The following is a 288,358-nucleotide window of genomic DNA, read 5'->3' as shown; positions in this document are numbered from 1 at the left end:
TCTTGAAGTAACTTATTTCACTGTGAGCTAAACAATGCCCATTAACTTTAAATGAACCTGATGTAAACTTACACTAAATCAAGCAAAGAACAAAGAGCCCAGTAAGTTGTCTTTAATTATACCATACCCTTACAGTTCCTCATTGTAGTTCTCATATGAGCTTCCTTTGCTTTGCTTTTCAAACTGCCAGTGAGATTTTTGCAACATACTGTATTTAGGGAGGAACCTCTGCTGGGGGTGAGTCTGCTTAAATAATTTTGTCATGTCTTTCCATCTGTTAGTCCAAGTGTAGAGTTTTCACTAAATCTGAAACAAAAAACCTGCAGTGTTAGTCCAAGGCTATTTTGCAGCCTAACCAATGTCTGAGAAGTGCTCTAAGATGCTTAGATGAAACAAGCTACTCAAGAATAAGTTGTTATATTATCATTGTGACCAATATGTTCCAAAACAGTCTAGTTTATACAGAGAGTAAAATGTGCCAGAATGGGAGGGAAAAAAGCATGCAGGTCAAGTGAGATTAGAGTGATACTGCCCTGCAATATCTTCACCTCCAACAACCTGCACTTTAGGAATTTACTCCAGGGACAAACCCCATTGGCTGTCCTGTCATGAACTACGCATGAAATTACCTCTTTTTTTTGTTTAACTCATTTACACTTCCGGGCTCTGAGGGCTCCTAAACTGAGGTGTTGCACATCTGCACAGTGCAAAACAGACTTCTTGTGGGTGCTTCAAGCTTGCTTATCATTTTGTTGCCCATTACATCATGAATGTTTCCCTATTTCTCTTGCACACCTGCCTGTGATTTACAGGTGCCAGTGACTGACTGTCTAGACTCAAGACTGTTCTTTCTCTTCCTGGCAGATGCTCCATATCTCGCTCTGTTCTTCTTCAGTTTTCCTCTGTGAGATGAAGAGACCAGGAATTCTAGCAACACCAAAGCCCGCTTTACACCATGATGAGCACAGCAAGCAGATTAATTTCTGACCAAAACACCCAAGTTGCACTTGCCCTTTTGCCAGTGAAGGAAATGACTAGATAGCTTTGTAGCCACCTTCCTCCACCACAAACTGAGTTCCATATCCTCTTCCCCTCTTTGCTATCAGCTTCTCTCTTACCTTGTGATAAGACTTTTGTTGAAGCATAGTTTATATACCCATGTGCACTCATAAGAACCTCATTATTGCCATCAGGTGCTTTGTCCTCCAGGGACTCCTAGTCTTGTGAGGCACCATGATCTCCCTCACGCATTTAAGATAGTGCGTCCTTCTGTGTTAATTAGCATGACATCTGAAGGAAAACCAAATGGTTTTGTATGAAAAAAATATTTTCCCAAGACTCCATGAATGCACAGCTAGCATCTCAGGAAGTGAGTCTCTCTGGGATAGTCTCTGGGCTATATGGTTAACATCTGCATGTGCACATAAGCCGCCTCACTGAAGATGAACCAGGGGTTTTGGGGTGGTCTGTGGAGAACCATGGGGGGCTCGCTGGTCTGCCCATGTCTGGAGCCAACTGATGAGGCTCCCCTACACAGTTTGGCTTTTCATAGTCAAAATAAAATTGTGCTAGATGTGCTGGGGCTGGCGAGGCCCGAGTGTCTCTGGACTGAAGCTTGTTGCTCACTGTCCCGTGGGTGCCAGTCCACCTCGTTCCCAGCAGGCAGGGGCTGGGTCAAGCCACACCAAGCAGAGTGCCTGTGCTCGCCCCTCCGCAAGGCAGCTCTTTGCAGGACACATCTGCACTTGCAGGGGTCTGCTCAGAGCAGCGGATTTGATGGAAGTGCATCCAAATGGAAATAATCTCCTGATCTCAGTAAAGAAGAAGACAAACCTACAGACCTCCTGTCCAGAACAAAGCCTCATGGGACAGTCCAAGCCTTTCTTACAGCACAAGGCATTCATGCTGCTGTGTCCACTCCACCTCCCAGAAAATGAGGTGTGCAGATGGGGAAGAAATACACAGTATAGACCCGAAGATCTGTCATGTTCCTGATGGAAGCAATCCATTGGCTAAGTGTCAACAGCAGCTTATTGGCAGTGTGACAAGGGACCAGACTGATCTGCCCAGAGAGATCCAAGCTGCCCGCTAATAAACCGCTGGAAATGAGGTGGGAAGTGTTACCCTTGATACAGCTCAGACAGGTCTGCACAGAGACACTTGAACTGAGTGAGCTGGATCTGAATTTCGTGTTGATCCAGGGCCTGATGCTCCTGGCAGTATGTAGTCGCCTTCCCTCAGGGCTTCTTGTCCTCCCGATGGATTCCCTGAAGCCAGTGCCTGGCTCAGTTCTGGAGGGCAAAGAGGGGCTGTCAGAGCCGGCTCCTGTGCCTTCGGAGGCAATGACAGCACTGGCAGGGGTGGGTAATAAGAGAGGGAGGGTCCCTAGTACTGTGACCTGCTGCAGTCTAGTGCATTAAAGCAAATCTAAACCCCCAGCCCAATCCAAGGAAACAAAAAACCCAGCACCAAACCACCAATTTAAGGGGGGGGTGGGGGGTGTGGAAGCCCCATACCATCCCAAAGCAAAGCAAACAAAGCAAAGCAAACCAAAGCAAACAAACTAAAAAGGGAAAGAAAGCGTCCTCTCCCGCACCTCTGCGGGCTCTGGGGCTGCAGGACCCTCCCCATCGGCTGGTGCTGGGCTGGCGCACTGGCACCTCCTGCCCAGCCGCTGGATGCAGGGCAGAATCCCTGCGGAGGCTCCAGCCCCGCCGCCAGCGCCTGCGGGCCCCGCCGAGCCGAGGGGAGGACCCCTAATTCGCCTTTAAAAAACAGATTTGTCCCTGCCCGACTTCTTTGTGCGGCGGGAGATGGATGGGGCCGCGGCGGCCGCCCCCCCCGGGTGCCGGAGCAGCCGCGGTTCCTCTCGGCAAAGCCCGCGGGGGGTGGAACCAGCCGTCGGTTCTTTCCCGAGGGCGCTGGACACCAAACGCCGTCGCTGTCGAGGGGACATCTCGCTGCCGCCCCGGACGAAAGGCGAATGAGTGCGATAAGCCCGAATTTACCGAGCGGTCTCCGCGTGACCGAACAAATCTCGCTGTGTGTTCGGTTTGTTTTTCCAGGACCTAAGCAATTTTTAATGTACTAGATACTTCCCGCTTAATCCTCCCCGTTTATTATATAATTACGGTTTCAAAGTGATTATGTAATTAAAATCATGCTTCGCTGCCGCGTACTTCAAAAGGAAGGCAACTGTCCCCTGCATTACTTGCCGGTGATGTCATAATTTCCCTGTGATATTTAAAATAAACACATTAGTCCAGGAATTCTAAACATGTCTGAAAGCATATAATGGAATTGATTGGCATAAGGCAACGGTGAAACCTATCACTAGTTTAATATATTTCTATGCTCCCATGCAGTGTAAATTATAGGATAATGGGGTGCAGGCGATGGTAAGCTCTGTTTATATAATCCATTTCTTCACACAAGTTCCCATTGCTTTTCCTTCCCTTTGCTGTATGTGGTGGTTCTCTGATCCTACTGACCTCAGCCATGTGTTTTCACTTTTTCTTCTGATCTCAATTCCATGACCAGCGGGGAATAAAATACAAATTGAATAGTAACCATTCACAGGCCACTCTTTTCAAACTGTTGTTAAGCCTTCTTTGTCTTGTCTAGCAACTGATAGATAAATGTGTCGTATTTTACTCGAGTCTTTCTTGTCTCCTTGTAATGCTTTGTTGCCCCAAGTTCCTTAGTCCATCTTTCTCTTCTTTTTTTTTTTTTCTTTTTTTTTTCTTTCTAAACAGAATCATTTCATCGGGGCTTGTCACCGAAAGGGAACTTTCCCTTCCTTGGAGGTACAAGGGGTGATGGTTAAGCAGCGGAATTAGAAAAAAATATCAGAAAGGGGGAATAAAGGAATTCCTTCAACATTTGGTCCGACCTATTCCCAGTAAACCCCGAGGTTAATTTTAAATTTGTCTTGTTTCTTCTGCACACGGTAAAGAAAGTGCTCCCTGGGCTGCACACAGCTCCTTTTTGAAAAGGGGAAAGTTAAGTGCTCGAAAAGGGAACTAAAAAACCCTCCTCTTTTCCCTCTGCATGCGTCTTTCATTGCAAACCTGCTTTCCGCGCTGTCAGGCGGGACCGACGCTGTTTATTCAGCTTTTCTTGAAAATGAAAAGCGACTAAGAGAAGTTTAAACAGTCTCTTGTTATTTTTGGGCTTGTTTTTCCAGCCCTCTCCTCCCCGACTCCTTCTTTGGGGATATGATGCGAAAGAAAATAATTTTGCAAACCCATTATTCCATAGAGAAAAACATGTCACCAATCCCATGCCCTTTATTTGATCAAAAACCAATTGTCGTGAAGGTTTCTTTCGTGATGATCTAAACTGCAGAACAGCAATGGTTATAATTATTACCAAACTGCCAACGCGCTGAGGGCAATCTGAGATAATTCAGCATAAATATTTTGAACAGCTTGTTTTAAATCTCCCTATATTTTTAAAGAAAGGCTTACTTGATCCCCATAGCAAACTGTTTTTTAACTATTGGCAATTAGCTTAGAAGCAGCGGTTGAAAAGAGAGATCTATTGTTGTGCCCTTCTTCGAAGAACTCTTGCGCATAAGCAAACATTTTGAAGAGCGCATCGGTCTCTAATCAAAATAATCCAGATTCTTGTGTGAAAGGTAAATATTTTGCAACCACATTACTGGAGCTGAAGTAACTAAACAAGTCAGACACCAAAATTAGCTGCGTGGAGAAGCACGGGCAGAGAGAGAGCCCGGACGAGAAACGGTGCCCTTAACCTGTCAAAAGCTGCGGAGAGTTTCTTCAGCAGAAACAGCTGCCATTTAGGTTTCGAAGGAAATGCGGCTTAGCAGAAAAATAATATTCAGAATTTTGCTGTGGACCACGACTGTCCAAGGCAAAACCACGTACCTGTAAGACGAGCCCCTGTGTATCACATGCTTCATATTAAACTTTCATGCAGTTTTTCTTCACTGTTTTTTTCCAGTTAAAGAGTTCTTATAAACTTTCCTTCGTTTACTTAAGCCTGGTTTTCATTGCTGCAGTTTTGCATGGTTTGCCTTTGTTTAGTTTATTAACCCACAGGGTTACTTTAACTAAATATTTGGGCTGAATACTTTGGGGTTGGATTTCAACGTTTTCTAACAAAATTACTGAGTTTTTTGAAGCCACACAGAGAACTCTGTGTTGACTTTATTAGTCAATTTAACAGGCTATAAGGAAAATAAAAATAAGAAACATACTAGTGTATCCCCTCCAGAGAGGGATGGGGTTGAAAACGGTCTCTTATTTAGTATTTCAGATGCCATCGAGGCTGTGTTAACTTTTCTAACGTTTTAGTAGAAACGGCAAACGTACAGCGAGCCTCGGTTTTGCCAAAGCCTGTTGTGTCCTGCTCACCCGGTGCCCGATGACGACCGCGGGACTATTTTTAAGCCCTCTGCGGGGAGAAAAGCCGCGCTCCGTGCGCTGGGGCGGAGGGATGGGGATGGTCATCCCGGCGGGAGGCAGCTCCGCGCCCGCGGGGATCGGAACCGAAGAGGGGCCGGGGGCTTTGGGACAGGGCTGAGGTGTCCTTCCCCACCCCACACCCTGGCAGGCGCTCCCGCAGCCTTCTGTTGGGGTTGGCATGCTATTTTTTTTTATTTTTTTTTTTTTTGGTGCTTTTCGCTCTATAATATTTTTAAATATAAGTGCCCTGCTGCCTGGCTGGAGCAGAAAATAAAACTTTAGCCAGGGAGATACGTGTACTTGGAGAGTGAGCAAGCTGTAGGCAGTGATGCATATGGGGAGGCAGAGACACAGCTGCAGAAAGAAACCTAAATCCTCCCCAGCACAGCGCTGCTTGGGTTGTAGAATCACTTTGACATTGCACCCCTGAATGAAAGAAAGGTGGCAGCAAAGCTGGCTAGCTGCTTAATGTGATGCCCTGTCAGAAAGAAACCAGAGGAATCCTCCAAGGTGCTACTGTGGATACCAGTCCCTGCAGGAACCCACCCATGGCCATGGGTCTTCCTTAAGGCTCGCATCTCTCCCAGCAAGTAATCAATCCAGCCCTGCGCTGGGCACATCGTGGGTTGCTTTACAGATGGAGAAGGCTCCAAAGAGACTTTATAGCGAAAATCCAGTACTTGAAGGAGGCCTACAAAAACGCTTGGGAGGGACTGTTTACAAAGGCATCTAGTGATGTGACTAGGCACAACGGGTATAAACTGGAGAGGGGCGGATTTAGGCTACACATAAGGAGGAATTTCTTCACTATGAGAGTGGTGAGGCACTGGAACAAAGTTGCCCAGGGAAGCTGTGGCTGCCCCATCCCTGAAGGTGTTCAAGGCCAGGTTGGATGGGGTCTGGTGAAAGAGGTTGCTGCCCATGGCGGGGGAGCTGGATCTGGATGATCTATAAGGTCACTTCCAACCCAAACTATTCTATGATTCTATGGGTCCATTGTGGAGTACTTGGGCTTGAGATGACTCAGTGCTTGAACAGCTTATTTTTTCTTTTTAAAGTCTTGTAATATTTCTCGGGGCTTCCCTGTGCAGGGAACTGGGAGTTCACAGCTCACTGCTGACAGCTTCCTTTTCCAGCAGTGGTATGCAGAGGTGGAACATCTCAAATCCAAGAAAAAGAAAGGAGGACTACCTGGTGTGCACATCAGTGAGATGAGAAGACCAGGCTGTCTGCCTCTGGTGCCTTAAAGAAACAAGAGCCAGCAGAGAGATGTAAAGAGGGAAGAGGAGAGGTTCAAAGTGAGAAGGACCTTCGCAGTTCTCTTCTGAAGGACTAGACAGGGACAAAAGCTGCATTTGCCACCACCACAGAAAAAGACACTGCAGCTTTCAAAACACAAAACACCTCAAGCCTAAATGACAGTTATGCCTCTGTGGGTGATTGAGAACACCCCTATATAAAAACTGGTTCAACATATCTAGGAAATGAAAACTTACAGAAAAGCCTAGAATACAGGCAGAATACAGGCCAGGTTACAGGAGTGGGAGAGATCTAGCAGCTCTGTGGGCAGACGTCAGAGTTGTAGTCCAGAATTTTAGAAAAAGTGCTAAAGTATGGTGTTAATTCCCACTAACTACTCCAATACTGGCCTAGATATTAGAGGGGTGTGAATCTCAAGACAGATGTATATGTGCATCTAGCACGGAGATGAGCCTTCGCTTGCTTTAGGCAGCTCTCGACAAGACCTTAAAACAAGTAAGTAACACTCTAGCAGTCCCTCTCAATCATAAATCAGTCTATCATCAATGACCAACAATAACCCAGCAGCAAAAGTACATCATGTCTGTCAACAGGATTCATTCAGTGAAAAAATGAAGTAGCCATTTGTGATGAAGCAGCTGACTGCCAATATACAGCAGTGAGACAGTTTTCTGCAAACCTAATAATAAAACGTAAGTATGTAACTCCCTAAAGCATATCCTATCCCATTAACATGAAAGGATATGCTTTTTCTGATATCAGTATGAGAAAGTGGAAGAACAAATTATACCTTAAAATATTATTACATATTTTTGTTTTACTTACTTACCACTGCAACTTGAAAAATATTTTGTGGTCTTTTGAATACAAAAGGGCAGTGCAGAAAGTCTGTATTAGAGTCAGGCTTAGTTTTCAGCATGGATAAAAGCTCAGAGCTTAAGTATGGGGAAGAAATAACACAATTTACAATAAAGGGCTAACAAATATTTACTCTGCTAAGTACTGCTATTATTTCTCCTTTTCATGAGTGATCTAGCAATACTAGTATGCCAAAAAATAAGATTGCTGTACTAAAACTAGATTTTCTAGCGCTCACTCAAAACTTCCAGCAGCAGTCTTTTATTTCATTAGGTAAGAAGACATAAACTGTTATTCTGTTCTAAGAAGTTCACATTTTCCTTCACACAAATAAGCAAAACCTGAATAACATAAATGATTAATCATACCTCAATTCGAGGTCCAGTCAAGTGTGACAGGAATAACAAGTGAACAAAGCAAATGAGCTAAAGAAACATCAACATACTCTGGCAAAAGGAAAGAATCAGGAGAAGAACAAGTTAGAAAATAAAATTGTAAAAAAACACATGATGAAAAAGACACTAAATACAGAAGTTTTCTTCAGAAGCTGTGCAGCTTGGTAAACTCTTCCATCACTATTTTATTCACTGTTGGATGCGTAGTTGAGAAAAGTGTTACTAAATCTCCACCTTAGCTTTGATGCCATCAAAATCTCCAGCTTTGATCTCCTTGTCTTACTGCAAAACTCTCAATTCCAGCTCTCAGCCCCATCTCCCTGCTTTGCTGAGGACCAAAACATGTACTTCAGCTCTGACTTTGTTCAATATGTTAACTCCAGTTGCAGCTAACATTAATTAACAGAGGAAGGAAGGCTGAACTAGTTATTAGTTGACTGATCTCCCTGCTATCCATGTTTGAAACCACCCTTACAGTTATAGAACAAGAATAAAACAAAAAAGCGCATAGGACTGAAGATATGTCTTTATGATATTGTACATTAATTATTCTTTTTGATTTCAAGGATGGCCATTCACATCCCTTGGCACTGCAAACAGTATTTGAAAGAAAGATCCTAACAAGAAGAACCACCCCGCAGCAGAACAAAACCCCCACACAATAATAATAAATTACATAATCATCCAGTAATTTGAAGCAGCAATATATAGCCCACAAAACAAAAATCGTTCCCACACCCACAGTCTTTTTTTCTGTACGGATCAGATGTGTGTGTGGAGGGGTGATAGGCGCCATGTATTTCCAACAGGACAGAGCACTTATTCTCAGACACAGAATATCAAACTTTAATGCCGTGAGTCTCTTCCTACAGAAAATTCTGCTTTTGGAGATAAGAATTCAGGCCTAGACTAATTAAATACATGGAGCTGCACAGAATTTAATCAGTACATTTTTTTTCTAGTGCATATTTTGGAGTGTATCTGTAATATTAATGCATAAGTATTTGTTACGTAGCTTTTTGGTCTGAAAACAATGAGAAATACGGTATATATGGTAGAAAAGATGGTGCGATGCAGTATAAAAGATAGATGGTGTTGACTGTGAGATGATCTGTGTATGGTGACTCATATGATCGTTATTTCAGAGCAAGACAGTGGTTTAGTATGTGTGCCACGTCATCGCTGCTTCTTACTGTACTCTACGTGCTAATGTTCTTGATCTTTAGAGGCTTCCTGTGTTGTGGGCAGTTGAAGATGTGAAGTAAGAGACAATCTCTGTATTTTAAAAAGAGAAGCCAGAAGGCAAGTAAGATGGTACACCAGGACACAGAGAGGTAGGCAGACCTCCCTGAAAGAAGGCAGCAGCTCAGTGCTGCGTTCCACTACATTTATTTATTTGCCCTCATAGTAAAATCCTATGGTTTTTTTGTGTGTGAAAGCCATAATGAACTGTTTAAGAAGCAATGTATGATTTCTACAGATGGCTTAATGGATACAGGAGCAGAGGTAGTTCACTAGACAGTTGGAAAGACTGTCTACTGTGAGAGCGTTGCCAGTGCAATAAACATTACATTTCATGTATATAACACCAGACTAACCACCTTTATGCAAAATGTATATGCATATTGACAATGTGGTTTCTTGTATGGTATTTTGTCAAAAGGAGGGTTTATCTATTTATGTAAAGCCATATAATCGTAAATACACAGTGTATTGCAATCTAAAGGGAAAGCAGGCACAGCCGTAGTTCCTCCAAATTTCTCTGGGTGGTAGCACTCAGAGAGATGTTTTAGGGAAGCGGAATTAAAGGATAAAAAGTTGTTTCTGGGTATGTTCCATTAACTGAGGAGGAAATGAGTGGCTTGTGAGAGAGATGATGACAGCACCATGTTTGGAGCCATTAGTATTATCTGTGAGACAATATTTCATTATAGTGTGTTGTAGACATACTGTATAAGAAATTACTGTGTAAGAAATGCACCAGATACCTTTTCTATTTCCTTTTTTTCATGTGAGAAATGGGTATATTCACTGCCTTATAATGAGTGAGGACTCTGTGTTGTAATACAGCATTGGTACTCTGATTTTATCTGCTTTATACTAGCAAGTGATACTGATTTTTGTCGTATATTTCACTGGTATTTTTCTGTTTGTACTTCTAGAGTTCTGCAAAAGTCCCCCTTTACAAAAAAAATGTCTTCATTTAGGAGAGGAAAAAAAAACCCTTATGATTTTCAAAATGTCTTTCTTGCACGTCAGTGTTGTGATGTGAGTAACAGGCCTGGATGTGCTCTGTTATACCTGTGTAGAATGCAGTCACTTCTCAGTGTAATGAGGTAATTGAGATTACAGTGCAGTTCAAAAACTGGTAAGAACATAATAAAATAGTCCTTCAAATCTGTTAAATGTGAAAAAAGTTGTTTTTATCTGCATCAGCTAGTGACCATTTGGGAAATGCTATCCAGCCTCACCTGGTTTTTAGGCTAACTTTATGAACATAGGCTAAATTAGGTACCCCCACATATTTTGAGCCCAGATACTAACAAAAGGCAACATTATCTTCTCCTTCTTTCAGGACCTGGTGCTTAAAAACATCGTCATCCTGACTGACAGAACAATTAGTGTTGTCAGCAGAGAAAATAGTCAATGAACCAACTGAAGGCAAATATGTTTATTTTCCCACTCAGAGACATAGTCTTCCCAGGTGGAGACTGAAAACATTCCTGCTAAAGCTGACATGGTTTTTGCTTCAGTGAGGGATCAGTCTACTCTGAGCAGGAAATTAATCCAAATGTTTAAGAGAAAGCAATACAAACTGCACCAAGCATGTGGCGATTACACAGCTATACCACTGTCTCCACACAGAGACAATTCTCTCTTTTTGAGAACGTTCGCTTTTTCTTGTTGTTTACTTTCCAAGGCAAACACATGTGAATGATAAAACAGGGTGGTGGCTCTAAGGTTAGAAAAGCTGTATAAGGCAGCATGTGGTAAGCCTATCAGAGAAGACTCACAAATGGCATCACACAACCCTTTGATTGAGTTACAAAATGAACTCAGGCTTATTACACTACCTAAACATCCTCTCTCACTTTTCTTCAGTTTCCATGATGTTCCTTTGGGTAAACTACATGCTACAAGTAACAGCACTAAGCCTCCTTTCTGTTTCTGAAATGTACTTTTCCTGTTGAAAACTAACATACATATCTTCTGAAAACCAGTCCAGCTAGCAAAGCTGTTTCTCTCTCTGCCACTGAATGTACTGTTTTTGAAGATATTTCTATTAGATGATATCACTAGATGTGATCAGAGAAACAGCACAGAGAAGCCTCAACCTCCTTTTTTATGCCTTCCATTGGGATAACATAGACAAAGTGAATGTTCTGTGGTGTAGTGGCTTTATTTCTAGAAATGAGATCAAATGCTAGAAGGTCCTTCTGTTGCCATCTGTATTAGTAAGGTTGAAGTAAATTTCCCTAGGGAAATCTAGGGAAGCATTAGGTAGAAGGAGCTAGGAAGGCATCTATATACAAAAATGCAACCTGTTAAACCTGCAAAACAGTGTCACTTTGAAACAGCTTATATCTAAAACCTGTCAAGATAGGCCGATATAACAATGGGAAAGGGGGATCTACAGAAAAGACGAAGATTTCCACAAGCACGACCTCCTTCCAAAATCTGCATTTGGTGGAAATCCTGGATTCATACTAGACCTCAGAGGTAGCCAGACAACTTCTGTGGGCACATGAAGATATGCATAGCCTTAGCAGGGAGAATTTTATTGCCACCACAGTAAAGCACAGTTAGGGGTGGATTTGAAACAAGAAATATTTTTCCCTCTCTCTTGCGACAGACATCACAGCTATTTTGTGTTACTGCTGTGTTTTGAGACCCCAAAATACTGAAAAAAAAAAAAAATTCATGTTGCGGTGCTCATGTTTTAGGGCTGATGTGGAACACATAAAGGAGATTAGGAAGAGCACTGATAAGGAAAGCAAAATAAACAGTGCTGATTGTCTTTTGGCTGCTCAAAAGAAAGACAGCAGTCCCTTGCCATCAGACCCAGGACTATTTGCTACCAGATTCTTGTATGTCAGCTGCCCTCGCACGGTGCTGCTGAGAGTCAGGGCCAAGGAGGCCAGGATACTTTGCAAGTGGAAGGCACCCAGTATGGGATACTGAGAGCTTGTGTGGCTTTTTCACTTTGCTGGAAAAGCAAAACCAGAAAGGGCGCATTTGCAAAATGTGCGAAAATCCTCAGTACTTGTGGTGTTGCCCCATTGTGTATTTTGCTTTGCAAGCAATAAAACATCTCTTGATTTCAAATGTGGCCTTCCACAGCTTGCCCACACCCTCAACCCACAGTCTCAGCAGTGCTGGCCACTCTTCCCTGCAGCTTGTACCCTCAGGCCTTCACTCTCCTAGAGATGCTAATGAAAACTAGTCAGATGAACGAGTGAAAAATGCATTTGTCAAAACTGAAAAAGTGAAAAAACCCACCCGAAACAAAACCCTTCTTGTTTACAGAGAACTCATATGTAAAGCTATTAAAAGTTGCGTGCAAACATGCAGAGGTTTAGCATGAGAGTGCCTGGGGTTAGAGGCTGAGATCACTGTGAATCCCAGCAGGACCTCTATGCCATGTCATAGAATACTTTATGCACTCCACCACTGGCATGTCAGAGGGCATTTTCAAGGTTCTAAGGGATGCACACAGAGCATTTTTGTAAAATGAGTGAAAGAACATGTGAATTTGTTTTTAAAAATTGTTAGCGTGATGCATAATTTTCAGCGATGTAGGCATGCAGAATTGGCTACAAGTACAGCTCACCACAGCTTCACCTCTTCCTCTAGATGCAGGAATTCCTCAGCATCACAGGCATTTGTTGAGCTTACTTGCTCTCTGGAGCCTATGAATTTGAGCATTTACTCTCTCTCTCCTGTTGTTGCTGTCCCTCCTTCTCATCATCCTCCTCTGAGCTCTAGAGTGTGACTACATCCTTGGGTGGTCCAGGTTCTCCCAGGGAAACTAAAACTGTTTGAAAATGAGAGCTGCAGGAAAGCCGCTATAGAATCTTTCCTTCTCCTTACTTACTATATAGCAGCGGTGGCAGATTTTCATTGCTTGAAAGAATCTAGGACTGGTGGTTTAGTCTGTATGCTCCAGCAACTGAGCTTTTTTTGCTGATGATGGTTTTGTCTGGGTACCCATGACTGAGACGTAATATGTCAGGAGCAGTGTGTAAAGCAGCAAGGGGAAAGCATGTGTGCTGATGATGGTATGTCATGTCTGTGTGTTCCTGGGGATAGCATGCATTTAAAGAAGGGGAGAAAGGTTGTTAATTGCAGGTCAGTGGGAAAAGAACCCACAGCCAAGGAGATGATGGAGATGGAGCTGGGCAACTGACAGTGCATCCTGCTGGGGATGGCTCTGATGTTGAGCAGGTAATAGTCTTTCACTGGATGACATGACAATGAGACATGTCAGTCTGGATCAACAGAAGTGTCAACTTCATCCAAACCTAGAGAAACCCAGTAGAGTACGCTCACAAATGTCCTTAACTCCATGCCAAGAGCAATGATCTATGCAGGGTCAGTGCGAAAACTGCTATATTGGAAAGTGAATTTGCCATCCTGGGAACTAGGGGATGCTGCCCCACTCTTTCAAGTTAAAATTTGGGCTTGGTAACCCTTCATGTGTTAGATAAAGTTTAGTGCATGACTGGTGATTGGACACAGGGCAAAGACATAAGCCCTTGTTGTACTGATGGCATTCCCCCTTGGAAATGAAATGTCAGGGTTTTCTTTCTCAGGATTTTCATTTTCTTTCTCAGGATTGCTGCTGCATGGCCTGAGAATGGCAAGATCAGGGAGCCAGACACTGGGGGATGGCAGGGAATGTCATGCCAGGGGTTTGGACCATTTTTCCGCTTCAGGTCCAGGCTGTGTCGTAGAGTGTGGTAAAGTGGCCTGGGGTAGACACTGGTTCAAGATTGCAGGATCTTCTCTCCTGCACCTTCCAGTGGATTTCACGGCTAGAGTGCCTTGATCCCTCCTTTTCTTGCTTAAAAGTCACCAGTGATTTTCAAATCTCCAGTACTTGGAAAGCCAAAATGCCCCAGAGGGTCCAAGTTGCACGTATTATTTGTTAGTATTCGTGTCCTGTTTGAAATGCAGCCAAGATCCTGGCAGGAGGTTTCTGTCACTCCAGTGCCTCAGGACTGTCTCCTGTTGTCTACCATAGCTCCACTTCAGATGCTCAATTTCAGACTGGTGCCATTCCGGGCCTCTGCCCTGTTCATGGCAAGGCACCTGCCAGGGCACAGCATGAGGGAATGGCCTCAAGCTCCACCAGGGGAGGTTCAGGTTTGACATCAGGAAAAAATATTTCACAGAAAGAGTCATTGGGCACTGGCAGAGGCTACCCAGGGTGGTGGTTGAGTCACTTTCCCTGGAGGTGTTTAAAAGATGGGTGGATGAGGTGCTGATTTCACATTTTAAATACTCTGCGCTCTGCTGTTGTGTAGATTGGGTAGTCCTGTCGAATCTCTAGTGGTAGCTTCCATCCTATTCATGCTGTCCCAGGGCTAAGAGAGCCTTTCTCATGTTAGTGAGGTGCAGTCTCCCTGTCTCTCTCTCTGTGTCCTGCCTCAACTACAGCTACCATTCAGCCATGCTCATCCAGCTGTGCCTCACAAATCAGTCCCAGGCAAGGGGACTGTGCAGCACCGTGTCACTGCCACAGGTAAGGTGCTAAGCCAGGGACTGCCCTCCATGCTGCTCTGTTAAGCAGAGCATTCACCACCTGCAGAGCGTTCCAGGACTTCTTCTCCACAATTTATTGTGATGTGTCAGATCTCTGGTCTATGCTATCATTGCATGCTCTTGGAGAGGTCTGCTTTGGGGATCTGGGCTGTAGAGTTCCCCAATAATTAGGTGTGGACAGGTGAAGTAGAGTTCATTGTCACTAAAGAGGAGATAAATCCTCTGAGGCCAGCTTTTGTAGATCAGCATACAAAACATCTACCCTTTGCCTGTCTGAGATATGGATGTGTTACAAGCATAACTCAGGGTTGTGCTTCTGTACCCATGGAATTTGCTGTAGCACTGAGCTCTCATGCAAGAAATGTGCTTCAGAATCTATAGTTTTGTTTCTATGTTTAACACATACTTGTAGCCATGATGGGTATGATGACAAATTATTAAAAGCAGGAACCAAGTGTAAATGTTTGTTATGCTGAGTTTGTGGGCAGTCTGGGAAATAGCTCTGAAATGGATGAAGTGTCTCATTCATCTCAACAGGTTAACAACTTCAAATTTTTAGTCTAAAAGCATAAAAGCCAATGCTATTAATGGCTTACACCCAGCTCATATTAGCAGGAGGCAGTAGCAAACCCAGCCTGAAACCATCCTTTTTATTGCTCAGAGAGCAGTTGTGGTGTTAGGCCCACCTCTATATCTGAGCTTTAGCCTTAATTTGTGGGCCATCCAATGAGTTAATGCACTGTTTTCTACTCCACCATCCACTGAGCATAGGCAACATGCCTTACGAGACCAGACAACCAGCACAGAGCCCACTTGCCCTGAAGAAGTTGTGTTTCCCCCAGATATTAAGTAGGCTGGGTCGTTAGCCGTACAGAAACTCCAGCAGCCACCTGCTGAGGGGTAGCAAGAAACACTTGGGGCTAAGATAGCCCTCTTGGGCTTTATGCTGGGACAGAGGAGGAGTGCTCACACCTTCAGGGCCAGTAAAGACACAGATGAAGATGCTTTTTCTCACTGCCTCTTAGTCACTGCCTAGGTGTACACCTAACCAAGCTGAGCACAGCAGCAGGAGGAATGCAGGTGTGCCAGGACAGGGACCTGACTACAACTGTAATGTGAAGATTTCTCTAGACATACTGCACTGACCCTCTCCCAAGCAGCTATCACATCTCCTCTGACAACATTTTTAATGCTGCAGTGTAGTTCCTACATTCAGACCTCCAGCAACTTGATCTTCGGTTGGAGACTGATAGAGGAATGGAATGTTAGTTCACTGGCAGGGATGCCGCTCTTTATGTTCCCGATATAATTCACCCCTCCTCACTGCCCCTGCCTTGCGCTGTGAAGCTGCTGTGGCATTTCTGACCTATCTCCTCACAGTGTCACAAACTTCAGGGTCTGTGCAGTAGTACTATAACGCCTCCTTTGGCTACAGCAAGAGCGGGGTCAGCAAAGTGTAGAAGAGTGGTGGGGCAGAGTGAGGTTGCAGTCTGGAGGCAAGCTAAAAGGAAAATGGAAACTGTTAAAGAACAAGCTAGTGCATCCTGGTCCTAGTCCACAGGAGAGTACAGGAGAGTGGTGGAGGGAAAACGTAAGAGCCAGAAGGACACACATAGCTTGGATCTGTTCAATGCCTTGTTTTCCATCTCTACCACAGGTAAAATTAAAAGAACAGTTTAGTCCTGGCATCGTTTTGCTCATTTTCTTCTTCTAGACCTGTTACACACAAGTTACACATGCAAAACATTTGAAATAACAAGGCAAGAGATCATCAAAGAGGCTCATGTATACAAGGAGTTGCGCAGCGTTTCGGTTGAGCTGCTCCTTGCCACCGGGAAGCCCTGAGTTAAGGATTGGCCTGTACTGTGTGTGAGGCCCTGAGCAAAAAGCAGCTTTTGCAGACAGCTGGGGACTGGAATCAAGCTGTGATCGGCCTCCCCCTGTGCTTGCGCTGCTGGAGACAGGAACAGCCTGCAAGAAACAGGGTTTTCACAGGATGCTAGACCCTGAGGAGCTGCTGTGTTTTAGGGACTCTGTCTGTAGTTTATGTTGTGGGTTTAGACCATGGTAGATAATCATCACAAGCACACACAAAAATAGTCGTGCTGTGACTTATCAAACACACATGCTAGAACAAGCATGAAGCACTCCAAGCTCCACAGTGGAGCGGCTGCTGTTTGAGATGTAGGTGCTTGGATAAGGAAGTACAGGAGAACAAAGGATCAACACTGACTGTTGTCTAATTCCAGTGCAAGATCCTCATGCATGCAGGGGACAAGGCAACACAGCTGCTCAGAGGTTGAGGCAATGATTTTCTTCCCCTGCTTCTGAATCCACAAAGGCAACACGCATCATTCAAGTGGTGGTTATAGACATCATAGGAAAGCTATGGGGATTCTTGCTGCACAAGAAGCTGTTCGTGATAACAGCACAAGTGAGAAAGGCAACCTCAGTCTTCCTGTAGGACTCATCATCCTTCCTCCACTGCTCCCAACCAGTGGTGAAGACGCTTACTAAAATTCATTCAAAGAAGCAGATGAAGAACTTATGCGTGCTGTTGCCCAAGTCTGAACAAATTGCAATTTTCTATTTTTCTTCCAGCAATGACTTGGTTTCTCACCAGAAGAACATAGTGGTTTGTTCCTCTTTGGAACAAATATGGAGCCATTACAAGCAACTTGTATCAGCTGAGCTTAGGGCTGGTCAAATTATTTGCTCATCAGATACATCCACTTTTCTGCTAATTGCGCACATCCCTGTTATGAACAGCATTAAGACAGGCTTTCTTTGGATCCTAGCAACAGGAACTTGAGGGGAAATAGGGGTTTTTTTGTTTATTCCAGAAAAAGACTATATAAAAATTTATCATGCTGTGTCTTTCTTTAATTTTTTTCTGTTTTACTCTAAGTAATGTTCCTGATGAGAGCAAAATTCAGATCTTCTTCACATCAGGAGCTGATCTACCAAGGCTGGCTTGTAAAGGTGGGGTGAGTAGTAGCAGTATCACCCCTCTGGCTGTCAACAGACACTGCATAGTCCAGTGCTGTGCTGAGCAGCAGATTGGGGAATGTCTCACAGACAGCACAGGTTAGGACAAGGCTGTTCAACAAAGAGCAAAATCCACTTAAAAGAAACAAATCCTGTGTAAAAGCCGATGTGTTCTCGCTTCCTTGCCTGCCCCCTTCCCTTCAACTTTTATGTCATTTGCTCAGTTAATTAAAATTGCAGTAATAGGGAGGCTGGATGGTTTAGCAGGTTGGTAATGGGATACACAGTCTTTCACCTCTAGGTCAATGGTTAGGTTGTGGCCCAAGTTGGTAGTGACCAAAAGTTATTATCATCGAATGGCTGCTCTGTGAGAGATGTGTGGGTGACTTCAGTGCTCTCCCTTGCAGACAGGTGTTCAGACACTTGCATGACTACCAGTAGCTGGCACCCTTGTCTGCAGACCCAGCATTGGCTGGGTATGATCTGGGCACAGAAGTGGCAACAGCTCCCTTCTAATTAATGCCCCATTTAAAATATTGATATGGCCAAGTCTTCAGTGGGTATAAGTCAGAAGAGCTTCTTTGGGCTACTTTACAACAGCTGGCAGTTTTACTCTCGATATTGGTGACATTTCCCGTAGTCAGGAAAAATGCCATCCATGTTTCTGTTTGTCACAGTTGCGGAATGACAGTTGAGAGAGAGACGAGGAGAGCAATGTTTTCTCCAGCTTCTGTCAGCACAGGACTTCAGTTCCTCACTCTCTGGGACTTTGCAGTCACAACAACTCACTTGCAAAAGACTCCTTTAAAAGACACAACATGCAAGATCACATGGGAAATACGAAGTGGGGTGAGTCTTTCGAGTTACTTCTTGCCTCGCAGTTCTCCAGGAAAGGCCTTTTCCAGTGACATCATGAGTACCAGCGAAACAGGTTTTTCAATATGGCAACCACAAACCATTAGTAGTTTAGTAGTACTTATTTGCAGCAGTGCCAGCAGAACCATTTCTGGCCCTAGACATGTATCCGGAGGCGACCTCATACAGCAGCATCTGCCAAGCAGTTTAGTGAGAAGTCAATACTTTTGGCTTTCTGCGTCCAGGACAATCTGCCAAAGCACTGCCAAGGCAACAAATTTGCTTAAGAATTTGGCTGTGGCTCCTTTAGCACACATGTTGTTACTTGCAAGCAAGTGGAAATGTTTCCTTTTAATGTTCTTGCTCAGCTCCTTGGGGTCAATGGAGAGCCTGAGTCTGTCCCCTTTCTTCCCTACAGTTTTTTGGGCTTTGGCTCAGACTACTGGATCTTTGATTCCACAAATAATGCCATCTGCTGTCATGTTCCATAGTTCTTCCACTGGTCTGTTTTACCCTCAAAAGACGAGCCAACAATGTGTGTTGTCTGACAGATACTGTGTCCTCCCACTGCCTCATCGGTGAGTCTGTGTCCCAGAACAATCCCACTCCTGCAGATGTGCCAGATGACTGGTGGCATGGTTGCTCTGTCTGACTGCAGAGAAAGCTGGCGTGTTCCTGCAAGCATATTCCAGGTGGTCATAGCCTCTTGTTCATGTTTCTGTAGGACTGGGACTTATCCTCATCAGGTATATACGGTCTCACCTTGAACTTTTAAGTACAGTGCTTCATTGGCCTCTTTCCCTTGCAGAATTCCTGTTAACTTCACTTAAGTCACCAACTGTCATTGTTAAATATTTTGGGGTTTTTTGTCTTAATTTTGCATTTTTAGCTTCCTCCTTTTTTTGTGCCTTTATGAAAAATTTTCCTCCATTATTTGAGAATCCTGAACAATGACTGTAACCCCTGCCTTTCTTTTGCTCGATATTTCAGCGGGGGATTTACAAGTCAATAGACATTTTCCATTCCTATGCCAGCTGCCATGTCAGTGGTGTTGCTCCTTGTTTGGCATGGGCTTCCTTTCCCTTTTAATTTTCTGTAAGATGCCTTCTTCCAGGTTTAGCTCTGAGATTGATGGTCATACGTTGTTTTTCATCTTTACGTGCTCCTTGGCATGAAATTATTGCCTTTTTGAACCTTAGGTTGATGTCTCTTAAAAGTCTTTCAAGACATCTCTACCACTGAACTCCAAAACTATTTACTCTTTCACAAAGGTCTATCTCATATTTCAGATTCATAAGGGGAGCTTTCTGGTTTGAGGCCAAGGAAACATGGATTCCATTTCTTTTAATTCTTGAGACCTTGCCTGAAAAACATATATTCTACAGGCAAAACCCTAAATACCAGCTTTATAGGTCTTTTTCCCTTGGTCTAGCTGCCTTTCAGTGCAGCCCAAGAGGTTTTAAAAAGTTTTCTTTTCATAGCACTGGGATCTCAGACTTGGCTTACACTGGTTACAGGGCTTATTAGTCTTTAAAAATCTTAAATACATAGGCTTAAATACACAGACACAATTATGAAGGAGGATAGTATATTCTACTTAAAGAAGTCCCAAATTTGAATTATTATATATCTGAATAGAAAAATGCATAGCTTAAGCTTTCCACCAGGACTGCCCAGAGGTATATAGAAGACCTCTCATTGCAATTTTCCCTATAGCCAGCATGTTACCATACAGCAAAGATTATTAAGTCAAGTACCCTTTTTTTTCTTTCACAAATCTGTCATGTTTTACTAACTCCAATTTTATTATTATTGCATCATCCTATGTATGATGTACATTCCTTAAAGACTATGGAGTGATTTGCCAAAATGTGTCGGAGTCCAGATATTAATACAGTAAGAAATTATTTTTCATTAAAACCTTTCAAAAACAAACACCAAAATGTTCTAAAAGGTGGCTGTAGTATTCCTCAGTATTAGCGGATTGAAGGTTGATGGAACAATGGGAACCCATAAAAGTTTCCAAAACTCTTTTAGGTCAACAGACCTTTAGAAATCTTCAGTGATAAGGGTCCACTGTGTTTGTGTGTCATCAAACGTTTACTTGAATATTTTTGCTCCAAAACATTGCAGAATACTCTATTTCCATAGACAACTTACCATGTCCTCATAGTTCCCTTGTGATCCATAAATCTCAGTGTGGGAATCACTACTGTGGACACAAAGTTAGACAAAAATCATAAAACTGCAGGGAAGTACAAGAATCCCCTTGTGTCCTCCCTAGAGTTCTGGCAAATAGAAGTGCAGCTCAGATGTAATTAGCCACTCTTCCCTCAATTTGTTTAAATACAGCTTACTTTTTGCTTACTTTGTCTTGCCTCCAGGTTCTATTACAAGCTCTTCAGTCAAGCAGTCTTCTGGCACTGTATAACACTGAGCAAAACATGATGTTGATTGATGAACAGATTGGTAACAGGGAAAGCTGGAAAACTTCTGATGTGTCAGAGATCCACAGCCTGTTATATTTATGTCAAACAACAGTTTGGGTTTACTTGAACCCAATATTGCTGTATCCATGCCGAACGCTCCTCAGAACTGGATTCCCTGCTGAAGGCTGTGGAAAGTACCTGTTTAACACAGCCAGGCCAATGGCATTTTACCCTTCCTTCCATGCACTCCTGAAGAGATTGAGGGAGGGATCATGCTTAGTGGGGAGTCAGTTAATGTAACTGCACACACACACACAAAAAATTTGGTTCCATGATAATTTAGAACACCACTTCTCTGAGCCGTAATCTAAGTATTTCCACCTGTCTAGTCTTATTCAGGACTATAAACATTTTTAACAAAACTGACTCCTTCAAAAACAGGCAAATTGAAGTATTTTATATTTTTGTAATCTGCAAGAGAACTGAAAAGCAGCATCTAGTACAATCCTGATTTTTAGCATCAATTTGAAAGAAAATGTATCCTGTTAATGTTTCATGCAGAACAGTACAGTCAGTGTAAATCACCAAGAAGTTACATAAAGAATGTAATAAGAATCAAACTATATTACTGATATTGCAAATATAACGAATGCTCAGAAATAATATTTCAGAGAGTCTTCTCAGGGTTTTTTGATCCATTATAAAGAAACAAAACAAGATTGGGCGATTGTTTTAATACACATTTTTAAATCACCTTCAAATAAAAATTTCCATTGTTTGGAAATAGCCTGGCACTTCCAAATTAATTTGAACCCTGAGGTATCACAGAATCACAGAACTCAAGTATGAAATTTCCTGGTCCTGTCTCACTGTGACATGACTGCAACTCATATATTCTCTCTCTGTTCTGTGTAATGAAATGAAGGGCAGGTAAAATTTCTACTTTTGCAAAGACAGAGGAATATAAAAAGCAAATCTTTTTAAAATCCAGATTTATTTCAAGTTACTCATATAAGTGGAAATCCTGGTAGTATCACTAATACTCAGAAGGAAAAGAGTCAGCTGAAATCAAATACTGGCAGTATGAAGCTCAGCTATTGTTTCTGCTAAGAAAAACATTATTTTAAGGGTGTTTTCTGCCAGCCGGTGGTCACACACAGCAGAGGTGGTCCCTGAGCAGAGTTTCCTCTCCTGTCTGATCTACCCCTCCATGTCTCTGACCTATTTACTTTTTCATCCACGGGTTGAAATAAAAATTAGCTGCAAAGAATTTCTGTCTGCTGCACACATCCACCAAAATATTTTGTCATTCCCTACAGTCTGCTCTTTGTGTCCCTGTGTGTCTTGCACCCATTGTTGCATTGATGTTAATAAAATGATAACCTGTGGCACAGTGGGAGCTGCTCAGGTAGTTCATTGCCCGTTCCCTGTTATGGCTCCTCTTTTTTGGCATCATCAATGCAGCTCTGCTAATCACTAAAAACATATCATCTTTCTTTCACTACACACTGACTTTTGGTGCCAAAATACACTTATATATCCTAGACTTCCAGTAACTCCATTGGCATAGAGAAATTTTACTGTAGAAAATGAGAGCAGAGCCTGGCTCCCAGCTAAGATTTCATATTGGGGTAGACGACAGCTGTGGGGTTTGAAGCATCAGGTTACTCAGAGGCCGAGCTGAAAGCTGAGACAAAGTACTGATTGCAATTTTTAAATTTCAGTTTTTCATAATAAACATAGACACCTGCTACACAACACAAAGTCTATACATACTGCTAATAACCTCTCAGCAAGTGACATGACTAAGATTTTAGACATGTCTTAGGAGGAAAGATGGAATAATAATCATGATCTTATGCAGGAAACAGAGCATAAAATGGGATGGATACATTAGTCCCCAGAAGAGGCATAATTCATCTTTTTCCACTCCTTTTTTTTTTTTCAAAATTGGAAGCAAACCGAATAGCAAAAGCCCTTAGATCAAACAACAGAATTTCTACCCCAAAAGTAAAAAAAAAGGCCTCTTTCTGAGCATTGCTCCTTGCAGTGCTGAACAGAAATTGTGTTCAATTTAGAGAAAAAAATAATGCTGAGTTCACAGCAGGCTTTGAATCTGACTACCTGACATCATATGCCCGACTATGAACACTTGATATTTTTCCTTTTTTTTAATATTTCCTTAAGCACACTAACCTCAAATACTAAGCCAGCATTTGCAAAGACAGATTTTGGAGTATAAAATCACCACTGTTAATAAAAAAATAAATACTGCAATATGAGCACTAGAAACACTTGCAGCTTGTTTTTTTCAAAACCCTGTTTAATGAGTATCTGTTAAAAATGGAAAAAGAAAGAAAAGTTGATCTTTCTAGCGAACAGAATGTTGCAAGATATAGTTGTTAGTTATTGATGAAGTTGGTGTGTTTTGTGGTTTACATTACTTATGATTCACTGAAAGTAAATAATTTTTTCTTGTGAAGAAAGTTGAGTTAGATTGAGTCCAGATCACCTGGATTTTCAGCAAGTTAAAATCCACAACAGATGCAGCTTTAACTCTTATAATCCAGTCCTGCCTAAATTCAAAAATAGATTAGCATATCCCAGGCTTTCTAGTAACATCTGTTGACATATTGTGGACCTGATGGATACCTCTAATTTTAAGGCATAGTAATCCCATACTCGTTTCAAGTTCCCAAAACATTTTTCCACATCAGTAATGTGTATCTTACAAATTGTTTTTTTGTGTCTGAGCAGCATCATGTGGTTGCAAATTCAGGGTTGTTTATGCTGTTGCTTAGTAACTGTACAGCAAAGATCTCAGGTAAATACACTAGCCCTGACCTACTTGGACCTGCTTGTTTATTTGCTGTTTCTTTTTAACAACCATCCTTCTAGTTTGTGTCTGGTTTTATGCAAGCCCCTTTATGGATGGTTAGCTGTTGTAATTGGGGTTCTGTTTTCAAAATATGAGCAAGCTATCTCACCAATGTTTTAATCCTACTGCTATGGTTGTTCATGAGCCTGCTGGGAGTGCTGCTGAAAGGACAAGCGAGGATCTGAGTTATCTGTTTTATCCTCCCCATCCAACTATACAGCAGGCAGATATGTGGGTAGGAGACAGGCAGAAGTATAGGACAAAGAAGCACATATGATGGATGGGAGCACAGTTCCAAAGCTAAAGTGAAGCCCAAAATATAATGTTGTTCAGCCTGTATAACATAAAAATAACTGTAAAGACCTTGCATATCTTTGCTTCCAAATGTTTTTAATATCTGATATTTGGAATAAAGCAACTTGTACCAGAGGGTTGGTTTTGGGGTTTTGTTTGGGTTTTTTTTTTGTGGGGGAGGGGGTGGTGGTGGGAATTTGCTTTACAGAAATATTTTTATGAGCCTGTATGTCATTTCTGGCTGGGTTGATTTAGCAGAGTCATGAGAGAAGGCAAATGCCCTTAGAAACATCCCCAATCTCCAGTCATTTTAGTAGCAGGACATTAAAAAAAGGCAACCAAGAAGCCCTTTAGTCTTTAATTCCATTTTACACTTGCTGAAATTGAGCACTCGAAGAAAATGTTACCAAATCATGATAGATCCACCTCCGACTGGATATCTGGTTTGACTTAAAGACTCAAAATGATGATGCTCTGCCATATGCTGGATATAACTTGAGGTTTTCAGCAAAATATGTCTTAGATTAAGTGTACAGTATATGCCACAGCACCACTGAGCTGTTTCTCTGAAGAGAAACAGCAGCATTGCTTCTGCTCTCCAGTTGAGAGAACTCTTCCTTCAGGCTAAAGGAGACAAAAAATTAGGGGTGGGCCCTTCAGTGTGGTCTTTTACAAGTGGAAGGTGCTTCGTTTTCTAACCGGGGAGGTTTCCAAAAAGAGCGACATAGTAAAGTTAGACAAAAAACCAATTGAAAATACTGAATTCCATTGCACCAATGCAGGTGTAGACTGTTCCCTGGCTGCTCTGTTCTGGGCATATCCTGAAATGTGCATATCAAAGAAGGGGAAATGCTAACGTTTACTTACATGTGTACATATGAACACGCATGGCACATCAAATACCTATGAATATAATATTTCTGTAAGAATCATGGTACTAATAAGCCCTACTTGGGATTTGAAATTTATACATATAACAATTTTTTTCAAATATTTGTAAACCCCAATAAATTATAGTAGTTTCTTAACAAGCTATCATATAAAATTATACTTAGGTGATTTTAGAAAAGCATGTGAATTCCTCTATTGCTTGTAATGGCTTCAAAGGAAAGATTACTGGCATGTTTGGTTTTCTGTATTTTTTTAAAACTAGCTAGCAACTTTTATTACTCCAAATAGCATAATATGTATTTTCTAAACACCTCTGGAACTCATCTTTGTAATTGTTACTATTGCTTATTTCTAACAGTGCCAATGTACAATTATCTAAGATACTTCTGTTTTAATTAATTCAAATATAAATTCTTACAGCCTTAGCTAGCTGAACTAGCACTCTCTGATAATTTCAAGTGATTGCAGTGAATCTCACTGGCAAGAGCAGAGCAGATCAAGTGCAAGTTTTCTATCTCTTTCATCCAAAAAAGATTCCTCTTGTGACTTCTATTTGTTTTAATGAGAAGTTTCTGGATGCCTCCATTCCTCCTTTCTACGGGCAAACATGCATATTGCTGTAATCTGGAGCCATACCATTAAATCTACATCAAGATGGTGTTGTAATCAAGGATTCTTTAATTGAGCAGAGCAGTGATGGATCTAGAAAACCATAAGCTAGATGCATTACTGCATCTAATCTAGTGACAGGCAACATCAGAGGCCACTGAGAGGGAACTAAAACAGACTCCTGGCACTCTGAGCAGTACAGCCTTACCCTCAGAATAACGGTGACAGCACAGTTGGACGCTATGATCCTGGACGTCTTTTCCAACCTAGTAATTCTGTGATTCTGTGTGATATACAAAACATAGCTGTGTCAATTTAAAAGGGCATGTGTGTTACCTGTGGTGATGGTGAAGAAGGCTGAGTGAGGCTACTTTTCCAAGTATACAGGTTACTCTAAAAGGGAGTACGTCCAAAATGCCTCTGCATGCTTTTCTTTTCACATTGTCAACATGCAAAGCCAACACACTTCTGCAGTTGTAAATTTTTTTGGCAAATTCATAAGGTACATGAAAGATAAGCAAAAAAGCATTTTGAAAGAGTATGTAACATTTCTGATGAATTTGTAAATTTAAAATCTACTCAGTAATCAGAGCACAAATATTTCAAGTGTTTTTTGTGGCTATTAGAGGGCTCCTGACACATCAGGTGTGAAATACCTTCTGCAATTCTGTTTCTAAGAGCATCATGTTTCTCCAGGTTATCAGAGGATAGCAAATATATCAGCATGTGATGCTACAAAAAGTGACACAAGATGCCCTCTTCACACTGCAAAAAAGCACAAGGAAACCAGGTTTTGTTGTTTGTTTGTTTTTAAAGTGAATGGAAAAATGATAGATTCCAAAGATGACTCAGAGCAACTCATACCCTTGTATGACCCCTTCCTTCTCTTTTCTTACCCTGCAGCTCATATCTGTTTCTCCACCACAATGAACAGAAACATGTAGTCTGTTTCAGGTAGAATTAATATCCAGTACAGAGAACATTAGAATGGATTTTCACCATTTGAAAAACAGAATGCAAAAATCAGTTATTAATCCCAGCTCATGGGAAGGCATTCCTTTATGAAAACAGACACTCATTGCCTAAGGTAACTTTATTAGTCATCATCGTCACAAAATCACTATTACTAAGACATCATAATGCATCTCATTTGCTGTGCATCACAACTGTGAGTTCTACTTTATAGGCAAATCAAAGACAACGTCTTTGGAAAGCTTAACAGTCCTGGGGAGGGTGGGGAAGGTCCTGCCAACAATTATTTCCAGATGAAGTGCTTACAGAGTCATGTATCAGGTTCTCTATATAGATCCCAGGAGATACTTGGATGTAAAATGATAATAAATAAAAAATCATCTGTTTGTTTTGTTAGACCCTGACAATCTTTGAGACCTCTGTCTTTCTTTTTTTTCTTTTTTTTCTTTTAAAGTTTCTGTGGCTGAAGAGCAGAGTAGAGAATTGTTTATTGATTTGGTTGATGAACTGCATGTTTACAGGGGGGCTTCGGGGAAGCGCTGAAGGGAAAGAGCAGATGTAAGATATGGATTGACGTGGAACCTGACCAGGAGAGAGACAGAAGAGGGAACAGTGGGATGGGCAGATTGGAAAGACCAGGGAGCTGAAAGGCAACAAGGAGAAAAGCAAGCAGAAGCGATGCAGTGCAGGTTACAGATGAGTTGTGAAACTAGAATTTGATATGAAATGCTAAAGAAAGGTACTGACAGAGGATGAAAAGGGCCAGCTGGAGACAGAGCATGTGGTTCCAAGTGATTCAGATGAAAAGGCTTGGAGGGTGCTAAAGCAAGAGACCTGGCAACTGTAGACTGTCAAAATTAAGGAATGAAGTAATAAGGCTTTGGGGCTGGGCAATAAAAATATTGAGTAGGGAAAAGGATCAGCAGGTCCCAGAGAGCATGTGGAAATGGAGGATAGCAAGGCCAGCACAGCCACCCATGGCTACACAAAACAGGAGAGGTTCAACCTCCTATGCACCCGGTTCTCATGCTGATTCCAATAGGTGCCTGGTCAAAGCCAAAAGGTAGAGGAGGAGCGGGGCCAGAAACAGGTCACAAAATTAAAGGGAAAAGAGCTAAGAGAGATCAGTGTAGCCCTCAAGACTGTTGGCAGTGTGATTTGAAATGAAGGTTGCAGTCAGCAGGAAGCTGATGACTACCTGCCGCCTGAAGGAAGCAGCAGCTCCAGTAATGAAGGTAACCAGATGTAGATGTGAGATTCACAGAAGAGGAATCTAATAAAAGATCCTCTGAGCAGGAGAAGGGCATAATTGAGAGCTAGACAAGTCTCACCACTCATGCTTGATTTTGAGGCAGAGACCCTAAATATGATCAGGGCTTTAGGGGCTGCCGAATGAAAGAGAAGAGGTCTCTTCTATAGGCTGTACCCACACCATAGCAGTCAGAGACCTCCAGGAATAAGGACAAGGGAGATTCCACATAATTACCTGCATTGCTTTGTGAAATGGGTTGATGGAAGTTGTCAGCAGAGACAAAACTTGTCACTGTGGAGGAAGACAAACACATTCTCGTATAGGCATCCAGAAGGATACACCTGCAAGTATTTGAGATGATAGCCCCACTAACTGCAGGACACCTTTGATTTTCAGTTACCTGCTGCTGGACAAAGACATATGATAAAAATTAAAACTTCTGAAAGATGTTCTACCGTAGTCCATCAAAACCAACACCACCAGAGAATATCAAAGCTGATGATAACCAGAACAGAAATTCACCCTCAGCTTATTGACATCATCGTTTGAATGCTTTCAATATATACACCAAATCAGCATGTAGAATTAACAATAGAAAGAAACCACTATGATGCTGACCAGCTCCTTCGCTTCTGCATGCCTAAGGCATTATAATAATGACTTCCTTTGTTAACTACTGTGAGGTTATTTCCTACACAGGAAAGCAGATATTTAAGTGCCATGTATTACTGTAATACTGATGAGAAACGGAGCACTGCCTCAGCGCCTTTTGTTTCCTAGAGAGAAGAATCATTACTCAAGAGGATGATCCTTTTTTTTTTTTAAGAACTTACAAAGATTTAGTTAGTCAGTTTAGTTTATCACTTGTCTCTGAGGAAGGTGAATGTGAGTACCTTACAAAAATAAATACAGTCAGACACAAATCAAATTTATTAACTGGCCCCTTTAAAGTTCATAAGCCTCTGGTTTGCTTCCCTTTCACGTAAAGGGTCAAGCATAGTATAATTCATATCCTATACCATAAATCTCACTAGGCCACAAGAGGGAGCAGCTTGCAGAGGTGCAGGCAGACAGGGAAAGAGGGAAAAACCCCTCCAATTAACAAAACCACACAGGAGATCTCCAGTCTCAGAAAAGAACAAAGAAAGAGATGCACTGTCCCAGCCAGCTGGATGATATGTCATATTTTATAGCACATAACCAGCGTCTCGGCCTTCATGTTGATGTGGAGAGCAGGTAGATATTCTCACTTTGCAAATGACTCAATTTGAGAGATATTCCCTGTTTTCATTTCCAAACCTTTTCCTGGGCTAATTGCAACACTCTTTCCTAGTGGAAGACAGAAGTTGCAGTCTTAACTCCTCAAGCCACGTAAGTATATGGTTACTTCTCTGAAAAAGTATTCCTTCAGAGAACAACTGCAGGTTGACACAATGCTATAAAAAATAATTGATAGATGAAGATTCAAACCATGTTTCCAAGACACCTGCTTTACTTCAGCACCTTCTACAACACCTGTACTTCAAAGGTGGTTTTTCTCTCTTAAAAAAAACCCAAGAAAACCCACAAAAACTATAAAACTCGCCCTCCCTGGCTCTAGCCTTGGTGAAGGAATCTGTTCACTTAAGCAAACTGCTGTTAGTTGAAGCCTATTGCAATGGATCTTACCTCTTGCAGGAGCCATTAACAGAGAAAGCTGGATTTTCTGCATGAAGTGAATTTGCATGCCCAGGCAGACCAATGCCCCTTCACTCTGCTGCACATTCAGACACGGAAACAACATTTCTGGGTCAGACCCATGAAGGCACAGTGTTGTGCAATATCTTGAGGGCCATACACTTGTCTATTAGAAGCAGGTACTGCCCTCTGCTTTGCTGGCATATGTACTTCTTATAGGACAGAGTTACAACACTTTTTTTTTTTTTTAAATCACAGATTAGTCTCATTTAGTTCATAATGTGGTTTCAGGTGGAATTTCCCCTCTGTCTGGACTGCAGCTTTCTTTATAATAAGTCCTGTATGACCAATTTTGTGGTTTATTATGATGGGGTAACCACAGCAGTGGACACAGGAAAACCACTGGACATAATCTATCTGGATTTCTGTAAAGCCTTTGACTCAGACCCCCACAACATCCTTCTCTCTTGAATGGAGAGATATGGATTTGATAGGTGGACAGTTCGGTAGATAAGAAATCGATTGGATGGTCATATTCAGAGAGTAGTCCAGATGTCCAGATGGAGATCTGTGACAACCGGTGTCCCTCAGGGGTCCGTGCTGGGACTGGTGCAGTTTAATATCTTCACCAATGACATTGACAGTGAGATTGAGTGCACCCTCAGCAAGTTTACAGATGACACCAACCTGAGTGGTGCAGTTGCCACATCAGAAGGATGAGATGTCATCCAGAGGGACGTGGACAAGCTGGAGAATTGGGTCTGTAAGAACCTCATGAGATTCGACAAGGCCAAGTGCGAGATCCTACACCTGGGTTGGGGTAATCTCTGATTTCAGTACACAATGGGGGATGATGTGATTGAGAACAGCCCTGCAGAGAAGAACTTGGGGGTGCTGGGGGATGAGAAGCTTGACATGAGCCATCAGTGTGTGTTTACAGCCCAGAAGGCCAACAGTGTCCTGGGCTGCGCCAAGGGAAGCATGACTAGCACATCGAGGAAGGTGATTCTGCCCCTCTATTCCACTCTTGTGAGGCCTCATCTGGAGTATTATGTCTAGTTCTGGAATCCTTGACATAAGAAGGATATGGAGCTGTTGGAACAGGCCCAGAGGAGGGCTCCAAGTATGATCAGAGGGCTGGAGCAACTTCCATATGAGGGCAGGTTGAGAGGGTTGGGCTTGTTCAGCCTGGAGAAGAGAAGGCTCCAAGGATATCTTAGAGCAACCTTCCAGTACCTGAAAGGGGCTACAAGAAAGTTGCGGAAGGACAGTTTACAAAGGCTTGTAGGACTAGGGGCAACGGGTATGAACTGGAGAGGGGCAGATTTAGACTAGACATAGGGAAGAATTTCTTCACCCAGAGGGAGGTGAGGCATTGGCACAGGTTGCCCAGGGAAGTTGTGAATACCACACCCCTGGAGGTGTTCAAGGCTAGGTTGGATGGGGCCTTGGGCAGCCTGATCTAGTGGGATGTGCGCCTGCCTATGGCAGGGGCGTTGGAACTAGATGATCTTTAAGGCCCCTTCCAACCCAAATTATTCTATGATTCTATGATATGTCAGAATATCATGAGAATTATTTTTTTTCCTTGAATACTTACAAAGCACAGTAAAGACTCTAGAGGACATCTGTTTCTTAAAATGCCACATCAGTGTATCTGCAAACAGTGTGACCACATCTTGAACTGGTATTCATGCCTGCCATGTGGGTGTAAAGCCTGAGTTTGCAATAGAACACTGTCTCCTAACTACCCATTTGCACCTACATATCACTGTGCAGGGGGCCCTACCTTTGCCTGTGATCCCTGACTCCAGTGGAAAAAGGCACCCAAGTAGAAGTACCCCGTGTACACTGATGTCCCACACATACACACAGGGCAGGTCTTAGTGCCACACCTGAAAAAACTGCAAAAGCCTGGGCAGTACGAATGAAACCAAAGTGCACTGATTCAGTTGAAGAATTCAAGTTCACATCAGGTATTAAACCTAATGGCAGTGCCTAAAGACTGTCACAATTCCTGAAGCCCTTGTGATCTGTTTATGGAATCAGGGGAAAAGGGAGAGAAATTACAAAGATGTAACACTGATGCTTATGGTCCCTTTGGAATCCTTGTTCCCAAAGCAGCTATTCTTACCTGCTCCATGTACTGTAAGAAGGATTTGGTGTCTAAGAGAGACTAGCTTTCAAGTTCTCTTTTGGCTTGATTCAGAGCAAGGATTTGGCTTCAGGTCTCCCATTCCCCAGGCTACCCCCGAATGAGCTTTCCTTCTCTTTAAGCTATATAAATCCTTTTGTATAAATAATTAAGTATTCATTGGGCCAGACAGGGGAATAGGAAATGTAAGGGAGTGATTCTCCAGCCTGCTAGTTAGCATGCTCATCTGGGATGTGGGCAAGCCAGGTCCAAAGCACTGCTGCAATGACTAGTTAATTATTTATACAAAAAAAGAACAGCTTCTGTGGGAGAGAGGGAGTGCAATTATCTAACAGATTGGCAGTGGATCTGTTCTCCAGGGATATAGGAGAGCTGAGTTCAATCCCCACTCTAAATTAGGGTGAGGGAAGATTTGAGAATGGCCTGTTACTTCACAAGTTAGCGCTGACAGTTTTGCTGTTGAGTGGAGTACATGCACACAGGTAATCCTGGTAAACTCAAAGTTCTCCATCCCTTAGTACAACTGCTCTCCTAACATGAAAACTCATGTATCAAGGATGAGACTTCTTTGTTGTGTAAAAATAGGTTGTGCATTAAGCAAGATTTTCTTTATAGTAATGGGAAAGAAAGGTCAAAGATATTTTCTGAATGCAATTCATCTCACTAATAAAAAATCAGTCAGATCATTTCTTCTCTTGAAGTTTTACTGGACTATAAAGGAAACTAGATGTCCAGTTGGGATGCCGATCTATGTCTGGAAGGTATCCAAAGTCAGCTGAGAAGAGCTGCACCCAGGTTTCCATGATGCATCTTGCATCATGTTATACAGCCAGTCATGCAGGAGTGGGAGTGCCCTGGTGCTCAGCACTAAGCAGCAGCAGCAGAGCCTCCTCTGGGACCATGAGAGCCCCAGGCCTCATTAAGTGGCACACACTCTCCTTGTGGTGCTCTCTCCATTAGCCATCTAAAATTACTCCTTTCTCTTTGCTTCCTTACTTCGGTCTTTTGATTCTCAACTGTTCTTAAAATACGCATTACAATAGCTGCTGCCTTTTCTGGGGCTTACGTCTAGAACTATAAAACATTGTCAGCCTGCAAAAAGATGGTATAACTGAGCAGTATGTTATTTAGTTTTGGTTTTAATCAATTTATAAATTCCAAACACTAGGAGATCCTAATTTATATGACAACGTTAGTTAATGGAAGGACATACTCCCTCCTTGGTGCTTGTACTAAAAATGCCAGTAGAACCAATGAGTGATAGCATGCACATCCCACTGACATTAACAGGGATCTGATCCATGCAATGTGCTTGTGGCAGCTCTCTCAGTGAGACTAGCTCAATGCCCTCCAGATGGGGAAGCCACAAGTGAGTAAAACTAAATTTTATTCTAGGTTGTTTTCAAATTAAAGAAGTAATACAGCTGCATTAGTCTGACTCTGTAGCCCACATATGCCTTTAAATGTTATATTATAAAATGCCATTGTCATTTCACAGCAGATGGGGCAGGGGTCCCTCCTCACAGTAAAGTTTCTTAGGGAAGCACACTAGGGAGAATATTTTGACAGGAAAGCCCCTGTACAGTAATATCATCCAAATATAGAAGTACTGCAGGGTGAGAAGCAGAGGAACGTTCAAGGAGTCTCAGCAGAAGTAATATGGGTGTAGGACCTGGGTTAGAAAACACACCGGGGTTTGAGTCCTTGCCTTGTCTGACCTCCAAGAGACAGTGCACATGGAGCTGGAGAGGCTAATGGGAAGGAGTAGAAAGGCTGCTTTGACATGCAAAATGACCCTTTGGAAGTACTCAAATCCAAGAAGATAATCCTGAAAAACCCTTTTTCAGTGGCTGCAAAGCTTGTTTGGGTTTTGAGTAACTGAATACCAACTTATTCATCCTAAAATGTCCATGTTCAGTTGCTAGCATGCACAGGATCTCATAATTCTGGCTATATAGAGACCATGCAGGCTGTATACTTAGGCAGCAGAGGTTAAAGCTCCTTCCTGACACTTCTCTGCACCACAGTATAAGATGTGGGCCTCTTTCTTCACAGGCTGCACATAAGTCTCTCATTCTCTGCTTCAATGAACAAACTTGAAGGCTAACAAAAGACAGCAGGCAGTAGTTTTGGTGGCTGTGTTTTAAAGAGAAGGAGCGTGGCTCAGTTTGGCAGCTAAAGACTCTGAATCCCAAGTAATGAAAGTGCCATGCTCCACAGCAAGGAACAGCAGCTTAGACGCAGCTTTGCTCCACAGTTGATGCTGGTGACCTCTCTGTAGGAACCTCCTCAGTGTGTGTGTGTGTGTGTATGTGTCGTTGTGGCTCAGCTTCCTGTGATGCCTCATTCTTTCCAGACCATGAGCCTGGGCTTCCATTGTGGGTCTCTGATTCGCTCTGCTGGGGCAACAGGCTTCACTTTCAGGAACCATGAAAGAATCACCTTGCCTTTGGTGATTTCTCTTCATCCACGCCATGTGAAAAAGCACAGAGCAGATCGATGTCTCTCACCCTCATGCTTGTGCTTGGGATCCCACACAGCAAAACACACTCCCTCTGTCACTGACATAGAAAGGGATATCAGGACAATTTTTTTCCTTTTTTCCTTCTTTTGCACCATTTTTTTTCCTTAATAAATTGCAGTATCAAGGCACAATACGTACTATTTTACTTCAGGCCTGTGTAATATGAGCTGCACAGCAAATGTGTTCAAGGAACACTTTGCAACTTTGCTCAACCTACAAACATATGAACATAGCTGCACAATGCCAATAAATAGTTAACAACTATGCAAATGCAGGAGTATCTGATTTGCAGAACTAGTATACAGCTCTTTTCCTATACGAAGCTGAACACATTCAATTATCAGTGTAATTATAGAGCAATTCTCTCTCTTCCGCATCATGCGATTTTATTTTAGATTTTAACAATACACAAGTATGGTTTGTCTGGTTTTTAATAACTACCATATTGTTCATCCATTCTGTTAGTTGTATAACTTTATTTAACATTCCCCATCTCCACATGGTTCTCAATTTGTTTTTTTAAAGTTTCCCCTTGAAGGGAATTGCCACTGATTGGTGGTAATTGTATTGGTTTCAACTCAGAGATGATTTCCAAGTGCTGTTCTTCAAGAAGGTATGAATTGCCTCTAGAGACATCCCTATATAAATGAAGTATCTCTTCTTATATTGAATGCACTAAGCTGGAATTGTGCATGGCATGACATTATCAGTGTGTTACATCGTTCACAACTTTTTACTCTATCCACTCCTGCTTTCCAATTGTGATCTGAAGGTACTCTCTGTGGGACCTAATTCTGGCTAGATTTGTCAGTGGATATCAGCCCAAAACACCTGCCCTTTTTATCTAGAGTGCCTTGGCAGCCTACAAGGAAGATTTCTTTTGCACGTTCATCCTGCTCTTACTCATGAAGCTTGCTGCACTACAGCCTGAGCTACTTGCCTTGGACATGGCTGAAATTACATTCGCATATCATATTTAATCTTTCCTTTGCAGGGATTCACCTAGCAGGTGTTAGTGAAGACAAATTCACCAAAGGGGATGTTACTCTCACCATCTACTTAGAGGGGAATGTTTTTAGCATTACATGTATATTTTTGCACAATGATTTCTTTTCTGGAGGCAAGGTAAGAAAAAAGTAGTTGTCAAATGGTTTCCTATAATAACTACATTGCTTAACTTTTTGTGCACAAAACATACTTTGTTTTATTTCAGTACTTGACCTGGCAGGAATCAGGTGTTATTTCAGCTGGTTTTGTCTTAGTTATTTTTGCCTGTTTGCTGATCGATGTAAGTGTTCCAACTGAGTCCAGTTCCAATGCCATGACACTATAAGCTTTATAGCCTCATTGTTACTGATTCTCAGCACCTTCCAGTATCTGAGAAATTCACCTGTACATCTACCATACTTTTACAGAAACTCCATTCTTTGTTATGATTTGAGTTTTATTGCCAGTGGATAAATAAGAAACATTAAATTTTTCTCAGGTACATATTACCTTCTGAACTATTTAAGGTTTTATTGGGTCTTTCTTTAGCTCTAAAGACAGATGTCAAGAAGCATCCTAAACCATATATTCTATATTCAGTGTCACAACCTGATAGCTGTCCTTCCTTTATCTATTTTGCATTGTTTACCATGCTTCTTGGAAAAAGTCCATTTTTCACAAACAACCTACGTATGCAGATTGCACCACAGAGTGAAGTATTGCTCACAGCCATGCCTGAAGTTATTCAGTCAGCCACAGCAAAGAAGTTAAGCAATGAAATTTATTTCACTTGTGGCGCCATGCTAAGAGAAACACTCAAGAATACATTTGCAAGAAATAACAGCAGCTTTATTGTTATGAGAAATTCTGCATATGCTAGGAGATGTTGCCATTTACAATAACAAATTATTCACACACAGAGCATACACCAATGCAGGTATCTGGAACTTACAAGACTACTGTTTCTTCCTTGTTTATGAGTGAGAATTTTTTGGTTGCTTGCTCAGATTATTAAAAAAGATAGAGGTCAAGAAGAAAAACAGTGCAAACTGGTAAGCAAAATAACTATACCTCCTCTGAAGGCAGTAGATTGCTACAGGAGTTGTCATTTGCTCAAATCAGTGTTATTTTTATGCAAATATTAATCCTGAGTTGATAACATCTACCCTACAATGCCAAATCATTTCGAAGTTAAGTTCACCATCTATCTATACTGCTTACCTGCTGCAGCTTTTGGTCCAGTTTGTGGTTTTTCAAGTATTTTACTCAGGGAAAACCTCAGTTTGTGCACTAAATATTAAAACACACTCTGAGACACTCTCTCCTGTACTGTGGATGAGCCTCAGAAGTGTCTCTCTGCGTCCCACCTGCTTTTGTGACATTGCCAAGACCTAGCAGATCAGAAAGCCATTTGCCACATAGGCTACTGTGTTGGGTAGGAGCCTACACTTAGACTGTGCTTATTCTGTCCACCAAGACATTGTCGGGAACAGAGCAGGGTTTGGGAAAGTTTCACACGTTTTCCAGGCTCAGATAAAATTCTCCAGGTATAGACTATAAGACCTGAAGATAAATAAAAAGAGAAGCATTATCTTTGCTTTCTTGACCTGCCTCCTCTCTGTCTTTACCAACAAAAATATTACTGTGAATAAAATAATATTCCCTACTATATGCACAATTTTCAAAGAAATCTATCAGTGTTTCCTAGGGTTGAGAGTATTAGGAGCAAGACAAGATGGAGGTCCCTGGTGCATCCCGAGAGCTCTACCGATTTCCCATGTCCACTTACACACACACAAACATTCCCTAGAGACCACCCAAACACAGTCTGGTCATAAACAATAACAAGATATCTGCCTACTTCACAGCATGAATGCATCTTTCGATACAAAACACATTAGCAGTGATTTGATCTCCAGACAAACAAATCATGCAGTGACTTCTCTATTCAGAAACTTAAGTGTAGTTAAGTCATTGGAAACAGCATGGTGTGCTGTGAATGGTGCAACAGCAAAAAACACCTTATACAGTAATTTTATTATTCTCTTAGTGTTTAAATTATGTGAAAACAACTTCAGCCTGAAAAAGAAAACATTGAAAAATCACCACATCTAGAATTATTATGATTGTTTGCTACAATCCAGCTATTAAATAACTCCATGACTGACACGCTTTCCTGCAGTCAGCCGTGATCCTGAGGAATATTTTGATGAAGGAAGCAGACACTCTGACCACAGTGTCCATGGCCTCAGAAAGGTAACCAAAAAATAAGAATATTATTAATCTCTTATTAGAATGTTATCCTATTATTGCGCTATTGCTCACCTATTATTAGCTTGTTGTCAGAGATGCTGAAGTCAGGTGCCAAGATTTCCTGGGGGGCAATGGAAAACTGAAATCAGTTTGCTTAATATTTTCTATCATCTCCTTTCATCTTGAGTAGACCTGAATTTTTTTTTACTGAGTCTTTACTCTCAGAAATTTCTTTGGGGTTCTACAATTATACACTGAATTCTTGTGCAGAGAATTTAGCAAGCCTTTAATGCACAGCTTAAACAGAAAAATGTATGTGTTCTTTGCAGCTGGTTATCACAGCAGACTGTATTTCTGATTGACTGAAAATAACTATTTGATGGTATAAAAAAATCAGGGCTGCATTGTCAGCCCCGGTTGAGTATGCAGACGTCTAGGATTTGAGGCATGGTTCAGCATCAATCCAGAAAAAAAACCCCAAAAGGGTACAAGGAGAGAGGAATTGATCTGAAGCACTTAGGACTGCTCAGGAAAAATAGTCTTCATTAAAGATTTTTCTAAAACTACCACTCACAAAGAAAAGTATTGGTTCAAATGCGCCTTGCATGGGCAAAACTCTCATTTGCTTCAGCAACTGCCTCTTAATATAAACCATTTCCACACATGGACCTCTCTCTCTACATCTGTGTTTTTAATACCTTGCCATTTGCACTCATGTTCCTTCAGGCAAAACTCAGCTTTTGGTTACACAAGTGGAAATGCAGTAGCTTTTCTCTGTATTAACGTTAGTATAGTGAAGAGCAAAATTTGACCTAAAACTCTGAAACAATTTTTATATGTATTTTTACTGGTGTGTCAGCAAAGTATAACAAATACCCTGCCAGCAAAATTCCCGTGGAAAGAACAAGAGTACAAAGCCTGTTCTGAAAGGGATTGTTTCCAGCACTGTAACCAATTTCACGGCTGATAACACACACATCTACCAGCAGATAAGCAAGGAAAATATGCTTGTGTGATTAACTACATCTCTGATGCACTGCATGGTGCACGAGTTGTACTTCTCCCTTCTCTTAACTTCGGAGCTACTTAGCGACGCTGTTCCCCTTAGACTCAAAAAATTTCTGTTAGCTTATGTGAACAGGTTTTGCATGCAACAAAGCATTTCAGATTGCAGGATATCAGAAGTGATGCCTGAAAAATCTAGTGGGAGACTATACAAGCATTTCAAACAAAATGTATTTCTCCAATATTCTTAATCTGGAGTCATCCCTAAGTGAAATGGAGCCATCATAAGCAAAGTTTTGACCACTTTGCTCACAAAGAAGCAACTTTCCAATACTATAAAGGTTGTGGTACTTATGCATGACAACTCATTTCCTTCAGCCACTTGTGACACAATGTGGAAGTAATCCTTATGACCATTTTCCAGGATCCTCTCAATTTTTTTCTTGAAGAATTTCAACAACATTACATACATTATTTAACTTTAATTTTAATTTTTATTTAAGTAGTAGATTTTATGTAAAGCTATATAAAAGCATCTTCCTGGAGAAAATTGTATTCAATCTTTTGCTTTATTCTGTTAATTTGCATAAATCTTTATCAGATAGTGTAAAACAAAACTATCAGTAAACCTATAGAAGTGACAATAAAAAGAAAGTAAACAGCATTGTGAGTCAAATCTAAGAACACCTTGCAGAGAAAGGGAGGAGGTTTATCTTAACACATTATTCTGGTTTAAGCCCTTTTCCAGCAGCAATGACTTTGAAGAATTTCTGGTTTCAAATCATCTCCAAATGGTCATTTTCCATGAGGCTGGAATTGTTCCTACTGAAAAGGAGCCAAAAATAAACAAGCGAAAATCAATGCTGCATAGCACCACTTGCATTCATTTGGCCAAAGATAGTGTTAAGCGATATGAAAAGCGCTGACAAGTGTATCTCTCACAAATAATGTCATTCTCTGAATATACAAACTGGACTCTGTGCAAGCAGCTTCCACAGAGGAAAACATACTATGGACATAGTAATTTCTGCTTGATGAAACTGTATTTAGAATTTGTTGTCTTTTTTAATGTTGCATTTTGGAAAGTACGCAAACAATGGTTTCATACCTAAGGCTCATTTTTCTTAATGTAGAGTCAGCTATGCCATCCAGCTAGTTTCTTGCTGATAAACCCTGTTTTGGTCGTGAAGGTAGAGTATAATAAGAGTAAAAGTGTCTGTTAGTGGTTTATGTTGCATCCAACAGCTTATTGTTAATGGTACAGCTCTACCACTACTCTTGTCTGCTCACCTGTAACTCTCCAACAGTGCTTGCCAAGCTTATACTTCCTATCACCAAGTTGTTACGAGTGCCCCACTCTTGGGAAATCACTGCATTTTTGGGACTCTTTCCTCATGTGAAATATTGATAATCTGATTGAATACATTTCAATAAACAGCTCACAAACAGCATTCATTATGTTCTGTCATGCAAGAAGTGTGAAAGATAACTGATTTTATGACTATGCAGGACATGGGAGGGGCTAGGACAAAGTCCTGATAAGTCCTAGATATTCTGGAATTTAGGCCAGAGTCAGATTTTCTGATCGTAACGATTAGTGTAATACATGCAAAACGTTTGCCTTTTTTGATTTGTCTTTCAAGAACGGATAATAGAGCACTGAGAGTATGAAATTACTGAGATCAACACCCAACATGATACTGGATGAAACTAAGTAATTCATAGCAGTTAAAAAAAAATTGGGCAGAAAGGGTATGTGCACTGTAACCAGCTGAAACAAGAGAAAGAGACCAGACAGGCAGAGTAGGTCTTGTGCATGAATAGTCACTGTCTTATTGCTGTGTTTAGCCAGAGATAGCATCTTTGAACAACATAAGCACATCTTCCACAAGACTTCTAAGAAACTCACTTTTGGTGGGGCTCCACACCACGACACTCCAGCAAAGTGCTTGCCTGTTTGAATACACAGTGTCATCAGAATCTTTCTGTGCTATCTCAAGAAACGTGGCAATATGTACTATGAGATCAAAAGCTGCTCACGCTGCAGTTGATATATTTGGGAATCATACTAGTGACAAGATATAAAAATGAAAGATAAGTACAATTTTACCAAGAAGGCGAGATTTATTGCAAGATGCACTTCGAGATATTTCTATCTGTAGCAGCTTTGCTCTCTCTATTCAGTTTAACAAGATTAAAAAAAAATTAAAAAAAAAAAAAGAAAGATGGAAAGACTATTATCCCTATCTTCAGCATGAAGTAAAGTTCACTGTCCATGATTCCTGCAAATATTCGCGGTTAACGTAATCAATAATACAGAGACTATAAGATATATTTGATTCTGGGAATGAAAGAGTGAAACATATCTTTACCTGACTCAGCCAACAGTTTCAGCAGACAAGTAGGAGAGCAATGCTTCTAATGGTCTTTTTTTTAAGGTGTTTGGCAATTGCTTTTGCAGACTGGAAGCAGTACTTAAGGCTACTGTGAGAGGAGACTCCAATAAATGGGCTTGTGCAGTTTGTCAAAAAAGCACATTTGTGAGCAGCACCTTTTTGATCATTCCTAGAAAAGAAGCATAAAGATCACTAATTGCTGCAAGCCATCTCTGACGCCAAAGACATAAAGGTGCATGAAATCTTCCTTTAGTTCTCAAATAAATGCTGTACACCATCTCCTGTGTGTAGACTTTTACCTGTCACCTTCTTCCCCTCTTTTTCTCCATGCTATTTTCTCCATGTATTCTCCATGCTTTTTTCTCTCCTCCTTTTCTTCTACTTATACTACCATTATTTAGAGAATGCCTTGACATTTTAGAGATGCATTTTGAAAATTCCTTACAGTTTCTATGTATTACATCTTAGTACTTGTCTTAAATGCTTCATAGGGTCCAAGCAACATTTAAAGCCAGCTGGCAGTCAAAGGTTTCACTTTTTAGATTGTAGTGAGACTCTGGATTTTGATTCCACAGAATTAGAAAAAATAGCTATTTCCAACTCGCTGAGAATCAAAAATGTAAAAATACTTAAATTGTTTTTAAAAATGCATTTGCTATTCAACTTCGAAACAATTCGTTCACTCAGAATTCTTTTGTGACTGTCCTGTCACCTGCTTTATTTTCTTTTACTTCATGCTTATCATATTTTTACAACATAATAATAAAAAGAGTCCTTTAAATTTTGTTTTTAAGTGTACTAAGGGCAGCTGCCACATAATAGTGACTGAATCATCTTGTCTTTAGATCAAAGTGTCTCCAGTTCATGGAATAATGGTAAATTTTGACACTGATATTTTGATATATAGAGCAAGGAAATAAGCATCTGGTGCACTCACATGAGAAACAGCTGGTTTCAATATCTCTGAATACTTTTCAGTAGGACACCAGAAATTAACACAGCAACGTCTGTAAACTGAGCATGCCTGTAATATGCTGCTTTGTAGGTTCTAATCTACAACTAATCATCACTGCAACTGATCATAAATGACTTGAAATTCAACAATAATTTCAGAAGACATGCTCTAACTGCATTTAAAATGCTGGCGTCTGCTAAAGTAAATAAATAAGATCAAGATAAAAGGTTAATATCATTACACTAATTATTTTTTTGAGATTACTCGTACAGTAAGTCATATAAAAGGGTTTCTTTGTCATACTTCTGCAAAAACATTTGTTGGAAAATGAAGTCAAAGACTGAAATAAGTAATAGAACTAAGGTGATTGTGTGAATCCTAATGCAAACTAGTGACAAATTTTGTTTTTCTGATTCTGTAGGTCAATTGGCACTGATTTTACAGTCTTGAAACTGTTGTTATCCATGCACTTGAGCTTTTCGTTCTGGCCCCTGGATTATTAGAAACAGAGAAATTGTTGTGTCATCTTGAGGCAAATGAAACACAACACACATAAATGACAGTTACACGTCTTGGTTAAAATTCAAGCATACAAGTATTTTTTTTCCTTTTAAACTATGGCCTTATTCTTGAGTTATACCTTCAATGTTTCAAGTGAAAGTATCTCAAATGTAGAATTAATTGAAAAGATTTGCCCAAACTCAACTGAAGAAAAGTATGTCGTGTTACAGCTTCAGCTATGAGCCTGCAAAAAGAAAATGATGCTGGTCTTTTTCTCCTAGCACATTCTACAGCATATGTATTCTTTTTGGGAGGGTTATCTTTCCCATTTGTTTCCAAGACTGGTCACAATTGGAGGCTGAAGTCTGAGCTGGTGCTCTCAAGTAGCCCAGAGTATGCTTCTCCTTTTTTCTGCTTCCTGTCAGATTTTAACTGTATGCTACCATTTCAGATCCACGGGAAACTACCAGGTTAGTTCATCAGGCATATTAAGACTTGCTTTTCTGTAGGGAGTGCATATTGTCATGTCTATGCAAGGAAGTCTAAGCCTCCCAAACCTGTGCTCCAGACGTTAGGCCAGAGGTGAGCACCATCTCATATAAGGGACTGAGAGATGAAAGACATACATTACATGTTTTTGAAAAGAGGGAAATCAAGAATGCCTGAGATATAGAAAAGGCTAGCTGAGGTCCCACTGCTCCACTGGCAGGCATGGCTAGGCTGCATATGAAGCTATATCCCAAGATAACCTGGTGATTTTAGACTCTTCAGTACCTATTGTCTCGCAGTTCATGGGGCATTTGGCCATAGCCAGATGTGGACCATGAGGCACAGGAACTGCCTTTGCTGCTTACAGACTGCATAGTTTGTGAGTCACAGATTGGTCACTCTGCTAGAAAATCATCGGTTTCCAAGGTCTCTCATGCTGTTTTATCAAGCGGTTATAATTGGAGAGAGTTTGATGTCTTTGATCTCCTCCCGTGTTTCTAAATTCTCTTTTCTGTAAGTACGGAAGTGCTGGTGCAGGCATCATCTTGATTTCAAAGCCGCACCAGGATAATTGCATGTATTTCTTTGCCTAACCCAACTGCCTGCATAAGCTTGCAAAGTCCAGTTCCACTTGCTGTCTTTCAGCCAGCCGCTCATTCAGCACTTGCCACAGCTCCTCTCTCAAGTCCTGGATGCTTGGACAGCCTTCACATCCCATTTCACTCTCACAAATGGCCCAGGAAATTTGCACTAGTGTGTTTTGAGAATATGGGATGAGAAGAGAGCAAGGCATACTATCAAAACAAAAAAATGCAGAAATAAAATATCAGAATTCAGACAAACGGCTCAATAAGTATTACACCTGCTCAAAAAAAACAACAACACGCCCCACTCAGAAAACCCCCAAAGCCACCACCACCACCATAACAATAAGAACAAAAAAACAGACACAAAGGAAAAATATCTCCTACAGTCATGGTGAAAGTACCTTCCTTTCAACTCTTAAAAAGCAAAAAGCTGCTTAGCCCTGTTAATCACTGAACAGAATAGTTAAGAACTCTGCGGCACTCGTGGTGACACACAATTCAAAACATCAGTCAACAAGCAAGATTTCTTTAAATAAATCCTTCAAATGTTTGTCCCTGCTTGCATCTATGTCCATCTGTGTATGGCCAGTAAAGACAGCATGTTTAGAGCTGAAAGAAAGGCTAGGACTTGATGAAGTTCTGCAGCTGAACATTCAGCAGAGTCTTGGTGATCTACATAGGCAAGCTATCCTACTGCACTGGAGTAAAAGGTAGGATTTGGGATCTGTAGCTTCATGCATTCGTTAGAGTGTGCAAAGGGAAGAGTTTTATTTTTAAGAACTGTGCATTTAGAGGTATTTAAAAACAGTACTATTTCACACAGAGCAACGGTGGAATAATAAGTGAAACAATTGATAAAAATAATAATATAAACAAGGTAATGGATTTAACTGAGCTATATGTAGGGGACGTTAAGCAAAATATTCTGTACCAGGGCTCCCTTCTGATAAGGATATAGAAAGCAGAGTGAAAGTGAGTAAATCCAAGCTTCTGCCTCTGTGAAGAATATCTAATTTTTTAGACATTACTCTGCATCATAGAAAGATAACCCACAGACACTGTGCCAGAACGAGTTAAGTACCCAACATGACACCGGCAGAGGGTCTTTTAGCCACTGAGTGATATATGAGCCCATTGCCTGAGCATCTTACTTTGCCTTTGCCTATATTTTTTTAACATCATGAAACACTACTGGCTAGTATTTCATTCCCTTGCAGTAGTAGCATGTAATTACTCTTCATGACCTCTCTGCAGCTTATGGCACCTGCTACAGGTCAAATATTCTCAAGTGCAGGACTCTGCTCTTGGCCTTGTTAAACCTTATCCCATTGACATCATCCATCAATGTAGCCCCACCAGATCCCTCTGTAGAGCCTTCCAGTCCTCCAGCAGATCAATATTTCCACACAGTTTTCCACTCTTTTTCCTGATTTCCACCCAGAGAATGTTGGGTTCTAATACTTAAAGGCTACACAGAAATATGTTGGAACTCTTTCAAGGTTGTTTAGGCTGCCTGTATGACCAACCCTGATCCTGTGATGTGTGGAGTTTATCTGGGAAATATCTGAATAAGAAATACTAATACAGCCTCCTTGCTCTAGGGAATAAAGACTCTTCTAACGAGTCTGGTGGGTGAGAGCTAAGACATAGGAAGTCCTGATGTGAATGGAATGGAGAAGTATAAATAGGAAAGTTACTTAGTTTTATGTCACGAATTTTAACCAGAGGCTTCTAGAGCCAAAACTCGTTCACATGTAAAGACCATGGAAGTTACTGAGACAAAATACCTTCCCAGTCGCAAGAACTTCAGAAGCTCCATCATTATGTTAGATACTGTAGTGCTCTTTCCTTTGATGAAAGAGAATATGCATGCCTGGGATGTTATTCTGTGAACATGGCTGAGAGGTGGTGTGTTGCAGCTGCTACTGAGACTGATAAAGGTGTTGCTGTTATACCACATTTCTACCATCTGCTTGTTGGATCCAAGTGGTGCTTCTCACCAAGAATATAAATGTTAAGGTCTTACGGGTTGAAACCAGTCCTTTAATTTTACAGACTGGATGCACACCATTTCATATGGCAAACTGTCTAATTGTTTGGGTCTCACAGACATTTCTGAAGTATTAATGGAACATCCTTAGCTTCAGATATTCCTTCAGAGTTGCCAAATCCATACAAAGCCACTCTATTCTATCTACTGTGACCATTACAGGTTTCTTTCATCCTGTGTATGACATAGAATCCCCATTTCATCTGATTGCTTCTATGGAAAGTATAAACTCTGCAAGTACCTTCTTCCTGACAAGGCTGCAACAACTTAGTGATGATTCAGTCAATCACCAAAGAAGAAGACATCCTGTGCAATGTATAAACTCTGCTGAGACCACGCACAGTCTGTGAACTCTATAGGATCCCTTGCAGAACACTGTAACAATCAAAACAGTTGGAACAAGTAAAGCCAATATTATTCTTCCCAGGATCTCCACAATACTCACAGGCCCAATCAAGAGTAAGAATTGAATAAGCCAAAATATGTGTTTTGTAATTCCAGTTGTTGTTGAGATACTATTTGACAAATGCAATCAAAAATAACCTTTCTATTTTTCGACTCAAAACCATATTTTCGAATTACTGTGAAGCCTCTCACTGAACAATCTCCTGGCAAGAAACTTCCAAGATGAAACACAAGATGAATAGATCCCAAACAACTGGTATTTTCATGGCAATTTAATGTCACTTTAAATGTACAGGTTGCTGTTGTGGCACTTGTACAGGCAATACTTGTATTTGCACAGGCGATTGCAGTTTAATCATAATATTTTGATAATTATAGCTCAAGATTCTAAATGAAAGAAACATGTGGAGTTGCGGAGGTTTCTGTAAGTTGCACTGGCTTGAGCTTGGATCAGGAACTGGGAACCCAGGGCACACCAATGAACAGCAGAGTGCTCTAAACCTAACAATGGTCCCCCACACATGAAGATTTTAAACAAAGGACCTCAAACACATGGAAGACTATTGGAGAGAAAAGGCAAATGTAATAAAATATTGATTTTAAAAAGGACAGTCTGGGCAGTGTGACTTCCAGCACGTAGGGCACACTTTCAGTAGTTCTAAACCCAAACCTCCTTCTACATCTGGAGTATCAGACAAGTTAGGTAGCTGTAATGCCTCCATGGGTTTTCATCTACATTTACGGCAATCCAGCTCTTGGCCACAGCGATCTCTTCCCTCTAAGGCAGATTCCAGCTGTTTTACCACCAAGTTGTTTGACCATCACCAAATTGCTGCTGTTTCCCCTGTCTCTTCATCACCACTACCAGTTACTGTGTTGGAGAGAATAATCTTTTACAGTTGGCAGCTCTCAAAGAACACTTTCATTCATAACTTTCCAGACTTGCATATCAATGTTTCATTTTTCTCAAGATCTACCTGGCATGGCATTTTATCAGAGTGTCCCCAAGTCCTGCATGATACCCATATAAATAAGGTCTGGCCCATCTAAACATCCCTCCTCGCCTGCCAGTAGACATTGGTGCAAGAGCTGAGTGTTTGTTTGTTTGTTTGTTTGCTTGCTTGCTTGCTTGTTTGTTTGTTTGTTTGTTCGTTCCCAGAACAACAGCTTTCTGCTGTGGGTGCCACAGTTTTGTCAGCATTTCTCTTGAAGCAGATTGCGCCTAATGGAAAATCCTTATCTCCCCCTCTGCTTCCCAGAAGATTTTCTTATTAGGCCTTAGCCTTCCTCAAATAAAATCTGAACCACATTCCTGAATGGCAGATCTGTCTCTGAACAAATACACATTAATTTGTTTTATAAAATCCAGGGTGGATCAGTGCACAGAGAGTCCCTAAGTCATAAGAACAGTGGGAGCAGATGACTTTCACTTTTGCAAACAAGCTTTTTCCAAGTTGTTGTTCTGAGACAGTGGAAAAGAAAGTATTCAACTAAACATGACCCAGATTTTGTAATTATGGTGACTACATACTAAGTTGTGTAATTCCAGAATCCAGGACACATGCTTTGGGCAAATGGAGAAGCAAACTCGAGGAATGAGTGGCTCCGATTTAAAGACATCTCATCAAGTTTTCTACTGTTTTTAAACATTATCTAGCTTTTCCTATACATGCACACACGCATTGAAAGATCCACATAGCCTCCAGCTTTCCTGTGATTTTCTTTTCTTAATTCTTTTTTGTGTATCTAAGAAAGTGAGGAAATAACACTGAAGCATGAGTCCTTGGACTGCTATTGCAGCTCAGCAAAAGCAAGAAGCAGACGTATGACAGGAGTCTGCAGCAGAACCAGATTTTTCTTGCACTGGCCTGAGTGCTCATGGAATTATCCTCTGTGGGAATATGAAAATTTTCCTCCGGCTTCCCCGTGGTTCTCTGGCTAGTGTTGCTCATCACCCTCGCGCGCACGGGTGTGTACTTCCAAGAAGATTTTCTGTTTTCCTTCTCCTACCCCTGCCAGTAATTACCAGCACAGAGTACCAGGGAAAGAAGAAGGAGAGAGCGCTCCAAAGGGGCCTACCGCCAATTCAATGGGGCTTTGATTTAACAGCTCTGAGCCCTTTGAAAACATTTTGCCAAGAAAAGCTTGCCATCAACACGTATAATCTCTTATCAGGGGCCATTGAAAGCCTGGACTCCGAGGTTAATTCTCCCATCGCAACGAGTTTCAATCAGTTCAAAACTCACATCGAGATGAAAGCTACGAAGCCTTCTCGCCCGGTTTGTCCCGCAAAGCCCACTGAGATCAACCGACTGGGGAGGATTAGGGCATGCTCATCTGCTGGCTCTCCAGCAGGACGGGCAGGCTCAAAAGAAAAACAATAATTAGGGATAATTGCTTGTGTCCAAACACTGGCATTAAAGCCCCTTTCCCCTCTGGTACTTTGTGAGCTGGAATGAAAAAGACACCCCCTGTTTTGACAGCTGGGCAGGCGAGCGGAGCTGGTGACAGATGAAGCGAGACGTCCCCGGGCAGCCTCGGCGCAGCGGGGCGGGCAGAGCCCGGCAGCGGCGGGGGGACCCGCCCCCGGCCCGGCCCTCCGCGGGCAGGGCCGCCCCGAGGTGCGGTGACGGGCGCGCCCCCGGCGGCTCCGCCCGGCGGCTCCGTGGGGCGCGGGGCCGGGGCTCCCGCCGGCCGGCGGAGCTTTCGCCGTGCGCTCCGTCGGGGCGCTTCGAAACGGCTCGGGCTGCACCCTCGGGCCACAATGTGTACGGCGGCATGAGTGATCAATTAGGGAAACCCACATCCGACAGGAGAGATTTTCGAAAGGAATGTTGGAAAACGCTGCAAATGCAGCTGGGATCCAGATTAACGCGTTTATCTCACAAAGCTCTTCCCTGCCGCCTTCTGCCTCTCGCCCGGCCCCGTCTCCTGCTGCTCCTGCCGCCCCGCGCCCGACGGGGCGAGCCGGACCTTGGAACGGGAGAGGAGATTTGTGTGCCCGTGGCTAGCGCAGCAGCGAAAGCCGGTGACAGGCAGACGCTTTGCTTTTCCATTTGGGAAGCAGAGCGAGGTTACGGTCTCTCCTCCGAGACCGGGGGGTGAACACGGAGCTGCGTTCGTCCCAAAGAACGAGGGGCAGCCGGCGCTCGGCTGACCTACAGCCGCGGCGCTGGAGAACGTGAATCCAAACGCGTTTCTGGAAGCGCTGCAGGCTGGGCTGAAGCAGGGGGTGCCACTCAGAACCGGTCTGTGACGGTAAAAGGAGGCACGGAGAGCGGTAACATACGTATCCAGCTCCCGCAGAGCACACAACATTGGTAGCGCTCACTGCCGTTAAAAAAGAATTTTTTAAAAACATTGTGGGTTGGTTTTCTTTTTTATCCCTACATCTGTGTAAAATCCTACACTTTCGGAAGCTGTTTGGCTCTAGAATAATACGGATGGAAAGGTTCAAATCTTCCAATCTTATTTTACAATGTCATCACGACCTTACAAGCGATAGAATTTTTCTTCCCTTTTATTCTGGACGTTCAGCATTCTTAGCACCTAATCTAAATCAGTTTGCGTAGACAGACAGTCTCTACTTTACATAGGAAAAAAAAATTTTTAGTATATACAAAAGTGCCAAAGATATACGTTAAAATAAAATACAATCTGTTTGCAGAGCTCTAATATACAGAGAAAATAACTTGCTCCATGCTCCCGCTTCCCCCGAGCCGGGTCAGGCTGTTCCTGTCCCTGCTCCATCCACTCTAACAGCGCCTCGACCCCACGCGAAAATCGAGATTGCAGAGAGCAAACTCTGCAAGGATACGCGGTGTTGTCACACACGGGCAGTGACAGCGAGAGCGTCTGGGGTTATTTTTTGTTTGTTTTGTTGCTGTTTTTCTCAACTGCACAAAAATAATGAGCGGAAGTTTGGATGGAGAAACATCACAACATAAAACGCAGGCTTGATCCCACAGGGAGAGATGGGACGCGGCTCTGTAGTTTCTCAAGGCGGTTGCGGGTATCTATGGGGCTTTTCGAAAGCCTAAATCTCCTGCTGCAGGACGGGGAAATTGAACAATTATTAAACCGACCAATAATTAATTTTAAAGTGTCTCCAAATTCGCCCAAACGCAAGAGACACCTCTTTGAAAGTCTCGGGGGTCCCTAGCATATAACAGGTTGTCATTTAAATGCGGTGTGCGGGGGTGTGTGAGTGTGTGGCGTGTGGTTTCTTTTTTTTTTTTTTTTCCCAAGGGTAGAATCTTGGCAGCTGTTTCTCACGAGAATCTTTCGGGTGAATTTTGTGGAGGAAAACTGACAGCGTACCGGTGGTATTTCCTAACCCAGATGCCCGCTGCAGCCTCACAAGCACCGTGGCAGGAGCTCGATCCTTCACCTACCTCCCAACTCCAAAGTTACATAGCGGAATCCCAACCCTTTTTCCTCCCCACTTTCACATCCTTTGATTAGACAAGATTTGACAAGCTGCAGAGCCCCGATAGAGACCCTTCCCTGCCTCCCGGGACTCGGAGGAGTCTACCCAAGTCTTGTAATAAGTTACCGCACTGCGGTGTTCTCTGCTGTCGGATCAATATATTTTATTGGTAGTCGTCGCAATATTCGTGGTTGTGATCACGATGGTAATAGTCGTTGGTGACTTGCTAAACTGCGCAGTTCGTTTTTTAAAGTCTCCTAGAAATCACAAGTATAGTTATGAAAAAAAAACTAGGACTAAATAATGCGCTAAGCCACCTTTCATCCGATCCTCCTGGAGAATCTTCCTGCCTAGTGCGGGATCAACCCCGAAACAAGAATCGCTGAACTTCGGTGTAGACGGTAAATCTGAAGTTTGAGTAAGAGGTGCAGGAGTCCTCTCGGTCTACCGAGAAGCAGCCTCCGTGCACGAATGAGAAGACACCACGGGTTTGTTCCTTCAGCCCCTCTTTTCCTAAAAAGCTTCTGAATAAATCAGTAAGAAATTAAAAACGAGGAGGAAACACCGTGTACGCCGGGATGGGATTTGTCTTGCGTGGACATCATTGTCTTCCGATTTTGTTGGACACGTTTGCGAGTATAGAGAGGGCAGAAAGTGCCCTCTAAAACGAATTTTGAACTGGTATTTTTACATTTCCTTTTCAAATTAGGTCACTTATTCTTTGACTACCACTGCGTGACAGCTCCGCCGCGGCCAAGCGCCTGCACCACTCTGATTATAAATACGCGGATCAAAACCCTGGGCTCGCGTGTGTGCCTGGGGGTTTATTCTAAATGTGCGCTCCAGGGTTTATGTTTCTGTTTGTCTAATACAATTTATGCCAGGTAGTTTTCTTCTGAATTAAGTCAGACGCCGGTCGGTGTAAGAATTAGCTTTAGGTGCAAAAGAGAATCTGACAATGCCGCAGCCGAACATTTCAGCGGCCATTTACCACTAAAAAGCGCAGCTTCTAGAGTTATATACCCTGTACTACAGTTCATAAACTTGATTTATGATGAAACAGAATTGCGGGGTTTTACTGCTCTGGCCCTCCCAGCTGGTAAGAATTCGACTGAAACATGTGGGAATTACAGTGAGCGAAAACAACATTACATCGAAAGCTTCCCCTGTGTGCTTGATCCCAGTCAACAGGTAATGGAAAACCCTGCCTTGCAAAAACACACACGTGTTGGAAAACAGCTTTTCGCGGTCAGACGGCGCAGGGGAGCTCCGCCTGCCCCCCGGCTCCAGGAGCCGCCCGCACCGAGGACCCCGGGGCCGCTGCCGGCGACGGGAACGCGACCGGCGGCTACGCGAGGGGGCAGCGGGGGGTCCGCGTGGAGATTTTGCGCTCCCAGCTCTCCCTGTCGGGTGCGCACACGCGGCCGAGAGGAAAGCGGACGCGTTGAATTTCCAGGAACAATTTTTATTTTACTATTTTCATATTTTTTTTTCCCCCCACGAGCATCCTTCGTTATTCCGGTGCAATTACTTGGAAGGCAGGTCGGGGAACCCCCGAAATAAGCGACGTAGCCCCTTGACTTGGTGTGTTGCAACGGGGTGGGAAGTATGCTCTGTTTTGTGTGTAAACCCGCACCTCCCAGCTCGGTCCCCTGGTCAAATCGAAGCCCGGCACGACGACACCGGGAAGGACGAAGCGTGTTGTACCCACGGCGTTACGAACCGAACGGCTGAGAACCCAAAACACCGCCCCGTAGGGTCGCCCCCGCAGCCCCCCGGAGCTCCCTCGGCCGCCGCTCTCCCCGCGGAGCCGCTCGCATCCCCGGAGCCGGGGAAGGCAGCTCCCGGCTTCTCCCCGGCTCCACCCTGGGCTCTGGTTGCTGCAGGGGACCTCGCCACCGAGGGGTTCGGCGGTGCCCTTTGTGGCGAGGGGACCCCCCTTGCTTTCTGTCCTCCTCCTCAGACCCTTCCTCCCCACGGACGCTCTGCAGACCGCTCCCTAAACGAGCAGCGTCTGAACGAGGCGCCTGGCAGAGAGCTACTCCTCGACAGGAAGAAAAAAACCTAAAAATAAACTAAAAAGTCATTTTCGATCCTCTGTCGAGGACATCGGATGGCCCGGGAGGGTGGCTTTAGCGGGAGTCTCTGGCAGAGCCCCGCTCGCCCCCCGGCTCCCAGCGCCACGAATCGACATCCAGGGGCGTTTTTGTGGGTGATTTGTACAAACCCGTGGAAAGATGGGAAAAGGAAGGAAAGCCGAGGACTTTGGGGAGAATGCAAAACCCGCGCTGGAGAGGGAGATCTTGGCTTTGGAAGTATGGAACTGTATCTTGCCAAGGTGATAATTAGAAAAATATCCCTGCAAGCCAACATTTCTATAGGGTTGGTTTTCTTTTTTTCTGTTTTTTTTTTTTAAATCTTTTTCTCCCCCTTCTCCTCCCCCTGCCCCCCGTACAGACCAAGTTCATGAAAGCTTTCTAAGCTTTCGACAGCTAAAATCGTCAGAGTTTCCATCCCTCATCCAGAAAGCCACTAATCTGAGTTGCTTTTGCAGTGGCTATTTACAGGCAATTATAAGATAGACATATGTTACCGAAAAGCAGGAATGAATGTGGTCTTTCGTCCTCTTTCATGCTTTTAATTAAACGGCTTTCTCTGTTCGTGAGTACTTAAATAATTTATTTTTTTTACTTGCCTCCAAAGACCCTTGCTTAAAAATACTGCCATACTCTAGGTTTTAAAGGCTTTTTTTTTTTTTTTTTTTCACAGCGGACCTCTTTGGTCTAAATGAAAGGTGATGGTTTCACTTTAGACCATCCGTACGCCAGCAAGAAGAGCCAAATAATGATTAACGAGCGTATTTCCCCGCAGGGGGTCCCCGGGAAGGGGAGATTTCTGCTCGGCAGGCCGCAGTCCCGGCTCCCCCCTGCTCCCCGGCCCTCTGGGTGGGTGCTCGCCGGCCGTGGGAGCGCCGCGGGGGCCGAAGGTGCCCTGGAAGCAGAAAGGTGGCCCTAATTATTACTATTAAGCTTCCTGAGAGGCAATAATGCGGACGGGCACTCCTAGATGGAAGAGAGCAGCCCCTGGTTTCAGTGGTTTTGCGGGATATATGGCTTCTCGTATGAGTTTGGTATTTTAATTGCTGCTCCTCTCGCTGCAGAGATGCGGTCGCGACACAGCTGAGTTGTTAAGTCAAGAAGCCCGCAAGAGACAATCGCAGGCAGGGCTGCCTCCTTCGCTGAGAAATTATAACCGAGCACATTGTAAACCCGACGTTATAATCTCAGCAGCAGTTTAACTCGTGCTTGCCAGTGCTCTGAGTGCAGAGACGCTGTGCGTAATAATTTCTCCGTAGTAAAATTGTTCGGTTTTGTCTGAGGTCTCTATGGATGCCGTTTCCCGATTTTCTGTGGTGTACATTCTTTGTTTGGAATTCACAAAATTAGCAAAACTGGATTTAAAAACTCCGGAATAGATTTTTGCTGAAAATAAATGTTGTGTTTTTGGGCTAGTATCTGCTGTCAAAAAAATATCGTTCCTTCTCCCAGATGAACTGTTTGGGGAACAGGATATCAGGCAGTTATATTCTTTGTTCGCAGCAATGCGGAGGAGAGGAGAATCCTCCTTGAAAACACTACCATGAGTGACCAGGAGGTTTAGAAAGCTTGACACGGCAATTTTATTTTGCTTTTTTAATCCACATCTAAGTGACTATCCCTTTCCACCCCATGTCTCTACCCCTCGTCTTTCACTCCTTTTCTCAGCTCAGCCTAGCTTTCCCTTCTCTAGAACCAAAAGCTCCTTTTCCTTGAAGCTCTTCACACTACCCCCTTCTTTTCCTTACACACCTTTAAGACCTTCTCTGTTATTCCTTAAAGACATTTGTTATTAGAAGGCATCCTCCCAGGGCACTCCATTCAGCCTTGACCACAGCCTGTGTGTCTCCCGTCTGACGTACTGGGAATTCAAGAGGCACAGTGGATGAAGGTCCAGATCGAAAAGAGAAAACCCAAAAGATGCTGAAGTTTGAGCTGTATCATTTCCCCTTTCTTTCTAAAATATTTATTGAAGGCAACAGTTCATTAATTGGAGTAGGACAGAATAGCTCTACTGATGCCAGTGGTATACCACAGTTTATCACAATTACAGATCCGTATCACAGTCAAATGTAAACCCAACAGAGGCAGATACTTCAGCAAAGAAGGAAGCCTTTTATGGGGTTGGAGGGGAAGGGGCAAGAACTAGAACTAAGACTTTTTAAAAAATTTAAACAAGGAGGCAGCTCTGATTCCATCTGAGGTTTGAGCCATTTTTTATTTTATCCTTGTGGTTCACCAATTCCTTGCTAAACAATAATAGATATTCCTACATAATTTGATATTTAGCTATGAAAACAATTCAACATGTTCTGTATGAAATTTCATTGAGATCCCACCTTAAACCAAGTGCTCGTGTATAAGAAGCCTGCATCCAATATGGGACAATTGTTCTGCTGCTTTGAAACCCCAATGCAGTGTGTGTCCAGCTAACGTGGGGCAATTCCTGGACTGTTTGCAGCTGGTCGCTGTAGATCTGGGCCTTTCCCTTTGTTAGACATCTGCCATGTGATTTGTGTGGAGGACTGGAAAGGGCAGCCTTGTAACAACATTATTTCAGGAGGATAATAAGTAGCCATCATAAATTCCTTTTTTAATAGTTTATTGCCGGTTGTAGTCTATTGACAGTGCCTGTTTTATAGCATGGAGGAAAACAGTTCCTTGTTGGCACTAGTCACTAAAACTGTTTGATAGCTCTGGCCCTTTTTAGTGCCTTCAGAGAAAACCTAGTGTCTCATGAAATGAATCATAAATAGCTGAGTTGAAGTTGAACAAAAGACGGAAAGAGGGAGGAAAAAAACAGTCTTGCATTTACTGAAATATGTTTACTTTGGACAATAATCTATTAACTAGTTTAACAAAGATACTTTAGAGCTCAATCCTGCTGTCTTAGCTGGAAGAAAAAATAAATTCCATGAGGATTGTGTCTTGGGCCTTTATAAGGAGACTGTTTAGCAAAGATTGTCTTTCTTCTAGCTCACAGAGTAGTACATACAAAACTCTCATGTACTAGACTTCACCCTTTTGAAAGCTGAAGCAAGGCAGTCTAATGTTTAGAGCTGTCTTGCTGTCCTTATCCTGTTGTGTAACATCGGATAATTTATGCAGTCTCTTGGGGTAGAACACAACGAAATACATAGGTATTCAGAGAGGGCTGAGAAAGAGCTGGATGCCCACTGGGTCACACAAAATCCCAACTAGATTGCTCTGTAATTCTCCAGATATTTACATTTACAGTCCCTGCCCTGAATTAATTTTCTCTGAACCCTAAAACCATCACTTTTCTTTAAGTCTGTTCAAAATCCAGAAACTTGGGTGTCCTAGTCAATGCTGGTCTTGGCTTTGCTGGTTGTGTAGAAAGATTTGTAACCTTTATGGGCACTATTGTACAAATTTGTTAAAGGCTGCTGACCAGCCTCTTCCCCCTTTCCTCCTCAAGGGTTGACAAGTGCAAAAACGTGGATCCCAAGGGTCTATCTGAAATATGAATTTAATTTTTTGCCACTTTTCTCCCTAACCAGTGTTCCTCTATGTGGTCTCTCTGAGAAAGTGACTTTTAAGCTTGTCTAGGAGACACAGGAAGATCTGACTTTGGATCTAATTATTTTTGGAGGAAATACGCTGCCAGATGCCAGCTTGAATGTCAGGGCTACTCGGTGGAGCCCATTGTATAAATAACACTGAGACAGAAGTGAGAGGCCTGGGTTCAATGCCTTTCTCACTCTCAATGGCTGAAAAATCTTACATGAAATCTATGTTTCCCATTCGTCATGAAAGTATGTAAGCCACAGCCCCCCTTAAGCTGCAGAAATTAACCCAGAATTCAGTGTGATAGAGCATAGCTCTGGATCCTTGATTTTCAGGCATTCAGTTATGCCTCTGGTACCTGCCTCTTGGTCTCCTAATACTTTTAATCCAATACTTTTGTTTTTCGTTCCTCAGAAGGGGACTCAAAGACCCAGAACTCCCATGCCTTACAAATGATGCTGGTTATGAAGCTAGAGCTGTTCTCTTTCATCACATTAGCCTAAATTCTTCACTATACAGCTCTGTACTCCATCTCGTAACTCCTCAGGCCCTCTTCTTAGGTGCGTATGCACAGTATAGGATATTGTTCTGCCACTTTAAGCTGAATTCCAGATTTTGGTCCAGACTGAGTGGTGTTGCTCCTAGTTTGTGACAGTCTTCAATTCCTTTTTGTACCAAAGTTTCATTATTTTATGAGGTGAGAATCTGTGATTTTTTTTTGGTTGTTTTTGTGTTTCTTTTGTAAGGAGACTCACACTGCTTTAGTTATCCTTGTCCTGTTCACTTCAGGATTATATTTCTCTTGAATCCTCCTTTTGGATGCTCCTCCTGAAAATAGACTCACTGAATCATGGAAAGGTTTGGGTTGGAAGGGACATTAAAGGTCATCCCTGCCACAGGCAGGGACACCTCCCACCAGACCAGGCTGCCCAAGGCCCCATCCAACCTGGTCTCGAGTGCTTTCAGTGAGGGGGCATCCACAGCTTCCCTGGGCAACTTGTGCCAGTGCCTCACACACTCATCGTGAAGTATTTCTTCCTAACATCTATTCTAAATCTTCCCCCTCCAATCTAAAATCATTCCCCCTCATCCTGTCACTACATGTCCTTCTAAAAAGTCTCTCCCCTGCTTTCTTATAGCCCCTTCAGGTACTGGGAGGTCGCTATGAGGTCTCTCTGGAGCCTCTTCTTCTCCAGGCTGAACAACCCCAGCTCTCTCTGCCTGTCACCCCTTTCAATCTACTTCTCCATAAGACAACATTGTGCCTATGATTTATGACTGGCAGTGATTCTCAGTTTTGTCCTGGGGCCAACGCTGCACATTGCACTCATCTGACAATCTGAAATTTTGTCCCAGTAAGTGCCTCTTTCTTCGTGTCATCTCCTGATTGTTGGCTGAGGAAGAAGATCATAACACCTAGAAAGGTGCCATTCTTTAAAAACTTTTAGTGAAGAGTCATGATGAAATTGAAATTGCATGCCCCTTGTGGTAAGATCTAGCATAGACATCTCTGAGGAGTGTACAGAGTCATACATTACAGAATGTGTTGGAAACCTGAGGAGGGTATAGGGATAACTTCTTCCAAGCAGAAGTTAATAAATATCAGATCACTCTTTCATTACTGGCTCTTTGTGTTTTTTGGTTTGTGTTTTTTTTTTTTCATTTGCTATATGCTTTAAATAAGATCTAAGGGCGTTAATCAATGAAATAGTTGCGGCAGTAATCCTGTCTATTATTTGTCAGCTATCTGAAACTGCAGAAGAAAAACATGATTGTTGCCAAAATGAGTGTGCAATGCATATCTCACTTACTTTTTCTGTGCCAAGCACGAGGCTCATATGAATGGATTGTGGCAGCCACTCACTGCCCCTGTGAAACCAACAGTGCAGCTGTTTGCATGTAATAGACTACAGGCTTAAGGCCACAGGTTTTGATTTGCACATAGTTACGCACAGGTAACTTTGCACTGATGAATGGTTTATTTGTTTTTATTGCCTCTGAGGCAGTATTGCCTCTTCTTTATTTCATTTATGTTGTAAATGCAAAGTTGCTTGTTATCTTTCAGCTCTTGCAGGATCCTGGCCCACAGCAATAAAATAAACAAATAATTTGTTTTATGTCACTGTTTCTTTTTAAGAATCCCAGTCACCTGTGAGCATCTGGTGCAAGAGCCCATGTTTTATCAGTGTGCTCTACCTTTCTTTCACTTGAGTTTCAAAGTCCAGTTGTTAGATAGAATCAGCAAACCCCCTTTTCCACTGTCATAGGACACTCACTATTTTTAGCAGTCTGCAGAAATATCTATGCATAGAGAATGACTACAGTTGTTTTTTTTCTCTATGAGATACTCCACTTTACATACTCTTCCATAACATTTTATCTTTCCAGATGGTTACTTCACTATTTTACTTGGTATAAAGCCTTAATCCTTTTCCCTCCTGTTGTTGGAACACAATAAGGTTCAGAAATGCTGTGCAATACTGACACCTGCCAATATCTGTCTGGAGAGTACTAACAGACTTAACAGACTAACAGACTTATCAGTGCCTCCTCATGATCTGACTCTCCTGCAGGGAGGAAAATCCTCTTGACTTCAGCAATAGTTGGAGAAGACTGGAAGAAATGTTGAAGTCTACCTTTTTGTCCTAAAATTTGGGGAATTATAAGAGTAGAAAATATTTGGGGAAAATAAGAGTAGAGAAGTCTTCCAAACCAAAGGGAAGTTTTGAGTCATTGAAGCAAAATACATATGCACCCAACATTTTAGTGGTATATTGCTTTGCCTAATCATTAACTTTAAATGCCATACAAGAATTTGTAATCCACCGTAAATCATCTGGTAAGAATGATTTAAATGCACTGCTGACTAATGCAAAACAGTCTAGTTTCCACACTCAGTTGGCTGCCAAACATTGTTTAAGAAAAAGGGGGTGTGTGATCCAAGTTGACATAAGTTATAGCAGATATAATGCTCCAATATAGTAGTGGTTTGCAGATTATTGGGTTGAAGAGATAGGAAGAATATGACATACTAAGTACCACGAGGACTGCCAGGCCTATTTTGTTCCTTAATTAGGATGCCTTGCAACTCTACATTTAGTTCTTCTCCAAGCCTGCTTGCAAATGCCTTTATGATCGTCTTATCTGCAATGATACTGGAAAAGTGAAGTGGTGGTTAATTTACTAATACAACAGCAAAACAAAGAAGTTGCTTCTATGGTAGAGGCACAAAGTTGCTCTTCTCAGTGTGATGATGGAGGAATTAGAGTTTAAAAAAACAATTAAGCATACTTAGACTAAGATGTATCAGCACCAGAGCTGTGCAAGGTGGGGAGGAGGACTGCTCCACAGCCACAGTGACGTGTTGCAGCACGGCTGAAAATCAACCTTGACACTCTTCGTAGTATAGCTGTAGCATCATCGGTGAACTGTCTGAGTATTTACTCAGCTTTTCAAACATTTCTTCAGCCTTCCATGCTGCCCATGCTATACAATTTTCAGTACTTGACACAACTAACTCCATTTGGCCTCTTGTATTGCAGCCACAGCAGTGCAGTAGATCCCAGCAATCTAGACAGAGTGACTGTGATCTCACATCGCTTTGGTGCATTGGAAAACATCTACCCCATGGTGCCTGCCTGCAAATACTGCCATCACAACTTTGCTCTTGTGTGCTATGGAAGTACGTTTCCAGCAGAGGAACGATAGGGAAATTAGCTCACTCTGCACAGTCACTACACAGTTCCTGCAGACCTGCCCCTCATGCCATCTCCTCCAATGATCCTTTTAAATATATATCATGTTCAAATGAGTATAAACTCTTCTAGACACCGTGCAGAGAGCAGCCTTTGCAGACTCAGGTGCTAATATAGCATACTGAATCAATGGATTTACAGAAAATCAGAGGACAACAACATCAGGGACACTGCGTATAGGAGTATAGAAAGAAAGGCTATTCCCTGGGAAGTTAAGAAATCCATTTAATTTATATATTTTATATCCTAAAAGAACACAGGAGGCTAATGATTTCTGAAGTAATGATTTTTGGGGTATCCAGCTACAACGTCTTAAAACTATATGGTTTTCAGAGCATCATTAAACAGAGAGGTTATATCTAGATTACCTTTAAGGTCACTTCCAGCCTAAAGCATTCTATGATTCTAGGGTTTTCTGACAATCTGGTTGCTTTTAGGCAACGGTACTCAAACAGTAAATGTATCTAAAATCAGTGTTAGAAGGCAGACAGCAAAGAGAGGAGAAGGGTTATTAGAATATGTTTGAGAGGAGGTGACATTGAAGAAGGAGGGAAGGTTTTGTACCACAGGAAACAAGTTAGCCGGGCAAGTGCAATTAAACTAAGACAAACTGTTCCAAGAGAAGTATCTGGCCTGTTTGGACCTACGTTCTCCTGCCACTACCATCAGTCAGCATCTGTATTCCAGGGGTTACTTCCCTCCCACATGGTGGACCATTTAGTTCTGTCAATCTTTAGCCCTCATGGTTGTAAGTCAGAAGCCCCCAGCCAGGCTTGCTTAACACAAGCTTGGTTGCAGCTGTGGTCAGATTAGCAGAGCCAAGTTCTGTAGAAACAGAAGGAAATACAACTCTACCTGCAATACAAATAGCTGTACTTGGATGCAGGGATGATGGGGCAGATCCCAAGGAGAAGACATCAGGGGATGGCCACCCCTGCCTTTGTGGCATTTATGTGTCAGGTCAGACCCACTGGTGGATGTGAGTGTCTATCTTGAGTGGGGGAGCCAGTCCTCTGCTTCAGGCACTGCACAGCCACCTGATCGGGAGCTGAAGGGTGGATGTCCTCTGCAAAGCTCCTGACTCACATACATGCTAAAGTGTGAACTTGTTGACAGAGTCTTGGTGCCATTGTCTTGCCACTCTCTCTCTTCTGCCCTCCGCAGGAGATGATGCAGCAGATCTCTGGTCTTAGGTAGGCTAAAATGGGCCAATGACATCTGATAGGACTTGAAGGTTAGGAATCGGGCATCATCTCTGTACACTATCTGTGACTGTAGACAGAAGGTGTTCAGTGGGCATGGCAGCTTTCACTACAGCAGAAGAGTGGAGACTCAGACTTCCACTCTGGAGCACCAGGTTAACTACCTCCAGGTGTCTTGAGTTCAGAGTCTGCAGCTGCCTTCCACAACATCCTCTCAGTCCTTTTATATATATACATATATATATATATTTTTTTTTTCTTTTTTGTCAACACATCCATAGTCCTGGCTCAAAAAGAAGGCATTCATGTAAACCAGCTTCAAGGCTCCTCTGCTTGAAATTTTTGTACTTCTCTGTCATTTCCTTTAGCCCTGTGGCTGGAATTGCCATAACCTCTAGCAGCAGAGTTTTGCTCTTTGAGGTCCTCCTTCCATCCCAGTGTCTCTGTCATCTGTGATGTTCCCATCCTTGGCCTGTTCCAGTGGTCAGTAGTCTCACTGCTGAGGGAGAAACCCCTGCAAAAATGGCATTCTGGGCCACAGCTCTTCTTTGGCTGCCTAAGAAAATCTGCTTAGCTGATAGCTTTATTAGTCCTGACAAAATTAATGTATAAAAGAGTCATATCTTCATGCATGTGCACATCACTATTTTGTCTAAACAGCGACATCTCCTGACACCCGAGCTGCAGCTGTGTTAGTGGGTTACTACTCCAATAAAGTTGTTGTTGTTTTTACACACAGTAAATGGCCTCCCGAGGGCCACCCTTAACAAGAACCATGTCTGCTCCTGTGTTTCATTCAGTGCCAAGCATGCTGTCAGCACTTAACAGCTATTAATAATAGCAGAAGGAATTAAAGTTTCAGAGGATAGAATAAAGCCTGCTTAAAGGCAGTTCTTTGAGGGCTGTCCTATTTTGCTTATATTCACTCATCCAAACTGGATCTATTTAAGATGACAAAGTTAAAATTACCAATGTAATGTAATTCTGAGTTTGAAGCTTTGCCAGGCATTAACTGCTAAGACTATTTCTATAAACAAAGTACACTTTCTAAAGGAACATTCACTTCAGCTTTCAACCGTGATTTCCTGGGGAAAACACTTGTGTTGGTGAAAATTCAAATATGCTGTTTATTCATACATTAATTACCAACTATTTTCAAAAGCAGCAAAGATTTCTGGTTTGGGTACTTTCTTGTAGCTATTTGAAAAAACTGGCCTGAAGACTTCATCATATTCTTCAGCTCCATTAGCTTGTTGGTAAATGCAGCAAATATCTGATATGAAGATAATTATTTTCCAGATGTATTGGGCTAATCTGGCATAACTGGGGGCAGGAAACATTATTTTAAACAGTTGTGCCTAGGGAACCATGGCTGAATTTATTCTAGTATTGCAGATAATGAGCATCTTGGAATTTTTCACAGTGGGCTGAAAACCATGTTCATGTATAAAGCATGGAAAATACTGTGTAGTTTTCTACATTTGAAGCAGCTGAGATTTCTCTCAGCTCTCTGTGGCAAATCAGGCAAAGTCAGCTATGCTTGTGAGAGGTAAGAGAGCTGGGTGACATAAAATTCTGCTGTTGAGGGGCATCTAATTTAGGATTAGTTGGCTCCTTAATAAATGAAAGATGGGAAATACAGCTGTGAGATACAAGTTCTGAAATATTTTTGTTACACGCTATATTGTAACTCCTATTAAACTAAACAATTAAAATAATTTATCATCTGATAAACAATGAACAGTGACATTAACTTCTGAAAAATACCAACAGATAATTATTTATGATATTTCCATTCTTGTTTTTCAGTCTTCAGTGGCTTAATACAGATGTATGTTAATATATTAAATCAAGACATTCATATTTTAGGCATACCTGCGTATGTATATCAACTACACCCACCCATGTACCCCAAGATGCTCTCAGTGGGCATGTGGCTCAAGTCTGCAATCACACACAGTTTTCTGTTCTTGTTGCTTATATTGAGCACGAAACTTGACTGAAATATGTGTCCCAGTGCAGTAGAGATGCGTACAAGCAGAGACCTTGTTCTGTGCTCAGTATTCTGTTACCATCTCTGTGCTTTTGATAGTGAGTTCTTCCTATTAGGGCAACGAAGCTGGTGAAGGGGCTGGAGAACAAGTCTTACAAGGAGCATCTGAGGGAGCTGGAGTTGCTTAGCTTAAAGAAGAAGAGGCTGAGGGGAGACCTTATTGCTTTCGGCAACTACCTGAAAGGAGGTTATATAGAGGTGGGTGTTGGTCTCTTCTCCCAAGTAGTAGGTGATAGGATGAGAGGGAATGGCCATAAGCTGCTCCAGGGGAGGTTCGGATTGGACATCATTGGACATTATTGAACATTATTGGACATTATTGGACCTTATTGCTCTCTGCAACTACCTTAAGGGAGGTTGTGGAGAGGAGGGAGCTGGCCTCTTCTCCCAAGTGACAGGGGACAGGACAAGAGGGAATGGCCTCAAGCTCCGCCAGGGGAGGTTCAGGCTCAACATAAGGAAAAAATTCTTCACTGAAAGTGTCATAAGGCAATGGAACAGGCTGCCCAGGGAGGTGGTTGACTCGCCTTCCCTGGAGGTGTTTAAGGTGCGGGTGGATGAGGTACTGAGGGGCATGGTTTAGAGATTGGTGGTAATGGTTGGACTCGATGATCCAGTGGGTCTCTTCCAACCTATGATTCTATGATTCTATGATTCTATGATTAGAAAAAACTTCTTCACAGAAAGGACTATAGAGCATTGGCACAGGATGCCCAGGGTGGTGATTGAGTCACCAACCCTGGAGATATTTAAAAGACAGGTAGATTAAGTGCTGAGGGGTATGATTTAGTAATAGACAGGTATGGTTGTGCTTCATGATCTCAAAGGTCTTTTCCAACCTTGGGATTCTACGTTTCTATGATTTTATGATTCTATAACTAGACTATTTCTCTTACAGTTCCACATTGATTTTCATACACTATTGAAACAATAGCAAAACATAAAAGCCAAATGAAAACAGTAACTGTCAGTTCTGTTTGCTGCATGCATAAAAACATGTGAATCTGGCAACCATAACATTTTTGTTAGTTGTTTTATGGGGTCTAAGAAAAAACTCTGATTTATATCAGAGTGGATGGTACGGTGGATAAGAAAGTGTTTGGATGTTCCTATTCAAAGAATAGTGGTCAATGGCTCGAAGTACAGATGGAGATCCATGACAAGTGGTGTCCCCCAGGGGTCTCTACTGGGACTGGTGCTGTTTAATATCTTCATCAATGATATAGACAGTGAGATCGAGTGCACCCTCAGCAAGTATGCAGACAACACCAAGCTGAGTGGTGTAGTTGCCACACCAGAAGGACGGGACGTCATCCAGAGGGACCTGGACAGGATGGAGAAGTGGGCCTGTGAGAACCTCATGAGATTCAATGAGGCCAAGTGCAAAGTCCTGCACCTGGGTCAGGCAATCCTCATTTTCAGTACATGATAGAGGATGACCTGATTGAGAGTTGTCCTGCAGAGAAGGATTTGGGTGTGCTGTTTGATGAGAAGCTCAACATGACCCGTCGATGTGTGGTTGCAGCCCAGAAGGCCAACTGTATCCTGGGCTGCCTCAAAAGAAGCGTGGCCAGCAGGTCAAGGGAAGTGATTCTGCCCCTTTATTCCTCTCTTGTGAGACCTCATCTGGAGTATTGTGTCCTGTTTTGGGATCCTCAATGTAAGAAGGATGTGGAGCTGTTGGAATGGGTCCAGAGAAGGGCTACTAAGATGATCCGAGGGCTGGAGAACCTCCCATACGAGGACAGGCTGAGAGAGTCGGGCTTGTTCAGCCTGGGGAGGAGAAGGCTCCAGGGAGATGTTATAGCAACCTTTCAGTACGTGAAAGAAGCCTATAAGAAAGCTGGAGAGGGATTATTCGTAAAGGCTTGTGGTGACAGGACAAGGGGGAACGGGTATAAACTGGAGACAGGCAGATTTAGACTAGACATTGGGAAGAATTTCTTCACCATGAGAATGGTGAGAACATGTTTTGTTGCTGCCCCATCCCTGGAGACCTTCAAGGCCAGGTTGGATGGGGCTTTGGGTAACCTGTTCTAGTGGGACATCCCTGCCCATGGCAGGGGAGCTGGAACTAGATGATCTTTAAGGACCCTTCCAACCCTAACTATTCTATGATTCTATATTTGCTCCTTGGAAGTTTAATAGTGTTACTTGTTAGAAAAATTGAAGGACCTAATGCTTCTAACATCAATATAAGCAACTAAGTGACAGATAAAATGAGCCTGAATTCATTAAGTTACACCTCTACCAATAATATTCAGGCTGATGCTCATTCTGAACTGATGACATCGCAAGTGAATTATTATCCAGTCAGATCACAAGGCCAGCTTTGGTTATGAAGGCTGGTTTATTCACATTAAGGTTTCATTATTTGTTTGGAAGCAGGGATGTAGTTTTGCAACTGGTTTAGATTTCTTAATTTTATTTTTTCTTTTTACTAAGCGAAGGAGAGCTAGCTTGCTTGTTTTTTGGGTTTTTTTTTGTGAAAATAACTGAGAAATTACAATACTTGAAAATGTCATGTAAAACTAAAATATCTTAGTAATGCTGCCCTGTAGATCACCACCTCCAGATCTGTATGGCTAAGTAAACATTAAAAACTAACATATTTCTTGCTTGATTTTGATTAATCATCAGTATTAATTGCAACACACAGAGCATGGGCCAGGAAGGAAGAGGCATTTAAATCAAGTAGATTAATGTGTAAAAGGAGTTAATTTTTTGCCCCTAGCCTTTATCTGGTTCTCTCTTTTCTGCCGTGTTGGGTCCTACTCTCTCTCCTTGCTTCTGACTTTTTCCTAACTTTCATTAAAAGCAAGGCCAAATCCTAACTAATTTTAACAGGGAGATTGAACAATTTATGAGAGGGCTCATGCAGTTGCCTATCACAGCAGGAGCCATGCAAATCTTTTCCAGTTTGATGTTCCCAGTGCTGCAGTCTCTCATCTTTTGTCACATTAGTTCAGTTCCCATTGACGCAGCCCTACAGTAGGTGTTTTTAGGCAAGTTATTCTTCTACTTGTCAAGTGTGTGTACTGAGGTTCATGTGCATCTGTGGTTGCATATACTGGTGCTCCATGCATTTTTCTACTGGATTCTTTGAGTCTAATGGAATTTATTCAGAAATGCAGTTCTAAGTGGAAATCTCTAATATGCTTACAGGGAAGAGCTAAGAAATTAGTTTTAACTGAAACATTGTTTAGCAAAATGCTCACTTGTGTCATTTGGTGGGCTGTAGAGCTCCCCATTCTTTCCCTTTCCATCACTGATTTTTTATGCTTGCTTTTTTTTCCTGCCTTCCCTTCTCATTATAAAAGTCCCATCCTCCACCGGCATTCCTGTAAGTCTGCATTTTTTTATCTTCTGGACATTTATGCCTTTGCCCTGTGGCTGTCTTGAAGCTGAGTGGAATTCGATGTCACTACATTTAAAGGAAGGATTTACAGATGTGACTTTTACAGCAGCTTCTTCTCCCTGCTCCTTCCTATTCTTTTCCAGCACATCCAGGACTTAACAGGTTGACAAAAAAACCCTCAAACGCACAAGAAGCATTAGACATTTCATATTGCTGCCTTTATTCATCCTGTCAAGCATTCTGTGCCTCTCAAGATTTGTTAGATACAAATAAAGGCCACATTCAAGGATCTTAGAATACAGGAATGAAGTCTATATCTGATGTGATTTATTTGTAAAGATGAAACATTTATGTATTTGCACAGCTTTTACAGACACTATTGTGATCATTACATCTGTGAAAAAGGGTATCTGGTCAAAAAGCAGCCCTGACACAAATGTGCTCTGTGCCCCTGTGGCAGCACAGTGCTGTCTGTGGATGTCCTGACCAGTTCCTGTCCAATCAGCTTGGAGGGCACAAGAAGCAAGCACCCATGTGTCTGCAAAAGACCAAAAAGGCATAGAAAACTCTATAATAATGCAGAGCATTGACACAACACAAAACATTCAAGAACCTCTGATTTTTGAGGGTAAAGCCTGGGCAAGAAGAATATATAAAACATATTTGAGCAAATATGTAATAATATTTATTTTCCCTTTATGTTCTATCAGGATTAGTAAAACTACAGTGTCTGTGCAGTACATAGGTACCAATTCGGTGCTGTGCAACTTTTTTTATATCATTTTGTCTTTTTCTGTCCTTTTCAGTGGAAGACTTAGCAGGGAAATGTCATTTTGTGGCAAAAATCCTATTGCACCTCTACAGTTTTGAAGAGTAATTTCTGTTGAAGTTTTATTAGTTTATTTTCCTTCCTCCCTTTAAGATGGCATAAGCAGAGCAAGGGCAACCGATTTTCTAAAAAATGTGTTCTTTGAAAAAGAGGGTGAAACAATTATCATGATGCATGTGCTGTGGTCTACTTAAAAGTGGGAGATGGCATGTTAAATTGTGAAAAACAAATTAAACAGTGAAGAGGTGTGAGCTTCAGCCTTCTCAAGCTGCCAGCTTTTACCAGGCCTCTATGTGAATCAACTCTGTGTGAGCTATCCACAGTGATGTGTAGCGTGTGCCCAGGGACTTGAGTCTGTGAAAAGCCAAAGCTGCCTCGAATGCCAGTGTGGCTGTATCTGGCTGAGTTTGGTTTGCAAGGCAGCAGAAAACCAAGATGGTCACACCAAGATGTGTCTGTTAGCATGGAGGCCATCACCAGTTTCATGGCTGGAAGTTTAAAATGCACACTTATTACCTTTTTTTTGGCAGTCACCTACTTGGACTGCATTATCATTCAGTATTTTCTTAGTTATGTGTTCAGGCTGACAAAGCATGAAGATTTACCTTGGAGCTAAGTTCTTGATACTGCCCACTGAACCGTAATTAAAGAAGAAGCTGCAGCTAAGCAAAACACAACAATACCAGGCCACCTGCCCAGAGCTCTTAAATGGCATGCCCTGTTCCCCAAGTAGCAAGCTCACTGTCTTACATTTAGACTAAGGACTCATCTGCAAAAGTAACTAAAAAGTCTTTTAAAAAAATATGCCATGATATACCCAAGCAGGAAATCAATTACCTTATTCAAGGATTTAATAAAAGATGTATGGCAGCTACTCTGCTACAGCATGTCCCACAGTGTCTGCTGAACAGCACACGTAGCTGCAATCAGTTGCTCATTAGAGTTGCCACATATGGCATAGATACAAGCAAACATGGCATTATTGCTTGCCCTTGACCCTGTTGTGTTATCATATGTAGGGCGAGATTCAGAAGGGCATTTTCTGACTGATCATATGAGCCAGGGAGTCATTTTTACCTGTTCCCTATAGAAAAATTTCTCCATCACTTTGCAAATGTTTTTCAGGAAGACACAAGCCTGCTCTGTCTCAAAATTAGGCTCCATGTAACCTTGGAGGTATCGACAATGTGCACTGAGATCTCTGAAATAAACTTCCTTTAGTACTGGGACAGGCTCCCTCATGAGCTTGTTGCTGTCAGGAAGCTGAGGCAAGCCTCTCATGTAGAATCATAGAATCACCAGGTTGGAAGAAACCCACCGGATCATCGAGTCCAACCATCCCTATCGAACACTAAACCATGCCCCTTAGCACCTCATCCACCCACCTGTTAAACACCTCCAGGGAAGGTGAATCAACCACCTCCCTGGGCAGCCTCTGCCAGTGCTCAATGACCCTTTCTGTGAAAAATTTTTTCCTAATGTTCAGCCTAAACCTCCCCTGGTGGAGCTTGAGGCCATTCCCTCCTGTCCTGTCACCTGTCACTTGGGAGAAGAGGCCAGCACCCTCTTCTCCACGACCTCCTTTCAGGTAGTTGTAGAGGGCAATGAGGTCACCCCTCAGCCTCCTCTTCTCCAGGCTAAACAACCCCAGCTCTCTCAGCCGTTCCTCATAAGGCCTGTTCTCCAGCCCCCTCACCAGCTTCGTTGCTCTTCTCTGGACTCGCTCCAGAGCCTCAACATCCTTCTTGTGGTGAGGGGCCCAGAACTGAACACAGGATTCGAGGAGCGGTCTCACCAGTGCCGAGTCCAGAGGGAGAACAACCTCCCTGGACCTGCTGGCCACGCCGTTTCTGATCCAAGCCAAGATGCCATTGGCCTTCTTGGCCACCTGGGCACACTGCTGGCTCATGTTCAGTCACTGTCAACCAACACCCCCAGGTCCCTCTCCTCCAGGCAGCTTTCCAGCCAGACTTCTAGTCTGTAGCACTGCACAGGGTTGTTGTGCCCCAAGTGCAGGACCCGGCATTTGGCCTTGTTAAACCTCATGCGATTGGACTCTGCCCAGTGGTCCAGCCTGTTCAGATCCCTCTGGAGCCTCCCTACCTGCCAACAGATTGACATTGCCCATCTACAAAAAGGGCCGCAGGGAGGACCCAGGAAACTACAGGCCTGTCAGTCTGACATCAGTGCCAGGGAAAGTCATGGAACAGGTGATCTTGAGTGCTATCATGAAGCACATGCAAGAGAACCGGGTGATCAGGCCCAGTCAACATGGGTTCACAAAAGGCAGGTCTTGCCAGACTAACCTGATCGCCTTCTATGACAAAGTGACCCGGCTACTGGATGAGGGAAAGGCTGTGGATGTGGTCTTCCTGGACTTCAGCAAAGCCTTTGACACAGTTTCTCACAGCGTTCTGCTTGAGAAACTGTCAGCCTCTGGCCTGGACAGGCGCACACTCTCCTGGGTGGAAAACTGGTTGGATGGCCGGGCCCAGAGAGTGGTGGGAAATGGTGTGAAATCCAGCTGGAGGCCAGTGACAAGTGGGGTTCCCCAGGGCTCAGTGCTGGGTCCAGCCCTGTTCAATGTCTTCATCAATGATCTGGATGAAGGCATCGAGTGCACCCTTAGCAAGTTTGCGGACGACACTAAGCTGGGTGGAAGTGTCGATCTGCTGGAGGGTCGGGAGGCTCTGCAAAGGGATCTGAACAGGCTGGACCGCTGGGCAGAGTCCAATGGCATGAGGTTTAACAAGGCCAAATGCCGGGTCCTGCACTTGGGGCACAACAACCCTATGCAGTGCTACAGACTGGGAGAAGTCTGTCTAGAAAGCTGCCTGGAGGAGAGGGACCTGGGGGTGTTGGTTGACAGCCGACTGAATATGAGCCAGCAGTGTGCCCAGGTGGCCAAGAAGGCCAATGGCATCTTGGCTTGTATCAGAAACGGCGTGGCCAGCAGGTCCAGGGAGGTTATCCTCCCTCTGTACTCGGCACTGGTGAGACCGCTCCTCGAATCCTGTGTTCAGTTCTGGGCCCCTCACCACAAGAAGGATGTTGAGGCTCTGGAGAGAGTCCAGAGAAGAGCAACGAAGCTGGTGAAAGGGCTGGAGAACAGGTCTTATGAGGAGCGGCTGAGAGAGCTGGGGTTGTTTAGCCTGGAGAAGAGGAGGCTGAGGGGTGACCTCATTGCTCTCTAGAACTACCTGAAAGGAGGTTGTAGAGAGGAGGGTGCTGGCCTCTTCTCCCAAGTGACAGGGGACAGGACAAGAGGGAATGGCCTCAAGCTCCGCCAGGGGAGGTTTAGGCTAGACGTTAGGAAACAATTCTTTACAGAAAGGGTCATTGGGCACTGGAACAGGCTGCCCAGGGAGGTGGTTGAGTCACCTTCCCTGGAGGTGTTTAAGGCATGGGTGGACGAGGTGCTGAGGGATATGATTTAGTGTTTGCTAGGAACGGTTGGACTCGGTGATCCGGTGGGTCTCTTCCAACCTGGTTATTCTGTGATTCTGTGATTCTGTGATTTCCACCCATCTTAGTGTCATCCGCAAACTTGCTAAGGGTGCGCTCAATGCCTTCATTCAGGTCGTTGATAAAGACATTGAACAGGGCTGGACCCAGCACCCCAGGCATGCCCAAACCCACTCTAAAGCCCCCCAGAACCCCTCTAGAGACCTCTGTCAGCACTGTAGGACTCCCAGAACCCCGTTACAGATGCCAGGACCCCTCTAGAACCCTCAAGATCCCTCTAGGAACATCCACAGTCCCTCTATTGCAACCCAGGACCACTCTGGGGCCCCTTTATCCCCCCCTACAAGTATCCTGGGGGTCTGTAGAGGGGTCCTAGGCATCCTAGAGGGGTCCTGGCAGTCCCTAGAGTGGTCTTGGGGGTTCCTACAATGCTCCGGGGGTCCTAGAGGGGTTCTGGAAGTACTAAAATCTCTTAGAAGTCCCAGAGGAGTGTTGGGGGTGCTAGAGGGATTGTGGGGGTTCCCTTAAGCAGCAGTGAGAGTCCTGGGGGCCCTAGATGTGTCTTGGGGTGTCCTAGAGGGGTCCTAGCAGTCCCTAGAGGGGTCCTGGGAAGTCCTAGAGGGATCCTAAATGGGTCCTGGGGGTCCCTAAGTGGGTCCGAGGGGGCTCTAGAGGGGTCCTCATGGGCCCAGAGTGATGCTGGGTGGTTCTAGAAGGGTCTTGTGGGACACTGGAGGGGTCCTGGTGGTCCTAGAGGGGTCCTTAGTGGTCCTATAAGGGTTCTGGATAGTTCCTGGAAGGGTCCTGGGGGTCCCTAAAGGGGTCCTAGAGGGGTTCTGGGAGTGCTAAAGCCTACTAGAAGTCTCAGAGGAGTGAGTGGGGGGGCTCTATAGGGGTTCTGGGGTGGCCAAGAGGGGTTCTGGGAGTACTAGAGGCTCCTAGAGGTCCCTAGAGGAGTGCTGGGAGGCTCTAGAGGAGTCCTGGGGGTCCCTTTAGGGGTACTGGGTGTCCTAGGGGCCCTAGATGTGTCTTGGGGTGTCCTAGAGGGATCCTGGGGGTCCCTAGAGGGTTCCAAGGTGTCTCTAGAGAGATTCTGGGGAGTCCTAGAGGAGTCCTGGAAGTCCCTAAAGGGGTCTTGGGTGTCTCTAGAGGGGCTCTGGGGGGCTCTAGAGGCTTCTATAGGTCCCTAGAGTGGTTCTGGGGGTCCTAGAGGAGTCCTGTGGGGCTCTAAATGGTTCTGGTGGTCCCTAGAAGGGCTCTGGGCAGCTCTAGAGGGGTCCTGGTGTTCTAGACAGTTGCAGCAGAGTCCTATAGGGGTCTCTAATTGGGTCCTGGGGGTCCTAGAGGTGTCCTGGGGGGCGCTAGAAGGGTCCTGAGGGTACCTGAAGGGGTCCTGGGGGCATCCTAGATGTGTCCTGGGGGGTTCTAGACGGGTTTTGGGGACCCTAAAGTAGTCCAGAGAGGCACTAGAGGGAGCCTGGAGGGAGCTAGCAGGATCCTGGGGGGTCCCTAGAGCGGTACAGGGGAACTCTAGAGGGATCTTGGGGGGCTCCAGAGGGATCCTGAGAGGCCCAGAGGGATTCTGAGAGGTCCTAGAGGGGCCCTGGGGGGCACTTGAGGGGTCCTGGGAGTTGCAAAAAGGGTTCTGGGTGTCTCTATATGGGTCCTGAGAGTCCCTTTAAGGGGACCTGGGGGCCTTTAAAGGGTTCCTGGGGGTCTTGGGGGTCACAGAATCATAGAATCACTAGGTTGGAAAAGACCCACTGGATTATCAAGTCCAACCATTCCTATCAATCACCAAACCATGCCCCTCAGCACCTCATCCACCCGTCCTTTAAACCCCTCCAGGGATGTTGACTCAACCACCTCCCTGTTCCAGGGCCCAATGACATGTTTCGTGAAATATTTTTTCCTAACGTTCAGCCTGAACCTCCCCTGGCAGAGCTTGAGGCCATTCCCTCCTGTCCTGTCCCCTGTCACTTGAGAGAAGAGGCCAGCACCCTCCTCTCCACAACCTCCTTTCAGGTAGTTGCAGAGAGCAATGAGGTCTCCCCTCAGCCTCCTCTTCTCCAGGCTAAACAACCCCAGCTCTCTCAGCTGCTCCTCATAAGACCTGTTCTCCAGCCTCCTCACCAGCTTCGTTGCTCTTCTCTGGACTCACTCCACTTTGGTCAGCTCCACCAACTTGTGCAGCTGCTGCAATTCACCCCGTGCTTGTAGGGAAACAAGCGTTTCCACTTCAGGCTTTTAGAACTCCAGACTCTCCCTGCACTCCCCACTTGCCACACAAGTTTTTGCATCACATCACAGGTGTGAGATGACTAATATCTGTTGGATGAGGTGAAACCAGAAAATACAATGTAGGAGAAGAACTTTTGTATTTCAACTGCTAAGTGGCAGCCAGTCCACAGGACTAAGTCTGATATAAACCTCTCCAACATGCAGTGGATGTGGACATTAGGCTCTCCACACTTGCTGTTTCACTTCGCAGACCCATGCCTGCTGAGCCGCGCTGCTCAGCTAATGCAGGCACAGCCCATGAGATCCCACCTGGCTGTGCTGAATGCTTCTCTGCCAGACGCTGTGGTGGGCACTTGGGGATGAAGCAGCAATAACAACATTCAGCATGTCCTGCTGATGTCTAGTCAGTCTGACAGCTAAATGGGAGCCAATAATGACACTTGCAGCAGGCATAAATTATCTTAGGTGCTGTACATGAACAGCATGCCCTAGTTCTTTGCAAATGATGCTTGGATTCTCTCCTGTTTTTTCACAGAAAGAAGTCTGTCCCATTAGATCACGGGGGTGAGGACAAGGAGGGTGCACGTGAGTGCACTGTGCCACATCTCTCCCTGAGCTGAAGTCATTCCAGATGTCCACTCCTCCTGTGAGGGTGAGGATACTCAAATTCTTCGGTGATTTCACTGAGTATTTCACTGTGGAAAGCCTTTTCCTTAAACAAGCCAGCTTTCACTTGTGTGGGAGGCTCGGGGCCGTTTTTAAGTGGCATTTTTAATATTCAAAGTAGGAGGTCTGGAAAGCCAGGCGGCGTACAACAAAGCAGCAGGTTAGGACGTGCCGGCCCTGCACCCCGGGCACCTGCCGAGCCGGCGGGGACACGGGACACCCTCACGCTGCTCGATTTCAGCGCGGGCGGCTGAGCAAAGCCGCGGTGCGAGGACGGGACGGCGCCCCGGGGGCCGCTCGGCAGCGCAGCCCTGGCCCCCTGGCGGGGCTCCGGGGACGTGTCCGCGGTCTGTCGGCGTGGCTGTGCCCGGCCGTGTCCCTGCCAGGGCAGGGGGCCAGCAGCGGGGACCCTCGGGAGCCAGCGCAGCATCCCCCGTCCTCCCGCAGCCGCCCCGCCCCGCCCGCCGGCCTAACTAGGCCTCGCCCCTTTCGAGCCCTACTTACGGGTTTATTTTTTCCCCAAGACCGCGATTTCCTAAATCCCGAGTTTAAAAATAGCTTTGTGAAGGATTTCAGCACTGCTGCTGTTGAACACCCGCTTGAGAGGGTTGTTCTGCCCGGGGATGTGGGTGCAGGCGCTTGCACGGGAGCATTAGTCTCTGAAACAAGAACCCCCAGTGAAATCAGGCTTTTGTGAGAAAGTGCTACAAGACCAAATGAAGACAAACCTTGGCTTGTGTATTCCTGTGCTTCCTCACAGATACAGCAGCACTGATGTTAGAAAGCAGGCTTCAAATTTAGATTTTATCTGAAAGGAAGTTTGCACCCTGCCGCTGCATTTGGCCTGTGACATTTAGTGTTTTGAAATACCTCCTCAGTTTTAGAGCAGCTCTGTGAAGAATTCTGACTGTAATGAATAGATTGTGCTCAGCTTCTTATCAACAGACATCTGTACAAATTTCACAGGTTAACCATCTCATGGTCAAAATCTTATAAATGGAGTCATATTGTGAAAAGTCACAATAATCCATTCAGTGTTGCACAGATGAATATTCACATACAATATTCTGTTGCTACAGCTGGAATTCAAGATGCCTCAAACTCTAATAAAGCATCATTTTGCAGGCCTCCAGTTGCATTGCAGGCAGTGTGGAAGAAGATAATTTTGCTTAAAAAGCACTAGTTTAAATGAAAAGCAAATTGAGCAAAGTCTCAAATGCAATCTTCCAGGTGCTCTAAGGAGTTAAATCAGTATAACCTAGTGGATATGTGTCAGTGAACCTTAGCTGACGGCCTGACTAAATAGGGTTGTTCTTTCACTCATCGTAGAGTGGAAAGAGATCATAATGCTGAGAGGTGAATTCACGTGATGGTTATATCAATGAGGATACAGTAACAAAAGAGGAAAAAAACCCTAAAGATAAAAAAAAAAAAAAAAAGGAAGAAAGGATGAAAGTAGAAGGTGGAGGTAAGAGGAGGGAGAAAAACCTTAATGGATTATTGGTCTATTCTTAATAACAGTAATCAGCAATCAGTACAGCAAGTAAATGTTGTGAGGCTGGAGCTTTGTAAGCACCTGTGCAACATGACAAGACTTATAGAATTCAAGCAGAATTTGTCTGATGAGTCAAGATCATTTCAATACATAGTTATTTTAATTTATTTATTCAGCCTTCTCTCCAAAAAGGAACCCAGGGCTTTTTTCAATGAACACTGTCTACAGAAGTAAACTTCAAAACCATTTTTGGAGTCCACAGTGCAGCCTTCTGGGTTTCTTATATTAACTCTTGACAGTAGGATTTGATGTCACCAAAATAAATCTCTGATTACCCCACAAAACGTGCTATTGCCATGTATTTGGGGGAAAAAAAGAGCAGCAGCAAAAGTCTGTGGTTTCTGAGTAAAGGAATTTTCTTGTTGTGGGGGAGGGTTGTCGGGTAGAAATTTTGACCCTGGTCCTGCAATTGGATCCATCAAGCCTGACCTCTGTGCTCCTGCAGTGCTTGCTGGAGTCAGCAGAACTATGTGCTAAGTGCAGGGATCTGTCCATGTGGAACTAACTGGGGATTTGGGACCTTCCAGTTTCCTGCTGTGGAGGGAGGATGAGTTCACCTCTGTGTAAATTCCAGAAGAGGAGCAAGAGATTTCCATGTGAGAAACTGGCATTTATTTTTAGACCTTCTGTTCTTTCACTCAGTCCCATAAAGAACATGCTGATCTCAGAGTGCCTGCCTACCTGCAAGTGCCAGGCCATCAGTGCTGAAAATCAGTGTGCCCTATATTTCTCCAGTGAGAAAAACCTCACACAGAGTTTGTAGTCACTGTCCAGTAGCTGCTGCTGCTGTTGCCAATGGAGCTTTGACTCGGTTTAAATGTTGTGTCCCAAATACGACCTCTGTCAGAGTCACATCCATCAATGTGGGGCACAGTGGTTTTCTTGTGCCCCTCCAAAAATGCTTTATTCTCTAGCACTCTCTAAGTATAGAGCACAGGGAGGACACTGTGCACAGGGAGGACAGTGAGAACCTGCAGACCTATGCAACTAGACAACATTCTGAATGCAGCTCTTCTTCCAGAGCTATGTCACCCAATTGCTAGTGAGGTTGCATGGACACTCAGTGTACATCCCATATCACCTGACTGTGCACAACACTAGACTTCTTCAGCCTTCAGGAATGAGATCAATCACAGATCAATGATAAATGACAGGAGCCGAGACATCTGTACCAGCAAGTAGAGAAAGTTCGTGCATTCCAGAATGACCACCTGCTTTCGGCCATGTTGTTCCAGGAGAGTGATCCACAGGCACAACAGCAGCACACAGCTCAGTTGTTTTGAACAGTGACCATTGCCCTCTAGATCATTTTGCATAATGCCTGCTCCAGCAGGCATGGGCTGAGAACAGCTTCTGCCTTTGTCCTTTGCCATTTGATGGACATAGGCAAACCTGATGGGATCCTGAAAGGGGAGATACTGCCTTGTCCAGCTGTGTTACGGCATTTCTAGGCACACTCAAAGGCAGAACTTGAAGCATATGTAGAAATACAAAATCAAAATGAAAGGACTCATGGCATTCTCATTGTCCCGTTGTTTAGATGGCTTCTGAGCAAAGTTTTTGTGACCTCCATTCTGGATGCAGAGCTCTGGGATTATGCACTTCAACCTTCCTTAGGTACAGTTGTAAATCCATTTGTGGATACAATGCCTGGAACCACGTTAATCTTGAAAGCTGAACTCAAACAATAGTGTTCATTGTGGCCCATAGTTGTCTGGATGATCTGGGGAAACCTATAACTTCAGTTGTGTGTCTCAAACACACATTCAAACAAGAAAAGACCTTGGCAGGGATTGCATCACAGCTTTCCCACAGAGTGCCAGTGCAGCAGAGAGAGGATGTGATTGTTAAAGCCTTTAAAACCGGTAGGACCACGTGTCCCTGTAAAGGCTTTAGAAAGGTCTCATTTTCTTTAGGGACATAAATCTACTAGCTATTACAACTCTTGATGGGGAGGAGAACTGAATTTGATGCATGTAGAATCTCTTAGAGGTGTGTGTAAAAAGGAGAAAAGGTCACTATTCATATATTTTCTATTCTGGGATGCTCTGGTTCAAGCAGTGTGCTCCAAAAATCCCTACAGGACTGGCTCCTTCAGGTGAACCAAGCAAAAGTCTAATCTGTAGACTGGACTTACAAATGAGTGAGCTAACCTAAAAAATCAGACAGAATTAAGACATTATCAATACTTTCATGGATCAGACACTTGAGCACTTTTGAAGTTTCCCAAGCAATAAAGAGGAAAAACATATCAAGAATAAATTGAGTGATTTCTAATATTGCTAAATGTCCAGAAGCAATCGTGACCTTCCACAGACATATTGTGCATTTGCAGTTCACACTGCTTTCAGCAAGTCTGAAAATCAGGCTTCTTATTGGGGAAACATAATATGGAGCTAGATCTTTGAGTTTAATAGCTTTGCTATTAATAGTTCTGCTATTAAGTAATTAATAGCTCTGCTATTAAACTGCATAGATAAGGGCTAATGAATTTTGAGGGAGAAAAAGAAGGGACTGGTTAAAGATTTCCAGTGATACTGAAGCGTGTATCAGTACCAAGATTTTGTTCATACTTGCTTATCTTGCAAGCGTTTGAAGAAAATCTTCTTGCAGATTAAAAGGCCAGCATCAATTTGAAGTGTCATGTCATCCATGGCTATTTTACGAAGACAGTGGGTATATTTCCTCATAACGGGGAGGTGACAAATCATCATAGGTGCAGCCTTCCAGCATTTCTTCTGGCTCATCAGAACTGTCCTCCAACCTGAAAACAGGAAGAAGAGCAGGTGCAAAAAGAACTCAGGAAACAATACGTACGCAAGTAACCGAAGTGCTGCATCCTGTCAGCCTTATCTGGGAAAAGCACTCTCTGGCTTCTTGAGAAAATGCTATGAGATGAACTTTTCCTGCAATTCAACCATTTGTTGTGTTCTTTTTGTGACGTACCAAAGTGTCAGGAAGTGACCTTTGTTTTCATGCTGCCTCTGCTTGTCACACATGTTGCTGAGGATGATGGGTCAGCCTGTTTTTCAAACAGACTTTGATAAATGAACTGAAAGTGATTTGTGTTCTAGGAAGGATAAAATCTTGAATAATTCCTATAATTACAATATTTTTCCTTAAAGGAAAGAACTATATAAAATTATTTTATGTCTCATTACAGCAGTTTCGTACTGCTCCATGACATCAACAGTCTTGTTTTTGCCCCAAAACTTGGGAAAGAGTTAGGGCTGGAAGGTTGCTACAGTAGGAGAGGATTATGTTGTGCTGGATGTAACCAGAAGAGAGAGCATCTGGTACCAAACTGATTCTTTCATTGTTGTTAAAACCCTGTTTGTGCGTTGATTTGTGTGCTGTGGTTGTGTGTGGAGGACTCTGTAGTACAATAATCTTTTGGCCAACAGTCACCTGAAGGTGGTAAGATAAACATTAAAAAAGGCATGGGCAAGAGCATATACCAACATCTCAAAAAATAATAAGAGATTTAGTAGACCGAAAGTCGAACGGAATTCACAAATTAATTTCATTTGGATAAAAATGCTTTCCAGAAAAAGCACGTCTCCATAGTCTTTACTCAAGAAATCCTCCTAATAAAGAAATAAAAACATCTGAAGGAGGATAATACCTTAGACTGACTTTTATTTCCTTTGAAACCATACACAGCAATTAAAATACCCAGAAGCCTGTGACCAAACACACTAAGGCATTTCAGAAGATGTACCTGTGATTCCTGGTATTCTCTGCAGCATAAGTAGTGTAGTCCTCATCTTCAGTAAAAGCTGGGTTATCCAGGTGGTAGGCAGGGCAGAAGTGAGCAGAGCCCGGGGTGGCAATTGGTGAGGTGCTGGGAGAAACAGCACCGCAGCAGCTGAGCACTGGGTGAAGGTAGCCAGGATTCACAGCAATACCTTCCTGGGCTGGGTTTGGTGGAGGGATGTACTGTACCACTGTGGCACCATGAAAAGTTATTGGCTGGTTAATGCCGGTGAAGACAAAGGACTGTCCGCTTCCCGTCTGGTCGAGGTCTGACGTATTTTCCTCTCTTTCTTTACAGGACTTGCATGTAAGCATGTTAAATTTACAAACAGCAATCAGAATAAAAGTCACCCCAACAGACAGCAGGATAGGTCCTAGTAACTGAGTCCACTCCAGGTGTGTGATGCCATTGTATTTTATCCATCCCATCACGGTGAAAGTGATCCCCACCAGACCCAAAAACACACCTGAAAAGAGCAAAGTGGTACCAGCTTTATCCCCATCTGACACCAGGACATCAGATCTGTTTGGCTGATAAGGAGTGACAGAAAAGACATTCAAAGAGAAATCTTCTACACTGTTGTTGTTGGGCTCCATTAGCAAATTTGAAGTATCTTTTGCCTCAAGAGAAAGGGAGCTTGCAAGGGACTTGGCAGAGCATTTAAAGTCGAAAGTTCAGATTAGTTATACAAGAACTTTGTGCATGTATGGTTAACAGAATCCATCATGTGAAAGAATAGACTTTGCTTAGAAGAATAAAGGTCTGGGAAGTGAAGCCTGAAGTGATCCCTAAAGACTTCTTGAATTGCCACCATTGCTTCCGAAACGGCTTCACCCTTGCATAGCTGCTTATCTGTTTATCCTCTTCTTTAATTTGGCATCCACTGATACGTCCTCGCTGTGACCATGCCAGATGGGACAGAAAGGAAGCTGCAGCCACTGCAGCTTTTCCTAGGCCCCCTGCCAGCTGATGCATCCAAGATCTGGACGGCATAGTTTATTTAACAATGATGCAACAACTGTTGGTCTCCTTAGGCTTCCACTACACCAGCCTAGATCTGCAGGAAAATGCGCGGCCATTACTGGGAGTGTTTTGCAGTGCTCTGAAGTATGACATTTATAGCCATGCCTGGACTGCTGTGGCAGCTCATTCTACAGTCCAGAGCTTCTGCATTTTTTTAAAGCAGGCTTTCTGATTTTTTGCCAAAGGGGAGTAGTGAGTAGGTGAGAGGGTAAGTGACAACAGGGTGATAAGTGCTGTACAGCCTGGAAGCACTGATTGTTGTGGGAGAAAAAGTATTTCAAGACAGGTAAGGTTTTCCAGCTGTTAGAAGGTTGCGTAATTGCTCTTTAATTTCCCCTTAACTGTGGACATTTTTTGTTGTGGGATCTCCACACCTTTCTTGAAGCTGGTAGAGAATAAAGCCCACATAGCCTGAATAGTGCAACACTGCAGGACTGAGAAAGCACCTCCTATAATGTTAAGCCTGGTAAAGCAAGAGATCTCATTCTGTATTCAGAAGAACCTTCTGTTCACAAAAGCTTGTAGTGACAGGATGAGGGGCAATGGGTGTAAACTGGAGAGGGGCAGATTTAGACTAGACATAAGGAAGAATTTCTTCACCATGACAGTGGTGAGGCCCTGGCATAGGTTGGTGAGGCCCTGGCATAGGTTGCCCAGGGAAGCTGTGGCTGCCCCATCACTGGAGGTGGCCAGGACCACGTTGGATAGGGCCTTGGGCAGCCTGGTCTGGTGGGAGGTGTCCCTGCCTACGGCAGGGGAGTTGGAACTAGATGACTTTTAAGGTCTCTTCCAACCCAAACTATTCTTTGATTCTGTAATCTTTTTTCTTTTTTACATCGTGAACTGTTCTGTTAAACATATGTCCCACATATTAAACAGGTAAATTAATTGCATGTTGAGATTTCTGTTTCCTACCAGCATCAGATTGAAGTAATTGCTATTAGAGGGTGCTGGTTAAACATCTTTGTGTAATTCCCTCTTAAGGAGGAAAAAAGTCAAACTACTTGACATGTATTGACTAGCATGGGAAGAGAGTACACACAGGATAGAAATTATTCCTCAGGTGGAAGAACATACCATGCTATATCCTGCTACCAGCGGCTCTGGTGAAGCAAGGTTAACCCAAGATTTATAATATAAAAATAGCTCTAGAACTAGAAAACTCATCCTCTTTCAGACTGCTTCTTCAACATCAGTAAAGGTGCCTTTACTCTACTGTGCAATCATGTCTCACAGTGTGACAACAGCTCACTTCTGAAAGGGGCTGCTAACCAAATTTGGCACCTTCAGAACTGATCCTGAACACAATTGCAAATATGTCTTTTGTTTGTCAGCATATAGACTTTGAGGAATATTAGTGCTGCACTCCTTCAAAAAAACTTGTCTGTGAAATTCACGAAGTCAGTATTAAGGCACTTCTATTACCAAGGGTGCCCCAAAAAATTCCAACAGATATATCAGTCCACTCCTCAGCACTGAGTATAGACAGGATTTTGCCTCACTTGAGCAAATTGTTTGGGCTTGCAAAGCAGTGGTTTTGTATTACAACTAAATCAGAAAGTCCTGAGATACTAGATAAACTGTCCTTGTATTGGTAATTATAGCCAAAACCTAAGTCATCTTTAATCTTGCATTTGGTAAACGTAATGAAATGAATTTCTGTTACTGCTCGCAGGTTTTTCCATCCCATGAATCATTCTTGTTGCTGTTTGATGAATCTTCCAGATGTTCCAGCAACCTTTTAAAAATAGCATTATATTATAATAGCTCTCTGACTAATAGTAAGTACAGATGTAGTGTCATCTTCCTATTCTCATTCACTCAAGAACTCTGCAGCCACTGTTTGCAGCAGGATTGTGCTGGAGCACTTCATCAGTCCTACAGAATGGTCCTTAGATGCTGGCTGGAGTCAGAGTTTCCCAGGCTGGGTGTTGCATCATCCCATGGCTGATGCTCTTTGCTTCTGGCCTAGGATGTGACTTAAGGGTTATTGAGCATGTACACGGTAGAGCTAAGGAATAGAGACGGCTTCTTCCAAGGCTACTTGTCACTTGAACTTTGAAAATGGGGCAGAAAAGACTTCTGTTTAGTGAAGTAGGATCTAAATTAAAACTACACCTTTCCCTGCACACTACTCTCTCTTTTTTTTAAGATAATTTGCTCAAAGCCTCCCAACATTTCTCTTATTATTTCCCCAAGCAATGGCAATGCTGCGTTCAGGAAGCTGTCAAGGTCCTAAGAGATTATTGGATCACATACCTGGTCTTTTAAGGCCAGTACTTTCTTTACCAAGTATGTGTATATTCTGGGAATTAACTTAAAGGCAATGATTTACTAAATGTGTCTTCTTTTACCTGGAATAGCTGCTAAACAACAGAAGATAGTTCGGTGAAACCTAAGATCAGAGTGAAATTTTCAAAATGGGTGCTGGTTTCAGATCTCAGTACAGTTTTGTTCCCATCAGCTTCAGGAACATTACCCCCGAACCCAAGCACAGCTTTGCTTTCTGTTGCTCTACGTAATTGTCTGTCATCAATGCAGAATTCCCCTGCAACATACTCTGCTGAAAGCAGGTTTTCTGCAGTGTTGTGTATCTCCTCTTCTCTAACCTGTTTCATGAGTAATCCAAATAAACACTGACAGGCCTTTACTTAAACCTTTTCTCCTCTCCTTCTGATATTATATTTTACATGGTTGTTCACATTATCAGCCCATTATAATAAGGTTTTATTTTCTGACATGCCTGTAATATAGCCATGGACTTAGTCATAAAAGATTCAAAATTGTTGTATAAAAGAAAAGTAAAATATGCCATGGCATTGCACACTACACACTCATTTAAAAAGAGAAGGTCTAAATTATTGCTCCATAACAAAATATTCAGTTGTAGGAAGATTAAGGAACCAATGATTTGACTAAGACAGACTTTCTTCTAGAAAAAGGTGACTTTACATGGCATCTTTAATGAAAAACTAGGATTGCGTGAGTAAGAGTAGTTCATAAAGAACAACTGCAAGTGCGCCTTGCACCCTGGAGGCCTGTACTACCCTGTACTAATGCACTACCTGCCTCAAAGTATAAATAAGCCTTTAGCTTATTTTCTTTAGCTGCAAGGTGGTTTTACATACCCTCAGGGAATGTTGTCTTGTCAGCTGGTGCACCAAATTGAAGGTATTTCTATCCCTAACTACCCAGATACATGCATACGTGACAGAGAGAGGAGCACAGCTCTAGATGAAGGCTGTCTGCCTGGACACAGAAATGCCCCGTAAGCCATGTCTCTGAAGGTACAGGATGGAAAAGGCATTGATGGCTATAGTGCTAATAACTGCAGAGGGCAAAAATGGGGTGGTTGCCATCCAGCAAGTGCAGCTATCATAAAACATAACATCATTGCAGAGATCAGTTTTTCAGATGAGTTTTGTTTCTCTTTTTTTTAAGTTGCAGGAAGAAAGACTTCTCCCAGAGAAGAGGTACACATTCATATTTTTGCAAAACCTTCTCATATCCAAAGAATTGTAGTGTTGCAGTTAGAAGCAGATCAATGTCAGCGTAGACAGCAAGGAAGAGAGACTTTTAAGTTTACTTACAGAGGATAAGCACTCCTTACCTCCCACTTGGCCTGTTTAAGTAAGTGTGAATCAGTAACCAACTTGATTTGCTCCCTAGCATTTGTATGTCAAGCACTTAAGCTAACCTTAGGGTAGAGAGGGGGTTATAGCACCATTAGTGTGACAGTAAAGTATCTCACTTCCTCAATAAAAATGTTATTCCGTATTATTGTAAGCTACTTTTATAGTTTTACAAGGTGTTGCTTCCTTTCTAATACAGACATTTCACCCTTACTCCCTACATCAAGAATTCCTCCCACTAATACCATTCACCCAGTGGTAGCCTTCAGTGGTGAAGGTAGATCTGCCAGCCTTTTGCTTGCATTTTCTGACCTTGCCAAAAGAGATTTCGACAACACAGTAAGTAAATACTGTTGCCCTAGCTATATTATCATTCTCGGTGCTGAGTCTATGGAATGCACAGAGCACATCCACTGACTTTTAAAGGAACGATTGTCCAAGCCAAAACCAGAAGATGCTAACACAGCTGTACATCAAACTGTTTCCTAAGCATATTCTCAAAATGATAGAGAGGAATTCTTTTTTCAGTTCTCATTTCAGAGGTCAGTTACACCTACCCTTCCCAGGAAGTTCAGGTGCTGATGACAAAGACTCATGTCAGCAGCTTTCTAAGTCATGCTTTTGATGAAGACTGCTTTTTTAGAAATGAAGTGATCCACACTGGGGACTCTGCAGTAGATCAAAACACTATAACCTTGAAGAAAAACAAAAAGATCATGTTTCAGTTCCAGAGGACTGAGCTCATAGTCAATATATTCTCCTTCATTTGTCTGGTCTCTTGGATACATCTTGGCAACAACTGATTGAGCAAATTGCAGGCAGCACAAAAGATTAATACCTTTACAGTTACTGATGGGATGTGACTTTTTCTGTAAGGACAAGATGGTGACATATTTAAAGATTTATTTGTTTAGGTAATATGCTTTTCAATGTCTAGCCTTTTCAGTAAATAAGTGTTCACTTGTAACTCGAACAATAGAACAAAATCAACATGGTTCTTTGTTTGCATGGGATCTTATAAGTAAAATATCCCAGCTTCTGTATAGAAGTGTGACAGTCCAGACAAACAAGCTCCTTTGACATGTGCAAGGCTTTGTATGCATTACTCATGCAGGGCAGCAGGCACTACTGTTAAAAATCAGACTAGAAATGAAAGATTTAAAAAAAAATTTAAAAAAGATGGTAAACCATAGCTTGCATTACAGAAGACATGCAAGGAACAGCATCCTTGAAAAAATCACCAGTTAAACACGTGAGGAAGAAGCAGGTAAAAAATGCTTGTGGCTTTTATGGACTCCCTTTCTTCATCTGGACATTTCTCATGGCAGAGTCATGCCAGTTTAATCAGCTCCCACATCTTAAATCCTTCTCTGTGTTGTGTTTTCTCACTACTCTGCACAGAGAAGCCCCTCAGTTCTATCGCTGGCTAAATACACCACCCCCACTGGATCGTTTGTTTTGATGTGGCTGCACAAAGAGCTGCCCCACATGACTGAGGGAACAACACAGAGATGGAAATAAATGGCCAAGTACAGAAGTTTCTGACTATCTCTCTGAAGAACTCTGAAGAGAACTGGTAAGCTCATAGAAAGGTGAGACAAGGCAGCTACCTTTGCCTCTGCACAAGAGGGAACTTGAGTGCTTAATCCAAAGCTTAACATTGTGTCACAGTCACATTCCCTGAAATCTGGCATGACAGAAGACAAGTTGAGATGTAGTTGAGGTTCCAAGCATGCAGGTGTTGAAAGACTTAGATGAACAAGGCAGAGGGCACTCTTGCAAGATATTTTAAGATGGGCAAGTGTTTCTTGGCCTCAAATCAGGTCCATTTTTCTCAAACTGGGAGGTTACAACAGGGTCCAGAGCAAGTAAATAAGCATCAGAGGTCAGCAGCAACTCAGTTCCTGCTATCCCTATCGACCATGAGCAAATCATTCAGTTTGGGAATGAATGCAAATATTTGCAAAAGAAAACTGGAAACTGTTGTCACTCATTCAAGATGAAGGCAGGCAGCCACCTCCAACTCAGGGGCCACACAGGGACAGAGGAATTAAGAGGGCTGTATTTCTCAACAGTCTCGCAAGTGCTGTGTCAGTTAAAAACATCTGCCGTATGCATTTCCATGAAACTGCCCCTTACATTTGCTGATAAGCATGCCTGCTCCTGGAAGATATGCTTGTTGACAGGTGCTTAGTTGCACAAAATAAGCACTCCTGATATAAACCATGAATGATGATATATAACAGTCGTATAATCCCCCTGAAATCAGTCACTACAACAGTTAAACTGTTAGCCTATTAACCATCTTCAGTGTTGCCACAGTGCTGGCTAAAACTGATTTTCCTGGGGATTATAGTTACATAAGGGCCAGAGAGGGTCTAAATTAAGCTACGGCGTTTGTCACCAGGCAGATCAAAAAGTAACCATTTAAGTTCTCTATAACATACTTGGTTCCAATATTAAAGAGCCCCAGCTATTACGCACTCAGTACACATAAAGCCAGTAACTTTGCAAAGAAGTATTTTACATAAATTTGAAAAATATAAATAAAACCACTTCCTAATTATTTCTTTTTTGACGCTTCAAACAGATTTAATTAAAATAAGTAAAAAATGCTGCTCTCTACTTAGTGTCTCCATTATACAAAGTACAACTGAAGACAGAATCTGAACTGTAACAGAAGACGACAAGCATTTAAAATTCTTGCAGTGAATGGAATCCCTTCAGACTGCTAGCTCAAAAGGCCAGCATTACCTAATATCTCTTGAAACCCAAATTCATAATTTATGCTTTTTGAGGAAAAATGAGACATAGTCAACATTAATGTTTTTATTACAAAATGTAAATAAGCTGAAAAATCATAAATCTGAATGAACAATTTAATTTAAAAATGACGTCTAAGTGATAGTCCTCTATGAGCTGGTGTCAGATGTGGCTAAGGAAATTGATGAAGAAGACAAATAAGAGGATGGAGAATATTCATTGTTTGTTATTGAGGCTTTTTCTTCATATTTTGGAGGTGATTCAGAGACGTATAGCATCGGTGAAATATCTGAAGGTGAGCTGCTTCCAGAAATTGTATATATGGTTTCATAGCCTCTAACAGTAACTGTTTCTTCATCATCTGCAAGCTGCGCTCTATGAAACACAAAACATTAACATCATAAATTTCTCTACAGTGAGAGAAATTCCATTTGAATTATATAAACATACATGTATGCACACAATCCCGAAAAGCAAAGGACTTGCATATGCACTACAATTTCACATTACTGGCTACCTTATGATTCATGTAAAAATTCTATTACTTCAGAGGGGAAGGGCAAACAAGCTCCCATCTAACATTTAAGATCACCAGTCACAGCCTGGCTTATGGCATTAGCTGCTTCTTGCAGGCCTATCACAATCTATTAATCTTCTGATCCTTAGTTCCTAATGTATCTTCCCTTTAGTAGCCTATGACATCCACATTGTCCCCTTCTTTTATGAAAGACAGTTACTAGACTTAGAATTGCATCACAAAAATCACGATCTTTAGCCATTTGAGACCTTACATGAAAGGCAACCTGAAACTTTTATTAAGCTTTTTAGCAACTCAGGACTGATTAAGGAGTAGTAGTCACGCTTAAAAGTGGAGAAACAGAAGTAACCAGACACGACTAGACAGCTGAGTTTCCAGTGACAGTCAAGGACAGCAGTCAAGGAGAGCAGTCAAACTTATTTCCCAACTCTGACCATCACAACTAGATCTCAACCGGTTGTGTCTGCAAGGATCTGGAACCCTACTCCTCTTGCCCTGGAACCCTCTGCATATTGCCTCAACTACTTCCTAAGGAAGAACTACTCATTCTTCATGACTTGCTCCCACAGCTGACTCTTGCCTTTGTGTATATATTTGCACCCCCACCAATACTGCATGAGAATACAGAGCAGAGTCACCTCATCTTTAGTGCTGTTACTGGTGTGTGAGGATGCGTTATTAAAAGAGAGAAAACATACTACCACACAAATGCTGTAGTGCTGTATAACAGATTGTCAGGAAAAAAAACTACTACTTCTGGGATCAGACCATGACTCAGCTTACTACAAGCTCTCTCATCCAGCACAGCCTTAACCACAGCACTTGCTGACAGCACATGGAGCAATGGACTTGAGAGGCAAATCACATTTGTGTGTTCCCTTCCAGATCTGGGATCTTCAACCACAGCACTATGTTAGGAGAAACAAGGCCACTACTCTGCCTCCACAAAATGGTTTGGGGACCAGTCTACACTAGTCAAGATGCTGAGACTGCTACCTGGTGCTGGGCCATGGGAACACACGATCAACTGAAATATCCAGTGGTGGTATTAACTCATGGTATCTTTGAGGACCCTGGAGAGCATGAAAGGGTAACAGCTAGGGCACCTCCAGCCACAGAACACCAAAGCAGGAGGTCCAGGGTTTCTGCACCCAAGGCTGAGGTTCTTTGCCCACTCCACTGGCAACAGCCCCAGCAAGCTGGGCTACAAACTTCCTCTTTGGGTATGTCTGTTCACAGGACAGAAAATGATGATTGAGTTGATGGGATCACACACAAAGTTCAGAGCACCAGAACTGGACATCCGTGGGCCAGGGAAGTTGATACAGCTGCAGGAGATTTTGTAGGATAATGGGTGAAGAAGGGTCACCTGGTACATGCACCAGCAGGGAAAGCTCACAAGAAGTCTGAGAAGCTAGCTTTTCTGCCATTCTCCCACTGCCCTTTGGTTTTCCCTTTTCAGTGCAGGATGTGCCACTTACACCCTTTCACAGCCTTTGACAATCCACACATTTTACCAAGCACACCAGCAGGCATCCCACAACCCAGGGCCTGAAACTACAGTGTAGAGAGGACCCAAGGCCCTCAGTTTTTACATTTTAGCAGACAGGTAGTAAGTACAAGAGTAACTATCTCTTAGCTGCTTGTAAGGCTACAGTAGAACACAGCCTTTGTGTATGATCCAATATTTCTCCTACTTATCCACTCCAGCCTGATCTTCTCAATGTATTTAAACCAAAACAGTTTTTGAGGGTTCCCTTGGGCCATGTCTGAATTTGTTATCTCAGGGCTACCAGAGGTCCAGATTCACATCTGGGCAAGTCATTCTTCCACATACATCCATTTTCTTTTCTTTGTACCTATACCTGGATGTAGACACCAGAGGGGAGCACAGTGCGTGCCAGAGCTGTTAACTCAGCCTGGTGAAACCAACTGCTGGACCAGCAACAACTGGCATGAAACACCTTCCAGCTGTCACTGCCTTCACCAACCCACAAAAACACAAAGGTTTCATGTAAATTCCTTCTTTCAGAGAGAGAAGTTTATTTCTTTTCCTGCCTGCTTTGGGTGTCCTTTGACTGCAGTACTATAGGCTCTGAGAACTGATATATCACTCTCACAAGTTGAGAACAGGCTAAGACTTTTATACTTAACAAAAGAAAATGTTTCTTCACAGAGCAATTTGTGCCTTGTCATGAGAACCATCACTCTTTGGAAAGCACCTTGGCTTGATCAATCCCAACACCCTCTCATCTTCACATCTACCCTTGTCATCCTGAATTGGCAGGTGTTTAAGGCACTGAATAATCAACAGGTCCTCATCAGCTTTGTACAAAATGTACTGTCTGAAACAATTTAAAAGGAAAACCATCAAACTGAATGAAACGTGCGTAGTTCAGGTTTATTAGGCATTGCATCTCAGCACAAGTCATCAGCTCCAAGCTGGATCTTAAGTCAGAGGAAAGTGAACACTGAGCATCTCCCTTCCCCAAGTGGATAGACATAATTTTTTTTGTCTGGGGGACAGTTCCACTGTACAGCATGTAACAACATACTAGGAGAGGTCTGCACTAGTAGCAAGGACAAATGAGTAGGTTTTTTTGACAAAGAGGTGTTTATTCTATGTTAAAAAGATGATTTTGAGAAAAGACAGAATGACCGTCTGGCTTGTGGTAGCAGCAACAAAAGGAAGCATCTGCTGTCTCTACCATAAAGATGAGAAGAAAATGTTTGGAGGAAGGCACTAGGAAACATAAGTCAGTACAAAGAGTTGTTGACAGTCACTGACTAGACAGAGTGTCTTGCACAGCACAGCTGAGCCTCAAGAATCCACCAAGCATACTTCAAAGGATCACTAAAAAATCTCAGGTGTGGCTGCACACACCATGATAACAGGAGAAAGCACCACTGCTAACACAAGGATCCTCCTCCTGTGGCAGGCTTAGGCTTGCTTGCTTCAAAGGAAAGGTTAGCAGTAGAGTTTTAAAGAAATACTGGCACATAGCTGGTAAAGCTGGTCATGGAATACACTGCCTCATGTCAGTGGAATAGTCTGGAGTAGAGTGGAAGGCCATTAAAGCAACAGCCCCACAACTAGTACTACTGGACACAGCCAAGCAGGCTAGGGCTTTTGCTGCAGTGATGGTGCTTAGGATGCTGCAGGTACAGTCCTGTCAACTAAAGTAATCCAATAAAAATGTCCCAGACCACCTACTGACCCACAGACCAAAACCAAGATGACACAGAACTTCCCAAAATGAAATGCCAAGTCAATTTTGGATTGTTAAGGACCTGAAAATAAGCTGGGAGCTCTAGGCATGTGGCACCTAGCTCTCCTGGTCAGATCTAGTCCTGGCTCCTAGTATGTGGCCCTTGCAGTGACCTCTTTCACTGTTGAATTAACAGCCCACTGGTGGTAGCCAACAGGGGATGAATAACCCTGCAAATTCCTGTGGCGCAGAGAACTCTTTAGTCAGGCACCACCCTGAACTTGTTGTTGGCTGCATCCAGAAAAGCAGTCGTACTAAATGTATTCAACAATGGCTGCATGGATATGGTACAACATCTGGAGAAGTAGTTCACATTGCAACCTCCTTTTCAAGATCCATGGAAACTCCTGCTCTTCTCACATTGTATCAAGGTATCCTTTTATCTCAATACACTGCCAGAGCAGGAACAAGGCAAACCAGCATGGCAGGTCTCATTTCCTCAAGGCAGTAAGACAAGGGTCAGAAGGAGAACAGGACACACTAAAGTGGTGCTCCCAGATTCACAGGGTCTGTGGATAGGGGTAACGAAGGTCTTGCTGAAAGGCTACAGAGGCTTCCTAAAATCTTGCAGTGTTGGTATCATGCCACTGGGGCACTGCTATTAGCAACACCTACTCTTGGACAATCTGGAAGAAATCTAATCTAAGTATATTTAAATAAAGGCACTGATTTAGGTTGTTTTTTCACTTCAGTTCTTTTTAGTCATAATAAATTGGTAAGAATTTAACCCTCATCTGCAGTTTGTGATTCCCCCTTTACACTAGGATATTTTACTGCCATTTCAAGTAAGGTATCTGAGTGATGCACTAGAAAACTTTGTAATGTCTAGTAGAGAGTTCATTCACAGTGATTATTTAAGAACATGGTCTTGGATACTTTGAGACACATCTCAGATTTCCACAGACAGACAAGAAAACAGTCTCACCCATTGCTGAAGATAGAGTGGTATGGTGGAGGATTTTCACCTGTAGGCAAACCACTTGACATTAGACATCGTGTCATGGTTGGTGAGAGAGGATCAGCAAAATAAGGAGGTGGTGGAGGTGGGAATACCATTACAGCATCACCTAGGGGAAGAAAAACCACTAGTTACTACCTCTAAAAAACTGAGCAGCACTGTGTATTCTAACTGTATCCTAGAATATTTCCTGTCTTTGGAATTACAGGATTTGTACCTGTCATCCTTTTAAGATAAAACACAATGATCCCCCATACATAATTATTATATTCTGGGCTGTCAAAGTACACTGAAGGTATGCTCAAAACCAAGATTACTGAAAAATAGATGCAGCATATTCATAAAATGAAAGACTTAATCTAGAAATACAGCTGGGGGAAGAGGAATGTTTAATTTGTCTAAAAGACACAAACGTCTTCATTGTTGGCTGTCTTCAGAAACTAGAAGTGCAAAGCACACAGTTACTCTTGGCTCACTTCAAGGGCAGGCAAGTGTTAAGTCTTCCTCACATATGTAAAATATGGAGATATAAACTTCAGCATAGCTACTGCAGTGTTATAACAAAAGTATTCAAATTATTAATGGTTCTGATGGCTGATATTCCGTGTCTTCACAGTTTTGCTAATAAATTACTTGTAGCTGAAGGCACACTACTACCATTATTACCATGATGTTATTAATACATAATCCACTGTACAGCATAACTGCCAATTTCAGTGCTGTAAATCAGGAGTTTAAAATTAATATTTTCTTTTAAATACAAAACCTGTATGAATTACTGAGCCTGCATGATTTATATAAACATTCACAGCTGCCTGGTACCTTTTTTTTCATTTGTAATTTGTGTGCACTGACAGGTCACCAGAGCATCAATGATGCTGAGGCTGGGGGAGTTTTCTAGTTGAGTCACAACCATTCCAGGACATCACTATGACAACCAGGCCTCAGCCTTCAGCCTTTCATTTTTACTTTTCCAAATGGAAGTATAAAAGGAATCCACAAATTTTGCTTTTTCGCTTTAAAGACCATCTGAATGACTTTCTCCTGCCCCATGATTTATGCACATGGCTGGATAGCTGACATTAAACCCCCATCCTTTTCTCAGGATCACTAGGTTAGAGGTGTGTACATCAATTTCACAGGCAGAAGGAAATAAAGTTTTGCATAACAAATCTCAAGTCCAGTCAGTCAGATGACAGTCAAGCAGTACTATGATTGACTCATTAATCCTTTGAGAGCTAGAAAGTTATCAGGATAATCTATGCATAGAACGTATTCATGGGGAAGCAGGACAGGGAGTATTCCCTGCTAATATACCACATTTACTCAAACACCATGCATTCAACAGAAGCATCTTGCAGCTACATCTGACTGCTGGACAATGTGGCCATGATTAAAAAAAATTACAATGCACTACTTCTGAATCAGATTCTCCTGTTTAGGCAGCCAGAGCTCAAAACTAAAATAAATCTTAAATTTGGTCAAAGTCATTAGGCCTGTGATTTGCAGTGTCAGTTACACCCTTTGGGAAAGGTAGTGGGATAGGACTGATTTGTGCCAAATTACATGGTTTCTTTTGCACAGAGAGTCAGACCCTTCTTTTTATACCAAAGGAGAGATTTTCTCCTTGAGAAAAAGCTAACTGAACTGGCCATACAGAAAACATACTAGACAAAGCAACATTTTTATACTTTGGCTGGTTTGACATGCCAGAATTGACATGCTTAAAGCTCAAATGAGTCACACTGCGGTAAATCATTAAGTGGAAAAAAACACTTCACTAACTCTCAAATGTAAAGTTCACATATTATTTACCCACCTACTGTAACCTGAAAAGATTCAGGGCTCTGAGGATGTTCTTCACTTTCACAAGATTCTTGGTTGAGATTTAAGTTTTGTTTCTTTTTAACATGAGCTATCACGAAGAAACACAACCCAGTGAGCACAATCAAAGGTCCCATGATTTGAAGTGACAGGAATCCACAGCCCTGGAGGTCCACATCAGGACTGCTGGTGTGGTTGAGCTGTATGCTGTGCCAGCTGGGGCTGCAGCCGGGAACCCAAATGCCCAGGATGCTAATTAGCATTCCACTAGTTAAAAACAGGAATCCAAATATGAGAAACTGGGCAAACTGACAGCTCCCACGACAAAAAACAAGGCTGTACACCTGTTCATTTTGCAACTGTCTTTGTCTTATATACAGCCTGGCCCTTGATCGTGCCAGTAAAACAAAAACCAGTCCAGTCACAGCCAGCACAGGCCCAGCAGCCTTAAGGACCCCATTACAGTCACTGAAGGTTCCAGATGGGCATGACTGGAGAATGAAGACTGAAAGCAGGAATCCAGCACAGAGGAGTACAGCTCCAAAAACAAAAAGGAAAAAAATAAGTCTTCCATGTTGTCCATTATTTCCTTCACCTCCTGGAGCACGAACAGCCACTGGATACATTATAACAAAATCTCCTCAAGCAGATGAGTTTGGTGGTTTGGGTTTTTTTCCTGTTAGCATTAAGCGGCAGAAAACTATACTTGATCTGTGAACATGAAAATACATGAATCAAAATAAGAAAAAAAAACCAAAACAGTGAGACTAGCTACATTATAGTATTAATTCCTGCATTTGCTAGTCAGCCTAACAGAACTGTATACCCTTCATGTATTTTCTGTTTTGTAGTACCTCCATTGCAGATTAAAGGAGCTAATCAAGTTTGTTTCCATTAAATGACAATGAAATGACAACACTGGCTTTACAGTTAGACTGAAAGCAACAGTAACTGCTGTTGCACAGCTAAATATATTGTTACTTTAGATATACAGTCTTATGATTAAAGGGACATTTTCAAAGCCTGAATCTTGGGAACAAGAACAGGCTAGCTTTCTCCTTGAAAACAGAAAGGGGAAATTTCTGTAGTGAATGGCAGGAAGTGACGCCTCTTGAGAGAAAGAATCTCAACACAAATATTGATGACTACTGGACTTTTTACCAAGTAAATCTTCTAATACATACCTTTTCAAAGATTTTGACTCTCCTTCCTCAGGCAATAAAGACTTTTATGTTTCTCTCCTTAAGACAGCTCCCTGTCCTATACAGCTGTGAGAGCAAGTACACAAATTTTCAATTCTGTTCTGAAAAGACAAAAAAAAAGAAAGAAAAAACCACACTGAAGACTGTGTACCTCAAATTTCACTGACTTCATAGTCAGAGTTAAATAACCACACAGATTCCTCGATCCCTTTCAGCTCCCCCTATTCCTGCATCCTTTGCCCCAAGAAAGCTTAAAGAGTGGCTACCAACCATCAAATGCCAACCTGAAACCCAGAGAAATTTCAAACTATGGAAAAAACCAAGCCCAGACAGACCATGAGAAAGCTGTCCCCTAACAAGTGCAGGAACTACTTAAGTGTGCCCATGTTGCTGCATTTTAACACTGTCCTCTTCCCCTCACCAGCAGTATCCCATGACGGACAACTTCATGTACCACTTGGATGCACCAGGAAGGATACAAAGGGACTACCAGAGCTTGTCACAGATGAAGGCAGTGAATTGGCTTAGTTATTACTGATTATTAGTTAACCTTCAGCCCTTCCTTTACCAGCTTCCACTGCCCTGCTACTAATTCCGATGACTGGAAGCTAAAAGTCAAGTTAGTTTGACTCCTCCCTATGTATGCCTCAACAACAGTGATTCCACAAGAAAAACAAAGTATTTTGTGATTTCTGGAAGCAAACTGTTGAAGCTTGTTGTGGCTGACACATGTTCGTGTCACTCCCCAGTAACTGCAGTGCCCCACTGTGATGAAAACAAAACACAACCATAAAACCCATTAGTCATTCAAATACATAATTATCCGTCTGCACTGCAAGGCAATCTATCCAGTCACTTTTCTTAGCCACTTTTAAGAGTAGGACCCAATTAATGAATTGGCTGAGCAGATACATGAAGTTATGAGATGCTTTACTGCTCGACATCAAACAGACCCCCAGTGCTAGGGGAGAAGGCAGAGAGCAGCATGCAGGTAAAAAGGCACAGTAAGCGCATGACTCAACAGGCAAGGCTGCACCACACTCCAAGAGGCCGCTGCAGGAATCAACAAGCCTCACTGCTGGCAATGTCAAATAGCAAAAGTGAGAGACCTGCCTGAATGTGTGCCATTACAGTGGTCAGTTAATTTGTAAGCTGTCTTGTCTGCCAAATGTTTCTTCAGTGCTCTGAATGCAGACCAGACTACCCCCTCTATTGCTTTGAAAAACAGTGAACTGGCTCCCTTAGTAGAATACTCACAGCTTCACTCAGGAAAACACAGTGATTATAAATAGCACTAAAGATTGGTCAGTACCTCACATAATAGAAGTTCAGTTTGAAATCTGTCAGAATTTTCTTAAAGACCTTTAGCCAAGCACATCTTCAATACTGCATCCATTTGGGTCAGTGTAAAGTCTGCATTTCTAAGCTGAGAAAATGCATTAGGTTGATCACTCCTCCTTCCTCGATTTCATTGGCCTTTCCCAAGTTAATAAAATTGTTTCTCATGACTGTGTATGCTCCTTCACATCTAGAAATATTCTCCATTTCCATAATCAGTCTGAGGAGGCTCAGATTTACTGACCTACCAACAAAACTGATCTAACTTAGCACAAAACTGAAAAGGCCTCTAAAGTAAAATAAAAAACATGCAAACCTGCAAAACCCCGTTTCAGACCCAACTGTCTCAAGATATTTTTTGGCTGAGGCATGTTAACCATTATAACAGCAATATAGTGTAATTAGAGAGAACTCCGAATCCTTTTTTTGGAGTTCCCTCAAGGGAAGACAACATGGAAATAAGTACAAGTAAATTAGGACAAAAAGGAAACAATGTGAAGGGAAAAAAAATTCAAACATTTTGCCTATAAAAAGATAAATCCAGAGATTTGTTCTCAGTGCTCACTGCTCCAACAGAGCGCCTGCTTCTTTTCCACCAATCTTGTCTTTACAAGATTAAGTTAAAACACACATTAGAAATGAAGCATGTACATATTTTCTTAATTCTTTCAGGCCACAGAAAAAAGGAACATTCAGAATAGTCTGTTGTGGCTTTGAAGATGAAAGCCACAGATTTTATTCTGCAAAATCCAAGAGAGGATTAATTTTCATTCATGCTACCACCAAATTTTAATTGAAAACTCAATGCAAGATGCAACTATTTTGTGTGTTTCAAGAAGAAGTATCTTAAGAAAGAAGCAAACCTCGTACTGACTATGTGCTTGAAATACTTCCATCAGATCGGGTATCTCCAGGGGCATATTGACAAAAGGGAATTTTCCCTTTGTATTAACCCCAAGTCTGAGAGCAGACATGGAAATACCAGGTCAGAAACTGTTAGAACAAAATCCCATAATGTGGAGGCAGTTAAGTACGAGGGAAGAGGGAATTGGAAACATAGTTTTTAAAGGAAGTCTGGTTATAAGCTTAACTTAAATGATAGAGTGCTTTTACCCTTTTTTTAAGTCTGATCCATACCAGGTATGTAGAACAGGAAATAACACCACAATTTCTCAACCTTTTTCTGTGTAACACTTCTATTACAACTTTAACATTACAGACAGCCACAAGTTTTTTAAAACACAAGTTTTTATGATGAAATTGGGACTTTCTGCTTTATGTTTGAACCTCCAGAGTTCTTATTTTCCAAGACTTCCACTGCCAACACCAGGGCCATAAATTTACTCCCCCTTACTCACATGAAATTTTATATCCTCATGCAGTCACACGAATTCAGGAACTGAGGATTAAAAGAAAAAAGCATTGGAAGAATTAAAAGCCTGCTGTCCCTCTGGTTTATGTTTCCCTGAGTAGGCCCCATTTCTGCTTTACTTGCAAAAGCACTGAAATAACTTCATGCAGAAGGATCAGGTCTAGTCTGTGCAGTTATTTCAAGAACTACAAAACCTTGTATGTTGTAGTCCACAACGGAAACACCACTGGAAGTCACAAGACACCCTTCACAAGGGCATTCCATGTAAACATTTTCACCCATACTTCCAGTGTTTGAACTGCTACTGGGAAGTCGCTACTGCCATTCCGTGTTTTTTTTTTTTCAAATTAAACCACAGCTCAAGATAGGACAAGCTACCTGGAAGGAAAAGTCCACTCAACTTCATTCAGTTTAACTTCTATGTTGAAACACGAACAGCTCTCTGCTTCCTCTCAGTCCCTAAGTCCAATTTCCTTCTCCATTCACATCTGCCTCTGTACCCAGGCCACCTTCTGTTTTCTCATATCACAGTTCCCCCTCTGGACTGCACTCCTGAAATTCAGCAGAAGCATCCATCCATGAGGTCAGCTGGTAAAACTAAAGTAAACTGGAGTTTGCCACCTTCATCTCCATGCTCTTCCACCCCTCCCCACAGCATTTTTAATCACTTTTGTGAAAAGCTAGGGGGAAATGCCCAATAGCATGTACATTCAGTTTACTGCTTTCAAGCAACTTTAAGACTACAAGCAGTAACAAGCTTTGAGATGCCAAATACATCCAATTTGCCCTCTTGTGAATGCAGTCTCCAGCTAGTGCCTGTCAGTGCTCTCACCTCACAGAGAATATTACTCTGATAGCCCAGGCAGATGACTTCCAAGATTTAGATGTTGTGCAAAAAGATCCCTAAGCAAGGAGTGGATGCCACAGAAAGAAACTCTGTCCATATGGGTTGACAAAACAATTGTGTCAGCTCACTGTATAAGAACAGTAATGCTATGCTGTTATAAACAACCACTGCAGGTGGGGCAGAAGTCAATGTCTGGAGAAGGGAGAAGTGTTGGAAAGCAGCTGCAGTGGGAATTTCCAGAAAATGCGATGAATCCTGCCAGACACCAGACACATGTGGACCCATGGATCCTTCTCACCACAAACTAACAGTCAGGGATTCTGACCTGCACCAGCCACAACTGCACACTATGAAGAAGCTGCCAAATACTATCCCATTGGGCTATAAGAGGGAGCACAGCTAGAGTAAAAGCTGGTTGACAAATGTTCCTGACTCACTTGGGCAGGGAAGAGTCCTGATGCCACAGCCGGATGCAAGGATCCCAAAAGAGTGTCTGAGCACAGATGAGCTTCCAAAGCAGAGTTTGGTAACCCATTGCTTGGGTGCCGCACAGACAATTAGGATAGCACCCAGGCTGGGTCTCATGTGTGCCACTAGTGTCTCACATAAAACATGCCCAACCCACAAGAGCTGGGACAACCAAGCTCCAATCTTCTGGAGTACCTGCAGGGAGACAGAGAAAGTAGATGGGCACAGCTGATGGCAGGCATTTTTTTTAAACAGATAATACAAAACAGAGCAGTTTCTGGCAAGTTCTGTCCCACGAGGGACACTGATGTATCTCAAAGTGGCAAAAGGCACATGCAAAGAGACTTACAGATCTTTGAGAGGATAGGATTTTGACGATCAGGAAGACTTCCAAAAGCTGCCCAAAGCCTTCTTCCCAGGTTTCAAATTAAACCACAGCTCAAGATAGGACAAGCTACCTGGAAGGAAAAGTCCACTCAACTTCATTCAGTTTAACTTCTATGTTGAAACACGAACAGCTCTCTGCTTCCTCTCAGTCCCTAAGTCCAATTTCCTTCTCCATTCACATCTGCCTCTGTACCCAGGCCACCTTCTGTTTTCTCATATCACAGTTCCCCCTCTGGACTGCACTCCTGAAATTCAGCAGAAGCATCCATCCATGAGGTCAGCTGGTAAAACTAAAGTAAACTGGAGTTTGCCACCTTCATCTCCATGCTCTTCCACCCCTCCCCACAGCATTTTTAATCACGTTTATGAAATTTCCTTCTCCATTCGCATCTGCCTCTGTACCCAGTCTCTTGGGGCTGGCCTGGTGCATTAAAGCACAGACGGCTCATGGACAAGCAATGACGTTCTAGTCCACTCGAGGAAAGCAGCACCCCCCGGCACGTCACCCCCCCCTCCCCGGGCACGCTCCCTTCCAGGTCCTGCACCCTCCAAGTCGCACCCGGGTCCTCAGCGGGCGGGACCGTGCCCTGAAAAAGCGCAGCTCCTGCGCTGGAGGAGGGCAGCGCGGCCTCCGCGCCTCCCCCGCCAGGGACCCAGGCGAAAAACGCCACCCGATTAAACTCTCCAGGGCTCGTTTACAGACGCTTGAGAAAGCCAGCAAGCGCCCGTTATAACCAGGGCCGGGCCACGCGAAGGAGTGACCCCCACCGACCGGCGGCCCCTTACCTGCCCGCGGCACCCGGGCCGCCGCCCCGCGCGCGCCGCCCTTTAAGCACCTGCGGCGGAGGCGGGGCCCGCGCTGAGCCGCCCCGCGCGGGCACGAGCCGCGGCCCCGCCCCTCCGGCCCCGCCCCCTGCGTGTCGCGCGCCTGAGGCGGTGGCGGGTCCCGGGCGGGGCGGGCGGGGAGGGGAATGGAGGAGATTTAAAGGCGGGCCCAGGGGAGATGGGGTGGGTTATGTGGGTATAAACTGGAAAGGGGCAGATTTAGACTAGACATAAGGAGGAATTTCTTCACCGTGAGGGCGGTGAAGCGCTGGCACAGGTCTCCTCTGCCCGGAGGAGAAGGATCTGGGCGTGTTGGTTGACAGTGACTGAACATGAGCCAGCAGTGTGCCCAGGTGGCCAAGAAGGCCAATGGCATCTTGGCTTGGATCAGAAACGGCGTGACCAGCAGGTCCAGGGAGGTTATTCTCCCTCTGTACTCAGCACTGGTGAGACCGCTCCTCGAATCCTGTGTTCAGTTCTGGGCCCCTCACCACAAGAAGGATGTTGAGGCTCTCGAGCGAGTCCAGAGAAGAGCAATGAAGCTGGTGAAGGGGCTGGAGAACAAGTCTTACGAGGAGTGCCTGAGAGAGCTGGGGGTTTTTTTTGGCCTGGAGAAGAGGAGGCTGAGGGGAGACCTCATTGCTCTCTAGAACTACCTGAAAGGAGGTTGTAGAGAGGAGGGTGCTGGCCTCTTCTCCCAAGTGATAGGGGACAGGACGAGAGGGAATGGCCTCAAGCTGCACCAGGGGAGGTTCAGTCTGGACATTAGAAAAAAATTTTTCATGTAAAGGGTCATTGGGCACTGGCAGAGGCTGCCCAGGGAGATGGTTGATTCACCTTCCCTGGAGGTGTTTAACAGACGGGTGGATGAGGTGCTGAGGGGCATGGTTTAGTGTTTGATAGGAATGGTTGGACTTGATGGTCCAGTGGGTCTTTTCTAACCTAGTCATTCTATGAATCTGTGACATAGAAGATGCTTTCTCTCGTGCTTGCTAGATGTGGAGGAAAAAGCTGGGTTTGGTGGCAAAGAGAGCCGTGAAGTGCAAGAATCAGCTGCGCCAGTTGACAGAGTGCCAGGGGTGGAAGGTTGGGATGTGCCACTTTAAAGTGGGTGTAACAGTGGTAGGACCTGAATCACAGTGGTACTGAAGCTGTCCCACTGGTTAAGGACAGCCTGTTGGCTGGTGAGGTGCAAGGGAAAAAGCTTGGGTTTGTGTGAGTCAAAATGAGAGGAGCCAGAACAGATTCATGATTTCCAGAGTTGTAGGTTCCTTAATGTTCCTGACCCTTTGCTCCCTTGACTGTTTTATGTCCTAACTCAGCTGTCACTGACTGGAAGGTGGGCTTCAGTTGTGAAGCACTCAGACACTGCTGTGAAAAACTTGTGAAGATTCCTGTGTTCTGTGAAGAGTGAAGTATTTTATAGAATCACCAGGTTGGAAAGGACCTCTTGGATCATCGAGTCCAACCATTCCTATCTGCCTCTAAATCATGTCCCTGAGCACCGCGTCTACCTGTCTTTTAAACACTTCCAGGAATGGTGGCTCAACCACCTACCTGGGCAGCCTCTGCCAGTGCCCAATGACCCTTTCTGTGAAAAATTTCTTTCTGACATCTAGTCTGAACCTCCCCTGGCTTAGCTTGAGGCCATTCCCCCTTGTCCTGTCCCCTGTCACTTGGGAGAAGAGGCCAGCACCCTCCTCTCTACAGCCTCCCTTCAGTGAAGATAAGAAAAGAAGAGAACTGAAAAAGAGCCTGAAAAGAACAAAAGATGAGTAGTGTTTGTTGTGAACACAAGCTGAAGATGAAGTCTTGCAAAGATTGAAAGACCATCAAAATGTATAATCAGACTATTTTATGATGAGTGACAACAGTGACAAAAGGAAATTTAATAATGTTTATGTGACAGTTTTCCAATTTCTTCTTCTGGTTCTGTTGTTCTTCCAACATTGAACTTTAGTAATTAAAAGAACCCCAGTTATGTGGTGCTCATTTCATCAGGCTAAACTTTCTTCAGTTGTCTCATGCAACTAAGTGATTGGACCACTGCTGTGATGTATGTTTTCTTGTCCCCTATATGTACCCTTTTTTTTTTTTAGCTTTTACATAAATACTTCTTGTACCAAACCTAACATGTCTTAAGAATGTCACATTTTTTAAAATATTTTAAAAAGTCAATCTTGACAGAAGTTAGTAAGTTTTTTGGCTAGCATCCACATACAAGCGATTTCTCTCCAAAGTTCATCATCAGCTTTTTCCCTCCACCCACCACTTGGGTTTCTTGTAGTGTTGGTGTTCAGGGCTTAACAGCAATGATGAAAGAAGGGATTTCAGGAATATCATTCTTCATTTCATGAGATTCTGATTCAGCCTGGTGTGAGTTTTCAGTGTATTAAGTGGATGTTGATTCCTGTCATGTGACTACACCCATAAAACTGTAATCTTGAGCCATATCTTGTGATTTCAGAATTATATTTTAACTTTTTAAAAAGAACTTTTAACATAGTAACCGTTTTATTATGAGTAGTGTATATTTTAATTCCAGAACCTGAGTGGTAATATTTGGCAAAAAAAAAAATGGAGCTAAAATGTCTTTCACCATACAGGAAGGTACTGAGAGTTTTTGTGTTACGTCTGGACATAGCTGGTTTTGGATGTTGATGCTAATCAAGAAAATAAAGTATTTTGGACTGGCTTAGAAAGCAGAGCTATGGAGATCTACGGTGTCTTCACACTTGGAGCATAACAGGAAACTCAGATCTACCAGGAATTCATTGCTTTTGATATTATTTCTGGAGTCACAGTTGATAACAGTTATGAAGACACTGACAAGAAGATTACCGTTTGGGATGATGATCAGAGAAATGTAGCTGTTGATAATTTATTGGTTGGGAATTAGTCTAGGCTGTTTTGATGGAAGCCAGTACTTACAGCAATAACCTGATGAAATATAAATGAAAATTACTACCTTTGCATTCCTCTTTTCTTTTTTTTTTTTTTCCAGTTAGCAAACATAGATATAAATGGAAAAGCCATTTATGCTGCTTGGATTGTTTGCCTAATGATGATTGTCTCTAGGAATGAAGAGATTAATGCAGTAAGTAAGACTAAATGCTGGTCACTTCTAGCATAAAATTCCACAGTGCAGAAGAGATGTTAATCTGTTGAGTAATATGAGACTGGTTAATAAAATCACAGCTGTTAATTTTTCTCTTTTGAGATTAGACATGTGAAATACTGGGTGTACTGAGATTGTACTTCAGTTCAAAACACTAAATATGTTCTGTAGAACCTGTTTATATGTTTGAAAGCACAGCAACAGAATCCAGGCACTCTTACCTGTTCTGATGAGAATGTAACCACTAATACTGAAATATCAGTAATTCCCAGTATGCTTGGAAGATTTTCCATTTGCTTTTCTGAAACTGTACGAGATGTTTGAGACAAGGTTGGTCCTACTTGCTTTGTTTCAGTGAGAGCTGGCCTTTTATTAGTATAATTTTAATCAAAAAGTCCTGAAGAACACATCAAGGTAATGTGTAGTAGATTTTATTTTATAAATTGCAGCTTGCTTGCTATGACCATGTGGACCAAATGAGATGATGGCACAGAAGTCAAAAGTGACCCAGTTCTTCAATTCCTGTCAAGTTTTGTACAGCCAGTTCGCAGCAAGTACTCGATGTGCACAGTAACTGCAAAGTTCAGTTGAATAGCTAAGAACTGTCGTTTTCAGTTTATTTAAATTCTGGTAGACTCAAAGGAGCTATACTTAGAAATACAAGAATAGAAAAGAGTTTGTTTTATTAGAGTTGTGAATTCGTAGGCTCAGAATTTACAAGACTTGCTTCCAACATTCACTAAGTTTTTGAACTAAACTCAATTAACCCTGAAATAGTTCTTCTTTGCAGTTTGGCAGATATCTATAAAAGAACCACGGAAAAGAGTGTCATGCTGGCTATAATGGAAGGGAGGGTGAACTAGGCATTGACACCCTCCTCCCAAACAGCAGACAAATGGCTTTGTGGCATTGTGCTCATCCAGTGTACCCTAGTGACCCGTGAAGATCCAGTCTCCAAGAGAAACTGAGAAAGACCCAATAACGAAATCAAGATGATGGCTTTCTTCAGGGCCTAGGCTTGTGTGGAGAGTTCATGACTTGGCTGGCTGCCACTGCCTCCTCTTCATAAATCTTCTCCACCCCTAGTCCTTCTAAAAAAATGTGTGAATGCAACAGTCTAGTTCAATATTTCTGTTATTAAATCATAGAAGCATAGAATGCTTCAGGTTTAAGGGACAAAGGGACCTTTAAAGGTCGTCTAGTCCAATTCCCCTGCAGTAAGCAGGGACATCTTCAACTAGGTCAGGTTGCTCAGAGCCCCGTCCAGCCTGACCCATTCAGGCTGACCTTGAATGTTCCCAGGGACAGGGCATCTACCACCTCTCTGGACAACCTGTTACAGTGTTTCACTGCCCTCATTGTAAAAAACTTTCTTCCTTCTATCTAGTCCGAGTCTACTCTACTTTGTTTTAAAACCATTGCCCCATTGCCTCTGTCGTATCTCTACAGGACCTGCTAAAAAGTCTGCCCCATCTCCTTAGAAGCTCCCTTTAAGTATTGAGAGGATATCAAGATGTTTAAAGAGAAATAATTAAAAATTAATAAGAATCAAAGAGGTTTACGCATTAACCCTAAGAAAAATCAAATGGCTTTGTTTTGGCCCGGAGAGTTAGACCTGTATCTCACATCTGCATCTTAATTTGTTGAGTTTACTTGTCACGCTTGCATTGATTTTTATGAAAAAGGCATGGCAGATACTTCAGCTGGTGGTGCTGGTAGCTCTTGCAGTGAACTGTGATGGTAATGGGTTCAGAAAGTGAAGGTGAGCCCTGTGAGTGCTCCCATGTACTGCACATGTCAGTATAGGGGTCTGCAGCAGACAGTTCTTCCCTGGCCAAGGGCTGTGCTGCCTCTCACAAGTCAGGAATTGAAGCCTGGAGCTTGGTTGTGCTGAGGGAGTGAGGAACTGGGATGCAAAGCCTTTCCATTTCTTCTCATCCAGTGCACACAGAGAGCCAGTCTGGACTTGAGAAAAACTTTCCCCACGTAAGCTGCATGTTTTTAAAGCAGTCTTAAAAGACCTATAATTTTCTGGTTTAGAGTTCATCAGCAATGTCCTTATTTAAAAGGAAGACAAGGACAGTAGTTGGGTATAACTTAAAGAGGAGAAAATGCATGTTGATGGTGTGTCATTGACTGAGTTCAATTAACATTTAAACATAAATGAGTAAGTGGCCCCAGTCCAGGAGAAAGGCCTCCAAGGGCTGAGTATTCATATCTAGGCTATGTGGTCAGACTGTTTACTTCCTGTGATCTGGGAGTCTTGTGTTTTGGAGACATGTGTCCATGTGTTTTTGTCCTCCTGTTATTTCCAGAGCTGCAGATGCTAGTTTTGTATTTGTCCAAACTACAGCAGAATTTGAGTAGAAGAGAAACCTTGAACTTCTTAGACTGAGTGCGGGTCCCAGCTGGAATGGTATTTGCAGGTGAGGATAAGGTTAGAAGTATACAATGAGAGCTGCTTTTCTCAAGTTCAGACTGCTGGAAGTGCTTGAGTCAAGTGATCAAAACGTGGTGCTCTGCATTTATCTTAGTGGAAGGGTCAATATTTATGCAAGAGAGATGGTGACACTATATCATCAGTGCGTGATATCAGAGCTAAGCTCAGCCCTTCTGGATTAGCACGTGTTAAATGCGAAATACTATCTTTAATTTTAAGATTATAGAGCAAAACCTAACCAAGTTGTATGCCAGATGTTATTGGCTTGATAAATACTTTGAGTACTCCTTTAACTGATCTTCCTTAGTATTAACTTAAATTATCTTATGACTACAGTTTTGGAAAATACTTTTTGCATTCAAACACTCAAGTGATGCATAGCTGGTGAAATTGTACTTTGTGTCTTCTCTGTCAGTAGAGCATTTAAATGATTATTAACCTTTTGACCAGTTAAGTTTACCTCTGTAACATATACTTGTACAGCTTTTTCACTAGAAAACCCTTTGCAAAGGTAAAATTTTGTGTTGTAGTATGAAAAGTGCAGGGCTTGCGGTTTATAATCTATTGGAGGCTTTCTGTGCATCTGACATGTTTCTTAGTCAAGACTAAATCATCTAGTGGACACAAAAAAATTAGAGCATTTAATTTGTGATACTGCAACTCGGGGAAGGAAAAACTTTCCAGAGTGTGAATTTTTTTTCCTGGAGGTGGGGAATAATAAGTCTTAATGAACTATGATTAGTTCAGCAGTCTATATTTTTTTGTTTAACACTTGTAATGAAATCTCATTTCTTTTTAGGCAAAAGTTACCAGGCTACTAGATCATTAGTTTTTACTTCTACTTAGTTGCCTGTACATTTTCCATCAAGATTATCATTATTTCAGTGTCTAATAAGCTCTTTCAGTTTCTAAGCATCTTTTATGTTCTAAGCATCCTCAGTGATATTTACCTTTGTTTAATTTGTACAGGGGAAAATCCTCTTTGAATTTGGTTTCATTTCTCTTGAATCTTTGGGACTTGCATAAACTTGAAAAGATAAACCTGTTTAACAGTGAACTGTGGCTGAGCAAGGTGATCAGGTTGTGGTTGCTGCTGAAGTTGTGTCCCCCTGTCCTCTCCCTGTAGCAGAAGTGAGTGCCATTAGGTGCTTAGCAATAATAACAGGTAATTCAAAGACAAGATTTAGAGACTCCAGATGTATAGCATGTGAGAGTGGCTTGAATAAGATGCTGTCTTTTCACTCCTTCCTTAACAATTTTTTCACCGGTTCTTTATAGGACTACTCATTTTTTAATCTAATACTGACCATTTGGAGAGAAGCTGTGAATATGCAAAATATGTTGGTGGCACCTCAGTGCAGGTTATGATTGCAGATATCTTGCTTCTGGCTGTTTGTATTTATGAAGATCCTGAGAGCACCATCTTTTGAGTGGAATTCGCTGCTCCATGAACTATTGAAAAAGTTCAGTGAGTGAGGTATGTAAGTGGGTTGCTTTCAAACAACAGACATTTATAACAGACCTACAGATATTTAGAGAGGAGGAATTTTGTAGTGAAATTGATTTCACTATGTTTCATTGAACAAGATTAACTGATTTTTGTGGATAAATAAAATGAGTCATGTAAAGTTCAGTTTGCCTGCTGATATCACCAGGCCACACATCAAATAAAGTTTTCATCACACTGGGCACACTTTCATGTAAAGCACGTTTATCAGAAGATTTAATGACTTTAATTAGACATAGAGGGCTCAAGAAAATGTAAAAATTCTGTAAGTAAATTACAGTATATTCTCCCTTGTAATGCAATTTTGACACACTGTGTTCTTTTCTTAAACATTTTTTCTTGATTCATTTTATCTAAAGCAGACACATGAACACAGGTGTTTCTGTTGTGTAAGTGATTGATCCAAACTTAGGATGATGCTTTCTAATACTGTTTGTGTCAGCTTACAAGTTCTCTTTCTGAGGTAATATTTAAAGGATAAACACCTTCAGTTTCAGAACAAGCATTCTGATGGATCTACAATTTAAAAACAAACAAACACTCAAAACAACAGAAAAACCTACAGGTGTTATTTTTCTAGTCCTTCAATGAAGCTATAAACCTGGAAGGTTTATTTTTTGGAATTGCATTTAAGCTGGTCCTCAAGAGTTGCTGTTAAAAGTTACAGCCTATAAAGCACTCCAGTTTTCTTGCACAGCCTGTTAAATGCAGGCCATAGAAATTTCTGTATTACTTCCTCCTTAAATTAGAGCATGTCTTAAAAAGTGACACAGTCTTTGTTTTAAAATCAAGTAGATAAAGAATCTAGCATAATGCCAGTTGGTCACAGTCAGGTTCAGTTCACCTTTCCTTTACAGTACAGTGCTGTTGCTGTACATGAAGTGCTGTTTTCCTGTGTTCATACACAGGAAAAAGGAGCGTGGCAAAGAGGTGCGGGGCAGTTTGAGTGGCAGTTCGAGCGGGCAGGGTGAGCAGGCAGGGCGCAGAGAGGACCTAGAGACTAGACAGAAGACATTGAGGACCACGGTGGCCACCCGGCAGGAGATTAAAGCTGCTCCGTGTGCTACAGCAGGCAGGATGGATGCTGCCACTCAGAGCCACAGTGGGTGCATGCAGCTACCCAGACCCTGGGCTGCAGGCAGTGTCCCCCTCCCACACCAGCTCGTGCCTCTGGTACTGGATCCACTTGTGAAAGCTGTGCTCGAGTGGGGGAGCTCCTTCACATGGTGGAGGAGTTAAGGGAGGAGGTAAAGAGGCTGAGGACCATCAGGGAGTGTGAGAGGGAGATAGACCAGTGGAGTAGTGCCCTCTCACTAACTCAGCAGCCTGCTGGAGCTGGTGTGTCCAAACACCATCCACCTGCAAACTGCAAGGTTGGGGTTACAAGAGATGGGGAATGGCAGCAAGTTCCTGCCAGACGAAAGAAACCTGCTTCCCTCCCCCAGACACCAAAACCCCAGATCCCCTGGTGAACAAGTACCAGGTGCTGCAGGTGGAATCCAGCCCTGAGGATGAGGATGATGGCTCCCACAGCCTAGAATCCTTCCCTGGGCTACACCATCCTCAGAAAAAGATAAAAACATCCTCCATTAAGAAGAAGAGGAGGGTGATTGTTGTAGGGGGCTCCCTCTGAAAAGGAATGGAGGGACCCATTTGCAGACCAGACCTGCTCCACAGAGAGGTCTGCTGCTTACCGGGGGCATCAGTGAAGGAGGTAGCTAGAAAACTTTCTTCCCTGGTCCACGAGACAGACTACTATCCTCTGACAGCAGTCCAAACTGGTAATGATGGTCTAGTAAACAGAAAGACCAAAGCCATCAAGAATGACTTCAGGGCCATTGGGAAAATGATGGAGGGCTCTGGGGCACAAATAGTATTCTGCTCCATCCCAAGGCTAAATAGAGAGGAGCGGGAAGTCAGGAAGAAGAATTCAATTAATGCCTGGCTCCGAGCCTGGTGTGAGGAGAGGGGCTTTGGCTTCTTTGATCATGGAGTGGCTCACGCACCCCCAGGCTTTGTTACGAAGGATGGGACACGTATGTCTCCTAGGGGGACTAAAGCCCTTGCTAAAAACCTAGCTAAGCTCATAAATCGAGCTTTAAACTAGATGCGAAGGGGGAGGGGGTTGAGCCCAGGCTAGACAGGAACGAGCCTGGACATGGGGCACTGGTGATTGAGAGAGGGTGTGCTGGTGAGGACCACCAGTATGTCACCACACAGAAAGTGGGGGAGAACACACCTCGGGGTACTAAGGGAGATACGGGCACTCTGGCGCTAGCTACTCCAGTTACCAGGCAATTGGGAACGAACTCTGTTCCCTCTAAGAGGGCTGAAGACTCGGCAGCTCAGCTGAAGTGCATTTACACCAATGCACACAGCATGGGGAATAAGAAGGAAGAGCTGGAAGCTGTCGTAGGGCAAGGAGCCTATGATGTTGTTGCCATCACGGAAACGTGGTGGGACGACTCATATAACTGGAGTGCAGCTATGGTGGGGTACAAACCCTTCAGGCGGGACAGGAAGGGTAGGAGAGGAGGTGGGGTAGCCCTCTTTGTAAGGGAGGACTTGGACTCCGTTGAGATGGATTGTGGTGATGAGGAGATTGAGTGCCTGTGGGTTAAAATCAGAGGAGCCCACCAGAAGGTAGATTTTGTGATGGGAGTCTGTTACAGTCCACCCAGCCAAGGAGAAGCAGCTGATGAGCTCTTCTATAAACAGCTGGGGTTAATCTCTAGATCCATGCCTCTTGTTCTTGTGGGAGACTTCAATCTTCCTGATATCTGCTGGAAGTACAATAGAGCAGAAAGGAAGCAGTCTAGGAGGTTCCTGGAGTGCGTGGAAGACAACTTCCTTGCACAGCTGGTGAATGAACCAACAAGGGAAGGTGCCCTCCTGGACCTGCTGTTTGTGAACAGAGAAGGCCTTGTGGGGGATGTGCAGTAGGTGGACACCTAGGACAAAGTGATCATGAGATGATAGGGTTTTCTGTTCTAGGTGAAGTGAAGAGGGTGGTTAGCAGGACAGTAGTATTAAATTTCCAGAGGGCAGACTTTGAACTCTTCAGAAGGCTGGTTGGCAAAGTCTCATGGGAGACAGTACTTAAGGGCAAGGGAGCCCATGAGGGCTGGGAGCTCTTCAAAAAGGAAATCCTAGCAGCTCAGGAGAAAGCCATCCCCATGTTCCGGAAAAAGAGCCAGCAGGGGAGAAAACCAGCTTGGTTGAACAGAGAGATCTTGAGCGATATCAAGAAGAAGAGAAATGTTTATGGGTTCTGGAAGAAGGGACAGGCCTCTTGGGTGGACTACAGGAGGGAAGTGAGATTGTGTAGAGAAAAAATCAGAAGGGCTAAGGCTCAACTAGAAATCAGATTGGCAAAGTCTGTGAAAGATAACAAAAAATCCTTCTATAAATATATAAATAATAAAAGGAGGACTAGGGAGACCATACAGTCCCTATCGGATGCAGAAGGAACAACAGTGACAGGGGATGAGGAAAAGGCTGAGGTACTTAATGCCTTCTTTGCCTCAGTCTTTAATTGTAAAGAAAGTCGTTCTGTCTGTGTACAAACCCAGGAGCTAGAGGAGCAAAACGAGGCGCCCATGATCCAAGAGGAGGTGGTCAGAGCCTTGCTAGCCCGACTAGACACCCACAAGGCTATGGGGCCAGATGGGATTCATCCAAGGGCATTGAAGGAGCTGGTGGATGTGCTGGCCAAACCCCTTTCCATCATCTTCCAACAGTCCTGGCTGACTGGGGAAGTCCCACTGGACTAGAGGCTGGCTGATGTTGTGCCCATCTACAAGAAGGGTCGCAGGGAGGACCCAGGGACCTACAGGCCTGTCAGTCTGACCTCAGTGCCAGGGAAAGTCATGAAGCAGGTGATCTTGAGTGCTATCATGAAGCACATGCAAGAGAACCGGGTGATCAAGCCCAGTCAACACGGGTTCACAAAAGGCAGGTCTTGCCAAACTAACCTGATCGCCTTCTATGACAAAGTGACTCGGCTGCTGGACGAGGGAAAGACCGTGGATGTGGTCTTCCTGGACTTCAGTAAAGCCTTTGACGCAGTTTCTCACAGCATTCTGCTTGGGAAACTGTCAGCCTCTGGCCTGGACAGGCGCACACTCTCCTGGGTGGAAAACTGGTTGGATGGCCGGGCCCAGAGAGTGGTGGGAAATGGTGTGAAATCCAGCTGGAGGCCAGTGACAAGTGGGGTTCCCCAGGGCTCAGTGCTGGGTCCAGCCCTGTTCAATGTCTTTATCAATGACCTGGATGAAGGCATCGAGTGCACCCTTAGCAAGTTTGCGGACGACACTAAGCTGGGTGGAAGTGTCGATCTGCTGGAGGGCAGGGAGGCTCTGCAAAGGGATCTGAACAGGCTGGACCACTGGGCAGAGTCCAATGGCATGAGGTTTAACAAGGCCAAATGCCGGGTCCTGCACTTGGGGCACAACAACCCTGTGCAGTGCTACAGACTAGGAGAAGTCTTTCTAGAAAGCTGCCTAGAGAAGAAGGACCTGGGGGTGTTGGTTGACAGTGACTGAACATGAGCCAGGAGTGTGCCCAGCTGGCCAAGAAGGCCAATGGCATCTTGGCTTGTATCAGAAATGGCGTGGCCAGCAGGTCCAGGGAGGTTATTCTCCCTCTGTACTCGGCACTGGTGAGACCGCTCCTCGAATCCTGTGTTCAGTTCTGGGCCCTTCACCACAAGAAGGATGTTGAGGCTCTGGAGCGAGTCCAGAGAAGAGCAACAAAGCTGGTGAAGGGGCTGGAGAACAGGCCTTATGAGGAACGGCTGAGAGAGCTGGGGTTGTTTAGCCTGGAGAAGAGGAGGCTGAGGGGAGACCTCATTGCTCTCTAGAACTACCTGAAAGGAGGTTGTGGAGAGGAGGGTGCTGGCTTCTTCTCCCTAGTGATAGGGGACAGGACAAGAGGGAATGGCCTCAAGCTCCACCAGGGGAGGTTTAGGCTGAACATTAGGAAAAAATTTTTCATGTAAAGGGTCATTGGGCACTGGCAGAGGCTGCCCAGGGAGGTGGTTAATTCACCTTCTCTGGCGGTGTGTAAGGCACAGGTGGACGAGGTGCTGAGGGGCATGGTTTAGTGTTTGATAGGAATGGTTGGACTCGATGATCCGGTGGGTCTCTTCCAACCTGGTTGTTCTATGATTCTATATCAGCTCAAATTATTGGCGTCCTATTCATTTTGCAAGTCCTGTGTTTTTTTCTTTTCAATACTCTCCATATTGACTCTAAAGTAAGTTAAATGATATGATAGTAAGATTATTTTTCACATATCTACCTCTGCATTTTAAATTTTAGTGTTTAAAAATAAAAAACAAGAAACAAGGACTGTTAGCTTAACCATAGCCAGTACTTTCAGATGTGATACTAAATGCAGTAGGTGGTTTTGGTTTTCTTTTTTTTGTAGAAGGACCTTGCCTAAGCTGATTTTTTTTGTTAGTGTTTTGCTTGCTGTATGTAATTACTTTGCCATTATGGAAGATGAAAATTAATTTCTGTGCAATCTCAAAAGTTTGTTTTCCTGTATTGTGGAATTCATTATGACAGAAGAAAGGCAGGTTACTGATGCTTCTGAGTGTCTTAAGTGCACGCCTGTGCATGACTGAATCCAGGCAGTGAGGCTGAAAGCCATTCTCTAACAAATGGTACCTATAGATGCTACTGCCACACACCTAAGCCACTAGTCTCCCAAAGTGGAAAAGTGATTTAAATGGCTGTGTCACCACAGGCGGTTTGATTCTTTCAAGTTCAGATTTCTCTTACTATTCAGGAAAATTGTAGCCAGAGGTAATTTCTGAAAGCCTTTAGATGTAGAAAAAGGGAGCAGGTTGGGTTATGTGCCATGAAGAAGAATCTCTGAATATAGCTCATACCTTTTTTCTGACATGTGGCTTGTAGACCTTTTTATACCATGACTGACTGCAAACAGGGAGTCACTGATAAACCTTGGATTATCTGGATAAAGATTCCAGAAACATAAAAGACTGCTCCACTAAGGTTTGTGTCCTCTCTGCATGGTAGCTGACTATACTATACTATACTATACTATACTATACTATACTATACTATACTATACTATACTATACTATACTATACTATACTATACTGTACTGTACTGTACTGTACTGTACTATACAGAGATCAGCTTTGTGGGTAGAGCTCTTAATTAAGGAATAAGAATGTTTAGCTTGATCCCACAGTATGTGCTTGAATCATATCAGACAGCTTTAAGGGCCTGGTAGGATCTGACACAGACACTGGGAAAGAATCACAGAATCATAAAATTACTAGGTTGGAAAAGACCTATCGGATCATCAGGTCCAACCATTCCTATCAAACACTAAACCATGCCCCTCAGCACCTCGGCCACCCATCCCTTAAACACCGCCAGAGAAGGTGAATTAACCACCTTCCCGAGCAGCCTGTGCCAGTGCCCAGTGACCTTTCCATGAAAAATTTTTTCCTAATGTTCAGCCTAAACCTTCGTTGGTGGAGCTTGAGGCCATTGCCTCTTGCCCTGTCCCCTGTCACTTGGGAGAAGAGGCCAGCACCCTCCTCTCTACAACCTCCTTTCAGGTAGTTCTAGAGAGCAATGAGGTCTCCCCTCAGCCTCCTCTTCTCCAGGCTAAGCAACCCCAGTTCCCTCAGCCACTCCTCGTAAGACTTGGTTCTCCAGCCCCTTCACCAGCTTTGTTGCTCTTCTCTGGACTCGCTCCAGAGCCTCAACATCCTTCTTGTGGTGAGGGGCCCAGAACTGAACACAGGATTCGAGGAGCGGTCTCACCAGTGGTGAGTCCAGAGGGAGAATAACCTCCCTGGACCTGCTGGTCACGCCGTTTCTGATACAAAGGTTTTGTTGTAACCTCCACATTTTAGTCTCTGAAGAGTTCATTAATTTGGCAAGACTTCAGGTCTTTGAGCAGGGGAAATGGATAGATGATCTTCTGAGTCCCCCTCTAACCTCAGCTCTGCAGATTTGTTGTCAGCAGTTCTGGCCCTGAATGTCTTTTAAGAATAGTTAGAAAAAGTCCTTAGTTATCTCAGAGTGATGGGTTATTTGTTAATTTAGTTGATCCTAAAGCCTCTTCCTGCCTATTTTATCTCATGATTATGTGGTGAAAAGTGTTTATATGTGAGATCTAGCTTTTTTTTTTCTCCTTCAGCCTTTTGCCGTCTCCAGAACTTCAGGTTTTTAACATGAGGTAACTGGAAAAGTATTACAAAGCCTGCAGGAATCAGAAATGTGCTTAAAGCCATTTCCATCTTATTTATGTCTTAAGACCCTTTTTAATCTATCATGTTCTTGCATTGCTCTAATTATAAACCAAAATGTTGTGTACTGCTAAATCAGGTATCTTACATAATCTTTTTTTTTTTTTATCCAGATTTTCAACCTAATCCTAAATTAGTTTAAGACCACTCATCAGTGCCTCCATGACTGATGGTAATTATCTTAACTGTATTTTAATTTTCTTACCAAGTTCTATATTATAGTTATTTGGAAAGTCACTTTTTCCTTTTTTCTGTAATGGTGCCGAGTTAGCTTCCTTCTGATGTTCCAATACTTTCCAGCATTTTAAGACTCACTGAAATAAAAATTAATGATCCATAGTATGGCTTATTCGACTTGCTAAATTCTTGGATGTTGTTTATCTGATCTGCTGGTTTAAAAATAATTAGCTTTAGTAGATGATGTGTAAACATCTCTCTTTAGATACTGTTGGATTGCAAAGTATTTTCACCATGTGACTACATAATCTAGATATCCTTTAAGAAATCTGACAAAATATTTATTGAACACTTTTCTTTCTCCTTGTTTTGTGTTCTTAATGATTCTGGCATTTCAAGCTAGTAAGGGTCAAGTAACACAGTGGAAGTTAAACATTTGTTTGTTGTTGTTTTTCAGGAAAAATCCTTTCTATTACGCACAGTTAAACTATCTACATGGACTTTCCTACCCCTTTTGTTTATTTGCTTTTCTTATCAATCTTACAGTTTATGACTTCAGGGTTTATAGCCCCTATTAAGAGAAGTCTTGCATTACATCATTGGAGGCAGCTGCTTTTAGTTCCCCTCTCTGGCTGTGGTTTAGTGAACAGCTGAGCTGTGATCATGATGTGCTGCTGCCAAAAGGGGGAGAACTCATTCTCTACCCCTTCTCTGCTCTTAGGGAATTCCTGTGGCTGGTGTTTGCCAGACCCTGCTGCAAGCTGTTTCAGTTGGATTAACTTAATATATTTTCTTCCTTTTATTTTCTTTTTTTTTTTCATTTTTCTTCTGGGTTCGATGTATGTCTGGTTGGTGAGTTGACTCATAGGTATGATGCATGCTGGTACAAGGTGTGGTGGGTGAAGGCCTATGTCTTTTGGCAATACTGAAATGTTCAACTGGCTTATCATGAAACTGTGGCCAAAGCCAGTTTGGTTGGTTTTAATTAGTGTAGGCATCTCAATCATGAGGTTATTGCTTTATGAGCACCTAGAAAATCTAAAAGGTGACCTTTTTAAGTACCACCTTCCCATACTGTTTGAACCTGATATAAACAAGAAATGCAATCAAGTTGTGGTGACTTGATTGTCACAAATATTTTTGCAATCCAGACAGGCAGCTTAAGATGAGGTATAATTTATGGTTCTTCATTTGGTGACTACATCAGAGAGTCTTTCATTTATGTTTATCTATTTCCACAACCTCTATGCACCAACCTCCAGTTCATCGCAGAGATGCAAGTGGAATGCATACAAGATGGTGAGAGCACTCTCTGTAGAGAATACTCCCTAGTGAAGTCTGGGGAGAACACTGAAAGTTATACCTGATGTGGTCTCAAATTCATTTGAATAATTATTTGCAAGCTGGTTAAATTGTGTTGTGTATCTACTGACAATTTGTGTGTGTCTTTAAATATAGGTAATGGCAACAATGCTAGGAGATAGGAGAAGGCAGCTTTGCTAAACATTCATGGTGAAGATATAGAGGCAAGCATAGAATGCTTTAAACAGTCTAAGAGAACAGAAGACCCTTTAACAAAAGGAAAAAGTCCAGAAGAGACGTAAAAAGAAATTTAATGCAGCTGGATAATCCATTTTAGGATTGGGCAGATGAGAGATGGCAGATATTGTTGTTCACCATTGAACAAAAAACAAGTTCTTAAAAATACCTTAGAGTTTTCTTAATTCCAAAAAATTACAATAGAAGAGATCACAGGGGCTCAAATATAGTAGCAGGAGATTCCAAGTGTTATCAGTTAACTTTTACAGGATGGACGTAGAAAGGTGTCTCATGTTCAAACTGCATTGTATATGGTACAGTGTGCTGTGAATACTTTACTGCTACTATAAAGAGGACATAGCAGGCTACTGGCACTGCTGGACAGAGGAGCAAGGACTTAAGATTTAAATCAGATGCTAAAATAATGGCTTGTAAACTGTTGTGTGCAGCTGACAGTAGCGAACCTGTTTTCTGGATACTACTGCTCCTGCTGTGTGTTGGTACAAACACGTACTTACCTTTACCGATGACCTGAATAGGAGGTATAGATGAATCTTAGTTCCTTTTGGTTGGGAATGACTCTTTAAGGGTACAGCTCATAACAATTTTTGTCTAAAAATTGGTGTCAAGTAACACTCAGCAGTCTAAGAACGACGCAACATTTTTTGGAAGTTTTTTTTTTTTTAACTTGTGAAAACTGTTGGCTTTTCCTAAGCATTTTCCTAAGCATCTGGCTAGAAAGCTGCCTGGAGGAGAATGATCTCGGGGTGCTGGTTGACAGTGACTGAACATGAGCCAGCAGTGGCCCAGGTGGCCAAGAAGGCCAATGGCATCTTGGCTTGTATCAGAAACAGCGTGACCAGCAGGTCCAGGGAAGTTATTCTCCCTCTGGACTCGGCACTGGTGAGGTCGCTTCTCGAATCCTGTGTTCAGTTCTGGGCCCCTCACCACAAGAAGGATGTTGAGGCTCTGGAGTGAGTCCAGAGAAGAGCAACGAAGCTGGTGAGGGGGCTGGAGAAAACTCTTACAAGGAGCAGCTGAAAGAACTGGGGTTGTTTAGCCTGGAGAAGAGGAGGCTGAGGGGAGACCTCATTGCTCTCTACAAGTACCTGAAAGGAGGTTGCGGAGAGGAGGGTGCTGGCCTCTTCTCCCAAGTGACAGGGGACAGGACAAGGGGAATGGCCTCAAGCTGCACCAGGGGAGGTTTAGGCTGAACATTAGGAAAAAAAATTTCATGTAAAGGGTCATTGGGCACTGGCAGAGGCTGCCCAGGGAGGTGGTTGAGACACCTTCCCTAGAGGTGTTTAAAGGACGGGTGGATGAGGTGCTAAGGGACATGGTTTAGTGCTTGTTAGGAATAGTTGGACTCGATGATCCTGTGGGTCCTTTCCAACCTGGTGATTCTATGATTGGTAGCATGAAAAGCAGGTGACTGCACAGTTGCTGCTTACACAGGGGTTGAACTGTTTCCTGAAACACAAATAATGGTTTTACTCTTTTTGACCAAAACCATGTTACTCTAGGACTGATCTTAGCTGGGTGATACCTTGGAGAAAGGCTAGAAGATGCTGTCAGTCAAAAACTCTCTGATTCTAATTCTCCCTCTAGGAAATTTATGGTGCCTGGGAGCAAAGGCGGATGCTTTGATGAACTGTGCTCCCTGCACTCAGTCACCACTGAGTGCAGTGGCACCAAGTCCTAGCTCACAGCTACACAGAGGGAGCTGAACTTATTGCAGGGGAAGATATTCTGCATGTTCTCCCACAGTATTAAAGTTACAACTTCACTTTTGAGAAGGTTACGGGTCTCCTCAATTAGCTTGCAAAAAGCAAGAGAATAGCTGTAATGGCCCATCACCTTGACCTTTTTTTGAAAAATTTCAACTCCTCTGTGGAAAGTTGTGTCAAATACACATTCTCCCCCTTAATCTAAAGGGAACACTGGAGCCCACATTTGTTTTTCCCATGTAACTTCCTTATTCTGCCTTCTGTGAGTGTAGTATTTGCTTTATATTATGTAGAGATGTCATGTCAGAGTAACAGTGTGCTTGCCTGAGACTGAGTTTTTTGAGATGTACAAGATGTAATTCTTAAATAGAACAATCTTCTGAATTTTAGAGCTTAAGTAACACCAAATCTATTTTGCCAGTTGAGTCATCAAATTCTGGTTTTTCACTAGAAGGGACATCCAGCCTGCTATTTGTTACCAAGTGACTCAGAAAATGGAAATGTGATTTCCATTTCCAAATCTGACAGGAGACAACCTCAGCAGCATTTGGCCCATACACGGGATTTCAGAAAGATCTCAGCTACAGAGGGGGATGTGCTCACATATTTAAGTACTTGCTGTGTGCTGTCAATCTAGGAACTGCACAGAAGTCAGAAGGGACTCGTACACAGAGGTTGAGGGATTCTGACGTGTGCTGAAAAAACTTGTGTTCAAGAATGTGGTCAGCTGCTTTGTCAGGAGCTGGAAGTTGTGTCTGTTTGGACTTCGGTTCTCTATCAAAATCCACAGTCCTATAAGCATCCAGAGAAGCACAGTGCAACCCAAGTAGAGGTAAATAACAGTTTTGGAGCTTGGGTTGTTGTGGGATTTTTTGTATTATTTTCCTTCCCAAGTTGTGTTGGTTCATCCTGCCTCAATGCAATGCCTTAACAGTACAAACACTGGGACTGTTTTAGTGTTTCTGTATTGGTGATGACTATTCATTTATATAACCTACCAGTGACAGTTGTGGGAAGTGGAAGGGAAGGCTGTGGAAACTCCGCAAGGAGTTTATCTAATTACAATGCAGGAGGGAACATCTGGAGGGGAGAATCAGCAATTGTTGTAAAAAACAGGCTGCTTCGTTTAACCACAATGAAGAAAGAATGGATTCACTGCTGAACACTTCACCACTGCTAACTTTCTGAAGCTGAAAACATGACTTAGGAAATGAGAACATTAGGAAGGCAGACCAGGTGATGCAAAGAGGAGAAGCTGAATTGTAATCAGAACAGTGAAGTTAGCATGATTTATGGCTCATGATTATTAACCTAATTGAATAAAAAATAAACAGCTGAGTTTTAATAATAATTAAAAAAAGCTAAGTTATAGAGCAAGGCCTTTAGAAAGTAAGAAAGCTTGGACAATGGCAAACAAAACCACAGTTTGTTATAATCATTAAAATAGCCATCCCAGATTTAAAAACATAAAACACGGATTCCAGAGGAAGTGAAAGCAGCTACAGAAAATACAGAATTTTAGTATTAAAGGTTTATTAAGTAATTCAGAAGAGAACCCTAGTGTCTCGAAGACTATTCTATTATTTTTCAAGACTGTACGCTTTCTATTGGTTATTGAATGGACTAAGGGAGAACTTAAAAATCAAAACATCAGTAAACATGGATGTCAAACTGAGTTAAGAAGAAATACTCAGTGCTGCAATAATATGCACCGTTGAAGGTAAACATTAATTTTTCAGTTAAGACGTCTGGTAATCAGTCCAATCAAGGGCACCACACAGTAAATATGTTACTTGCTGCTTTAGTGCCTTGAACTGTTTTTAGCTTACTCTATCCTTGGAGGAATTCCTGAGTTTGTTCTTGCATACTCTAAAGTAAAATTGCTCTTTCATGACAACTGAAATGGAAACAAATTACCTAGCAATTCCAAGAAAATAAAAGGTACAAATATATTAAGATGCCTATCTTATGAATCTCAAACACACATGACTTGAAATGTGAACCTTCTTGTCATGATGCAAGACCTTGCTTTCTAGTTAGATAGCAAAGCCTGCCACACTTGTAAATTCTGCACTGTTCCAGTTGATAATCAAATATCTTGGCTCCTTCAAATATCCTCCATAAATACTATTTGGCAGTGGTACAGGTAGTCAGTTATCCCTGAAAAACTACCTGATCATGTACTTAGATAACCACAAACCTGCTTGAGCAGTATAAATCCAGTTTTCAGTAGCTGAGTAGTATATGGGCACTGGCTTACAATAACAAAAGTCAAATGTTAATAGAAGTGCCAGCACAGTGATCTCCAACACTTTGAGTTCAATGAACACTAGTGAACAGCGTTGTACCTTTTTTACACCCCTGACCAATATCTGAGGATGCTGGAGAGGAGACAGGAAATGGCTTGTGTGCTCTCCATGCCAGAACCTCTTCTTTGGCCATCACTGAAGACAAACTACTGGGCTAGATGGACCATTTGATCTGACTGTTGGGCACTTGCATTCTTCAACCCTGCCTTCCAGCATAAGAATCTAGGCCTGGGACTATTGCTCTCCAGCATGACCAGAATGGTACTTGTTGCAGGATATCCAGCCAGCTGAGAAAGTCAATTTAATAAGTCATAGAATCATAGAATCACCAGGTTGGAAGAGACCCACTGGATCATCGAGTCCAACCATTCCCACCAATCTCTAAACCATGCCCCTCAGTACCTAATCCACCCGTACCTTAAACACCTCCAGGGAAGGCGAGCCTCCCTGGGCAGACCATTCCATTGCCTAATGACCCTTTCAGTGAAGAATTTTTTCCTTATGTCGAGCCTGAACCTCCCCTGGCGGAGCTTTCTGATACAGGCCAAGATGCCATTGGCCTTCTTGGCCACCTGGGCACACTGCTGGCTCATGTTCAGTCAGCTGTCAACCAACACTCCCAGGTCCTTCTCCTCCTGGCAGCTTTTCAGCCAGGCTTCATTACTTACTAAACTTACACAGGCTGTAGGATTAGTTGGAAAGAAACAGATTCAAGTGCATTTGTTCAGGTTCACCTTTTGTTTCTGTTCTTGCAGCTTAGAAGGACTATTCTCAGACTGCTGAAGTAGTACATAACTCATCTACTTTTTTTGACTAGCAGAACATGAAGGATCAGAAAGAATAATTTTAATCTTGACACTGATTTTTATCTTGTGCACTCAACAAAACATAACCTTATCAAGGAAGTTAGGGAATGGATAGCATTTAATAACACTATTTACAGAGAGCAGGTCCTATCTACAATGTTGTGATTTTTCTGATAAACATACCCTAAATTTTACCTAATCTAAGATATTAGTTGAACACAGCAGTTTAGTAAAGTCATGAGTCATTGAAGACATCTCAGGCATTCCAAATTAGTAAATATGCAACTCTTTGCAGAACTAATCTTTCCACCCTTCTCTGTGGTGTTTTTTAAATATATAAAAAAGTTCATATATTATCTCTAACTCTCAGCACTTAAAAATCAATATTTTTAAAATGTTTAAAACAGGCATAGTTGTTTTCTATCATCTTATTGTTTAGAAGCTCAGTAGGACTAACTGCAAAAGTATAGGCAATATAAATCAGTATTTAAATATATATTACATGTTTATTATGGGTGCAATTTTTTTTTTAAATTTACATTTTATGAAAAATCAGTATTTACAATTTTTGTAAGATAGACTTGTGTGCTCTAATTTACAGTCTGATGTAGTAACAACTCCTAAAAATTCAGACCCTTTAGAGTTCTGTTTACAAATTAATTTTCTTAGGAGGCAGCTACAATGGGTATTGTGGTATACACAAGCAAGAACCAGCTTGCTACATAAGATTTTTTTTGTCAGATAGCTACATGTACTTTTTACACTGTTTTTGAATTTCTTTACAGAGAGTCTATATAAACTTGTATGGCTTCAAAATTGTAACCTGCACCCAATGAAAATGTATGTATAATCACCTGAATGAAGGCTAGTTTAAAAGTGCTGAAACATAACTACTTCATTTAACTTAGAAATGAAAGTAATATTTGATTAAAGATAGCAATACAGTTTGGGTTTTTCATTAATAAAATATTGTCATGTTAAACACAGTTTGATTACAAAGCAGATTACAATTAAGATTCCAGTAAAAAGACTGTACCATTTTATGAGTTAGAAATTTAACATTCAATAAGATTAGCAAATTAAAATACAAATATCCCCTTCCAATGTACAGTACAGTATGTGCTTAGTGCTAACAATGGAACTCTCATCTACAAAAGTGTGTAGTATACATTAGAATTTATGGAGCCTCTATAAAGCTTAATTTATTTTAAAGCTGCAGCAGTCCAATTCATTACTGCTTTTGCATGAATTAGTTCAAGCACATTTAATTATTTTAACAGGAATTTGAAATAGATACTGGTATTCAAAATGCTTATATAAAGTTCCCATGTACAGATTATTGAATTATTTTTCCCCAATACTTTTGATTTCAGCATTGAAAAAACACTTGATAATACAATACATAGATGATTTTCTAAATTAGTGACTTGCTTTAAAAAATGTTACTAATGTGGCAAGCAGATTAGATGATAAAACAATATTGAAATTCATGGTTATATAAAAAATACAAACAACTAATACAAATGGCAGTACTTGTCATCCTGCTGCCATAAAATCCCCTTTAGAATTCCATTCCTCCTGAAGTACTATATTTACATTCACATCACACAACTCCAACAGCACTCAGTGTCCAAAGACTTGCAGTCAAAGTGAAGGGAAATGCTGTTTTCCTTCAAAAGTTTGCCTTTTACCATCTTCAGTAATTTTTCAGGATTTTCATCTTTGGTGACTTTAAAACTTTGAGATAGTAACTTTAAAGTCATGCATGGTGCATCTCCCTTTACTACAGCCACATTTATTGCAATTACCCCATCAAGAAGTAATCCAGTATTTTAAACCTTCTCCAAAACAATTTCCAGTTTTGCCAATCTGCCCTCTAAACAAATCCCAGTCAAAGGAATTTTTATGAAGTTGTGTGTATTATACAAACACTGTGCTTTCTTGATGAAGAGCCAAACTTTGAAAAAGGAAGTGAGGCATGTGAATACAAATCGGATAGGCACAGGCTCTTTTTAAAGGCACAAATGTTATGCAGTTCATATAAAAATAAATTAAATCTACAGCATTTATTCAAACAATCACAATGCCCATAAAACTTACTAACTGCAGAAGTAAATCTCTGCTGTCTTTTGCAATTTTGTAACAGATTGCACTTAGGAAAAAAACCCTATACGAAACAACTTACATGTTAATATTATATGGCACATGGGCAGAGTTACATTTCTTTTATACATCTCTAACTCAGCTGTTTTTGTGGTGTGAGTGGCTAGAAGAACTACATGAGACTTCCCCGTTTTCTTTAAAAAGAGGCAATCAAAGAATCTGAAAAATGAATATTTCCTATGGAAAGCTCAAATACTTTTAGCTTGCTCTCCTACACTTTTAGGTTTTAGTTTTTACAGTATAACATAAAATTTCATACTTCCGTTACAACTATGGATTACTATTTTGACTTCATCTATATAAATTTACTAAAATCTCAACAAATTTTCCGAAATATTTCAGTTGATAATTTACAGACAGTGTTGAAGTTAACTTCAGTGCTATTATAAAGTAATAAAAAGTTTGCAAAATGACTTTTAAAAGTGCATTTTCTGTTCTTTAGTTCAGCCTCAAAGTAGGGCAACATTTTGAAAAATTAATGCATGTTAACATAGTGTTTGAAAAGTAGAGAGGGCAGAGTGAGCTTCTTGCACTCTGTTGATCCAATGACTTCCACAGGTATATCAGCAGTCTGCCATATACCGTCCTGAAAAATAAAGGTAATTTTTTTGCAGTCAGCAGGTAAAATAGATGTTTTCGGTATTTAACTGAGCAACTATGGAAAATCAAGAAACCTGTGAGACAGTTTTCAGCCATGTTTTAGTGTAAAGTAACCATTAATGCATCACTGATTTAACAGTTTCATATTTTATAATGTAACGCTATAGATTACATAATACTAATTTGAATATATAAGCATATCAGTGTCTTACCAGTGGCAAATCTCTTCTTAAGGAGGGAAAGCCGATAGCCAGTGCCTACAAGCTCTACATCTACTCCTGAAAGGGTGCTTCCTTCACTAATGAATTGCACAGCAAGTGTTGCTGGTTTACTGGGTCCTTCTGAAAGTTCAAATTTTGCCCTGAGGGATCCAGAACCTATAAAAACAAGAAAACTGAAAAGCTTGTTGTTTTGCAAGAATAATACCACCCATAATTTTTAGTAGTAAGAAATGAAGTTTTTTTCCTAGTAGCAGTCTTACAAAAATTTTCAAGAGAGATGATAGTACAAGTCTATTTTTTCCAACACTCTGTTTAAGGCAGTGACTAGTGAATGATTTAAAGAGAAACAATACGCATTTCTGCAAGGTTATATAGGATGTGTGTGTGAAACAGCCTGGTAATCCTATATTACTTGAAATATCTAATTGGTCCTTATAATCATAATTTACGCTTGCTGGTCCTTAAGCACTTACTACCACCTACAGCACATGTAATACTTTTCATTAGTGGATTTGAAAGTCCATTGGAATATTCAAATATTGTTGTGATCTGCCTGGATGAATGTACATGAACAAAAATGTTGAAAGAAATTAAGCTGTACAGTAATTTGTACAGTAATTTGGTTTTTCTAATAAGGACAAGCTCTAATTCAATACTTTTCCCAAAAAAAATTCTGTTGATTTTTCAGAGACAATGGCGAGGTGTCACTTTGATTATATTATAAATCAGTTACAAAAAAAGTAATAGTTCAAACTTACTTTAAATGCAAACGCATTTGTGTAGCCAATGCAAGGCATTTAAAAAACACCGCACATTGTTAATAGTCTCTTTTTCTAGTTCTTAAGCAAGTCTTTTCTCATACTTGCAAAATATGCAGGGGAAAATGAGATTTAAGTAATTAATAATGAAATAATGGAAGTAGAGTATTTTTACTCCTTAAAAAACCTTGCTATTCTTAATCAATGGGAACTGATAAATGACAAGGAAATGTAGTAAGAAATGTTACTGGTGTAAAAACGGGAATTTATGAATGAAATTATTTTATGGAATGGCTTGTTCTTAATAAATTTGGCTTAAGGTCCATTTCATTACTTCAGTAGGTCCATGGAACTTCCACTTGAAGTATGGAAGCTCATATATTCAAGTGTTTGAAAATTTGTTCACTGTTTTAGCTGTCTGCAATTGACAGCTCACATAATGTACTGAACCATTAAAAACCCTCAAAACATGTTACCACCCTGTGCACCAGAATAAAGACTACTTCAAGAGATTTGTCCTAATATTTACAATGTTTATTCAATTTCTCCTTTTGCTTTAGTAACTGTAAGACCAGCTTAAATACAGAATTGTGAGTTCTATGTGTTTATATTCAAAGAAAAGGAGAAGAAAAATGGTGGGAAGAGAAGGGAATATAGCAGAACCAGCCCGCAAGTGTGCTGAACACATAGAAAATGCAATCCACATCACTGGCAGCCCATTTATGGTGCTCTGAAAGTGCACAGCAGCTCTTCATTTGGCTATATTTGTATGATTTTTTTCTTATACAAGAAGGTCCACAATTTGAAAAAGGGGAAAAAAGGAAAAAGAGGGCTATTCCTATGTAATAATAGTGTAAGGCAGATGGCAAAGAACTGTGAGGTTGGCAATGATCAAGTCCACCAGACTACGGCAATAACCTTTGTCACATCAAATTCTCTCTGATTTTGTTTGATGATGATCACAACTTTGCAGCCTTTGAAGGACAGAAGATGTCTTCCTTTTCTAGACTTGTGGTTTCTGTATTAAGCCAGTTGTATTTACAAGCAAATGAGTGCTTTCATAATGTCCTTCATTAAATTCTTAGCAGGGCTAAACTACTCCTTTTCACATTAACTTCTCCATAGAGGCTTTGAAGATGACACAGATGCCTCCCTTTGGTCCCTGTTTTTCCGATTCATAAGAATATTGCATCTGGAAAGACTGAAAGGGCTGTGATATCAACTGGACCTCAAGGAAATGCTATGAGGCGGAGGACAACTACCGGTACCTTACCAAATGATATAGAAATTACCATTCTGAGTGGTATGCACAGATCCTTTTTTTCCCTGGAGTTGTATATGGTCTAAACAAAGACCCTTAAAATACTGGTCAAGGATCACATATTGTTGAGCCTATCTCAGCATAGGATTTTTGGATCTTTTTTTTTTTTCTTCCTCCTAGTTCTTTCACTTAACTCTTTCTACTTTATTTCAATTGTGTGAGTGTGAAAAGACAAAGGTGTTAAACATATTCCTCTTCGAACAACTGCTTACTTCCAAATAGCGTTGATGTAATAATTTCTTACCTAGTCTAAACTCTACTTTAGGGCGACTAATTGCTCTCAAGGGGCTTCACTATTTTTCCTTTTACAGCTAATTAATAAATTTATATTTTACATCTCACTGTTAATGGAATCTCTTTGGAGGAAATTCATTGAGAAGAAAGTGAACTGGTAAACAAGATACAGGAGAACACCTATGATCAGGGTGTAGACACTAAAACAGTTACATTTTTAGTGTTACAATTTTTTTGTGCAAGAAAACAAAACAAGAGTTACACTTGCCTCCATTCTCAGACTTCTCTGAAATGCTAGATATTTTCCAATATGCTTTCATCTGGTCTGCATTCCTGTAAAAGAACAGTAGGTCTGTTATAATCACCAATTTTTAGCACATTATTTCCATAGATTTGCCCTGGTATGTTACAGATATCTCTAAATGAAGGTTTATAAAAATACTTAATCATTTTAAGGTAAGTTTGTGGACAACTATACAAACTAAACAGGAGAAAGAGAAGGTTGCTGCCTCAGAGCAGCAGAGCTCAGACATACATACCATCTTTTTCTACAGTTAATGCTGTCCTGTGTAAGGGAACAGGGTATGCCTATTTGCTGGTGATGGATCAACTCCACAACTCAAAATCCTCTGTAGTTTCAAAGGCTAAGGACAGGCCAAACACCCTGACAGCAGCTTGAAACCTGTGCTTTTGCGCTTCATGATGATGGTACAAGGGGAAGCAATGTTGATTGCTGCCTCTTATGTCAGATTCCTGACAGCATGAATTTTGTTTCATTTCTGTTCTAGTAAAACTCATTGGTGTAAGTGATGCAGGGTTTAAGTTAACTTTCGACATTGTAAAGGAGCACAAAAGGGCACCAACCACCACGGTTTTTAAGCTGACATGGCATTTTAACTCCTGGAGCACTTCGCAGTAGTACCATTAAGGGAAAGTAAAGCTGAATGGCATAGAGTGCTGATAGGTTTGAAGTCACTTTTGGCATTGGTGTAGCAGGAGTGAAATCCTCACACAAGTAGCACAGATGGTAGTGGTTACATGCAGGAGATCAAGTTATAAAATATTTATTCAAAAAACCCAAACACCAATTCACTAACCAAATAGTTGACTGTATTTTTTATGATCAGCTTTCCAGGTGACTGCATAAGTGAAAGAGAGAATCTGGGCTCAAGTCCCTTAATTTGACGAATCTATAATGAAACCATCACTGAGTCTTTCTTGGTAACAGTAGGTGTTCTGGGTGGGTGTTCCTGCTCTCGCTCTGGCTTCCTTACAGAGAGGCTTGGGGAAGAAGCCTGAGCAAGGAATCTGGCTTCACCAGACACTCTAGTCATCTTGCACAGACATGATACTGAACCTGCCCTTGCTCAGAATAAGCTGAAGGTGATTCACTTAGAAGTATTGCTTCCTTGAAATATGAAGTCAAGAAGATTCAGTCTTGCCAGTTCGGGTTTTTTCCACCCACTTAAAATGATACTGTATTACTACTTTATACAATTAACACACTTACAAGTATTGCCTCCAGAAACATGAGAACTAATCTGATAAATGCATCAGGTTTATTTATCTTCTGATCATTGCTTCAGAAGGTAAACTGATGTGTAAGTTACACAGTTAGCAAAGCTTGACTTCCTTCAACTTGGTGCTCTTTGCCCTCTTGGGCAAACACCACAACACAGCCCAGGAGTTACATTACAGCTGGGCAAGTAGCTACATGTTGCCAAACCACAGGCACAGTGGTTGAATTCTGCTCCCTTTTTGTTCCAAAGATGTACTGATCTGCCCAGTTCCACTACGTTCTGCTTGTTTTCACAAACATGGAAAAACATCATTACCTGAGATCTGTGTCTCGCTTTCAAGTACTACTCTAAACACAGGCTTTGAAAGTGGGGGCAGGTAGTTTCTAGTCAGATAATTATCTGCATGATGCTTGAAAATGAGAGACAGAGCTACTGGGCTTATGAAGACCTCCTCCTTACTGAGGTTTGTTTTAAAACCATTTCAATTACAAGATAATTTCTAAGCTAGAACCATAAAGAAATCTTTTTAAGAACTGTATTTCCTTTACTGTCTCTATAAGATATATATATGGATATATTTATACACAAGACCTGTTTTTTTAACAACAAAGATATTTGTGTTTCAAATTACCGTATTAAAAATGTTGATCCTCTCTATTAGCCAAGAGAAAGTGAATACTGGCTATTTCATAAAGTCTTGTATTATTACACAGTTGGAATGGGTACATATTTTGTCACTGAAAATGCAAATTGGCTTCACGTGAACTGTTTTGGACAAGAAAATGTTTTAAACATCTGATATTACACATTTTATCACAAAAAAGAAATCACTTGTTTGTTCTAATGAATATTTTCAGACTGTCTATGACACCAATGCATACACTGAAATCAATCTGAAATAATAAAAATAAAAGGACTAGTATTACCATTTTGCAGGTGGAAGTGACTGCATGTTTGTTACTCCTCCATCTACTGGTACCACAACCTGGACATTAGACAGCACACTAGGAACATTCATGGACTCTGGATTGTACTTGTAGTCCACTCTCACTTCAGTAGTGCTGGTATTACATTTCCAGTAAGTTGCAAGATTCAAGGGAGTGGACTGGATGCCATTTGAAGACACCTGTAAAACAGCAAATCATTGAAAGCAACTGAATTAAAATATTTCTCTTTTGGGCAGAATTAGGGAATGATGGTAACAAATACAACTAAACCCTGAAAAAAATCAAGAGAACAGTTGATGTCTGAGTCCTTAATCACAGAATTCTGAAGACTGTTGCAGCCTAAAGCAATTCCTGTTCTTTTAATTTTAAATTAAAATAATTAAAAAAAAGTTTTAAACTCCCTCCGGCCCTTGAGGCTTCTTCCTGTTCTGGCTTTTATAAGTCAAAATAGTTTTGTTTTAGTCTTGTGTTTTGCCTCACATAAGAAACATGCTTGTGGCAAAACTACTTCATCTTCAACAGCTGTGTGCCATACCAATTCAGCTGCCCAAGCAGCCAGCAAAACAGTTCTTACCTATTCAAAGCATTCTTTTCCTACAGCAGGAGTGTTGGATGCTGCTCCTTCCGTAACCGAGCTTGTCCTACCACCCTGCTGCATTTCTATCACCTTCCTAGTTTACTTGAGGAGCCTTCTGTGTCCTGCTGCCCCCTCTCAACTATCCTTGGCAATCCAGAACCTTCCTATCTGCCAGGGTTTCTACATGCCAATGCCTCATTTTTCCCCGACAGTAAAGATATTAAAGAGATGTCACTCTTCAACAGTACTCATTTCTGCAATCCAAATAAATATTTTGTTCCTTTCACCTTTCTCAGGAATTCTGTATACCTAACATGCTTTTTATAGATTCAGTATACCAAAATTTTAAGTTATATTGGGAAGATCTGGAAACTACAATGATATTAATAGCTAGATGTACAGGTTCTTTGGGGTTTTGATGTGGACAATTGTCTCATTTCAATGTAGTCCTGTTCTCAATTTGAGGTGAGTCTGTCTGTCTTGAATTTTCACAACTTTTTTTTTTTGACAGCAATAATATCTTCGCACAGATTCACAGAATAATTGAATTTGGAAGGGACCTCTGGAGGTTATCTGGTCCAAACCCCATACTCAAGTAGGGCCACTTTAAGTCGGCTGCCTAGGGCCATGACCATACAGCTTTTGAATATATCCATGGATGGTAACTCCTCAGCCTCTCTGGGGAACCTGTGCCAGAGCTTGGTCACCCTCACAGGAAAGAAGTGTTTCTTTAAGCTCACAGGGAACTTCCTGTGTTTCTATTTGTGTCCACTGCCTCTAGTCTGGTCACTGGGCACCAATGAAAAGAGCTTGGCTCCACCCTCTTTACACCCTCCCTTCAGGTATTTATATACATTGATAAGATCCCACTCGAGCCTTCCGTTCTGCAAGCTGAACAGGCCCAGCTCTCTCAGCTTTCCTTGCGGGAAAGATGCTCCAGACCCATCACCATCTTTGTGGCCCTAGTATGTCCATGTCTCTTTCACAATGGACAACCCAGAACTAGACAGGAGCAGCTTCACCACTGCTGAGTAGAGGGGAAGGATCCCTTCTCTTGATCAATTAACAATACTGTGCCTAATGCAGCCCAGAAGACCATTCGCCACCTTTGCAGCAAGGGCGCGTTATTGTCTCATGTTCAGCATGACATCCCCAGGACCTGCAGGTCCTTTTTTTTGCCAAGCTGATTTCCAGCTGGGTGGTCCCCAGGATATATCAATGCATGGGGTTGTTCTGCACCAGGCGCACTACTACTTCTTGAAGTTCAGAGTCCAGAGAAGAGCAACGAAGCTGGTGAGGGGGCTGGAGAGCAGGTCTTATGAGGAGCAGCTGAGAGAGCTGGGGTTGTTTAGCCTGGAGAAGAGGAGGCTGAGGGGAGACCTCATTGCTCTCTAGAACTACCTGAAAGGAGGTCGTAGAGAGGAGGTTGCTGGCCTCTTCTCCCAAGTGACAGGGGACAGGGCAAGAGGGAATGGCCTCAAGCTCCGCCAGGGGAGGTTTAGGCTGGACATTAGGAAAAAATTTTTTACAGAAAGGGTCACTGGGCACTGGAACAGGCTGCCCAGGGAGGTGGTTGAGTCACCTTCCCTGGAGGTGTTTAAGGCACGGGTGGACGAGGTGCTAAGGGGCATGGTTTAGTGTTTGATAGGAATGGTTGGACTCAATGATCCTGTGGGTCTCTTCCAACCTGGTGATTCTATGATTCATGATATCCTGTCAGCCTATCTCTCCAGCCTGTTGAGGCCTCTCTGGAGGGCAGAACGACCCTCTGGTGTATCCAGGGGTCCCTCCGAGCGTGGTGTCATCAGCAAACTCGCTGAGTGTACACTATACCCCACCATCCAGACCATTAATGAATACGTTAAATGGGACTGTAAACTTAGTATTAACCCTGGGACATACTGCTAATTCCTGGCATCAAATTAGACTTCATGCCAGTGACCATTACCATTTGGGCCTGCCCATTCAGCCAGTTTTCAATCCATCTCACCGTCTGTTTACCCAGCCTGTACTTCCCCAGCTTCTCTATGAGGATGCTATGGAAGGCAGTATCAAAAGCCTTCCTAAAGTCTATGTAGACAATATCCACTGCTCTTCCCTCATCTACAAGGCCAGTCATTTCATCAACAAAGTTTATCAAGTTGGTCAAGCATGAATTTCCCTTGGTAAATCCATGCTGATTACTCCTGATAACCGTCTTGTCCTGCATGTGACTATAAATGGTTTCCAGGATGTTATGTTCCACTATATTGTGGTAGGTGAGAAAATAATTTGTTCTCATATATTACACATCACCAGCTGCAGCATCCAAAACTTATGCAATTACAAAATCAAGGAGAGTATGATTACAAACTCAAACAAACACCAATAAAACCTCCTAAATTCAAGGAAAATTTGTCTTTGCTAACAAATTCCTCAAGTGTTTTTATGCTTGCACACACGAATTCACAGGTCATGAATCCTGGTCATGAAGCATAGCAAATTGCACTAGGCCTGGGCAAAGCCTATGCACTGTAAACAGTGACATACTCAGAAGTGGTCTTGATTAGTTCATATGCATGGTAGCAGGCAAGAACAATTTTTTAATTTCTGTGTAGACAGGAAATCTGCCAGACTTCCTTAAAAAATTCCAAAGGGGGGGGAAAAAGGTGTTTACCTGATACTTTAAAACATCCACATTGTAGTAGGATGCAGATGGATTTTGCTCTGATAATTTCTTGAGGTAGACAGTTATAGCTTGCATGTTCATCCAAAAATCCTTAGTACTGGAGTCACTTTGTGACTGATCACTACAAAGAAAAATAAAGGTCAGAAGGCAAAACTGAGTTGTATTATTTTGGATGTATAAAAATTATGATAAGGTCTTTCCACTTTTATTTCAGGCACAAATTTGTACTAATGCTTTATAACATGTAAATTTATCTTCCTAGATATTAAGACAAATTAACTGTTTGTTGAATCTCATAAAAATTCTCCAACCAGGCTATGGAGCAGTGAGTTTCCTCCACTGATGATCACAAGATGGAGTTAATGCTGAATTTGGATTTTACATTTAATAAAACACAATGTTAATACAATTAGGTACTGTGAGGATGTGTGGGAGGTAGGAATTAAAGTGTGATTTGAAAAGGAACGTTATCCCATTTTAAATAAATCTTTAAATCATAATTAGCTTGGATTATGACACAGCTTCACTAATGCACTCTATTAAGATTTGTGCTGCCCTCTCTACAAATATATGAAAGTAAGCTCTCGAAAATTTTTCACTTAATTTTCAAATTAATTTAATAACTGATTCTAATATACTTAATAGTTGCATTCAATCTTAGTAACCATTTATTATGCCACTTCTATAAGCAGCTAAGACCACACATGACCACAGAAGCAAAATCCTGTCTGGGGGCTACAGGAGCATAGTGTTCTGCAGATCAAGAATGTTTTCAGCTCTCGTTGCATGAGGTTAATTTTTAATAAGGATGAAGCTTGCAAGAAAACTGATTCAAAAGCAAAATTAAAATCACTTAAGAATCAAAGAGTTCCTCTGAATGCCTGTGAATACAGTGAGGAACTGCATCCATCGCTAAGGAGGAGTACAAACTGCACCTGCAGAGTGAAAGCTGACAATAAGCATGTAGAACACAGTAAATATGACCACAGTGTGCTGAATGTCCTGGAACAGTGACTTCTATACCAGTAATCTGTCCAATTTACTTGGAATTTAGTTCTCAATACACTGTTGGGATTAATGAAATTTGCATTTTCAGTAAAATATATAAACGCTTACATATATCACTACAGAGGGCTCCACAACTTACATAACTGGACCTAGTAGTAAAATCTTTCTGCTGCTCCACAACCAAGTACAATTTGAATCAGCAGTTCTGATGTCAACACAAATATAACTCTCACTGAGAACTTTAATGTCTATAAATACCAGGCAAATTATATACGATGAAAAGTCAAATTATTATCATATGGCTTTAACTTCATAAATAACCACTACAGGCACCCTTTCTAGTTAAAGGTGAAGTGTTACAGCGCTCAGACAAGAATATTGGACATTTTCACTTTTTTCAAAATTAGACTGTTTCAGTATAATTCACTCTGTCAGATATAGCTCTGCTAACATTTCAGTTATAGTTTATCACAACAAAAAGTGACTAAATTTAATTTTGTATGAATCATGCATTACATTAAATATGAACGACTGAAATGAAATTAAATAGAATGGATGCATATGTTTTGATTATTTATTACAGTAATGGAAAAAAAGAGCATCTAAAAGCATTTAATGTTTTCAAATAATTTCTCCAGTAAGTGAAATGGAAACTGTTCAGCTGAAACAGATCTCTGCTAAATAATTACAGCTTTTATAATTGTTGTTTTAAAAACGTCCAAGCACTGTGATTTCAACAATTATCCCACTCAATCAGCAGCTTTTTTTCTTAAGAATTGTCCCAAGCATGCTGCTACACAACTGAGAGAAAACTGAGGTGAACAAGATTAATTCAGAAAACTGAACAATGTGTAAGCAAATCAACAAGACTGTAGAGAATTCTGATTTACACATACAACAACTCACATTTTACAAATCACGTAGTTTACTATTATATTGAAAAAAATACAAAACCTGTATACTAGTTGTGCATTTGGAAGAATCTGCTCTAGTTTGTTTGTATTCTTTACCCTGAAGCAGAGCACAGCTGGAGATGGGTTGCTGGTGAAGACTTTAATAATCCCACTTGGGAATGATACTGTCATATCACCAGTAATCTTCACAATGCATCTAGAAGAGAACGAAAACATCAGTTTCATTGCAACTCATTAACTGCCTAGCTTTAATACTAATTTTAAAGCATCACTGAACTTTAACAATCTGATGAATTGAATTAAAAACAGAAAAATCAAATGAAGATCATGTGGCACTGCGACAATCACTTTCAGCTTTGACATTAAATGAAATAAGTAAATTAAAAAGTTTAGCGAGTTAAGCATACAGTAGCCTTTGCGGATACTTTTCAGTCTTCGAAAACATGACAGGACAGTGCTTAGGCGAGGCCTAAGCAGCATAGCAAGGGATGTGACAGAGGGAATGAGGTGCTTCTAGCTGTCCAAATTTACACGTAGCACCTACCCAACTGTGATAAAAACCCTTCTCATTTTCAGTGTTTTCAGGGAACACATATTTGTAAAGCAGTAATATACGAACTTCTACCAGAATTCAGGCCAAGAGATAGCAATGAGCCGCTGTTGTCACTTATAACAGGGAATAAAACCCTTTGAATCCCCCTTCTAACGTATATACATTTTCCCCCAAAACATTAAAAGTAAAACCAGTGTGTTTTCTTACTATAACTTATTACATGTAAAACAATTCACTATTTTAACTAACTTTGTGGGATCTGCTCCTTTAAAGTAGGCGTTAATGGATTCAGTAAGGGCTACTGCAACAGGCAAGGTGTCCTGGTTTCCAAGGCTGACAGGGCTGGGACCACGTGAAACACCTAGAATACATACAGCGTATAGGTTTAATGTTCAAAAAGCTTGACAATAGATTTCAGAAAGGTTGACGACACCTGTAATTTTCACAAGAGTTACCACCATCAAGGTCAGAGCAGCAATGTGCAGCATTACTTGAAAAGTGTGTAGAAAAGTACAAACATAGTACACCACAATTGTACCATGAAAACACTGCTTAGCAGCCTAAGAAAACAGGACTATCAGTATGATATAATGACAATGGACAGACGCAAGGAAATACATACGAGACAGAAGAACACTGCATTAAAATGGCTACTCATGAAAGTGAAGTCAACAGATCCAAAGGAAATCAGACACTGACAAGAACATTAAAAAAAAAATCCCTACTGTATGCTTATTGTATGGAAAAATGTATGATAAAATGGTCACAGAAATGCAAAGAATTCACTTAGACTATATGTGAACTTAAATGCCAATACATTGATACCACCCTACAGAAGTGAACTCTTGAACACACTTGTAACCGTTTCAGCCAACAAAGACTACAATTCCCAAGCAGAAATTGTTGGAGAAGCCTTCATGAATACCTGTACCAACACAACACAGTTCCAATGTATAGCTATAAAAAACAACTCAGGCCTCATGCTGAGAGTTTTTGAAGCGTGTGTATACAAATTGACAAAACCTAATGTCGTGGAAGTTTTCTTTTCACCAAATTTCTACATGTGTACTGAATATAAAAGCCTGTACCAGAAGTTCTGTCTTTTTATTAGTGCAGCATAGTGGAGAGCATCTTCCTAATTTTTTGTACCACTTCTGAAATGGCCCATATCACTTAATATTATCTATCACAAAGGAGACACAAACTTTTTGTTTCATAAGCAACTTTTCTTTCATAACATACAGCAGAAACAAAATGATTCTGTATAATATTGCTCAAGGCAAACTAATCCTATTTACTCTAAAACAGTGGCTATGGCTTCTGAACACTTTCAGAAGTGGAAAGGAATTTGGAACCTTGTTCCTTCCTCACAGATGTGATGATTTCTTGCCCAAGGTAGGAAATTTTTCAGTGTCATAAAAAAAACCTTAGTGCAACATTAAGACCTCCTGAGATCACAAGTGATAGTCTAGTAGCCAGCATCATAATATTCTGTTCATCTATGAATTTCTGGGATGGACAAAATATTATGATGATGGCTACAAACCACTGATTTATTTATTTTTCAAAATGAATAGTAGGTTGTTTTTATTTATTCTTTCAGATAACATATTGGTCATGTTTCCAAAATTTTCTTTTCATCTATGAATTTCTGGGATGGACAAAATATTATGATGATGGCTACAAAACACTGGTTTATTTATTTTTCAAAATGAATAGTAGGTTGTTTTTATTTATTCTTTCAGATAACATATTGGTCATGTTTCCAAAATTTTCTTTTCATCTATGAATTTCTGGGATGGACAAAATATTATGATGATGGCTACAAAACACTGGTTTATTTATTTTTCAAAATGAATAGTAGGTTGTTTTTATTTATTCATTCAGATAACATATTGGTCAGAGGGGTGCAACACCACTCATATGAGGAAGGCTGAAAGACTTGGGGTTGTTCAGCCTGAAGAAGAGAAGGCTCCAGGGAAACCATACTGTGACCTTTCAGTACTTAATGGGGGCTGATAAGAAAGATGGAGACAGGCTTTTTAGCAAGCCCTGTAGCAATAGGACAAGTGGTAATGGTTTTAAACTGAGAGAGGGTAGATTTAGATTGGATATAAGGAAGAAATTTTTTACAATAAGGGTGGCAAAACAGCGGAACAAGTTGTCCAGAGACATGGTATATGTCCTCATGCCTGGAAGCGTTTCAGGTCAGGTTGGACTGGGCTCTGAGCAATCTGATCTAGTTGAAAATGCCGCTGCTCATTGCAGGGGTGGCTGGACTACGTGACCTATGAAGGTCCCTTCCAACACAAACTATTCCATGATCACATGAATGGATGCAGCACTAAGGCTGCCTGGGTATTTTACTGTCTCTTACCCACAGTTTACTGAGTAACAACAAACTATTGTACAGCAGATAAAAGATTACTCTGTATTAAATACACGAGATTGCTTACAGATGTATAAATTGTTTTAAAATCTTTTACTAATAATGGCCTTGTGTTTATTTTTATATTGATATTTGAAAATCATGCAGAATAATGAAAATATATAAATTATATCCCTATTGGTAAAGGACAAATACTGATTTCTTAACTCAAGAGCAAAATTTATTAGGAATAATAATGCTGCTTTTACCTTTTCTGGCAACAGCAAAGCAAATATATATACACACACACACACTGCTCTGAGGTGTATTTGAGGGACTACAAATGAGAGCTTCTCTCTTATTTGTTCAGCCCCCACTGTTTGTTGCCCTTTGATCCATAAAAATCTATGCATTCTCTTGAAAAACAATAAATTAAAACAAACATAAGTGCTTAACCTAACTCTGGAAGTCATTGTTTTGTTGTATTGCTGTTGAAAATACAGTGCAATGCAGCGATATCAAGTTTCAGGACCTTCCACGCCTGCTGCGAGCTCTCAGAGCTCTCACCTCAGGCTGCAGGCCAGATCGCAGATCACAGGTTCAGTTCTAGCACCTTCAGCCATGTCAGCAAAGCTGCCTTTGGTGCCCTGCTGCTGACACAGCCCCAACCGCAGTCAACAGCCCCCTGAGCCGTGCTGACACAAGAACTAGTGACACAACCATGTGAACAGTTGCACTGACACACTTGAGGAGGTTGCCAAACTGCAGATAATAGACTGCATCACTGGTCATAAAAAGGGCAAATAAACAAACTTGATCAAAAGTGTTTAGCTCAATTTAAGAAAATATAGCCAGACAATTTTAATATTAGCTAAACAGCTGTCAGGAAAATAATTTTTAAAAAAAACTATATTATGTGTATCTTCAAAGATCTGCGTTATATGGAAATACAGAAACATCTTTACCTACTTTTCTTAAGAGAATAAGATTTGTCAAAGTAAAAATATATTCACTTTACTTGTAAGAAAGTAGTAATGACATACTCAAGAAGTAAGATCAAGTTTAAGCTTGTTTTGGGGGGCAACAGACAGAAGATTGTGTTATAGAAAAGCGGCTTTATCTAGTTTTGGTAATTTCAGCAACAAATAACTTCTTAAGTAGTTGACCTTTCAAGTGACTTGTGTCTGCCAGATACCAAAAACAGCTGGAGAAACTTGTTTTGAAAGAAATAAAATATTATTAGGTGTAATGTATTAGGATGATTAGTTAACATGTAAATCTACTTTGAGTACAATACCTGGTGCTGTCTCACAAAGCTTTTCAATTGTAGGAAGATTTCCAATCAAAAGATCATCCTCTATTACATTTAAATGAAACAAAACATTGCAAGGAAACAAAATATTTCAAGCAGAAATATGTTAAAAAACTAAATATACATAAAAATGCTTTGCAAATTAGAATAATGCTAAAGCATAAAAGAAATATTCAGTTATGCATGCCTTTAAGTTTACTTGGATGATGATAATTAGAGTCAGCTCTCTGTTGTTACTAATGGAGTAAGGGAAATACTGGACTGTACAAAAGTAAAAAGTATACAGACAGTAGTGCGGAGTATACTCTCACGCCCCAAAGTTACTCAGCCTTCTGCACTGTCCTTTACCAGCTCCTTAGGACCATTTAAATGATACAGACAAGTGCAGATGATACTGGCCTCATTTATTTTCAATAGGCCAATTTAACAACCACGTCAAACCTTGGTGTCAGCACACACCTCCTTACCTCCTCCCTCACCTCACGATTTCACTCTGTCATTGTGTCCAACAACACATATACTCAGAGCTGATGCTACTGCCACCAACTTCTGTTTCCTTGCCACTAGTGGATTTTCGCAACCAAAACATCAGTCATCTTTCTGTGATGCTTCTCAGCATTTTGGAAACTGGTGGAGAGTGAACTGTAGCAGCTAAGGCTGGGCAGCCCTTACTGTAACAGCTTTGGTCCCGCAGAGGATGGAAACAGCTGCACTACTTTAAGCTCAGAACTCCCACTAGTAGCTCTGTAGGTGCTCGCCTCGGTGAGGAATTGTTGGCACCAGTGACATTCACAGATCAGTGAGTGTCTCAAGCATCTGATTTAACTTGGGACTAAAGTGGTAACAGTGCTTAGGAATAACGTACTTCAATTCTGCTAAAGGAGAAAAGTTAAAATGTCTTAAATAAAATGAAACAAATCCCCCTAAAAAGCCTTCCTTTCATTTTCTAAAGCTGAGGGACTTTGCTTTATAAACATGAGAAAATCTGAAATTAGTCACAACAAGTGATGACTAATTTGCTATTAATCTTCTTTTTTCTTAGCTTGTTTGTTTTGCTTTTAGTAAACATCTCTGTTTAGCTTATACACTTCACTAACTTGAAGAAAAAGAAGCATTAGTTTCATTTTTTTTGAAACCACAATAGCAAGGCAGCAAACAAAATATAAAGAACATAGAAGAACTCTATTTTGTGAACAGTCATATTCATTCAAATTTATCAGTATCCCAAAATATTTCTGCACCTATACAATAACATCTTCTGAACAAATACATGCTAACATGTTGTCCTTCATTAATAGATAAACAGCATACCAACGAAGAATTAATAGAATAATAACTTTGAAAAATATTTCCCTAACAAACATGCCATAAATGGATCTACAGTCTAATCTAATGAAACCTACTGCCTATCTCTTAGTGTCATTTAGAAACAGGTATTGCATGAAGTACCTACACCGGACTCACATATGGAATGACTAACTCGAATTCATGTTTTTTTCTAGCTAGTAGAACCTAATGCTAGTTCTAAAATAAGGTAAGATAGTTAATTTAACTTACCAACTGTAGGTGTATTTGCTGCACTGAGAGAAGCAGAAGAGGATATTGAGGAAATGCTCTCTGCACGTGCCAAGGGAGCTGCAGGTGGTGGACTTGAGTTAGAGGTCAATGGAGGGCTGAATGGCCTGGGCTAAACAAAAAAGAATACAACAGTATTACACAAAATGGTTTTAAAAAGATGAAGAACGATTATAAATAGAAAAGTTCTTCATTTCATGCCCCAATGAATTTCATAGTGTTTCTCAACATAGTTCCTTTAATGCTTTATCTATCCTAGTTTTTAGTTCGAAACAGAGAACCCACATTTTCCATTGGAATCAATTCCATTTATTTCACAGGTTATCATTACTAATTTTTTGCCTGGGTAGTTAAGTCTAACATGTTTGATTATGTAGGAGCCTGTCAATAATTGTGCTATAACACTGTAGCAGAACCTAAATCTACAGCCATGTGTATGTGTGCAGCAAATGTGAATTTACAGGGCTAAAGGAGAGCTACTAACAGACTGGAAGCGAGTCCAGCAGAGGGCAACTGAAATAGTTGGGACTGGAGCACATGAAAGAGGGGACAGGCTGAAAGAACTGGGTTTCTTCAGTCTGGAGAACAGACGCCTAAGGAGGGATCTGCTAGCAGTCTTTCACTAGCTAAAAGAGACTAAGTACAAAGAAGGTGGAGTCAGGCTGCTCTCAGAGATGCAAGAGATACAGCAAAGGAAATTTCAGCTGAAGTTAAGGAAAAAATTCCTTCTTGTAACACTGCGTTTAAACCTTGGGATAGGTTGCCCAAAGAGACAGTAGTATCTCCCTCTCTGGAGATTTTCAGAACTCAGCACATCCCTGAGCAACTTGATGTAATTTTGAAGTCAGCTCCTCTTTGAGTAGAAGGTGGCCCTAGAGACCCTCAGAAGTCCTTTCCATCCTAAATCTCTGGATGATTTTATGATTCACCTGCTTCACCTTTTATGCAGGCAATGGGAAGTGTAAAAGAAATTGATATATAATCAGGACAACTAACAATCTTCCACTGGTATCTAGATAACAGCCAATTTCTAAAGCCCCTGATCATAGACATTTGGTATCCTCCCCCACCATGATGTAGACAGGGACTTAAAAGGAAGTAGTGAGTGGAAGCAAGTTCACAAATGGGGCAACAAGCGAATCCCCTCCCTGTCCACGCCTCCCCAGGTGCCTCTCCACAACAGAAACAAAGCTGTAGCTGTGGAGGACCAACCAGTGGACAAAATGGGTGTCAGTCCATCTACATGAGAGGAGAAGCCAACACCATGATGTCCCCACCCCATATTACTACAACCGCCACAAGGAAGAAAAGGTGAGTCGTAGTTGTAGGAGACTCCCTGCTGAGGGGAACAGTGATATACAACAACTAGCTTTTTGCCTCAGCCTTCACTGACAACCACTCTTCTCACCCCTCCTGGGTCATGAGACAACAAGATGGGGACTAGGGTCTAAACCCCCTCCCACTGTAGGGAAGGATCAGGTTCGTAACCACCTGAGGAACTCGAACATATATAAGTCTATGGGACCTGATGAGACAAATCCCAGCGTCCAGAGAGAATCAGCTGATGTGGTTGCCAAGTCACTCTCTATGATCTTTGAAAAGTCATGGTAGTCAGGAGGAAGTCCCTGGTGACTGGAAGAAGGCTTACATTGAGCCCATTTTTAAAAAGGATAGAAAAGACGACTCTGGGAACTCTTGATCTATCAGCCTCAGCTCTGTGCTTGGGAAGATCATGGAACAGACTCTCCTAGAGGCTGTGCAAAAGCACATGGAGGACAGGGAGGTGATTCCAGACAGATAGCACGGCTTCACCAAGGGCAAGTCCTGTCTGGCCAACCTAGTGGCTTTCTAGGATGGGGTAACCACATCAATGGACATGTAAAAAGCAATGTATGTGATCTATCTAGACTTCTGTAAAGCCTTTGACACAGTCCCCCACAACATCCTTCTCTCTAAATTGGAAAGATACAGATTTGATAAGTGGACCGCTCAGTGGATAAGGAATTGGTTGGATGGTCATATTCAGAAGGTAGTGGTCAATAGCTCGAAGTCCAGGTGAAGAGCCATGACAAGTGTTGTCCCATCAGGGGTCCGTACTGGGACCAGTGCTGTTTAACATTTTCATCAGTGATACAGACAGTCAGATTGAGTGCAGCCTCAGCAAGTTTGCAGATGACACCAAGCAGAGTGGTACAGTTGTCACACCAGGTGGTTAGAATGTCATCCAGAGGGATCTGGACAACCTGATGGAAGTGCAACAGGCCCTGGAGAAGTGGGCCTGTGAGAACCTCATAAAGTTCAATAAGGCCAAGTGCAAGGTCCTACGCCTGGGTTGGGGCAATCCCCAGTTTCAATACAGGAAGGGGGATGATGTGATTGAGAGCAACTCGGCAGAGAAGGACTTGGGAGTTTTGATTGACAAGAAGCTTGACATGAGCCAGCAATGTGCGCTTGCAGCCCACAAGGCCAACCATATCCCAGGATGCACCAAAAAGAAGCATGGCCAGCAGGTCAAGGGATGTGATTATCTCCCTCTATTTCACTGACATGAAACTCCACCTGGAGTACTGTGTCCAGTTCTGGAATCTCCAACATGTAAATGATATGGAACTGATGGAACACGTCCAGAAGAGGGCCATGAAGATGATCAGAGGACTGGAACACATCCCATACGAGGACAGGCTGAGAGTTTGGGTTGTTCAGCCTGGAGAAGTCTCCAGGAAGACCTTATAGTGGCCTTCCAGTACCTGAAGGGGCCTAGAAGAAAGGTGGGGAAGGACTATTTCCACTGGCATGTAGCAATATGACAAGTGTGAATGGCTTTAAATTGGAGGGGGGAAGATTTAGATGAGAAATTAGGAAGAAATTCATCATAATAAGGGTGGCAAGGCACCAGAACAGGTTGCCCAGAGGAGTTATGGTTGCCCTGTCACTGGAGGTGTTCGATGGGTCCTTGAGCAGCCTGGTCTGGTGGGAGCTGTCACTGCCCATGGCGGGGGTGGGGCTGGAACTGGATGATCTTTAAGGCCTCTGCCAGACTAAACTATTCTATGATTCTAAAACAACAGTATTAAATGAAAGTAGCTTTGTGCAGAATCATACTTTATAGCAGAACAGTACCAGCTAAATTCTTCTCTTTAATTACAAAGACATGTAGAGCAGATTCCTTGGTCTAAGAGCAATTACTATAATTTTATATTGGATTGAGAAAAGAATCTCAAAATGAACCCTATTCTGACCTTACAGAAATGCACAAGTTTATAAGTATTTCTGTTTTATTGAAGAAGATGACCAGAATTTTGCCTATAACAAGAACATGCTGAAAATACCTTGCTACTTTGTAAGACAGTAAGAAGATCTTACCACAACAATATTTTTCAAAATCAGTAAGTCAAATGAACCTCAAAGAATCCTAATATTCATAGAAGAGATTAAGCATGGCTTGGTCTGATATGCTGTCTAGATATTTGCATTCTTTGCCAGATTCCTTACTGGCAGGTGGACCTGCACTGGAGGCAGTGAATAAATACACAGGCAGCATGGAACCTCTCACTATCCTGATAGGCGGCTGCTGCACTTCACCATCTCCTTTCACAACCAACCAGCACAAAGGGCAGGGAGAAGTCACAGCAGGGATACTTATGTCAACACAGGACTGATAAAGATCAACTTAATACCACTCATTCCCCAAAGCTTTGGTTATATCCCTAAGTCAATGGAGCTTTGTAAATAACTTCACTACTCTTTCACGTTCTGAAAACTTCAATCTCATACACATGCTATCCTTTTCTAATCAAACTATTTATTTGCTCACATAAAAACAATCAGGTGATGCAAACTTTATGTTTTGGACCTTTGTAGTTCGGTTAAGAATTATTTAGTTATAATAATATAGTTATCATGAACAACTTCTACGTCCATCTAATGATGGTGAAAAATCTGATTATGTGATTCCTGGTACAGCAGCTAGAAGGTAATAGTGTAAGTGATTGGTATATCTGAAATCAAGTTACAATGGAGAACTAAGAAAAAAACAAAGCAATACATACTATTTCATTAATCCCACTAAGTTTCCCAGTAGACAGCTTTGGTCTTGAAGCAGGCCTTGGAGGCGGTACAATGGTGCCTACAGAAAGAGGAGTTGTGGGTCTTGCTGAAAGAAAGCAAATTTAAGGAAATGCATATTAGAAAGGTCACTCTGAACATAAATACGTACTCATTTCAATAGAATAATTATAAGTTAAGTTTCAATTAAAAATTTCTATTTTACAAACTCCATTTTGTAAGATTTACCACTAATTGTAAATACTTTTAAAATAGGGCCATGTGACACCCCGAAAAGTGACTAAAAATGGCATCGTGGGCTTTCTCATTGCTCTCAAATGATTTCATATGAACCATTCTTTGAGGTTTGTATGTACAAAGAGGTTTTTACCAGAGTTTCCTTTTGTGTATAATCTATATAGATTCAGAACATAGGGCAATCTTTCATGTCTCACCACAAATGAAACTGATACTTGGTCCTGGATGACTTAATGGCATAATGCTGTTCATATCAAATTTTGCCCACTGAAATTCCACTGGCTTCAATAAATACACACCAGTGTCACAGATAAATTACTGTTGATTTGAAGAACACACTAACTCCTGGTTTTTCCTCTTAGCCAAGATATCAGAAGTAAAAAGCTATTAAAAAAAATACAGTCCCATTGTCCTTCTAAACCTAACAGAAACAACTAACAGATGGTGGCAGCAGTGCAAAGATGCCACTTCTACATAGCCACTTTTCTGAACAGAATAAATAGAACCGTATTTCAAAATATATGTTAGACGCTATCCAGTGAGTGTGACAGATCTAAATTTAACTTCAAAAGAGACTGATATCCTAATATAAGACTATGTTGTTTCAGCACATCCTACTGTCTCCTTCAAACTATTCTGGATGATTCTTTTTTAATTAAATCAGTTAACGTTATTTAAAACTTTTAAGTATAAAGTTTTTGCAGGCATTTAGCATAATTCTGCTGTTGTTTAAGTACACAAGGCTCATTATTGACTTGGAACAAAAGAAATTAAGCTAATACTGACCACATCCCCCTCAAGAGTTGCAAACTCAAACATCTCCAGATAAATTAACTTCTAAATTATCAGTCATTTCTTTAAAATTCTTATTATGCCCCAAGATGGCAGTCCATGCAAACCACTGAGTAGTCTGCTACAGTACCACAGGTATTCAGCGAGTCATGGCACACTTGCCCAAATGCACTTTTCCTTTGCCCTCTTAGTATGTAGCATTACTATGATATCATCCATGCACCAAATTATGGGATGTTAAAGAAGGAAGAGTTTTAAATCCAATTTATTTAATTTTATTTAATCAGAACACTTCTATACAAAACCATCTAGGAATGGAATTATTTTTGCACATTCAATCACTTAACCTTTGAGATCTCATTGCTGCCTGACATCCCACAAGAATATAATCCTATTTCTAGAAAAGCAAAGCTCTGCATGTTTAAGAGAAAGCAATGCCTTTGATAGCATAATTTGTATTTTTCTTCTTATTTCAAGCTGATTATTTACTTCATTGTTTTGACTTTGAAGGAAGTTGGTGCTAACGAGGGGTTTAGTACATTCCAAGTAAGAAGAAGAAGAAGAGTTAATTTTAACATTATGTGAGCAATAATAACCAAAAGAAAAACAAGTCAAAAGCTTGCTTTTTGGAGTCAGTTATTAGCAAAGAGCAGTACACATCGCATGCTTGCCATACCCTTATTTGTATGAGCACAAGAAGGCACTAAACTATAATCCAGTAGTGCTGAAGATGATGCAGAAGAAATTTCAGCAGCAGCGCCGGTTTCTTCAATGAATGATTGTTCACGGCATATAGTATTATTGAAAAGGTCACTTTGATCCTCAGAAGCACAGCTGTTGGAAGAATTCCCAAGCAAAGCAGAAGAGGCAAGGCAGGCATTTTCAGTTTTAAAATGAAATCTTTGGGGGTCCTTCTTGTCTGCGTTTGTGTGTCTAATTGTAAGTTCATCAGCAAAAGAAATCCACTGACTTTGAGAGCGTGAAACATTGGATAAAATACTGGTGCTCCCTGAAGGCGCTGCTGTAACACTAGATTTGCACAAAGTGCTAATAGTAAAGTCTGGTGAGGATGGGCTTGTAGACCCAGAATCTGTCTGGTATCCAAGTAAAGACTGAGATACTCTACAACCAGGCAAATCAGTGGTAGATGAGGAGGAGCTCCTACTGCGCTCTTTTAGTGTAGCTGAAGGAAAGGGGGAGAATTAAAACTAGGATCAACACCGAAAAGATAAACATTTCAATTTTCAAAAATCTATTGAATATCCACATCATGAGGATTACTAGCCACCACAAAAAATAAATTGCTCTATTTGGCTAAAAATCCCATCACTTATAAATAAAAGGAAAAAAAAAACCAGCCACATATCAAATGTACTTCATTCATACTGCCAACCTTCCATTTTGCAAGTAAGCCAAAAAGTGATTTGTTATGTTTCTTTCCACCGAAGACCCTCCTTTTCATTGCTTTCCCAGTTCCTCTAACTTCCTCCCTATTGTGGTTTAACTTCCTCTCATGTTTGCCTTTTTCTTCTTGTGTCCTACTCCAGTTTTGTTTCCTCTCCACAGATTTCTGCTTTTAATGTCTTTTAAAGTTATTTAATCAAACCTATCCTATTCTTTTCCTTCCAAAGATTTTTATCCTCTTGTCCTTAACATTTGTAATAGTAAGGCCCAACATAATTGGCTGTTCAGTAAATGAATGAAGACAGGGCAGGCAGACCTCATTTGATGTTCTTCATCAACCAGTACCTACTGAGTAACTATATGTATGAGGCATTATTCACCCCAGTCTACTTCCTCTCTTATCCTATAGTCTTCAGGATACCGGTAAATGGGAGTTTTCCACAAGTATTTCCTGCACTTGGCTGTTGCCTGTCACAGTAGATGACAACAGAAGCAGAAAATGCAGGGTTAGTCAATTCTCAATGTCTTGCAGATTGGCAAAGCTAGGAGCAACAGCAGAGTGACAAACAGAATAAAAATGGAGAGCCATACATTTAAAAGTCATATCAAAAGTACAGGTGTCCTCCCTACAGTGGTCTTTTTGTCATGAACAAGTACATGCTCTAAGCCTGCATAAACACAGCTTTCCCTTTATAAGCAATCTTAAACATAATTCAAAGGCTTTGAAATACTACTACAAATCCTATTCAAAAAATAATGTGTAAGTGTTCAAAACTATTTTAAAAATACACATGGATGAAAGTGAGGAACATAAACAAAAAGAAGCATTTTTACAACAGCTGGCTAAAAATGTCTTTTGGGTTTGTTCAAGATAACAAAGTTAGCTTAAACTTCTAATAAAGCATGACTATTCATAGATGATGGAAGTTTACTTCTGTACTGCATAAACCACTGTCTGCTCAAATATCATTGTAGTTTAAGTGTTCAATGATTAACACGCATTTAAAGAAATGTTTTAACAGTAAAAAGTAACCTGTGGGACGTGCTACGTCATGAATGCAGACATGCTGCATACCAACTCCCTTACTTATGTAACTTAAGATTTGGATTGAGATTTTCAAAGGCTTTAAGCATCAGCTTACCTATATTAATCTTGATTTCAAGGAAAATAGAATCTGATCTAAGTTGTACATTTTTAATGTCTTTAGAGCTAAGCTGCAGGTTACTGAGAATCAGAATTTAAATAAGAATACAACATATACAAATCCCATATATTTTCCCCAAAAGCATTAGTAATTTGTTGTACTTTAGGACAGTCACTTTTCTACTTAACTCCATATGTCATTTCACAAACATAAATATCTTTGTTAATTCCTAGAACAACAATCCTTTAAGTAATTATTTAGCAGATCAAGTCTGCCAAGCACAGATGTCTTATATCTAAATCTGACTTATGCCTACGGGATGTTATATTCCATGAGTTTCAATGAAGTGTAGTGGCTGTGGGAGTAAGCCTCATGCTGGTATGAGAGCTTGGATAGATGACTCCCCCCAGGTATGGCTACAGAGAATGTTACAGATCAAACTTCCTGTCAGTACTCATCAGCCAGAGTTTATTTCCTCCACTGTTATGCTGCTGAGAGGGACTGTACAAATATTTCCCAACCTGCTTTTACTTCCCATCCAGGTATTGCAATAAACAAGTGGATACAGTTAACAACCACAAGCACAACTAATTAAGCATCCTCTGCCTTCCTCTACAAGGCTCTGACAACAGATAGTAAAACAGATTATTTTGAGAAAGTAACATTTCTTTCCAGCATATTCCATTTTTAAATATCTCTCTGTCTGTCTATCTATCTATCAAATCTTCAAATACGTTACAAATCTGGATCCACTAGCCAATAATGTTGACTGGTTATCTAATAAAGGAAGAGGCAGTCTAATGATTTCCATAAGATATATCTGCTAAAAAAAAACCAAAACAAACCAAACTTCTAAAGAGCACAAATTTGTAGTCAAAGAATAAGTTCCACTTAAAACCTAAAAGGTTACACAAGCAATGCTGGTTGCTGCTTAGAGGACATGACAAAGCCAAGAAGAATTAACACTAATTGTGCAGAGTTACCCTATTGAAACATATTTTTCCTTACTGTTCTCCAATCTATGTTATCCATTACAGAGGAAAACAGCTAGAAAGCCATGATTGTGAAGAAAGAGTGAAGTCTGTTATAATCTTTGGAATATGAATATCTAACTAAAAGAAACAGAAAACACTTCTCTTATTAGGCACATGGGAGAAGAGTCTCTATATTAGAACAGCAGGGGCTGGAAAATAGATATGCAGTAGGTAAACTGAAAAGAACTATGAAAATACTGTATCTGATACTGTTAGTGGATTGTAGATTCTGCTTTAAATTCCCTGAGAAAATCCACATAAATAATAAAAGAGTGTGAGTGTGTGTGTCTATATATAGATATATCTATCTCATGAAAGCCTGCCAGTGTCCTAGTCCCACTGATATCCTCAAAAATCCTGCAGTCAAAATTCCCTTGAAACACCTGCCTCCCAGTCCTGCCATTTTTATCCATCTCCCCTTGGATTATGCCCACAGATCTCCTAACAGAATGATAGTTTCCTGCAAGAAACAGGCTCCTAACAGCAAAGATCTGCAGTACCTTTGTACTACATAGCTCAATGGACCTTCCTTGAAAGAACCATCCCAACCCTCACTGCAAGCTCAGCTTGTCTGACAATTGCTGTGACAACCCTCATTTAATCTCCTAGTCCTACCAGTTGAAATAACAGAATTCTATTCCAGATGGTAATCATTGTTTTTGGAAAGTGAGAGAAGGTGATAAAAAAGGCAGAAGCAAGACAGAATTTTCCTAACATTTGCAGTGTTTCTTCTTCCCCCTTGCTCTCTAGCCTGATTTACTGCACCCTCAGCTTATAACATAGTACACTGCTTCACAAAGTTCCTTTATTTCAAAAGTCAAAGCATGTCCCCCTGCAATAACTAAAAAAGCAAAAGCAAGAAAAGCTGAAGTATATAGAGAAAACATTTTCTACTGTCATCTATTTTACCTGAGGAGGATGAGGATGTCAAGGAAGCTGAAGAGGAAGATTCAAGAGAACTGCTGAAGAGTGGATCCCATGCCAGGAGGTCACTGTTCCCCTTTCTATATTAAGCATTACAATTGGAATATAAATGAGACGTATACACTCATAACAATCAAACTACAACTTCGGTAGTAGTTTGATAATATAACATGATAAATACGTTTGCTAAATTATTCTCTATTAGTTAGTATTTACAAATCGCAGGTCAAGAAACCGGTTTACACCTAAGGAGGCTATCTGAACTGCTACCTTGGTGCAAGTTGGTGTGTGGACATAATTCATATGTCACTTAAATTATTGCCATTTTCAAGCAGACATATATCTTCAAATCCTTTAATTGCAGTATGTTAATATATAAGCAATGCATACAGACCTGTTCTAATCTTGTAATCTTAAACACTTTACAGTGGAATACTGTATGACAGAAACTAAACCTATCCTATTTAAAACCCAAGATTTTAATGAAAACTAGCAGTTTGTAATCATGTAATGATAAATATTAATTGAAGCAAATGCATTAGAAGGGGAAAAGAAATTAATAGAAGCCTACGCTTTTTCATAATTACTCATTAACTCTTATGATGCAATAGATGCCTGACTTAAAATAGCAGTCAGTTGATATTTCCACTGAGTTTCTAAGTGCATTTGGCAGAAATTTAAATTTGAACTTACTCATTAGTTGGAGCAGAAAGCTTTGATTTTGTTAACTCTTCACCTAAAGACATAACACAGCATTATCACCAAAGCTGTGACACTCTACAACAGAAATTTCAGTTTCACTGTAAAAAGGCAGCAAATATTAATGGTTACAGTATGAAACTAATAATGAATTATTAAAACGGAAAAGAAAAAATCCGTTTTTTCTCACAATATAAATTCAAACACTCCCGAAATAGCTTCTAATATGAGAGGACTATACAGAGCAATAAGTTTTGGAAGGAAGTGTTCACTTGAATTTTCTTCCTTAAATTATACTGTTTACATTAATATTATCTTCAGCAGATCTGGCTTGATTTCCCACTAAAAAAACCCACACGGGATAGAGACTAATGCTTTGTCCTCTATCTCCATCACCATGTTCTATGTGTTTGACTACAAAACACAGAGAGTCCCCCTGTTTGGCTCTTGCAAGCGTTCCTCAAAACTGTCACAGCCAACCCTGTCTGTTTCCCAGAATAGGGAGCAGCCGAGGGTATAGAAAAAAGAGGTCATTGGGCGTTTCTACTAGCTGTATTGAAATTTTGATCAAAAAAACCTTAATTGTGGCCTTTGAATTTACTGTGAGTAGTTCAAAGGCACACATTACTGGAGTATCTAGAACTCATAAGAGATGTATTTTTTTCTATTTTAGATACATATACTTAAGAATTTTATTTCTCCAACTGTTTAAAAAAATTACTTTCACGCCATGTGAAAAAAAGAAACAGGAATAAACTAGAAGTTAAAAATTGGCACTTACTGGATGAATTTCGATTAATTTGTGCCTGAAACAGGAAAAAAAGTTAGGAATAAATTATTTTACCAATGGTCAAATAAAACACTTCGCAGTCCCAGCATTCTAATTTTCACTGAACTTGCTATGAGATATTTGCTTTCAATACCAGGCCAAACATTCTAAGCTTGCAGAAGACCACAACACGAGCCAGAACAGAACAATCAGTGCACTCGTGTCACGCCAGTAAGAAAAGGCTGGAATGAACACTGTAGAGCTGACGAGGGAGCAGTATTACTAAATCCCTTTACAGGCTGGGGCAGTAAAATTAAACAGCTTATATGTCACATGCTGTATATGAAAAGAAACATTCCTGAGGTTTTCCCAATAATCCCATCACATACTATGCTTACTTGATTTTAATCTAAAAATGTGAATAAAAGCCATTCTGTACTTACAGGACTGTGTCTCTGCTTTCAAAATGTGGGGGAAAAATAAAAGGAAAAAAAAATCATTATTTTAATATGTTATCCACAATATTTTCCTTAAAATCAGAGCTGTTCTGATTCTGCAGACTGGCAGAATACATACAATAAAGCTGCATGGTGGAAGTTACATGTATCCATATTAAATGATCTATTTTAAAGGTTTGTATATTGTCAAATACTAATTAATACATCCTATTAAAAGCTATGCTCAGCTAACTCCACAATGTATTCAAGTGTCTTTTGGTGGCAACAGCAGAAAGACAAGGACTGAGCACTCCCAAGACTCAAAGGAAAATTAAAATCTGAGAAGCAAGAATTACTTAATGTTACACTGCACCAAAGATGACCCTAGTGCACAAGCAAATAGTACCGCTGAAACAGAATCATTGAACTTTAACCTAGAATAAACTCTGAACAGTAAGACACATTTTTACACTGAAGATTCTTCACCACTTTGTTCTCTACGCATTAAAAATACAACGAACAAAATAACTTACAGATATTGCTGGAGAAAGAGAGATGTTTCCTATGGACACTTTTAATTCGTCCAAGGAAGGCATGGTGTATTGAGAGCTATTATTTGGCTGGACAGGTTTTATTTCTACATGGAATCTCCTGGGTTCATCATCTTCAGAGTCAGAATCACTGGATGAATAGAAGTGGTTCTCTTTGGTATGTTTTTCTCAGTTAAGGTGGAAACACTTTAAATTCACCTGACTAATCCATTTTGTAAAGACTTTCTACAAAATGATCACATGAAAAGAATATCACAGATTATAGAATAGTTAAGGTTGGAAGGCACCTTAAGGGACCATCTAGTTCAAACCCCCCTGCAATGGGCAGGGACAATCCACTAGATGAGGCTGACCAAGGCCCTATCCAACCTGGCCTTGAACACCTTCAGGGATGGGGCAGCCACAAGTTCCCTGGGCAGCATGTTCCAGTGTCTCACCACTCTCATAGTGAAGAAATTCTTCCTTATGTCTAGTCTAAATCTGCCCCTCTCCAGTTTATAGCCGCTCCCCCTCGTCCTATCACCACATGCCTTTATGTACAGTCCCTCTCCAGCTTTCCTGTAGGCCCCTTTCAGGTACTACAAGGTCACTATAAGATCTCCTTGGACCCTTCTCTTCTCCAGGCAGAACAACCTCAACTCTCAGATAAACAACACTAAAGCTCTTTATGCACTTTTATAAACACTTCATATATATCCCCTGCCCCAAATTTACAAATCAGATATAAAATTTAGTTTTTATATTCCATTCACCTTTATAATGATATTCTGTTCTAAAAGGTGCTAAGTCATGTAACTGAAAAACTGCAATATATGCCTTATAACTGAACAGCTGCATATTTGAAGGCATAAGGATAAATGAAATATTCTTCACTAGCAATACTTCTGTATGTTACATTTTTTGCCAAGGGAGGTGGTTGAGCCACCTTCCCTGAAGGTGTTTAATAGATGGGTGGACGAGGCACTGAGGGACATGGTTTAGTGTTTGATAGGAATGGTTGGACTCGATGATCCAGTGGGTCTCTTCCAACCTGGTGATTCTATGATTCTATGATTTTGTAAGAGTCAATTAGTGACTCTAACACATTTATGAAAAATGTACAAATCCTTTTAAACCAAGTGGTGAAGGAATGCCCTTGCCTTTTAGTCAGGAGTGAAATGCCCATGATACCTCTACCTAGCATTAACATTAGAGGAAGCAGCAGCAGCAGTGGCAGCCACCCTTACTTGTCATTTTTGGAGAGTGGCACTGAAAATTTTGCAAGAAAGGATGGCAATTACACAGAAGGCTGCACAGTAAACTGAACACCATCATCTGCTTAAAGTATTGTGATCCCTGGTAAAAAAGTAATCACAACGACAACTCAGTCCTTAAAATAAGCAAAACATACAGACGAATTTAGTCTTTGTTCTTTATATGCACAGAATCTGCATTGAGCAAAAGCTGTGAGAGGTTTATGCTAGGTCTTAAAAAATGCATTTGTTTTCACAAGAAAGGATTTGAATACTTTGCTCTATTTAAATACAAAAATTTCTTACCACTAAGGGGTAGAATACATGTGCTATACTGTGCTTCTGTTCTTTTTTTGCTTGGAAATATGCCTACCATTTCAATGAAATATCTTCAAACTATTCCCTGACAGAGATTAAAACCCTGAAGCCTACAGACATTCCAAATCCATTTCAAGTGAAGGAATTCCTGGGTCATGGGGAGGAAAAAGGCAAATGTCTTCATCTTATAGGCTATCTGCCTAAATGGATCAATAGTAAAAAGGATATCCTGTGTTGCTTCTGGTTTAATGCTGTATCCTTCATCATCTACATCATGAATGTTCTAAAAAAAACAAACACAACAACACAACCAAAAAACCCAGAAATTATTATATTGACAAACAATTAAAAAAATACGTTCTTGTATAAGAATTTTATATCATTGACAAATTAAAATTCTATTATGATAACTTATTACAGTAACTGTAATTCACCATTAATTATTACAGTAACCTCAAAACACGCTCTGTAGTTCAGAACTAGTCACAGACAAAAAATCTCTAGAGCAGACTACAACAGAACAACTTCCATATTTCCCATGAAAACTGGCAAGTTTGAATGCATCTGCTTTTACTGGTACTCTATCGAAAAGGTCAGAAACCCACAGAAGCATTTCAGACTTACTAGTGAGTGTTAAATAAGCTTAGAATTCTCTCAGCCCCCAATACTTTCCCAATTTCTACTTCAAATTCTCTCAGCTAAGCAGGAGCAAAACCTTTCCTGAATACTAGTCAGTACTTCAACATGTGAGTAAAAGCATTCCAGGTTTGCAAACCTGTATTGTTCCTTTAGCTAAGAATATCAACAGTAGCTAAAAGGTATAGATGAAGCATAAATACAAGTGCGTAAAATTGCGTTGCAAAGTTTGTTTTGGGAAGCCTTATACTAGTTCTGTTTTTCAGTTCTTTCATGAAATTAAATATAAATTGACGAGAATTATGTTAAAACTTTCTAACTCTTAGCTAAGCACGTAGTTTTGTAAGAAGACTTCAGAACAGAGAGAAACAAGTCTCTAAAATAATAATCTAAATTTCAGAAATGTCCAAAAAACCATACATGACCGTGTATATAAAGGGATAAACTCGAATACATAGACACTTTCTCCATTCAGAATGGAAAAGCCTGTTCTTGACTTCATATGTACAGTTGGTTTATGTGAATTGCTGAGATGCTACACTAGGTTTATTACAAAATACCAAAAACCTTCATGGCTTCAAAATGCAGATTTCACCAGTTACAAAGTTCTTATTAAAAAGACAAGAGTCATATAAAAAAAGTGTACTATTCTAAGTTACCAGTTTATTCTACCAGAAAGCAGGCAGCAGCTTGACTAATAAAGGTATATGTGGTATAGCCAAAATATACCTTGCTGATATGAGTCACAAGGTAGAACAAAATTGACTTGTACTGGAGACTTCAAGTGGACTAGCATGGAACCACTAGATTTCACCTAAAATTTGATGCCAAATTTAAAGAGATATTCACTTTGCAAAGCTTTTCAATTACAAAGCAAGATAAGAATAAAAGTGTAGTTGTCCCTTTGTTCCTTTTATAGATATCACAAATGAGACATTTGATATTTTATTAAGAAATATTTTCCACTGTACAGCTCTCTAAATCTAGCACTTCTGAACTAAATGGAATTACTTTAAATATAGCTAAAACTTTCTGCTAAAAAGTGTAAAAACCACAATCCTGTATGGGAAGCAATACTGTACCCAACTAAATAGCACATAAAACTATGGCCAAATCATGCTCAAACCTTAAAATATGGAATATATAGATGAAATTTCCTGAAAACCTTGTAAGACCTGGACTTCTCCACTATTTGCTTCAAAAAAAAAAAAAAAAAAGAAAGGAAAAGGAAAAAAAAAAAGAACTGAACAAACAAAAAGTAATAAGAGTGGGATCATACGGTCCAGTACCTTAGCTCTACTTGTTCGAATCAGGGTTCTTAGCTACGCTTGACCTCAGGCTGACCTTGTTTATATATCAAAAAACACTAATGGAACTTGACATCAGAGTAAACAGAACAAAAACATTTTGCTAGAGGGTAGGTACATTTTCCTACAATACTAAAACTTCTGAATTTTGAAATTATTTTAGTTGTCCTATAGGGCAATTCTCAATAGATCAGGATCTTTCATGGTTAAAATAAACTGAAAACCAACAAAAATCTCTACATATACAACATTTAGTCTTTCTTCCAGCTAGGTCATATTTGTAAAAGATATTATTATTAGACATACACATCATGAACAACATCACTGGCAAGTCTGACTATTTTGGCATAAACTTGTGAAAGAATTTAGTTTGCAGCAATTACTCTCACTGTGTTATGTTTAATTTAATTAATATCTAGGATAAAGTAAATCCATAAAAAGCACTAAAATCTTAAAGGCCTTAAAGTATTAAATATTGGCATGTTATCATGCTTTCTGATCCACCTGAATTTTATTTACTGAGCTACATTTTGTAACATTGGTAGAGGACACAGCATTTTGGGTGAGAAATCACAAATCTAATATTAAGAAAGGCATTTACATTTACCTGACTAATTCTTATTCCATTCTCCACACTCCTACAATGACAGAACTCTGTGTTATGTGGTGGATCACAGTGTGTCTTTAAAGTAGGATTCACATAATACAGACAAGACCTGATCTGCCTAACACGCTGATGGCAGGAAAGAAACACAACCTTCATGTATACATGCATCATTTTTTAATTTCAACCCAGAGGAAGAAGATCTTTGCAAACTTTGGGCTTCCATAAGAAGCAGATATCAATAAGATTAGGGATGAACACTGTGGAAGTCAATGGAGAGGTGAACTTCCTTGGAAAAAGGTTTCATATTCTCAGAGGTTCTGTTAAGCAATTAAACATATACATCAAAAAAATATAGTTTTCCTAGTGTGTGGAGATGCAATACAACACATTACAAATATCTGGAGCATACTGCAGTCTAGCTACTTCATCTGGCCTTTCCTCGGCAAGGTTAGCACTGCATACAGGTTTGTCATTGGTCAAGATGCAAAGAAACTCCACTACGCTTCAGCACGATTTCTGCCTATCTTCTCTTCTCCTGGAATATCTTCAGTAGTTAGAAGAGCTCTTTAGTTTTTCTCAAATTATGCTTCAAGATACAGTGCAGCTAATGTCTCACTTTTTCTGCCAGATGAACTTTCTACCATTTTACTGAACCGGACTGACTTCCTCTAACCCTGATGAGCACCAAAGCAAACTCAAAGTAAGCAGTGTAAGCTTATAGCCTGGAACAAGAGAAAAAAGCCAAAGAGCCTATCCACTTTGACATATTTCAGATTTAAAATTGGCTCAGTTATATATATCCTCAGGTTAAGATAGAGGTATTGTATATTATCAGCCTCTTCTCCTTAATGTGCGCCTATTAACCCAAAAGAAAAGACCAGCCAGTCAGTTTCTTCCACTGCCAGAGATGAAGAAAGAAAGAAAAATAGTATTCAAAGTGCCTCTGTCTTATGCTATTACTACAAAGCCTCGCTGCCTACATCAATGGCAGATATTAAAAATATACCAGAATTAAACATTAGGAAACACGAATAAAAGAAAAACATTTGAATTTCACTAAAAATAAGGTTACATTTGTGTTCCACTAATTAGAGTCTGATGGTTCCAAATTCAGTCAGTCCCCAGAAATAAAAATGGCATATAATTCTACACAATCATAATTATGTTACACTCATATGCAAAGAGATTACTGAAAAGGTTTGGATGCCTTAATATATTTGCTTGCATCCCAGTTTCCTATGAGAAAAAGGTTCAGCATTATGTTCTCGGCATCTGTGGCTCCTTTCTTAATTACTTTGGAACTTACTGGACAATTTCAAATGGATTTGACAGACAGAACAGAGGACTCAAAGATAATTACATTACTATGGTCTTCATGAAAATAGGCAGTCAAGTAGAAGAAAGAGATCTGCAAATATCCAACCAAGGGAAGGGTTGCAATTCAAATTCAGTTCTTACTGGACACAAGCGGAACCTTGTAAATGTTTCCCCAAAAGAAAAGTTTCTACTAGGGCTCTTATCTTCCTATAGATCGTACCTAGAGGCATGGCAAACTCATGGGAAATAAGACAATTAATTCTGCCTTTAGAAAAACTTTGTAGGTGATAAACACATATGGAGTCAGACTTCAGTTACTATCTCTTTCTAGCGTATGCACAGTTAACATTCTCCTTTTCTTAATTATCACAGCTTCACTTAATGGAAGTTACATGTGTAGACTGACATATAACAACACAGGAATTTAAAAATCTCATGACGTACTATGGTTAACCTCTTTTACAGTTCACAGCTTACAAACTTATTCAAATGTATCAGAACTACATTTTCCAATGTATATAAAATTGCAGTTACGAAAAAGATCAGCATAAGCAGTTGCCTTGCCACGGGTACATCTGAGAACTTTCATTTTAGTACAAAAGACATTTTTTAGAACCATCTCACTGTTTTCATTTTTGGAAATAGAGAATACAAGTTTGAATACGCTACGCTATACATTTTGGGACAGCAAGAATGCCCTAATACTACTGAAGTCAGTTCTTACTGGATCCTTAACTGCTAAAATAACAATATATTTACTGCAGTGACTATATTATAAGTAAGTGCAGAGTGGTTCTCTTACATTCCTTTAACACAACTAATTCTTGACAAATAAACAAAAATCTACATTTAAAAAAAGATAACATATTAGTAATGTAAAATCCAGACAGAGATATTCTGTCAGTGTCCAACGTGGACCAACATCATTATTGGGACACTTTAAACAGGTGGAATTTTTCAGCGCTGGTCCTCAGCATTTTCTAGCAATCAAACACAAACTATTATTGTCTTTTTTTTCCCCCAATAATACTTTTTCCAAGTTCAGTTTCTTGAAATGTGCAATTTATGGTGAAGATCTACACAAAATGAATTCTCAGAGATACCAATATAGATGGCCATAACTATTTAGATCACCTTTGAAAAATTAAATAGAAAGGAAATTTTAAAGTAAAAGGCAAGAAAATTGAAAAACATTTTAAATTGGACCTTTCAGAAGAGGCCACAAACATTAAAATATAAGAGCCCTCTGGGGTGCTTTTTTATAAGGGATGAAATTAATCTTATCTATTATATGCTGTGTCATTTTTCATGACAATGACATGATGACTTTTGCTATTAAAATATCCTACCATTCAGAATAATATTGTTGCTTGAAAAAAGCAAGAAGAAATTATAGATCAAATTTTAAATCCCAAATGCACTCAAAATGTTGTGCGTTTAAAAAAGAGAATGCAAAGAAACTACCAGTTTTGTTGTTAGACATTGTGAAAGTTTAGTCTTTTTTAAAAATCAAATAAATTATATCTAGATGGAACAATTAACTTAGATTATCATATGGTGTGTCTCAGGGAAGCCAGAAAGAATGTCAGACACATTTACAGTAGAATTTTTTTAAGTAATTATTTTTAAAAATGTAGAGACTGGAATAAGCAAAGAAGAAAATAAACACTGCAAGTCAAATCCAGTTGTGGTTCACTCCAGTGACTCCACCTAAACTGTCAAAAGATATTATTTCCATGAAAAGCCTGATAATTACAGGGATGACCCTAAAGTTACTTTAAATGTACCCAAGAAAATAAATTTGCTCTAAATCAAGTTGACTTTGCACAGCATAATACAACTGTCTTGCTGACGCTTATAACGCTGCTCTTACCCTTATAGTTTTATCATGTGGCAAAACTTACTCTTCCTTACTTTGAAGAACGGTTCTATTAGATTTTTAAATAAAGCATCTTAAAAATGTTTTAATATTATTCACTAAAACTCCCAGATGTTAAATGGAAAGAACATCCACAACACAGGTGAAATAGGAAACTTCAGTTGTTTAAAATTGGCATCTAAATAAATGAACTGAAAAGCAAATCAGTCAACAGAAAATCACTTAAATTACTCTGTAAATTGTTTCCTACTATAGCTATAGGGATCTGCAATCTCTGCTACATATAATTAAAGACAACGTACATGTTGAAATAAAAAAGTCTCAGTTAAGTAAATAAAGCATTAACATACCAGTATAATTTGAACCTGACTTATTTGAATTTAATAAATTAAACTGTAAGACATATCAGAGATCAATCTGACAGCAATGAAAAACAGGCCATTAAAAAAGCGCATCTAGAGATACCACATTTAAAGCTATACTTTAAAAAGCATATTTCTACATTCTATTGCCCCTAATGATGCAGAACTCCATTGTTACTAGAAGAGTACTGAAATGAAACAGTAGTAAGCAGAGGAATATGATGATGCAAAGTTGGCTCCACAATAAACTGAACTTTTTCTTACTAAGACTCTATTGTCCAAGCAACTTACACTATTACTTGAAAAACATAACTAGCAAATATTTGCAGTAAAACTGCCTTGTTTAAAACCTAAAATGATAAGAAAACAAATGTATTCCTTATACATATTTGCATATCTTGCCAAAGATTATGTACATAGCAAAATTAACACTTCAACTATGTTATCAAAACACTAAATCCCCTATCAGAAAAATAATGAATTGCAGGGACTGCATATAAGTTAAGCTTCAATAGATTATAGTGCCTGACAATATTAGCATATGCATTTGTTTTGAAAATAAGTCTACTTACAACAGAGTCTGCATCTGGACACTCACTATTAAAAAAAAAAAAAAAAAGAAAAAATACAATTACAAAATGCACAAGTTATTTTATACTGTCCTGGTACCTCCTTTAATATTTTCAATTAGTGTGAAACATTGCATTTGATTCTTTTGCCCCTCAAATGCTGCTACAATTTTCAATATAAATAATATAAATAATCCACATTCAATCCAAACTCACATCATAGTGAAAAAGAAATTACCCAGGGAAGCCAGCAGTACCACATTGTATTCTGGATGAATATACTTTATGAGTCAAGTCTCTGTGCCTGATGTGCACAGTAAGTAGCAGTCAATCCTAATGAACTAGTCCACATGCATTTGCAAAACATTTTGGACAATAATCAGTTCCCAAAGATATTAAGACTATTAGAGGAATTCAGAACTTCCCTCTTTTGGAATTCCATTCTTAGTTTGTATTTAGCAAGCACAGTAGCAGTCAAGCACTAGGTGACGCTGGAAAAAAGTACCCTCCCAATAAGCACTTTAAAAAAAATTTCAGTAGAAAAGCAGTGATATCAAGCACATTCTTGACAGGTGATATATTTTTCCACTGTAATTTTCATATAAGCAGTAATATTTTAAAAATGGATGACAGTAAATTTCTGTGATGTCTGTGAAAAGCAGAAGCAATTGCATTTACAGAATGTGGGAATACTTAAGTAGTGTACAGGTCTTCTCTGATTTGCATCTGGAAAAAAAAGCCTGTATGTGCCAGTCAAACAGAATAACAGTGGTTTTGTACAATCAAACTGAACATCCTGAATATGCACTTAAAGAAAAAATAGGAAAAAAACCCCAACTGCCATCTAAGTAATCTTCTCTGAAAGGTTAAATGGGTTAAACGTAAAAACTACAGTGTCTTCAAAACCAGGTAGGAAAACTTTCTAAAATGGAATCATTATATAAAATCCAGTGCAGTCTGTTAAGGAATTGACAGTGTGATGAAGGATTTTGTCTCCACTAAAAGGGTCCCTAGAAAATAAAACATATCTGACCAAGTTTCTAATTGACCTACATCTTATCTCCCTCTGCTGGCTAAAATGAATTCATAGCAATAGAAAGAGCTACTTTAAAAGCATTTTTCAGCTCTGCGAGACAAAGTATTAGATTTCTGTCATAAGATACAACAAACAGATTTTCTGACATCCGTTTTTTACAAAATGTCTGTACTCAAACAAGACAGCCTGAGGTCCATAAAAGTTAAGAAAAGTGAAAGACGTGAGGCCAACAACAATGAAAGTATTTTAGCCTATAGTGAAGATTTTCAAAATTAGAGAGTTAGAAGATCGCAAGAAGTAATGGCAGATCTAGTACCATTCAGAGCAGCAGCACCATCAGCACCTTCCAAGATCCACTCCCAAGATACAAATGAAAGCTCAACAGTGTGCAAATGTTGGTGAAGAGGGAAATGAGGATATGAGTTTTTATACAGATGTGCTTTTACATCACTAGATGCGTGATCTTTCTTTTAATATTAAAGAACTAAGTCATGCTCCTAGTATAAGGTAAAATATTTCAGCAAAAGGGGATTCTGTAAGGGAATTCAAAGACTGCAGACAAAAACTAAAAAAAACCCTAAATAATGCAAAGTAATCATTAGAAAAGAAGTTAAATCCTTGACTAACCTGCATATAAATATGTAATAGAATACACTGTATGGTACTTCCCTATGTAAAAACATTACTAGACACAACATCTGGTCTAAGTGACACCTCTTTGAAAACCGTACTGGTAAACTGAAAAGCCTACAAACCATGAGAGTTTTTTTTTTATATGTGGAAAGCCTGCATCTACACAAACTAACCAAGCTTACAGTCTAATTTAACAAGAGATTAAGATGAGATTTGACCTCTACATGCACAGAAGTTTTTGATGATACGGTTTTATCATGTACACAGTCTATAACAGGATAACCAGCTGAAGATGTAATCAGACAAAATTTAGACTAGCAATAACTTTTTTTTAAAGATATCATAAATAATATTTTACTTAAGCACAAAGACTTCTCTAATATTTATTTGTGATGTTCTAGTTAATTTAGAAGCTACAGATTAATGCAAGAATCCATGTAAAAGTCCCATGGCATGTATTACATTGGAAGACAATATCAGGCAGTTACACTTCTTTCTTTCTGACTTCAGAATCTACTCATTTTTGTATTGTATGTAAATGCAGAAGCAAAAACAACAAGAAAAATTTCAGTCTAACTTGTTGAAAGCAAGGCAAATTCTTTTCCCATGTCAGAGTAGCTCAGCTGATTTATATTTTATGATTATGTCATTGCACCATGAAGAGCAAATTTATTTGAGAAAAAAATGCTCATGCTATCTTTCACTGTTAAATAAAATGTCTTTGAGAAAAAGCAGCTTTTAGTAAAGTATTCAGTTTTCAGTCCTCAGTGCCTAAGAAAATTTTCTTTCTGTTACAGGTCAAAGAAAATTATCTCTACAGAAGGATACATGGAATCATACACCTGGGAAGAGTTAATCTAGAACTTCCAGGCCTTAACAGGTTCCAGAAAACTACTATTAAGAGCCCTATGTTTTTGCTGGGGCCAGATTACATTACATAATCTGCTAAAGAATAGATGGAAGGCGATGCTTCACTTCCAATAAGCTTTATAACATATATGACATGAGGTTAGCTTGAGTTATAATCCATGTGGTGGCAAAATTTTTTATTGGGCAAGAAAAGCTGACAGCTACAGAATTCAATCATACAACAGTGCTCAATACTAACAAAGCCACTTCTCTGCTATTAAGTAAATGTAAGACACAAAAGGCAACTTCTTGAACATGCTTTTTTGCTGATAGTTGATATTGCAAAAGTTTTGCATCACAAAAAATTGTAGTAAATAACTTTCCAGAGAGAATAGACTTTTTAAGAAGGGCAATAGAACTGTTAGAAACACTATTATCATCAAATATTTATAACATTTTAATGTAATTATTTTAAAACTAAACCTTCATCTTTATTTTATTTTTATAACAATAGGATTCTTGGATTCCTGCTGACCAAAATCACACTACATACCACACTTCTCTCACCATTTACTACAGTTTCAAAAAGTACAGAAGAGATGATGAGGAAAGACTAAATCACAGGAAGAACAGAAAAATAGAGGGATGACTTAAAGAATCAATGCCTTGATGCCCTAAAGACACCATAACAGAGAGAAGAAAAAGCATAATTTTAGAAGTATATCACTATTAAAAATAAAACACCAAAAGAAAAATAGCTCTAAGGCATTTTGTGTGCATAAGTAATTAGCACCTGCTAATTTTGAGGTCTTAGGTCATTAATCTTTCAGCAAAATATTAAAAACTAAGGCAGGTAAAATTTTTTTTAAAGTAATTTTATAAACTATGCATGTAGGTGTTGCCTTAAGAAGACCTATACTAAATTTGTTAAATTGTAAGCTGTTAAATACTTCTATTAAGAAAATACATCTGGAAACTATAAAAAAAAAATACGTTGGAATATTGTGACTACTAATACATAGACTGACAAATTTTATTCAAAATCTCTTTCTGGAGAGTCTTAACTCCTGAGACACAGAGTATGTGCAATGAAAATGGCAAATGGTAGAGGTGGGATACCAGTCATGATTTAGAATGGTAGTCTTTCAGAAATGAGTGTCACGTGAAGTACTGAAAAAAACATTCAAAGACTTTTCTGTCCTTTAATACTATACACAAAAGTTCTAATAAAAGAATGACAGAAACTTCAGTTCTGCAAACACTGGCACATCCAGCACTTTTTCCATGTATATAGCTGTTATTCCATTACTAGTACACATGAGAATCACATCATCTACAATGTTCAAGTGCAGAACAAAGAAGAACTACTTACTTACGGCATAGGACAGAGCAAAACATGATTAGACTACTACAAATACATTTATGTTATTTTCCTTAAAGTCTTTAGTTACAAAAATCTTAAATAGCTGTGATGTTTTCATATTCACAGCATGTCTCTAAACTTCTGTTAAAAACCCATTTCTTTCTTAAATATCAGCTAATGTTTATCCCCATACTTTCACTAGTTTTCATACAAGACAAGGCTTTAAAATGGAAATACACTTACGCAGATTCAGTATCTTTTTCTTTTTTCATTATTCCTGATAAACCAAAAGGCTTCCTCTTCCGTGGTTTCATCCCTATGGAAAAAAAACTCTTCAGAGATCAAACAGATAGGAATGTATTTATCAATATCAAAACACTGGTTCATGCTAATGCATTTTAAATGCTGCTGTAAGTGATAAAAAAGAAATCTAACAGTGGACATATGTATGGAGCCAATCTAAGGGAATATTATTCCCATTTGTTTTTAACTAACATACCAATAAAAACAACGCTAAAATATGCTTGAGCACATTAATAACATAAGTCTTTATAAAACTGATTTGAACTGTGCATTCAATTTTCCAAGTTCGGTATGCAGAATGCCACTCTTTTTTTAATAGAAAATGACTGTAGTGCTAGTTTTGAGGAAAGGGACTCTGTTCACAGAAACTGGACAGGAGCTATTGCTCTGGCTGATCCTGAACAGCTAATGCACTTAGATCAGAAACTGAACCCTGCCTCTGAGCTACAGCAGTTCAACGCTTTGGTCTTATTTCCCTGCATGTTCCAGGGAGCTGCAGGCCCTTCACTCTCCTATGAAGTAAACTCTTGCTCCTGTAAAAAAAAAGAATGCGTCTTGGCTTTCTAGCTGATGCAAAGTTCGTGATTTCCCAGTGCTGTAGCCAAGCTTCAAGACTGGCTCTCACTGAGTCTGGAATCATGCCTCCTGCTGTGGTTTCTTCCTCACTTTTAGCATTGGATACATATAGCTACAGTACAGGAGAAAAGGTTGCTTTCCTACTGGTTCAATGTACTGCAATTAAAATACATTTTAATATTCCATCAGGATTTCTGTCACGTCTGCTTTTCTCCTTTTTTTGTTGAAGCAAAGTAGACTGCCAAACAAAATGATCAAGTGCAAGCATCTGACTCAACTAGTCTACAATTCTGTTTTGATGTAAGATACTACTGACAGCATGTTTTTGCGCAAAATGATGGAAATAATTTGGTTTCCAAAATTTAACAACTGACAATTCAAGTACATAATTAAAAAAATCCTTATACTCGCTTTTACAGATATAACAGCACAAAAGGAATCTCTCCACTCTTAGAAATATTCAGCGTTATATAACTCAAATCTTCTCAAATGAGGTAGCTATAAACTCAGCCATATCTTATATTTTATTAGAGACAAAAATTGATTCAAAATTATTTTTAAATGCTAGCCTGGGCTTTATTTTCTTTCTGTGCCTTACATAGCCTAAAACAATGACAAATGGAGTATAAAAGAAGTTAGTGAACATGGATACCCTCTGCTTCAGTTAAAAAAGATTTTAAGTCTCAGCTGTAGACTGGCAACTTAAAAGTCATCATCTGCTACAACTATACTGTCAACTCCTCTGTCCCAAATGTAAACACATAGCTTATGCAAATAAAGCCATTCTTATCCACTTAAAACAATCCCCTAAGTAAAATATGCTACATTAACAAAGAAAGGTTTTGCAACCATAAAACTGCATTGGACTTGGTATAAATAACATGGTGACAATGGAAAGAGCCTAGGCCATGTTTTGACACTTGTAAATTAAGTCACAACACAGTCATAAGTGAACCAAATCCAAACCTCTGCAAAGACAGTTTTAGCCAAACTACATTTATAGGAAACATAAAAACTCTGACCTTTGTGCATTAGGCTTATAAAGTATCATGGGTCTCATTTTCTGTGAAATATTTTTCTCAAAAGGAAAACCACTTTTTATTCTACTGGAATCCTTTAAAAGTTATACAGCTTCACAGACTGAATACCCTTCACGCTGCAGTTTAAGGTCGTTACCCAGAGCATTCTTACATAAATAACTACGCTACAACAACTCACCTTCAACTGCACTGGATGTGTTACACTCTTCAAATTCGATAGGGCCTTAAAGAAATTACAAAGATGACAAACATAAGGTCAAATTTAACCTAAAATATTTTAGTGACTACTAATATTTCCTGAAAATGTTAGATAATCTAATTACAAATCTAGGTAGTAACTGAAAAGCACAATTACCCTGCCAAAGATCAAACAGATTGCAAAATCACAATTGTACACAGTGTGTTTCCATGCTGAAAAATTAAAATACTAGTGCACACTGCCTAAATACAATTCAGTTACGTATGTCATTACAGCTACAAGAAACATTTCTAACTGGTTTCCTCTACTCATTCAAAATTGACTCTACAACGCAGTATTAGTGTAAAAATTTTAATTTATATTTTTTAAAAGAACAAGATCTACATAAAGAAAGTAAAAAAGGAAATAAGTACAGTTATAGCCCAAATTTTAAGTTTACACTTCTGCTAACTCTATGTTGTTAGTTCTTGTTTCCTCTTCATAGCCAGGACAATTAAGTGGCATGCAGAATCTTAAACATAGCAATAAAGAAGATTAAAAAAAAGAAAGAAAAAACAATTAATACTAAACATGACAAAAAAAAAGTAAGGAACACTGTTTAAATGCTGGATCTAAATAAATAATTTAGGCTTTCCATTACAGCTGACACAAAGTAACAGTCAACTACCATCGCAAAGTGCAGTCCTAACCCTCTTACCTCCATACTGGCCAGGTCTAGAACTTACTTAACATCACTGTGAGCCATTTCAGGGAGCAAACATGCAGAAAAAACCAGTGATTTTTCATGAGACCTCATTCAGGGAATGACAATCACATGAGCACTAGTGCAAGTGCAGAGAAAACAGACAGCACATGCAGGCTGGCACCACTACTTTCAGCCCATACTAACAATGAGCTACTTGGTCAATGTTTGAGACAGTAGCTTGCAACTTGTAGCCACAGGAGAAACGACGAAGTTCAGCACGCTAAGACTGTGACACAGAGATTATTACTGATCCTGCTGCAGACAAACTGAGGAAGGGTGCACAAGTTTATATACAGGCACATTACAGATAAGAAACCTGTTCCCAATTCTATACTCAAAGGCAACCTACATACCCTTCCCTTCCCTTCCCCTGGCCCCTGTACTTATACAACTACTTCAAGTGAGAGATTAACATCTTTAAAATTTCAATTAAAAACAACAGGAAACAAGTGAAAACTCAAACACTGAATCAACTTTCATTCCTTCCCCGAAACACATCTTCTAGCAAGTGCTCTGATTTATTTATTGTGGAGATATGATTATTCAAGAGCTTCCACCACAAAAACAAGAGCTGTACAATTTTCAGGGTGATTTTACATAAAATAGGTTTACTTGAAAGCATTTTCCAGAATTTTCACTGTACTCCTTTCAAAACGAATGTCATACTCCTTGTCTTACATAAGTAGCTGATAGCAAAAGATCTCAGATACCAAGAAACATGAAGATTAAAGCTTCAGTTTGATTTTTAATAGTACACTACAGCAAATCATTATGCTGCAGTTAGAGACGACACAATGGAAGTAAAAAATAATTTAGCTGTGCAGTAGCATTGTGAATTACACAACTGGGATTAATTTGCATTTGATTCATGCAGCTAAGTAACTCAAATAGTTCTATCTGTAATGTAACCCCCACTACATATATTTAACTCTTGCAATGCAAAATTGTGTTCAATTCAGTATAAACACTATGTTTTGATAGTCATTTCTCAAAACTGCAAATGAAAAAAATTATGTTTATGTCAAGCAAATAACACAATTGAGAAGCTGACAATGTAATTCAATACTCGCTGATGTTAAGCAAATTTAATTATTTCAGACATATTAGACAAAATGTACCAGATATTTTCTTTGTAATTTTGCAGGTTTCTAATTATTTTATTTTTTAAAAAGGTGTGCTCAAAGCAATGACTTGTATTTACTGTAATGAAGACCAAGCCTACAAAATTTTCCCTGTCAGTAAGAAAAGTTCCACATGCTTGCAAAACTAGCAGCAGGATGAGAATGCAAGAGTAGAAACCATCAATATCCCATTTAACATAATGCAATTGTTTGGCCTCCTAATGAAGCCCTTGAGAGCAGAATATCAAAAGACCAATCTCAAATGGCAGTCTTAACTGCCTTTTCAATTTCAATTATTAAATAATTTCAAACACAATATTCAATATAGCAAGACAAAACACAAATTCCTAACGGATCTCTTATTCCACTAAATGCTGTAAAGAGATGGGCATTTCAACCTAGTCTTCCAGTCCCTTCTTTTCTCTCCACTAAATTCACAGGAAACCAAAGTCAGCGTGCTCCACAAATCAGCAAATCTGGGTATCTCACAAAACAAAAACCAGCAAAAATATCCAGAAAAACAGATTCAGGAACTGTAGATGTTTACATCTCTACACTGATTTAATCAACATTTTATTTTAGGACTTTGAACTCTATTGATCAAAATATTTTGAACAAGAAATTCAGAAAAATACTATGAAGCACATAAAGAACAAATCCGTTACTTCTTTAGCACTATACTTCAGGCAACACATTTTTCATCACTTTGCTAAGGATTCAACTCCTTCTGTTTCTTGATTCTATACACATTCCCAGTTGGCCAGGGAAAAAACCCAAAAGCCAAACCAACCACAAACACTCATTCCCAAAACAAAAACAGAAGGAAGAAACTGTAAAGAGATGTAAATGTATTTTTAGAGAAAAACAATACTCAACCTTTTTCAGAATACCATCTTTTTCTTTACCCTTTCCAGCCACTAACACTGGTTCCCAGACTTTTACTCTAATGATTAAAACAAATATTCAAGGCAAAAGTAATACTCATCCTTATTTCAGATCAGTATCTTTAACTGTCATTTATAACCCAATTAGTAAGCAAAGATTTTCTTTAACAACACATACAAGTTCCTGCACTTTGCCCATAGCCTAACACTCATCTTTGAAGGCGGGCTTTTCACAGCTTCATAAACTTCTTATTTAAAGAGACAAACATTTGTTCTTAGTACAGAAATGCACAGATATAAGGATCAGATTAGCATTTTCAATTAGATTTAACAAAAGCTGGTTTAGCCCCCCGAAAAATTCATGTCACTCTTGAAGCAATGTTTTCTTTTCTCATTGGAAAGACTATAAAATGTAATCTGAAAGAGTGTCAGTTACTGGCGAAGTGCCTTGGATAGTAATGCGATGGAAGCTGGGCAAATAATTCCAGTAAGCATGTCCCACTTTTCACCTAAGTCTATAAAATTAACTTGGAAATTTTAATTACTCTTTCTTCTTAATGATACTTAATTAGCTTATTTGTGCTTCACCAAAATGGGCAGTTACCATTGGAATCCCTGCTTCCCACATGTGCTCTTTCCTTCTCCTGTGTCTATCAGCTGCTTTATCGCAGGAAAGAAAACAGCTATCATGAAAACAGCATTTCTTACAATAAATTGTGTGAATCAGTCACAATTCAAAATCATCTTCTTATCCTAACTTACTTTTCCTACTAAACTCTAATTTCTATAGGGCCCTTCATCCTTTGGGATCTCAGAAGTTCAAGACACCAGTGGTTCTCACTAATGCATTCACAAACAGTAAAAACTAAGTTCAGCATTTTCCTCTAATGCCCAAAGATGATTGCTGGTTTTGTGAAATTTGCACTTATCCCCACTCCCACAAATACAACACATGTTGCATTATTTGCTTGCAGCAAACTCATACACTTTTCCCTTTTGAGCACAGTAGAATGAAATTTGTAGCAGTTTTTTATTTTCTTAGAGTTTTGTTCTGTAACTTCAGATCTCCCAACAGCTCTGCTTCCTATATGGTTTCTGTAGAGAGTACCACATTTTTCCCTGGAGCACAGTATTTTTAAACCAAAATAACATCACAGAAGCAGACATCTTCTGCAGTGCTCTACAGTGAACCAATTTATAAACAGGATAGCTATGACAAGCTTTTGGTAGCCCACATAACAGCTGGAGTCTCCTGTGGGCAGATGTCTTAGTGCCCAAAATGGCAATAATACTGTAGCTCAGCCAGAAGCATGTACTGTGACCACACTGTCTCCTGCTACAACCAGCTTCAGTCTCCTACCCAACCAAAATGCCTTAGGTACACACATTGTTACAGAAGCATAGCACTGATGAGGAATTTGGATCCTTTCTCATGAAATTCCTTTGCATTGACAACTGTACTTGTGTGTATGGAAACAAAAGCATCTGCACTATCACTGCAGAAAAAAAAACCAAAACCAAAAAAAAACCCCAAACTCAAAAAGCTGTCTTCTCTAAACCACTGTAACACCTATCTTTCAGATTCTTGATTCCCTAATCATTAGATAGCATAGTCAAAAAAACCCAGTGGGTCATGTTAATGGAGAGCAAGAGAAGCGTAATATCTAGATGCAAGTCAAAGCAGTCAAAATTATAAGCTGGTATCACAATAACTTCTGGTAACAGCTACTTGAAGATTTTAATGCGGATGCACTACCTTTCCTCTATCAGGCAGAGAAGCTTTCTCAACAACCTTTACCCAAGTATTGAAGCAAAGGCAAAGGCTTAATATCAACAAGAATTTCAGCTAAAAATCTGGAAGATTATAATGGCCAAACTTTCTGAAGCAAGTACACAGATTCACTGTCTGTTGAAACATCCAAAGAAAGAAAACCAGTTGTTTCACATTTAAGAAATATTGCTGATGCTGGTGACTGAAGTCATTCCCCGAGGCAGTTTCTAGAGTCCCTGCTGCATGGTAAGCACTGAAAAGGGCCACCTGAATATTGTCACACTGCAATAACGATGATAGTAACAAGAACAACAACAGTAATAGTAATGACAAAAATAATTGTATTCTGCAGTTCTACAGTCAAAGCACTGAGTTTTCCTTTGTTCTTTTTCTTACAAGACAGCAATGTGAACTGAAAAGGAAGCTTATTCTCATGCGTTCATATGAATACAAAATAAAACAACTAGAACTAAAGCAGCACTGTAAAAATAAAAAATACATTTTACAACACTTACTTAAGTAAGTAAAAGTTACATCTGAGATCTAGTCCAAGGCTTGCAAACGTCTCTGAATTAATGTTCTGGTGCATTAAGCATGGATCATTTCAGGCTTAAGCTAACTTTTCTACAATCTGGTCTGTCTGTTGTTACATTGATCCATGGAATGGTCACTATGGCTTAAGCATTTCAAATACATGTTCATAGACTTGAAAGTATTTTCTTACTGTACGCACACTGAATAGAAATAAATAATACAGTAAAAAATGAAGGTTAGCCATTGTAATTAGAAATTAATGTGACTAGCTGGTGGGATTTCAGTCACTTAAGGATACATATCTAGCTATCATGATGCTAAGGAGAATTCAATACTCTACAAAGGAAGCAGGTATCAAAAAATCAGTAGGCTCTTCTAATTATACATAAACATTCCCACTGTTGTTCTAAAGCATATTCCAAGGCAAGCTGCTGCAGCTCACAGCGTTCTACCAGCCTGATTTGGACACGAAGAAAAGGCAAACGGATGGTGATTTTGACACACACATGGAAGCAGACAGCTGCTATTTGACAAGAGACTAAAGCAAATAAATCAGGAGAGGGTCAGTTCTTAGGCTCTTGATAGTAAGGTAGCTTTGGTTTGCTAGAACACAAAAAGCAAAAGGTAATGTGAATACATGGAAATTTTTTATTTTAATTAATCTGACAACGTAAAAAAAGTTACAGTGGTATAAATTAAGCACTGATGAGACTGCATATTGGGGTATATGTCCCACACTGTTCAGAAAAAACACATACTATTTTTCTTATTACAAAAGGCATGTAGGCTTCTACGACATTAAGCAGCAAAATGGACAGATAGCAGTAAGGAGAGATCTTATTCAAAGATGAATGAAGAAAATATAATTGTGCTCTAAATAATATTACATCATCTGTCCAATATTTAGCCTATGTCTATGGGAACAGTATTTTCAGACTATCAGAAGGCAACTAGAGAACAAAGTTTATAAATAGCAACCTTTCACCTGCTAGTTAATTTATCTACAAAGTTACATAAATAATCTTGAAGACAGTCAAGTTTGTTGTTAACAACTGCCTTGCAAAGAGTTACAAAGCCTATCTTGAGAAAATCTAAAGGCAGGTTTTTTAACCTATCTGTATAACTTCTTACATAAAACTGGAAAGGATACATCAGGAGAATGTTTTGCTAAGGTCAAAACAATCCCTCAACAAAGGGGAAAAAAAATAGTTTTACTGTTTGGATTCTTAAACAAGCACGGCAAATTCAAAAGCCAACTACTATTACTAGGAAGGAAAACATAATATTATGTCATACCCTGAAAAAGAGCTCTCAGTAAGTATATCAATGAACTGGAAAATCCTGTGGAGCTAAAAAGGTAAACAAATCAAGAAGTCAACAAATCAACTAAAAACTGCTTTGCACTTACATTTGCTTTGGAAACTGTCTCCTTTAAAGGGGGTATGACAGAAGGAAAAATTATCCTATCCAAGCATATAGTTGTATTAATTACATTTAATTTTCAATAATGAGAAACACTCAGATACTCAAAAGAAAAATATCTGCCCCTCCCCCCATCATGAGGAATCAGTTTACACACACGCATGCACACATATAAACATTAACCTATCTGTTTCAAGCAAAAGCTTGTGAAAAAACTTGGTAAATCTGTACTTGTAGTTACAAATACAATAACAAACCATATTCTTGTTTTTGATAAAAACAAAAGTTTGCCTCTTTGAGTGTAAATCATGCATGAAAGGAGGACAATTTTTTTTAAACTGCATATGCTTCACATGCTGCTTCAAATGGCAAAGCTTTGCGTGCCTGGCTCAGTGCCAGTTGACAGCTCAGCTGGATATCAATGCACATTCTGACCCCCCTTGCAGCGTGTCACTTCTGAATTGTTTCCGCAGTAGAAAGTTTATTCAACCTCTCTCTCAAATTCAGTGGACCGACCATCATTCTGCTATTTAATCATAGCAGAACAGGTTATTTTTCTGACAGCACTAAAGCCAGACAGCAATTCCTAATGAACAGCTTGATACAAGTGGAATTTCGACTGTTTTAGCCTCAATTAATTCTGCTGTCAAAACAAATGAGTGCTTTTAGTGTTTAGATGTTAAGCTGCATCACAAAGGTCAATTTTGTATGTACACAAACATATAAGCAATTTTTTTCCTACTATCATCTGATCCTGTGACATGTTTATAAAAAAAATTTCAAGCTTTGAAATTTAGAAGCCAGGAAATCAAAACATATTTTCTCAACACTACTGTTTGTAACACTAACTTGTACATTTTATTGCCAGTAGTGATTTTATAAAAAGATAAAAATAATTCTATTTTTCCCTGCAAAAGGATGTCTTAATTCTAGACAATAGAAGCAATAGAAGAAACAAACTCAAACTCTAGCGTAGCTTATTTGGAATGCGGACTAAAGATGGATGGACATTACGATCTTTGAGGTAGATAACATATGTGATACATTTATTACTCCACTGGTAGACTGCCATAAGCAAACATTAGTTTGTGGATTCAGTCAGCTCTACTTTCCCAAAAAGAGGAAAAGGGACAGAAAATAGAACTGGCAGGTTAATAGGCCATTCTGAAAGAAAATATTAAAATAATACTGATAAAACCGTACCCTTTAACCTAATTCTACAAATACACAGTTCCACCACAGTAATCACTGAATTTCCGACCATTGTTTGTTACATCCTCAGGCTTAGATATCAGCCTAGCTGATATGTTGCCTCTAGAGATGCATAAGACTTGACTGAAAACCTTTTTAAAAAATTCACATTGAAAAAAAGAAAACTATAGCATGGTGATTGTACTTGTTTTGAAAATGAAAAAGAAGAGCTGGTAGTGGCAGCATAAGTAACTTAATTATCAGTAGTAACATAAGTAGCACTTCCAAGGAAAGCCTTTTTTTAGATGAAGAAATTAACATACAAAGAAAGCATCCATTAAACAAGCAATAGATTCTACTCTATTACTAGACTTCCAGCACTGCAACTCAGTTGAGTGTATCAAAGAAAACATTCGCCACCTCAGGCTCTTCTGGTACTGTGGGTACAAGTTCCATGAATACAAGCAGCACACTTGTATATCTCAAGGGGCAGTCTATCCATGTGGCTTACAGAGCAAAACAAAGCAGAAAAGGACCATAATCCAAGTAGCTTTAAAATAATAATTAACAATTAAGAAGTTAATAAGCACCAAGGAGAGAGAAGATTTTTTTCTCAAAATTTAATAGGTGGAAAACACCTTCAATTACAAAGAAAATATATTTTATCATTCAGATAACACAAGAATATAACAAGAGACATTAAACACATGCCCAAGGCAAAGAAAGTTAAGAGATCCAACTAGCCTGCAAGACCTGAAGATGACAACAGTGGACATTTCAGTTGCAATGTATGAAAACATGAGATCTGTGAGCAGCAAAATTAATGTTGGCTAATACACCAATCCCCAGAACACAATGTTCCTCTAAGCACCATCCTACCCACAAATTCCAGCCCCTCTTCTCATTATTCTCTATTCTCCACCCACTCTTTACTTCAACTTCACTACATTTCCCTTCTGGCTGCATAAACAACAGGATGTACAACATAGATGGGTTTCAACTATCCACAGGGAAGTGGGTGGCCAACATCCATACACACATGCAGCTGTCTACTCTCACTACAGTAACTTACAATTGCCTTTCCCTTACATGGCATGAATAGTTTGGGTCCTTCTCCTCTACCTGACTCTTCGTTTTCACAAAGTCTTCATAACTTTTAGTTTTCTGTCCATTCAGTTTGAAAGTAACAAAATCTAGTGAAAACTACATCATTGTGTATAGGGAAATACTAAGAAGCAGTAGAACTTCATAAGCCCAGGCTCTAAATATTAAGTATCTGTAATAAATTGTTATACCTGCCTGCATGGTGCATAATTCAACTGCTGAAGGCAGGTCATGCAGGTGTATAGGGATGAAAGAAACGCACAGACACATTTAAGCAGTTTTCATCTTAAAGAACAGTCAGCTAAGGTTTGGGAACACCAGATACTATAAACATGTTAAATTATAGCCCTAATCTTTAAAGACTGCTTCAAATCATCATGGTAACAGCTACACCTTGTCCCTGTAAACCAAGAGGGGTATTGTTTCTTACTGAAGTTCTGAAGTTAAATCCATGAAATTATCAGAGGTTAAGACTTTTAATGGTACATGTTTTGTACAGAGAAAGAAGAAGATAATACATTTAGTAGTATCTGGAATTTTTCAGACACAAAAATCTCCTTTCACTTAAAACAGAATCCCCTCCATGGGAACATTTTCATGCTTTGAAAGTGTTATGCTATTTACTTGTACAGAAGATTCACTCTGTGAGGGAAGGAAGAAACGTGTATGTGCTTAACCACCTCTGCACCCCAACTGTAAAATGTAATTCGTGCACCGTTTCCATACGTGCCATTAATAAGCAAAGAAAGTCAATATGAAATTCTTCCTCATGTGCTGCTTCTCTGTGTGAGGAGAAAGATGAGACCACAGGATAACTACGAGGGACGTGTTATTAAGGATTACCATAAAATCTCCTTTCTCCACATTTATGCCCAAAGAGCTACTTGGAGCCCAAAGCAGTACAGGTTTGACGTTGAAATATGTTTCAGCATTTAAAGACACAAAATATGCATACTATTACCCATAATAATATCCAAGTGAGTGGTTGCAAAGACAAATGCTTGTGACAAGATCAGGATTTTCTACACATGTTTGTGCTTCCTCATCCAGGCTGTTAAAAATGACAGAGAACTACACAATCCGCCGAAGGTCTGGATCAGCCACGACAGTAACACAGAGAGGGACTGTGTGAAATTAAGTTCCCAAAGCTTAGGAAGAAGTTTAATGATAGTAACAGCATTTCTTGTATTGTTTTCCTAAATAACCCCTTCCCCCCTAAAAGGGCAACCAATAGAGAAAACTCTTTAAAACAAACCCATTTCAACATTACAGAGTTTAAATTACAAACACTATAAATGATAGGAAATTGAAATTTTATTATTATGGTAAAACCTGGACTTAGCTCCGTGCAGCTAGCTGGATTAGCTACTGCTTAGACTGCTTTTCCTACCCTCACACTATTAAGGCAACAGGTCAAGGGGTACTCCACTGTACCTTGTATTGCCAAAATGCAGACAGATCAATACCCATCATTTAAAATGGAATTACTACACAGAAGGCCACTCACGTGATCTGTAACAACTAAAACAACAATAAAAAGGTAATTAAGACAGAGCAGAAAAGATACTGCACTTCCTGAGAACCACTATGGACACACAAGGTCGAATACAAGTCAAGTGAGAATTAATTTCAAATGCCAAAACAAATATTTGTGTTGAAGAGCATGACAAACAGATGTAGTTGACCAGACAGTCGGTTCAATGCAGAAATTGTCCAATGGTAGTTTGTCCTGGTATAACGTATTGCCACACTGCAGTATTATTGCCAATTAAATCATGAGTTAACTATAAGAAGAGCCCTGTGCAACACAACCTAATGACCGCTAATACTAGATAGAATATTTTATGCACATTTTAGGACTTATTTCAACTTTATTCCCTCAATATTCATTCCATATCAGGTAATGCTACTTTATATAATTAAAGCACACGTCCTTCTTATGTTATTAGGATAAAAAACACTTGGCATTATTCTCAGGTGCTTAAAAGCTCTTCAGTAATTTTTTTTCTTACCATAGTAACACCTATCTTCAATACTACTGCATTTTCTGACGATTGCCACCTAATTAATATATTTTTCCTACTGAAGTTACTGAAATGGACATTGCTTTGGTCCCACAGCCCAGAAAAATTATTTGCCTCAGGTTGTAATTGCTTTTATTTGCTCGTAGCAAGAAAATGCAGAAGGACCCAACAGTACTGAACCTTACTGGGCATCCAAGTTCATTCAAACCCAGTTTTTGCCCTGCTGTATCTACAGATGCTTTCTAAAGTATTCTCATCAATGCTACTCGTCTTGTACTTACTTTAGGAGACTTTTTGAAGTACAGTTATAACTCTTCAGACAATTAAAAATAAATAAACCATAATCTAAAACAAATTTGCAACTTAAGTATAAGTAATTATTAAAAATGTAAGATGGTAGACAAGAAATCCTAAAACCCACATCAGCTTTGGCAGATTTGGTGTTTATAAAGGGATCCAACTTTTACATCCAAAATATAACAGCCATCTAGGACAGGAATTCAGATACATTTATTGGTACAGCTCTCGAGCTTGCAGCTCCTTACTGAAAATAGAGTTCTACAGCGCACGACCCTTAAATACTTCTTTATCTGCTTCAGGCTCAAAGATATTCACCCCTCATTTCTTCCACTAACCTCTGAAACATAGCAACGGTATGCCTTCCTTTACAGAAAGTATTTTTCTTAATCCCTAGGATACTGGCAGTGTTGATAAACTAAATTCATCCCTCAGTCAGTCTTTTGTGTAGAATTACATGCTGGAGTGAGCTTTGAGAAACTGTGACACTTCAGGCTATTTATGCACCTAATCACAAGTGTTGGGAGCATTAAAATATTCACAATATTTACAGAAAATAGACAGAAAATAATTTATAAGAACATAAAATAAATACTTCCTTTGTTATACTTCCTTGCGGAAAAGAAGCTCAAAGATGTCATGCAGAGCTGTTAAAAAACTAGCATCAACCCTTTTCAGTGTTTACTTCCATCTACTTTGCTCCTGTTTAGTGTCCTAGGAAAGCATTTTCATAAATGCGAAAGTATTATGTTATCAAACAAACCCATGGGAAAAAAATGCCACACCCAGCACTGTTTCAATTCCTTCTCTCAAAAGCAGAGTCCATTACTCAAGCACATAAAAAGCTAGTATTTTAATCAAAGCAAGCTTCAACATTCCCTGGCCCTTGTTTTGCCTCTCACTCTGTGGGAAAGGACTAACGTCCTTCTAAAATTTCTTAAGAGTAATACAGTTCTTCTCAACCTTTTTCCCCCTACTCTATCCTGTTCATCCTGGGCATTTCTTCATTACACAGAACATGTAGTTCTCCATCACAAGTGCTAACTAAATGGGTATATTAATATGGTGTAAGCACAAATGTGCATTTACAGTATTTGCACCAGCTATTTGCACTAGCATCACAGTTGTAGCACAGCTCATGTTAATGCTTTTGCCTTCACTTTGGAAAAAACATGAGCAGTATGTTTCAAAGGCAATGCTAGCACCTAACGAATTTAGAACTAATCCAGATTAAACTGCTTTGTTTGCCATCCAAATAGTAAGAATTAGGGTTTACCAACAGTTTTATAGCCTGTGAAAAGTCCACATTGCTTTCATCAGGAATGCCATACCTAAATAAATCATTATATTTTATGACTTCAGAAATAGAAAAAGTGGTAACCCTCCAGAAACCTAAGTCCCATATGCATTCCCTCACAACAGACATAGACCAACAACACATTGACAAAGGATGCCAGGATATTTTTTACCTTGTGAGGCAATGGAGCCTGGACATTTTAGCTGTCCTAAGTCACTGATAAAATTCTCAAGTCTAGGCTGAATGATACCCTTCTCAGAATTTCAAAATGATAAAACAAATAATCCTGAATTGATGTCTCCATTTGACATCCATGACCTTTAACTTTCCCATGACTGGAATTACCAGAAGCTTTGAGACAATTTCTTTCTGCATGGGCAAATAAAGCAACATGGGTTTCAGCAACTCCAAGGCAACAGACCAAACATTTTTAACCATAATTAATGATCAACTACAGACCAAATTGCCAGTTTCTAGATTTGGTGGAGGAAGCAAATGTAGTACCAATTTTACATCTGTACTTTTCTGAATCTTTTTACCTACGGAAGCCCAATTTGACTAAAAGGATTTACACTACTACTCCTAACATCTAAAAAAACAAAGGGGAGAAAAATGAAATGCTTTACAGTATGCACAAGAGCCAGTGATGGCTGATCAACAGCTATTGTGGATAATAAACATTGTAAACAAATTTTGGTATTATTTAATCTGAAGAGCTTATAGATTGCAGGCACTAATTTTACAATGTTTAAAAAAATACAAACTACTTCTAGCACCTCCACAAACTTCAGATTTATTGGATGAATAATGAAAGGAGACTAAGTATTTTTAAGGGCCTGTATTTTCCACAACCCAAATTCTTGATATTTTTACTGGTACACTTAGAAGACAACTTGCATGTGACTATTCCTCTTTGCCAGACCTTCTCTGTCTACTTGTGTGTTTCAGTCGCAAATCATGTTCTGACTTACTCAGAACATGAAACAAGGATCAAGCTAGCACAAAGCAATGACATTTTAAAAAATCATAATTAAAAGATGACCCAGTGCCTCTCTTACACTGAATAATAGCACAGCACATGTAACAATTGCCATCTGCAGATCATTGTTTTATTGGAGGACTAAAGAGCCAGCAAGGATTTTGGCTTTCCATTTCTGTCTCTATTACAATAAAAAAAATTAATTCCTCATCCATTGTTTTAAAAAGAACACCTTAAGAAATTACCAACAGACACTAACAATAACACCAGAACAAAATAATGAAAACAAATAATCTAGATAGGGTTTTTGTTCCTGTTTGTTTTGGACAACAAAGCACAGCTGAGTTTTCATTTGCTCTTTAAGGTACCTTCTGGATAAACTGTGTAGTAGGCAAAAACTAACACAGGGACAAACACACACAGTTCCCCACATATGAGAAGAGGGCACAGTAATTCAGTAGCTAAAAATTAAAACTAATTCATGGCCAGCTACAGCTATACAGGTATTCACTAATGTCTTCAAGCACACTGAATACTATCCAGCCAATTTCAGAAATAAGATCAAGCAAGAACAAGAGCTTGTACTTCCTAGCAGTTTCTATTTCATACAGCATCAATTTTTCATACTGGAACAAACCGTTTTTAAATAGATTATTATAAGATTAAGTAAATAAAGCTAGAACACAATGATATGTCATTAATTTGGAAAAGATATAAACTCCATTATTGATGTAGCATATATTTTGGGTGGAAGAACAGCAGATATATTCTGTCACTTGAATTCTCTAAAGAACATGGAGAAACATCTTGTTACAAACAGAAAATTGACTCATCAGAAGTGGCCAACAAGCTTTGATGAACACCGCAGGACAACGTGAGTGACAAAAGTATCCCCTAATCAACGGTACCAAACTTGCTATTAGACCTAACAGCAGGAACCTGCCATAGAACCACAGAATAGTTTGTGTTGGAAGAGACTTTCAAAGGCCATGTACTCCAATCCCCTCTCCAATAAGCAGTGACATCTTCAACCAGATCAGGTTGCTTAGAGTCCCATCCAACTCGACCTAGAATGCTTCCAGGTATGGGGCATCTACCACCTCTTTGGACACCCTGTTCCAGTGTTTTACAACCCTCGTTGTAGAAGATTTCTTCCTTGTAACTAGTCTAAATTTACCTTCTTCTAGTTTAAAACTGTTACCCCTTGTCCTATGGCTACAGGACCTGCTAAAAAAATTGTCCACATCTTTCTTATAAGCCCCCTTTAAGCACTGAAGGTTGTCCCAGAACCCTTCTCTTCTCCAGGCTAAACAAGCCCAACTCTCTCAGCCTTTCTTCACAGAAAGGGCGTTCCATCCCTATGACAATTTTTGTGGCCCTCCTCTGGACCCGAACCATGTCTGTCCTGTGCTGAAGACTCTAGAGCTGGAAGCAGTATTTCATGTGAGTCTCACCATCACAGAGTAGATCAGCAGAATCACCTCCCTTGACCTGCTGGCCACGCTTTCTTTGATTCAGCCTAGGACACAGTTGGTTTTCTGGGCTACAAGTTCACACTGCAGGCTCATGTCCAGCTTTTCATCTGCCAGTATGCCAAAGTCCTTCTTGGCAGGGCTGCTCTCAATTCCTTCATCCCTTATAGCTTTATATACTGAACAAATAATGACTACAATTTCTACAAATACTGTATTATTAATAATTGTAAACTAGAACCTGAACTAAAATTTTAAAAATACCTGAAGTAAACTCAGTGAGAAGTAGGTGATAAAGCTGACCAGATAAGTTATTTGGATAGCAGTCAAAAAAGAGCCATTGTAAAGAAGTTCATAAATGAAGTTAGAAAAGCCTCACAAAACATTACTGCTTGCAAGAAATGTTATACGTACTAGAAAAAGTATTAAACTTTATAAGCCTCTGTGTATTATGACTTCAGGTGAAAGAAGTTCGCCACCAGAGGGAGCTCACATAATCTGCTACAACAGGCATTGTTGTACCAAGAAAAATGTCAGATACACAGATGGGAGTATGAAAACAACTGCCTATATCTAGAAAACTACTGTAAATTGTTTATAGTCAGTGCAATAAAACAGCCCTCCTCTGTACTATATTTGAGATTAATTCTTATTTTTATAGATAGAAATGAAAGCAAGCAAATTCTGCTATGAAGAACTATAACTAGGCTATACTGAAATAAACTAAAATACTCGGTTATGCATTACCTTTTACTTTATTTTATTCTCAAAATTCAGTACGTAAGATATGTCCTTCTCACATTGGATGTTTCTACTTCATTCTCAGAAGGCTGGTAAATGTTTCTAATTGTCAAATCTACATGATTCTAAGTGAACAAAATTAGTATAATAGAAGCAGTAACCACCATTAACATCATTAGCACTCTGTATTTCTGTAGTCTCCTATCTTTTACACTGCACAACTTGTTGTGAATTTGTATGCTTTCTGCTGAATTTTCCTGTGCTTTCCCTCTGCACCATAACTGCTTTTCAAAATTGATATCAATACAATAATTTAAAACTGTAAAAGAAAATTCAAAGTGCATACATTTCCACAGTACACGTACTATCTCTCCTTGGAGTACTTTGGTATTTGAAGTGTTAAAGATATGAAATCTACTATGACAAAAGGTTTTATTTAGCCTCAGAGAATACAAATGAGATTTGAAGAGCCCTGTAAAGCAGAAAATAAGTTCAGAGTGTGCATAAATTCTCCCACTAAATTAAAAAGCTAAGTGTTACTTTTCTTACGATTACTATGCTGTCTAGCAAAATCCTCCACTAATAACATGGATAAGTTGAGGTACACAGTGCATGAGGATATGCTAGCAAGTGTTTTTGTAATTCAGAGTGTCAGAATCCTAAAAACAGGATGGAGATCCCCAGCCATGACATCTTGGCAACAGCTAATGAGATCTGAACTCTGAATTTTCACGAGCTTTGTCCTGATTTCAGATCAACTGAAGCCGAACTCCTAAAGTTCACACTTTTTCTTTCTTAATCTTTACTGAAAATTTGCAAAATATAAAACATACAATCATACCTCAGCCCACTTCAATATCAGTATTAGTGGATCACAGAAAGAATACAAAACTGAAAAACACCTCACAGAGGCATTGCAAGACACTCAACAACCATACTTAACCATCTAATATAAACTCTCAAAATTTACTTTATTATGTATATCCTTGGTCTGAAAAAAACCTTTGAGGTTCTGTACCAGAAGACGGAGATACTAGTCAGGACTTTTAGTGCTGAAGAAAATAAAAAATATAAAAATACTGAATTCCTGAATTCAAACACTTAGTGACTGTATTCATGCCGAAATATTACACTGAACTCTATTTTTCCCGTAATGCTAGGTACACAGTACTGTGAGAGATTGCCTTTCTATGCCAGTCTAGGAAAACTTTATACACAACACCCAACAAGCAGTACTTTCACAAACTACTGCTCAATTTGCTGCTTTATAAAGAACTATCTACATACATTCCATTAAAAAGCATAATTTTGTAAGGTAACCAAATAAAATGATACAACAGTTCAAGTAGTTTTCCTTACAGGCCTACACAGAGCAAATTGTCATGTTCTATGAAGGCAAACACTACACGTACATAATAAATTGTGTGTTAATCAATTTCTGTGAATCATTTAATATCAAAGCAAATAAAGTCTGTGAATTTTAAATTGTAACTATGTTATAAATACATTAAGGAACCAGGGCTTGACTTTTTATTAGAAGTGGAAGTCTACAGTTTTAAAAATAACATTTCTTACTCTCTTGTTTTTAATCTTACCAGGTCTTTCCTTGCCAGTTCCTTTTGACTCAGCAAATTTCTCTATTAAGCTCTCAACTGTCGTATTTGCCATGTTACTAATAAACTCTTCATGTACCTTAAAAAAAACCAAACAACCCACACCATACAGAAAATGAGTTTAAATACCAGTAATTGAAAGAACATAATTTACTTTAAAAATTGTTTTTCTCCAGAGTTAGGGTTCAAAATACTTCCTTCTAAAATATATTACATGGCTTCCAGAAATTAACAGGCCTTTTATCAAGGAAATCCCTTCTTTGTTTTAGTAGTAGGAAATGCATATACAATACAGATACAAACTAGGAATGCTTGATGACAGGTCTAGGATTTACATCCATGTCTTCCATCTAAATGACTTGTGTATATATAATTTTCTGAATTTGTCAGCAACATGTCCCACTTCAATGCCAGGAAGACAAGCAGCCTCTTAAGCCAGCACCAGTTAAGGGTGTGAACTGTTAAAACTTCATTATCAGAACTCCCACCTGCTTGAGCAAAAGCATTACTGTTGTAATGTTTTTGGTTTGACAAAGAAATAACTATGTCGTTAATAAGTTTTTCCTACAAGGCAGTATGTATACACTTTAGAAATAAATAGCATGACCCCTGTGACCATCAAAAAAACTCAGAATCGAGGAAAATAGTGACTCAAATCAAGTGTACACAAATAAAACTACACTTCAAAACATCTAAAAATTAAGGACTACTTAAACGTTTTAGTAGTTAAATCAACTTACATCTAAAGAAAACATACTATAAAAGCTCCTGTTACTGAAGACCTTTTACTTGCTAAATGTAAGCATATAAAACATTTGGAAACTTTTCAGAGCGAGACAATTTTAAGTTTTAATCAAGGAAAAGCACAAGTATCCCAATTATTTGTGAAATGAGTGCTAATTTAGTATCTAGGATACAGAACATGGAAATATACTAAAAAATTCTTCCAATTGTCTAAACATTTTATTTTCTGTTAAGATAAAACTTATTCAGACTTCCTCTGTAAGATTTGTGATACTGCAATTATAAATGCAACAGGAAGCCATAAAAATTTGAGCTTATGTTGAATTTACCATCATTTGAAAGACGTGATTACCACAAACATAGTAAGAAATTTTCCATTTAACAGTTAAGAAAAACACATAGCATAATCCAAACAAACAAATGATAATATAAAAATTACCTCTCCTATTTGTAAATGAATTTCTTTTATGGTATTTGAAAATGATTCTATAATTTCCTTCATACGAAGAAGATGTGTTTCTTCAATGTCTTGAAATTTCTGTAAACCAATACAAGCAATTAATCAGAATGAAAATATTTATTGAAATATTAAGCCTTAAATTTTAATTCTATACACTAAATGGGATTTCTTTTTCCCAACAACTTCATTATGGTAATTACAACTTCAGGGAAGGAAGATGCAGAATTCACAGAGCTATGAGATAAAGTACTTTGAAATACGATATATCCTTTTAGAACCACTGTCCAATATACTTACTTACTCTTTCCTCTACCTTGATTTTAAAATAATATCTGCTCCATTTCTACCAAAATAAAATAGGGTCACAAGGTGTTTAAAGAAAAAAAAAATCTCTTTTCTCCATTACTTATTTTTTTGATCTAAACCCAGAAATATTATTTCTGGATCAATGTTTGCACTCCCTTCTTGGCACACTCTCTTCCTGATCTCAATATGGAAAATGCTTTCTTTTTTCCTAGTTAAATCTAGATCTTTTGCTTATTTAAATATTATTCCTTTTGTTTGATCTTTAAACTCACTGTATATAATCTTTGCATTTTGTTCCATTTTACACAGACTTCCAACTGACCACCATTTTAAAATCATGTCCAATGTTTTCATCCTTCTCTAGCCAAAAATCAGAACTAAAAATATCCACATCCTCTCCAACAGTGAACCAACATTGTCTTGAAATCTTTGTTTACTCCTGCTCTCTCCTAGTTATCTTCCTATTTCTGTAACCACCCTTTCAACTGTGTCCAAACTCTGGAGCACAACTTAACCATCTCTCCAATTTGTACACGGTTCTCTGAAGACCACCTCCACATTTCACACCTCCTACGACTCTAATTCACAAACACTACTTCATACAGATAGGTCAAATATCTCTAATATCTAAACTCTTAATTTTCACCATACTTGTATACCTCTCTAGCCATCAATCAAGCAGATTAATATTTTTTCTTCTCCAGGAGCCACCTTCTTAGTTACAGAGGATATAGTCATCCTTCATAGCCTACTCTATGATGTTACTTCTTTTAATGATTGCCTTATTGTAAAACCTGTATTATTTTCTTTCAAAAACTGTATTATTTTCTTTCAAAACAATCAATCATCCACCCCTACAAGATTCTCAGTTACCATCAGGGTGTCGAAACACGTATGCAACATGTCCTTCCAATGTGTGCCTGTTTCCACTACCTCATTTTAACCAAAACAAGCAATCAACTTTTGAGATTATGCCAATGTTGTTTCCTTCATGTTCAGTTTCAGCTTCCCATAAAACTCTGCAAAACAGATGTACCAGTCTCCTTTAAACTCTTCTCTATAATGCATATCAAAACAAACTAGTCATTCAGATTTTTTTTTTTGGTTTCTTATGTCACTGGCAAGAATCTCATTCCCCCAGTTGTTTCCCTTTTTCTTGTTTATTGTTTCATAATTAAAAGTGTTTGAAGTAGAGCCTCCTTGGATTTTTCAGTACATAATAGAAAGATTTTGACCAAAGAACAAAGCTAGGTTCCATAGTTCAACCGCATAATTCATATTACAGATATAATCATTAACCAGATTATTTACTTTCAGTTCTGAAAGAATGCTCCATTTAACATTATGGATTCATTTCAGTACATCTCTTTAATGAGAAGAAAATGAAAGAAAATGAAACCCACTTATTGTTTTAATCTACAACACAAATGAAAAATCAGAGAGTATCTTTAGCTATTCCACTCAGTACACAGTTTAAGTAAGCATAATTCCTTTTTATAAACCTATATGTTCACTCTAAGCTCTACAGTGTTTTTAAAAGATGAATTATTACTCACTCTTGAATTTTATTTATATACAGACTGGTCTATAGTAAAATCATGCAAAATCAACTCTACTCTGTTCTGGATAAGACAGAAGACTTCTAAGTAACAATTCAGCATTTTCAGCTATTTGACCCTTTCCAATAACTGACTGTGCTAAGTGGTTTCAAAAAATGCTTCTAGCAAGGTGAAAAATCTGGCAAATAAGATACCATGTTAACTGCATAGCAATTGCATAATACAACTACAGCTTTACTCAGAAAAATCTTTCAACATGAGGAATTTGTCAAATTAATTTCTAAACAAGAGTGAATTACGTTTTCCTACTTCTTTAATAAAAAAAAAACGTTCCATATTTATTGCAGCGAAATCAGTAACTTGCAACTCAAGGTTAGCAAGATGGCATGTTTCAAAATTCAATTCTCAAAATTATGTATGATGACTCACTGCATTTTGATAACTGCAGATAAGATTGTAAATAACAAGAAAAGGAAAAATAAGTAAAATTTATGCAAAAAGATCAGTTTAATTAAGAGAGGAGGACAGCTAAGTGAGGACATTAGTATATGATTACCTAGAGTAACATCATAGCAATCAAAAATGTTTGTCCTCAGAAAAACAGTATGTGAACACTACAAAACAGACTTAAGCTAAGCCTACAGATTTTGCACTGAAACGGTTGAGAATGCTCACACTCCACATTGATTTTGTTTTCAGAACTAGTATATTGCAAGTTACATGCAATATAATATTATCTAGAGTGTGCTTCCCATATTAATGGGCTTCCACATATTCATGGGTGTTATTTTTCCTACCGCATCACCTTGGAAGATGCAACAAAACTGTAGATGCAGCTACATGATAATACTTCAAACAGATTTCAAAGATATGACTTACACTGGCAGAATAGTAATTTTCATTTCCAGTGTGGACAAGTACAGAAAGTTTTCAGGTGTCCAATATCACATTAAGTGAAAACTTAAATTTTAAAAGGGTTGTTGCCATTAAGGAACTAAGAACATTCAAAGGAGTGTGGTTTGTAGTAAAAGGTAACTTTATACTACTTCTGTGCTGGCAAGAAGTCCCAACCCAATCCAAACAGATCCTAACTGCCCTCCCTCCCCCAAAAAAACAAATCTCAAAAACTGAAGCATCCCAAAAGCATGATTAGGTTTTTCCAGCTGTATTTTTAACATCTAATACAGTAACAAGATTTTATTTCTCTCTCTCTCTACATCTCAACCTGGTTTAAATATCTAATATCTACCTTACTAGGTAGATAAGAAAACTGAATGAAGAGCACCTTCACATTCTGTCTCTACATAAAAAATAAGCAGTTACTTTTCTCATTCTTTTGTTGGAATGGATTGTTCAAATGGGTAATTATTTTTTGCTTTAGTACATAATGAAAATCCAGATAGTTTGCTTGCTTAAAGCCCCTACATTTTCCTTCAAAATTCACTGACAATAAATCCCATTTCAAATACCCTTCACTTTTATCTTCTGCCAGTTCTAATGAAGAACTCATTGTCATTACTTACAGCTTTCTTGCTCACTGAGACAAGTTTACAGTGCAATTTAGCAAGTGCAACTTATTAAGGCCATATTTACTAGATTTTCTCTTATTGTTCCAGAGAGCAACAAGTCAACTGCTATAAACTCAGTCCCTTTCTTGTAAGGGAACAGACAGCAGACAGTTTTTGTGAGACTAAATAAAGATTTAAAGGAATCTGACTGAACTTGCTTTGCAGAGGGTCAGAATTATTCACAGAACCTATTTCAGTGAGGGTTCAATAACTTCCAGAGTAAGGTAAATAAGAAAGAGAGCAGCAAGTTCTTGATCCAGAAAAATCACAGTTATATGACTTGAGGCAAATACATGGAACAGTTCAGTATTTTCTTCTTGTATTACTTGATTTCCTTGTAGCAAAAGGTGAGATCTACAGAAAAAGTCAGGCTTCCCTGCAATTTATACAAACCACACAATAATGGAGTAACTGGAATCTTACTGAGCAAATACAATAGTTACATTAACAGGAACATGACAAAAAAGTTACCATTTTGTATAGCAGCAGCGTGTCTGTGTTAACCTGTGAGTTTGATTCCACCTACTCTTACTTCTAGGAAATCTCCAGGAGGAATATTACACTTGAGTGATTACTTTGTAGTTTTTATATTACATTTGTTTCCTACAATTGTTTTCAGATACATATTGGTCAAATTTAAAAAGAAGGCCTAGTCCCCAAATTCTGAAGTGATTGTAATCCCACAGGCCATTTCCAATCCTAATCCTATTCAAATTCCCCAGGGATAACTGATATGCAAATATTTCAAATTACAGTATTAGACACACAATGCCAAGTCAACAGATGTAGATGTGTAAGGTGGACACATATGCAAGTGCATCCAGGCCAGTGTCACATGTTAAACCAGCTTAAAGATGCAATTTTCTACTCTTGCTACCACATTGTCGCTACCTTTATTCCAGCACAAACACTTGTGTGATCTCTTAATAAACTAGACTGCATGTCTTTAAAGCCAACCTTCCTTCAGACATGAGTTACAGCTGGATTAGTTCTACAGGGTAGTTCCTCACACAAATACTTGACAAAGGAAGAAATACAGAAACAGGACAACTGCTACTTTTTGACAGTAACACTAACTTAAAACATATATTGAAAACATAGCTTCATGTATCAGAGATGAGAGAAAAGTACAACAGGTCATACATCTTAAACCACAGTAACCATGCATTTTCTTGTTGAACTTTTATTTTTAATAAAGTCTTTTGATACCACAGAGTAACTGCAATCATCACTGTTTTATACTCCACCAAAAACATAAAATAAAAAATAAATACTTAAATTCACATTTTTTTAAAAAAGGAAAGAAAACTAATGTATATATTTATGTAATTTAATTCAAACTAAAAAGCATAAGGAGTACAGCTCCTTCAACTAGAACTATGTCAGGATACTGCACAAAAAGATGCCCTCCACAAACTCTTCAAGGAAGGATTGTCAGGACTCCTATTTGCAGTAGCATGCCTGAGCACTTTGTTGCAAATGCCTCCACTAAGGGGTAGGAGGGAAGAGTTCTAGTATGTGATGTAAGTGGTATCCTTTCTCTAACAGCTGTGTTGAGTATCTGTTCAAAGACGAAACAGATTACATTCTAACAGAGTTCTCGAAGAAGGAGAGCAGTTGCAGTTTAGGACAGGGCAGCTCTTTACATGTCAGCCTACACAATCCCCATGCTGTGAAATCTTGACTTCCAAGAAGTTAAAGAAAGCCCTAACACTAAAAATACAACTGTATCTCCCTAATAAGTCCATCTGTGCCTAAATATTAATCTCTGAAACTAATAAAAGGAGGAAAGAATTTTCAGCCAAAATGAAAATACCTATTTCATAAAAGCTTAACTAAACACAGAAACATATAAAAATTAATGCCAACCATTCCTCAACTAACTATTATTACTAAAAGCAGAAATTACTAAGTTGGATTTTTGAAATCTGGGGTACTGTAAAAAAGTCTGCTATCAATAGAGTTGAAACATAAACTTTAAAACATAACAAGAAGCAGCATGTGCAGTCATAGAGAGAATAGGATATCCTCTGGAATACAGATTAAAAGTGTTTAAAAAAAATCCCAGAAACTGGAAGAGAAGTAAGGACCTTTCACAACTTCAGGTAAACCAAAGGAACGCATTTTACCAAGCTGCAACAGAAGTGTTTTGCTGTAACAGAAGTGTTTTGCTGTAACAATAATGAAAAAACATGATAGATCCCAGCATTATAACTCCCATGAATGAGTTCTGAGCATCCAGCAGTTCATAGGATTTCCCACATGATTACAATGCATCTACAATACTTCCAGAATTTAGGTTTGTTTTATTTCTAAAAATCTCCTCTAAAGGTCTTTCTAGAGTGCTAGAGTTCAACTGTCATTCAAGAGCAATGACACTACAACACGCAGTGTCTGCCTTTAAAACACATGAGTTCTGACATTGTTGTTCATATCTATTTCCAAATGACATCATTCTGTCTTGAACCAATTGTTCAATAGCTTTGATTCCAGCTATCTTCAGAGATTAAATAAAACAAATTAATCTATTCTAAAGATAACACATTTAATATAACACTCACCTGTGCAGTTTCTGTCATTTTCTGCTCAAAATCAGTTTTAAATGCAGCATATTTCTCCACATATAGTTTATAGGTATCTGTAGCTTTTTTTGATTTAACTGCTGCCTGTAGAGCAGTACAAAAAAAGTGTCAAACACAATCTGATCCAAGGTTTTTAAAGTCACTAATTAAAGAAAGCCTAGAATGTTCTATTAAAAAAAATATTAAGGGGCATATCAAAACAGTGAAGTGGCATAACAAAATTTCATCACCAAATAACTCAGATTCAAGACATTAGGGATTTCTATTTAAAGCTATACATAAACCATATAAAAAGGTAACAAAGCCATCACCTCATTCCTCTTACCAGCAGTGTATAATTTATAATATGCTTATTTTGTAATAAAGTTAGTATTTCTGAAGTTAACTAAGTAGCTAATATTTAGACCTGCAACAGAAAAACAGGAAGAAAGCAGGACTGAAATACAAAGCAAATGGTTATCTGTGCAATTCTGAAAGAGTCAATGAATTAAAAACACCAAGAAGGTACAATTCTCTGTTAGAAAGGAAAGAAAAAATTCAAAATCATAGGTGTTGCATCAACGGAAATTTTAAGATTAAGAGATATTTGAAAGTTAATTTAATGCAGAACATACTGACGGTCAGATTTATGCATCTCAGTGTTGTTTATAATAGCCCTTTTTTGCTGTATAATTTATTGATTTTTCCCCCCTCCATTACTTGTTGCTAATAAACCAAAATCATCTTTCTTGGAGTTATTATTCTTGAAAGACAAAGCGCAAGAGAATCTTGATATTACATGGAGAACAAAACTCAACAGAATGATTGCTTGTGGTAAAGAAAAAAATTATTTTCAAATTTTACAGCATGATACTTGAGACAGTTTTTCAAACCTTGCTATTTGCAAGTTAAAAGCCAATGAAAATAAAAAGCGTCTTGAACATCGGCTTTTTTTTATTCTTTGTTCAACATGCCTATTTTATCTCACTGAAATTTCCCATCAGTTGTAACTCACAAGTATTTCTGAACTATTAATGACATCAATAAAGACAGCTCTGTATGTGTCATTTGTTCTAGTTATAAACAGCTTTCCTCCTCTCTTTCAAATTAACTTTACCTGTCCCACAGTAAAACCAGACACTATATCTCACTTTCAATGACTTGTAAAGCTGACCACTATCTATAACTTCCAGATTAATTAATGCAAAGATGCCCTCTGGAAAAGAGAGAGTTATATTCAGCAATTTCCAAGAGAAAAATAACTGAAAATCACGAGTAAGAGTATAGCGTTAGCACTTGCTCACCTGAAGAAACATCAACCCAGACTTCAAAGGTAGAGGAACCAAAGACATAGTTTCATTTTTCCAGTTACAAAGAAAGCTTAAGCAACTCTTAGTCACACAGTCTTCTAAACCCTTGACTGTATGAACAATGGATCCTTCAGGCATTAAAAAGACAGCATGACAGGTCGTATCAAGCTTATTAGCTACTTGTCTTAGATTTTACTTCATGATTCTCACTCTTGCACATTCACACAGAACTGCCAAGAAGAAAATAGTCCTGTCTTTTTCCAAATGCCAGTTACTACACTGGAAGAGAAAGGTGGGGTACAAACAGTTGGTTTTAAAAATAATTAATACTGTTTTGCAATAAGATGATTCCAAACTTGACATTTCCTTCCTTTTCAATGTTAAAGTTAAAAGATTTAAAAAATAAGTTTTGTAAAGTATTACGTCATTTAAACCCATATATATGGGATTTCGTCAAAACCAGAACATTCTCTGTCCCTTGTAATCATGTTTAACAATGCGCAGAATCTGAGTCTTACATGCTGAAGAGCTTGTACAAAAAAACAATTACTCAGCAGGACAGACAAAATAACAAAACACGTGAACACTGTATGATTAATTAGTAACCTTTTCTGAAAACAGGCTGTGTCTATTCTCAGGCACAGCAATTGCTAGAAATCTGTTAAGCAGGTTTAAAGCAAGTGAAAGAATACAGATCACTTAAGATTTTTTTTTGTCAAGTCACCATAAATAGAGAAGTTCGCATGTCAGAGAACAACAGGAAACTATTACACAAGTTAACACTAACTTTCAGCTGCAATGGAAATTGCAAGCTTTCAGATACCTCCTCAAAGTTTTCAATAAAGTATTTCTACAAATATTTAGCTCCATGATAAACTCTTAAAGTATTAGTGCTGATCCCTTGCTCCTGATAAAGTAGTTATTCTGCAATTTTGAAATAAAACATTTTCATGTTGCACTGCAAGTAATAAACCTACTACCTGCCAGAGGAAAAATAAATGAATACAATCTTTGTGACCACCTTTCTGAAACTACAAGTGTAAACTTGAATAGACATATGACTGAAGAGATGTGGTTGTCACAGCTACATACTCCCACTGGAAATATTTTTTAGGTACTTGCAGAGCATTCACTATGGCCAAATTGTTCAAACACAAGTATCTAGGGAAGATGCATAAAACAGTATAGAATGGCCTTCATTCTGTAGTGTTTCCTCTTTTTCCCTGTTACATCTTAAAAACAAGTCTTCCATCAAGTTAACTTTTCCTACTGAAAAGTTTCAATCACAAGAATTCAGAAAAATATACCGTGAACATACTGGCAGGAAAAATCTGCCAACCCACATATTCCTGATTCATGTCTAAAATCCAACACTGACTTGTCATTTGAGACAGACATTAGGGAAAAAAAAAATGTAAATTTTTAGAAAAGAAAAAACGATCAGAACATAGTCAACAGGATCACTTTGGTTCATCAGTGAAAAGACAATAACCAACTCTATCTGCTCTATCCAGACGGCAGCACAAAAGACACTACGACCATTCTAACAAGAACAGAGTCCTAAACAAATCTGGTAACTGAAAAGGAAATATGCAGATTTAAAAAGAGAAGGCATTATTAGAGATAGGGAAACATGACCTCTTTCCTTTACTACTTAGTTTCCTGAAAACAGGAAAAAGTCACAGTGATGTCAGCAGGTCAATGGAGGTGATCCTTCCCCTCTACTCAGTACTGGTGAGGCCACACCAGGAGTGCTGTGTCAAGTTCCGAGTTGCCCATTTAATTAATATAGTCCATTAAAGGGCGATGAATCTGACAAAAGGTCTAGAGTATCTCTTCTATAAGAAAAGGCTGAGAGAGCTGGGACTTCAGCCAAGAGAAGACAAGGCTTAGGGGAGGACCTTATCAGTAGATATAAATACCTGAAGGAAGGGTACACAGAAGACAGAGCCAGGCTCTTTCCAGTGGTGCCCAGTGACAGGACAAGAGGCAATAGGCACAACCACAGGAGATTCCCTCTGAACATCAGGAAACACTTTTTTTCCTGTGAGGAAAACTGAGGAATGAAACAGTCTGCCAAGAGACTCTCCAAGGAGATCATCCTTGGCAATCTTCCAAAGCCATCTGAACATGGTCTTGGACAACCAGTTCTAGGCAGTCCTGCCCAGACAGCAGAGCTGGACAGGATGACTTCTAGAGGTCCTTTCCAAACTCATCCCTTCTGTGATTCCATGAATAGACCAAACTCCCCCAAGACTCAAGGACAGTACTAAACAAACAACAAGATGCTCACCCTATGGGCTTTTTGTCTATGGAACTGGAACCTTTTAAATTAGTACCAAAAGTGATGTTAACTTATTTTTCTTCTTATAGAACAGACTTCAAATACTTGTGTAATTAATTACTTTATCTCACTGAAGGAACAACACAAAACCTCCTACTCCTAATTCACTAACAAGCACTGAATGTTTGCATATTTGTCTAAGGAAATCCAGCAAAAACATAATAGATGCTGGAACAATTATACACAAATTCTGTAAAAGCCACTAAACAAAATGATTATATGACGTAGGTGTTTACAAGATAAAGAATTAGAACTGTAGTGCAGTTAAAACAGATAAGGAAGTAACTCTAAACAAAACATATCTAGGTATTCAAAAAGACCTGCACAGTATGAAATAGCCACAACTACTGCTTTTAACTACTTCTAGCCTTTTCTGAGCATTTCACTTACTAATACAAGGTGACTGTATTACTAATTGACCACAAGATTAATTAAAGTAAAACGTCACAGAACTACCTTATCAACTTCTCTCTGTGTTGCTCCTTCCTTTTTCAAACGTTCTTGTTCGACACACTTAGCATTGTAGTTTTCCTTTGATTTCTGTAAGGCCTGAGTGATACTTTGAATATTTTGCACTGCTTCCAGTGTTCCTGAAACTTCTTCTTTAGTCTGCCAAATATCACATAGTTGTCAAAACAAACTATTTTAATTTTAATGTTAAAAAGTCATTGGACATGCATAAGAAAAAAAATCAATGACCTTCTTATAAGCTTTGATTTGTTCATCTCCATACTTGTGAACTTCTTTTATTAGCTCTTGTAATCTCCGCACAAGATCCAAGTGGCAGCCTGCTAGTTTTTCTGTTGAGGTTTTGAAAACATCCCAAACTGGTGCAAATGTCCTAGATTGAGGAAAACAATATGTAATTCTCATCTGGATTTTTACCTTTTTAATAGTGCTAAGAAGTGTAATTGATAAGTACACAGGAGTTCAGTTCTGTTCCTAAAACTAAAACAAGGCCCCTCAACACCTACTATAGATTTTATTAAATATATTTCAAATGTACTTGGAATCCTATCTACTAACTTTTCCACATTTTATGTTTTACCTATATTGACTCCAATGAGTAAAACACAGCAAAGTTCACTCAATCTTTTCTATCAACACACAATAATGACAAGCGATATTCCTAAAGATGATGCAAGAGCAGCTCAAAATAATTTAACATGTAGAAGTATATTAGTGTGTATACTTGAACTGTGTAAAGAAATCAGAAATTACTTGGTTAGTTAAGTTTCTAGTTGTCTTACACCATTACAGCCACAAGACACAGGAAAAAGATATTGGCAAAGATTGTCTGCCAATAAAAGGGATTTTGTGATCAACAAGAGATGAACCATATGATGAAGGAAGGTGGGAGACAGGTCATTCATCAGATTTCTATACTGAATGGGCTTCTACAGCTATTCTAAGGGTACGCTGCTACCTCAGCTTTCTGGGTAGTGCTGCTGTATTACACATAGCCTTGAAAGCACTGATGTTCAAACTAACATGCAGATACAGAACCTTTAGAGAGCATCAACAACTGTTATCAAATTATCCTCTGACAAAATCTCCCCACATTTCCAGCTGCGACTACTACCAAAAAAAAAAAATTCTAGCCTTAGCTAAAAATCTGAGCTGTTAGCATAAACCTTCTAATGAAAAAAACCCACACATTAATCATTCTGGTTTTTAAAGACATACTCTGTGTATAAAATTTTAATTAAAACTATGTAACAAATGTACTGAAAAGTCTCATTCTTAATATCTCTGAGGACAGAGATAACACTCCAGAAAGCAGGAATAATATAAATAAATTTACTGCCACATTTGTGGACCATATGTCCTCTCTTCAGAATAATTACCATAGGCCTGGAAGTACAGAATAGAAAGTTACATTCTTTATTATGTCTGAAAAGAACTCAACCTTAAACAGAGGAACAAACAGTTCCTCCATGTCTGGGTTATGTTTCTTTTTAAACTGTGAATAAAGAACTCTTCCATCTTTTGTTTTTGGCATAGCTGCATGATACTTTGCATGGCTGCCGAAGAACTAACAATCATTTTTAAGAGATAGTGAAGTTATGCTATCTTCAATACCAAAAATAAAATATTCAGAATCAAATTTGACTTTTAACATGTATGCAGTTAATTATTTCTCTTTTATATACAACTTACCCAAGTTGTGTGTAATTGCTTGCGGATTTGGCTAGTTTTGTCATTGACCTTGAATATGCCTCCTCTATTGTAGCCCTGTCAAAGAAAGCCACCAAAAGCATAATCAAAAAGTTGAAGATATTTGAAGACAGATGAGTATGCATTCTAAAGCTGCAAAACAAAGGACATTTTACTTTAGCAGTGAATTGCTCCATTTTAATATAAGAAATCACAGTAGTGTATTTAAAAAACATCTAAGAACTCTCTCATAGAAAGTTGCACTGAACAGAAACAAGTAAAAACTAGGGACTTTGACTTGAAAAAGGCAATTCTTTCCTTCTCTGCTGTTTTCTTCTGTCTTTAACATTCTTTAAGAACAGTCAGAACAAAGGGACGTAACAATCACCTACCTAGCACTGCCTAAACACCTGAGATTTACAAAACAACAAAACTGAATATGTATGTAACAAAAACATTAAAATAACAAAAATGAATGCTACCAAGCAACCACATTAAATAAAATGGAGTCTTGTCTACTCTTTTTTGGAGAGGGATTTGGTTTTCTTTGTTTAAGTTCTTTGCATAGTAATACTTGAGTTTGGAAAACAGTAAAATAACATCCAAAAGTATTGTTTTCCACTGTTTATATTCATGTTTAAAGAACGTTGTCTCAATACATTCTAACTTATTTTGGATAACCTCTTCCTGACAAAGTTGCATTAGACTTCCCGGCACTCAAACCCACAATTATACTGCTTTCAGAGATTCAAAATCCAAGGGTTTGCACGTCTTCTTCCTTACAGCCTCTGCTGGGGCATTTGCCATGGAACAGCAGTCAGATACAGTGTATCACCGCAGTGACTCCATGCAAATCCTTCTCCCATCAGACTTCCTCACCCTCCTATCATTTTCCACTCTAAGTCAATATTCAATATGCAGTGTTAACTTAGATTTAGAGGCATCTTGAATTTGAATAAATACTGTAACTGCCTTTTCTTGAAAATGCCAACCTTGAAGCAATTTCTTTCCTGCTGTGTAATACCTTTCTTCAGGGGCAAAAGAGAGGGAAATATGAAGAATTCAACCCTCTGTAGTCATACTATAACTTGAAAACCACTTACTGTTGAGGCAAAGATTTTTATGTCTGCTTCACAGTAACATAGTAAAGAAAGAATTTTCTTACGAAAATATGAAACAAAGTACTACTAGACACCTGGAGAGTGAACTTCCAGATTAACTATCCAGTGAGTTGGAGAATCAGTTTGGAGAAGGGGACTAAACTGAGCACTGTAGTAACTCAATCACATTCTAAATCGCATCTACAAACAACTGCGAAATTATTTACCATCAAAAAACCCAAATAACTTTATTTTCCTTCCACGTGAGTACTACAGAAGATACAAAATAGCTGAAGTTTCCGTGGTTTAAAATTCTTGCTGACTGCACAGCAAGAACCATATATACAGACACCCAGAAGATACACTGTTGTTTTGTTAGTTATTATAATGAACAATATATTTTGATTAGTATTCTATCTAGTTATCTTATTTTTTTAAACACATGATGTCTGACCTAAATCCACTTCTCTTTGCAGCAATTTACAGCATATTTACATGAGCAATCTCCACAAAAATGGAGTTCCGCAATTTACCACACATTACCAATACATAACAGTTGCAAATGCTAGTAAATGAAAGATGCTGTTACTGACCAGTTGGGCATATATATCTGCATTTGTCACAGAATCAGAGAATCACAGAATCACTAGGTTGGAAAAGACCCACAGGATCATTGAGTCACACCATTCCTATCAAACACTAAACCACACCCCTCAGCACCTCATCTACCTGTCCTTTAAACACCTCCAGGAATGCTGACTCGACCACCTCCCTGGGCAGCCTGTTCCAGTGTCCAATGAACATTTCTGTGAAAAAATTTTTTTCTAACGTCCAGCCTGAACCTCCCCTGGCAGAACTTGAGGCCATTCCCTCTTGTCCTGTCCCCTGTCACTTGAGAGAAGAGGCCAGCTCCCTCCTCTCCACAACCTCCTTTCAGGTAGTTGTAGAGAGCAATAAGGTCTCCCCTCAGCCTCCTCTTCTCCAGGCTAAACAACCTCAGTTCCCTCAGCCATTCCTCGTAAGACTTGTTCTCCAGGCCCCTCACCAGCTTCATCGCTCTTCCCTGGACTCACTCCAGAGCCTCAACATCCTTCTTGTGGTGAGGGGCCCAGATCTGAACACAGGATTCAAGGAGCGGTCTCACCAGTGCCAAGTACAGAGGGAGAATAACCTCCCTGGACCTGCTGGTCACACCGTTTCTGATACAAGCCAAGATGCCATTGGCCTCCTTGGCCACCTGGGCACACTGCTGGCTCATATTCAGTCACTGTCAACCAACACTCCCAGGTCCTTCTCCTCTAGGCAGCTTTCTAGACAGACTTCTCCTAGTCTGTACCACTGCACAGGGTTGTTGTGCCCCAAGTGCAGGACCCGGCATTTGGCCTTGTTGAACCTCATGCTGTTGGTCTCAGCCCAGCGGTCCAGCCTGTTCAGATCCCTTTGCAGAGCCTCCCTACCCTCCAGCAGATCGACACTTCCACCCAGCTTAGTATCATCCACAAACTTGCTAAGGGTGCACTCGATGCCTTCATCCAGGTCATTGATAAAGACATTGAACAGGGCTGGATCCAGCACTGAGCCCTTGCCAACCAGTTTTCCACCCAGGAGAGTGTGCGCCTGTCCAGGCCAGAGGCTGACAGTTTCCGAAGCAGAATGCTGTGAGAAACTGTGTCAAAGGCTTTACTGAATCCAAGAAGACACATCCACAACCTTTCTCTTGTCCAGTAGGTGGGTCACTTTGTCATAGAAGGTGATCAGGTTAGTTTGGCAAGACCTGCCTTTTGTGAACCCGTGTTGACTGGGCTTGATCACCCGGTTCTCTTGCATGTGCTTCATGATAGCACTCAAGATCACCTGTTCCATGACTTTCCCTGGCACTGAGGTCAGACTGACAGGCCTGTAGTTCCCTGGGTCCTCTCTCTGACCCTTTTTGTAGATGGGCACAACGTCAGCCAGCCTCCATGCAAGTGGAACTTCCCCAGTCAGCCAGGACTGTTGGAAGATGATGGAAAGGGGTTTGGCCAGCACATCCGCCAGTTCCCTCAATACCCTTGGGTGGATCCCATCTGGCCCCATCAACTTCTGGGTGTCTAGCTGGGCAAGTAAGTCTCTAACCACCTCCTCTTGAATTGTGGGAGATTTGTTCTGCTCCTCTAACTCCTGGGTGTGCACACAGGGGGAACAACTTTCCTTACTATTAAAGACAGAGGCAAAGGAGACATTAAGTACCTCAGCCTTGTCCTCATCCCTGTCACAGTTGTTCCCTTTGCTTCCAATAGGGACTGAACATTCTCCCTGGTCTTACTTTTACTGTTAATGTATTTATAGAAATACAATTAAAAAAAAAAAAAAATTTTTCCCACATCCTATAAGAATTTTTACTTTTTTCTTTACTATTTCTAAGATTGGAGAAAAGGAAACAATAGATTCTTCCCCAACCAGGCTGAGCACAACCAAAACACCCTTCTGAACAGAGCAAGTAACAGAGACTGACTTTATATATACATGTGTCCTTTGTGCCCTAAGCAGTCTAAACATCCAAATACACTCAACCTACTTTTCTCTCCTTCTTAAATCACTCAATAAAAAAGCAAATTCTGTGGCTAGTCTGGAGACTCCCCTGACTGACCAGGTGACTACTGTCAAACAGCACACACAGATGTTAAGTCCTCTAGCTTACTAGAAGTATTATCACTAACTCAGATTTGTCTCCTCTAGCTATCCAGTAGTTTTCAGTCTCCCCTATCTCCACTTCTGAAAACCAATGTTCAATATGTTCAAAAGGACTGGAAGGACAGATGTGAAGGAAGTTCAAATATCTATAAGTTTAGTTTTCAAAAGAACAGTTCAGAAAATCAAGTCATAAACATCAGGGCATAAAAACACTAGATCTAGGAGGCTCCTAATAAATGTCATTAATCCACTTAACATATTCTAGTAAAAACAGTACTGTAAAACACTATTCAGACTTTATTCTGTGGATGAAGGAGGGGAAAAGAATTGAGTGTAATGTCCTTTGATTTACTTGCAATAAACAAAGATGTGAAAGAGAACATAGTCAAGACAACTGGACTGTTGTTGCTGAAGTACTGCCCAACCCAATCTCCTTTGCAATCAAGAATTTGATATGCGTGAACAAACGTGTTACTGAACCGTATTTATTTCACAGAATCACACAGAATCACAGAACAACCAGGTTGGAAGAGACCCACCAGATCATCGAGTCCAACCGTTCCCATCAAACACTAAACCATATCCCTCAGCACCTCATCCACCCGTGCCTTAAACACCTCCAGGGAAGGTGACTCAACCACCTCCCTGGGCAGCCTGTTCCAGTGCCCAATGACCCTTTCTGTAAAGAATTTTTTCCTAACGTCTAGCCTAAACCTCCCCTGGCGGAAATTGACTGGCATCCCCTAGCAATTTCACAATGGCAGTGAAAGGCTTCACTTTCTAGATAGGGACACTGATAAACATTTTTACTAAAATGAGGACATGAAATATTTAAGGTCCATCTGTTTTTTTCCAAACTATATGTGGCATTCTACCCTCAGTCCAAGGCAGCTTTTCACTGGAACCCTGTCTGGCTTCATAACGCGTTCTCTAGGACTAGAGATTCCTGAAACACAAGATTCCTTGGTTTGTCTAGTCCTCCCAATAGGAGACTGCCCATCACATGTGAACTTCACAACTTACCCATTTCTTATCAGTGGAAATATTTTTGTCATTTTCTCCAATTCATTTTGAAACTGTGCCAACGTCAGTACAACTGAGTAAATGCCAGATTTGTAGTGGTTACGTTCCTCTGTCAAAATCTGTTTTGAGGTCAAATCTGAAATTTTTATGCAAAATTCCAGAAAACAAAGGCTTTTTATTTGGACAGCTTTTACTGCAAGAAAACTTCACCAAAACAGGTCTCTTGCAAGTTTTTTCCACATGTCATCTGGTGCGAGTGACTGAATCCAGACAAAATTCAGATGTATAATTATTTTTGTGCAGAAAGGCAATTCTTATGTTCAGTGTAGCAGCAGCAGTCTTGTTTCATAAAGAAGAACTAAAACAAACTCTAGGTCATCTGTTTTGGAAGTTGTCACATCTGCAGATTTCAGTTCGGTCCTTCTCACCCCACAGGGAAGAACCTGTGTTATTTTCTTCATACTGTTATTTTGTCCCTATATATCACTCCCTTTTTCTTAACACATCTAGTTTCTCAATATCTTAACTAGCAATTATAACTTTTTAATATCATACTAGGAGTTGTTAATACCCTAATTGTGTAACTATGATCAAAACTTTGTAAAATTGCTAATTTTTCCTACTTTAAATTATTGCTTTTCTTTCAAACATGATGAACAATTTGGATTAATTTAAATAAACTGCTGGACACCTAATGCGACACTTCCAGATTTTTTCCTCTTGTTCTTTAATTCAAGCCTTGAAAATCAGAAGCTTATTGTTAATCTATGCTTAAGAGTCACTATTCCATTCTAAGTGAATGGAATAAACCTAGATATTCTTGTAAGACATAAGAGGTATTTTAAAATGCTATCTGATTTTTATATATTTTGCATGTTACTGTTAAACACAATAATAAAGTTAAATAAAAACCACAAACAGTATATTGAAGAACCAGGATTACCAAGGATGGCACTTACCTTTCTCTTATAAAGTCTGCTAAGTCTTTTGTTGACAAATGTCCATGTTTCATGTTGTGATAGAGGACATCAAAGCCATTGTTCCTTTCCCCCTAAGCATTAATAAAAAGAAAGTAGAACTATGAAACACAACATGCTAAAGCAATTACAGAATAAAGTACAGAACCCATGCATTTTAATAACTGATGAAGCTCCATGAAATTAATGATTTCTAATGCATCAGCTTTATATCAACTGCTGTTAGTTCTCTTCAATCCCCTATATTTAAAACAATTCTAGGCTACATTCAAAGCCATTTCTTTTCTAGATTGCTACAGGTCTTGTATCATTTCACTTTGCATCTTATTAAACACATACTTAATATTGTACTCTCTCTTCATTCTGTCTTATCTTTCATTGCTTTCCATAGACTAAAATTTACACTTTGGGATCACTGGATATCCTGCCTCCCAGTTCTTTGTACTTCATGTACCTTCCTCTGGTTTTTGTAAAATTGGTTATAAGAAAAATCACAAATCTCCTTCTCACAGGTAAATTCCCCTTGCCTAATCTCAAGTTTAGTTTTAAAACTTAAGGCATTTTCCAGTGAGTAAGGTGTACCTCACCATTGGAACGGAGACACTCCCCAAACACTGATTAAAAAACTGAGCCAGCTTATCACCTCTGGCACTACAGTGAACTTCCTCCAGTCAGGAGAAAACAACAATAGAAATGAAAGGAAGGAGAGGCGAGGCACAGCATCAATAGTACTGCTACTATAAAAGTCTTCCGGTCAAACTCTCAATTCCTCTCCTCACAGACAAAAGCTTCAGATACATCATGCTGTTGCTACAAAACATGTGGAAGCATGCCCTCGGGAAAAATGCGTGCATGATCAGAGTGGAAAGGGAAGAAGGACAGGACAGGACAGAATAGTTCCAGTCGGAAGAGACTTAAAATGATCATCTAGTCCAGCGGACTGACCACTTCAGGGCTGACTAGAAGTTAAAACATGTTATTGAAGGAACTGTGCAAATGCCTCTTAAACACTGATAGGCCTGGACCATTGGCCACCTCTCTAATAAGCCTGTTCCAGGTTTGACCACCCTTTCTGTAAAGAAATACCTCCTCATGCCCAGTCTAAACCTCCCCCAGTGCAGCTTTGAACTATTTCCACGCATTCTGTCACTGTATTCTAGGGAGAAGAGACTTGCATATATGTCTTCACTTCCCCTCGTCAAGAAGGTGTAGGGGGCAAGTACATCACCCCTTAGCCTCCTTTTCTCCAAACTAGACAAACTCAAAGTCCTCAGCCACTTCTAACACGACATGCCTTCCAGCCATTGAACCAGCTTCACCGCCCCTCTATGGACACATTCAAAGACTTTAACATCTGGCAGCTCTACATCTCCTGCAAGAAGAGCCTGTGGATTCGGTCATTTAACCCTCCAAACACTTCTGTTCTGGAAAAATTGGTTAATGCAGCCACAGGCACACTTGCTCATGGAAATGATACAGCTGGAAAATGAAGCTGGCAAATAAAGATTGGTGATCCAGATCGCTATGAGGACACAAACAGCTACACTGTTCTGCAGACAAGGCGGCACTAAAGAAGAGAAGGTAAGCAACGGCATCCCCACTTTAATAAGTGGAAGCATCAATGGTTGGATGGAAGAACTTTGCAGCAGTCGTGGTAGTAAACCCATTTCTGTGACATGTCAACTGCACTGCATAATACATCAGTGAATAATATAGCAAGTTGCCTTAAAAGACATGCATAAATGCACAGCCACATGAATTTACAAGTAACAGAAGACAGAAGGCAATTTGATTCAAATTACTAGCCAGGATTCAATGTTTTACTTCTTCAAAAAAAACCAGGGAAAACAAAAACCAACAAAGGAAAAGAAAACACACCTATAAAATCACAGTTCCTAAGGTTGCAGTAAGTTGTAACCCTAAAAGATTCATCAAAACGCAGGCAAATTTAGCATTAAGTGCAACTACAGAAAGGTCTGTAAAAAGTGCAAGCAGAATTAACTTGAATTCATGAAAATACAGCAAACTCTACATGGACTAGCTATAGAACAAGACTTTTATAAGTCTGAAAAACAAAAGAAGGATAAGAGCAGCAATTAGTAGGAAATGTAAGGTTTTTTTAATGTTGTTTTACTCTTTCAAGCACCAGTCCAAATAGTTTCACTCCCCTTTCACTCCTATCTAACCATTTTTCCCTGTAGTTTGACATCCACAGTAACTTTGACTACTGGTACACTAATAGGTAGCTTATTAACTGTATTCACTCAACATAAATCCTGAATGCCACCACACTACAAAACCACCAGAATAACTCTATAATTAAGACCTTACTGACATTTTCAATTAGAACACAAAATAAAATCCTTATTTAGCCAATCCAAAGCTGTTACTGTGCCCAAATCTGGAGACAAACATTTACAAATAAGTGCTAGGCAATTCTTCAAAAAAACTAATAAACCTCTCCTTTATGAAATGTTCTTTCGTTTTGGAAGGTGTTTCTTCTAGTTAAACCAACACATCAATTAAAATGTGCTGAACAAAGACTGTTTCTGAGCTTTTCACAACAGGAGCTCTAAAGGGGACTTTTCTATACCAGAGCTCCATAAATTTTCTGCCACTGTGGAAATACAGGAAGGGTAGCATAGCCATGACCCATCCTCTGGCTGTAGCCTTCTGGATGGCTAATATATCAGAAAGGCAACTTTGCAAACCTTTAGAGAATGGAATGAGCCAGAGCTACCAAATCCCATCATCATCTTGTTCCCCAGCTGTAACCGAAGGTTACCACACAGGAACCGATTTTTCCACTTAAATGAAGTTTTCTAATCAGTCCTCCTCCTGTTTCTGACTTAACACTGAATAGCAGAGACCACAACAGAGAAACAGAACAGATACTTTCCTGAGGTTAAAAAAAAGACTCCTGAAAGCCACATATTTTATACTTTATTAAATGTTACCAGAAACTAAGAAGGTATGTGAAAAACATATTAAGGTTTAAAAAAGCATCAAGTCCAAAGCAGGGTCTCAGATCTGAGGGCCTATGTGGTTTAAGCCTGGCACAATTAAAAGACACTTGTGAGTATTACATCAAGTGTAGGCTGGCTTAAGCTGTCAATACCAGGCTCTACCTATAAACACAAACACGTAGACTTCAAAACTGTTCAATAAATTATAAGATATATATAGAATATATTCTACAATTATATCATCTTCTACTTGTGCTTGAAGACATATATGTCCCTATGTCAAATTAAGTATGGTATCTCAGTGTAGACAGCAGACATTTTTTCTGCTTCAGAAAAGCTGTATCACATCTTATCACATCCACAGACTATCCACAACTCCTCCATTCAGTAGTTATGCTCATGAAGAGTAGCTCAAACTTATAACAATAAGCAGAGTTAAGACTCTTTATCTAGATAAAGACAGAGAAGTATGCTGTGGCTAATAGGAAAAGTAGTTCACCTTTCAAAAACTAAGTATATACACACAGGTACCATCAACACTGTTTATGTGTGTTTTATTTGTTTGTTCCTCAACACTCCACAGACACATTGTACACACGGAATTTTGTTTAGCCAATTTTTCTTTACTAAATGTTTCTACCTGCTCCTTCCTGGTGGCAACAGTAATAGCTGGGATCACTAACACTCCAGTATAGGCTTACTTAAAAACAGATGGATGCACACATTGCAGAGGGAACTGATGAGACCTTCCACACCCATTCAGAAGCAACACCCATGTTGTTGGTGTTAATCGTTAAGATGGACGATTAAGTCAGACACAGATTCTGCTCTAAGAAGAACCTCTTGGGGAAAGAGGAACCTTTGCTGTCATCAGTAACATCAGGTTCTATGCAACAGACTTCCAGATCATATTGAAAGACCAGTCTGTCATTTTGCAGGTCAAACACCATCTGTGTTGATGATGATCTCATTACTCAACAGAAAACAACAGGAAAACTTTATACAAGAACACAAAACATAAGTGGTCCACTCTCCGTATAAGTTCCATCTCACCACTCCGAAGTTTGCTAACTCTAGAAAGGGTTAGTCTCCTCTAACTGTCTCTTCGGAAGCTGGTGTTCTTGTTCAGATTTCCCATTTTACACTGCCATAAGAGAGCTTTTTCATTTATAGAGTGTAGATGTCCCCTGACAGCAAGCTATAAGAGGAGACAAGGCTTCTAATACCAGTAAACAATTCCCTTAAATAGGAATACATGAAGGCACTACTGACCAACTCCACACAGAAAATAAATTAAGGCATGGAAAGTGAGGGCAGACAGTCCTTCCATTTCCCTTCATCAAGAACTAGCTGCAATGATTTTCTCATGGAAATGAAAGCAACAGTGTCAGCAAATATGAAGTCAGAATTCAGCATTTCCATGACTTGTGCATAACAGGAAACAGATTACAGGAACTCTGTTTTACTGAGCTACTTAATAGACTTTGAAAATTAAATAATGTTTGTTGCATATAAAGATCATTCCAACTTTAAAACCTACATTTCTGGGCAAGATGCAGCAGTATTTATCTCCTATGTTTTGAATCAAATTGTATGAGTGCAAGTTCTGTCTGCTTCAGATAAAAACTGTTCAACCTCAATGTCTATTTGTGTAAAAGTTAATACTCTATTATAGCACTGTCTCTTTACCCAATATAAATAAATATTTCTCAATCATTACAGTTATTCTAAAGTTCCCATGACTGGTTAGACACATGCTATTTTTTTAGCTGTTGTGACAAGGAAGAAAAGGACAGCTGCAAATAGTGTTTTCACAGCAAACCTAAACATATGAGAAAAAAGGGAATATGAAATTCATAGAATCATGGAATGGTTTGGGTTGGAAGAGACATTGAAGATCATCCAGTTCCAATCCCGCTGCCATGGGCAGGGACACGTCCCACTAGATCAAGCTGCTCAAGGTCCCATCCAACCTGGCCCTGAACACCTACAGGGATGGGGCAGCCACAGCTTCCCTAGGCAACTTATGCCACTGCCTCACCACCCGCATTGTGAAGAATTTCTTCCTAGCGTCCAAACTAAATCTTTCCCTCTCCAGTTGAAAGCCATTCCCTCTCACCCTATCACTACATGTCTTTCTAAAAAAATCCTTCCCCACCTTTCTTGTAGCCCCTTCAGGTACTGGAAGGCCACTATAAGGTCTTCCTGGAGACTTCTCTTCTCCAGGCTGAACAACCCCAGCTCTCTCAGCCCATCCTCATAGCAAAGGTAATCCACCTTCATGGCCCTCCTCAGGACCTGTTCCAGCAGTTCCATATCCTTATGTCAAGGATTCCAGAACTGGACACAATACTCCAGGTGGGGTCTCACAAGAGCAGCGTAGCAGGGCAGAATCACCTCCCTTGACCTGCTGGCCACAATCCTTTTGATGCAGCTCAGGATACAGTTGGCCTTCTAGGCTGCGAGTGCCCATTGCCAGCTCATATTCAGCCTTTTGGTAAAAATAATTTGTATCAAGAAAATTCCAGAGCTGCTCTGATACACTCCATAGTAACTGTAGACCTTCAGTTAAAGGGAGCTGGGGGAAGTACAACTCCCTCAAACAGAAGAAATTCAGAATTTGCCTAAACTAGTAAAAAAAACTGTTCAGCAACTATAAGATTTGATTTATGCAGCTCAAAAGACAGCCTATTTTAACAATTAATGTACAAATGTTAGCACAACATAACAATAAAGACTGGGTGCTCATTCCTGTAATTTTAAAATGAAAGTTCCAAACATTAACCTAAACTGATCTTCTCTTCACCCACAAACTTAGAAAAACTATTCATTATGTCCTAAGGCAGTAACATTGTAAAAAAACCAAAGTAACAGAAGTTCTCCTTAGTCCAGGGATATGAAGATGCTCTGAAAAACAGTGTTACCAGTTTCTTTAAACTGTTACTCCTTGATGAAGTTTCAAATAAGTAACCTGTTTCATCCTTTCCACCTAAGCAATTATTTAATTTAATGGCCTGTATATACATGAAAATACTCCTGTGATTAACATCACGGTGCTACATTTGTAAAAGCTAGCTATCAGTAAATTTCCACCTCTGAGTGTCTAAAAGAGCTACAAAACACTGAGAGCACGGAAACATGGAAAAAAGCAGTCACTTGATGCTTACACAGGCAGCACATCTTCAGTTCTGAAAGTTTTGAGAAGTTTGAATTCAAAAGCACACTAGCAATTTCAGCTTCAAAAAATTAAAGATCTTTTGAGATCAGCTTCAGAGAAGCTCTACACATATGAGGAAGGACAGATATTTTCCTCTATATCTAGATAATCAATTTTTTAACAAAAAGATGGAAAGTCGCCAACCCGCATAACGTGTACACACACAGAGGGAGGAGACTAAGCAAATATTGCACAACAGCTCTCCTGAAACTAAGCATCCAACCTTATGCCAAACCGAAGAGGAGCATTGCGTAAACACATGAATGGAAATCCAGATGGAAGGCTGACAAGCCTCAGGGTCACTCATATCGCACAACGCATAAGACAATATGTCTTACACTTACTAAAGCAAACCTCTTCACAATGCTAAGACTATTAACCCTGTCTGCCAGCCCTTACGTGCTACAAAAGCTCTTGAGAAGAAAGGAATCCCTCTCACAGCCATTCTCAAAAGCTACAGGTAACACAAGCTAATAAAAAGACAGAATAAAAGGAATTTGTCAAGCCAATTTAAGCACATTTTTATAGCCCAGAACTTCCAGAGTTATTAAGCACAGAATAACAGAGACCATTTTCAGCTTTAGACAGAACTTCCAACAGTTTAATCAAATTATTTTAGAATTATGAATAAACAAACACTGACTGACTTAGAAGTGGCTTATTTTTGCTGACTTGTCATAGTTCAATAGACTTACAATTAACAGAAGTATCACCTCCATCATTCAATTTAAATACTATGTCAAAGCTTATGCAACACTTCTTAAGCACTGTGAAGAAAATAATAAGTCAATGATAATGAACGATTTTTTTCCTACTGTACCAGCATGAATGTACTCAAGGTTTCAGAATGCAGTTACATATAATGGAAATAACTTAAGAATGTATTCCCTTTAAATTATATCATTATTTTGATGTAGCACATATGTAGCAGCAAGCAGCCAATGTTTTATGACAACATCCTAATTAGGAGCTGGGAATGTTTGGCCATGTGACTTGAATGCCTGAAACTCAGTCATAAGTATCAAAGCCATTTATATCCTGTACTACTAGTTAGTAGTTTTTGATACCACAAAAAGTAACTGTATCCTACTGACTTTGAAAACTGCCACTCTGGGCTGTGCTCTATTAGCAGACCCTTCAAGCCATATTTCAAGTAACAGTAAAATTTTTCAAGGAGCAGTACAAGTCTCCGTATTCCAACTTTACACATCCCGAAAATAGTCTTGTTTATCTCTGAATGATCTCTTAGAAGCAGTAAGGAGGTAGCAGGCCCATAAAACATCCATTTTTCTTACATCCTCAAAAACAACAACAACAACAAAAAATTGTGACTATTAGAGCACTTTTAAAAGCAGTACAACATGAAAGTCTCATGATAAGTTTCAAGACCATTACAATAAAGAAGTAAAGATTTGTTCTGTTTAGGTAAGCACTTTTAGGAAGTTCTTAAAAAGACAGCACCCTAGACAGCAAGAAATTAACACACATTCACATATATACCACTTCCCCCTTCTGAAGAAAAGTACTTGAAGTTTTTGATGTCTCCTCCTATCAGTTACATTGAATTACTGAATCTAGAGAGAACCTGCAGCTCAGGACCCAGATTTCAATTTCCAATGTGTAATTTCAGCTGCAAATTGACGGCTGCATGTACATCAAATAATTAAATATTAATTGTTTTGGATTCATTGTCACATCAGCACTTTAGAAAGTGCAGTTATGCCATTGCATGGGCTATGAAGCATTTTCCCTGCTGTTACCTAGAAAGGCAAGGCAAGAGCAAGAAACAGAAGACAATCCTTTTGAAGATCCACACAATACAACCTTCTTTGCTACTTAAGTAAAGAACTACTACTCTTCTTATACTTACTCTATTCTCAGCCAGCATGCTTTCAGTGCCTTTTAACGGTAATCTAATTTCCGTCTTAACTTTCTCACCACCTTTCAAAAGATATATACTGTACCCCAAATCTCCTGAAGCAGTGCAGTAACAATTCTGAACAACCACCTTTTCTGAAAGGTTAGTAGAAATGGAGGAGCCTAATGATTCAAAATGCAAAACCCTATAATTTATGCTTGGTTCTGAGGACATAAAGAAACTCAATACTTTTCAACTTCAAAAAATCCATCATATTTAAACTCTATGGTTAACCCTGAAAGATATTTACCAATGACAGCAAAGAAGGAGCAGTTCCTATTCTTTTATACTACTTCTACAGAAAATAAAACCCTGTCCATGGTATTACAAAGGTTTCTCAGACAAGTTTTTCAAGTCTCAAGTCTTTGTTGGCACCACAAGACAAACAAACAAGAATACACTTTTTGTCCTACTTTGTGTCATTTTTTGAGGTAGAAGAAAACCTCCTCCTGGCACTCATTGGTGACCCACAGAAGAAACATTGCAACAGAGTTACAAGCAAAAAGGGGCAATGGGAAGTTTGGGTACAGGTCTAATGTCTCATATTTGCTGGTAAAATTTGTGAGGACAGAGAAACAGAATGGAAGGCAATGGCCCACTGCCTTCACCGATTTAACAAAATTATTGACTTACTAACTAAGTAAAGTATAACTGATCAAATAGTTAAATTAACATAACATAGTACATAACACAGTTAAACAGAGAAGTGTTTGATTTCAGTTGAGATAACTAAAAAAAACCTTCAGTTTTACTTTAAGAGGAGATGGCAACTTTTCAAATCAAAATGCAACTTTTTACATTAATTTAAATCTTATTTTTAGTTAAGATAAAATTTTCCCACATAGTAGTTTAATACTGATTTCCCACACTGCTGCTTCAAATTAAGAAAATTTGTATGATGAGAGAACAAATCCAGTATTTTGTTTCACTGAATTTTAATCATAGAATAGTTTGGGTTGGAAGGGTCCTTAAAGATCATCGAATTCCAACCCCCCTGCCACGGGCAGGAACACCTCCCACCAGCCCAGGCTGCCCAAAGCCCCATCCAGCCTGGCCTTGAACACCTCCAGGGATGGGGCAGTCACAGCTTCCCTGGGCAACCTGTGCCAATGCCTCACCACTCTCATAGTGAAGAAATCCCTCCCTAGGTCTAGTCTAAATCTCCCCCTCTCCAGCTTATACCAATTTTCTCCAGTTGATAGCCGTTTATATTCATAATATAATATATAATTCATAATATTCAGTTGAAAGCAGAAAGTTAGAGAGTCAAAATTAAAGACAATGCTGCAAACAAAACAGGCAAGGTGGCTACACAGCGTATTCAAGAACAACATATTGTATTCATAAAAATAGTTTTGACTAAACATTAGGAGTAACTGTTGCTTACACAGAAAGAGCAGACATCTAAAAAAAGTGGACGTTTTATCCTTTTTTTTTGTTTCAGTCCCAACAAATAATGGCTTCTATGTTTCTCCCATTACCTGGTAGAGATGCACCTTAAAAACTAAGCATGCAAAGCAGTGGCAACAGTGTAAACAGCCAGGTGAGTTCAAGAACATGTTTCAGACCAGCTATGGTTACAGAGAATCAGAGAATCATAGAACAGTTAGGGTTGGAAGGGACCTTAAAGATCAGCTGGTTCCAAGCCCCTCGTGATAGGCAGGAACACCTCCCAGTAGACCAGGCTGCCCAAGACCCCATCCAGCCCGGCCCTGAACGCCTCCGGGGACGGGGCAGCCACAGCTTCCCTAGGCAACCTGTGCCAGGGCCTCACCACCCTCATCGTGAAGAAATTCCTCCTTGGGTACAGTTTAAATCTGTCCCGTCGAGTTTATAGCCATTGCCCCTCGTCCTATCAGCACAAGCCTTTGCTAACAGGCCCCCCTCAGCTTTCTTGTAGCCCCTTCACATACTGAAAGGTCGCTATAAGGTCTCCTTGGAGCCTTCTCCAGGCTGAACAACCCCAACTCTCTCAGCCTGTCCTCGTATGGGAGGCGCTCCAGCCCTCTGGCCATCTTTGCAGCCTCCTCTGGACCCGTTTAAGAATGAAACGAGTTCCATTCCACGCGAGGCTCAACCACCCCCCCACCCACCCCCAGCCCGTGTTTTTATTACTCCCCCCCGTGCGCCGCCGCCCGCGTGGGGCAGAGCGCGGCTGCTGCGCCCTCAACGTGCCGGCGGAGCCGCGTTACCGCCACAAAAGGCACGGCGGCCGCTCTGCCCCCGCGCCACGCGAACGCGGAGCCGCCGCATTGTCCGGGACAGGCGCCCCCGCCCCGATCCCACCCCATCCCCGGCCCGGCCAGGCCCTGGCGGGGGCAAAGCCGCGGCTGCCGCGGCCGCGGGGACCCGCGCTGCACCGCGCCCCCCCCCCCTCCGCCCCGCCACAGCTCGTCCGCGGAACCGCCGCGTCCCTACCCAGAAGCTCTCCACGAAGTACGCCATCGCCACCGCCCCCCCCTCTCCAAAAATAATAAAAATAAAATTTTTTTTTTAAAAAAAATTAAAAAATAAAGCCGAAGAGACAGACGCGACAGAGGAGCCCCGGCGCCGCCGCCTCAGCGCCGCCCTTCCCGTTACGGAGCCCCCGCCCCGCCCCGCCCCGCGCGTGCGCAGCCGGGGCAGCACCGACCCCCCCCCACCCCCGGGGGCGCGTGCGCGGGAGGGGCGGGAGCACTGACGATTGGAATGGGGTGGCTGGGGCTGGAAGGGGGTTTAAGATCATCCAGCTCCAACCCCCCTGCCACGGGCAGGGACACCTCCCACCAGCCCAGGCTGCCCAAGGCCCCATCCAGCCTGACCTTGGAACACCTCCAGGGATGGGGGAGCTACAGCTTCCCTGGGCAACGTGCGCCAGTGCCTCACCACCCTCATCATAAAGAAATTACTCGTTATGTCTGCTCTAAATCTTCCCCTCTCCATATACCCATTGCCCCTGGTCCCATCACCATAAGCCTTCGAGAACATTCCTTCCCCAGATTTCTTGTAGCCCCTTCACGTACTGGAAGGTCGCTATAAGGTCTCCTTGGAGCCTTCTCCAGGCTGAATAAGCCCAACTCTCTCAGCCTGTCCTCACAGGGAAAGTGCTCCAGCCCTTGGGTCATCTTTGCAGCCCTCCTCTGGACCTGTTCCAACAGTTCCAAGTCCTTCTTAGGTGGATGATTCCAGAACTGCACACAGTGCTCCAGGTGAGGTCTCACAAAGGAGGAACAGGAGGGCAGAACCACCTCCCTCGACCTGCTGGCCACGCAGCCCAGGATACGGTTGGCCTTCTGGGCTGTGAGGGCACATCACCAGCTCATGTCAACCAGCTCATGTTTCATCAATCAGCAGCACCAAGTCCTTCGCTGTAGAGCTGCTCTCAATCACATCATCCCCTGTCCTGTATTGAAACTGTGGATTGCCCCAGCCCAGCAGTAGGACCTTGCACTTGGCCTTGATTGAACCTCATGAGGTTCTCGCAGGCCCAGGGAATGGCTGCAGTGGGCACTGCTGTGCCTGGAGGGGAGAGCCACACTGCTTGAAGTGGCTTCACAACCAAGTGCAGTTGCAGGTGAACAGGGTGAGGCCCTTCAAAGCAGGCCACGACTGGTCCCAATAGGAATGTGGCTGATAATGCGTGGCTTGTGCTTCCACCTGCCTCATCTCACAGGATTTCATGTTTCCAGGGGCATGCTCCTAAAAACAATGCTGTTTCTCAAAAACGAGAGTCTGGAGAAAACTGTTTACTCCAGACCTTCATCTTCTTCTTTGATAGTTTAGGTTCCAGCCCTTTCATATCCTGGGCTGCATCAAAAGAAGCGTGGCCTGCATTTTGAGGTAGGTGATTCTGCCCCTCTATTCCTCTAAACTGCCCTATGCAAACATGTGTTAAGTTCTTTACTCACCAAACTTCAGCTACGGTTTTGTCAGCACAGAGCTTTATCCAAGATACAAAAGGAAGATGCTGATATTCTGTACGGGGTGTTCAAGGTCCTCCCCTCCCCCTCATTGAAACCCTACGAGTCCTTGTTTGAAAAATCTCATCTGCTTCCACGTTAATACTGATGTCCTTTTGCCTTTGTTCTGTAATACATTAGATAAGGCACAGAGCAGAACATCCAAGTCATCCTTAAAAATCTGACGAACTCACTAACTTATGTCAAATTTATGCTGTTTACAAATTTCCATTCAAGCGTGCTGCATCCTGACATTGTACAGACTCATTCTGGGATGCAAAGTGAGACAACTTTATTCTCAGCCCGACTCCTTTTATATTCTTCTCAATACAAATCACATAACTCTAAAACTTATGTCCAGTCACGATTGTAAGCATGCTCCTATACACCAATCAACTAACAGATCATGCGCTGATGATGCACCTGTTTACTGCTAACCTAACATAACATCTTATTCTTTTCTTACTGCTGTCAACAGACAAGGCAAAAGCTAGCGGTTACATATTTTGAAACACTTACCTAAGCAATGTTGCAATGCCCTATGCACTTTGTTGTGTGTACTGAATTCTTGTTTTCCTATCCCATGGTTTTGTTCCATCAAGCATAACAGTGTCCTTCTCCCAAGGCTGCTCTCACTCCACCAACATATTTGAGCTTGCTCTGGAGACTCCCCCTTCTCCCCCTCCCATGTTTATAAAGAAAACCATCATCTTGCTGTGGCTTTCACATTCCATCTTGTAGACTGTTAATGCTCTTATAGATAGACTGTGAATGGTTAGATAAATTCATACCATGAAGTCCATCAAAATCTTGGCATCCATGACCTTGTGCTAATAACAGAAAATATATGGCAGCTCTGTTTTAAAGCATAGCATTTCTAACAGAATTGGCATGTAACTCAGTGCTAGGGAAATAGCATTAGTCTGTTTTGCTAGCCAACAACTAAGCTCATTTAGCATCCCCAAAGCTTTACCAACAGCCACTTGTGGTGGAAATAAAGATGCCACTACAATTTCACCAGTGTTCCAAAACTTTGTATTATCATTGCAATCAGATTGGTAAGCATGTGTAAAACGCTTGTGACATTTTCTATGACTTTCAATCATGGAGGTGTTTGGTGTCTATAGTGTTAGCCTTCCAATACTACATGGTCCCCCTCATGCACAAGAGGGTAAACCAGGCCAAGCACAGTCTCCACAGATGAAAAAGAATCCAGGAGGCAACTAGTATGGGTATCTTATGTACCAGATAATGTTAGATTTGCGTCAGTATAGTTGCACCATGTAGTGGCATTTCTATATACAGGCAAGGTAGCATTTTACCATTGAATCATATGAAGTTTGGGATCTATATCCTCTGGTCTTCATCCCTTAAATGAGGCCCACATATTTGTGTAACTGAAAATCACACAGTAATCCATTTTCATAGATCCTAACAAATCTAATTCTTGTGGCTCAATGTTCATTTTTGGAAGCCATCCAACCCAATCATTGAACCGATCAACTATATCAGTAGGGGTGTTGTTCACAAATTGCCACCTGTCAGAGGGAACAGGCCAGTTGTTGACAGGTTGTCCTACGAAGCAGCTAGTAAAAGGATTCCCTGGACTGGTAGTGATAGGCACAGTGTGTCCTGTTCTGTTTGATTAGCTAAGGTTACCCATATATTAGTTTTTGGTTGAGGTGGATTCCACAACGTGTCTGTCATCATGTCGGTGATGATGGTGACGATTGTGACAACGAAGGTTTGACCCGTTGAGCAGGTACCTAACCAGGGCCAGAACCTGTAGAAACACAAGCATATCCTCTACCCCAACTTATTAAATGAAGGGATCTTTCCAACTGATTCATCTGCAAATTTTTAACAATAACTTGGGCATTATGTTGAACTTTATGTTGTTTGTGTGAATCAAAGTGTTCATATATAGGAGGTCCTTCCTCTATCCAGTGATTTAAAAAATTCAATACATAGCAGGCTTTGGCTATGCATTCCTGTAGGGATAACCCTAGGCTCCCCCTTTTTTTTTTCTGTAACAGATTCTTCAGAGCACCACAAGCTCACTCAATAATTGCTTGACCGGGGAATACCGGTGACATGTTTGATTCCCCAATGTTGAAAAAGTGTTTGTGTTTTGTGCGATACACAGGCTGGGCCATTGTCAGTTTTTATAAATTTCAGCACTGCCATCATCGCAAAGGCCATTTTCTCACCAGTATGTTCTGACACAGAAATACAAGAAAAAAAATGAAGTACCAACAGAAACATGGACATATACATTTACCAAATTCAGAGATACATGTTACATCTGTTTGCCAAATTTCAAGTGCAAAAGACCTCGAGGGTTCACTCTAGTGGAGGGTACTGGTAAAATCTGTTGACAGTCTGGGCCTGACTGTGTGATTTGTTTAGCGTGCTCTTGAGTTCATTGAAATGTCTTTTGCAACACTTTGGCGTTCTGGTGATAAAATTCATGTGATAATCATGCTTGTGCAAAAAGATGTGGCAGAACTGCAGCTCCTGCAAGGCTGTCTGCCTGAGCATTACCTTCACTAATAGGTCCTGGTAAAGAGGTATATGACATTGAATAAAATATGGGCAAATTCTTTTGTTCAACTGACATCTAAGTCTCCATAGCAGTGCAAATACATTTTTCTTTGACAACCTCCTTTAAAAAGGAGTGTTCTACTCTAGAGACTAATCCTGCAACATCTGCAAAGTCTGTTATAATGCTGATTGCTGCGGACCATCATGTAAAGACATGAACGACTGCTGATAGCTCCACTATCTGTGGTGAACCTGTAACAACATGTATATCATTTACCCACTGTCCTTCGTCATTTTTCCAAACTATAATAGCACACCCCATTTTACTTGAACCATCAGTAAATACCATGAGAACATCAGGTATTGGAGTAAAGCTTCAATGAGAAACAGTTAATAGAGAGAGAGAATTCAAAGACTTTCCAGGACTTTCAAAGACTTTCCAAGGGAGATATTCTGTAGATACCCCTAAGAAAGGGCGAACCCAGCTGATGATCCCTAACAGTTTTTGAAGATAATTTGAAGTTTTTTATGTCTGTTCACAGAGTCACTTATTGTGGTCAAATCAGGGGGTCAGAGATTTTCCATCCTAAATATCGCCAAGGTGGAATTTCTTGTGTTTTGTCTTCTGCAATTTTTATTCCTGCAACTAATACCTCTTGCACAATTTGACGTTGGCCTTTTTTTTCTCCCCCCTTTGTTCTGCAGCAATCAATCCTGGTAAAACAAACAATCCTTGCTTTGTGACAGATGATCATCCAATTAAAAATGCACGAAGTCCTTTTCCTATGGGGCCCTTAACTGTTGAAGGGATGAGCTGAACTGCAGTGTGACAGGTTTCTATTCTTTAAAGGCAGTAACACTTTGTGACAGTCTGCATTTGCATTCTCTAAGGATAATTGTTTAAGCAAAATTTCTCTAAAGGCAGTATCATATACCTGCTTATTTAGAACTTGTAGTTTGTCTACAAACTCACGTATGGTTCTGTTGCTCCTTGTCAAATATTAACAAAAGACTGTACATGAGTCCCAGCGTCAGGCACATTGCTAAGTGCCTTCAATATGGCCACCATCACGGTGGCACAGTTAGACCTTCTCTATTACAGCTTTTGGACTCTCCTTTGTTGCTTCATAACCATTTGGTTCCCAGCAAGGACCGGTGTCCCCTGAATATATGACAGGAAAAGCTTTTAATATTCCTATCTCTCCCGCTTGTCTAGCACCTTTCTTTACAAATGCCCATTTATCATGTGGGTCTGGGGATTACAGATCTGGTTCCTTCCATGGATCAATAAGACCTGGATTGAAAGTATCATCTGGATCCTCATTGAGATTATCGGACAGTAATACTACAGAGGTATTAAGAGCCAAATATATTTTTTGCTTCATTGTGGGGTTCAGTGACAGCAATCAAGTCAATAGAGTTGCTGACAGGACTGTAGGAGCCGTTGCCCCATCCTCTGTATTTTCCTGTAGTCCCTTGTGCAATTTTCAAGTCTGAAATATGACTCACCAACATAGCAATAAATTAGCAGCTGCCTTATCACTGCGAGCAGCACTGTCCCATAGTTGGACCCCAATTTGATCCCACTTCTCTGGATCATAAACATTTTTTAATATCTATAGACAGGTCATTCCTACATGCCCAGGCAAGAGTCTTTTATAATTCCTCCTTGTCTACTTTCTTCCTCTGTTGTTTCAGGACCTTGCAAAAAAACCCCGAATTCTAAGACATCTTTTTGTTCCTTTGTTAAATGTAACTCCATAGTTCCCAGCTGCTTACCTCTCCCCTTTCAAGAGGTATTGATGTGCGTACACAAAATCCACTTCCTTTCAGTGGTGATTCCCTGGAGTTCAGCTGAGCGATGCAACTGGGTCGGCAGGTAGCCTTCAGGCCTCACACAGTGAGTGCCATTTGTTGCAATCTTGAACTTGCAGACTCATTCTGAGATGCAGAGTGAGACAACATTATTCTCAGCTTACTCCTTCTATATTCTTCATAGAAATCACATAATAACCCTAAAAATTAATGTCCAATCACAATTGTTAGCATATACCTATAAACCAATCAACTAACAGATCATGCACTGATCATGCACCTATTTACTGCTAACTTAACGTTTTGATCTTTTCTTACTGCTGTCAACAGACAAGGCAAAAGCTAGCGGTTACATATTTTGAAACACTTATCTAAGCAATGTCACAATGCCCTGTGCAGTTCGTTGTGTGTACTGAATTCTTGCTTTCTCATCCCACAGTTTTGTTCCATCGAGCATAACAGTGTCCTTCTCCCAAGGCCGCTCTTGCTCTATCAACATATCTGAGCTTGCCCTGGAACCCCCCTCTCCCCCCAAGCCAAATGGTTAGGAAAAATGTAGTTCAGAAGTTTAGAGCTGTAGAATTTCATTAGGCAGCACCCCCACCCCCCCCACACCCCCCCCCGAATTAGTTAGGCCAAAAGAGACAGCCAAATCTGTATTATTCATATTAATATAAGTTAGTGTGATTCATTCTGCATTACAAAAATTTCAGCTACCTTTACCAAGTACACTTTCATGGAAGACAAACGATATCATTCTGACCTGGTATTCTAGTTATTGGTAGCTGACTATAACTTTAGCTCATCACTTCCTGTAGCTCTGTGGTAAGCTTAGGAGCTCCTTTCTTTCCAGCAATGTTCTCCTGAAGTTTGAGTACACACAAAGCTTGCCAAGTTGCTCATGCCTAGACACAGAAAAGTTCTGGACCCCTTTCACAGTCAATTGCTTTCAAAGGCTCAAGACTGTTGGATGTGGATCTCTCTCTTTTGATAATTACAGTAAGCCTATTTTCTATTCTGAACAGTAACATGCTATAGGACTACATTTAAGAAAAAACTACTTCATGCATCTATTTACTTGACACAAGTAAGCAGTCTGCTTTATGATCTGAAGAAGATATGAACATAGTAGTTTCTGTGGTGTTCCAGCAAGATAAATGTTGCATGTTCAGAGCTGAAGGTTTTATTCTGTAGTATAAAGAGTTTTCACAGGGCCAGATACTATGCAATGATGGAAGAAAAGTTTGGTTCACCTCTCGTTTCAACTTCCATGTTTTCAAAGCTACATAGCAATCCTTTATCTGCTACACCTAGATGTCCCTGCCCGTGGCAGGGGGGTTGGAACTAGATGATCTTTAAGGTCCCTTTCAACCCAAACTATTCTATGATTCTATGAAGCAACTGCTGCAGTACTGTACCAATCTACAGTCGTACAAACATCAAACCTGTCCTCAGATTTCAACAACAGCTTTCCACAAAAATTCAAGTGAAATGCGAAAATCTTACACCTGAACTTTAAGATATCCTGCAGCATCAGTACAGTTATATAAAACTCCTACATTAAATTTTTAAGGCACACTGGAATTCACTGCAATAAAATAAATTTCTTAGGAGTGAGCTTCCTCTTGAACTCCATATACTGTCATAAAGTGGCCTCTACCAAGCCAATCTCATCACTTGTCTTTTAAAGTAGCACATACTGAAAAACCCTTACTAAGGACAGTCCTATTACACACGCTTTTTCCTTGGAAGCTGGCCTGCATAAGAGACTCCTCCATTACTGATTACCTTGCTCTATGAGCTGCCAGACATTGTGTGGTGAGCATGATCAAAGAATCATCAGTCCACATACTGTGCCAGTGCCATGGCAATATCCAGCCAGTGTTTCTACAGTTTTTCAGTCACACTTCTCAATAACCAGCAGCAGGTACTAGCTGATATCAGTGCTCAGTATCTTGCAGTCAAATTCAGTGTAAAGAAGCATATTGAAGTGTGAGGAGGAGGCAATTTTATGTGCTGGAGTAGCCATTTTATGTGCTAAGTCGATATCCAGCCAGTTTATTAAGGTTATTCTAGAAGGTAACAACCCAGAACTACACTCAAATGAGATCTTGAAGTTATGAGACCAGCTAAATACCATACTTTAAGACAGAGACTGATGTTCATTCATATTCAAAACAAATTGTTAAACATATTAAGAAAGGAACAGAGAACTTCATCTGGTGCGTAAACCTCTCTGTATGGGAACCTGCACCCTTGATTCCAGTTTGCACTCTGCATCTCAACTTACTCATCCTTTCATATTTTCAACTTCTGGTTTTTATAGTGTTAATTTTAACCTGTTTTCAACAACTAGTCTTTGAAAGGGTGGAGGATCATCTAAGATGTGGCATTTTATACACTGTTACTTGAAAGAACTTAGCAAATAGGATACTAAAAATACAATGCATCTAGACTACAGACATAAATATTGTTGAAAAATAAAGATTGTATATTGTATTTTTACCCGTAGTAACTAACTTGCCTTATGTCTAAAGCATTTGAAAATTGATCATGAACTCTAGGTAAAATAACTGCAGTAAATTATAGTAAAACCCTTGGTACATGAACTTTAAACTGAATGTGCTAATATTTTAAGATGAAAAAAATTATTATAAAGGATCCAGAGAACTGAAAAAAATAATTCAGATTATTACCTTACATAACATCATAATGAACTGTAAAAGAACCAGTTTATGTTTAAAGCTCTTTATAAATTAAAAAATTAGTAAGGAACTGGTTCAGGTAAAATACATAATCTAATGTTACACTTACATATTTTTAAAGAGAACCTGAAGAAACAAATGGAGATGGAGCCTTTTGATATACCATATATATATTTCATATATCAGATTGACAATATAGTTTTAAATTGTTTTTTTTTCTGGTACTGTCCTTTCTAAAAGAAGTGGTCAAAGAATTTTGATATGTAAACAGGAATTTATACTGCCAATTCAGCTATATTCTAAAAATTCTGAGCACAAGAAGGAGATATGAAAAGCCAGAGTTGTTTACCCCTGCAGCGGAAAACAAAAGACAGGAAAAAGAAAGAGTGAATTGTTAGCCAAACCCCTTTCAAGAGTCATTTAACTTTGGTAAGTACTGTCAGGTCACCTTGCAAGATTTAAACACAACAGAATTATGTTCTAACCAAGCAACCATACCTGAATACCTGCAGACATTATTAAGAAGTTTAGTAATTCACTTGCCTATGACCTACACATTGTCCTCATGACTAGATATTTATTGCAGCCTTTTTATACAAAAAGTATAATGAAATCCCATAGACAGACGGTAAAACTAAAAAAAAACTTAAGAAAAAAACAAACCTCGCTAGGAGAAAGAGATTATAAAGTTAGCAGCAAATGCAGCTAACTTGAGATAATCTATTCAAAGGGTATTGAGAATTCTCCAACATAGTCTTAAGACAGGCTAAGCCTTTTTCTGAAATACACGCACAAACTGAAAACGAGGTCTGATGAGAGATCACTGTTGAGATCATGGCCTACATTATATTTCTGTGTAGGATGTATGTTTCTAACATATTTTCTGAGTTCAAGATAAACAAAATTACTTCTGCATAGAGTTATAGCTGCTTTTGATACAGTAAGGGATCAACTGAATTTTTTTTTCAGCATAGTGCAATATCTCAAAATTCTTTCAAAGACAGTAATGATTTCTGTGTTGTATTGATGACCTACAACAAGGTTTAATGACACAGTTTGCAGCATCCCTGGAATGATGTAGTCCATTAAGCTGCATCATCTACCTCACTGTGTACTTAAATGCATATTTATATTGGTCCAGTCACCAAGCTGGATCACATCCTGTTCATTACTTCAACTACTTAAATTACGAACTCAACAGCATTGTTTCAATGTGAGTCACTTGTTGCCAGTCCTCCACCTATATTACCCTTCTGCTCTGTTGGTGCCAGAAGCATGTTTCATCAAATCAACCTTCAATCAAGTGTAAGGATTAGAAAGCATCACTGAACACCAGTAATGACAACCTGGAATAGTTAGTGGTTATAGATTCCATTTTGATGACCTCTAGTTTCACTTCAGCCCTATGTGAAAAATTCTGGAAATTTCTAATACATTCAGGAGACACATTACAATGTTCTATGTAAAACGAGGAAATAACACTATGCTGTAGTACTGTCAAGAATACATTCAGTGTCTAGCTGAATTTATACTATTGATGTATCACTGTATTTGACATGGCATACATGTTTTCGGCACTTAGCCACAAATATGTCAACCAGCAAACTTGAAGCAGCTTCTTATTTGCAATCAAATAGTAAAAGTAACCTAAATGAAAAAAGACCTAAGCATTTAAAGCATTTTAATTCAACAAACAGCAAACAGATCTGAAGTGTTTAGAAAAACAAGCTCTGGATGGTATTACTTCACTTAATACCAAAGTGCTCCATAGTACCTACCACACAAGCAAGATATGTCTGGATAACAAAAATATTCTCTACTCTGGTTACAATACAGAACAGAAACAGAAAATGTTTGTTGGTGGTAGAAGGGTCTGAAGCTATGTCTTAGTTTACATGGTATCTTAGGAAATTATTCTTAATACAGTATAGTAAAATAACGTGTTTGTGTTCTTAAACCAAATACAGCCTATATTAGATCAGTGCAAAAATAATTGCCATTTTTGTGATTGTAAACTGGATGCTTATTTTGGATTAAACTTTTCTTTAACTGTGTGCAAGTAGCGCACCATTTTAAAGCACAAAATTTGCTCTACTTATTTATGTTATTAGTTTTGGTTTCACATTTTTTTATATATATTATGCTCTCAAATTAAAGATGGAAAAAAGCAAATTTGAGCAATTTTGTTGTACATGTTCAAGAGCGGACATAAAGCAGTGAAAACTGCTAGCAATATCAACTAAGCATTTGACCAGAGAACCATCAACAAATGTACAGCTTGACGTTGGTGCCAAAAATTTTGCAAAGAAAATGAAAGCCTAGAAGATGAGAAGTGTGGCAGACATCCTTCTGTGACAGATGTCAACCAATTAGGGCAAATATTGAAGTGAATACATGGAGAACAACTATTACTGACCATTAAACAGTTTTTCAACATTTGTACCAAGCTCAAAAATCAAAAAAGGTCAACAAATGGGTGCTGCATCAGCTGAATGAGAAATAAAAAAAAAATAAAAATCACTGTTATAAAGCATGGTCTGCACTTGCTTTGCATAAAACCAATCAATTTCTTGACCACATTGTGACCTGTGACAAAAAATTGATTCTATATGACAACAGATGGCATTCTGCACAGTGGCTGTACTGAGGTGAAGCACCAATATACTTCACCCAAGATGCAGCAGAACAAGGTTATAGCCACTGTTGGTCAGCAAGTGGAATTATCCACTACAACTTCTTGAATCCTGGTGAGATCACAGCAGAAGAGTATTGCCAGGAAATCAAAATGCACCAAGAACGGCAACATTGTGTTCAACACTAGTCAGTCCAAAAGAACTAGTCCTTCTCCATGACAGTGTCCGAAGTATTAATTAAGATTCAACAAAAAATATTTATACCTAAAGTTACAAAATAAATACCTATTTTTTTCACTTTTATGATTCAAATGGATGGGGCCTTGAGCAGCCTGATCTTGTGGGAGGTGTCCCTACCCATGGCAGGGGGGCTGGAACTGGGTGATCTTTAAGGTCCCTTCCAACCCAAACCATTCTATGATTCTATGAAATAAAGTCTGGCAAAAAAAGCTACAATTGAAAAATAATTCCTTATACGCCATCACCTACACATATATGCATTAACATTATGTGCAGCATAATCACACCTGTTCTACTTAAAAAGTGGACTGATTATTTGAAACAACCTAATTTTAAGTCTGCCATTATTCAGATCAACACTCAGGGGTCATTTGGGAGGTATATACTGCTCATTTTATGCAAAACAAGGTAAATACCTCTGAAATAAATGTACCTTACATACTAATACTTTAAATAGGCAGTGTGTTTCATTGTGACTCATTCTGGTTAAATAAAAGCTACCAACATCTATTCTGTAAGCACTTAACATACATAAATTTTTACACAAACAACATTCCTACTGAAATACTTTTTCATTTGCCTTCAAGTTATATACATATTTTTTTAAGAAACAGCATCACTACCTTGAAAGTAAAATCATTTGCATTGCTGCAATCTGACCACAAACTTATGCACAACAGTAATTTCACTTCTTCAAGGTGCTAGTACTTATTCTACTGATTTCTTCTTTGTATGTACGGGTAGCGTGGGAGGCCACAGCTTAAGATCAGGCTCTGAGCTGGTAGTAGGAGACTTGAATAAGACATCTGTTCTGTCATAGGTAACACACAGCACAAGGGATGTGGGTAGGGAAGGCTGAAAGAAAACAAACCTTTTCCCTAGTTACTGATGCACCCTGCTGACAGGAACTGATCTCTCTGCTAAACAAGTTGGTCTCTACACACCTACACTGCTGTTAACAGCTATTCCATGGCCACCTTCTCCTTCTCGAGGCAGAATTTAATCATTACACTATAGGATCTGTGTTAGACATATGCAATTGTCTAACTTCTCTACATGCTATTGACCAACTGTTGAATATTAGAAATGAACATAAAATATTAAATCAACATGAGTGGACTTTGTCCAGAGAGTTACTACCATTAGTTTCATACTTTCTTTTTAGGGACTCCTGTATCAGGAAGTTATATAAATGGAAGGACATAATTAAATAATTTGTATTATCATGGTCCAATAAATGCTAGATAAAAATCAGACTAAGACTACTGCAAGATTTGGTTCAAGGTCTTGAATATTTTTAATTTATTTCTAATTTAGTCTTCCCCCCCCCCCCATTAATGATAGAACAAGTCATGAGAACGATTTTTTTTCCCCTTTTCCATTTGCTCAGACTTAGCAAGCATCAGCTGTTTTGAAAAAAAATACAGCCAATGTACCATTTCTCAGTAGTAAAGCAGTTACAGGTTATCATTCAACAGGCATTAACTTCATTTCATGTAAACCTTCTATTTCTAAACCGATCTGCCTTCAAGCAGCATGTACCATTTAAAATGAATTACCTTAACTTCTCCAAAGATCATTTTCCTTCAGGAAAAATGAAAATCCTTAATCAAGAGACTCCAGAATTTACATGCGTGAGCCCAAAGAGTGCATTACTGGGTCAGATAAAACAAACTGAACGTGAAATTTTAATCTTATATTAAAAATTGGAATGCAACATCTATATTTAAACAACTTTATTAACATAGTCAAGCAGTGATTAACATTCACATCTATTATGTCACATCATACAAATGTAAATACAAAATTACTACAGTACAATATATATTCTCTGCATGATCCAAAATATTTGGTGGCCCCAAAAATTCTTTAAAATTCAGCAGCTTATCAAAAATTAAAACCATATTCTATTTAAAATGAAGTTCTGTTAGCACATAGGCAGACTTCAAGAAATATCACTCAATTTAGTACAGTTTGAGAGCTTGCAGGAGGATATGTTTGCAGGAAACATTCCAACGTTGTGGCAGATACAGAAAAATCAGATTTAAAGCTTTCAAGCAAAACTCATACAACCTAAGTTGTCAGCAGAAAGATCCAGTCATCTTTCATTTTGAACTGTTTTGTATACCGCATCCAATTTAAAATTTTAGAAATGTCCAGTATTAGTGAGACAATGCATGACATAACTACCTATCTCTTCCCATGATAAAAGATATTATTACACTAGATTTCAAGAGCCAAATGAACCTGCTTATACCAATCATCTTTCCTAATTGCTATCCTTGCAGAAAACACCCAGACCTTCTCAATTTTATTGCTCACTCAAAATAAGGAAATAGGTACCTAAGGCAAAAGTAACACAACAGAACCAGCTGATAGGAAAATCATACCATATTGTAAGTGCTGAATTCTTTGAGATGTGGATTTGGCTTATTTAAAGTATACTGTAACACTAGACAGGGCTCCATCCATTTTAAACTTCCCTCATATAAGTACATTCAAGTGAATAAGTATCCATATTATTTTAGCAGAATATATTCTATAGGGTGAGCAGCAAGAGCACTCACCCCAGATCCCCATTTAATATAATACTAAAACTGGCTTGCTCCAACCATTAAGTGCAAAGAGCAAGCATCAGTGGCAGATAAACTGGAGAAAAACACCTAGAAGACCAACGGATGCAAGTCATTCTGGAGAATGCATAGGTGAGTGAAATGCACAGCTACTGATCAAGCTTTAGTTATTCAAGATAAGGTTACTGGAAATACTTATGTAATATGTACCAAACACATATGCAAACTACATCAGCGTCTATCTGAGATAACTGCAGAATGTTTTGCCATTTCACTGTAGAGCTCAACCTTTATCTAAGATAAAAAGTTACTCTTTAGACCCTATATAGAAGCTTTATGAATCTACCATCCTCATGAAAGAGATAGCATTTAAGCAATTAGTGTTAGGTTGCAACTTCTTTCCTTGATGGAATCTGAAACCATTTCCAATATAATGTTGCATTTAAAGCATTTTTTCAAGAAATATTTCAGTTGTTTGAATATGGATGCATTCTCCTCAAGGGAAGAATGTTTTTGCACCTTATCTGTTAATACATTCAATATGAATAAAACAGGTGAAGCAAAAGTCATTATTGTCCCACAGTAGAAGGTTAATTTAGAGTAGGTTTAAGACAGAGAAGCTACCTAAATGGAATACATAAACTGATACAATTAAGACACATTTTCATTAGCATGTGTTCTGAACAAAAAGGGTACAAGAGTATTCACCTGAGATAAAGCTAGAATTTGAATATTTCTGAGTAGCAATGAGTTTAGCTTGAGGAAAGCCACTTAAAAGTTTTAAAATATACATTTAACTATTATACAATATATGCAGTTTAAGTAATTAAGATTGATGCTAACAAAAAAGTCCTAACAAAAAAACTCCATCACAGTGTCTATCAATATTGTTAGTTACAAAATTTATGCTACTTCATAACCTTTAAAAATTATGATTATAAATTTTAAACCCATTCATCTAAAACTGAATTCATCTTTTGAGTATAAGCTTTAAGGAGCAATAAACTAAAGCATAAGAATTAGCTTATTACAATTTAAATATATACATATTCACTGATTTAGAAAATAATCAAGCGTTGGAAAAAAATTACAAAATTGATTATTTTTGTTTGCACTGGTTAAAGTAATGAACTGCTCTAATCTTTTCCCCTAAACAAAATGAGTAGTTTCTTGAACGCGTAATGGAAAAAATTTACTACTGAACTTCAGTTGAGATTAATTTAACAGCGATTTAGAACTGCCAAAAAGATGCATTTATAAGGATTTTAAATACACTTTCTGTTACCAACTTAGGTTGATCAGCAGCTTTTGTTCACTCTCAGAATCCTTCCAAAAGGGAAACTCAGAACAGGAAAAAGGCATATATAAAACCAGTAAACACTGACCTCCTGAGGTTCCTACAACAAATATTCAAGTAGAAAATCTACACCATTACTTAGCAGCGGCTATTTCTGTAGTTTAGCACACCAACAGCACTTTATTCAGTGTGTAAGGAGCAAATGAAGTAAGCCGTGCTTTTAAGCATGCCTAGAGGCAGAAACACTGGAATGTAACAAAGAAACTCATGATTCTACCAGTATAAACATTCAGTCAACATTCAAGATCTGTCAAAGACTACAACACAAGAAATAAGATTTTTTATATATCCCATGATGCAATAATTGAATTATAAATGTTAATGCTGATTCAGATCTTTTCTTACTCCACATTATACCCTAAATAGCTTCTGCAAATCTCTCCACTATATTATGAATTAGGAATATGGTTTATTTGCTTTAAAATAGACCATGAGAGACCTTACTGATACTAAAGACTGTTTTGTCCGTACTGTTTATTTCTGCCTCATTTTATTATTTTCTTTGCTGTTATACCAGATCAGTTCACACCTGTACAATATTAAAACTTGTATGTACAAAAGTGGCATCCTAAGCTAAACTAATCTGAGGTGAGGTGGAGTGGTTTATTTGGTTAAAGGGAGTTTATGAAATTTAAGAAGTTTAGGTAAACTCAGACTCTAGCTGTTATGCTACAGTATTATTTGGGTAGATTTTCTATTCTACGTATTTTCAAATGTAATTTCTCTGAAACTCTTCTCTAGTCTTCAAACATACTCAAAATTAAAGCAAGTTTGGGTCTGAAGTAATATCCCACCTTGCTAAATTTAAAAGGTTTAGGTTTTTCCCCCCTTCCAGAGATTGTTTTTAAAGTGTTCATCGTGACTACTATTAATTTACTTCAGAGTTATTACAGAAGGAATTTTGTATTTGCTACCAAAGCAATGTAATTTGAAAGCAAATTATCACGTGCAATTTTGACCAAATTGAATAAATATTATGGACTAGCATTACTGAATATACTTCATACAGTACATGTCTAAATAATTCTTCAGGCATAATCCATTAAAATTTGAAAAGCCAAAAAAAAAAAGTGGGGGGCATGTAAAACATGCATGCTATCATGCATTAAAAAAAAAATCAAAACTCTTTAAACCTCATTTTTAAGTTCACACTCACACAGCTCAAACTTCAGTGCAATGGCTAAATCATTCAACAGGCAAAGAACAGAACCATGCAAAGAAGAGCAAGTTCTTAAAAAAAAAAACAACAACAAAAAACAAAACACAATCAAACAAAAATCCCCAAAACTGTTATCCAGTATCCATTCTGCAATGCAAAGGTGAGAAACTAAATCTACAAAAAGGCTGTTATGGCTTAATTTTGTTTTGCAGATTAATTATGCAGCACTTGAAAAATGGAAAGGTGTGGCTTCACCTCTGACCAGCAGAGTTAAAAATCTCTCCATTTTCCTTTATCATCATGGGATACTCTTTAGGCAATCTAAATTATTAAAGACTTGCCACTTTCAGATGGACACAAGATCAAGTGTACCAGTTAGGATTTCACATTCACAGTACATAAGAAAATACACATGGAAGGAAAAGTAAAGGGTTAACTTAACAAGGATTTATTCACAGGAATACATGTAAGTAGAGAAAAAAACCACAACAGAAAAGCTAAACAAATGAAATGAAGAGGATCCAAACCAACTTTCACTCTGTAGCTTTAAACTTGCACCCTTGTGCATTTAACTACATCACAAAGGGCCACCAACATGCGCCAATACAGTGTAGATACCCTGCATTACATCCATTAACTTAAACATCTCTTTAAGATCATGCTTTGAACTAAAAAGCGTAGAAGATAATATGTTGAATGGGAATAAACACAAATATAGCAATCATGTCACCAACTTCTACAATTGTCTTTACGTGCCAACTAACACTTATGCAGCCTTTAACGGGTCTTACCAAGTAACTCATTTTTAGAGATTCTGATAAAATCACTAGTATATAACCATGCAGAAAGCACATCACACTGACAGCACAGAGGCAAATATTTTGCACAGCTATATCAGCTTTCCACATTGTGCAGGTTACACACAATACAATATCAATCTTATTCTTAACAGATCCTAAAAAGGTATTTCAAGGCCTAATTGTTAACTACAGTACTTTATATCTATATTCTTAATAAAAATGAAGTCCACAGAATCTTAAAAAGGAATTTTAAATGCAGGGCTATATTGAATTGGTAAACTGCAACACAAAACTGGCGCAACATAGGTAAATGTATACCAATTTCACTCTATGTGATGCAAGCATGCTACTTTCCCACTAATTTAAATTACTTCTGATCACTATGAGCCAGAACGCATGCCTGAACCTTAAACTGCACGTTAAGAATAATGCCTTACTCTAGAAATTAAATCTAATGAAGTACAATAATCAAATCATATCCACTACTTTAATTCTTCTTAATGTAAAAATTAAGATGTCAGTCTTTCCTTTGCAATGTCCCTCCCCTTACCCCAAAAATGAAAGGAGTGACTCATTTGGCAGCTTGCAGGTTGCTTCACTTTGTCTAAGTTAACCTTTATTAATTTATGATGGGATTTCTATATTTTACACTGCAAGTGCCTGCTCCTAATACAGACACAAGCTGCATTTTAACTGTACTAACTTCATTTGTGTAGTTCTTCATTAACATGCAAATACCTAGGAATCCCATCAAGCAGAATGAAATAATGTAGAAAACCCTTACTCAAAAAAACATAAAAGAAAAAAGAAAGCCTTTTACTGTTTGTGACCCCCATTCTTAGGTTTCCTTTATTGTGCGCAAAATAGTTTTCCTCTCTATGTATTCCTATGGTTCAATTATATGGTTCTTATTTTGGTATAATTCCCCACAATATTCCAGAATGTGCTGTTTTGTGACTAGATTCTTTTTTTTTTTCTTCTTCACATCCAGCGCAGAGTTGTAATAGGAGACAGATTTCCACCCACAAAAGCTCCAGATGTTAAAACATTTCCCAACATCGACTTAATACAGTGACGGCAACACCTCCCTCCCGCCCCTCCCAGTAGGGTTGGGATTGTACTGTATTCCCTACTGGTTTACCCTTCCCCCCAGTAAAGGGTAACATTTTCCCTGGGTGCAGAGGCTCCCTCATAGTCTCCCAGACTGAAGGACCTGTAAAAGGAAAAGATAACAGTATAATTAAATCTTACCTTGAACTTTAACTGATAGATTTGTGCATAAAGAGCGCTTTTTCTGCCTTTTTAAGCAGTAGATGCCAAGCTTTAACTTTTTTTATACATCTATTTTTTTTAACACTTATATCAAGTAAACAATTATTAACAAAATATCAATGTATGCTTTCAAGCTACAATGACAGTTCCACTATTGTGGCTAAGCTTAGATTTAAGACAAAACCAGCCCTATATATGCTAACAAACTTTCTGATTTTTAGCACAAAATTATGAAGTAGTTACAAAATTGAGAAAGAATATTAGACATATCTGTTACTGACCTAAGAACTTCAAATATCGATGGATGAACCAAGACAGCTATAGCATTGCCTCAGTTCAAACTGAGAATAACGCCAAGTTTTATCAGTATGGATCCCTCTTATTTAGGAGGCAACACCCCCATGTTACAACTAAAATGCCCTCATTGATAAATATGTAAATGTTTGAAATCAGTTTATTTTTAATTCATTGTTCAAATCAAACTTCTAATTCGTACAGGATTTCTTATGGAAGGACTTTGAAAAAAAATCTTAGGCTGACTTTTTAGTTGTTCATTCAAAACCAAACCAGAATTGCGTGACTCACTCCCATAATTTCAGTACAAAAATTCTACAGCAAGTATCAAATTTATATTAAAACTGAATGAATAACTTAACTCACCCTGTTTTTTGGATGGTATAATAATCTCTTCACAGTTATCATATACTTCACACATAGGAAATTTCCTTTATACAGTATGTTCAGATAGCACACAAAACACAGTTATATAAAAATAGAACTATTCTAGAATGCACTAGCACAGTTCTTTGCTGAAGCTGAATCCTTCTCTGCCCAGAACTGTTAACAATTCTGACTTGGGGAACAAAACAGAACATGGCAATAATAAACACATCAGTCTTCCCAAAACATCAAGCTCTACAGTTACAGTAGGTCATTCAGGGCAAAGACGACCTAGTATATGGTTAGTCGTGTATCTGTCTTCTTATGGCTGATGTGTGTTAACAACTTGCTTTTGAATCCTAGAGGAACATTCCTGCTTAGACCACATCTGACATCTACTAATTCCTAAGATGTAAGGGAACTTCGGTATGATGGCTTGAGGATCATGTTCATCACTTTGCTTATTAAACTTGAACTGGCATTTGGTTATACCTACACTTCCAACCTTATCTTGATATGCTAATTATGCATACCTTACACTCACTTTTCCTTTCTTTCTCGCTCTCTGTAAAGATAAAATAACAGTCACACAACTGCTTTTGCTACAGCTACTATCAGGTATACCATCATCCTTCTTTTTCCTTCTTAGAGGAAGGAAAGATCTCATCCAGCTTATTTGAAAAATGCTGGTCTGATGAATTAATTTATGTTTCATATAATGCAAACAGAGAGAAAGACTGTTACACAGCTCTGTTTAGCAAAGAAGATTTTTGTGCTTACCTCTAATTATGGGACTGCAGCTACAGTGCATGAGGTTAAACTCCATAGTAAGCTGCAAGGCGCTCTTTTAAGGGAAGAGGAAACTGGTCAGAGAAATGCCTCCAATTCTCATCCCCAACTTGATTTTTAAATCCATGAAGAATCTACAAATGAGGGAGGAAGTCAAGACACTCAGTAAAAGTTGGATATATTATTTACAAGCAACATATGCAGTAAGCCACAAACTGCTGGATTTTGTATCTGTCCATCTGAATCTTCCAATGCCAAAACGCTAGTAAGAAACAACGGAAGTCCAATTATGTCTGTCTTAACTGATATGCTTTTCTCTTAGAAGGGTAACAGAGAACATAGCTATCCATACAAATCAGTGTATGTATACATATCAATATGTATTTTTAACGAGTAAGGTGGCTTACAACATAAGAGTTAGGCCATTTCAGAATGCTAAACATTTTATCAATTGACACAGCTTGTATATGTAAAGATTTCTCTATTAGCTCCACCTGCCCCACTCCCCCACCTGCATAATATATTGTGGGAACAAAGCAGAGTCAGAATAGCAGCCAGCATTTGACAGAATCAATACCTGTCAAATTCTAGAAAAATGCAAAGGCATCCTATGACAGCTCTCTTTTTTTTCTGTGGAACCTGCAAGACAACTGTGGCTAAAAATGAAGCCAAAAATCTTTTGTGTTTTGAAAGAACACGGAACCACAGTCAGTGGCAGACAAAAGCCAGCAAAAAAGGGAAAAAACAATCTTCAAGTTTCAGTCTGGACTTCCCAACAAAATAAGTAACTGAAATATATGAAAATTAAATGATACTGTCAAAAAGCTCTCAGTATGTTGGCTCTGAAAGAGCAGTTTAAAGGCAAACATCAGAAAAAACAAAAGCAGGTGGAATGGCTCCTCCTCATAGAAAATTATGCCAATAGAATCTAAAGCCTTGTTTTTCTTTTTTTTTTTTTTAGCCCCCAGAATTCAATGACACTGAATTGTATTCTTGACAGCCTGTTCCACATCTGCACAGAAAAGGCAATGTCAAAGTTAAGGCTTATGGTAATGAGTACACCCTCAATGCAACATTATCAAGCAGAGCTGTTTTTAAACGGGATGTAGTGATAATGACATTAGCATCATCAGTTAACTTACAGCTTTTGTCCCTGAAAGAGACCTTCCACAAGCAGGCTCACCTCTTTCTTAACCCAAATAATCAGATCAGCCAGCTGCCAAGGAACTACTGAAAGTCTAAAAATACTCAGGTATGATGAAAGAAAATCATGTCCAGTAGAGTTTTAGCAAATGAGAATTTTAGCTAGAGTCTTCAGATACCCTACTTTTACAAAAAGCACGAAGATTCTTAGGGTACGTGTCAGATTTTAACACTGGCAGCTCATCTACCCACGCTCTTGGAAGTGGCATTTTCTCTCTCAGCTCTAGTGCTAAAAAACAAAACAAGAAGCACTGGACAATCCAGATGTTTTCCATTGTTCCTGAAGGGCATAATTATTGTTGGAAAAACAACTAACTGGACTACAGCAATCACGTATTCATAAGGAATTAATCTAAAAACTGTGCATAGCATCACTTGAAGAAAGCTTTTTTTTGCTTTTCTTGTCTAGTTTGAATGCATTAAATCCCACATGGAAACCTGGAAAGAATGTGAAAATGAGGACCCTAACTTACTGAACGAAGTATTCAAAGCTGAAGGACCAGCACAGAAATGTGCACTGAGACTGTTCTGGACAATTGTCACAGACAGCATCCTAGACTTTCCTTTAAGCTTGTAAGTATTTCCTGTTTTCTTCTGGTGATGCCAGAACACACACAGCCACAGCTGCACATTACCTGGATGAAAAAATGCCAATACTGAACCATGATCCTAGTAAGTACTTATAAACATGCTTGATTTTTGGCTTAACAGGAGTATCATGAAATTTTCACATACACTCTTCCTAAAAACAAATTTCACTCTACAACTTATATGGGGGGCCACATTACCGAACAGCAGCAGCATTCTTCATGAAACTGAAATAAAGTTTGTTTCTTTTCTTTTTTTTTTAGTCTAAGACATTAGTGTCAAAACACAATATATCACATTCTGTCTGGGTTTTTTTTGCTTATTTGACACTTTGTTTAGCAGAGTTTTCTTGGGTATAACTGTGTGGCAGTTTCTTGAAACTTGCTCAATCAAGAGGGTTTCTGAGGAGAATATTAAGCAACCTTGAGAACTACTCTGTGCAGGAATAAGAGAAACAGATCAGGATACCACTGGAATGCTTTTCATTTGCAATTTTCAAGTTATTTCTCCAAAATAAAGTAGGCATCTTCATAGCAAAAAAGTCTTGAACCACACACTAAATGCAGTATAAACCTCCTTGTTCTTCCAAATGCAGGTGGAAGCTGGACACTATCTGAAGTTTTTGAGGATGATTATCCCCTCAAGTAAGAGCTTAGATGAACTTGTCAATACTGTTTTAAAAAGTTTGGAATAACCCAAATACCTATATGAAAACAGAGGTTAAAGAAAAAAGTCAGGATTTTTATGTAGTTCCATCTTAAAATTTATGACCTTGCAAAGAAGCCTCCATTACCACAAAACAATAAGGGCTATCAGTGGAAACAGAAAGCAGGAAAAAAAAAACCCAGAGGATCCAAATTACTATGATAAAGAGACACTGTTATACTAGGAACCATACCTTACAGAACATGTCTCGGAGATCATCTTTTGGGCTAATCCACGATGCAACAGCATCACAGAAAAAAATAAAGTCCTATAAGATTAAACAATAATATAGGTTAGAAATCTTGATTTATAGGTCTGAAAACAATGCTTGATGTTCATTCTGTGAACCATGCAAGATTTTTCATGCTAATTCATAACGAGTTTTGACTTTATGTATTTATTTTCCAAATACTTCAGACAGTCAATTACTGTACACCTAAATGTTCAGAAATAGAAGTAGCTGAGCATAGGAATAGTTTTGTTTAATAAGGTTTCTTATTAAATAAAATCACAGTTAAAAAAATCTTCAAACCCCGCCCTTGCACACCACACTTGGGTCTAACGCTGATTCCTTCAGCACGCATCTTGAGTTCAAGAATTAATCACTTTAATAACAGGCAACAAACGCAAGACCACGATCACAACTTTCTCCCTCTCACATTTCTAGTTGAAAGAAATACATTTTTTTTTCCCCTCAGCAGAGCCACAAGTGTTTTCTGGGAGACACAAGATGTTTATCATACAGGTTCAAAGCAAAGGTCATTCCAAAATCCCTTATACTCAGTTCATCTGCTGTCATGCATTACTTCCTACTACACCTTTAAAGCACCAGTCTAATCATTAAGCTGATAATGCACATTGTTTTGGGTAGGAACTAAGGATAACTACAGAGAAGGAGAGATAATGAAGAGCCCTTAACTGTAATGTCCCCTATGTGAAAAAACAAATGGACAGAAGGGGGAAATGCTAAGTGCCAAATAAGGCATAAGTGAAATGAACTGAAAATTTCAGAATAAGGTACAGGCTCAATTCTTGTATTGTAGCAAGAGGAATTCCAGGCAGAGGAGAGGAAAAAATCACTTTCATTTTCCTCTTAGGAAATACACTCATTGGTACAACTTGCTTGACTTTGGAATGTGGAAAACAAAGTCATAGCTTCTTCTTCAGATGTACCATTTGTTCTAAAGAGATCCATGTTCCTCATCTCACTGCCCATTTAAACACTATGTCCAAGGCTGAAACAGAATCTTCCCTTCCCAAGTTTTAAGAATGAAGGGGTGGTTATTGTTTTTGTTCTCCTTCTGCCTTATATCTGCCTTATATTTTCATACATATCCTGAGCAAAACCTGATAGAAGTAGCAAAATACAGTTTTTTAATCAAAGTTCATTATTTACATATTCTTTGTAAGTAACAGACAAAAACTGAATTTAAAAATACTCTTCCCCTTTCCTCTGCTTGGCGATAATTACTGAAGCATCTTGCTAATGTAATTTGCAATATAAACATTTTGTCTGCCTTGAGCTTAAAATAAAGCTACATTGTGTACTGCAGGAAATCACATCAAGCTAAAATTTTCATACTCCAAATACAGTTTTCACTAAATTTCACATGGGTAAATAAGTTCAGATCTGATAATGAATCTTACTTGGACTACTCCATTGGGGTTGACCGAGATCATGGTACATATCCCACGGAACGCTGAATCCTTTTCCTCATTGTCTCTTATGTTTCGTAAAGAGGTGCACCTAGCAAGTTGGAAAGCAAAACTTAGCTAACACTATTACTTTTACTTTAGTCAGGCCAGAACTAGATGACAGTATTTGATGGAATAAGCCACACTGATAAGATAATATGAAACAATATTTTGAAGACTTAGAAAAACACTTGTGGCTCAAAGTCTTTACTAGTATATTCCCAATAGGCATCACCTCCATAATCGTGTTCGCCTGTTGTACCATATACAGTTAGATAGTGTGACCTGTATTCCATCAAATACAATAGAAACACGTATCTGAAATATTTATAAGAACTATCATTACTAGAAGCGGAACATATACTACTATCACAATATGAATTATGTCAGATACCACTTACAGAACAGTTATTTAACTTTTACAGCAGCAAGCAAGCTATTTAATACATAACAAATCTATAAACATGTATTCCTTACAGCAAATCAAGCCTCAGACTGAATTTTAAGTAAAGTAATGCACAATTTAAATTTTACAGTATTTGCATGCATTGTATTATCATTCTGGTGGATTTTAAAATGCTCTTTCATAGTCAAGCTTTAACACAGCAAGCATGTGACAATCTTATCCCATGCATAAATTAGTCGTTAGCCACAACATAAAGAATACATGACGGTGCTACTAAAAACTCACAAACCTGATAGGACAAGATTAGTCACATGGTTGGCAATGATTAAGGATTGAGATTTTGTAACCAACTGAAAATATATCTAAAAGTGAGATAGAGAGAAGAAAGAAAGAAAGAAAGAGAGTGAAGAAAAATGAATTAAAAAAAAAGATTGAATAATACACACCAGGGTCTTATAAACTGCTGTAGCATGGGGGCCACCTCTTGAGGACAAACGTAACCAAGACGACCAATTGTTATTGCTAAGGTAACGCAATCACGGTTATACACCACCAAACGCCAACCAAGACATGAGCAAATGAGGGGGGAGGAGAAAAAATAAAGAAAAAACAACAAATAACTCAGAAACAGAAACCAACAGAATCTGTGTATGATAATAAACATAAGATTTCACCAGTGCTGTTTATTACCACCCCCTAAATAAGAGGCAGCAACATATATGGTATACTCTCCAGGGTAAAAGAAAAATTAAAGAAGTAAATGAGAGAACACCAAAAACACAATTTAAAATCCAAAGGCTTTCTGATGTAAACAGTTGTTCTGCCCTCTTTGAAGTATCTCTTCTACTAAATTTACCTACCATACATTTCAAAGTTTTTATTCAAATGGACTACTATGGATACTTCCAATGAAAAAGAATTAACCATTTTCAGTTCTAATCATTTTAGTTTTTTCAATGTTTAGAATTCCAAGCTTTAATACATGTACTCTATCAGTAAAAATACACCTGTAAGTACTTCCACAAGGAAAAATATTGTTGCGCGTCTAAAAAAACTACAAATATGAAACACATCTCAAAGAGCACCAAATATTTGTTTTCTTCATAATCTCATAGAGAATTTAAAGTGGTTGCTAACTCACAGCAACTGACTGCAGAAAATTAGCTCTTTAATCCCAATACTTCTCCTGTTCACAAAAGGCTTCCTCATAGAAGTCATAAGAACCTGACTTCTGACACAAAGGCACAAGGACACATGGAAAGCAAAATTGCTTCTTCACATGACTAGGTAGTTTGGTCCTTTGTTCTGAGGGACAGACTGGACTGAAGAAAATATCATGGACATGTGTTTTAATGGTGTTTGCTCAACTCACAAAAGATTAATCTTTAGAAAAAGGAGAGTGTGGGGAATAATGTATCAGGATTACTTGAAGCAAAATACATGAATAATACTAAAATCCAGCAGATTTATATGAAGCAGAGAAAGGAAACCTATGTTCAAGGGACATACTATGCAACACTCTAATTAACAGGCATTTGTGAACAGTTTCATGAAACATGCAATAAAGCAGATGATGCTTTCTCCAGTAAAAGTTTGGTGTAGGATATACCAGCAGTCTGGGACATACTCATTCCATGAAAATTGCAGCTCACTGGTAATGTACTGTTTTGCCCTGACTCAATTTCAACATGCATTGCCCAAAATTTTTGGCAGATCTCACTTATTAAACTGCATTTCAAGTGCTACTTTCAAATGAAAATACATGTAAGTTTTATCTGTAAATTCTCACACCTACTGTCTGTACAAAGAATAGTAATCTCTGTCAAAGCTCAATTTTGACATGTGCTGTTTTTTCCTATGCAATTACTTTTACTTAAAGTGGTCTGATGTTTTCATAGCGCACTGCATAACAAGCTAAAGCAGAAAGTAATATTCGTGCACATACTAGTGGCACAATATCCCACAACAAACTTAAGTACACCACATTCAACATTTATTTGCAGTTATGCATCCACATTTAAAGTAACTATTAAGAGAATGAAAAAAGAAAGGCTGTGTTTGGATGCTTCCAAAAAATTCTAACAATGATGGAAGCAAACATTTAAGTACTGAATGCCTCTAAGTTACAGGTATTACACATCCATCAGTGCAGAGGAACAGGGCAGGGCAAGGGTTTGGGGAAAGAAAATGTATATTGCTGTGCTCTTCCATGGTAGATTTCACAGTAAGTAGGTATTTCTTCCAAAATTACCTTTTCAAAAAGTAGTACCTATAATATGCCAGGTGACTAGGTAATTTTTTCTTTAAGTTCACCTTCCATACTAAATGGGGGCAGGGGAGCAAGAAGGTACAGCTTTTAAGTTTAAAGAGTAACAGAGGAAAAAATATACATTGAAAATCTCTCCTAAACTTCTCTCTTGCTTAGCTCAAAAACCCAGAACTGTACCACTGAATTTGCATATTTTTCTATCATGTCAGGTATAATGACTAAACTGACATTTTCTTACCATACAGTTAGTTTTCAAACAGGGGAAAAAAAACCCTCTATTAGTAGAGCCAAATTATTAATAAAGTTTTGCTGAAGTATGGAAGGTGCTCTTCATACCAGAACGTGCCCTCTATAAATGCAAAAGAAACAAGCCTCAGAAATCCCAATTCAGTAAGGAATTTGGGGATTGCTCTCAATTTGGAAGTCAAAGCTGCAGGCCAGAACGTAAAACATGCATGCCATTATTAGAATGCTTTTCAGAAATTTGTTATTAAATTACCAGGTAACAGAAGTTATACATAATTTCAGTTATGTTGTGGTAAAACTACCATCACAGATCTAGATTTTTGTGTATGATATTAGAAGTTTATCTAAAAAGAAGACTGCATTTTTCATAAATTGAGAGTCCATGATTGCTTTTTATCTATGCCAATTACATTTGTTTCAAACACTAGACACATATATACAGTACACAGGTATAAGGACATGCATACATTAAATTCAGTGTGAACTACGCCTTTAAGTGTTACTGTATATATTTGTCACATTTAGTACATAAATATAATTGGAAGAATAATTAAACATGATAAATAAATGTTAAAGTGAGATAGCAATAACTTTAAGAATCTAGATATATGATAGCTCGTTCGCAGCAAGACTGAGACTTGTAAAGCTTCTGCAAAACAGAGTCTTTTTTTTAAGAAAAACAAACACATAGCAATAAAATCTGTTCTGGTGTCATTCCCCTAGGCGATTTTGAAATCATTATAAAACATTTTTCATTCCCTTCACCATATATGCTTCAGTGTTTGGGTACCTGTATTCTCTAACAACGTCTTTGGTGTGTTTGGTCTGTTAATTATTTCTACAAGCTGGTGCAACACCATTGGAATATAAGGCTGCATCTCTATACCTGAAATAGCCCAGAAAAAAAGAGAAAAGATTCAGGAGAAAATGACCATTAATACACAAGTCTAAACAGACTGGGTATATTGCATTTACTAACAAGGACAAGACTCTCAAATTTAAATTAAATTATTACATTAAAGTGTCACTAAAAAAATCCCAAAAAACACCTAGACAAACTATGCTAGAAGTGCAGAGATTCAAAGAAAAAAAATTATATCTTACCCATTTGGATGGAGATTTCTCCAATTGCCCAGGTGGCATTGTTACACACAGAAATGAATTCGGGGTTTAAGTTGGTTCCCAAAATCGGCATGAAATCAGCTAGAAAGAACAACATTTTAAAATCTCATCACACAATGCAACCACCTTGTCCCAAAACTGGACCACAGGAGGAAAAAAAATACCAAACTTCATTTTAAAAATATCATGTAAGTCTATTTAAATTCTTGGAAAGTGTTACAGATGAATTAGTAAGAACTATATTTCTGCTATATATCAGATTAACCTGGATTTTAGAACCTAAGTAGATGAATGCAAATACTTTTAAATTATGATTTTAAAATGTTTCTAATAGTCCCTATCTTTATGTAACTCTAAAAAACTTTTTTTCCCACTTCTCTTGCTGGGGCAAGGGGAGGGAAGAAAAAATCCACAGGCACTAGTACTTGTTGTTGCGTAATATAGTTGAACAAACCTCAAATCACCTGGATAGCTATATATTCTGCTGTGCTTGAAAAAGCAAAGGCGCCTAGAAGGCAATCACACCTTTGATTAAATTTTAAGAAAAAATTAGTCACAAAGATGGATTATGACATCTGCCAAATAAATTTTAAATTCCAAGCCTATCTAAGCATTCATTTGGCAAGTTAAGTGTATCTCAAGAGTATCTGCAGGGAAAGACAGCAAATATCATGGAATTGTATAACTGATGCTATTTCCCTACTGAAACTAAAAACAAAGCAAAAAACCCCAAATGACACCTACCCTCTAGTCAAGTTTCCTAATTTCAATATATGTATTTGTACATAACAATAGATTCTAGTAGAACAAAGAAAGCTATAAATTCAAGAATCTATTAAAGTAAGCAACTATTTGAAGTCCAAGTACATTTGTTTTGCTGTGTTCCAGCACAACAGGTAGCTTGTTACACTATAAAAATCAGGGAGAAAAATTAACTTTTGCACTGCCTACAAAAAACCCAATGTCTTAAACACACAATTTGAAGAGGAAAAGACTACAGACCCTGGCTGCTGATAACAGAAAACGAAAAGTCACATCACCATGAAAAGACAATTCACAGAACAGGGAGCTTAACAATGTCTAAACCACCCTCTTATCAGTTTGTAAAGCAAGTTAATTGTTTGATATTAAAAGAAACATACCGATGCAAGGCTTAACATGCTGAAAACACGCCTTTGTCAGATCACCTAACAATGCAAAAGAACTCTGCCGTACCTCAGGCATTTTATCCTAAAGGGAGGAAGAAAAAAAATCAGCAATTCTAGAAGTGTTTCTGATTCTCTTAAGAAAGAAAATCCCTGGATCAAAAAGGTTACTTATCTCACCTGCATGCACTGGTACATTAGTGTCAGTATATTGCTGCGAGCCACTAGCTGTTCAATGTTGCCTCCAAGTCCTTCAGCTAAACCACTAAGTAAATCAAGAGCCACAATCATGAAATCTTTATCTGGAGCCTCATATTGGTCTGGCTGAGCATTATGCAACTGCAACAAATAAGGATGCATTTTCAAAATTAGTACTAAATTTTCTCAAGGTTATGTATAAAACAACTTTCAGAACTGCAGCTTCATTTAGATATTTTACAGTTATACTACAAATCTCCCTGCAAACCCGTAACTTTACAAAAATTAATGAACTGGTTTAAGAGATATTCTGACAACATTAGAACAGCAATAGAAAAATACCATGGCTTGTGCAAGGGTCTTCTGCACCAGATTTACACAACGCTGGTACACAGGTTCACAGTATGGAAGAAAGCCAGATTGCAAGGCAGTAGCAACTGACGACAGGCACTAGAATTAAAGAGAGAGAAAACGGTCATTACTTTTTCCTCACATTCCTGAAGTGCCTTTTACTTGGGAGAGGTAAATTTAAATACATTAGCATTTTAAGTGTATCCGCATGTAACTGATTAGGTAAATGCAACCTAGAAAGGCAGTACCAATTAGCTGAGCTAAAGAAACTATCAGCAAGTTATTACTCTTTCCTACATATGCCAGTTGAGAAAATTTCTCAGCAGCAGCATCTTCTTAGAGGTAGACAAGAAAGTGCACACAAAAACAATTATGATAATTCAAACCAACACTTACACTAAGGTTCAGTATCATGACCAGGTACAAGCCCTAACATTACCTAGGAGTTATGAACTAGTTGTTCTAGAGGTGCTTTCCTGCTTCACACCCAGAAAGTACAAATAATAGACTACACGGTCTGGTTCATACCTTCAGTTTGTCTGAAAATAGTTTTAATGGAGGGATGAATGGAAAGCAAGGAAAGAGAAGAGAAGAATGAAAGGAGAACAAAGCATTTTTTTTTTTCCTAAAAGGATCTAATCAAAGAAAACACACCAGAATGTCAGTAAAAAAACCCAAAACTAAAATACTTTTGATAAATCTAATGACATTTCCTTGGTCACAAAATCTTCTTACTACAATCAGCATGTTTTCTCCATAGCGGGAAATACCTAACGCTGTCAGCTTTTATAGTCATACTTCCTAGTAGAAGCATCTTTAGTAAAAAGTGTAATTTCTAAAACAAGTTGATAACAAATATTCTAATTTTAACATTTACCTCTAACAGAGGGAAGAGATCTTTATCTTCATCCTTCAACATATTCCACTTCTGGATTAATGGAGGCATTAGCATCTGAATATATTCCTGTTTAGGATGAAAACGCATCAGCTGCTAAAACATTTCACTGCATACTATTTTATCTCAATTCTATAAAATCAATGTATTAAAAAGTGATATATATTCTACTTTTTCAAAAATAAACCCTCATGTACTGTAATTCAATCATTGCAATATGTAGTAGTTAATATTAGAATTTATAATTAGACTTAAGATTTTTTGCTAAAGGACCTAAGTACTTTTGCTAGCTGCCTGTGTTGTTACAAACCTATATGATTGCCACAGGGCCTACACAAAGTTTTTACTAGCAATGCAATCTGGCTGTGCATCTGCCACCTGCTCTTCTCAACCATCTTCCCATCGCTTTGATGCTGCAACTCTAACCCCTCAAGTTCCTGAAACTTCGTCAAACAACTAAGCATTCATGAAGAAAGTAATTTCCTGTGGCTCCAGAAGGACACACTTACCCCTCCTGTATAATGCTGTTGCATTTTCCCTGCCCACTGCACAGCCACAGTCACAAGGACATTGAGCAAGGCATCCATTTAGTGTTGTTGCTCCCAGAAGGTATCTGAAGAGCCAATAGATGCTGCCAGCTAATGCTCTGTTCAAAGATACAAAATTCTAAGTGACTGAATACAATCCCACCATCACCAGGAGCTCCTATTTAGCTTCCTCATGGTACTATCAAATGTCAAGGTGGCCAGGGCCAGAGAAACACTGAAAACACGGTCCTTTGATGGTGTGGTGTCTCAGATGTCAAGTAAAATGCCATAGAAACAACTCAAATTGTTTTATCCTAGTCAGTCTATACCACGTGAAGCACTTTAAAATAATAAAACAAATTTCAATAACCATGGTAAAAAGATGTACGCATGGCACATATGCATATTCTATTAATTAATATACACACACTAAAAAAACATCCAAACAATTTGCCTGTGTGTTATCTATTCTTCGTCCAAAGGATTGTATGTTTTTAGCTATAAAATGAACATCTGCCTCACTCTGATAAAGCAATTTGTAGTGATGATGTGTTCCAATACATTGGAAAATGACACACAGAGCAGCTTAGCAATACTTAAAAGTAGTTCCCCCCAAAAAAGTGTGGTCATTTGAAATTATAACACACATTCCACCAATTTCTCTCAAGTTCCATCTAATTTCTATATCGGTATACATATCTCCTCCAAGCTGAAAAATTCTGGGAATAATTAAGAAAAGATCACTACAAGAAGCACATTTCAGAAGCCACCCTACACACCGTCATCTATTCAAATTAGCAAATTCGTGTAGTGGAAAAGTTACATACAGTCTATTTATTTTACCTGTAAGTATTCAGTGCTATCAGAATGTACGCAGAAACATCAACATTCCTGTTTTTTAACAAGTAAAGCACCCTACAAAATCCATGGAACCAAGTTTTCAATTATGAGTGCTTCTACAGAACATAATGTATACTCACTGGTTTATTTAGATGATGTCCTACAGAATCTGCTAGAGTTCCTATAGCATCATAAAGAATGAGCAGGTTTTTATGCTGGTATTTACTAAATGCGAAGACCAAGGTGTCAAGTATATAAGCAAGATAAGGGACAAGCTCTGTACAAGCCTCCTCTTCTAGAGTAGCAAAGGCACTGAGGGACAAACAAATAAGCCAGTTAGTATGTTGGAAAAAACCAAAACCAAGATGACCCCGAAACACCCCACAGGACCCATTTCTGTTTAAACATAAAAGTGTATTTACTCCTCAGTTTCATCCAATATATGTTTAACAAGTTGTATTACTGAGATAACCTTGATCTACTTTGACTGAACATGTAAGGATTCAGTTGTTAAACTGTAATGAGCAAAAATAATGAACAATCACTGTAAACCCCATTACATACATGCAAAGAGCCCCCAACAAAAAAGCACTACTGTACATAGACACAAGATATTAACTGAAATAACAGGAACCATAATAAATCTATTAAGCTAAAAATGGCCCACTATCTTTAATGTATGCTATTGACGCATGTAGAAGCACTAGTGCTGTTATGCCCATACAATGCCAACATGAGCCTGTGCTCTCAGCAGTTGCCTACACAAAAAAACAGATACAGAAAGATATGGAAAGCTAAAAGCAGAGACAGAGACAGGGCATGAACAATTCAAGCCAGCCTCGGTCAAAACACATATCATAACAATCTTCCAGGTTGTCTGTCAAAAACATTTCCCTCCCCTCTGCAAAACAAGCTGATTCAGAGAAACATTAAGCAAAGGAAGAAGTTATGAGCCGTTAAGACTTACTGACCTAGCCAAAGTCAAAAAGATTATTATTAGCTTGCTGCTGCACTAAAAATGCATCCATTGCTGCCTGAGCTAACAATTCCCTACTAGTGTGCAACCAAATACAGAAACGCCTTCATTAGACACAATACAACTGTGAACACTAAGTGGCTAGCATTCTTATTGTATTCATTAATTTTTGATTGTGTTATTATTTAGAATCAGAAACACAGAATCATAGAATAACCAGGTTGGAAGAGACCCACCGGATCATCGAGTCCAACCATTCCTATCAAACACTAAACCATGCCCCTTAGCACCTCGTCCACCCGTGCCTTAAACACCTTCAGGGAAGGTGAATCAACCACCTCTCTGGGCAGCCTCTGCCAGTGCCCAATGACCCTTTCTGTGAAGAATTTTTTCCTAATGCCCAGCCTAAATCTCCCCTGGCGGAGCTTGAGGCCATTCCCTCTTGTCCTGTCCCCTGTCACTTGGGAGAAGAGGCCAGCACCCTCCTCTCTACAACCTCCTTTCAGGTAGTTGTAGAGAGCAATGAGGTCTCCCCTCAGCCTCCTCTTCTCCAGGCTAAACAACCCCAGCTCTCTCAGCCACTCCTCGTAAGACCTGTTCTCCAGCCCCTTCACCAGCTTTGTTGCTCTTCTCTGGACTCGCTCCAGAGCGAATTATGAAGCATTCTTTCAGAAAGCATAAGATGTGAACCAGAAAACATGTTTCAGTAAATATCTTTCTCGGTGTCACTTGCTAAGGGAGCAGTTTCTCAATAGCAGAGAAAAGAATGTTAGGTAGTTGATCACCTGCTACCAGACAGAAGTTAGTGATGAAATACATTGTATCTTATCACCAATTTTCAATTTGGTAGACATTAATGATCTGTGCACCGATTTGCTGCAGAGATGCAGCTTTTAGCTTCTCTACAAGCCAGATCATTGTCTTCCCTTGCAATTTAGAAAGTATTTCAATCATGACAAGGAAACTACAAACAGAAATGGGGGGCACGTGGTTGTCTGCTTTCGAGTTTTTTTGGGGGGGTGAGAGTTGGTGGTAGTTTTCTTTTTTTAAATAGAATCTGTACACAGTTTCCTTTGATATGAAACTGAATGGAGGATGTAGCTTTATATCATCATTTTCCTGCTTACTCAGGAAAGATCAAAAGAATGAAGCAGACATTAAAGTCCTACCAATTTGCTAGTCCAATATCTGAAAAGTTTTGGAGGAAAAAAGGAAACTGTAATCTTACTAAGTACATTTCATTAAATTCATCGCATCTGCTCTCTGGCAAGGATACATCTACCCCTTTTGCAGGAAGCTTAGCAAAAGCTTTGTTCCTAGGCACTACCAGTATTTGGGGTGGGGTATAATAACAACAACAGTAATGATAATGATGTTTCAAGTGTTAAAAATACAGTCAGATGCAGATGTAACTCTGCTTCATGAAGAAACCTTCTGTGTGCAGTCCTGCCCCACACTGACACGTAAAAGCTGTATTTGACAAGGTTTCTGCATAAGAGGTGCACCCATTCCCATTCAACTAACAGTCTATCCATTCTTGGATCCATTAATTTATTTTCCTCTTTTAAAAAAATAAGAACAGACAAGGGGGAGAAAGGAATCTCATCTTCCAGGATCTGCCCAGAAGAGAAAGTGAGCATCCCTTGAAATAACCATAATCCAAATATTTTTGAAACCCTGGTCTAAATATAAATATCCGTAATCCAATGATAGGATAGTTATCCATTGCAATCAGAATTAACCTTGTACATAGGCATATTAAAAAAAGCCAGATTTCTGGTCAATGAAACATCACATATTGAAAATAAAGAAGGGTTACAAACAGATTATTTATTTGACTACAATAAATCATTTTTGTGGTTCATATACTCTGAAACAAACTTGACGAGAAAAACACAAATTCACTTTTTTATGTTATTACAGCTCAGAGTATTTTATGACTATTCCAAAAGAATCTGCATGTACTCCAATTTAGAAGAATAAGAAATGCATTAAGAGCTACAAATGGGATAAGGCATTCATTGATAAAGGCACTAAAATAGTTTCCCACGAAAAAACTGGTCATGGATAGTGCCTTTTGCTTAAGCTTTGGCTTACCTGCAGGCAGCTTCTTGTACTCTCTTGTTGCTATCCAGGATACGTTTCAGCAACTCAGTCATTAATGGCTTCAAGTATGTGTCTGGGGGTTGACTAACTACCCAGTGTGCATAGCGACTAAGAGTCCAGCATGTAATGGAGCGCACAAGAGCCTTTTTGTCAGAGAGGCACTGAATAAGGTGAGGGATCAGCTCAGGAAGATATGGAATCATACCTTGCATGCAGCCTAGAAGGAAAAATACACCTATTTAAACCACTAGAATTAACAAAATCGTCTATTGCTTTCTATTTCCTAGAGGGAATGTATTTTCACTCTCTACCATGTAGGAATACAGTATAACAAAGCAGGTCTACCTAATTTATATCAAGCCCTAAAAAGAAAACAAACAATAATTAAAATCCTTAATTAAACTTACATTAATTACAACTACATTTCTGCTTCAACGTTTCCCAAATTTCCAGAAAATCTCGTATATTAAATGGAGTATATGAAGTACAACCAAACGAGTTTATAGAGTTTGGAGGTCCTATGCCTGTCTACTCAGAGTAACCGTAACAACACAAGAAACTCAGTTTTGACAACAAATCATCACGTCACTAAAAAGGATTTCTTAGGAGATTTAAATTCCTTGTTTTCTCCTAATATCATACAAATACTGAGCAGCAACAAAATTACACGTCCCAAGTCAGCAAGGGTAGTAACAGACTGATGTCTGCCAGAATTACTTCTACCTTGCTTAAGAAATTAAAACCAACAAGAAAGTTTTCTATTTCTATAAATAAGTATGTTTGCTTGGGACTGTGGGAAAAGAACAATACTGCAGGCATTACCCAAAAGGGACAGAGATGCTAGAAATGCCAGCGAAAAGCCAAGGAAGACTGTGAGGAAGTACAGGGAAGAGAGGTTATCATACTTAAACTGGGGAACAACCCACAAAAAGCCATTCAGGGCACTGAAGTCACAGGCATGGTCTTCTCCATTTCTGAAAATATTTGAATGTTTTCTCAATTTTATTTTCAAATTATTTCCTCAAATCTATTAAATATTCCTCTCCTGCAAAATCCTGGCACTATTTAATGAGAAACCAATTAATATATGCTGCAGAATTAAAAAGGGTTTTAAAAAACGTTATCTAATCTATTCAGCCTCCCAAACATGCAAAGATCGAATGACTAGAGTTACCAGCTAGCAGATGTAGATATTAATTACCAAAACCAAACCAGCTAAGGACATGTACTTGTCTGCATAAGTAAATTCACCTGGAAAGAAGCACAGAACTGCTTTAGAACCAATTAAATTCAGTAACCTGATATGCACTGTTGCCTTACCTTCAGCAATTGCTCCAAGAACAAGGATACCAGATTCTTTAACTACCCATTCAGGATGGAAGAGCAATTCCTTCAAAAGGGGCAAGATGTGTGGCAGAAGTTCATCACGAAATACATTGGCTAGGACATCGAGAGCAGCAGCAGAACATTTCCCTGAGAGGAATTAACAGTGTTAATCTCTGCTTGTTATACAAGTAGTTGTAGTTAGGCAATACAATCCTCATTTTAACATTGGACTGCCATTAGGGTCTCAGGGCATTAGGAGGGAAGATACTTCCATTTCCTTACAGTATACAGTGATCCACTGTGCTCTGGTGCAAACCCACAGCTCTTAGAAAGCCAGTTTTGCAGCATTTCAATAGCCGCCAAAAGGACTTCTACATTAGGTACATTAAAACACTCACTGCCTGGAACCACACTGTTATATTGCAACTGCAGACACTACATGATTTCAGGATGGTTTAACACTAAGGAAGAGAGAAGGCCTGAAACATGAATATAATATACTGAAGGAACTAAGGAGAACAGAGAAATGGCCTAGAAATACTAGCATTTGATTCAAAAGAAACTGTTCAAACACAATCCATGTCTCAAAGTAAAAAAAGGCAAAATCATCCAACTCTAGAGACTGAAAGGAATTTGCTGGCTCTGCTCTGAGCTTTTATACGTTACTCCTACTCTGTGATGCACTAATATGAAAAGGAATACCTCAAAATCTGTTTCAAAGTTTTAATCACGTGTTTTTAGCAAGCAGATGGTCATAAAAGAAAAATCAGGAACAACTTCAAAACATGATTCAGAAATCCTTACTGGGCTTATTTTCTGCAGCGTTGTCACGTCTAGAAAAAAAATGCTAAGACCGATTTACAAAGAACGCTCGTATTGCGGAACTTATATACCACTTTGTTTGTTACGACCTCAGTTCCTTCTTAAATCTGTCATAAAGGACCCAACTGGTCTCATCAGTAAAGCCATGCTTCTAATTGTCAGGCTGCACTGATGCTTCCTCTCTGTTCAAACTGCAAGTCAAATATAGAACACTGGATAACGAACAGGGCACACAATTCTGATTTTCTGATGACCCAAATTCTTTCAAGTCCAGATAGTATATGTCAATACAGATTTCTTGACTGTTCTGCTCTCTCTTTCAGGCCACCATTGCTAGACGCTTTAGCTTCCTCACTATCTTATTCAAAACTGCAAACCACAGGGCACTCAATGTCATTTCATCAATCTTTATCCACAGCAGTGACAAGAACAGCATTATGAATCTAAAATTACACTTTTTTCAAAAAGAAGCTTTATGGAAACAGGTATATTTGCACTCATATTTTCAATAACAACAACAACGATCTTAATTCACATATATCTCAAAACTGTTTGACCATAACCCTAAAGGTACCTTCACCTTCCACGAAAACTTGTTCCTTTGGAAGAAGAAAAAAATTAGGTGGATGCATCCGAATCTCAAAACATTATTCCAGAGGCTGACTTAAATATACTTTGCAAGGAGATTTGTCAGAATTTCATTAGCTATTTTATGTCACTGAGATTAAAAAACAGTTTGTGGCGTGTTCTTTCCTTACCACATAGTCTATTAGCCTAAAGGTTCTATGACCCATATTTAGGGTAGAGAACTGTGGTTTCTTCACAGCTAACTCTCATCTTCATGACTAAGGTACTACATTCTGTTCAGAATCAAATTCCTCACATAGAGAAGAACTAGTGGTAATGGCTGTCAGCACTAGCACGGTCACATGGTAAAAAAAAAAAATCAACCCCAAACCAAAACACATAAACCTATTTTAGAGGGAAGAATGAGGTAGAAGAAAGTATTAACCTTCTTCCAGATACCAATGTGCAAGAACTTTTTTTTTTTTAAAAAAAGCCTTCAGTTAAACAGGTTATTATATGTGATTTTCATTACATTGTAGAATTAAAATTTTAAGTACAAAAGATTGGTTGAATTACATCCCATAAACGTCTGTAACTCAATCTGCCACATTTTCAGTATATTTCCAGCTCAATCTGCCTTGTCTTCCAGTACCTGAAGGGGGCATACAAGAAAGCTGAAGAGGGACTTTTAACAAAGGCATGTAGTAAAAGGACTAAGGGCAGTGGCTATAAATTGGAGAGGGTATGATTTTGAATAGGCACTAGGAAGAAATTCTTCACAGTGAGGGTGATGAGACACTGGCACAGGTTGCCCAGGGAAGCTGTGGATGCCACATACCTGGAAGTGTTCAAGGCCAGGCTGGATGGGGCCTTAAGCAGCCTGATCTAGCAGGAGGTTTCCCTGCCCATGGCAGGGGATGTGAAACTAGATGACCTTTAAGGTCACTTCCAACCCAAACCATTCTATGATTCTGTGATATTTGAAATAAGAAATAAGCATACTAGTTTTTGACAATACAGTTATGTAGTTGAAGTGTGACCAGAAAGACTTTCCCTCCATTGATCATGTCAGCACACAGTTCTTTTTTGCATTCAAAAGCAAAGCCTTAGTATTCCTATAAAGTCCTGGTTTTACTCTGGTTCTTGTATTATGCAAGTTGGTCTATTTTAAGACATTGTACACATTATTTTGACTTACTTAGATTCCAGTCAGAAATAGTATCATCATCATCGAGTTCATCCTCCTCCTCCTCATCATCTTCAATACCATCTTCTTCGTGTTGCTGAGCCACTGTCCGTGAACGATGAAAACGAGGTCTTATGTCCTGTTCACTATCTGGAATAGCTTCATCTTCTTCAACATCCCCCTGTCATCAAAATGCTTTGTCAAATAATCTAATACAACAATATTGCTTGAAGAAGTTAAGAATGTCGTTTTAGGTCAAGATTTTATAAGGATTCACACCCCACTTGTGCTGCCCAGCTAACTAAATGTGCCATTGCTCCTGCATTCTCTGCCACATTTACCAGAAAAGCAACAGGATGATAGAAGCAAGAAAAGTAAGGTCATGCACAAAGAAGCTAAGAAATTACTGTTGATAGGAATGAAATAGAAAGACAATAGAGGAATTGTTGTACACAGGCATATCCTAAAATGTAGTGACAGACAATGCTGTGTATTCAATCTAGAAGGCATTAGAAATAACTCTAAACTTCTTTAGTCTGCGCTGTTGCAGCACTGGATGTGTAATAGTATCCCAGCTCTGCTAAATTGGGTACACAGGGGCAAAGCAGAGAAGTCTGCAGATTTTTTTTTCCACCAAACATGGCAGCAGATGCATTTAGTACTTGGAACAGCACACCTTGCCCCAGAAAACTAATTCTCCACTTAACAGATGGCAGGACAGATCCACTCATTCTGATCTGAATTAGGCTTATTTACAAGTCAGAAGTTAATAAGATATTCTTAAAAAGTAAAATAAATTGACACTCACCTTCAACAGAATGATATCTATCTCTGAATATTTCATACCATTTACCAGCACAGGTATCAGCCTACAAAGAAATATCGATATATGTCAAAATAACACAAAAAAAGCAAGCCAGTTCCCAGTTGCCTGGGCCATAATTTTGATTGTAAACTTCAAACCCCTCAATCCAAACTAAAACCCATCCTTAGCCTGATAACAAGAGGTAGTACCTAAACCAAGCACTATGTCATAAGGTTCATCAATACTTTGTAATCTGAAAAGGAGTTGATTTCAAACCAAGAACTTTAACTAGAGGTAGCCAGATGGCATAACTGAGTTTGAAACCTAAAAAAAATTGACATTCTTCCATATGACTGTTTTATTCTGAAATGCCTTTCAGAAATTAAGTCTGAACATTCAAACTCCCATAATATGCAGGATAAATAAGCTGGCTCTCACAAACAGCGCTCGTCACTTTATTTACTTGTGGCTTAAGACTCTACCTCACTACTCTTAAAGATGGAAGCCTACCTACACTAGGCCTTCAAATCCTCTTGTGATTACTTCAGTAAGACAAGTGCCCAAAATTGCAGAAATCTTTACTAGTCTGTATTAGGATTTACTTTGTTATTAAACTATTTATGGCTATAGGACTCCAACTGTACAGATACACAGCTGAAAACAAAAGTACTAAAGTAAAAAAGTCAAATACTTCATATCAGAACATATTCTCCACAAAAGAAAAAAAACCCAAACCCAACATAAAAGTATGCATTACAAGCCAAATCAAGCTAATAATGACATGGACTGACCGAGCACCAGTGGCAGACTCAATCTGTCTACACACGGTAGCCAAGGAGTATTGTTTTTGAAGGTACTATGCCAGCAATAATATTCACACACTGCAATGGCACATTACATTTTGAACTTAGAACGAAGAAATACAAAGTATCACCAATTCACTGGAATTTCTGCAGCATACTTCATGAAGTATGCAAAAGCTATTTTTTTTTAAGAAAGCCTACAGAAGCAAAACAGAACAAGATGTTAGGTACCACATGAACAGGTTTTTAGAAGATCTTGTCCCACTTTTAGTTTAATATAAAAAAATTCAAGATTATCATCAAGTATTGATAAACTTATACAGCACCCTAGTCAAAAGGACTCACCAACAAATAAATTGCTTTCAAAATCATGATATTGAAATATCATGAGAGAAATCTAATATTATTCTTACATCTTTCTAGAAATTTGAAAGCTTTTTTTAAACAAATTGACTATGATGCTGTTGCAGTGTCAATGGTCACGTAGGCCAAAAGATGTTTAATACTAGTAGTTATTAACTACTAGTTAATAATTACCATCATTTCCAGTATAAACATAACATGTGTTTGGAAGTGGGTGGGTAGATTCAAGAAATGTGCTATTATTCTTTTGTCTTCTGAGCTCTAAGAGTAGGAATCAAGTAAAACCATTTTAAAACTTAAAAATTATTTCTCTAAACATTGGTTTTCCTGTTTGCAACTCCTAGCCCTCCACTGCTACAGCAGGTGTTTTAAACTATATTCTCTACTTTTTAAGTGCTTACGATAATTGATACTTTGCTAATTTTTAATCGCTTCATAACCATAATGCTTATTTTTGCTGACAAGAATGCATCTCCTCTCTGTGTGATACTTTTCTTCCAATCAACACCTTGAGAGAACTGCCATAGTAGTTTTCAAAACCCTCCATGCATATATAAAGACAAAAAAATCACTGGGAACACCGAAGAATTAATTTCCTATTGCAACAGACTTCAGAGAAGCCTAGAAACAAGTTACAAGCACTGTTGCAGACATGTGGATGTTTAAGTCTTTAAGAGGATGATTCAATTCCATTCAATCAAACAGCTACATTTTGAGGCACAGGATAACTTTTTAAAACTCACAAAAAAAAGCTTTTGAAACAGAAATCAGGCTGCAGAAATATGAAGCAACACATTGTATGTGCTTTCCTCAAGTTTAACTTGCAATAGCAATTGATACAAAATTGATTCCTAAATCCAACTGATGTCATGCTGTTTTGTTATGTTCTTTATAAATAAAGAGGGAACCTTCGGCCTATCTATGCACATAGAAACATTGCACAGATGCCAACATCATCAGGAGTCGAGACATGTTCACAGACACCAGATATTTGAAGTAATGTCATGTGGACATGTCTCAGCTTAAGTGCATGTGAGCACACCTTTATATCCATGTGAAATTCAAAAGTCTGTTAAGCTTGAGGTAAAGCACCACAGTGACACAGTTTAGGCTGCTTCTGGATGTCACTGTATCTGAAATACTCTCTTTTCAACAAACTCTGTGCTACAGCCGTTTTTACTATATACAAGAACAAGCTACAGCAAAAATCTTCTAAGCATAATGCAAGCTAGATACAGTCTCTACAACAGCAACCAGAAACAAGTCACCGAAAGTTTAAAGATGACTATTTCAAAATAAATAGGAGCTGTAATTCTTAATACTTACTTGGTAAGATGACGACATAATACATCTTTACAAATCGGCTGTTCAGCCAATGTCAACCAAAACTCGCAAGCCTCTAAAGCCACATTTTCATCTTGGTCCTGGGTCCTTTGAAGCATGTACTACACAATACAAAAAAAAAAATTACTTGTATTAGATAGAAGTTTTAGTGTCTAAAAGAAACTACCAACACTGCAAAGTGTGTTTGCAAAACCAGGCTGCGTTACCATAGCAATTCTGTCTCTTTGAGGTGATGGGAAGAAACAGACACAAGAGACTACTTATGGCCATTGTGAGAATAAGGTAAGAGACTTCTTTCTTAATGCTAAGTTCCACCTACTTTAGGAAATGCGAATAGTTGGTGTGTCACAATGAATTGCAATATAGCACAGGAAGATTATTCAGTACAGGTTTTTTTTTTACTCTGTAACATAAACAATGTTAGTCTTGAATCAAACCATCAAGAAAAGAATAGTGGGATACACTAAACACTAACAGGAACAAATCGTTTGAGCTGTAAGGGACATGTCTTGATCTAGATAAAGCAAGAGCATGTAAAATGAGGTTTTCTACTAAGGAAGATCTTAACAGCCATGTGCTTGAATAAATATGCTCTGTAAGCACAGAAGTGCAATCTAATAATTGAGTTGTTAGGTTGGTCTACTCCTGACATATCCTGTCATCAAGTTCACGGTCAGAAAACTATAAACCATTCACTTCTGCTTGCCTTAACGTGTGTGCTCATAAACCCCAATGAAACCCAAACTCAGCCATTTCTGTACACTCCAGGGACTTGGCAAGAAAGTTAAAACTAAACCTGTCTGCTTCAAAAGCATGATACCTGCCACAACCTTCTTAGAATCACGACTGAATCATTAGTATCTTAACTACTTAAAAAGTGATTCTCCGGAAGTATAAAATACATCACACAGATAGAAGTTTCTCTCTGTTAAGACTTTTGTTTACTTAAAGAAGCCAGTAACATTCAGCCTGAAGACATTAAAGCCTCAAGGGCTCAAAACCTGGTTTATCTGAACACTGAACACTAGTCAGTCCTGGGGTATAATCTTTGCACGTACCAGGATGTATACAAAACTGAGAAAACCCGTAACAGTGCAGAGTAAGTCCAAAACTGAAAAAGACCTTTTCTACCTACGAAGTCCAGAGTTCTTAGGAGGGTGAAGAGTCAGAGAAGTTATCGCTTCTTGACAATATCACCTCCAAAGCTTTATTTTGTCTCGAAAACCCCTCAAGTCTCTCAATCAAACAAACCCCATCACCAAGTACCAACAATCCTTGCTTGTCCTATATTATATTGAGAATATATGCCAAGACTGGTGACAACATAGAGGGAGTTGAGACAGTAGGCCAACACTGTTGAAAGTCACGTCTACTTGATGTGTGTCTAATGCCTGTAACATCATTTTTGTATTGTTTGGACAAAGTCTGTATGGAATCTGACACTGAGTTATGCTCCACTTGTCTGCATAAGCAGCACTATGATCTTAACTATATATCCAGTCTGGCAAATAGCAAATGCAAATGCCACCTACAAACTGAGATGATTTATCCTCTGGTAGATGAGTCTGCACTAATGCAGAATGGCAAAGGACCTAACAAATGACATAAACGACACCAGTTATATACACATGTGTATCTATATATTATATATATATACACACACATATATATACACACATGACATAATCCAGAATGGCAAAGGACCTAAGAAGTTGTTGCAACTGAATGCAATGGAAGTTGGGTCATTAATAGCCGAAACAGCACCGCAGCTATTTAAAATAGCATGCCTTATCCTTGTTATGGTCAACACATCAAAAAAAAAAGTGACAGTTTTATAAACTGTAGCAGTATAAGCTCTTAGCACTAGATCACAACATGACCTTCTCACTTGGAGTCAGGCATTGTCTGGCTACTCCGTAGTATAGCTGATTCTGCCATTTCAGGATCAATTAACTTAAATGAAGAATAAACAACTGCCATACGCAGTGTCTGTCAAACACAACTTTCAGCTGGCAATTAGGTAAGAATGAAGTTTCACAATCTCAGTTTTGAAGGAAAAGGAGAGTAGGCAAGCATGAGAGTAACATAACTGTTGTTATTAATGTTTTTTTTTTGGTAGTATTTCTGCAACCCCAAACAAATCTGAGAAATGAGACTCACCTCAACTATGCTAATCATATGAGGAAGCAAGCGATCCATTCGAACTTCTAGTAACATTACCAGGGCACGGCAAACATTTTTGCGTACTTCCGGCTCCTCATCACCAGCCAATGCAAAAAGATTCTGTTGGAAAGTAAGACCAGTTGAAGAGCCTAGTTCATTTAATTCAAGTTACCTTTAAATTTGTATTAATGGCAAACTAAAGCAGACAGATATGTACTTCTGTACTCTCCCACTCCACACCTCAGAATACTGTTTTACTTCTTAAAAGCATATGGTTTAGCAATAGAACTTTTCACACTCTCAATGTGTACCGTATACATAATCAAAACACTGTGTAATATAAGCACTGGCACAAGAACAGTATTTCCTGGGTTGTTAACACCATTCTTCTAATACATGTTCTGAAGCAGTATTCAGAGACTGCACTTTCCATCACAGGTAAGTCATAAACTGCTGTCATTACACTTACACCTTTATACAACAAGAGCTTCCTCTACTTATGAAGAGGAAGCAACTTTCAAAATACTATTTTCTGGGCTTGGAGAGTTATTAGACTAATCAACTTTCAGCACAGAATGAACTTCAGTCAGTGGGGACTGAGGCTAAGAATGAACAACCGGACATGGAGAGTCTGAGGGTAGAGGTAGTTGTAAATTTTAACTCAAAACTCCTGATAAATCTCATAGGCAATTTGACTTAATGCCCCAGGCAGAATGCAAACCCACCTCAATAAAAGAATCTATGTGCAACATAAGAGCTTGAGTTCTGCTGATGATGAATTGATTGACGCATGCAACAGCATGAGACCTGTAAGTGGAATAGTTAAAACATACATTTTTCATCAGTTAAAAAGATCTTTCTAAACCGTACACAGGCATCAAAGCCATTACGCAGCAAATTACATTGTCCAAACATCATCTTGAAGCAAGAGGGAACAAATCTGCACGTTTACAGTATTGGCATGCAAAACTACTAAACAATATTTTAACTACCATCTTATACTCTGATATATTTAATAAACATTTAAGAACAAAGTACTCTGTAAATAAGAACTAGAGGAGGAGAGCTACACTTGTTTGTTCCAAACGGTATATAAGGATGGTTTTTTTTTTTAGTATATTATGATTATGGGCTTTCTCAGATATTAACAATTCCACACAAGTCAGCATGGAGAAATTCTAGCATACCTTTCTTCACTGTTAAGCATCCCACTACCTTTTCAATATTTTCGTTATTTAGTGAGACCAAGTATACATCAATATAGCTCTAGCCTGGAATAAACACACACTTGTAGGAGGATACGTACTAAGCCATCTGATGTAGAACTATACTAAAAAATGAAGCACATGGTTCTATTCTGTTTCATGCAAAGCCATTACTGACAGGTCTTTTTCATTCTCAGAGATAAAAAAATCCCATAAGCAAAAGCATAAGGCAAAACTACCTATTAACGCCTTTCAAGATGCATTAAAATATTTTTACTAACGTAACTCTAAAATTCTACTCTGTTCAGACATGTCTTGAAAGACTTGTTTCATAAAACATCACTCAAAATTTTCTTTTGATAGATTTAAACATAAAGTATTTTACTGACACTAATAATAGCTTTCATACTTTAGCACTATGTACTGAAATCAGGCTGTGGACCAGCAGGTGGTCTGCTTTAAAACTGAAACAGGTTTAACAGTATCAAAGACACAACCATTGCAGCACAGGAAAAATCTAAAAGACAGTATAATGTTCTAAAGAAAAAGCATGTTTTTCTCAATCTCTCTCAGCTCCAGAGAAGTGTTAAGCTTACCCTTCCACAAGAGCAAGTTTCGTGTTTTGTTATGTATTTTTCTAAGTGCGCATTTATTTTAGGTGAATTTCTAAATCTTACTTGAATCCTACCATGATATATTCTGAGTTACGCCCTCCCTCTTAGTCTTCACCATCTACTGCTGTTGGCAGTAAATAACTGTGACCTTCAAGGTGTAGAATCTTTCAATGTAAATTTCAAAGCAGGACTTAAAAAAGACATTTCACAGAATCAGAGAATCACAAAACTGCTGAGGTTGAAAGGGACCTCTGGAGGTTATCTGGGCTTGCTTAGGATCACATCCAGATGGCTTCTGAATATCTCTAAAGACTGAAACCCCACCACCTCTGTGGGCAACCTGTGCCAGTGCTTGGGCACTCTCATAGTAAAACGCATTTCCTGATGTTCCGAAGGAACCTTCTGTGTTTCAGTTTGTGCTTATTAGAGGTGGTTTTTTCACTGGGCACTGCTAGAAAGAGACTGGTCCTGTCTTCTCCCTTCAGGTATTTATATATATGGATGAGTCCTGCCCAGACTCAGCTTTCACAATCTTTTCTCATAGAAGAGATGCTTTAGACTCTTCATCAGGTCTATGATCCTTTACTGGACTCTCTCCAGCGTGGCCATGTTTCTCTTGCCCTCGCCAGAATCCTTGACCACTTGGCAACACTCCACCCTAGGATAGCATTAGCCTTCTTTGTGGTAGAGGTACACTGTTGGCTCACTTCAGGGGAAAAGCTACTGTTCTTTGCAATAAATATCACCAGAAACAATTTAATTCTGGAATTTTTCTTCTATCCTATACTACTGTTACTTTGGATAGATTAATACAGTTTCACAGTAAAAAGATGATGAACCCATTGAATTTGATTCAGCTGAAAGATAAAAGAGCCTTCTAATTTCTGATTAGGTTAAAACAGAAAAAAAATTCTGCAAGAATCAAGAATTTATCGTCCACAAAAGGATTTTGACTCCCCTATTGCTGGTCATTACAAAATTAATTTAAAATCATTCTTTCTAATCAAAATATTACGTTTCAATAACACTGAATTTTTCATAGTAACGTGCAAAAATCTAAAAGAAACAGTTTGATTTTAAAAATCATTATTTTTTATACATTTGAAGAATAGATAAAGAGGTAAAACTGTTGTATTAACTAAGCAGATAAACATGGAAATTACTGATGCATGGCACCTCTGTGGGTCACTACAGGATCACTTACAAATACTGAACACATTTTAAACTGATCCAGATAATAGCATCCTTGCTCCTCATGAAAATACAATTTTAAAAGGTAACTGCAGTACAACACCTAAACCTACCTTATTTTTGGACTGCTGTGCTTGAAGAATTGCAAGAACTTGGGTATCATGATATTGAGTGGTCGGTCCAATACATCACTATCTAAAATTTCAGCAGAATCTTCACATATCTTCTGAAGAGCTCCAAAAGCACCCTGTTAAAAAAAACTCCATTAAAACATCTTCTTTCACATTCTGAGGGAAGTAAAACTTTAAAACATAAGATTTTGTTCTGAACAGGTAATTTCCGCACAACAGAGTAAATGTAACTAATCAACACAGTAAATGCAGCTAACTAAATATGGAGTTAAACTGAAACATCCTTAAAGGCTTCTTTTTTACTGGCATCTGTAAGCTCTCAAGCAGGGCAAGTCAGTAATAGATAAGTGGTAATTTTAATTTTGGCATTCAATGCTCACCTATTCAACCATATTTTTAAAAATGCTTAAAAGCTGATTCTTATTCGAGAAATAAATGTCCAGATGCAGAAGTACCTATTTAATTACATATATAATTGTTATTTCCTTTCATTGTTTGCTATGGGGCAAAACAAAACTCAATGTGATGGTCAATTTGAGTTTCATTTTCAAGTGTTTTTTTCTTTTCCTTGAGAAAGCAGCACTAAAACACTACATAACAGTACAGCATCCTAGGCCATTACCCCACCTCTGAGAATTATTTTAAACAGAATGCTTCACACACTTTCAAGTGTGTATCAAGACAGTATCAAGTAATTAGAATTGTGTAATCACAGATTGTTTTCTTTTTTTAGAGAGACAAAGCTTTTTCTCCTCTTCATAGTTTAGAGCAGTTAAGTTGGTATTTATTAATTTTCCTTCAGATGCACTGAACAAAACAGTTAATTTAACCCTGATACAGTAATGAGAAATTGCTTCTCCAGACTAAGTTTCAAGAATGACCATTACTTTTTAAGTAAAAGAAAATTCAGGGTCAACTTGATGATGCTGGTGCTGCCCAAAACATTAGGTATCACAGAGTGGTAACTTCAGGACACTTTTTCGCTGAGACGCTACAACTACCCATCTGCAGTCTTATTCTGCTTTTATGCAAAGAAAACAAATTTATTTGAAGAGTAAGAACATGGAATGCAGAGAGAAGAAAATGCATCAAACTTGAGCCACTCTTCTCCAAGAAAATATGTGCATGTATACATGCACAGACACTACTAGAAACGCACATAGTGTCTATGAAGGGAAATAAAAATAATAAAATTCAGATGATAATCTTTCAGTTTTCTGTAACTCTCCTTACCTCACAGGTATTGTAATCTTCGGAATCCAACAGGCTGCACAGCTTTGGTAAGAGTTCAGGCCAATTCTGTAATTCCCCCTTTGAGGCAATTGTTGTTATCAGAATGCCTAATGGAATCAGAGGGATGAAAGAAATGACATCTTCCATTTCTTCATATGTTTCATATTAATTTTTCTCCTCTTACAGATTAAGGAGTTAAGAAATTTCTTGTTAAGAACTGGCAAGCAGAACAAGAGGAAGTGCATATATTTACAAATAGTATTTGAAGGGCTTTGAAATGCAAAGGTGGGTTCCTCCTCCCTGCTACCACAAAAAAATCAAGCACAAAAGTAACACTTAAGGGAATAATCATGCCCAAACACTACAAGGCAGCTTTGGCTCTGAATTTATTAAACAGTGTACAAATCTGGACTCCCAGTAAATATAGTACCCACCTCAAGTAACCTCTTTTTTATTATGATACAAAACATGAATGGGGAATCTGTCATCCAATAAACTTACAACTCAGAGGCAAGTTACGTGTTCGCAACTTTATTGTGTTTACACAAAACATTAAGGACACATGCTAAGGCAGAGACACCTACTAAGAGTTTACACACTTATCCAGTCATACAGTCACAGGTCATACAGTAATCAGCTGTAGGACTTGGCTGATTAAGATCCAGCAAAGAGACAGGTCAGCCCAAAAAGTCACTAATTCTGTTTCCAGTACATCCAAGGATCGCAGGAAAAACTAATGAGGTGACCAAAACATGGAAGGCTGTGTAGAAACTAAGACTGAGTTTGTATGAGGCCATTTGGCCACAAGACAAATTGAAATAGGTAGTATAAACTGTTACGCTACTCAAGAGTTATTTCTAATGACTATGAATACAGAAGAAATTGATACTACAACTAGTAACCATTGAAGTGACAAACCATGAAAAAAGTTTTCCTAAGCTTTTCATTGAGCTAATCACAATATATCACTTTTCTTTACAATTGAATGTTAAAATTTTTTGTTTAAATACACAAAAACAGAGGGCAACATCATAGAGCAAAGGATATTCTGGACAAGACACAAAGTAAGTAGAAGATACTTTGCATCATGCTTGCTTTGATGCTATAGGCTGGAGAACACACAAAGGGCAAAAATGAACACATAGGTACAACACAATTTTATGGCTCCAGAAATAGTTTGTATCCAGTTCTCTTAGTAACTGCAACTGAATAGAAAAGTCTCCCAAAATCCTATAGAGATCTATGGAATCTTAAAGATTGCATTTCTCCTGAATATTTTGGTCCTGCAAAGAATATCGGATGCATTAAAAGAAAATACTTATTTTACTGCTAGTGGATCTTAATGATAATTTTTTTTTTCTTAATTAGACTGAACTTCACAGAAAAACCAAAATAAATTAATTTTCCTGCCTCCTAGTCAAAATAATTAAACTGCAAAATTGTCTGCCTAACTTAGATCCGGCCCAGGTTTGTTTGTAGACATAACACAGTTCAGAAAAAAACCGTGAGAATGAAATTCCTTGAACTCTTCTGGACTAGTATGACAGAGAAGTCTCAAATGGATAGGTAGTTTTGGAAAAGAGCTGGCTGAAGATCTTTTTCCAGGCCCTAGGAGCGTTTTCAGAGGATGACAAGTGGCTATACTTGTAATATGTACAAGCTTAAACAGCTGAAGAAAAGACAACCTGAAAAATACTTTATCTGTTCATAAGTGAGGGTTACTCCAGACTGCAAGAGAATAAGTAATTCCAGATGCAGAGGCAAGAAATAATCTGAGGCCACAGTCCCTTGCAACAGATGTGTATGCAATTCAGACTATATATGTCATTTTGAACTTTCTGTACAAGTCTGCAGAGGAGCCATTTAATGCTGTGCTAGTATTTTTAAAGTGATAAGACGTTTTGGTAGGGATGCAAAAAGAAAATTATAATATCAGACTATCAAGAACTAAGAGAAGCAACAGCTCCAGCATTCGAAGCTTTCCAAAAGGTTTTAGGAACAATGAGGAAACAGCCACATAAAATTAAGTTTTAGGCACTTAAGATGGGTTTCTACTGTGCTTCACCATCTTTCAACTGTGAAATTTCTCCCACCCACGTGCAGCTTGATTCGGCCAGCGGGGAACAGAAGACACCAGAGATTAGCCTTTGTGGCTTTCTCTGCAACCCTTCAGACACAGAAACACGGAAATTAAAGAAATAATCAGTTTAGTAGCTTACAGCTTTATGACAGGTTTGGGCTAGATTTGACAGTTAAAAAAAGCCCTTCTGACCAACATAATGCACTGCAAGGTTAGAAACATGAAACTTCCAAGTCTTAATAAGGATGGTCTTGGATTTGTAATGAACTTCGAAACAGTATTACAGAATCTGTTGATATTTCATTCGACAAATGTGAAATGTAACAAATACAGCAGCTGCGGTAATTCAGCAGTGAACATACAAGAGAACTAACTCTAGAGGGTTATCAAGCATCATTAAAAGCAGAAGCATAACTGTGATGACAGCATCTTTTATGTCACTGTATCGCTTACACGCAACTGCAGTTTACAGCATCAATTCTACAATTAAAAAAAAAAAGAAAATAAAAGAAAAAACGGCTATGTTTCAGCACTTCCATGCCAGTAACAAGACGGGAGGAAGGCTGAGGTTTTCAGGGTGGTGTTCTGCCTCTGCAGCTCCTATAGTTGACTTTGGAACTCCTTAATTCTAAAAAGCTGAACTTCATAAAAAATTTCCCCCTCTTAGCTCCCCCCTCATGAGCTTTCATTTTCCTTATGCAGAGAAGCTCTCCAGTCCCACCACCACTCTTTAACACTCAAACTATTTCTCCTGCTTTCTTTTAAGCAGGAACCACATTAAGGTTCTGCTCAGGCTAGAATCCCCAGAAAGTTTTAACAAGTTACAGATGCTTCCTAGATAAATGCATAAGTGTCCAGATAACATAAGTGTCCAGAGAAGAGCAACAAAGCTGGTGAGGGGGCTGGAGAACAAGCCTTATGAGGAACGGCTGAGAGATCTGGGGTTGTTTAGCCTGGAGAAGAGGAGGCTGAGGGGAGACCTCATTGCTCTCTACAACTACCTGAAAGGAGGTTGTGGAGAGCAGGGAGCTGGCCTTTTCTCCCAAGTGACAGGGGACAGGATAAGAGCGAATGGCCTCAAGCTCCACCAGGGGAGGTTCAGGATTGACATCAGGAAAATATTTTTCATGGAGAGGGTCATTGGGCACTGGAAAAGCCTGCCCAGGGAGGCAGTTGAGTCACCTTCCCTGGTGTTTAAAAGACGGGTGGATGAGGTGCTGAGGGGCATGGTTTAGTGATTGATAGGAATGGTTGGACTTGATGATCCAGTAGGTCCTTTCCAACCTAGTGATTCTATGATTCTATGATTTATTTCCTGGTAAGTTTGTGGATCCTCAATACATCTTTTTGGAATTTGGATTCATACCTGAACACTAGAAATGGGGTTTTAAAGCCTGTGGCACACAGCACAGAGGAGTTCCACACTGTTACTTGTTTGGGGATTAAAATAAGGAAAAACCTAAGTAAGGATAAAACAATGCCTAGTTACCCTTTGGTCTCAGGTCACAGTTCTAAAATCGACTTGATTGCCATGCTTATTCTCCTCAGCAAGGTCACTTCTGAGGACAGAATTAATCAACTTGCCTCCATTTTGGCCAAAAGGTATCAGCTTTTACCTGGTCAGCACTACATTAGATGCTGGAAACCACAAAGGAGAGTGAACATTGCATCAAGTCTTCCCTGATACTATTTAGACGTACTTGCTCACCCCCTCAGCATTCTAGAGATCTTACTTGCAAATGGCTTATTAAACTGATAGTGCTTGAACTGAAAAAAACCCGTGCACGTCTCAAAGAGCAGCTCTAAATAGCAAATGCCAACTCATACGCTAGAAAGAGAGCCTAGGTAGATAGTAACATATTTATACCTAGCTAGTACCAAGAGACCAGTGGGCACCAGACCACTTGCTATTACAACAGAAGGCCTCAAGGATCCAACATTTAATACTTCCAACAGCAGGGTGCAAAGCATGCTGAATAGCAACTATAGTTGCTAACTAGCAACTCTTATGCAAGCATACACTTCATGAGTTGCTACTCATCTTCAGTGTTCATATGTGCTTGAGTAATCCCTTCAAGGATCACTTAAACCTGAATAGTAACAGATGCTAATCCACAAAACATTGTGTACTACTAGAAATCAAAAAATACCTGCCTCAAAACAAACTCCCCACTTGTTCCCCAACCTCCCCCCAAACAACAAAAAACCCCACCCCACAAACCACCACCACCACACAACACTAAGACAGTGAGACAGCAATTCAAATGGAGCTGCATTATGTTCCTTAGCTCCACTACATTCTACTAGCAACTCCTACGAATGAACAAGCAAGTGTGACTCTTCTACACCCTGAAATCAAAAAAGACTGAGTGGCAGGTATTTGTTGCTACTGTTATTAAGAAAATGGGACATTTTCATAAAATTCATAATAAAGCAGCCTCAAAAATGACAAAACAGCAGGAAAAAGCTAAGATATGAGCATTTCTCTATAGTCCATAGTCCTTAACCCAGATGTCTGGAGAAGGAGTACTATAGTAAAAGCAAGATTCTAAGGGACCAGTAACTGGTACATTAGTTTATAAAAGGAGTCACCTGATACACGCTGAATTTCTTTCTGAACTAACACTCACCCCCATTTTCTCTACTGTACTCAAATAAATATTTTACTTTTTTCTAGGTTTTTTGAGAGGACAGGGGAAATTACTACAGTGACTGTAGTAATTGGAGGAAGTAATATTCTCAAAGAGCACACAGAAAAGCAACTTTACCTAAAAATAAGTAAAAATAATGCAAATACATACATATTATGCCAGAGGCATAATAAAACAATGTACCTAAGAAATCTGAAATCTGTTTAACAAAAGAACTTCGCAGCGGAACTGGATGATCTCCTCAGTCTGGTGGCAGAGCTGCGAGAGGAAGTAGAGAGGCTAAGAAGCATCAGGGAGTCTAAACAAGAGACAGACTGGTGGAACCACACCCTGAGCTCCCGAATAAAGGAGCACAAACAGCCACCAGAAAAAGCCCCTGATCAAGGGGATCTGGTATCCTCCCCCCTCGGGGTGTAGGTAGGGACTTAAAGGGATGTAGTGAGTGGAAACAAGTCCATCAATAGGGCAGAAAACATACTTCCCTCCATGGGGAAGGTAGAGCATCAGAGCAAGGGCCAATATCAGAACAACACACCCCCAAATTACTGCAACTGCCACGAGGAGAAAAAGGCAAGTCATAGGTGTAGGAGACTCCCTGCTGTGGGGAAAAGAGGGTCCAATACGTCAAGCAGACTCTACTCACAGGGAAGTCTGCTGCCTCCCAGGAGCCCAAGTCTGTTAAGGCCCCCAGACTAGTACCTGTTACTGCTTTTCCATGCGGGAGGTGACAAAGCTGCAGTACGTAGCCTAAGAGTGATTAAAGAGACTTTAGGACCTTGGGACAGCTAGCAAGGGAATCTAGGGCCCAGGTGATTTTTTCCTCCCTCCTCCCAGTTATGAGCAGTGACACTGTAAGGATCAGACAGGCCCAGACTATTAATAGATCTGAACAGGCTGGACCACTGGGCTGAGTCCAATGGCGTGAGGTTTAAGAAGGCCAAATGCCGGGTCCTGCACTTGGGGCACAACAACCCTATGCAGAGCTACAGACTAGGACAAGTCTGTCTAGAAAGCTGCCTGGAGGAGAGGGACCTGGGGGTGTTGGTTGACAGCCGACTGAATATGAACCAGCAGTGTGCCCAGGTGGCCAAGAAGGCCAATGGCATCTTGGCTTGTATCAGAAACGGCATGACCAGCAGGTCCAGGGAGGTTATTCTCCCTCTGTACTCGGCACTGATGAGACTGCGCCTCGAATCCTGTGTTCAGTCCTGGGCCCCTCACCACAAGAAGGATGTTGAGGCTCTGGAGTGAGTCCAGAGAAGAGCAACAAAGCTGGTGAAGGGGCTGGAGAACAGGCCTTATGAGGAGCGGCTGAGAGAGCTGGGGTTGTTTAGCCTGGAGAAGAGGAGGCTGAGGGGAGACCTCACTGCTCTCTACAACTACCTGAAAGTAAGTTGCAGAGAGGTGAGAGCTGGCCTCTTCTCCCTAGTGATGGGGGACAGGACAAGAGGGAATGGCCTCAAGCTCCGCCAGGGGAGATTTAGGCTGGACATTAGGAAACAATTCTTCACAGAAAGGGTCATTGGGCACTGGAACAGGCTGCCCAGGGAGGTGGTTGATTCACCTTCCCTGGAGGTGTTTAAGGCATGGGTGGACGAGGTGCTAAGGGGCATGGTTTAGTGTTTGATAGGAATGGTTGGACTCGATGATCCGGTGGGTCTCTTCCAACCTGGTTATTCTATGATTCTACGAATACGTGGCTCCATGGCTGGTGTCACCATAATAACTTCGGGATTTTTGACAATGGGATTGCCTACATGGCACTAGGTTTACAGCTATCAGATGGGAGCCACCTTTCTCAAAGTGGGTCTTTGCTCAGGAGCTTGCATTGACAGGGCTTTAAACTAGATGTGAAGGGGTAGAGGGATAATATCAGGCTTGCCTACGACAACCAGCAGGAAGACACACAATGGTTGGAGGGGATGGGGTGCTGGCATGGGCCCTTCACCTGCTGCCCCAGGGCGTGCTGGGGATGCTGAGACACAGCTGAGGTCCTGCAGAGACGAGCAGGAGGCTCCTGAGGTAGTAGGTGCCAGGAAGGAAACTTCTGCAGAACACCTTGAGGGAAATAAAGGGTCTTCCACTAAGAAGACGATGTGGCCAACACCTCAGCTGAAAACGCCTCTATAAAAACGCACAAAGCTTGGGCAACAAACAGGAGGAGCTGGAAGCTACCCTGCTACAAGAAAGTTACGATCTGGTTGCCATCACCGACACCTGATGGGAGGAATCCCATGACTGGAGCGTGGCTATGGATGGCTACAGGCTGTTCAGAAGGGACAGACCAGGAAAGAGGGGTGGAGGCATGGTCCTTTATATCAGGAAATGAATAGAATGTGCAGAGCTGTTTTTGAAGAGTAGCCACAAACAGGCCAAAAGCTTACAGGTCAGTATAAAATAGCAAGGTCAAACTGAAGAGTGAGTGGAAGCTGCACAGGCAGTGCAAGCAGGGTCAAGGGACCTGGGAAGAGCATAGAGCCCACTTGTGTAGGGATAAAGTCAGGAAGGCCAATGCGCAGCTGGAGCTGGACTTAGCAAGGGAAGCAAAAATAACAAGAAGAGCATCTATAGGAAAGTCAACCCAAAAACAAAGGTTAAAGAAAGTGTACGCCCCACTGATGGATGAAAATGGTGACCTTTTATCAACAGATGAAAAGAAGGCCAAGGTACTCAACAACTTTCTTCCTCAGTCTTCACTGACAACCGCTCTCTTCACTACTCCTGGGTCAATGAACAACAAGATAGGAACCAGGGGGTTAAATCCCCCCTGACTTTAGAGAAGGATAAGGTTCGCAACCATCCGAGGAACTCGAACATATGTAAGTCTATGGGACCTGATGAGACGAATCCCAGAGTCCCGAGGGAATTGGCTGATGTGGTTGCCAAGCCACTCTCCACAATATCTGAAAAGTCATGGCAGTCAGGAGAAGTCCCTGGTGACTGGAAGAAGGGCCCATTTTTAAGAAGAGTAGAAAAGATGACCATAGGAATACTGACCCATCAGCCTCAGCTCTGTGCCTGGGGAAATCATGGAACAGATCCCCCTGAAAGCTATGCTAAAGCACATGCAGGACTTGGGGATGATTCCAGACAGGCACCATGGCTTCACCAGGGGCAAGTCCTGCCTGACCAGCCCAGTGGCTTTCTATGATAGGGTGACCACAGCAGTGGACACAAGGAAAGCAATAGATGTGATCTACCTGGACTTCTCTAAAGCCTTTGACACAGTCCCCCAACAACATCCTTCTCTCTAAAGTGGAGCGAAACGGATTTGATGCGGGGATGATTTGGTGGATAAGAAACTGGTTGGAAGGTCATTTTCAGAGAGGAGTGGTCAACAGCTTGATGTTCAAATGGAGATTCATGACAAGTGGTGTCCCTCAGGGATCTGTATTGGGAACAGTGTCATTTAATATCTTCATCAACAATACAGACAGCAAGATTGAGTGGACCCTCAGCAAGTTTGCAGCTGTCACACCAGAAGAATAAGATGTCATCCAGAGGGATAAATATCAGCATCAAAACATACTGAAATTGTGACAAATATCAGAAACAAATATTTTCGGAGTTTAATAACTCTTTACATCTCTAATGCAGCTCTTACCAATATCAGCAATATTTTCAGTATGCAGAAGACAGCAATAAAAGCAAACTTACCTACAGTAGCTCTAATTAATGGGGAGGAATCACCAATGTTGTTCAGACACTCATTTTTAATGAAGTCAGTTACCCCATTGGGAAAGTTGTGAAAATGTGCTTTTACATTATTCTTCAAGATGAGACCACTCAAGGAACGCGTTGGTTCATCTGCAACAGAAAATAATTACAGTGAACTTTTAATCACCTCATAGAAATAAGGCATATTTCCATAACAACACAACAGCAAAGCTTACACAGAGATTATTAATCCTCAGTTTTTAATTCTCCTTCCAACTACCCATCAATTCACGTAGCAAACGTTTTCAGGTTCAGAGTTCATAATTTTTATTTTTTCAAAATTACAGACTATCACTACTACAAATTCTACCTTTGAGAGAAAGTTTTGCATAAAAATATAGGCAAGGAATGGATATGAAGTCACAGGACATATGAGACGCATTGAAGAAACTGGTCAGCCAAGGACATTCGGACATTCTGATTATATTGACTAGCTTGCTGTAACACTGATGCTGTACGAATGATGACAAACCTGATACAGAGATGATGCAGGGATCATGCAGTAAATCCTCCACTCTCTACGCTGACAGAAATATAGTGTTACTTTTTCTAAAAGATATTGCAATCCCATCAGATACCCAACGTCCTACTGATCTATTAACTCATAGAGGGAAAGGAAAGACTTTTTAAATAAAGTTAACAGGCAAGTCTTATGTACTGCGAACCATAAGAAAAAAAGTGACCAGAATTGACCTGAACTGAGAGAGAATTTAAGTTTAGGAAACATTTTAAAGTTCTCTTCATTGGGCTCTTTTTGCCTGCAAACGTCTCTAAATCACTGGGATAAGAGGATGAAAAGAAAAAGAAGAGTCTTGATTTTTCATTCATATTGCAATAGGTGAGATCTGGATGGCCTGTGTATAAGATATTACTTTATAGTATAAGAAAACGTAAATTTACAGTAACCTTAATCAGCACAGGAAGCATATTTAACTAGCATTTTAACCACATGTTTGAATTTTGTATGAAGTCCTGGTTTGGGTAATAAACAAGGATGTTCAAAGTTCCTTTGTGCCAAGAATTAGTTTACACATGGATCTATTCCAGGCCTTCACAACTATTAACACCCCAAAAGAAAGAAGGATAAGTAAAATAAGAGATACAACCTTCAAGTATAAATAATTTTCAAACTAAAGTTACTGTGTCAAGACATTAAGAATCCCAGTAAAACCACTATGCCTGACTTCTGACTGACAGATATTGAAGACAACTTTGACTGTGATGAGTGCTTTTCAGATGCGGGGTGTTTGTTTTGCTGGTCAGAAATTAAAACTCGTTTTAATTTAAACTTCTAAATAATATAAAAATAAAAGCTGTTCCACTTGCACAGCACTGTATTTCAAAGGCGAACAACTTTCTGGGAGAATGTCGGAGGAAAGAAAGGTGTTATTTTAAATGATGATATTAAAAACTGGACGAGCAGACAAACTTCTCGCAACCACAGAACTTGTTTGCAAGATGTGACAAGTATTACTACTACTACACAGCAAGTCCAATAAAGTAATTCTACTTAAAGTTTGAAGGCAGCATTAATAAAGCTCAGGTGGAGAATGACCTAAAGAAACAAGTTCTCACTTCAACTCTAGATCAGTCTCAGGATTGCCTGAAATACTCACTGAATAAGAAGTAAAATCTTGACATCAACAGTCAAGCCAAAACAGTTACATCAAACTCTTATTGCCCTATGTAACTGTAATCCATTGACAGGCACACACATCTTCAAGAAGTCCAGTCCTCCATAAATGATTAAGATTTAAAGTTGTGCTGGCAAAGAAAGAAGCCAAAGGAGTCTTCCTTTAATCTCCACATGACTTAAAATCCTTACAAGCCACAATAAATCATCATCGTCAGCAGCCACAGTTAGACACAGGATATAATAATTACTCATTCTGTAGCAGCCAGCAGTATCTTCTTGGAGTGGAAGAAGTGAGAGTGCCAAATAAAGTCTGATCACAATATGGTACATTAGCCATTATCAGTATAAACTCCAGCACAAAAATACTAAGCAGTGCTACAAGGAAAAGCATTAGTCCTTTAGAATGCTTGGTGTCAATTATAAAAGGGTCAAGGCAACAGCTTCAATTTAACCCCGCACAGATACAGATACTATTATGTTCCTTGTGTCAGAAATAGGCAGATTAGCCAGCTGGTTTAGATAAAAATCAAGGTCACATTAAAGTGAAACTTCCAACACCATTTTCTTCACAAAATATCCTACAATATGGAGCAGCATGAAACATCTTAAAGTCCATTCCTCTGTCAAGATAACAGAAAAAACTGTTCTTCACAGCAAATGTTTATCCCCCAGACTTGCAACAAAAATTCCGTAGGGTTCATAGCGGAAGTTGAATCTTGATATATGCAAAAGAAATCATACAACTAGAAAGAAGAAAGAATAAAACCAAATGGCAAAACCATCACCATACTGAGATATGGCAAAAATAAACCACGAAGAAGGACTTTTTGCTTAACAAGCACCAACCACTTGAGCTGGAAGCAGCGAGGAATCTGATACTCAGGCACTTAAAAATAAGAACCAAAAAACCCACCACAACAAACCCAAAGCACACCATAGTCAAAATATTAGGCTGAGAAAAAAATTCTTAACATGACTGCACACGGACGTTTATGGAATCCAGGGTGCTCAACAACTTCACTGCTACACTGCCAGAAGACAGTAATATAAGTCTGGATGGAGTTCTTGCTGTAATACTAAGATTACAGGCAGATGGCTTAGGAGCTGAGTAAGATACTCCTTAGTCTTCATAGATTCTGTGATAACTTCTGTCAGCCATATGTTTCAGCCACCAAAAAAGATCACAGTCTTGCCTCCTTCTATTTCAGTTAACCTGAAGAATAGAGAATTGACAAGAACACATTGTACAAGAAAAAGCTGGGAAGTGAAGCAGATCTCTGGCATTTGACATCATCTTTGATACTAAATTAGTTCATCAGTGGAAGATTCCCCTCTCACATTGCCTGACTTTATATAAATCATCTCATATCTTTTGGTTCTGAGTAAACTTCAATTCTGTTGCAAGACTCCAATACTCATTCCAGATTTTAATGGTTTACAGAGCAAATGGATGCTTACCAACATTTGCCACCCAGACAGAGCCTTGGTGGGCACATGCAGCAACCCAAACACTGGGCTGCAGGCAGTGCCCTCCTCCCACACTGACTCACGCTACTGGTACTGGCTTCACTCGTGGATGCTGTGCTCATGTGGGGGAAATCTTCCGCTTGGTGGCAGAGCTGAGGGAGGAAGTAACTGGACTAAGGACTATCAGGGAGTGTGAGAGGGAAACAGATCAGTGGAGCAGCGCCCTCTCACAAACTCAACAGGCTGCTGGAGCTAGTGTGGCTGAGCACCACTCACCTGCCAACTACAAGACTGGGGGAATAAGAGATGGGGAATGGCAGCAAGTTCCTGCCCGGCACAGGAAGCCTGCTGCCCCACTCAGATAACAAACCCCTAGATTCCCCTGAAAAATAAATATGAAGTGCTGCAAGTGGAATCCATCCCTAACGACAAAGAGGATGGCTCCTACAGCCTAGAAACATTCCCTAGGCTGCGTCATCCTCAAACAACCATAAAAATGTCCTCTGTGAAAAGGAAGAGGAGAGCGATTCTCTTGGGGGATTCCCTTCTAAAGGGAACAGAGGGACGTATCTGCAGACCAGACCCACTCCACAGGAGGTCTGCTGCTTACCTGGGGCATCAGTGAAGGATGTCACTAGAAAACTCCCTTCCTTCGTGAAAGAGACAGATTATTACCCTCTGCTAGTATTTCAAATTGGCAACAATGACACACAGCACTGGAAACTGAGAGCAATTAAGAGGGACTTCAGGGCTCTGGGGCGCAAGTAGTGTTTAGCTCCATTCCAACGCTATGGAATGAGGAACAAGAGGTCAAAAAAAATCACTTGATTAATACCTGGCTCCAAACCCGGTGTGAGGAGAAAAACTTTGGGTTCTTTGATCGTGGAGTGGCCCACACACCTCCAGGCTTCCTTACTAGGGATGGGGCACGCTTGTCTCCTAGGGGTACTAAAGTCCTCACTAAAAATCTAGCAGGGCTCATAAATAGAACTTTAAACTAGACATGAAGGGGGAGGAAGCCAGGCTAGTCAAGACCAAGCCTGGAAGTGGAACTCCAGTGACTGAGAGATGGTGTGCTGGCAAGGACCACCAGTACATCACCACAGAGCGAGTGGGAGCGAGTACATCTGGTGACAGAAAGGATGAAACTGGCACTGATGGGTTAGATATTCCAAGGACCAGTCAATTGGGAATGAACACTATTCCCTTTATGAGAGCTGAGGGTTCACCAGCCCTGCTGAAGTGCATTTACACCAATGCACGCAGCATGGGCAATAAGCAGGAGGAACTGGAAGTTATTGTAGGGCAAGGAGACTATGACGTAGCTGCCATCATAAAAACTTGGTGGGACAACTCATATAACCGGAGTGCAGCCATGGCGGGGTATAAACTCTTCAGACAGCACAGGAAGTGTAGGAGAGGTACTGAAGTCCAGGAAGATACATCCACAGCCTTTCCCTCATCCAGCAGCTGAGTCAGTTTGTCATAGAAGGCGATCAGGTTAGTGATCAGAGGAGCCCACAAGAAGGCAGATATTGTGATGGGAGTCTGTTATAGACCACCCAGCCAAGAAGAAGCTTATGAGCTCTTCTATAAACAAATGCGAGTAATCTCAAGATCACTAGCTCTTGTCCTTGTGGGAGTCTTCAGTCTTCCGGATGTCTGCTGGAAGTACAACACAGCAGAAAGGAAGCAGTCTGGGAGGTTCCTGGAGTGCGTGGAAGACAACTCCCTCACACAACTGGTGAGTGAGCCAACGAGGGAAGGTGCCCTCCTGGACCTATTGTTTGTGAACAAGAGAAGGCCTTGTGGGGGATGTTGGAGGACGCCTGGGACAAAGCAATCATGAGACGGTAGAATTTTCAGTTCTAGGTGAGATGAGGAGGCAGATTAGCAGAAGAGTCACATTAAACTTCCAGAGGGCAGACTGTGGACTGTTCAGAAGAATGGTTGGCTAAGTCCCATGGGAGACAGTCCTTAAGGGCAAGGGAGCCCACAAGGGCTGGGTGCTCTTCAAAAAGGAAATCCTAGCAGCTCAGGAGCAAGCTGACCCCATAAGGCCCAACTAGAGTTCAGACTGGCCAAGTCTGTGAAAGATAACAAAAAATCTTCCTATAAATACATTAACAATAAAAGGAGGACTAGGGAGACCATACAGTCCCTATTGGATGTAAATGGAACAAATGTGACAAGGGATGAGGACGAGGCTGAGGTACTTAATGCCTTCTTTGCCTCAGTCTTTAATTGTAAAGAAAGTTGTTCCCCCTGTGTACAAACCCAGGAGTTAGAGGAGCAAAATGAGGCTCCTGTTATTCAAGAGGAGGTGGTTAGAGACTTACTTGCCCAGCTAGACACCCACAAGTCTATGGGGCCAAATGGGATCCACCCAAGGGTATTGAAGTAGCTGGCAGATGTGCTTGCCGAACCCCTTTCCATCATCTTCCAGTGATCCTGAATGACTGGGGGAGTCCCACTGGACTGGAGGCTGGCTGATGTTGTGCCCATCTACAAAAAGGGTCAGAGAGAGGACCCAGGGAACTACGGGCCTGTCAGTCTGACTTCACTGATGGGAAAGTCATGGAGCAGGTGATCTTGAGTGCTATCATGAAGCACATGCAAGAGAACCGGGTGATCAGGCCCAGTCAACACAGGTTCACAAAAGGCAGGTCTTGCCAAACTAACCTGCTCACCTTCTGTGACAAAGTGACCCATCTACTGGACGAAGGAAAGGCTGTGGATGCATCTTCTTGGACTTCAGTAAAGCCTTTGACACAGTTTCTCACAGCATTCTGCTTCGGAAACTGTCAGCCTCTGGACGGGACAGGCACACACTCTCCTGGGTGGAAAACTGGTTGGATGGCCAGGCCCAGAGAGTGGTGGGAAATGGCGCTAAATCCAGCTGGAGGCCAGTGACAAGTTGGGTTCCCAGGGCTCAGTGCTGGGTCCAGCCCTGTTCAATGTCTTTATCGATGACCTGGATGAAGGCATCGAGTGCACCCTTAGCAAGTTTGCGGATGACACTAAGCTGGGTGGAAGTGCCGATCTGCTGGAGGGTAGGGAGGCTCTGCAAAGGGATCTGAACAGGCTGGACCGCTGGACTGAGACCAACAGCATGAGGTTTAACAAGGCCAAATGCCGGGTCCTGCACTTGGGGCACAACAACCCTATGCAGTGCTACAGACTAGGACAAGTCTGTCTCGAAAGCTGCCCAGAGGAGAAGGATCTGGGGGTGTTGGTTGACAGCGACTGAACATGAGCCAGCAGTGTGCCCAGGTGGCCAAGAAGGCCAATGGCATCTTGGCTTCTATCAGAAACAGCGTGACCATTCTCCCTCTGGACTCGGCACTGTTGAGACCGCTCCTTGAATCCTGTGTTCAGTTCTGGGCCCCTCACCACAAGAAGGATGTTGAGGCTCTGGAATGAGTCCAGAGAAGAGCAATGAAGCTGGTGAAGGGGCTGGAGAGCAGGTCTTATGAGGAGTGGCTGAGAGAGCTGGGGTTGTTTAGCCTGGAGAAGAGGAGGCTGAGGGGAGACCTCATTGCTCTCTACAACTACCTGAAAGTAAGTTGCAGAGAGGTGAGAGCTGGCCTCTTCTCCCAAGTGAGAGGTGATGAGATGAGGGAATGGCCTTGACCTCTGCCAGAGGAGATTTAGGCTGGATAGCAGAAAAAAAAAAAATTATGGAAAGGATCACTGGGCACTGGAAAAGGCTGCCCAGGGAGGTGGTTGAGTTACCTTCCCTGGAGGTGTTTAAAGGACAGATGGATGAGGTGCTGAGGGGCGTGGTTTAGTGGTTGATAGGAATGGTTGGACTTGATGATCCTGTAGGTCTTTTCCAACCTAGTAATTCTATAATTCTGTGATTTTGCATTTCAGTTACTTTAGGGCTACTGCAGTGATTTTAAAAAGTAGAGTCTGTCTTCAAATAGACATATTTCCTCTAATGAGGGTTTGTATGACATGGGGAGCATATGTGAAAGCAATAAATCTCTTGTAGCTCACATTCAAGCTCAGCTGAGAATTTGTTTCACCATGTCTTTTCTTCCCCTCTTCCTCAGAATGCAACTTCCTAGATTGCTAAAAGAACTGAGTGACCGGGACGAGGTCAGCAAGTATCCATTCATGGATTGTGACATAATGATGGTGAGCATAACAGGGCTACATTTTGCCCTACTGCTCCTGTGATACTGGCAACTTTAAATGTTAAGGTGAGACTTTTTCTGAAGCAAAACTACTGTCTGTTGATTTCAGTATTAAAGCTGTTAAGTCCTTTTCAGAAATAAGCTGTTATTCTGCGCGTTTTAATTAGTGATCTAATAAGAAATGTAATAAAAATCATAACTAGTGTCCCTGTTGTGCATTGAGATTCCCGATCCATTAACAAGACATTGGCTATTTCTTAAAAGAGCTAAAAGAAAAAACGCAGTGATCCCACTAGAACAGTAGGGAATGAGAAGATGAACAATTTCTTCTGTCCTAATATATAAGACTAGAGAAACCTTCACAAGCTTCCAAGCAGAAAAAGATCCTACTTCTTCTTTATTTACGCTGGACTTACATAACCTGAGGTGTACTACTTTTAACTTAAACTGGAATAATTTACAATCATGTCAGAGGAAAGACTGATGTTGTTTCAAAACACTTGGTGCATCCAAATACATAAAAAAAAGCCTTGAAAATAGTGGCTACTCTGAAATTAATCGGTGTTCAACTGACTCAACTGAGTCATGGGAAATAATCTGACACAACTGTTTAAGCTTAGAAACCTCTGTAAGACACCAAAACAAAGCTGGAAATGTTTTGCTGATGCCAAGCATTGCATATTTGGTGACTAATAAGTAGCAACAGATATGTTTCTGAAGATGGTATCATAACTATAACTGAGCTGTGGACAACACGGAAATAGTTTGAACTGCCAACCAACATTAGCTTGTTGGTCAGTTATGGAAGAGTCTGCATTCTAACTAATAAAGACCACAGGTCAATCAGAATGCCAAAATTTGAACATTTCTAGAGGCTTGAAAAACCACAAAAAGTTTAAAGAACTAACTCTCTGGTTTCACTCCTACTTTCAGCTTCTGTACGATATCCCCCCCCAAATGGTTGTCTCAGCACTTTCCCCCTCTAATGCTACTTAATGTATCATCTCACTCATTAAACATACCTTTCTGAAACCTGAAAAATTAACAGCTCATCTCACACAATAGCCTTTCTCTTACTCAGCTTCAAAGAGCTTTCAGCATCAACACATCATCAAAACTTTTTCAACGTCAACACACCAAGAAAGTTCATAATGGAGTGGACTAATGAAAACTGCTGTCCAGATCAAGTTTAAGTTCACTCAACACAAAACTTTCACATCAAATCCACACCACCACTTTGGAACCCAGTAATAGTTTATAAAGAGATATTCCAAATATTGCTTGCAGACCTAGATGAATCATTACTGCCATGATTACTAGTAAATAAATTAACATCTGTGCAGACTTCTGTTGAAGCAAAAACTTGTGAGGCGGCGCGGGCAGGACCTTCTTCCATAGTAATGTTCCATGCCAAAGTAAAGTACTCCGAGTGACTAAGTATCACATGAACCAGGCCAAGAGCTCAAGACAGAGCAGCATCTCTGCAACTGGTTTATAAAAATACAAAGCGTTTTGGAAAAAAATTTAAAAGACCATCCTTAAAGCCTATGACAAAGGCAGTACTAAAATAGTGTTCTCAACCCCAACTCATTCACCTGCAGAACAAAAGTTCATCTCAAGCATTCTGATACTTGACTGTCATAGCCTGAACCCCGGCCATGATCAATCCAGTGAGATAACATCCTGTTTAGACTAAAGACTAGAGTTCCCACATTAGGATAGAGTGAAGAATCAAGTCACTAAAACACAATCCAAGACCAGAACCACAAAGGCTTTGTTTATCTGCAACAAGATAGATGACTACAGCTACACAGGCCAGCAGAAAGCCACCAGGACCATTATGCATTTCTCAGTATTTTTCCCATCAGCCTAGGTCCTGCCAAGAACACAGTGGACAGGGGAGAGGGAGACAAATGCACAACTTGTACAGAAACTGTAGACAAACTAACCACGTCCTCTGTCTCTTGTCTAAGATGGATAAACGTAGATCTGGGAAAAGAAACGTGTTTTGGAATAAGGATAGACATTCTCAATCTTACCTACAATGGGTATCATATCAGTAGTTCTCTTCTTTTTTCACTACATAAACAGGCATCAGCCATGTTAAATCTTAGCTAAGAAGCAGTAACTTTTGACACCACTTCTGTTCTTGCAACTCTTACATAAAACACCTACCAAGGAGAAGGCCAAATTAGGCCAAGTAGAATGCCACAGTAATTCTGATCCCACATAAAGACAGCTTCTCCTGGTTTGTTCAGAGGTGTGAAGACTACAGTCTGAATGGATACACGTAAAAACACAGCAGGACTAGTCTGCAGAGATTACAAAGCCTCAATTTAGTTCAGCCCAAGAGCTGAACAGAAAATAGTACCAGAAGACAACACAGTAATCTTCGCTGATGCAAGTAAACCCCGCCATCTCATATGGTGACACAATCTTGCATTAATAAAATATTACGGCAGGGATTATAACAGTCATAGCACCCAACGCTCCCCAGCTGATGTCAATGGACATCTTTTGATAATTTAGCACAAGCCAGATCCACCTCTCATTCACAAAACTCAGAACGGTATATGAGATACAGCACAGTGTTAACTCCAGGTTAAAAATAATAAGAAAACACCCAGGAATTTAGTAAGCCCTACAAAAGGAAAAGACAGCTGAATTAAGAAGGATGCTATTTTTGTCAGTCCAAAAATTGGATCTTATAACATTCATTTACAGAAGGTAGAAACACTTCTGGGAATTTCATCATTGTGGTCAGGAAGGTCAAAAGCAAACTCAGAACTTCCGTCTATGGTAGGAATTACACATATTTTAGCACATACAGGTCCTTCCTCTGACCTGCCTCATGCTTCAGATGTCTCGGACAACTGCCTCAGCGTACCTTAATTAGAGGCTAGAACTGGCCTCAGCAAGATAGCAAGGAGCATGAAATTACAACATTTTCTTGTATTTTCCTTCAAGACAACAGATTTGGACTACAGAAGGAAAAACATGAACAAGGAAAGGAGAATGCAGATGCATGACTTGGTATTAAGAAAGGAAGCTGCAGGCAGGCAAAGCAAGTAACAACAGAGGCAAAGCCAATTCTCCTTTCCAGCACTAGACTCCTGCAGTAAACCACACACAGGATAGAGAAGGTGATCCAAGAAGCAGAAGCAACATGCGCTCTCCAGAAAACAACTAAGAAACAAGACAAAAGCCTAAAAATCTGAACTCAGCTCAGAGGACACCAGGAAAAAAAACACAAAGCCAACACTAAGGTAGGCAGTGCTACTACATCTGTGAGATTCTATACACAGAATCACTAGGTTGGAAAAGACCTCTTAGATCATCGAGTCCAACTATTCCAATCAACCACTAAACCATGCCCTTCAGCGCCTCATCCACCTGCACTGACCTATCTTTTAAATACCTCCAAGGACGGTGACTCAACCACCTCCCTGGGCAGCCTGTTCCAGAGCCCAATGACCCTTTCCGTGAAAAATTTTTTCCTGATGTCAAGCCTGAATCTCCCCTGCCAGAGCTTGAGGCCATTCCCTCCCATCCTGTCCCCTGTCACTTGCGAGAAGTGGCCAGCTCCCTCCTCGCTACAACCTCCTTTCAGGTAGTTGCTGCGACTGATAAGGTCTCCCCTTCAGCCTCCTCTTCTCAAGACTAAACAACTCCTGTTCCCTCATAAGACATACCTGCCAAGCAAAGAAGGAACAGCTATGCTAACAAGAGCGTGAATAATATTTTCATTTACAGATAAATTAGTAAAGCCAAGCTTCTTTCTTTCAGGTATTTTTTAGTTAATCTGGACTCCATCCTACCCAACTAAGGAAGATGTCTGAGCACCAGGTCTCCTGGGAATAAAATTCTAGAGACCTATACTCCAGTCTTTAATGGCTTTGGATCATATTTTATTCCGTTAGTCTGCCTACTGCCTGACTTCCAAGACTGGATGCCGTTTCCTCAACATTTTTTATATTCTGTCATACTTGTAACTGCAGTTCACCCAGATTCACAAGGCTATAATTAGAAACGCACACTAGTTAAGAGAAAAAAATGAAAAAGACAGGATATGTTTAAAGCTAGGGCAAGTGTATGCCATAGCTGCAAGCCATGCCATTATTTTCACTGATAAATGGTAACAGGGCAATACCTGTTTCCAGGAAGACCTGAGTTTTACAAGCTTTGATAGCTTAACAAGGCCCACAGAATTTTAAAACAAAACTTAGAAAACCACTATACACATGCAGAAGTACCACAATAGCCCTAAAACCAGCAAGCCACAAGCGTTCAGACACAGAAGCCTGATGAAGCTACCACTGGAGGGAGAAAGAACTATCAAACCTAGCTCTGCCTTAATTTTTACTGAATAAGTTGCCAGTGATGCTAGAACCTTATTTTCATGGCTCCTTCTGCTGGGACAATACAGCCATAATAAAACCCAACTTTCACCAATCAGACTAGTTCTTTCCTCTAATAAACAAACTTGGCAAGGCTGTAGGACAGACCACCAACAGAACCCTCTTCAGAAGAAGGAAAGACTACCTTCCCAATTGTACTGAAGACAGTTATCTGTTAAGCCCATCACATTTTCCCCTACTGGCCCAAAAGAGGATGCAAGGGTACTGAAGCTACTGAAGAGCAGTTCTAAGTCTCTTCATCTTGCTTGGCGGGGACTAATGAGGGACAATGGAGGGTTGGTAGTTGAATTTCAAGTAAATCCAATTAAGAGTCATCAATCATCCCTGGTCAGTCCTACCCAAACAAGGTAACAGAATATTTAGAACTCAGCAAATATTACATAAAGTATCAACAGTGGATTCAGTTGTGGCACCCTCAATATTCTGCAAGTTTCCTGAACTAGAAATACAAAGTTAAAAAACAATTGCTTTGGACAAAAGCTTATTACTCTAAAAATTAAAGTCATCGATGCAGGAGAAGAGCATCTTTCAAGCAACAGCCGCTTCTCAGCAGTCTCACAAAAGACTGACGATCTCAAACATCTCTTCTAAGAAGTTAACTTGCTACTTCCCCATAGCTCCCCCCTTAAACCTGCCAGATCCTAGTATTTCTTCCTTGGATAAAACAGCTTTATACAATCATTTTGCAATAGTTACCATCTCCTGCTCTTCATCCAATCCACACAGACTGATGTGCGTAAGTATTAACAAGGGTAAAAGAAGACTATTGGATAACCTAAGGAGATCTGTTGGAAACAGATCCTGACTCACTGCTAAACATGCATCCATATCTAGAACCTCAAGCAGTAAGCAGAATGAAGAAGGGGAAATAAGCAAAAAATTGGGACAAAAAAAATGTGGAACACCCTTCTTTTTGCATTTTTTGTACAGATTCCAGATCCTACTAATAAATTCGGTTTGCTTTATATTTTCTGCCAATGGTATAAAGCACATGGTGTATCTACACTGACACCCTGCTCAAAAATATAATATCCTAGCCAATTCAGGTCTTGAAGGCTCTTTTCCTTTCAAACTGGAGATGTTCCCCCAAAGCCTTGCAGATGATCAGGAGACTTCCTACACAGACCACACAAAAACACTGGGACACAGTACAGCCTTCAAATATGAAAATATACCTTCTTTCTCCTCTCCATTTCCTTTGTCCCAAAGTAAGCTGACAGCACAATTAAACACCAGTTAAACCTCACAATAAATATTCTCGGTGATTCTTTCAGTGTTACAGGGCCACATGTAACTAAAATCTAATTCAAAGGAAAAGTGCAAGCATCAGACATCCAGAGGTGAAACATCAGAAGGCAGAAAGAGCACTGACAGCAGGAAACTCAGGCAAAAAACCCAGAAAACAACCCAAGCAACTGAACACATTACAAACATATGCAAAGAAGCCTGATGTGCTAAAATGGATCTTGAAACAGATTTATTTCACTGTCAAAGACCTCATAAATGAGTAGCTGTAGAACACATAAAAGACAATCTTCCACTCACTGTGATTATTACTAAGAATTGCCTGAATTTAATAACTGGTGGAGGCTACATAGTATGCCACACAATTTGGACTAATGTCCATAAAAGTAAGAAAACAGTAAGTAGCCAGCTGATTTCTAACTAGATTTTACTAGAATTAAGACTTCAGAACAAAGATTCTGACATATATCATCTTCAGACAACTCTATCTTCAAACTATTTAACAGTCTCATTACTAGGGAGATCATTATCATAACTGATTTTAGCAGCATGTTTTATAATATGTATAGTCAGTACTCATCAAGGTTATTCCACAGTATCACTGCAGTCAGATAGAAGTATGATGCTACAACACTTCTGGGAAGACTTCATACGACATTTAGAACGGAATCTATTCCAAGGCTGAAACTACAAGCACCAATAAGTTATTGGATTTTTTTCCAGAAATACTCCTGAGACAATAAATGAGTTCTGCATGACCATGGAGCTCAACCAAGTAGCAAACTCACAACAGGCATCAGCTTTCTATTTCTTTCAAGCTAAATAAATTAAAAAAAAGGAGAAGTAGAATAAAACAGTTGGTATTTCGAGAACTTACCTTCAGACTTCAACTTTGTCAGAACAAAAATCAGGTAGTTGTTGAAATCTGGATACTGGTTGAGTTGTTCTAGTTTCTGAAGAGAGAAGCTGTTAAGGAAAGTTGAATCTCCACACATGGAATGTACGGCTTTCTTGATACAAAGATTATTAAGCAAGTTGTGCACTGCTATGTCACTTGAACCAGCTGTACAGCTTTTGAAAATTTTCTTACTGAAGTGATAGCTTTTAGTCATGGGAAAAATAAATCCAGAGACACAGAAATTAACAGATCCTTAAAAATACTTAGGAACTGACTTAAAACCAAAAATCTTCCTTTGTACAGCTTTGGATTTCAATATTTATATCTAGAAGCCCACCAAACCTAAGAAACCCACTGAGATAAAACCCCACAGTATATCTTTTTTTATCCTCCACAATAAATAAAAGCAGCTCAGCATTAAAATATAACAGTTATGATTTTGATAAGCTGTGCATTTTCATATTAGACATACTTCCTTATGATGATAACTAGCCACAGCCTAACCTTTCAACAATGATAACCTGTTTAACTGCAAATGCACAGATAGTTGTACCAGTAAGTTCACAAAACAACCAAAATGACAAAACGCTCCTTAACTGCAGGAAGAATGATTATGTTCCGCAACAGTTGTAAAGGTATGTAGCTGTTTTGCTGAGAATTTGTAATTACTTCTGCCTCAAATTTGCCAGTATACTGCCACTGCTGGGCTACAGCAGTCATTTTGCATTCCTCTTGTACCCTCAGAGAAATTGTGCAGCCACCGATTAGGTTAGGAAAGCTCAAATCCAGACAGAATTAAATCTGACCAAGGATGCCAAGAACAACAAGAAAAGCTTCTATAGTTATGTCAGTGATAAAAGGAAGCCTAAGGAGAATGTGGACCTTCTCTAGAAGGAGACAGGACACCTGGTCACCCAGGATATGGATAAGGCTGAGATACTTACTGGCTTTTTTGCCTCTTTCTTCACAGGCAAGGACTCAAGCCAGACTGCCAAAATTGCAGAAGGCAGAGGCAGGGACTGGGAGGCTGAAGAACCACCCACTGTAGGACAGAACAGGTGTGAGATCACCTAAAAGTGCAGAAGTCTGCGGATCTCATCATATACACCTGCAAGTCCTGAGAGAACTGTCAGATGAAGCTGGTAAACCACTATCTAGTCATCATATTCGAGAAATCGTGGCAGTCCATTGAAGTTTCAACTGCCTGGAAAAGAGGAAACATACCCCCCATTTTTGAAAAAGGAAAAAAAGAAGACTCTGGGAACTACAGGCCACTCAGCCTCACCTCTGTGCCTAGCAAGATCACAAGCAGGTCCTCCTGGGCACTCTGCTGGGGCACGTGCAAAGTAAGAAGGCAACTAGAGACAGACAAAATGGCTTCACCAAGGGCCAATCACGCCCTACAAATACGATGGCTTTCTATGGTAGGGGTACAGCAGCGGCAAATAAGGGAAGAGCAATTGACATCATCTACCCAGACTTGTGGAAAACATTACACACTGTCCTGCATGACATTCTTGTCTCCCAAACTGGAGAGACATGATGGACGGACCACTTGTGGATAAGGAACTGGCTCGATGGTTGCACTCAGTTATGGTCAATGGCTCAAAAACCAAGTAGAGACTGGTGACAAGCAGCATTCTTCAGGGGTCAGTACTGGGAATGGTGTTGGCAGGAAGTCCACTGCCAACACAAAGCTGTGAGGTACAGTCAACATGCTGGAGGGAAGGGAAGTCCTCCAAAGAGACCTTGACAGTCTTAAGAGGTGGGCCTATACGAAACTCATGAAGCTCAGCAAGGCTAAGTGCGAGGTCCTGCACCTGGGCCAGGGCAATCCCAAGCACAAACACAAGCTGAACAGAGAATGGACTGGAAGTAGCCCCAAAGAGAAGGACTTGGGGGTGCTGGTGCATGATAAGCTCAACACGAGCTGACAATATGCACTTGCAGCCCAGAAAGCTAGCCATATCCCAGGCTGCATCCAAAGCAGTGGGTCCATCAGGGCAAGGGAGGCGACTGTCATGCTCTAGTCTGCTCTCGTAACACCTCACTTGGAGAGCTGCGTTCCATTCTGGAGTACTCAGCACAGGAAGGACATGGATCTGTTGAAGAAAGTCCAGAGGACCACCACAAAGATTAATCAGGTGACTGGAGCACCTCTGCTATGTAGACAGGCTGAGAGAGTTGGGGTTGTTCAGCCTAGAGAAGAGAAGGCTCCAGGGAGACTTTACTGCAGCCTTCCAGTACTTACAGAAAGCCTATAGGAAAGCTGAGGAGATGCTCTTTATCAGGGAGTGCAGTGATATTACGAGGTGGAACAGTTTTAAGCTGGAAGAGGTTGGATTTCGATTGGGTATTAAATTTTTTCTGTAAGAGTGGTGAAGCACTAGAACAGGTTGCCCATATTAGCCATGGAAGTTCCATTCCTGAAGGCGTTCAAGGACAGGCTGGATGAGGCTTTGAGCAACCTGGTCTAGTGGGTGATCTGTCTGCCCATGGCAGGGTGTCTGAAACTGGATGAACTTTAAGGTCCTTTCCAACCCAAAACATGTGATGATTCTATTCTCAGTACAGTCTGGTACTAACAGGTACTGTGATCAACAATATTTTAAATCAGTGCAGTGTTACCTCTAAGTTACTAAATCTACTAGTTACAACGGCACGGCAAACAGTCAGGACATTTAACAAAAAAAATTTTTTACAAGATTATTTTTTCCATAAGCGTTTTCTTTACTTGCTTTTTAGCTAAAACTCTAAACATTCAAAATAGCTAACCCCAAGCCAAACACATGTACATTAGGACTTGATGGCGTGGTTCTAAGGAACCTGTTTCCTTCCAATACCCAACAGCCAGTGTCACAATCATAAACTACATTTTTGGATATTTAGGCTGTTTGCATCAAGGAGGAGCTTTGCTAGAGAAGCCTGCCCTCTTCCCACTTAATAAGAGAGCAAAGCTAACATAGCCACAAGCTTCTTTGCTGTGAAATACATTGGAGATGAAACATAAATAGGAGGCTGGTCAAGGCAAGTGAAAACAATATAGAACACAATACATGGCCCCTAGAAATGAAAAAACACATACCCAATGATTGTTGTCAAAGGTGTGAAGCCAAAAAATTCTTCAGGAACAGCCAAGAAGCCAAGTGGCAAATTTCAGATTTTTTTTGTGCTTCTCCAATCTTCAAAAACCAAGCTAAACTTTACTAATAACTATAAATTCCAATGGATTAAGGAGGAAGCAGCAGTAGAAGTGAGCAGAAAGAACTGGAAAAGCAATATTTAATAGAAACTTAATGAGAAAACAATCTGTCTAGGAATCAAATAATAGCTTATAGGCCATATTTTCTTAACAATTTCACTCACTTTAATTTTTTCTTTTTTACTCCAAGAAACACCTAGTATCTCCATCTGAAAAACACCTGAAGCCTTGTCAATTCATGACTGTGTTTAACATGTGTTTAAAGGGTTTTGGCAAATGTATAATCCACACATACTTGAGTTCTAAGCACCCAAATGTGCCAAAGCAGTGTCATAAAGAAAGAGCATGACAAAATCAACACACTGACAATCTTACAAAAAAATATGGACTGAGAGTACTTTAAATTTGAAACCATTAATCACCACCCTGCTTGAACATGCTACTAAATAACATTCTACCACATAACAGCCATCAGAGGGTTTTTTTGGAAACAGTCTCAAGGATATTTAAAAGAAAAATTACATTACATGGCCTGCTAAATTGTATTAGAACATTTTTTCCAAACTGATTTATAATACAACAGTAAAAATGTGCGGCTTCTCTAACCTTTACAAGGGAACATATGAGGGCCTCCTCTATCTCAGCACAGCAGGGAGTAACCACTACCATTTAAAAAGAATTTCAAACATTAGTTAACAGTAGTTTTGTTAATTTCTACGCAACTTCAAGTCAGGCAGCATCACCTACATTGCCCATCCTGCACGTATGCTGCTATTTTTCAATAAATAAACCATATGTTAAGTTACTTGAACCAGTGCCTTACAATGCAATTTTAAATTAATGCCATATCATAAACACTCTTACTAGAAATATTTCAGCATTTTAAGTACTAAGGAGGACCAGTTTAAGTCTGGGGCGTTATCAGAACATTTTACTTAAGTCAGACACTTCTGTTTAGGATTTTTCAAAGGCAGCACCTTAAAGGCATTAAACACATCTGCAAGAAAAACACAATTGAGATGAAAAGTACCCTCATCTTTCAGATAAGAAGAGAAGCCTTCCCAAGCTACGTGTTAGGAAAGCCTAGAAGTGGCGAAAATTCGGCTCCAAGCTAAACTCCTAAAATGATGTAAATAAATACACATACACATGTTCTTAACTGCTTAAATAAATTCTGTTGCTTTCGGTCAAGCCCTTCAAGCAAATGATTTAAATAAAAAGGGATCAAGACGATAAACTCATATCCTTCACAGAATTTCAGGTCTTCTAGATACTTTAAAGCCCTTATATGGCTTGCTCAAGGAGCAGGAGACAGTAAACGAGGATTTTTTCAAGACCTACGAGTCCCTCGTTCTTAACTTAAAATTCCAGTCTCTCAATCTTTGCTTCCTAAAACCTTGGATTTTACCGCGTCACGAGCAGCGTTTCGGGCTTCCAAGCAAGGACGATCACCCCACAACGCCGCGAGGGCGAGAAGGGCGCGCAGGCGGCGGCGCGGCCCGGATCCACCCCGGGAGGCCGCGGCCCGGCGCCGCTCCCCGCCGAGGCCCGCGGAGCCCGGGCTCTAGAAACAAAAGGAAATGAGCAAAGCGACGGCGGAACGCGGGCCCGCGGCCCCGCGCTCTCAACAGGTGCCCGGGCCCCGCCGGGCCCGCCGCGCCGAGGCCTCCCGCCGCCCGCCGCGCAGGCCGCACTCCCGCCGCCCGCCCCGCAGGCCCCGGGCAAGGATACTTGTTGCACGGCTCGCTGCGTGGTGGTGTCCGGCGACTGGGACTCCTTGAGGAGCTGCAGGATCTGCTGGAGCCCCTGCTCGTCGGGCTTCCACTCGTACTCCATCTTGGCTGACTGGAAAACACCAGAGAGCGGGCGGCCGCGGTCAGCGACGCGGCGGGGTGGGGGGGCGGGGAGGAGGAAAAAAGGCTCGGCCGCGCGCGGAGGGAGACGCCGACCGGCCCCGCGCGGAGGAAGACACAGACCTGCTCCTCCGCCGCCGCGCCGAGCGCACTGACTCACGGCCGAGTCGCGATCCGGCCCGCGAAGCCGCCTCGCGTCCTCCTGGGTCCTTGCGCCGGACACGCCTCCGCCCTGCGTCCCACGCCGCCGGGAGCCTGGGGGCGAGAAAACGCGGGGCC

General features: G+C 39.9%; 4 protein-coding genes across 8 annotated transcripts; all 4 read right to left on the bottom strand.

Moving 5' to 3' along the window:
* Positions 1 to 75,015: 75,015 nt before the first annotated feature.
* On the bottom strand, positions 75,016 to 79,457 carry TMEM174 (transmembrane protein 174). The gene is made up of 2 exons (XM_069880639.1): positions 78,761 to 79,457; positions 75,016 to 77,803 (listed from the first exon to the last, which is right to left on the bottom strand). The coding sequence occupies exons 1-2, from the start codon at positions 79,390 to 79,392 to the stop codon at positions 77,701 to 77,703; spliced, it is 735 nt and encodes a 244-aa protein (XP_069736740.1). The 5' UTR covers positions 79,393 to 79,457; the 3' UTR covers positions 75,016 to 77,700.
* A 6,859-nt stretch (positions 79,458 to 86,316) lies between these two features.
* On the bottom strand, positions 86,317 to 94,112 carry TMEM171 (transmembrane protein 171). The gene is made up of 4 exons (XM_069881147.1): positions 93,988 to 94,112; positions 92,799 to 93,514; positions 90,947 to 91,088; positions 86,317 to 86,589 (listed from the first exon to the last, which is right to left on the bottom strand). Exons 2-4 carry the CDS (start codon positions 93,427 to 93,429, stop codon positions 86,364 to 86,366), a joined length of 999 nt encoding a protein of 332 aa, XP_069737248.1. The 5' UTR covers positions 93,430 to 93,514; positions 93,988 to 94,112; the 3' UTR covers positions 86,317 to 86,363.
* Positions 94,113 to 120,017: 25,905 nt separating this feature from the next.
* Positions 120,018 to 211,791, bottom strand: FCHO2 (FCH and mu domain containing endocytic adaptor 2). Of its 5 annotated transcripts, XM_069881124.1 has the most exons (27): positions 211,679 to 211,745; positions 201,142 to 201,233; positions 195,390 to 195,464; positions 193,929 to 194,070; positions 193,686 to 193,838; positions 189,576 to 189,680; positions 183,561 to 183,659; positions 182,360 to 182,456; positions 165,162 to 165,206; positions 163,308 to 163,380; positions 159,187 to 159,211; positions 152,735 to 152,789; positions 150,927 to 151,117; positions 149,981 to 150,005; positions 149,194 to 149,236; positions 148,486 to 148,580; positions 144,670 to 145,176; positions 142,949 to 143,052; positions 138,882 to 139,011; positions 137,310 to 137,369; positions 133,894 to 134,005; positions 133,132 to 133,287; positions 131,158 to 131,290; positions 127,904 to 128,103; positions 125,726 to 125,790; positions 123,136 to 123,300; positions 120,018 to 122,909 (listed from the first exon to the last, which is right to left on the bottom strand). In XM_069881124.1, the coding sequence occupies exons 1-27, from the start codon at positions 211,703 to 211,705 to the stop codon at positions 122,887 to 122,889; spliced, it is 2,997 nt and encodes a 998-aa protein (XP_069737225.1). In that variant the 5' UTR covers positions 211,706 to 211,745; the 3' UTR covers positions 120,018 to 122,886. The 5 variants fall into 5 exon arrangements, with proteins under 5 accessions (XP_069737225.1, XP_069737226.1, XP_069737227.1 ...); XM_069881125.1 differs by lacking the exon at positions 137,310 to 137,369; XM_069881126.1 differs by lacking the exon at positions 144,670 to 145,176 and having other exon boundaries at positions 211,679 to 211,744.
* Positions 211,792 to 228,649: 16,858 nt separating this feature from the next.
* TNPO1 (transportin 1) lies at positions 228,650 to 288,145 on the bottom strand. The gene is made up of 24 exons (XM_069881129.1): positions 287,958 to 288,145; positions 283,004 to 283,079; positions 269,159 to 269,308; positions 260,771 to 260,877; positions 259,520 to 259,653; positions 257,122 to 257,203; positions 256,394 to 256,516; positions 254,216 to 254,334; positions 251,727 to 251,787; positions 250,931 to 251,099; positions 248,338 to 248,490; positions 247,009 to 247,234; positions 244,076 to 244,247; positions 242,551 to 242,637; positions 241,665 to 241,772; positions 241,305 to 241,463; positions 241,122 to 241,209; positions 239,962 to 240,060; positions 239,648 to 239,743; positions 236,789 to 236,864; positions 235,889 to 235,988; positions 234,435 to 234,509; positions 231,737 to 231,879; positions 228,650 to 230,237 (listed from the first exon to the last, which is right to left on the bottom strand). Exons 1-23 carry the CDS (start codon positions 288,060 to 288,062, stop codon positions 231,772 to 231,774), a joined length of 2,673 nt encoding a protein of 890 aa, XP_069737230.1. The 5' UTR covers positions 288,063 to 288,145; the 3' UTR covers positions 228,650 to 230,237; positions 231,737 to 231,771.
* Positions 288,146 to 288,358: the final 213 nt, after the last annotated feature.

This window comes from Phaenicophaeus curvirostris, chromosome Z (assembly GCF_032191515.1).
Source record: "Phaenicophaeus curvirostris isolate KB17595 chromosome Z, BPBGC_Pcur_1.0, whole genome shotgun sequence".
Lineage (NCBI taxonomy): Eukaryota > Metazoa > Chordata > Aves > Cuculiformes > Cuculidae > Phaenicophaeus > Phaenicophaeus curvirostris.
Note: the sequence above shows the minus strand (reverse complement) of the source record. Positions and strands in the feature narration are given on the sequence as shown.

Excerpts from the sequence above, each read along its gene's own strand:
- FCHO2 (XM_069881124.1), bottom strand. The coding sequence starts at position 211,705 with ATGGCGTACTTCGTGGAGAGCTTCTGG. Across the intron at positions 195,465-201,141 it reads GCAGACTTTATAAGAGAAAG|GGCTACAATAGAGGAGGCAT; the intron begins GTAAGTGCCATC and ends TTTCTTTGACAG. Across the intron at positions 151,118-152,734 it reads TAAACCAGAAGCAACACAGG|ATACCAAAGAGAACCACTTC; the intron begins ATATCCTTTTTA and ends ACTGAGAAAAAC.
- TMEM171 (XM_069881147.1), bottom strand. The coding sequence starts at position 93,429 with ATGTATCCAGTGGCTGTTCGTGCTCCAGGAGGTGAAGGAAATAATGGA. Across the intron at positions 91,089-92,798 it reads ATCTTTTCAGGTTACAGTAG|GTGATGCTGTAATGGTATTC; the intron begins GTGGGTAAATAA and ends TTCTTCCCCTAG. Across the intron at positions 86,590-90,946 it reads CACTCTATCTTCAGCAATGG|AGCGCAGCTTGCAGATGATG; the intron begins GTGAGACTGTTT and ends TGTGTTTCATAG.
- TMEM174 (XM_069880639.1), bottom strand. The coding sequence starts at position 79,392 with ATGGAGCCCAACAACAACAGTGTAGAAGATTTCTCTTTGAATGTCTTT. Across the intron at positions 77,804-78,760 it reads GAGAATACCAGGAATCACAG|GTTGGAGGACAGTTCTGATG; the intron begins GTACATCTTCTG and ends TCCTGTTTTCAG.
- TNPO1 (XM_069881129.1), bottom strand. The coding sequence starts at position 288,062 with ATGGAGTACGAGTGGAAGCCCGACGAGCAGGGGCTCCAGCAGATCCTG. Across the intron at positions 283,080-287,957 it reads CGCAGCGAGCCGTGCAACAA|AAACTAGAACAACTCAACCA; the intron begins GTATCCTTGCCC and ends TTCTCTCTTCAG. Across the intron at positions 269,309-283,003 it reads GACAAAGTTGAAGTCTGAAG|ATGAACCAACGCGTTCCTTG; the intron begins GTAAGTTCTCGA and ends TTTCTGTTGCAG.